General features: G+C 42.9%; 1 pseudogene across 1 annotated transcript; it reads right to left on the minus strand.

Moving 5' to 3' along the window:
* Positions 1-82629: 82629 nt before the first annotated feature.
* LOC146857921 (ADP-ribosylhydrolase ARH1-like) lies at positions 82630-214437 on the minus strand (annotated as a pseudogene). The gene is made up of 4 exons (XR_014979968.1): positions 214341-214437; positions 163428-163770; positions 95347-95707; positions 82630-83245 (listed from the first exon to the last, which is right to left on the minus strand). The product of XR_014979968.1 is annotated as an ADP-ribosylhydrolase ARH1-like (transcript).
* Between the last annotated feature and the right edge of the window lie 73921 nt (positions 214438-288358).

Consider the following 288358-nt stretch of genomic DNA (forward strand, 5'->3'; position numbering starts at 1 on the left):
TATTTGTTGTAAGACAAAAGTAATTCATACCCTTATAAGAGGAGAAAAGAACAGTGTAGTAAAAGGCATCGTGTGTTTAGCCTCTAAATTTTGCATAGTTAAAACTGAGGCGCGAACGCTGTATCAAATACCGAAATCTCTTTGCTCTAGTTTTCACCAAATAGGAAGCCAACAGCAGAAGGTCCTAGCTCAGAGGAAGCCTATTTAAGGAGCTTAGAATCTATTTTAATCAACATACTTTTGTGTCTCCAAAACCTGGTCTAAAATGAAAGGACAAGGATAATCTGTTTTAACCTGTTTGAAATAGGCTTATCAAAAAAGTTCTATTCATATAAGGGACATAATCTGCAATATATGACAAAGATAACCAATCTGAGCATAAAGGATGAGCAATCAAAGACCAAACCAATCGAAGTTGGAATCGTCATTATCTGTGTCTGAGCTAGGAGTATAAACCTGATTGTCAGAGTCATCATCATCATATCACTTTATTATTTTTTGCATAAAACCATGAAAGTCAGATAAAACAAAATATATAATAAAGGTCTCCCAGTAGAGACATCTGCTTAGTTACATCAAATACTATTAAAATAGATAAAAAATGTATCTTTAAAAGAAGACACAAAGGGGGGCATGGTCTCGCACCACGACAAGATGGCGGCTGAGTTTTAAGTTCCGCTCGTACGCGGAGAAAATCTACGGAATAAAGCCGGTTGTAGCGAGTTGCGCCGCATTTTAAACATGACCTGTGGATGCTGAAGGGTCGGGGCGAAGATTGATCCCGTCCCGATCCTGGAGCTTGCTTCCGCGGACCTGGCAGATGCGGCGGTGACTTCCCTCAGTGAAGCGTCTGTGACGGCCGCCATTTTGCGATGGCTGCCTGTAAAGGTGCTGATATTCTGAGGTAATCCGACGCTTCAATATTTTAGCGTTTGGCAACGTTTTTCTTTTTTTTTTCTTTTTCCTCCTCAACATTTGTGCATGTATTGCCTTACGAACTGTTTTTCAACATGCTGACATCTCTAGAAGGCGAGACTTTTATTTTTCCTCACTTCATGCCCCAATCGCAACATGTTATTTTTAACTTCAATTTTGTTGTGAGCTATTTGGTGATGGCGCCAGCTACCATCTTCTCTCCTGTACACGGCTTTTAGCCTCCTATCCAGTCTGTGCTTGTCACACTACCTAGCCTCTTGGTTACTTGTCCTATTTCAATAACAACGCTGTGTTGTTCACTAATATCACTTATTACTAGTGTGCTGACGGAAGGTGACGTTCTTTTGGGAATTCTTTTTTCCATGTTCTCTGGTCCTTGGAGGCTTTTTGTGGAGTGAGGTGCCTCTTTTTGTCGGATGGGCAGGCGCAAGTCTTTATTGAAGATTACTTCTCGACCACCCTTTCGTTTCACGATGGTTAGTGAAGCTTCTTCTTCGGCTAGAGCAGTCTCTTCAGGTACCAAGCCTAAGAGAGCCAAAAATGACCCTCCTTCGCCCATACTTTCCTCTCAAAATCCTGATCTGGATACTATTTTGGATGAGGTGAGGGGTCTTAAATCTTTTATGGCCACTACTAATGAGAAGCTACAACTAATTGAGGACCGGTGCATTACTATGGAAGCTAAGGTGTTCGATATGGAGCAACGTATTTGCGATGTGCAGGATATTTCTACTAAAATTCCAATGTTGGAACAGGAAATCCAGCGTCTTAAATTGCACACAGAGGACCTTGAAAATCGTAATCGGCGTAATAATCTACGCCTTTATGGCCTACCAGAAAATTTGGAGGGTCCTGATTTGCTCCTTTTTCTGAGGAAATTTTTGGCTGAACTCTTAAACATTTCTCCGGAACCTGCTTTGAACATTCAACGTGCACATAGACTTGGTCGTCTTCAGCCTAATGCTTCTAAGCCTAGAGGCATTATCATGTTGTTTTTGGAATTTACAGACTTAATGAGAGTCCTATCAGCTGCCAAGTTGAAACGTCACCTTACTTGGTCCGGTCATAATATTTTTATTTCCCAAGATGTATCCAATGCTACCAATATGAGGAGAAAGGAATTTTTGGCACTTCGTCCACAAATGAGACAGTTGAATGTTCGATATGGTATTCAACATCCATGTCTGTGTAAAGTCACCCATGATGGCTCCACTCGGTCCTTTGATGACCCTCTTAAATTGAAGTCGTTTCTTCAAAACCTGGCCTCTCGTGCTGCGCCTAATTCTTCGCCTTCTACTTAATGTCCTTGTGTCTTTCTATTTTTCCTTTTAATTCGGCTGTTTCTTAGTTTTCTATTTGTATCTTTCTCTCTGTCGCGTTGTCTTTCGTTGGTGCTGTTACGCCCCATGTATTTGTTTTTATTGTTGTTTCTCTTTAGATCTGGATATCTTTCCTTGTTCTATCTTTTTTTATTTCTTCTTCTATCCTTTTTTCATCTCTTTGCTCTGCTACGTTTCACGTCAGTTTGTTCTTTGATGTATTTGCTAATGTGCTGTTTATTGCGTACGTTTTTTGGAATTGTCCATTGCTCTATTGTATATTGCGGTTTTTATTCCTATTTTGATCAATTTTGGTGTCTCTTCTCTTTTAGATGTTTCCCTGAAGTGTATCACCTCCTTCCGTATTGTTCCCCTCCGATCCCTTATTATGTGTAATTTTGTTACATGGAATGTTCGTGGTCTGGGCAACCCCGTCAAAAGGCAAAAGGTACTTTCTCATTTATCCAAATTAAACTCTCAGGTATCTTTCATTCAAGAAACACATTGTACTGAAGCAGAATCACTTAAATTGAAAAGACAATGGGTAGGCCAAATTGTGTATTCCCCTGCTTCTAGTAAAAAAGGGGGTGTAGCTATATTGTTTCATAAATCTTTAGCTGTGCAAATTGTTTCTACGCAAAATGATGCGGATGGACGATGGGTGATGGCCAGGGTTGTTATGCATGGTAAGGATTTGGTTTTATTGAATATATATGGCCCGGTTAAACCTGACCCCAAGTTCTGGCATGACATCAAGGTCCTACTCTCCTCCCTTGATTGTCCTAATGTTGTTCTTGCTGGTGATTTCAACCAATGGTTAGACCCATTTTCTGATAGACAATCTCAGTCCAAGTTTCATCCTGACAAATCCCATAAAGCTTTTCAATCGGCCATCACCTCTCGTCCTCTATTTGATGTTTGGAAGACTTGTAATCCAGATTCTCTTGAGTTTATGTTTTTTTCCAACGTACACCATACTCGATCTAGGATTGATTATATTCTGGCCAGTAAGTCCCTGCTCCCATCTATTCAGTCTTCGGAGATTGGGTCAATTTTTATTTCAGATCATGCACCAGTCCTTTCTGTTTTTGATCTCTCGTTAACCTCTCAAACATTTAGTCGTTGGAAACTCAATACTGTTTTATTATCGGACTCTACCTTCATAAAAGAAACTATTAACTTTGTTAATGAATTCTTCATGTTTAATAACCCCTCATCAACCTCTGTTTCCAATAATTTGGATGCTTTTAAGGCCTCATTTCGGGCATTCGCTATTTCTTATGTTTCTAGGAAAAAGAAAGCTGCTCGTAGTAAATACTTAGCTTTATTACAGCAGCTTAAAATTCTGGAGCATAATTACTTCACTTCTAAATTGCCCTCGGCTTTACACAACCTCATTAAGGCCAAATCTGAGCTTAACAAACTTGCGACAGTCGAAGCTTGTAATATTCTTCTCAAAATTAAATCCAAATACCATGGCGGCCAAAATAAAGCTGGTAAGATGTTAGCTAATTATTTGAAAATCAAATCTGAGTGTAAAAATATTGGTCCTATCTTAAATGAATCCACCAAACGTTTGGTGTCCTCCGACGATGATATTGCCAATATTTTTCATAATTACTATGAGGCACTTTATTCTGATGACACAAACCCATCCTCTCAGAATTTAGATATTATTTTTCTGGCCTTCCTTCCCCCCCCATCCTTGCCACAAGAATTCGAAGCCTTGGAAGGTGCTATTACCGCCCAAGAAATTATTGCTGCCATTAAATCCCTAAAAAATTCAAAAGCTCCAGGACCGGATGGCTTTTCGGTCGAATTTTACTCCACCTTTGCATCAATTTTTGTTCCTAAGCTTCTGACATTGTTTAATTCTTTTATTAGGGATGCCAAGGCCTCTGGCTCCTTTATGGATGCTTTAATAGTCATCATTCCCAAACCTGATAAGGATCACTCACTATGTAAAAACTACCGCCCCATTTCATTGATTAATTATGATTGTAAAATATTTGCAAAGATTCTTGCCATCCGTCTTGAGAGTCTTCTCCCATTATTGGTTAAGACCGATCAGGTTGGTTTCATCAAGGGTAGATTAGCAGCAGATAATGCCCGAATGTTTGCAAATATTATCGCGCATGCAAAGAAATTTAAAACCCCTCTTGCTGCGTTATCTCTAGATGCTGAAAAGGCCTTTGACCGTATTAATTGGCAATTTATGTTTCGTACTCTTAGTTGGTTTGGTTTTGGTCCAACTTTCATTTCATATATCAAATTGTTATACTCCTGTCCCCGGGCTAGTATATTTGTAAATAATAATTTCTCCAAATCTTTTTCTTTATCCCGTGGGACCCGTCAGGGCTGTCCTCTCTCCCCTTTGTTATTTGTCCTTTGCCTTGAACCCTTCCTTGAACGTATTCGAGTTAATGCTCATGTTTCTGGTCTCACACTTAACTCAGTAGAAATTAAACTATCAGCCTATGCTGATGATATATTGATTTATATGTCCAACCCTCTCACATCCCTTCCTCCCTTTTTGGATGAAGTTCGACTATACTCCGGCATTTCTGGTTATAAGTTGAATCTCTCTAAAACAGAGGTTCTACCCTTGAACTCGTTATGTTATCAATATATGTTTCAGGATACTAATTTTGCATGGTGCCCCACCAAAATCAAATACCTAGGTATTTGGTTCTCTACGTCCATACCTGCCACAATAAAATATACATTTGCAGCATTATTTTCTAAAATTCAATCATTGCTCCTTACATGGTCCCCGTTATTTCTTTCTTGGTGGGGTAGATTGGACACTATAAAAATGATGATTGTTTCCCATGTTCTTTATATATTGTCTATGTTACCCTTTCGCATTCCCCTTTCATATTTTTCGCAAGTCAATTCTATCTGTGTAAAATTTTTGTGGAACAAGAAGCACTCACGTATTGCCCTTTCAAAGATCCAATGTCCTAAGACTGAGGGTGGAGTACGCTTCCCCGATTTTAAGGCGTACCACTCAGCCTTTCTCATTAAACAATCCTTCGCTTTATCTTTTGATTTTGCAAATGCTCCTATCCCGAGATGGATTGCTTTTGAGCGTTCCTTTCTAAAGGATTTTTCTTTTCAGAATGTGATTTATATGTCCAATTGTACTTTCATTTCTAATAATCCGATTATAAAATATTCCCAAAGTTTATTATATAATACGTTTACTAAGGGTTTAACTCCCTTTCAATGCTTTCTCTCTTCCACTATCTAGTATAACAAATTTCTTAGATACAAGGGTAAATCATTCTATTACAAGCACTGGAAGGAGAAGGGTATTATTTTCGTTCACCAATTAATCCTTCAACATTCTATTATTCCCTTCCTTGAACTACAAACACGTTTTCAGTTACCCGACACATTTCATGCTGAATACCTTTTAATTTCAGTTGCTTTACAATCACGACTATCCTCTTTTGACTTACCTGTGTCAATTCCTTCTCTCACTCCCCCTACACCCTCTCCATTTGCCTAAGGCAGCCCTTGTGTATAAATTATTGTTGTTGCACTCAACCGAGAGACCTAAATCTCCTACTGAACTTGCGTGGGAATCAGACTTATCCCTTTCATTTTCTATTGTTGTGTGGGATAAACTATGGTCTAAGTTATTTAAAATCTCTGCTGCTGCTCGTATAACTCAATCCTTGTATTTTATTTACAATAGAGCTGTTATTACTCCTGTTTGCATATCCAAGTTTTCCCCTTCCTCGTCTCCATTATGCTGGTCCTGTTCTAAATATGTTGGCACCCTGAGACATCTCCTTTATGATTGTCCCAATGTTGTGACTTTTTGGAAGTCGGTCTGGTCAAAGTGCATGAAAGTTTTTAACTGCAATTTGAGTCTATCATTTCATAATGTTTTTTTAGGTTCCTCATCACCTGATTTGGCTGACTCCACTTCTATTTCGCTATTGTTTGATCTTTTTATTGCAATGACATTTAAAGTTATATTATCTTCATGGAAAGATAATTCGAAAATCTCTTTATTAATGTGGTGGAATTTTATCTGTGACGAACATCGAATTGCCACTGCTTCCTCTTCTGTCCTGTCGCAAAAAATTAAATCTGATCTTTTTTGGTTACCATTCACATCTTATCTTTCCTCTTGCGCTCCTCTTCCCTAACTTGGAATTTTCTTCTTTTATTTTGTAGCACACGTATTTTCTTTCTTCTCTCCCTTTTCCTCCTCGTTATTTTTCTTCTCCTCTCTTTTTTCCTGCTTCGTTAATGTTTGACCTATTGGATTTATTATTTGATTTTTACACTTTACAAGTATAATTCAGATTTCCTGATTGATTTTATTTACTATGTATTTCTATGCTTTGTTTATCTCTGAAAACTTAATAAAAATTCTTAAACAAAAAAAAAAAAGACACAAAACCTACACAGTCTGGATATGGCCTAACAATGCATATGAAAACACATTCCAACCAACCCTTGTAAGGCACTGACAATTAATCACAACAGGCTCCAAGCCTGACAGCTGCTTAAAAAGAAATTAAGAACATAAAAAACAGTGTTGCCAAATAACATTTGCAAAAAGATGAAGGCGGGTCGCATCTGCCTGAACTAAAGCTTTTTCAGAATGGGGACAATACAAGTGTTCCTGGGTACCTCATAATAATTAAAAAACATTATAAAATGAAGCATGTCCTGTGGAGACTTCCCATCGCAACCACAGGACTCTAGGCTCTGGCCCCTACTACACACATGTGGCTGCGCCAACAGGAGGTAAAAGAGATCAAAAAGGACTCTAGTCAACAAAAATCGCTCGTAGACACTTAGAGGGCCCAAAAAAAAAGGTTTGGTAGATTGCACAGTTTTCAGGTTAGCAAATCTATGTACACTAGGATTTCTCAGCTCCCGATCTTCTCTGTCTAAGGTCATCTGTCTCAAAAAGGACTCCCTTGCCCACCCCAGGTCTTTCCTGTTTGCTAACTCTGGGTTAGAAAATAAGTCAGCCCTTCCCAAGCTCGAGAAGCAGCCCTTTATATTATTGAGCCACGGGATGTGGTGGGCATGGTCAACGGCCATACAATCCTTTTAAAGCTGTTTGTTTAAAGTTGTTCCCTGACTCAGACAGATTTTTTTAACCACAAAAATAGGGGGCAAAATGCCAGCCAACAGGTCAGAGAGGTAGGAACCCCAGCTCTTCATGGACCGCTTGGTTTGAGGTTCCCTGGGGCACACATAGAAGGCGTTTCAGGGAGCTATTTTCAACCACTTGAAGTTCTTCCTGGACGGCATAGCCCCAGATTTCACTACCATAGGAGACTTTAATGATACCGTTTTCTCGATAAACCAGCAATAGTGCCCCAATCGATCTCCTCCCTCATCTTGAGGCAAATTTTAAAATGACCGTATTGGCACGCACTAAGGGGCATATTATCAAGCCAGGCGATAAAATTATCGCCGTTTAAGCGGCTAAAACGGCGATAATGGGCATGATAATATGCTCTATGGAATTCCAATTGAAACCCATGTTAGATGTCCTTCACATCTAACATCGGCTTCAATTGGAATTCCATAGAGCATATTATCCAGGCGCGGTTCGTCCATTGGGGCGTTAGGACGTTGCCCCCCCGCCCCCGCGCACCCGCCCGCAGCTCCCTCGGTGTCTCTGAACTTAGTTTATTTAAGTTCAGAGACGCCGAGGGTGGGGAGAACTGACAATGCATGTCAGTCAGCATGACGTCAGACCGTGGGCGGTCCGGCGTCATGTTGACTGACATGCATTGTCAGACCAGGCAGCACTGCAGCACAAGTGCGCATGAGTGGGCATGGTGAGCTAATTTTTAGCCCGTGCTCAGTCATGCGCACTTGTGTTTTCACAGACTTGCGCATGCCCCTCGGTCTCCTAATGGGCAGGCGGCGGGCGAGGAGTAGACTGTGCCCTCAGCCAATCCTGGCGCTGCAGCAGCGCCAGGATTGGCTGACGGGTTGCCACGCAGTGCTGACGTGCTGTTCCAGTTCGAAGAGGGCAGAGGCGCCAACGCGGACCAGGAGCAGAGGCGGTCAGGTAAGTTTTCCTCTTAATTTTAAATGTATAAGGCTTGTTTGTAGTGTTTATAAAATGTGTCTTTAGTGGACATGGGCGTATTAATAGCATTGGTATTTTGAAATATAACGATGTTCGTACGTGTTTTTTGACCTGATGTTCGCAAACCCTGATCGCTAAACGGCGTTTACCTGTCACGTTAACGAGATGGTTAACTGCGGCAGGAACTGTTCGCTTGGCTTTTCGGATTTGGGGAAAAGGAACCGTTATTTGGGTAAGCTTGCGTTGGTTGCTTGAGCCACGTGTGAGCAGAAGCTATAATGGAAATTACATTTTTCTGTTCTTCTGAACTTAAAATTCAATTCCCCGCTGGGCCCCCTCTCTTATTATCAGGACGATAGAGTATTCTGAAGAAAAAGGACTGCGACGTAGAGTACTCATTAGTGCATGATAACCAGGTTTGCCTGGCCTGGCACGGGAAAACAGGGTATTTTATTCAAGCATTTCACTATGCCAGCAGAATCTCCTTATCTCTCGTAATTCTAACTTCCTTTAAGAAATATATTCCAATGCTCACTATTGCTGTTTACTGCAAGCCACGTTTCTTCAGCCCAAACACTATTCTCCCGTGCGACCCCCCCGCGCCTGACCCCCCCCTCGCGACTGCTCACACGTTCGTTTGCTTCCTTTGCAAGCATTTTACGCCCCGCCACTTTCAAATGTCACCAGCCGCCCCTGATATTATCAAGCCCATTATCGCCGTTTTAGCGGCAGTTTTCTGCCGCTAAAGCGGCGATAATTTTATCGCCTGGCTTGATGATATGCCCCAAATTCACCTTTCTTTCTCTGTTTTAAAGGCCCCCATTTCATCTACCCCCAAGTAGGAAAAGGCATCCATGCGTGGAACCTGGGCGGATCTAACCATAAAAGGGTAATGCTTTCTTGTGCGTAATCCTACCTGCATCACATCGGATTTTGAGTTATCAGCAAATCCAAATCCTCCATGAATGAGGCGATGATTGTCGGAGTCTGTATAACCAAGCAGAACTGCGATATGTGATTTTTTGACTGCCTTGTTTGCTATCTCTTGGCATGAGAGTTTAATAGCTGTTTGAGAACCATAACATATCACCACTTACAATGTGGTCGTTAAGATCTATTTCTGAATAAAGAAAAACGTTTTAAATAAAACACTCGAATAAATGAAATAATGTTGTCATAGAAATAAACAATGCAGTTTGAAAAAGTGACCAGTAGATGGTAGCAGAACACAGTTTTCAAGTGTATACTCCAATGAAATTGGGCCATATGTAGAAAGGCAAATTGCGATCGCAAAGGCTGAAATTCGCAGAATTTCAGCGTTTGCGATCGCAATTTGGGCAGTATGCTATGTAGGGAACAACAACCCACATGCAAAATAAGGAATCGCAAAATTTGCGATTCCTTATTTTGCAAATGCAGTTAAGGAATCCCAAATAGCGATTCCTTAAATGCAATGTAGAAAGCACCCAAGTTGTGCTATTTTGGCTTAAGGAATCGCAAATTACCACCAACTTCAGGTTGATGGTAATTTGCGATTTCTTTTAATAATGCAGTTTTTTGCATTATTCAAAGTGCCATGTGGCGCACATACATGCCCTTAGGGCATGTATGTGCGCCACATGTGCACCCATGCTCATTTCAGGGGTGCAACAGGGTGTCCTATTGACACCCTTGCAACCTTGAAATTGCATTCTCAATTTGCGATTCTCTAATTGAGAATCGCAAATTGAGAATGTCTTCCTATTCATTCCTATGGGCCTTTTGGCCTATAGGAATGAATGGCAAGGTATTCCTTATTTGCGATTCTCAATTAGAGAATCGCAAATAAGGAATAGGTGGGATTCGCAAAAAAAATTGCTAATCCTACCTACATAGCGTTTTGCTATTCTCTAATTGCGATTCCCTAAAAATTGCAATTAGAGAATCGCAAAACACAGCCTACCTACATATGGCCCATTATTCTTAAACTACCAAATGCCACAGCAGCCATTGTGAATGTGAACTCAGCGCCTCAAAAGAGCGAAGGTCTCTCAAACAAGACCTCTAGTTAGCAGAACACCAACATTAACAAAGGAGCTTCAGATGTCTCCCCCGTAGGGCTAGTAGTGACCGAATGCAAAGCAGGTGCAACAAATTACAAATTAGAACGAGCACGACTATAGGCAAAGGTATCAACAGCTAAAATATACTTTTTTTAAATGAAACACACAAGAGATAATAAAGGGGAATGCACGCACCTGTCTGCTGAGGTGCAGCAAGAAAGAGCAGGAGTTATGTTACCTGGACCCTCATATAGAGCCTTCATATTCATTTCTCACCTACGTGGTTGATATTGGTAGTTTTTTTTAAAAAAACGTCTTTTTATAAAACAAGTGTCAGCATCAGTATACAATTTAGCACAATCAATGGTTAAAATACAAAAGTCTCATCATCCAGCACGAGCATTGACAGATGATTATTTGGGAACAGTCAATAGAATACGTGGATAATTCCACTACTTTTACCCCCCACTTGCCTCCCCCTCCCCTCCTAGCTGTTGGGCTCCCCCCAATTCCCCCTGTACGTTTCCCACCCTTGCCAAACTTCCTCCCATTTTTTGGGGCAGCCTCGACTCTCAAAGATCATCTTGACCGCAGCAGAGCACCAGTCCAAGTCTCTCTTCCATTGTGACACTTTCGGCGGTTGAACAGCCCCCCATGCCCTCACAATATTTCTCTTGGCTACCATTGCAGCCACCATTAGCCATATTCTGTGGTATTTGGGCCACGCCCGTTCCCCAGAGATGCATAATACATGCCACCTGGCATCTAGAGGGACCTCCTGCTCAATCACTTCTGACATAATCCGAGTCACCTTCCCCCAATATCTTTGTATAACCGGGCATTCCCACAGAATATGGAATAAGATATCCCTCTGAGTATATCTCCTCTGATATTCTTCTGTTGGTATAAGTCCCACCTTGAACATTAGCGTGCTGGCGTAGTATGACCTATGCAGGATCCTCAGTTGGACCAGTCTAAATCTTGCCCGGATCACCACCTCCCGAGGACTCTGCACCGCCTCCGCCCAATCGTCGTCTTCTAGCAAGCCCACGTCGGACTCCCACGCCTCCCGCGTCTTAATGAGTAGATCCCGGGAAGTGTTCATTAACTTCCTGTATGTGCATGACAGAGCTTTCTCTGGAATTGGGTCTAATACTAATCTGTCCTCTAACGGGCTATATTCAGGGATCTGATCCCCTTCTGTGAGGTGTCTGCCCAGCGCATGTTTCAGTTGCAGATATCTATAGTGTTCTGTGTGCGCTAATTGATATTCTCTCTGTAATTCTGGGAATGATGGCATTTCCTGCCTCCTCCACACATCTCCAAGGCATATAATGTCTATTAATTTCCACTTAGAGTAGCCCCGTAGCCCAACAACCTCTCGGAGCATTTCACTGCTCCATAGAGGGGTTTGTTCCGCCAGGCGGTTGGCCCAACCAAGGAATCGATTGGCCCTCGACCACACATTCAAGACTATCTGTGTATGTGGGGGCATGCTGCCTCTCCTCACCCGTATAGTGCCCCTAAATAGCCGGTGGTCCCCACTGCCCAGTGATCCACCCTATAGGACGGGTCATTTCTATCCTCGAATACCCAAGCATTAATGACCATTAGGTGGGAGGCCCAATAATACTTTTGTAGGTCTGGAATGGCTAGTCCAGCCAAATATACTCCCTTTTGCAGCTTAGCCAGTGCAATCCATGCTCCCTTGCCATCCCACAACAGCGTTCTCAGTTCACTGTCCGGAATTTGACAGGGGGCGTTTTGTAGGACGTAGAGTATTCGCGGTAGGGACATCATTTTGAAGAGGACTACTCGTCCCACAAGGGATATCGGTAGCGACCTCCAGTGAGCTACGCCTCTCTTCAAACACTCCAGCTGTGGCTGTAGATTGATATTGGTAGTTTTAACCGAGAGCCTGCTGGGTATTATAGTTTCTTTTGGATTTTTCATTACCAATGCTTATGAACTCTTTCTGACTTTTGGAAGTAAATGAAAGACAAGAAAATAGGAGCCTCTTGTCTTGCATAAAATGTGTTGTCACTTCAGATACACGAAACCTTCCTGACTGAAGCTTCTGCTAAAAATACCTCTCAAGGATTCTTAAGTCTTAATGTGGCCATAAAATGCAAGTTTTCCAAAACTGTTGCTGCGAAGCTCTATTTTTAAAGGTGGTTTGCCCGATAAACTGCTGCTAATGTACTCAGAGATGCATTTTTAATGGTGTAAAATATATACAAACATATTACTGTTCACATACAAATGACCTGTAAGCACATCACCTACATTCTTCATATTTATGGAGAACAGAAGGATTTCCTTCAAACACCTAAACTTCACTTTCTATTTTGGATCTGTATCCCTTCAAGCAGTGAATCCATTCTACCTTTGTGTGGGGTCTGCTGGTAGTGTCACTGTTCTGAGCCTTTGTTGGCAGCTTTTGCCATTTATATGCACTCTGCACGTAATCGCCTGGACATTATGGATTGGTAGGAAACTCCTTTGTGAAAAGAAAGTGATAGTGAAAGTCATAAGCAATTAACACACAGCTGTTTTAGCTGCAGTGATAGCTAGCATCATCGTTGCCTCACATACGGCGTTTCATGAACTCCAGGTGTAGCAATATTAATTGGATTTTTTGCAGCTTGCGCAGTGATTTGGATCCTGACTGGCTCTCCTGACATGGACAATCCTGGTTGTGAAGAACCTCTATCACTCAGTGACCACAGTTTCAAGCTGCCCCATAGTGACCTGCTCCCCGGTATCCTGGGTCACTTTGCTAAACCTTAACCTGATCCCTTCAGTGTCAACATAATTATTGCTTAAAATATCCACAGTGTGCTTATGTGTGACCACTTTAAACATTGGTTTTCCTAGACCATCCTCTTTCAGCCATTGGTTTGCGGCCTTGTCAATCACGTCTTGGCTCAGCCCAGTAGCATATTCATCACTCACCTAATATCATTGGTTTTTGGGTGTATCCACCCACCTCCACTCAAATGCTTTTCTGGAATTGCATATGGGACTATTTGCAACTAGAGCTCTCTCTGCCAGCTCCTGCAGGTTCTCTCCTGTGTGTGGTGCACCTATGTCAAACTACTGCATGTGTTAATGTTATGTTAATTGGATCTTGGTAGACCGCACGACTCGTCCCTGGAGGGACATTTCGGCGCTCTAACAGCCAGGAGATGCAAGGGTATCGAGAGAGCAGCTAGTTAGAATAGCTATTTTTTAAGATGGTTTTTTTTTTTAATTAGAAAAACTGGGACATGCATGAAGAAACAGAGGGACTTATTCCAGTGGTGCGGTGTGAGATTGGAAAATGCCTGACCTACATATCTTGAAGTACGAATACGCCAAAGAAGTAGCAGACGTTTATTTTTTGATCTTAGATTCCTGTCAGGGAAGTATGGGGTAAGTCTGTGCTGGAGATATTTTGGACCTAGTGCTGACATAGATTTGTAAGTGAGGCAAAGGAGTTTAAACAGTGCTCTCTTTAAACTCAGACCTGTTGGCTTTGCAAATGCTTGTTATAGCGTGCTACCTGTTGCAAATCCACCCCAATCCCACCAAGTGTCCTGAACAAACTTGTTCACCTTTCTGGTGTGTGAGGAGCGGAATGCGTGCCTGACTAGGCCCTTAGGGCAGAAGAAGCACTTCCCGAGAAAGGAACCAGCTGTAACTTGAAAGTCTCAACTTTAAATTCAAAGAGCAACTTTGTAAGTATTGCAAATAGATTATCATCCTCAAATATGGAGTTGTCAAAAAACTCATGAACAATGTTTTAAGTTCCAGGGTGGACTTGTTGCGAGGGAAACTTCGAGCTGTGCCTATGGGCCGGAGCCTCAGCAAGCATTGGCAAGCCCCAAGTCCCTCCTGCCTTGCTTGGAAAAGGCTCTGCCCCAATGCTGTTGGCGCTATAGCGCTACTGTTGTGCTAGAAGATTCCCTGATTTCTATGGGTGAAATATACTTAAATGTCTCCTTGGAATTTTCAGGGGTTTCTGGGGTTCCTGTGGAACATCAGCAGTGCCGGCCAAACTCCGGGGCCAACAGCCGGCCTGGCTTGATGGAAAACCAGATTGCTTCTGAACTGCAGCAGCATCACTCATGCAGCGCTGGCTTCTACTATCCAGAAACCAATGCAGAAGACTCTTCTAGAGCAGCAAACACCAGATTCTCTTGTATTCCAGACATTCATGCAAAGGGGGTTCACCCACTGAATGCTTCAGAGCCCCGGGACCATGCCCTTGGCGATGACTCTCATCTCACCTGCTCGACATGCCCATCCAGTCACCATTTTGAAAGCCTCAGTGTACCAGTTGTAGGCAGCTGCTGCCCCTTGCAGTCCACTCTATCTGGGCAACATACAGACGAGGCCCACATCTCCAAATCCCTGCAGGGCAGCAGTAAACCTCTTCCTCAAACAGGGCAGCATAGCAGCTTTCTGGCTCGCCCAGTGGAAGGTGACCCTTCTTTGAGGAATTGTGGTGCTCCAACCAGCATCTGCTGTGTGAGAAGTCAACCCTCTGCTCGACAAGTGGAAAATTGCTCCAGCAAGCCCGCACTGAAGACCATAGAGAAAAGCAAAGCGAAGAACTGTGGCTCTTTGACCTTCGAGGAAGCTATTGAGATGTTTGATCTGAGCCTGCTGGGCGAGGAATCGGCTGAAGCAGGCTCCTCTGTCAGTCCAGCAGAGGGACAGCAATGCTTCCAAGACCCCTGGGTGGTAAAAGAGTCTGCCAAGACCTTACCACCCTCCAAGTTCTCTTATCACCAATAACGAAACACTTTATGAATACAGTACATTCTACTTTTCAAACACTGCTGAAACCTGACATTTTGCGGTGAGATCGTCTAAAAAAAGTACATACCCATCCTTTTCTCCGAATCGACAAGAGCACCCTCTGGGACTATCAGACTGTTAGACAAATGCACCGTAAACAGTGAAGTGATGTTTCAAAATAAAAAGTGAGTTATAGTCATTAAATGGGAAACTTTGTGTAGCAGGTTTTGGTTGTTGCGAGATTGTCATCTGATCACCTTAGATGTTAGACGTGAACATGAGGACCTTATACGTCTGTCCCCTGAGGCTTAGAGTCCTGTATATTCTTTCTCTAACATAAAAGCTGTGCTTTCGCACTATTGTTTTAGATTAACCTCAGCAGTGAACAAATGTATACAAATAGAGGTGGCCTTAGGGCCAGATCTGTCGACTTTGGTGTTGGGCAATTAGGCTCAAGCGCCTGTGTCGGCTCAACATCCTGAGATTCTACGCAAATCTCTTAGGGGCTGATTACAAGTCTGGCAGTCAACAGACAGCCAGACTTGCGCGGCGGTGGCGGTATCTCCACCGCCCTATTATAAGATGGGAGGTGGGAGTGCCATAGCCCCGACGCAGCCCCCAGGGAACCACCGTTCCCTGGTGGTGTTGCGGTGGTCAAGAGGCCTCCATGTGCTTGGTGGAACTGCTGTGGTCCTGCCAAGCATATTAGGAGTTTCCTCTCCACCAGGGTTTAATTACATGCCTCTGCACCCTGTGGATGTACACCAGTTCCTGCATGGCATGGACTTTTCAGTCCCTGACGTGCAAGAACTGTTTTTGGTGTTCCTATTGCAGTGCCCGTTTTTAAAGGCGCCACTGTGGGAACGCTAAAAAAAGACCCACCAGACAGGAGGAAACTCCTAATCTGGCGGGTGGCCTCGCCGCAGGTTTGGCTGTGCGGGCGGATCTAGCACAACACCACCAAACTCGAAATCAGGTCCTTAGTTTCCCCTTGCTTTAAAAAAACAAAAAAAACAGGAATTGGACCTTGTGTGATGTAACTGGTGCTCATGTAAAGCACTCCAATCCTCTTGGCCTAAATTTGCAATGTAAAACTGCAAATTAAAAAAACACAGACACACACACAAAAGTGATGGGAGGAATGCTTGCAATAAGTCTAACCACCGCCAGTCGCTGGCGCTAGTATTCCAGCCCAGCGTTCCTTCACTCACCATGCCACCTCATTTTGGGCCCAGCCATATGCAACTAAGCTACACCCAACTGAAGCGCCCCAATCAGGGTTAAGAGTCTTAGGTTGCTGTAGTTTGTTTTCCAGTTCAGGGAGGACCTGGCCTTGGCAGTTCTCGCTGGACTGTTCCGATTGGAGCACAGTCAAGACTGATTTGCATATGGCTGGGTCTCAACTGAGGTGGCATGGTGGGTCAGCATATGGATGGATGGGTAAGTGTATGACTGGATGAGTAAGTGAACGGATGAGCACAATATTTGCAATAGCAGTTGTGCTCTGCTAGAAAAAGTCTGAATATTTGTCCAGTCATTAATGCTAAGGGGCCTTATTACTACACACATAACTCATTTTAGCACAGGGCTCTGTGGTTTGCTTGTGCATCAACAGTGAGGCTGATTCTTGAAGGCGACGCAGTGGTTTATCTGCACAACACAGCATCAGCGACATGGGCGGTGGATGGCGAAGGTGGACAAACGGGGAAGGTCTCTGGCATTGGGACAAAGCAAGGTTTGAGGTAAGCTACTTCTCATGGCATGGGGAGGCACTGGGTACAGTAGGCACAGCGCATGGCACACAGGTTCTGCTAACACAAAGTGCTGTGGGGGAGCATTCACTCACTACATGCAACTTCTGCAAAATGTGGTGGAGTGGGGGTCCGGGTTTGGGAAACCACCAAGATTCAGACATTTGGAGGAGGCTGGATAGGAGCGCCGCAATTCTCTCAGCAGGCACAGGTGGTTTCAGATTCTCGGGAGCCGCGACGGCGTCAGCAGGGCTCAGATGGTTCAGAGTTCGGGGAGCCGCGACAGCGTCAGCAGGGCTCAGATGGTTTCAGAGTTCGGGGAGCCGCGACAGCGTCAGCAGGGCTCAGATGGTTTCAGAGTTCGGGGAGCCGCGACAGCATCAGCAGGGCTCAGATGGTTTCAGAGTTCGGGGAGCCGCAACATCGTCAGCAGGGCTCAGATGGTTTCAGAGTCCTGGGAGCCGCGACAGCGTCAGCAGGGCTCAGATGGTTTCAGAGTTCGGGGAGCCGCGACAGCGTCAGCAGGGCTCAGATGGTTTCGTGGGTCAGGTAGCGTCCTTGGGTTCAGAGGTCGGTCGAGCCGCGACCAGGTCAGCAGGGCTCTCGTAGGTCCAGGTCTTCTCTGCCGCCTGTCCCTTCAGCACACCTTGTTATACTCCCCCTCCTCTTTGAAGTCCGGAGTCCTCGCAGAGAGGGGTCTTGGTGCCTGGGGGCGGTGTGTTGGGATTTCCTGCCGCTCGGCCCTTTGATCTGTTCAGGTTGGTCTGGGAGGGACTCCAGGCGCCCAGCATGCGAGGCGCCCGCTCACCGGGGGCCTTGTGGACGATCGAAACCCTCCTTGGGGAGGAGATCAGAGGTGTGACAGAGGCGGCGTCTCCCGGTCTTGCTTGGGGGTTTCTCTCTCCCTCGGCCGGGCATGCGTGGTAGTGTCCTGGGTTTTGCTGGGGCCCCGGCCGGCCATCGGGTTTATTGGGCTATGGTGGCCGGAAGTCTGTGGTACCGGGGATCAGGTGTGGTTGCAGGGTTGCTTACTGGTCGGGAGGGTCCACGCCACAAGGCCGGTCTCACAAGGAGGGTGAAGAAAACCTGGTAAGGCAAACCCTTCTAAACAGTGGACTCCTGGGAGCGTCCACCGTCAGCTGCTGCTGAGATGCACCTCAAGGCCAGGCAATACACTCAGCGAGTGGGCACCGTCATCATGTGCATGACGGGTCAATAAAGGGCCTGTCCGTTAACAGCTGCTACTGTGTGAGAAGAATTTTAAGTGGACCGAGACAGAGCTTTTTCAGCAAGCATCCGATGCGGCCGCCATCTTGGCCACACTACCCAATTCATTCATATATTTAAATTTGTTTATGCTATATGTGTTAGCTTTTGTTCTATTTTAGTTGTGAGTATATTGGTAGGCAGGTGGTTTATAATGTGATTTAACTATCATTTCTAAGCAGTCTACTCCATTGTTATTTTCAAAGAGTTGGACTTTGAATTGTAGCAGTTCATACATTTCTATGGGTTGTTTGGTTATTTAATTTGATTTGGTTTACTGACTGTACTATCCTTAACTGTTGATAGCTTTGTTCTTTTTTAGGGCTTCTATGAATTTGCAGAGTATTGGTTGAGTTCTTTCTAGTGTAGCTTGGAAGGCACTGTGCTATCCTTTCACTGTGTTGCCACTGTGTTGTAGGCTTTGGCTTGTTGAGCTTTGCTGCTGTCTTAGACATTCCTTCCATGGTATTTGGAAATTAGGTGGAGGTGCGTGGCTGTTTGGGACTGCCGCACTAGTGGTTTAACCGCCATATTACGAGTACGGAGGTCAGACCATTACGGGAATGCCACAACCACTAGGAATCCGCGATCCCTGTCTTTTGCGCAGCGGTGTGACACCAAAATATGCTTGTTGGTGCCGCTGTGGCACCGCCAATCATATTATGAGTTTTCTCACTGCAACCCTCTCCGCAGCAGTGAGCGCGCCATAAAAAGGGTGGCGATGAGGAAATTCTGTGGGCCCTTATCGGGTCCCCTTGTGCCTCTGTGAAGGGGGTTGCATGCAGGGGGGCACATGTTGTGCCCCCAGTTCCTGCATGGAACGAACGGCGCAACATTGTGCATTTCGGCCCATTCAGGAACGAGCTTTGGCGCATCCATTGCGGTGCCTTTTATAAAGCCACGGCCTGCCAGACCACGAGGAAACATAAACTGATAGGTGGCTAGTGGCCCTGTTTGGCGGTGTGGGAGCAGGTGGCAGCCTGTTCTCACACCACCAAACTCGCAATCAGGCCGTTAGTGTTTAGTTTAACCTATAAGGGTTTATTTATTCGTATAACTGTTTATTTAGATACTTTAAAAGTGCCTTTGTCCAGGTTTATGATTGTGGAGTTGCATTTTTTGTTGTGAAGTCCTTCTTTTTTTAGGATGAAGATACATAACAAAATAGAGAGTTTAGTACTTTGTTTGTTTTAAAATTATGTCAGTTTACATTTTACTGCATTTAATTTTTAAACCTTCTTTTGAAGGTGGCTTGTTATTTTCTTTAAAACTTCCCTCTGGCAATTATTAAGTTTGAAAAATAGGGATGTTTTGTGCTCTCTTTATGGGGTTCACTTAATTATGTTGATATTTAGATTGGTTAAATTATTTTACTGGAAATTGTGTTAGCTACTTTGTGGGTAGATTGAAATGTTTCCAGTTATAACCTTTTTAGGTGGCTGCAAATTAGTATTTCTGTTTTACTTTTAACTATGTGCATTTGTTGGATTGTTGTATTAATCATATATTTTTAATGTTAAATTTAGTTTATTTATTTTTAATGTATGTTGTGCCATTTATTTTCTTGCAATAATGTTTTTTTAATGTGTTTCTTTTTAATAGTAAATATATGATGAATATATATATATATATATATGGCTATATATGTGGATAATTTTATGTTTTCTGTTTTAATGAATTACTAATTGTTGCTGTTTGTTTATTTATTGTTATATATATAATTTAAAAAGGAGTTTATGAAGTAAAATATTAGCTCTCTTTATTTTTAGTGATATTATTGTAATTCATAATGTGTGTTTAGATATATTTGATGTACATATATTTAAATGGATGATATTTTGTTTCGTTATGTGTGTGTTCGATATTGTTAAATTTTGATATTTTTAACTGTGATATGTTTGACCGATATTTGGGTGATTTTTGGTTAAGTATAAGATGGTGATATTTGTGTAACCAATACTATTTTAAGGATAATTTGATGAGTCAGCATTGTTTCCCCAGTATTATATCATGGAACACTTTCAGTGAATAATTACCAATAGCAACGATATAGCGTCATAGACGCTACAATAGATAGAGCCTTCGGAGACCATAGCTCAAACAAAACACAAACACAATTATTAACATCTTGTCTGCATATCGTGATAAAGAAGGAAAGGAAGATAAATCGATGTCTAAAGAATATCACCATACGGTATTAACAATCATACTAAGGCATGTTTTGGACCAACGGCAACTGTATTAGTGCATTTACTCTGTTCACCAAAGAATGAAAATTCACCAATCTAGATTAGAATGCATTCAACTAGACCTTCAGTGATTCAGAAACATCCCAACGTTATTGTGAACGTGGCGCAATACACACTTCCACTTAGCAGACAAGTTCAACTATATGAATATATCTTGAGATCTTGGAATATGATTACCAATCCAAAATTCCAACAACAACAGATCCAACAAGAATTCCTAAATATTCACAATAAAGAGATTCAGCAATCTATTCTCAACAATATGACAAATCAGTCAAAATCACAATAACAAAGGCTTATATAAACCCGCAAATCAACATCACATAACCAAAAAGCTTTCACACACTATTATTCATGAAACCACAATAATTAGTATCAAGCCACAAGTACCACAATGCACTTGGTCACAGTCAAATTTGTCACTATTGATATTCACACTCTTTTGCTCAGAGGTGGCTCAGAAACACTAGAACACTGCAAATAATCTAATTTGTCCAGACCAATGGAACTAAGAGGGTAGGCAGATTACAGAGAAGGGGGAAATGTATCTATAGATCTTATCTAATCTCTAATCTGACCTGTTATCTGTCTGTATTCTCCACCAAAACTGTTGATGTTATCTTATAAGATAGTATAATAATAATAATCTTTGTTCAGAAGTGATCACTACCATAAAAGATCAAAAACAAAGTGTTAAACACAGCAGCAATACAATTAAAATACATTTGATGATTTAGTAAAAAGTCGCAAAATCCAAACAGTCCTAAATCACATCTAGAATTAAGATCGTAAGATTAAGCACCCTCGCAGAATCAGGGACTGTGTTATCCTCAAAAGTAGATGAGGAAATGTGTCCCTAAAAGGATTAGATTGTATGTGAAACAAACAGTATAATAACTAGACCTTCAGTGATTCAGAAACATCCCCTACGTTATTGTAAACGTGGCGCAATACACACTTCCACTTAGAAGACAAGTTCAACTATATGAATATATCTTGAGATCTTGGAATATGATTACCAACCCAAAATTCCAAAAACAACAGATCCAACAATAATTCCTGAATATTCACAATAAAGAGATTCAGCAATCTATTCTCAACAATATGACAAATCAGTCAAAATCACAATAACAAAGGCTTATATAAACCCGCAAATCAACATCGCATAACCAAAAAGCTTTCACACACTATTATTCATGAAACCACAATAATTAGTATCAAGCCACAAGTACCACAATGCACTTGGTCACAGTCAAATTTGTCACTATTGATATTCACACTCTTTTGCTCAGAGGTGGCTCAGAAACACTAGAACACTGCAAATAATCTAATTTGTCCAGACCAATGGAACTAAGAGGGTAGGCAGATTACAGAGAAGGGGGAAATGTATCTATAGATCTTATCTAATCTCTAATCTGACCTGTTATCTGCCTGTATTCTCCACCAAAACTGTTGACGTTATCTTATAAGATAGTATAATAATAATAATCTTTGTTCAGAAGTGATCACTACCATAAAAGATCAAAAACAAAGTGTTAAACACAGCAGCAATACAATTAAAATACATTTGATGATTTAGTAAAAAGTCGCAAAATCCAAACAGTCCTAAATCACATCTAGAATTAAGATCGTAAGATTAAGCACCCTCGCAGAATCAGGGACTGTGTTATCCTCAAAAGTAGATGAGGAAATGTGTCCCTAAAAGGATTAGATTGTATGTGAAACAAACAGTATAATAACTAGACCTTCAGTGATTCAGAAACATCCCCTACGTTATTGTAAACGTGGCGCAATACACACTTCCACTTAGAAGACAAGTTCAACTATATGAATATATCTTGAGATCTTGGAATATGATTACCAAACCAAAATTCCAACAACAACAGATCCAACAATAATTCCTGAATATTCACAATAAAGAGATTCAGCAATCTATTCTCAACAATATGACAAATCAGTCAAAATCACAATAACAAAGGCTTATATAAACCCGCAAATCAACATCGCATAACCCAAAAGCTTTCACACACTATTATTCATGAAACCACAATAATTAGTATCAAGCCACAAGTACCACAATGCACTTGGTCACAGTCAAATTTGTCACTATTGATACTCACACTCTTTTGCTCAGAGGTGGCTCAGAAACACTAGAACACTGCAAATAATCCAATTTGTCCAGACCAATGGAACTAAGAAGGTAGGCAGATTACAGAGAAGGGGGAAATGTATCTATAGATCTTAATTAAATAATTAAAAGTATTACAAAAGGCAAAAATGTGGTTATTCTCAAAATCAGTCACATTACATAATAAATCATTGTAGGGAATTAGCATAATGCTCAATTAAATGCAACAGGAGATCTAACATAGGGTCAAGCCTAAAAAAACATTCCTAAATTCTAAGCAAGAGTTGGACTGACAAGGGCCTGGTGTCTAAGAATTGGAGCAAGCTCTCTTGCCTCACCCCCAAGTGTAGCTCTTTTTATAATAAAATTCACAACAAAAGCCAGCATAAAATAAATAACATGTTTCATGGTTCAACTAATCACTGTACATTCATATATTACAATATTTAACCAAATAAATTAATAATTAGTCCCTCCCTGCAGTTATGTCAATGGGTGCAACAGTACAAACCAAGTTCCACTAAAAACAATGACAATATCACAGAATGAATGAACCTGCAGAGAGCATGCAGGAAAAGCCTTGTACAATTGCAATTTGACAGAAGGCTTCCTCTACAGTTCACCAAGAATAACACATAAACTAAGTATTTCATTTGTGCACATTATGCTATTTGCTGCATGTTGAGAACCCAGTGAGAAATGAAAACATGGACGGACAGAAATACAGTATGGCGTAGTTTAAGCCTAATGTGGCCAACATAAAAGAAACACTACTCTGTTATGTGTCGTCTTTTACTGCAAATATTTATGTCATTAAACAAACATTATTTATTAACCAGAACTATCCTTATCAATGTTTTGCCAGATTCCTGGCATAATCATTCACTATATTCATCCAATCTACTACCATGTAATTGTATTTATATAAGGCCCGATTCACAAATGTAATTCGAGACAAAAGTCTAACTTTACGATTTTTGGCATTCACAGAGGTCATTTACGAGTAGTTTCTTTATGTCCGCAGTCGGGCGGTATCTCAACACCCGGATGGAATCCCTGCAGTCGGGGGGAAATCTCTGCAGTTGGGGCAGAATCTTCACAGTCGGGGCGGAATCTCCCGCTCGGGCCGGATGGACTTTGCCTTCAATCCTAAAACCTGTGTAAGTGCTTACCACCCGCCCCCCCCCTCCGCTCCAGCTGAAACACTGCAACCCAACAGCCAATCCCAGCCTTCAAGCTAACATAAAAGCAAAGCTACAACATTCAAACCCTTTCAGACCTTTCAAAATGTTGCTGAATGTGTTTTTTGCTCTGCCCCTTGCCATGAGACAAGAAGATCTGAGGAGGAGAGTAGAGAGGATTTTCAAATAAAGGATAAATCTATTTGGGATGTCCAGCCAAGTGTCAAGGCCAGATACAGTTTCCCCCCAGATGTTATCTTGGAGATGGTTTGTGAGGAGGAGCAGGAACTTGACTCTGTGACCTGTCACTGCCACGCCATCCCAGTCAATGTCAAGATCCTTTCAGCTCTTTTTTTGCTGCGAGGTCGTTCCAAAGGGTCTCCATTGACTGTATAGGTATCTCTCAGGCAAGCTAGTCCCGATGCATGTATCAGGTACTGAGATGCATTATTAGGACAGCCCACCTCCACATATACATGCCTCATACACTGTACAGGAGGCAAAGGGTAGCTAGGGATTTCTACCTCATTTCCCGCTTCCCACAGAAGCTGGGTGCAATTGATTGTACCCATGTGGCTCTCCTGCCACCTCACTGCATTGCACACATCTTCTGAAACAGACACCAATGGCATTCCATCAATGTGCAGGGTATCTGTGATGCCAGTGGTAGATTCATTGATGTGCATGCAGTGTTTCCAGGCAGTCTCCATGCTAGCTTTGTATTCTGCAGGTCACTTCTTGCCCGGCGGATGGCAGCGGGAGAATTTGGCAACATGTGGCTACTGGGTAATTTCCAAGCACTAAACAGGTGTGGAATGTAAAAATGTAACATAAACATGCTATTTCACATAAACAGCCATCTTACAATAAAAACCATCTGCCACATACATTGCCTCAACAGATACTGCATGTACTAAAGTACAGATCATGTACTTCACAGATGCAAGAGGGACATGTAAACAAGTTCCCTAATTTCCCTCCTCAGGTGATGATGGATATGCACTCTCCCCTCAACTCCTGAAACCATACAGACGTGCAGCCACTGTACCTCAGCGTAGATACCATAGGACACACATACATACTCGAGCCATCAAAAAGCGCACTTTTGGTCTCCTGAAGTCGCGATTCAGATGTCTTGACTGTACGGGGCTGGGGAGGTGCTGTTGTACTCACCTGAAGTTGTGTGCAAGATCATAGTAGCCTGTTGTGTCTTGCAAAACATAGCTTTAAGTCATGGCTAACACATACCTGTGGACCCTCAGCTAGGACTGAATCCTGGCAACCTGCCCATTGCACAGAACAGAGGCAGAGTATGGGAGTCTGTGATCAGCTGGTTGACATTTTTTTCACCTGAGCAACCTGTTGTGTTAAAGATATGTGGTTTGCAGTCTGTTGTCAATGATGACATTTACAACTCTGTCCATAAATTCCATCCTGAGACCACTTTTCAAGCCATACTCAATGCATGTTAACAACTGCTGTTGACAGGCATCAAAAGATTGGCCATCCAATATGTAATATGCAAATGTCAGCAATTAGTGTTAACAATGTCTGTAAGGAATCCATTGCTTCAGGGGATTAATGTCTGTGCATGTGTGAGACTTCCCAGGACCTTTTTTCACAAAGGGGGCCTGATTCACAAAGGGACTCTACTATCTAATAGTGGAGGAATTGCCCCCTATTGCAACTACTCCCCCACAACTGATTGGCCTTCACAATGAGTGATGAGGGCACTTTGTGAATCATGCCCTATGTGTCTGGGATACACAACACTGATTCCCCTGACTTTGGTGTAACACAACAATCAACACTGAGGTGAGCGCAAAATGTGGACTGAATGTACCTTGAAGCAAAGGGACAAACTTTTCTGGGATGTGATGTAGTGTCTGGCCACACCCTTTGCCTGTTCCAAACAGAATTTCATGCCCTGCACTTACATTTATGTCATGCTCCTAATATTGCTTTTTGTAAAAATTGGGTTCCGGACCATTTTCAGAATCTCAGCTCCGCATCCAGAGAATATGCAGTCAGGGCAGAGATTCCGATAATGTGTCAACTATTTCAAACAGGAAATGACATACAGGAAATACTAAGCAGGAAATACATCACAGGAAGTTGCAGGCAGCTATTTTCTGTTATTTCTGAGTCATCCTCAGCACCAGATCAGATCCTCTGCTATCCTGCTGCTCAATACACCAAACTGCTCCCAACATGGCTGAGGGACTTGAGGAGCAAGCACCCCTTTTCAGGGAATGGGAACTGGACCAATTAGCTGAGGGGGTGCTAGAAACGTTCCCTGAGCTGTATGGGGGGCCCGAGGAACAGCTGAGCAATGCAGCGTACCAGAACCTGGGCACCATTCTGGAGTGCTGCAGTGCAGTGGGTGCCTATGACCAGCGGGGCAGGGCAAGCCGTAAGCACTGGGAGGACTTAAAACGCTGGGCCAGAATTAAGGCCCAGAAAACATTGGACCAGTCCTCCCAGTCCCATGTGTACTGGCCTTGCCTTTCGCCAATGTACAAGAGGGTTCTGATGGCAGCCTGGCTGAGTCTCCATGCTCAGCTGGAGGAGCATGAGCAGCAGAGGGCTGATAAGCGCATTAACTGCAAAAGGCATCTGATAGTATGATCTGAGGGATGACAGAGCTGTAGCATCAGGTGTCCCATGTCTCCTTTTACCTAATCTGTACAAACGCAACAGTCATTATAAGGCCAGAGCCTCATTGTAGCACATGAATAGCACTGAGCGTCTGATAGGATGATGTGAGGGATGACAGAGCTGTAGCATCAGCTGTCCCATGTCTCCTTTTACCTAATCTGTAGAAATGCAACAGTCATTATAAGGCCAGAGCCTCTTTGTAGCACATAAATAGCACTGAGCCAAGTGCATTTTGGTACCAGTAGGTTTTGGAAGCCACCGGGGTAAAAGACCTTTCCACATGCATTTGTATGAAAAACATCTCTGGCAGCACCATTACTTGTAAACAAATGGCCTCATAACTGCTGTGTACATTGGGTAAGGAATGGCACAGATACTGTCTAGGATGAGAGGCCTATGAGTGCTGGATACCGTACCTGCATGCCTTTTGTGAGTTTGGGTTCAGACTTAAACAGATAATCATTGTCATGGAGTAAAGGCAGACTTTGAGATCCTTGTCTCACTTTAAAGTGATACTAACTTCTCCAAGGGGGTCCACATACACACATCTTCCCAACAGTGGCTTGTTTGGCATTTGTCCAGTCTAGGTAGCTGGAACAACTAGCCACATGTGTTTCCCAGGGTACAGCACCAACTAAGCAGTCTTTAAAGGCAAAGTATGGCACTAAAGTGTCTGGTGTTGCTAAGGAATATCCAATTATCAGACTCGCCTATTAGCAAAGCTCATATCTAAGCTCTTGTTTGGATATGTACACCCAAATCTGCATTTGTGTTGTCTCATACAATGCTACACACCAGATGACATTTGTTAGTAAGTGTACGAGTAAGAGTGCTGAGACTAAATATCCCAGGATCATCCTGACTGTTTCCTTTTGTAGACTGGCATTGGATAGCAATGACAGGAAACACAGATTACAAGAATGCTGAATGCTGAAGATGAGGGTTGGTCAGCACAGAAGTATATGTCATCTAAATTCAAGTAAGATGTCAATGTGTGAGTCAAATCAGGACATCACAGTGAACATACACATACTTTAAGCTCCAAGTCACTTTTAATTGGATAGTGAGTTTAAAGGACTATAAAGTCTACATTTACTTCATGTAGTTATGTGAGTCCTTCTGATGTATACAACAACTACATAATGTACTGTCTTCTATTTCAGTGGGCCCAGCTGGCCAAGACCAACCGGACCAGGACCAGGGGCAGAGTGCAACATCCTTGGGGTAACGGCAGCCATGACCTCTTTCCAGCACTGAAGAGGAAGAGGATGGGGAGGGACCCACAACATCTTAAGGCAGCAAGAACTAACATCAAGCGCTACAGACCAGGTGGAGGCTGAGGACATTGTAGGGGGGGGCAAAGAACTGCTCCTCCAAATCATCCGCCTCCGCCTCCCCTCCTCTTGAGCATTACTGTTAGCTGAAATGGCTGCTTCGAAGAGAAGTGGGTTCTCCCCTTCCCATCGTCCGCCATTGGTGGAAGGTCCAATGTTCTCATCGTCCTCAGCACCTGGAAGATAGAGGTTGCAACAGTATAAGTAATTGACCTAGTATATAATGTGGTTCAACACAAGGGTTGAATACAAATGAATTTTGCATCAACAAATGATGCACATTTGACCTAGTTTGGGTACACGTACACTTGACGGCTCACACCGTAGCACTGAGGTGTTGATTGGAGATGTGCAATGCAAAAGCAAACTCACCAGCTCCAACCACAACTCTGTGTTGTTTTGAGATCCTCCGTGATGTCAACTGCTGAACCTGGCTCCTCGTAGGTGTAGCAGAAGATGTGGTCCGCGATCCAGTAGCTTGAGAAGGAAGTGACTCCATACTTAATGATCTGCATGATTAATATGCAATCAAACACATGCGACACACACATCACTGATTGATTATATATGGAACTTTTTACACGCCAAATACAGACGCTATGCAGAATGGGCTAAATCTGCTAATGCCCTTCCCCAAGGATTTAGGTCTTCTGAATGATTCGAGAATCCATACTTGGGAACACTATATTGGAAGCTTACCTGATGGACAGATGTGAGTGGGTTTGATTGCTGCAGCCAGGATGTCTCACATACCCCGGGATGGTGCTGTCTGCAGCACTGAGGAAATCCTGCCAGCAACTGTTATGAGACATACATGTCATATTCAGGTACACAGGATGATAGCAATGAGTTAACATGTATATGTCGATGGTATAGACCAGTGATATGTAATTTATGGCCAGTGTGCCACATGTTGCACTCCTGGCCTTTACATGTGGGCCTCTGGTCACCAGCAGCAGTTGGCAGCTGTTACCTCTACACAGCATTGACATCAACAAGAAATCACCTTAAAAGACAAATGTGCATTAGAAGGCTACTGAAGTTTGAAGGAAGAGGCCAATTACGGTGAACGGCACTGCCTACCTTTGGGTACACCTGCATTATTAGGCCCATCATAAGTATGATGTGATCTGTTGACAAATCTAATGGAGTGTACCTTAATACGCAGACCAGTTTTTCCTTTGCAGATCAGATCATATCACTGCATTGCAGAGTTACTATGTGATATGTCTAATAGTCATGCACATTTTGGGGAACATTTGTGCTTCCCTCTCACTGGAGTTCCAAAGGCCATTTAGGACTGGGAGTTCACAAGTTTGTTCTGCGCAATCTTTTTGTGACCTGTGTTCCCATTATACATGTACGATATCATAGTAGATCTTAGCTGTCACTGGAAGAGGTCTTGTACAGCACACACAATGAACTCATGTATTTCACCTGTCGCTTGTATGTAAATACTGTAGAAGAGGAGGCAAGCAGACATTCAACATTTAGCTAGGATCCAACATTGTGGCAAAGTGTAGAAGCTTGGATGGTTGCCGCCTACATTGGATTTACGTTGTGTAGTTCGGCCACCAGGTGTATATATTTCACTTCCTATACCTCCACTTTAGCAGCCCGAAAACCCCTCCCCAAACACAAAACAACTGGCATCACTGCAACCCTTATTCTCATCAATTTCCATACGATTTGAGCCCTGGGATTTTGCTTGAGAGTTTTAATGTCATGAACATTCAATACAGTTGTGGGTACTCCACTTCATATGAAACAATATAGTCAGAATTGTGTATTTACTACACTCACGTGCCACACATTTTGAGACATCCTTTCACTAGCCAACATGGTGTGATGTGGTATTGTGCCATATATGGGTATGTTGAGATGAAAGACAACAGTGAACTCAGACACACACAACATGCTGTGGACATTAAAATCACTTTTTAGGAGCATGAGCATTCGGGTACATAATTCTTGGGTTTACTTACCAGGGTCCCACATCCGCTCAGTGTGTGGTTCCTGACCAGATATCACACCCAATCTTGTAGCAGATGTCACTGTGGGGACTGGATCCCTGGACAACATCACTGGGCCTACAAAGATATGTGGGTTGTCAGTTAACATCCCAGTAGGCACATATGATGCACTAGATTTTTGAGTCCAGGTCACAGGTCTGGCGCTGTTGCTGGAATATATGTAATATGTCCATGGGTTGTCTGCTAACAATGTAGGATTTTGGACCTCTTCTGGACAATTTTACTTACCAGTTTGTAATGGTGGTATGGTTTGCTGTGGCTCATGTTGTTGCCTCCCAGCAGATGCAGAGACCTCTGCTACAGTGGATGACTATACTCTGGCTGCATGTATCAATAGAGGAGAATAGAGAAAAGTCAGCAATCAATAAATGTACATGTGTAACTTTTCACAAATGTCATCACTGAATCTACATGCTAACAGTAATGCTAAGTGGAAGGGACACTTTGTCTATTGCCATTTACCAGGGTTAGGTAAATACACCAGCAGGGCTGGGACCCTGTTTGGGACTCAGGAAATTGGCTTAGCCATTTCCATCACAAAGGATTCTGTGACTTGTAGTGCAATGCACGTAATAAGACACTTGAGGGTCTGATTCACCATGCTTTTTACACATACTTGGGACAGCTTCCATAGTCGCAATTGTAGTGCAACGCAGACATTTCAAATCATTGTCATCACATTTAGTTGGCACCACATTGTGGACATCAGTCACAGGCAGCCCATGGAATTTGTGGGGGTGCATGGTGTTGAGGACATCCTCCTCTAGTGGGGTGAGATGGTGGCAGGGTACAGATTGTACACCAGGGAGAACTCTGGCCACCTCTATCCTGGTGTACCTCTCCTTCTCCCGCCTTTTCTCATCCTGCCACTTCTTCTTAATGTCAATTACAGTGCGGACATCCTCCACCAAACGCTGTGACTGCAGTGGCTAAATGCTGCCATAAGGCTGCCTCCTGTGTGCCACTGGTGCTGCGGGGGGCGGAGACCATCAAGCCCTTTGTGGTGCCTATCAATGAACTCCAGGATCATGGTGGTCTCCTCCTCAGTATAGCTTTTCTTCCTCCTCTGGAGTAACATTTTTTGAGGCAAGGCACAGATCAGGCATGCAGGAAGTCTGTGTGGCCAAACCAGGGCCTTGATTAAGTGCTGTTTTTATTTGGTTTGTAGTGTAGGTCTTGCAGGTGATGTCAATTAACTGCAGGTGCAGGTGATCACACTTCATCCAGCCCCGAGCCAGAGATTCTGCCCAACTGCAGAGATTACGGCCCGGGTGCAGAGATTCCACCCCGAATGCAGAGATTCTGCCTCGCCTGCATATGTAAAGATACTACTCGTAAATGACCTCTGTGAATACCAAAAGTAGTAAATTTGACTTTTGTCTCAGATTACCTTTGGTAAACTGGCCCTTTGTGCTTACTACCCCTTACAAGACGTCGGAGTGCTTTACGGTGAGTAGAACGCTACTCCGGAACCCAAGGTTAGTGGTTAATGTTAGTTTACAGGGATAGGGTTTTATAGAGGAGAGGTTATGATCTATGAAATGAGGTGTCAGCTAATTTCGGAATTACAATAAGGATGGAAGCAGCCATGAGACTAAGAGGAGGCTATGTTCAGAAATACAAGGCATGCAAAGTATGGATGTTTAGACAGAATGTCAGAAACAGAAATATCATGGGACAAAATATTGTGTCAAGAATATCTAGGACAAAAATATAGCGAAGGTAAGTGTCTATAGGTAAGCAAAGTTGTGGTATATATTATTCCAGATATATGTACTTTGATCCTAAAAATATATATATATATATATATATATATATATATATATATATATATATATATATATATATATATATATATATATATTACCTACTGGCGGTCGCCAGTAGGTAGTTATAGTTAGTACCCTGTTTCCATAGGAAAACGGCAACATTCTATTTTGAATAACTTTGGCGCCGGTCGACGAATCCTCGCGAAATTTTTTAAAACTAATGGGGCGCTACGCTCCGCTCCTACCCTGAAAGTCTCGGGGGGATTCGTCAAGCGGGGGCTGAGATAAAAGGGGGGTCCCAAAACGCGTTTTTCCCATGCATTTTTCCATAGGACCTTTAGACACAGCTACAGCCCGAACGGCTGAACAGAGTTCCTTGAAATTTGGCAGAGAGGTAGTCTACAGGTCAAGGAAGTGCCTTTTGTAGGTTTGGTGTAAATCTGTTCAGTAGATTCTGAGAAAATAGCCTTTAAATCAATATATATATCTGAGCCAGCTTACGGTGCGCTTACCGTACGCGTACGGTGACGTGCGCGAGCGCGATTCTGATTGGCTGTTAGATCTTAGTAAACATTCGAATCGGTCGAAACCAGGAAGCGGCGGCCGCCATTTTCTCTCTCGCACTCTGAGTGGGGATTAAAAAACAAAGGACAAAAACATGTAAAGGGGCTGTTTTAACAGCTCCTAAGCACCTAGCCATGTTGGGGGAGTCCCCAAAGATCCCCCAAGGCCAAAAACGGAATTTTAATTTTTTCGATAATTTCGCCGATTACGCTTACCGTACGCGTACGGTAAAAATTATTTTTAAAAAAAAAATTATCCATACTCTCCCCACCCCATGTGCAAATGGTGCCCGAAAGGCACCATTTGTGCATGGACAATCACATATGTGAAAAATTTAAATATTACCTTTCACAACGAAGCGCATCATATGTCCTCCATGTGCGCACGGTGCGCGAAGCGCATCGTGCGTACATGGCCCATCTAGCGTAACGTGGGCACGCGGTGCGCTACGCGCACCGCGTGCCCACCGTGCGTGCATGGCACTAACTACGTAAAGTGGGCGCGCGGTGCGCGAAGCGCACCATGCGCGCACGGAACGAACTGCGTTAAGTGGGCGCGCACGCCACGAATGGCGTAAAGTAACTTAGCATTTAAAAAAACGTACAAATTCACTGAAAAAACCATAGGTTTCACACACGTTATAGTTAGGAATTAGCATTTAAAAAACCTTGCAAATTCACTGAAAAAACCATAGGTTTCACACATGTTATAGTTAGCGGAAATTTTACTGATAAAAAACCAATGAAATTCCCCCGTTATAGTTAGTGCAGGCAACTATAACTCACGTGACCGCAATCTTCTGCTGATGCTAATACTGTATTTAGACACTTATTTGCCCATGTCTTCTTCCATTAAATTTTAGCTATACATATATTACAAATATTTTTTTTTCATAAAGACACATATGTCATCAGCAGAGGATTGCGGTCACGTGAGTTATAGTTGCCTGCACTAACTATAACGGGGGAATTTCATTGGTTTTTTATCAGTAAAATTTCCGCTAACTATAACATGTGTGAAACCTATGGTTTTTTCAGTGAATATATATATATATATGTATATGTCCAGCACTCCATCCTGGTAATCGAATAGACACTTTCCATGACCTGGTTGTGGCAGAACTAGAGGTCATGGAAAACATAAAACATGGCAATAGAAAAGAAAACCTATCGTTGCAAGAACGTCAAGCTCTAATGATGTTAAAAAACAATCATCTAATTGAAATTAAACCAGCAGACAAGGGTGGCGACATTGTCATCCTTAACAAACAGGATTACATTGAGGAAGCAAAACGTCAATTAAATGATCAAGCCAATTACATAACATTGGCTCACAATCCAATTCCAAAAATGACTGCAGATATACATGAGCGGCTAATGAAATGGCACGATAAGGGACTGTTAAGCTTCGATGAGATGACCTTCCTAACTATAAACAATCCTGTGATACCAACAATATATTTTCTGCCCAAAGTGCACAAAACATTAAACAAACCTCCAGCACGTCCAATAATATCTAGCTGCGGATCCTTGTATGAAAATATCGCATCTTATGTTGATCATTTTTTGGCACCAATTGTTCCAACGTTGAGTTCCTATATCAAAGAAACTGGGGACTTTTTGAGGATCCTGATGGAAACAGACTGGCATCCCGAATATTTGTTGGTAACGATCGATGTCGTTTCTTTGTATACTTCTATGAATCACAACATCGGGCTGGCTGCTATTGCTTACTTTCTCAAACAGAGACCAATTTGGGATTTACAGCACTCCAACATGCTGCTGGAAATGATTGAACTATGTTTAACCAACAATGTGTTTTTGTTTAATAAACAAATGTACTCTCAGAAATGCAGCACTGCTATGGGAGTTTCTGTTATAATTAAGTAAAGACCACACACGAGGTGAGTGTGACTCTGTTTATTCCAGTCATCCGCTCTCCTGAACAATAGAACCTTCGTTGTCAACATTCTATAGTAAGCTCTCTGCCCAGCCGTACCAACAGGGCCAGCAGGGAGGGGGGCATGGGCTATACCATTATGAATATAACATCAGAGATTACAACACATCTCCTTATGTGGGGAAACAAAGGAAAACAAACATTACGGTTGAGATGAGACCACCACTCCGTCCTTGCTCCAAGTCTGTCCATTATCAAGGCGAACTACATTTCGACCATACTTTTCCACACGTTGATGTGTATGGTACTTGCTCAAACCTGGTGCCAACCTTGTACTCCTGAGCTTTGACACCATGCATCTGGTCGTACCACCCCTTGTACTTCCGTTGGTGTTGGGAAATCTTCTCTCTGCTCTTCACCAGAACAGGGACTACCCTTTTTCCACCTCCCAACCAACACGGGTTCATTTTAGTACAGGATTCCCTAACTCTCAAGCAAACAAAGGGAGACACTCCTGTGATAAGATTGGGCGTGGTATGGTAAGACCAGATGCACTCTCTTAAGGAATCTTCAATATTAAACCCACTGGAGATGGCCAATTGGATGTGTTCTTTAATTAAGCGATTAGCCCTTTCTACCAACCCATTAGCTCTGGGGCAAAAGAGCGCAGTTTTTTCATGCTTTATGTTGAGATTCCCCAAGAATGTTTTCATTGCCTCTGAGGTAAACTGCACCCCATTGTCTGTCACCAATGTGGCTGGGATACCCTCATACACAAAAACACTCTTTAAAAATGAGATGAGGTTGCTCGTTGTGGTAGATGAAGTGAATTTAAAATTTACCCAATGGGAGGTATAATCTACAAGTACGAACATAAACCTCCTTTGTGTACCTAGGACATCCATAGGACCAATAATGTCCACAGCTAATTTTGTCCATGGAACCTCCGGAACCTCAACAGGGGATAAGGGAGCATTGCGTGTGATTTTGCTTTTGTCACTATTTGCACAGCTAATGCATTCCTTTACTTTGAGTTCAATCATGGAGTCCATTTTTGGGAACCAGAAGCAGCCCCTAACTTTGTTCTTCGTGAGGCTCCTGCCCAAGTGACCCTCATGGGCCAGGTCGATGATTTTGTTCCTCATATTCTTGGGGGGAACAGCTCTGTTCCCTCGATGTATCACATCAGACTGTATAGACAGTTCGTACCTCACCTCCCAAAAGTCTTTGACCGAATCAGGGACTTGTGAGCGAGTCTCAGGCCAGCCATTGAGGATGAACTGTTTGAGGATACCCATCTCTTTATCTTCGTTCACACTCGCATCCCACTCTTCCTTCGTTAATGAAGGGAGATGCATGGCTAAAATGGGAACATCCAGCTGCTCCTCGCTAGAATAATCCTAAAGTGGAGACCTGGACAGGTAGTCAGCAATTACATTCTCAGGACCTGGGAGGTATTCCACCTTAAAGCAGTAGTTTTCTAGGCCCAGGACCCATTTGGAAATTCTCGGAGAATTGTTATGCACACTTTTTGACGAGAACATAAATGTCAAAGGCTTGTGGTCAGTGTGTATAACAAATTGTATCCCCCACAAGAAAAATTTAAAATGGTTGACGGCCCAGAAGCACGCCAATGCCTCCCTTTCGATGACTGAATCGTTTTTGTCCGCCGAGTTGAGGGTCCGTGATGCAAATGCTATAATCGTATCTTGGCCCTGGTCCTTTTGAGAAAGCATCGCACCCAACCCTTTGTAGGATGCATCCGTAGTGAGGATGGGTTTTTTCCGTGGGTCGAACGACCCTAATGCAGGTGAATCTAGGATGCGTTCTTTTATGGACTTCACCATCATGCTGTGTCTCTCCTCCCACACAAATTCTTTGCCTTTCTTTAAGAGCTCACGTAGACCGTCACAAAGATCTGCAAAATTTTTCACGTACTTAGACATGTACTCAACTAGTCCTAGAAATGATTTCAGCTCCTCTTTGCTTGAGGGGTTCGCAGCGTCCTTGACGGCTTGAATCAGGCTGTACTTTGGTTTGAACCCATCCTTCGATATGGTATGACCCAAATAATCCACCGAGGTCACTTTAATCTTGCACTTATCGAGTTTAACAGTTAATCCTGCTTTAGACAACCTTTGGCACACTGTGTTGAGGATGACATCATGTTCTTCCTCCGTTGACCCATACATTAGTATGTCGTCCTGAAAACAGAGGGTGTTCTTGATGCCCTCCAACACTTGTTGCATAACTTTTTGAAAAATAGACGCCGCAGAGGCCAAGCCGAAAGGCATCCTGATGAACATGTAGGCCCCAAACGGCGATGAAAATGCCGTCAGGGGTCTGGAATCAGGATGTAACTCGACTTGATGGTAGGCCATCGACAAGTCTATGACTGAGAAGTAGCACCCTTTACCCATAGTGCTCAACATCTCGTTTATATTAGGCAGGGGAAACCTCTCCACCCAGATGTTGTCGTTGAGGCTGCGCAGGTCCACACAGACGCGGATACCATTACCATTTGCTTTAGAAGCAAGAACAAGAGGGGCCAACCATTCAGATGCCTCTATGGGTTGGATGACGCCCATGTCACACAATTTATCCAACTCACTTTTGAGGATTTCTCTCAGACGAAAAGGCACTGGACGCGCTCTGTGAACCACAGGTTTGGCGCCTTCACTTTAATTTTGTGTTGGAAATCTTTTAACTTTCCCAACTTTTCAGTAAAAAGATCAGGAAAGGCATCTTGTAGGAGCTTGTTGCCATTGGGAATGTCTACTATAATGACTTGGTTCTCGTCATTTGGGTCAAGGATAATACCCAGTTCCTTCTGGTGTTTCCACCCCAACAGGTTCGCGCCCCTCTCGACCACATACACTCTGCCTACAATGGATCTACCTTTGAAGTCTATGTGACTACTAACCATCCCCACCAAAGGAATGGGGTCTCTGGTGTACCCTTCAGGCGATATATCAGGAGGAACCAGCATTCCCTTGTTGCACCCCAGGAAATTCTCAAAGTCTGCAAGGTTTACTAACGTAAACAGTGAACACGAGTCCGCATACACCTCAAGGGGTTTGTTATCAATGAGTATGACACATTTGGGATAATTTGGCCTGTCTGCTTCTTGGCTATCTTTCACTTGAAAAATGAATCTCGCTTGTGATTCCCCACTGGTGTTGACAGCCCTAGCACAGTTACTTGACCCATCCCTGCATACCCTGGCCAAATGGCCTCTTCTATTGCATTTTTTACACAAAACCCCACGTGCAGAACAAAAGGGGCTGTTGGCCAGATGGTTATTGCTGCCGCACCTAAAACATTTCAATCCTTGGCCCTCTCTAATGGGATTACTAGTGGGTGTACTTTTAATACCTTCTCTATTGTTAACCTTAAATACTTCGCCCTAAGAACCTTCACACTGAATGGACGCCACCACCTCCTCTTTAATTTTCATTTCTCTGACACACTTAGCGGTATGCTCAATGGATTGCGCAATTGAAATGGCATCCTTTAAGGATGGGTTTTTTGCCAGCAATTTCTCTTGTACCTTCCCACTATTCGTACACCTCACGAGTTGATCTCTTATCAGGGAATCGTTTAAGTCACCAAAATCACATAATTGTGTAAGACCTCTAAGGGCAGCTATGTAATTATTAATCGATTCCCCCTTTCCTTGAACACGACTAAAAAACTTATGGCGTTCAAGCACCACATTGACCTTGTCACCAAAATGTAACTCTAACTTCATCAGAGTGATGTCATACACATCAGCATTATCCTCCTCTTCCAACTCAGGCTCAGGTAAAGTTTCATAGACTTTACGTCCATGAACGCCCAAATTGTGTAACAGGATATGTTGTTTGCGCAACGGAGAGAACCTTTCTCCCCCCCATAGCGATTAAATAAGATTCAAATAGTTTTGTCCAGTCTTTCCAATGGATTTCTGGATCGCCACAGTCATTTAGGAAAGACGGTGGTTGACTCATGCCAGGAGTGCCCATATTGTATATGTTAGGATCTCACAGAGTTAGAGGGCCCAGGAACTTCACTATCCAGACCTTAAAAGAAGAAGAGCAGACCTTGAACCCAAATCAAACTGATGCGGAGAACATTGCAAGACTTGACACAGGTATTGACACCCTAGACCATGCCAGATGTGACAAGGTCATACACAGCACACCCAATGTGAGCGTGTCACAGACGACATAGACACCTAGGAGATGTATGGTATGCACACACATGTGTGCACGTCACAGTGTAGATTTTAAACAAGCCAAGGAAAGTAATGGAATCCCCAAAATGTGCGCGTACCACAGTGCAGAGGATCACGCTTAAGCGTAAAGAATATCGTGATGCACGCCTCATGTGTGCATATCACAGTGAAGAATTATGTGTAACTCGTTGTAATCATGGACTTGTGGAAATGTATTAACAACACGCACCATGTGTGCGCATCACAGAGAAAAAACAAACGCACTCGCTGAAAGCGACACTGGGTGGATCTTACTTGAAAACTCGACTGGATGCTGATCCGGAGACTGCTGACCGGCCCAAGGAGGACTGGTGCACCAGCAGTACAATACCCAGGGGCGGGTCCGGGAGACCTCACAGGAAGACAGCTCCGCAGAAATCAGCCACTGACTGGAGGGAGCGCCGGAGCTGACAGGAATGTGGCTGCTGGGAACACAGCGACTCCCGGTAGGCACCTGTACTCCGCTGATGAACAGAGTACTGCGGGACCCACCAGGACAGTGCCCGCACTGAGGCAGACACGAAGAACAGCTGAGCAACGGGGTTACGAAAAGTCTTTGATGACCTGCGCAACCCCTCACAGGAACGACTGAGGCAAACACGAATGACAGCTGAGCCGCGGGGTTGAAATAAAAAGTCTTTGATGAACTGCACAATCCCACACAGGAACGACTCGAGCAGGTTGACAGCCGTCCCAGTGTAACTGCCACACGCCGGAAAGGCTCCGTGAAGGAAGACAAGAGGCACACAAGGAGCAGGCACAACACAGCACAGCTGGGTGAAGCAGCACAGCCAAGGAAAATGCTGAAATATGACCACAGTCTGACTCGCACTTGAGCCCGTAGCAGGAGAGATCAACACAAAGGGGAGATGACCAGCTGCCCCCTCCGCAGAACGTCGCCAGTGTTATAATTAAGTAAAGACCACACACGAGGTGAGTGTGACTCTGTTTATTCCAGTCATCCGCTCTCCTGAACAATAGAACCTTTGTTGTCAACATTCTATAGTAAGCTCTATGCCCAGCTGTACCAACAGGGCCAGCAGGGAGGGGGGCATGGGCTATACCATTATGAATATAATATCAGAGATTACAACAGTTTCCTTTTCTCCAAGCTACGCTAATCTCACCATGGGTTGGTGGGAGAAAAACATGGCTTGGAGAGAAGAAAACGACCCATACACTGCAAACGTGGCATTATGGCTACGTTTTATTGATGATCTCTTCTTGTTATGGAGGGGATCCAGAGATAAACTGATAGAGTACATAATGATACTGAATCAGAATGATGTTGGCCTAACATTCACTTTCAACATACAACAGAGGGAAATTGAGTTCTTGGACACTAAGGTGTACATAAAGTCAAATAAGATACATACAACTCTGTTTCGTAAAAAAACAGCAACCAATAGTCTTCTCCATGGAAGTAGCTTCCACCCAGAAAATCTAAAAAGAAGCATCCCATATGGTGAGTTCCTAAGGATGAAAAGGAACTGTTCTGAGCCCAAAGAAATGGAGGCCAAGTTTGAGGATACCAGAAAGTGATTCCTCCAACGGGGATACAAACATAAGGATGTCATAAATGGAGAGATCAAAGCTAGACAAAAAACAAGAGCCCAAATATTGATTGACAAAAACAAAAGCAAATCGTTAGCATTGAAAAATGACTCACCACAACTCATCTTAACATATTCCAAAGAAAGTTTTAAAATTCGTAAAATTCTTATGAAATATTGGAATATAATCAAAAAGGATCCAGATATTGGGAACAAAAATAGGAAATCGACCATTGATCTCCTATAGGAAAGCATCTTCAATCTGTGACACATTGGTTCAGAGTCATTTTGAAATCAAAAAAACTGATACTTGCCTTCAAAAAAGACAAAAAGGATTCACTAAATGCCTGACATGTAAGGCCTGTAATGTGGGAAGAAATCTGAAAACAATAAAAGACCCCAAAGGTCAAACATTTGAAATCAAGGGAACTATCACTTGTGAATCCCAGTTTGTTGTGTATTTGATTGAATGTTGTTGTGACCAACGTTACATAGGATCAACTATATGTCCGTTGAAAAAACGTATATTAGAACACATTCGAGCAATTCAGAACAAAGACAATACCTATGCTATAGCTAAGCATATTCAGAATCATGTTGGGAAGACCTGGCTAGACATTAAATACACCGGTCTAGCTATGATATCCGACCATGAGAGAGGAGGCAACAGAACTCAAAAACTGCGACGACTGGAATCCAAACTCATAATTCGTTTTAAAACCAAAAATCCACTTGGGCTTAATGGAGATGAGGAGATGCATGTACATCTATAGAAATTCTTACATGCAAGCTTAATAATGAACTGAAACGCTAGGATTACTGTAATGTTACAATTTAATCTCCCTCTTCTCCCCTCGTGTCTCCTGTTTCCTTATTTCTTCTCTCTTTTCTTCTTCTCTTTTTGTTCGCTTTCTCTTTTTTCTTTCTTTCTTTTTTGAATGAATAGATGCATATACAGAGTTATTGGCATAACAATCTCTGTTAATCGGTTCATCTCCGAGGTGGTAAAATAATTAGGCACTCAGCCTCTAAATAAACTCATGTATCACTCAATACAAATGAGCATAAATACGAGGGTATGTCAGCATTAAAGCTGCACGCCGTTTTTTAATGAACATTCATTCATGCTCATTAAATCTGGCCACTCAGGCTATGAAATTAACTCTAATGAACAATCTTTATGATTACCCACAGGAGTGAACTTATTTAACAGATATAAATTGTTATCAAATGTCTTACAAACTACATAGTCCACAATACCTCATTATCGGCTCACGTGGCTATTTGGTATAAAATGATGAAACCAAAAACGGACTTGTAAAACTACCGTGATCAAGAGCTGTGTTCAGCTTGAAACGCGTAGGTGGAGAGAAATGTAGTCAATAAAACTCAATTGACTATTCCAGAGCGAGTGCGGCGTTTCTTTTCTAATTGCTTTGAAAAACTTTATGGGGACAAGTCCTTTCCTCGTCGCCGGCACCAGCATAAGTTGTTCCCCCCATAAGGACATTTTTGCTCGGAAAATATATATATTGGGTTTACCATTACAAGATGGCCGATACAAGTCAATGATAAGACATAGCACGAACATTGAAGTCCTTCATCGATTTTACATTTGTATTTAAACACGTCTTTATTGGTTTATACTTTGTGTGAACAAGACATTCATTTGTCGAAACGCGTAGCAAACAATAAATTGGCTTCCTGCTAAGCATTTACTTCGAGAGTGCGTGTTACTTTGAAAAAGGATAAAAGATTATCTACCGGCGAGGGCATACCGGCAAACGCACCACCTGACTTCGGGCTCAATCCCGGAATGACCCACTTGGAGGAATGCGAATGAATTACGAGGGATTTTGAGCCAGCCGTTAATTTTCGGATTGAAAACAACAAACTAAATCGGCGTAGGACCGAGAATAAGCAAGGTTCGACCAACCCGGGAAGGTAAGCCGTCTGTACCTGCAGCACCGTGGTGGGAGCGTTCGCCGTAGCCATCTGCTCGGGCGGCGTTCCACCTACGAGCGCGGCGGGCAGGACGTTTACTTGCTTCTTTGGGAAGGTCGGTGAACGTGAAGATCGTGAAAGAGGCGTGTTACGCAAAAATTGTTTTGCAAGATTGTATCCATTCTTCGTACGCGTAGGAGGTGTTGTATCGCGACGAAGAGCCTCGCGTACACAACAACAAAACAGTAAAAGGAGAGATCGTAAACGTTCCCTTGCACACAAGAATTTAACATAACGGCATCAGGAACCCAGTTATAATAACAGGGGAAGTATTAATGCAGTTGGAGGAAGCACAATTTGGAATTACTCAATCGTAATTCCTGTAATAAAGACGAATGACAAGACTTTGAAACTTTATTCAAACAGAAATAACTTTATTCGTAGTGACAACATGGATGAGGAAGGTGAAAGACGAAAAGCGGCTTTGTCACTCTTTGCAAGAGCACCAGGTAAAGGGGGAGTAATTACAACAAATACCCAGAATAAAGACATTACACTTAGCAGCCAGTTAAAGAGATATGAAAAATTGAAGAGACAAGAGACATCAAAGTGGTGGGAAGCTATTTCCTTACAAGACTATGTTGAAAAACAGATGATTCCCCGAGGTTTAAGGATATATATAACTCCCTCCCACGAGTCACCAAACCCACAAATGTTGGATGAATGGGAGGAAAATTCAGCTGCGAGTTCTCGTAATATGCTTAACATACTAATAAAATACGCCTGGGAAGACAGAGAAAAAATCCTTAAGGAATTACATGACTTAGAGGAAGATTTGAAGAAGAATGAAGATCAACATAGTGTGAATAAATTTAAAGAAGACCTTAAAGGAAGATTAACAAAACATGAGGAGGAAATAAAGCTTCGTAAACAAAGAAAGCTCCACAGAGACTGCATAGACTATGAAACGGGCCGTATTTTAACATATAGCCACAAGTACGATCACCTGTATAATCAAACATCTATACCGGACAATCCAACAGCTTTAGATCAGACTGAAAATGTGCAGAATGTACAAAATGAAACAAGTGGTTCTGATAACGAGGGGTCTATACGGACAGCAAGTTCATCGTCAGAAGTGGAAGTAATCACACGCCAAGCCACTTTTTTAGACGAGTTCCGTGTGATGAAAAAAAGTCGACAACCGGGGAAAATGACCCCGACTCCAACCCCCCCAACTCGGGGCCGAGGAAGAAGAAGAGGAAGAGGCAGGGGAGGAGTAAGCAGAGAAGACTTAAACGCAAGCGTAGGACAAAGCAGCAACGAGCCAATGGGAACAAGAAGAAGAGGCTCCAACAAGATACAGTAATTATGGATCCGGAGACGGTAAATCAAACCATTATAAACCTTTCGTCACGTACTTTGTCTATTTTTGATAAAACAACATTATGCTTGGGATTGTCTTTTTGCCCCACAGAACTATTTAATTATACAAACACTCGAATAGATATTTTTAAATTTGTACGGAAAATCAAATTAAAGAAATGGCACACCTTGAAAAACAGCACAAATCAGTCAGAAAATATAGAAATGTTTGACAACTCAAGTGACATCAATCTCACAGTTGGTGATGCAGATACTCTACTGACAGTATTTGACTTGGGTTTAGATACAGATATATCAACGAACCAAGGTAATACTGACTCTGATTTTTTAACGGATAAGGCTGCTGGCACGTCTTTTAAACCACGTTCTGTATTTTATCCGAATCTACCATATGATGCAATTGACACTTTTCAAGATGTAGTAGCCAAGGAATTGAAAAAACATAAACATGGATTGAATAACAAACATGGTATAAAGTACAATTTATCTCCTAAACAATATAATGTGATTTTATCTTTGGCTAAAGATGACAGTTTTGTTATACGTCCTTCTGACAAGGGAGGCAATGTAGTACTATGGGACAAAAAGTTGTATGTAGAAGAGGCGGAAAAACAACTTAACAATGCCAGTTTTTATTGTACTTGTGATACCAGTACTTACAATGCCAGTATAACTTCAACATGGGAGAAACTTGCAGAATGGCAAGAGGCAGGGATTATTTCTTGGCAGGAATATTGTTTCCTAAAGAAGGATTATCCGAAACTACCTGTACTTTATCTTTTACCAAAGATCCATAAACACCCCACTATTCCTCCGGGTAGGCCGATTGTCTCCTCCGTAGGTAATGTGTTGGAAAATATCTCAAAATATGTTGATCAATTCCTGAAGGAGTATGTCATTAAACTTCCCTCACACGTAAGAGATACTAAGGACTTCCTTAATAAGATCGAGGGCCTGGTATGGGAGGATGAGTATCTATTGATCACTTTAGATGTAAACACATTATACACTATTATCGACCATGATCAGGGGGTCGAGGCATGTTTACATTTTTTGAAATCACGTAATATAATGTATCTGCAGCATACCAATATGCTAAGAGACATGATATTGATATGTCTCAAAAACAACATTTTCCTCTTCAATGGCATACTATACAAACAGGTGCGAGGCACGGCGATGGGTACGTGCTTCGCACCTAGCTTTGCCAACCTGTTCTTAGGAAAATGGGAAGAGGAAATTCGTGCTGACACCTCTTTATCAGAGGATTTCAAGTCAGTAATAAAATGGCTGCGATACATCGATGATTTGCTGATTATATGGAAGGGTAGTGAGGTAGAAGCCCTTAAGTTTATCCAGAAACTGAATAACAACAAATATAACATCACCTTGACCCATAATATCAGCAAAACATCTGTGGAATTTCTTGACATCAAAATCGAAGTGGAACAGAAAGAAATCATTACCAGTCTTTATCGTAAAGAGACAGCTGGTAATAGCCTTCTTCATGCCCTCAGCGAACATCCAGAAGCCCTGAAATGGAGTATTCCATATGGCGAACTACTGAGGGCAAGAAGAAATTGCAACAATGAAGCTAAATATATACAGGAACAAGATGTCCTTCTGAAAAGATTTAGAGAACGTGGATACCCTGAATGGGTGTTGAAAAAAGCACTAGAAAAGATCTCTAAAACAACCAGGGAAGCAGCATTGGGCCAAACACCCGAATTAGAGACCACTGAATCTGTCACAAGAGTGATTACTACTTTTAATAGTCATTCTAAAAAAGTACAAAAAATTCTATGTGACAATTGGAATATCCTCAAAACCGATAATATCATTGGTACAGAAATAGGTGATAGACCCAGAATAACTTATAGAAAGGGTAGAAACCTGAGAGATATTCTAGTCAAAAGCGACATCACAGTCATGAAAAAAAGCACGTTCCATGATCTAAAAGGCTTCTTCCCATGCGGACATTGTAGATCGTGTAAATACAGTCCGTCTGTTAAAGAATTCAGTATTCCAGGCAGAACAAGCAAATGGAAAATACAACAGTTTCTTACATGTAGTAGCTCCTACATAATATACATTTTGGAATGTCCCTGTAAGCTGAGGTACGTAGGGAGCACCACATGTATGATAAAAAAGAGGGTTATGGAACATCTAAGAGCAATTACCAACACTGACGTCCATTATCCGATTGCCAGACATTTTAAAAGATTTCACAATTCTAACAGTGATTTATTACGCTTCTATGCCATTGAACAAATTGTCCCCAGTAATAGGGGGGGCAACAGAGAATTGACTCTTCGTAAGAAGGAATCCAAATGGATACTAGAATTGGAGACGAAATTCCCTGGGGGCCACAATATTGATGATGAAATGGCAACCCATCTGTATGATGAATGAATGTTAGTCAGTGTAACCCTTATTGACTATCTTATGATAACGATTAAGAAGCTGTAATGAATTCTTAATGTTCTGATTCTATGGACAATTCGCTACGATGAAGTTCATTTTGTATTGTATTTTAAGAGGTTGTTTTTCTTCTTGTTTTCACATTTACAGGAAGAAAGGAAGGGACCCACCGTATTAGATGGTAATCACATGGGCACCCTATCCTTTCCTTCCACCGGGCTCGGAACTACATGTGAAACAAGAGAAGAGAGCAATTTGAATTTTATGCTAAGTTTGAATTTGTATAAAAGTTTGATCATTTATTGATATAATTTTTCACTTATTTAGGGATGGGGTTATCAATCAATTTCCGATAACTCCTATTATTGGGTGGACTGATATTTAGCAAGGTGTGCACATGTTTTTTAGTCCTGCTATTGTCTAATGGATACAAAGTAAAGGTCACCTTTCGAAAAACTATATATACAGGTAAACCTAAAGAAATATAGTACAAGGCAACATATTGTTATTAAAGTCACTAGTGTGAGTAGATGTAACTCTTATGTAAGGTAGTTACAAATGAGATATATATTATAGACATGTAAATATAAAAACCGTTTTCTTTTCTCTTTTTCTCTTTTTAACATCACTTTGTTTAGTGCCACTAGAGCGAGACATAAATTTACTAATCAAAGTTATTGCCTTGTATCTATCGATTTAGAAATGTTATATTAATTGGAGTTTACTATTACAAGTTGCACTAAAAGAATTGCAGTACGAGGCAACATGATGTCATCAAAAGTATCTTTTGGAAATGATTCCATCTAGAAATTTAGCTAGGGTAGAAAATGCCACTAGTGCGACTGGATACAATTTGTAGAATCTGTAATGAATTTACAAATGATATGTAAATATAGAGAAATCTTTTTCGTTTTTTAACATTATTTAGTGTAGCGCCACTAGAGCGAGCTACAAATGAACAAACTAAATTTGCTGCCTTGTATAAACTCATTTATTATGATACTGATCGAAATATAAATGTTATATAAGCTTGGGTTTACCATTACAAGATGGCCGATACAAGTCAATGATAAGACATAGCACGAACATTGAAGTCCTTCATCGATTTTACATTTGTATTTAAACACGTCTTTATTGGTTTATACTTTGTGTGAACAAGACATTCATTTGTCGAAACGCGTAGCAAACAATAAATTGGCTTCCTGCTAAGCATTTACTTCGAGAGTGCGTGTTACTTTGAAAAAGGATAAAAGATTATTTACCGGCGAGGGCATACCGGCAAACGCACCACCTGACTTCGGGCTCAATCCCGGAATGACCCACTTGGAGGAATGCGAATATATATATATATATATATATATATATATATATATATATATATATATATATATATATATATATATCCTCACTGAGAAACATAGGTTTCAGGCACGTTATAGTTAGGAATTAGCATTTAAAAAACCTTAGAAATTCACTGAAAAAAACATAGGTTTCAGGGGCGTTATAGTTAGCTGGACTTTTCACTCGTACAAAACCATTGATATTCCCCTGTTATAGTTAGTTCAGCTAACTATAAGTCGCGCGCCCACAATGCACTGCTGATGACGTCACATATTACATCACTCATGACATGGTCAGTGACATCACTCATGACATCACTGATGACATCTCAAATGACATCACTGATGACATCACTTTTGGCCCCCCTCCCAATGCCTTAATCGGCCCCGGGGACCCCAACCCCCGGGGCATGGCCTTTTTTTAAAAAACAATTCTTTAGGAGGGGGGCTGCGTTGCCCCCCTCCTCAGGCGTCTTCTGGCCCCGGGGACCCCATCCCCCAGCCGGCCTTTGTTTTTTATTATTTTAAAAATATATATATTTATAGAAACACCTAGGACATGCTGGACAAACCGTGCGTACGTATCACCATGACGATTTGCGTGATATTCATAAAAAGGTGACTATGCATACTATGAATCCACGTGGAATGTATTTACACCACTAGTGAAGCTCTGACGTGTCTGACGCCCTACCGTGCCTAATCCATGCGCCCCCGCCGGTGGGTACTCTCCAAGTAGACACCCTTGTTGTTTATTTATACAAACATGGGTAGCTATTGACGGGCACATTTAATACACACACACACACCAAACCATTCAAAGGGGATTCGACAAAAATTCGACAAAAACTATGCAAGAAACCCCCCTCACGGTTAATAAAACACACATCCACCGCCGGATGTGTAATACTATTTATTTTACTCTCTGGAAAGAAGACAAACCTCACTTGAGAGTCACAGCGCGCTCCTGGCTGAGCCCAATGCTGTGTTACACCCATCAGTGCCCGCAGAGTGCCACACACCTCTGTGTTGTATTCCACCAGCTAGTGCGTATGCTATGACACTCTCTAGCCCATGTGCACTGTAACATCACCCCGTAAATATGTCATGCCACACTTGCCTTCGCACGGGTTATATTGCCCCATCTAACGTGCCTTCCTCGATGCCTATGTTATAACGCACAGCGCTATGCCATACATATTACAATCTGGGATCCATATCTTTGTCACAGTACATATGTAACGTTACACTCCCCAGCACATATTTTATATTACAACTTTCGAGACTAGTTAGGTTACACAACACCGCCCTATGCATATTACACTCCAAGGCGCATATCGTATAGCACGCGCAAGTGCCTGTGCTATCTCGTGCTTTCCAATGAATCTGTTATTGCGCACAATGTATTGCATATTATATTAAACGCCCTGGTTCATCTTATATCACACTTTTTGGTGCATAGTTTATACCATACACTATATCTAGTTTTCATTTTCAATCGTGCTCTCAGGACTATGTTCTATATAACACTGTGCTCACCTACCCTTTTCACGGGCATTACATTTTGCGATGGGGGGTGGAGGGTCAGGGGGTGTTTCTGCCAAGTGAGCCCAGAGTCACAGTCGCAAACGTCCTCTTCTTCCTGAATAAAAGTGAGATTATGCTGCATACGTGTTCATATTTTAAGTAGTTCGCACAGACACATATTTTTAAAACAATAAAGTTCCTAATACCCACCTTCTCTGAACAGTTAGCTTGCTGCCCCATCCACCTCCTCCCTATCCTCTGTTGTCTGAATCCATGGACTAGCCTCCTCCCTTCTGCCATGCATGGTCTGATGTGCTGCCACTGCCCTCCATTTAGCATGATGTACAAGTCCACTCCTCCTGCCCTCCATTGCTCAATTCTATGCCCCATCATTGACCTCCTGCTTAGCCTCTGTGCTTAGCTTGCTGCCCCTATTCTCCTTCCCCCTGCCCTCCGATGTCTTTGTGCATGCCCCTGCTCCATCCTGTTTGCCCACCATGTTCCATGGACCTGCCACTCCTATCTACTCTGAGTGTTCTGTTGAGCAGCCACTCCCCTCCCACCTGCCTAGCATTGTCAGATGACTGTAACCTGCCCCTGCCACCTCCACTCTGCCTGTCCACATTCCATGCCCCTATCCCCTTCCTCCTGTCCGCCATGGTCCATTTTACTGCCACACCCTTCTGCCCTCCCTGGTCTGTTGTGCTGCAACTGCTCCTCCTGCCTGCCCCGCCCGGTCTGTTGTGAGGCTCCTGCCCCTGAACTCTCTTGTCTGTGCCCAGGTCCTGACCCTCCCTTCTATCCTCCATGGTCCTTTGTGCATGCCCCTGCAGCCTCCTTCTTGCCCATCATAGCCACTGTGCTGCCACTAACCCTCCCACTTGCCATGCATGGTCTTCTGTGCTGCCACAGCCCCTCCCACCTTACCTGTGTGGTCAGCTAGCTGCCCCAGACCCCCTCCCACCTTCCCTACATGGTCTGTGTGTATGCCATCATAGTCTCACTGTTGCTCTCCATGGTGTGTCTTGTTTCCAGTGCCCATCCTGCCTGACCTCCATGGTCATCTTGCTGCTCCTGCCCTGCCCCCTTTCCCCCAGCCCTCTGTTTCCATGTGCAGACCCCTATTCCCTCCTTCTTGCCCATCATAGCCATTGTGCTGCCACTAACCCTCCTGCTTGCCATGCATGGTCTCCCTGACCTCCTCCCACCTTCCCTCCATGGTCTGTGTGTATGCCATCATAGTCTCACTGTTGCTCTCCATGTTGTGTCTTGCTTCTAGTGCCCATCCTGCCTGACCTCCATGGTCATCTTGCTGCTCCTGCTCTGCCTCCTTGCCCCCAGTCCTCTGATTCCACGTGCAGACTCCTATTCCCTCCCTCCTGGCTTGTCAGTTCCATTGTAATGTCCCTGATCCGTCCCTCTTGCCCTTTATGGTCTGTTATGCTGCAGGTTTCTCTCCTGTCTGTTCATTATGGTCAGCTAGCTACCATTGCCTCTTTCCCCTCTGTTCTCTGTTGTCCATGTGCATGGGCCTGTCCCCTCCCCATTGCTTTCTATGGATTGTTGTGCTGTACTCCCGTCCCGCATGCCCTGTGTGGTGTATTGTGCTGCTGCAAACCCTGATGCCTGCCCTGTAGGGTCAGCTTGGTGCACCTCTCCATGTCCCTCCTGTCCTCTGTTATCCAAGTCCATGTCGCTACCCCAATTCCTCCTGTCTTCCATGATCCAATGTACCATACTTGCGAACCTTTTGAACTTGGTAAGAGGGAGATTTTGAAAAAAAACTGGGGTATTGATTTTCCCCTTTGAGTTACATTGAAAAAGAGGAGATTGTAGACAGGAGACAGATCAAATAAAGCCCATTTGAGCTTAAAAACATTGGACGTTTCCTGGCTGAATCGGGTCTGTTGGCATGTATGGTTGTACTACCACTGCCTCTCTTCTACCCACAATGGTCTATTATATTGCCACAGCCTCTCTTGCCAGTCCTGTATTGTTGGTTTGTTGCCCCTGCCCCCCTTTCCACTGCCCTCCATAGTCTGTTGTGCTGCCACGGCCCTTCATGCCTGCCCAGTGTGGTCAAATTGTTGCCTCTGCACCCTCCTACCTGCCTTCAATTTTCAGAGTCCGTGCCCCTGGCCTCTGCCTCTCAACAGTATCCTAATGAACAACTAGATTGCTAACATTCTATATTTATTACAAAAGTGTGGAACGCCTGACGTCATCTTGATGTAATCAAAACTGTAATACCTAGAGCATTTCCTTTAGAAATTACACATAAGAGAGAGTCTTATTTGCATCAAAATTACAGTTAGTGCTCTAAAAAACTAAAATGAGGACATATTTTCTGAGTTTTCAAATAGCGACAAAGCACTTTTAAATTATTTGTTATCTTTATGTTTTTTTATCCAGTTGACCACTTGATTAAATGTTGCACTTAGGGGAGAGGATGTGGTGTTACTTCCAGAGCTGCAGACTTTGCAACTGGGGAACCAGTTTGGAGTTTCTGCTTCAGCTCGACATTCTGTGACTCTGGTCAAATCACTTAATCTCCCCATGTCCACAACCAAAATGAATTTGTTCTTGTGTGATGTAACCAATGCTCATGTAAAGCACTCCAATACCTGACAAGTCTGCACTATATAAAACTGCAAAAACACAAAAAATAAGTGTTTTGCACACTTCTGTCATTGGGCTACATGTGGGCTACATCTGGGTGATATTTGTGCTGCATTTGGGCTCTTTTGTCTTTGGTGGGCATTTTGGGAGATTTATTTGTTATGAAGTTTCCTAATTTCCTCATATACTGCAGTCTCCTCAGTAGGAAATGCTTTCCGTTTTTTACTTTGATTCCATCAAGAAGGTATTCAGATATGTCACACATTTGCCATAAATTCTGAATGTTAGCACTCTAGTTGCTCATTAGATCACTGTAGTAAAGCTACTGCTCACCACGGAAGTCTGCTGCTGGTATTAAAATTGCATGTTTCAGTCTGCATGTCAATTTTTTTTAATGAAATAGAAGAGGATTTGGGAAGTCACTCAAAACATGCCCTAATTTTTTTCTTCAGCACCAATCATAATTTATATGGCAAAATGAACCCCCTCATTGTGTTCCTTTTTAAATGAAATGTTTAAGTGTTACCAGTTTATTTATTCAGGTGTGCCATACTTTTGCCATAAGTAAGACAGTAAGCGCCCTAGTTGTTCTTAAGAACACTCTGGGACATTCTGTCATTGGGCTATACTTGGGCTACATCTGGGTGATATTTGGGCTACATTTGGGCTCTTTTGTCTCTGGTGGTCATCTTGGGAGACTTATTTGTTATGAAGTTTCCTAATTTCCTCATTTACTGCAGTCTGCTCAGTAGGAAATACTTCCAGTTTTTTACTTTGGTTCCATCATGTTTCAGTCTGCATGTCAGAATTTTTTTATGAAATAGAAGAGGATTTGAGAAGTAAAAATGTGCCCTAATATACATATATATACATATATATCTATATCTATCTGTAAATATCTATATATGTGTATATTATCTACTGGCGGTCGCCAATAGATAGTTATAGTTAGGATCGTGTTTCCATAGGAAATCTGCAACATTCTATTTGGAATAACTTTGGCGCCGATTGACGAATCCTCGCAAAATTTTCAAAATAGGTGGGGCGCTCTGCTCCGCTCCTTCCCTGAAAGTCTCGGGGGGATTCGTCAAGCGGGGGCTGAGAAAAAGGGGGGGTCCCAAAACGCGTTTTCCCCATGCATTTTTCCATAGGACATTTTGTCCAAGCTACAGCCCGAACGGCTGAACAGAATTACTTGAAATTTGGCAGAGAGGTAGTCCTCAGGTCAGGGATGTGCCTTTTGCAGGTCTGGTGTAAATCTGTTCAGTATTTCCTGAGAAAATAGCATTTAAAAGCATATATATATCTATAGGCGTGCTCCGTGCGCGTACGGGAAAACTTACCGTACGCGCACATTGCCGTGCGCGAGCGCGATTCTGATTGGTTGTTAGATCTTAGTAAACATTCTAATAGGTCGAAACCAGGAAGTGTCGGCCGCCATTTTGTCTCTCGCAGTCTGAGGGGGTGAAAAACGAAGGTGGAGAACGTGAAAAGGTGGCAGGGTGGACAGTTCCTGACCCCCTAGCCTTTGTCAGGGGGTCCCAGAAGGACCCCCAAGGGCCAAAATTTCCTTTAATTTTTTTGCGAAAAATCGCCGAGTACGCGTAGCGTGCGCGTACGGTAGGAACGGAAAAATTCCACGAACTGCGTAACGTGGGCACCGGGCGCGTACGGTACGAGCACGGTGAAAAACCTTAAAAAAAAAATAATAAAATACATAACTTAGCATTTAAAAAAACGTACAAATTCACTGAAAAAACCATAGGTTTCACACACATTATAGTTAGGAATTAGCATTTAAAAAACCTTGCAAATTCACTTAAAAAACCATAGGTTTCACACATGTTATAGTTAGCTGGACATTTCACTCGTGAAAAACCATTGAAATTCCCCCGTTATAGTTAGTGCAGGCAACTATAACTCACGCGACAGCAATCCTCTGCTGATGACATCAGATATTACATCACTGATGACATATGTGTCTTTCTGAAAAAAAATATTTGTAATATATGTATAGCTAAAAATTAATGGAAGAAGACATGGGTAAATAAGTGTCTAAATACAGTGATGTAATATCTGACGTCATCAGCAGAGGATTGCGGTCGTGTGAGTTATAGTTGCCTGCACTAACTATAACGGGGGAATTTCAATGGTTTTTCACGAGTGAAATGTCCAGCTAACTATAACATGTGTGAAACCTATGGTTTTTTAAGTGAATATATATATATATATTACCTACTGGCGGTCGCCAGTAGGTAGTTATAGTTAGGACCACGTTTCCATAGGAAATCCGCAACATTCTATTTTGAATAACTTTGGCGCCGGTTGACGAATCCTCGCGAATGTTTCAAAATAGGTGGGGCGCTACGCTCCGCTCCTACCCTGAAAGTCTCGGGGGGATTCGTCAAGCGGGGGCTGAGATAAAAGGGGGGTCCCAAAACGCGTTTTTCCCATGCATTTTTCCATAGGACCTTTAGACACAGCTACAGCCCGAACGGCTGAACAGAATTACTTGAAATTTGGCAGAGAGGTAGTCCTCAGGTCAAGGAAGTGCCTTTTGTAGGTTTGGTGTAAATCTGTTCAGTAGATTCTGAGAAAATAGCCTTTAAATCAATATATATATCTGAGCCAGCGTACGGTGCGCTTACGGTGCGCTTACCGTACGCGTACGGTGGCGTGCGCGAGCGCGATTCTGATTGGTTGTTAGATCTTAGTAAACATTTGAATCGGTCGAAACCAGGAAGCGGCGGCCGTCATTTCGTGTGTTTCACTCAGAAAAAAAAGAGTGATATCTTGAAAAGGGGGCAAGGGAGAGAGTTACAGACCCCCTAACATTTGTAAGGGGGTCAAAGAAGGACAGAAAAGTACAAAGAAAACATTTATTGATTTAAAAAAAAAAATCGCGGGGTACGGGTACGGTAAGCTCAACGTACGCGTACGGTAGAAAAAAAATAAAATAAAAGAAATGAAATGCAGATTTAAGAGTTTAGATATTAGGGGGCTCTAAAAAGAGCCGTTGTGTTTATGAAGTGATTTTTTAGTGGTACCTACAAGTAAGTACCGATGCAGAGTCTAAGGTTCAAGAGGAAGACTCTGTTCCCTTCATCAGTGACGTGCACACCATCTCCTCTATAAATGTCTTGCATGTCGTAACGCAAGTTGTTGTGGTAAATGGAACCCATACCATAGTCACGGAGGAAAGCAGAAACAGATTTGTTGACGTGCTTTCTTGCTTTGTCAATCTGCGGACAGAAATGATTGGACCAGTTCCATTTTTGCCTTTGGCATATGTTAGAAAACACAAAGGCAGTTTTAGGGAAAAGTGAAAACAGTTGTGCAAAGGTGTCCTTCATAAGCATTTCCAGACCTACCCCAGTCAAAGTGCCTAGGTCATTGCCACCACAGTGCACTATTATGAGGTCAGGGTGTTGGATTTGCATGAAGGATTTCACCAATGGCATCAATTGGTGCCACTTTAACCCTCTCTGACCAATCCATTTAATGTCTACATTTGGCAAAGCAAGGTCTCTCACCATATCTGTTTTCTCTGCATACTTTTCACTCCAGAAGACATAGCTGTGCCCTACAATCCACACTGTGAACATCTTCAAAGGAGAACTGGATGCACTCAGGAGGTGTAATTCAGTAGAATGGTAAAAAGAAATGAAAGACAGTTTGGAAATGGAGGCATACATATTTTTTTTATAAAAAAAAGAACTGATTGGCTGTTTCATACCATTCTAGAATAAAAACTAGGCTGTATGTGTAAATTAATAGAAGCATGTTTTGTATTGGTACAGAAAAATGTGTTACCAAAGAACAGTACTATGGATTTGCTGTTAGGTTTGAAAAGTCAAGCACTCTTGCTCTGTGGAATTGAAACATTGTTTGGTGAACTTCTGACCTAACTCAACAAAGCAGTGTTCCATGAGCTGTTGCTATGGTAGCAGGCAGAAGTCAAGTTGGGGGAAGGGTACTAGGCAGAAGTCAAGTTGGGGGAAGGGTACTTTTGGAAAAGGGTTGGTTTTCAACCAATAGAAATGTGTGATTACATTTGAAAAAAAGGGGGAAGCATTGAGATTTGAAATTAACATGTATATGTGTGGAAAAAGAGAGGGAAAGTTTGCCATTATCTGGTTCTGCTGAGAGGAGAGAGGTGTAAAGAACAGAGATCCTGGCTCTGATAATCTGCTGTTTGAGTGCCACATTTCTTTCACAGCTAACTAATTTTAAAGGTGAGTTTAGAGTTTGAGAGGGGATGTATACGGTAAATTAAGAAATGAATAATAGAAATGGAATTCCTTTTGTTGAAGTTGTGTTTATCATTTTCTGTTTTGGGAGAAATTTAAATGTGAGGAACATGTAAAATAATATGGACTATGTTTTCATGATAAATTAAGGTGTACTGGTAAAAATAAGGAATACTTTAAGGGTTTGAGGTTGCACTCAGTAATGCAAATACATACAGCATCAGTAAGGCTGGTTGCCCTTGCTGGAGTGTAGGCAGTCACCCAGGTTACACATGGTGCTGGTCTGAAAAAGCAGTTTGGACATGTGCTTTTTTAAGAATCTAAAAAGTGGATTCAAAATGTGTCAGTCTGTAAAAGTGTTTATCACTTGCCAAAAAAAAGAGTAGTAAGTGTGCTTTCAAATTGGCAAAGAAATTTCGTTTTGTGACTAATATGAAAACATGACTCTGTGTGCAAAGAGGAATTACAGGCAGAGATTTATTGCGTATTGCTCTGGTGATTTCACAGTTGCATTAGATGGAAAGGGGGAGCCATTTTTTTGTGCAGAAGCAGACTCTTAGCACACACCCAGCTGCTTACCCTGCGGAATCATGCACAGTATTCACAAGCGAGTGGGGTTTGAGGTTTCAGTCAGTAATGCAAATACATTCAGCATCACTAAGGCTGGTTGCCCTTGCTGGAGTGTAGGCAGTCACCCAGGTTACACATGGTGCTGGTCTGAAAAAGCAGTTTGGACATGTGCTTTTTTAAGAATCTGAAAAGTGGATTCAAAATGTGTCAGTCTGTAAAAGTGTTTATCACTTGCCAAAAAAAAGAGTAGTAAGTGTGCTTTCAAATTGGCAAAGAAATTTCGTTTTGTGACTAATATGAAAACATGACTCTGTGTGCAAAGAGGAATTACAGGCAGAGATTTATTGCGTATTGCTCTGGTGATTTCACAGTTGCATTAGATGGAAAGGGGGAGCCATTTTTTTGTGCAGAAGCAGACTCTTAGCACACACCCAGCTGCTTACCCTGTGGAATCATGCACAGTATTCACAAGCGAGTGGGGTTTGAGGTTTCAGTCAGTAATGCAAATACATTCAGCATCACTAAGGCTGGTTGCCCTTGCTGGAGTGTAGTCAGTCACCCAGGTTACACATGGTGCTGGTCTGAAAAAGCAGTTTGGACATGTGCTTTTTTAAGAATCTGAAAAGTGGATTCAAAATGTGTCAGTCTGTAAAAGTGTTTATCACTTGCCAAAAAAAAGAGTAGTAAGTGTGCTTTCAAATTGGCAAAGAAATTTCGTTTTGTGACTAATATGAAAACATGACTCTGTGTGCAAAAAGGAATTACAGGCAGAGATTTATTGCGTATTGCTCTGGTGATTTCACAGTTGCATTAGATGGAAAGGGGGAGCCATTTTTTGGTGCAGAAGCAGACTCTTAGCACACACCCAGCTGCTTACCCTGTGGAATCATGCACAGTATTCACAAGCGAGTGGGGTTTGAGGTTTCAGTCAGTAATGCAAAAACATTCAGCATCACTAAGGCTGGTTGCCCTTGCTGGAGTGTAGTCAGTCACCCAGGTTACACATGGTGCTGGTCTGAAAAAGCAGTTTGGACATGTGCTTTTTTAAGAATCTGAAAAGTGGATTCAAAATGTGTCAGTCTGTAAAAGTGTTTATCACTTGCCAAAAAAAAGAGTAGTAAGTGTGCTTTCAAATTGGCAAAGAAATTTCGTTTTGTGACTAATATGAAAACATGACTCTGTGTGCAAAGAGGAATTACAGGCAGAGATTTATTGCGTATTGCTCTGGTGATTTCACAGTTGCATTAGATGGAAAGGGGGAGCCATTTTTTGGTGCAGAAGCAGACTCTTAGCACACACCCAGCTGCTTACCCTGTGGAATCATGCACAGTATTCACAAGCGAGTGGGGTTTGAGGTTTCAGTCAGTAATGCAAAAACATTCAGCATCACCAAGGCTGGTTGCCCTTGCTGGAGTGTAGTCAGTCACCCAGGTTACACATGGTGCTGGTCTGAAAAAGCAGTTTGGACATGTGCTTTTTTAAGAATCTGAAAAGTGGATTCAAAATGTGTCAGTCTGTAAAAGTGTTTATCACTTGCCAAAAAAAAGAGTAGTAAGTGTGCTTTCAAATTGGCAAAGAAATTTTGTTTTGTGACTAATATGAAAACATGACTCTGTGTGCAAAAAGGAATTACAGGCAGAGATTTATTGCGTATTGCTCTGGTGATTTCACAGTTGCATTAGATGGAAAGGGGGAGCCATTTTTAGATGCAGAAGCAGACTCTTAGCACACACCCAGCTGCTTACCCTGTGGAATCATGCACAGTATTCACAAGCGAGTGGGGTTTGAGGTTTCAGTCAGTAATGCAAATACATTCAGCATCACTAAGGCTGGTTGCCCTTGCTGGAGTGTAGTCAGTCACCCAGGTTACACATGGTGCTGGTCTGAAAAAGCAGTTTGGACATGTGCTTTTTTAAGAATCTAAAAAGTGGATTCAAAATGTGTCAGTCTGTAAAAGTGTTTATCACTTGCCAAAAAAAAGAGTAGTAAGTGTGCTTTCAAATTGGCAAAGAAATTTCGTTTTGTGACTAATATGAAAACATGACTCTGTGTGCAAAGAGGAATTACAGGCAGAGATTTATTGCGTATTGCTCTGGTGATTTCATAGTTGCATTAGATGGAAAGGGGGAGCCATTTTTTGGTGCAGAAGCAGACTCTTAGCACACACCCAGCTGCTTACCCTGTGGAATCATGCACAGTATTCACAAGCGAGTGGGGTTTGAGGTTTCAGTCAGTAATGCAAATACATTCAGCATCACTAAGGCTGGTTGCCCTTGCTGGAGTGTAGTCAGTCACCCAGGTTACACATGGTGCTGGTCTGAAAAAGCAGTTTGGACATGTGCTTTTTTAAGAATCTGAAAAGTTGGTTTAAAATGTGTCAGTCTGTAAAAGTGTTTATCACTTGCCAAAAAAAAGAGTAGTAAGTGTGCTTTCAAATTGGCAAAGAAATTTCGTTTTGTGACTAATATGAAAACATGACTCTGTGTGCAAAGAGGAATTACAGGCAGAGATTTATTGCGTATTGCTCTGGTTATTTCACAGTTGCATTAGATGGAAAGGGGGAGCCATTTTTTTGTGCAGAAGCACACTCTTAGCACACACCCAGCTGCTTACCCTGTGGAATCATGCACAGTATTCACAAGCGAGTGGGGTTTGAGGTTTCAGTCAGTAATGCAAAAACATTCAGCATCACTAAGGCTGGTTGCCCTTGCTGGAGTGTAGTCAGTCACCCAGGTTACACATGGTGCTGGTCTGAAAAAGCAGTTTGGACATGTGCTTTTTTAAGAATCTGAAAAGTGGATTCATAATGTGTCAGTCTGTAAAAGTAATTTTCACTTGCCTAAAAAGTAGTAGAAAGTATGCTTTGCAATTAGCAAAGAAATTTCGTTTTCTGTCTAATTTCAAAGCATGACTTTGTGTGCACACAGGAATTATTTTTAGATATTTAATTTGTGAAGGTGTTATTGTGATTTTCATTTATAGGAAAGGGGTTTATAGTATTTTAAGATTTCTAAAGAACATAAAAAATGTAGTAATATATTTAAATAAAATAAAGGAATTTTTTTTTTGTTTTTTTCAGGTATTGCTGAAGAGCAGTGAACAAAATTTAAGATGCCTACAAAATCCAGAGTAAAGAAAGACCACAAAAAAACCTATATTTGAAGACAACTGGAGGACCTAAGTTAGTTGGAGATGCTCATGTTGGGAAAAAGAAAAAATCTTCTGGTAAGCAGACAAAAGATTTTTTAAAGAACATATTCAAAAAAAGGAAAAATGTACAAAATGTCTGTACTGGAAAGAATGTTTTCAATAGAAAAGGACAGGAAAAAATTGAGAATTTAGTTAATGCAAATATACCTTCTGCAACTAAAAAGATTAACTTAAACAGAAAAACAGCGTTTAAAGAGATACGTAGAAAAATGTTTCAGAGAAGAGTTATGTCCAATTTGATAAAGGATGTGAAGAAATATAAGCAAAAGGCTAAATTTTACAAGAGAAAAAAAGAAATTGAAGCCATTGCAGCAAAGGCATTAGAATTAAAAAGGAAACTATTCATTTTAATTTTGAATAGGATGCGTACATTGGATAAAATGGTTAATGTACTGAAATCACAAAGCAAAAGGAAAAGAGTAGTGAACAGAACAAACTTTTGTAAAGTGTTTTTAGGAAAATGGATGCATAGTTCAAGTAGTGAACCTTTTTTTAATGAAGAGAGCTATTTTCAAAGTAATAGTTTGCTGCATGCAGTTGACACCAGAGGTCGTGCTTACGAAGTGAAAAATGGTTGCATAATGGATAAGGAGATAATGGTTCCAAGAGATGAGGTACAAGTGATGGCGGATGAGGCTATGGGGAGACGTCCTAAAGCCCCAGTGTACACTTGGAATTGTAGTAGTATTTGCACTGTGCGTCAGGAATCTATTGATAAATTTCGTGAGTTTCTAAGAGAATATAGTAAAAAAAGTGTAAAACAGAAGATTAAGGTGCTTCAAAGTCTAGATCCATGCAGAGTGAGAGAGAATACTGGTTTGCAGGGTCATTCTCTGGCTTGTCTATCTAGAAAAGTGTGTAATAGTGTTTTCCATCATTTTAGAATGCTGGCTGTTCATCATACTGAAATGAGAAAGTTTGTGAGACGGTTGTATTTTGCTAAAAGTCCAGCAATAAAGTTAGATGAATTGAATAGGGCTCTGTTCCGTGGGTCAGTATCAGATGTAGAGAAGGTTGTTGATGAAATTCAGTTTTGTTACTTTGGTCCTGAACAAAACAGTGCAAAAAAGGACACAGTAAATGAGGAAGAAGTGGAAGAGAATGTACAACCATTTGTAAGTAAGACATTTAATGATCACATAACAAAATTTGAAAAAATCTCTCATGAAAGACCAAATATTACTTGTATTTGTTGCCGCAGAACTCATTATAGAAAACAAACCAGGTATGTTGATCTCTATAGAAAAAGTGAAAATGAAGATAATTATAAGTGGAAGGATTTTGCCACATATATATTTCTTGAAAATTGTTTTGAATTGGGTGAAGTTCAGCGTATTTGTAAATACTGTTACAACAAATTAGAAGAAAATAGAATGCCGACCAGAGCTGTACATAATAATTTAGAATTGGATGTTATTCCTGCCGAACTTTCTGAATTAAATACTTATGAGTCTATACTTATTCAATGTGTTCATCCGTTCCAGACCATAGTACGTATGGAGCCCAAAACTGGTAAATTACCTCCTTCAGATTTACTGAGAGGTTTAAAAGGTAGAGTGGTGTATTTGCCCTTGGATTTGAAAAAAAAATATGGAAACTATTGATGCAGATACTTTGGAAACTGAACCATTAGTTATTCTGGTTAATGGTGTACCTACAAAGAATAAGAAGATTTGGCAGGAGCTGGTAGATGTACGGAAAGTACAAAGAGCAAATTTGTATTTGAAAAGGAATAACAAATGGTATGAATCAATTTATATAGAAGAAGAAGAAGATTTACAAGAAGACACAGAAACACCAACTGGACAAATTGAAAAAGTGGACAAGTCAAAGGAAGAAGAAATTTATGAACATTTTAGCATACATCCTCTTCATTCAAAAGAAGTTATGGGAGACAATATTGATCTGTTTCAGATGAAGAAAGCAAAAGGAACTCCCGTGAGTGTATGGGAGGAGAGCTTGGAAGCTCGATGTTTTCCCCAGCTGTTTCCTAAAGGAAAAGGAGGACGATACGATGAACGTCCAGAACAGATTCCAGCTTCTGAGTATCGGACTACAAGACTATATGCAGAAGATCCAAGATTTCGACAAAGTATTCCTTATTTGTTCCATCTTTTATTTGAAAGCGACTTGTCTGCATTATCATATGCAGTAAATCACATTTTAAAAAGTGGAGTACATTTACAAAATGTGTCTGCTAAGGATTTTATGGAGAAAGTGCAGCACCGAGATGATCATTTGGAAACACAACTGATCAATCTGATGGCTTGTCAGCGTGGGACAAATGAATATTGGTACCGACGCCATGGTGAATTAAAATGCATGTTACGGAATTTAGGAACACCAACATGGTTCGTTACCCTAAGCTGTGCTGAGTACGCTTGGGATGATTTACTGGATTTTCTACGAGAGGCAAATTCAAACATTAAAAACATCGAATACAAGACAGCAGGAGAACTGTGCTCATTGGATCCGGTTAATGTTTGCAGATATTTCAATCATAGATTTGAGGCTATGATGTCCTTCATCTGCAATAAAAAAAATCCACCTCTAGGAGAAGTAGTGGATTTCTTTTGGAGAAAAGAGTACCAGGCAAGAGGTGCTCCTCATATTCATATGCTGTTGTGGATCAAGGATGCCCCAAAGTTTGGAACAGATGCTGATGAAGCAGTGTTATCTTACATTGAAGAATATGCAACATGTGCTATACCAAAAAGCACAGAAGAGAAAAAGTTAAAGGAGGAAGTTTTACGTTTCCAAAGTCATCGGTGTGGAAAATACTGTCGACGGAAATACAAGAGCAAAGATAAATACTACACTAAATGTCGATTTGGATTTCCTAGACCTGTTCTTTCAAATGGAAGAGTAAACAGTTTTATGTCATCTGTGAGACATACTATCACAAGAAAATCACCTAAGAATACCTACAACCTTAAAAGAAATGAAGAATCAAAAAATATAAATGACTACAACCCAGTCATTTTATCCATGTGGAATGCTAACATGGATATACAGTATGTAGCTGACAATTCCATTGCTGTTGCTCGATATGTAACGTCTTACATTACGAAATCAGAAAAAACAGAATTGAAGGAAATGTGGGAAGAGATTTCTCACGAGAAGACTGTCAGTAAGAAGCTGTACAGTTTCAGTTTAAAGATGTTATCGCATCGAGAAATTGGATCCTACGAATGTTCAGATAGGTTATCTTCTGCAAGTCTCTACTCGAAATCAAGAAGAATAATTTGGGCAAGTTTAGGCCTTGCAGCAATGAGAAATCGGGTACTGAAATCTGTTGGAGAAATTGAATATTTGGCCGAGAATGACCCAGAAAGTACAGATATTTTGAAATCAAACATGTTGGACACATATTACCCAAAGAGAAGTCATCATCTGGAGAACATGTGTCTCTATGAAGTGCTGCAGAACTACATTTATTCACGGAAAGCCGCAGAAGACATCAACAATGGAAAATATAAAGTCATTGGTGAGGAAGTATGTTTGGTGAAGCAAACAAAAGGAAGTTTGATAAATCACAGGAAGCTGAGTTGCGACAGTACTGACAAAAAGGAATTTTACTACTTGGCTCTTTTACAGCTGTTTAAACCATGGCGTACAGAGGATGAACTACTGGGAGAATTTCAAAGCTATGAAGATTCTTTTAATGCTTGCAAAGACAGCATACAATGCAGTACATTCTCAACTTATCTGCAAATGTTAAATGAAGAAATTGAACAGGAAACTACAATTGCAGCAGAAGTAGCTAGAGACAGTTCTCAGGACAGCCAAAGTTCAGGAACACTCAGTCAAGATCCCCTAGGACAACCAATCGTTGAAAATGAAGCATCAATAGCCATGAATGAAGTGGAAACGGCTATGAATCAAGCTCAAGAAGAATTTATAGACTTACAAAATTTGGAAAGATAACTGAACGAAGAGCAGCAACAAATTTATGAAGAGATCAGAAACAAAATTGATCACGGATTTCTACATGAAAAAAAAGAGTGCTCATGCACATCATTTCATCCAATCAGGATGTATGTAAGTGGACAAGCTGGAACTGGAAAAAGTTTCTTAATAAAAGTCATCAGAAGCTACCTACAGCAAAAAAACAGATTCTACTTTGTCTTGTGTGGTTACTGCTCCAACTGGGTTAGCAGCATATAACATAAAAGGAATCACCTTACATCGTTTGCTAATGTTACCAGTGGAGCATGAGAACAAAATACAATACAACAAGCTAACTGGAGAAGCATGCTTGGAAGTTTCAAGAGTATTGAAGAAGATGCAAGTTCTCATTATTGATGAGGTGAGCATGGTATCAAACTTAATGCTTGCCTTTGTGCATTTAAGAATGCAGCAAATTCTAAGGACAGACTATGACGTGTTATTTGGTGGAAAACATGTCATAGTTTTTGGGGATCTTCTACAGCTTACTCCAGTTAAAGGACAACCAGTGTTTAATACTGTGACACATGAAGACACAAAGAAGTCATTGGGAAGCATCGGTAATGCAAATATTTGGTCCTTCTTTGAGTACAAGGAACTCACTACCAATATGAGACAAGCAAACGATGAAGAATATGGAAGTATTTTGAAAGATATCAGAATTGGACTACTCACTGAAGCTGGCACAAAAGCATTACAGAGTCGGTTGCTACATAATTTATTTCCAAAGGAAGAAATAGTTGCAGAGAAGATATACAAGAACATTGCAGAAAAGAAAAGTGTCATCTGCTTAATGCCAACTCTACGTGAATGCTCAATATTCAATGAGGAGCTTTTGAAATTGGAAAAGGAAGATATCGGGAAATTGGAAGCAGTGGACAAAATTGAGGATGGAAGAATTACTATCACATTAACAAGCACACTGAAAAATAAATTGGATTCACTAGAGAAGAACATTTCCAAAACAGCTGGATTAGAAAAAAATCTATATGTTTGCATGAACTGTAGAGTATTTTTAAGGAGAAATTTGGATGTTGAAAAAGGTTTAGTTAATGGAGCTATGGGAAGAGTTGTGGGTTTTATTAATTATCCGAAAAAAGATGGAATTGAATGTTTAAAAATAAAATTTGATCAGATAGAAGAAGTTAAAGATATTTGTCGTTGTTCAGTTCGTTTCATGCTTGTGAAAGACTTATATGTACGTAGGAAGCAGTTTCCGTTTTCTCTAGCATATGCTGTAACTATTCACAAGTCTCAAGGATTGACTGTAGATTGTGCATTTGTGAACATTGGTTCAACTGTGTTCAAAGAAGGTATGGCATATGTTGCTTTGTCACGAGTGAAAACATTATCAGGTTTATTCATGATAGACTTTGATGACTCAAAAGTTAGTGCTGATACAAATTGTGTAAAGGAGTATAATAGATTAAGAAGAAGCTATGCTCCTCATTTAGGTCAGTATCCTGTGTTGGAGAAACGTGTAGTTTCTCGTAAAAGGAGAAATGAGAATATCTGTAATGAAGATGTAGAGAGGAGGAAAAAAAAGAGGAGTGATGTAATTGCAAGCAAAAAGAAAAAGGAAAATGAAGAACAGGTTGTAGGATGTCATTTTGAAAATAGCTCTGGTGTCAACTGCTACGCTAATGTAGTGCTGAATGTTGCATTTTATCTGGAAAGTGTGCAAGAGCAGATAATAGTAAATCAGGGAAAAAGATTCTGTTCTGAGTTGAGTCTCCTTTTTCAAAAGCTGAGTAATGATAAAACTCAAATAGAAAGTGCTACTGAAATTAGAAAACTTTTAGATGTATGTTCAGGACGAACACAGTTTTCTCAAAATGTACAGCAAGACGCACAGGAATTCTTGATGTTTTTTCTTCAGGTACTGGAAAAAGAAGGGGTTCCCATTGAAAATTTATTTGGTCTCTCTTATAAATGGGAACATAGTTGTGAAAACTGTTTTAATATATGTGGCTCTAATGTTGATTCTGAAAGGTTTATTTATTTAACATTGCCAGAAAGTAAAACAGTCACTTTTGCTAAATTAGTTAAAGATGCTAATCATAGCATGGAATGCAGTGAGTGTCAATCTGACATGTTTTCAACGTTAATTTTAAAAGAATACGGACAGTATGTAATTTTAATGATGCAACGCTGTAAAGCTGATGGTTCAAAATTAGATACTTTAATAAAGAAGTTTACAGGACAGCAATTATCAATTTCAGGAAAAACTTTTGTAACAGTTGCAATAATTTTCCATGATGGACCTACTGTAACTTCTGGTCATTACACAGTTTATCTTAAATGTGAAAAAGGCTGGACACTGTGTAATGATTCCCAATTGATTTTTAAGCAACGTTTGCCTTTTGATTTAGCAAATTCCTATCTAATCTTCCTGAAACCAAAATTTTAAAGAGACTTGGCAAGATCTGTACAAAACAATTTTACCATTTTATTGGATTACCATTGGAATTTTCAAAAAAAATGATTTTACAAATTATCATTTGGCCTAATGGAAAGGTAACCAATTGTAATGTGGACTTTTTCAATTTTTAATGAAACTTTGGAAAACCAAAAATTTAGAAAGAATCGGTAACATGTGCACAATTTAAATTTTGGAATGTTATTGGATTGCCATTGGAAATTTATTCCAAAAAGATTTTTAAAATTACTATTTGGCCATGCGGAAAGGTAAACAATTCTATTGTGGACTTATTTAATTATTAATTAATCTTTTGGAAACCAAAATGTTACAGACAATCGGTGAGATCTGTACAATTTAAACTTTAGATTTTTATTGGATTACCATTGGAAATTTAATCAAAAAAGAATTTTAAAATTACTATTTGGCCTAAAGGAAATGGAATCAGATGTATTGTGGAGTTATTTGAGATATATTTTTGTGATTACACTTCTGAAACAAAAATGTCAGACGGTATTTTAAAGAAATAAGTATTGATATTAGATGATATTTTTTAAGAATATTATGCATTTCTATAAAGTTATGTTTATGCAAAAAGAGATTGTGGGCTTTTTTAAAACAATCTTTGAGATTGTTATTTTTTTTTTTGCCCGCTGTTAAATGATGAATGCAATTGCTTTCACAATTTATAGTGAAATGCAATATATTCTGAAAACAGCAAAAAAAAGGCAACATTTTTTTTTGAAAAATATGTAAATATGTGTACTGTATTATAAAATGTTTTATTAAATATTAATACTTTTTTCTTTTTTTTCAGATTGAGATAGAAAATTTTCGAAAACTAGAACCATTTTTAAAGCAATTAAAATTAAATTTAAATTAATAAATATTTTTTTGAGTGGGTATGGTTAGTCAAAAATTTCATGGTCCCTTTTTTCCACTTCTCCACAATCACATTTTCAGTTTTTCATTGTAGTCTCTCAAGGACCTTGTAATGTGATAATTGATTTTTAGTGTTTTTAAAAAAAATAAAATAATAATTACGCGTACCGTACGCGTACGGTAAAAAAAAAATCAAAAAAAAGTTTTAAAAACATATATAAAAAATAGATGAAAGGTAAGGTTGGCTCTTACAAGAGCCGTTGTGTTCATGCAGGGACAGAGGAAAGAAAGAATGGGAATATTAGTCGGTACGACAAATGTGCTGATCTATTTTATTGTTCACTAGGGAAACACTGGTCTCCCTATGACAAATTAGATCATGACAAGTGGCGCACCGTATTTCAACCCTCAAAAAACGATGGTTTGTTTCCAGAGGAGAAGAAAAAGGAGATGCTCCCACCACAGATGAAGGGCTCACCTGACCTGCAGAAGAAGGACTCGGCCCTGCAGATGATGGACCAGGCTGAGCTGCTGTGGATGTGCTTGGTTGACTTACTGAAGGGTTACCTTCAGTATGTCGAGCATGTGTCCTTCTGTGTACATCTTTAAGGTGTCTCAACATGGTGTGATTCCCGAAGGAATACTTCTTGTTGGGATTCCCTCTTGAAAGTACACGGCCACACAGCTTACAAGTCACTAAGGGTGCATTTACCTTTTTCTTGTCCTCTGGAAAAGTAAAATACTCCCATATGAAAGAGGTCTTTTCTTTCCTCCTTCTCTGCCTCAAGGTAGTGCTGCTAGCCTCACTCTCAGAAGAGCTCTGCTGTTCTGCCATCGTATCACAAAGACAACCCAGCTCCTTCTCCTAAGGGATCACAAGCAGAAATGAGGGGAATGGGTGTGGTGTAGGAGAGTTCTAGAACTGAAAGTAGTTTCAACCAATCAAAAGTTGTGTTTCATGATCACATGACCCACCGTGCGCGTACGTTACGCTTACGGTGCGCTTACGGTGCGCTTACGGCAAAAGTACGCATGCGCGTAAAAAAGACACGCGCTCGCGCGCATGCGCATAACAGTCACTCCCCAACACTTCCGCGTAACGTGCGCGTGTAGCGTACACGCGTACGCGCCCCACGCGCAGTACGCGCGGCTACGCAAATTGCGTAACTATACGCAAACAGAGTAGATAAATTACGGACATTGCGTAAACCGTACGCTTACCGTAAGCTTACCGTTCGTGCACAAAAAAAAAAAAAAATTATATTTTCTAAGTTATACTAATATATCTTACCTGTTTGGTAAAAAAAAAAAAGAGAAAACTTGAAATATTGCAGATTTTTTAGAAAAAAAACATAGTGTTTTAAGAGAATAAAAAGTTTTTAAAAAACTTGTTTTTTAAAAAAAAAAACACATTTAATATAAGAATTTATAAAAAAAAATCATAAAAAATCAATAAAAAAAATATGGGAATCACATATGTTATAGCTAAGAATTAGCATTTAAAAAACCATACAAATTCACTGAAAAAACCATGGGTTTCACACACGTTATAGTTAGAAATTAGCATTTAAAAAACCTTGCAAATTCACTGAAAAAACCATAGGTTTCACACATGTTATAGTTAGGAATTAGCATTTAAAAAACCTTGCAAATTCAGTGAAAAAACCATAGGTTTCACACACGTTATAGTTAGGAATTAGCATTTAAAAAACCTTGCAAATTCAGTGAAAAAACCATAGGTTTCACACACGTTATAGTTAGCTGGACATTTCACTCGTAAAAAAACAATGAAATTTCCCCGTTATAGTTAGTTAAGCTAACTATAACTCGCGCGCCCGCAATGCACTGCTGATGACGTCACATATTACATCACTCATGACATGGTCAGTGACATCACTCATGACATCACTGATGACATCTCAAATGACATCACTGATGACATCACTGATGACATCATCCATGTGATAGAGTGGCAGACCTCCTCTCACCCTAATATAACCTTTGATACACACATTCAAAAATAGAGACTGAAATTTTCAAAAAATGGGCATACCAATACCAATTACAACAACCTCTTCAATAATTCTAAGATCCACATAAACATCCACTTATTCACCAACAGTCCTGTACAGTCACTCATTCGTGTACTCACACATCATATGTACTCATACACCTATACATCCTGTAACACAATGCCACTCATCCATAGAGTTACTCACACACATAGTTACTCATGCTAATAAAGAATCAAACATCCATTTACTTGCATATACAGTTATACACACACCACCACACTTACTTCTACGGAAACTTACACATACTTAGTCTTTTAAACAATCACTTATAGAAACACATACTTATTCATACAGGAACTCTTTCAATCTCTCACTCTCACATACACTCACTTATATACACCAATAGTCACATATACTAGTTTAAAACATATGTAGTTACTCATAGAGACACTATTGAGACAGCCATTCACTCACTAACACACCCATACACACACTCTTCCACCCATACAGTCCTGCACATATGCTGTCTTCAACACATACAAACAGTGAGTCACTCATTCATGCACTTATGCACTACGTAATACCCCCCACTGAACCATACAGACACTCAGACACTCATACTGATACTCAAAAAACCAACTAATAACCTATATAGACACTCATGTTGCTGCTCACCAACCCATGCAGCCACTTATACACAAAGTGAGAGACTGATACAGGTATTTACACATTTAAACATTACTCACTTAGCCATGTATTCAATAAGATACACTTAATCAGTCAGTAATACAATCAATTTTTCAAAAACAAATCATCCATTTAGACACTTATATACTCATTTATTCTTCCATCGACCTTGAGATATATAAAACATATTTAATTTTCAGAAAAACACACATTCACTGGATGATGTCATCAGTGATGTCATCAGTGATGTCATTTGAGATGTCATCAGTGATGTCATGAGTGATGTCACTGACCATGTCATGAGTGATGTAATATGTGACGTCATCAGCAGTGCATTGCGGGCGCGCGAGTTATAGTTAGCTTAACTAACTATAACGGGGAAATTTCATTGTTTTTTTACGAGTGAAATGTCCAGCTAACTATAACGTGTGTGAAACCTATGGTTTTTTCACTGAATTTGCAAGGTTTTTTAAATGCTAATTCCTAACTATAACGTGTGTGAAACCTATGGTTTTTTTCACTGAATATATATATATATATAGAAAGACATTCTGTTTTGATCGTGCCGTGAACAGCTGCCCTTCCAGAGTCATATTTTCTGGCAAGAACATTTGCAAAGATGGTTTGTTTCACCTGACTGTGCTCATATTTCCACTAACTGCAGTGCTTGTGTAATGTACATTTACCATCAAGGAAAACATTTATTAATTTGGAACATCCAGTCTTTATTTAAAACGAAATTCACAATGCACTATGGGAACAGAAGTACCTGTAATTTCAGTCACGTGATGTACCTCTTAAAAGACACCCAAGCGCACCTGGGCGCTTGCATTTCAGTCCGTGAACAAGGCAATTATGCTGAAACGTTGGGCGAATGAAAGCAGGCGCTTTTAAAAGACTCTGTGAATAAAGTGATTTCACGGTATTGGGCCTCACCTTTGTTTGTTTGCCAAGCGTGGTGTTGTGAGCTGCTCCGTGCTCATGCAGTGAGACTGCCCTGTAAGGCCCTGGGCTCCGGAAACGGAGGAACGCTTTTGCTTCTTTGAGGATATTAATTGAGGAGCCTGGCCCACCTGCGCCCCCAACCTACGAAGGATTTGCCATTTGAGCTAAATGGAACTGCGCAGGGAAGGGATTCAAACAGAAAGACATTCTGTTTTGATCGTGCCGTGAACAGCTGCCCTTCCAGAGTCATATTTTCTGGCAAGAACATTTGCAAAGATGGTTTGTTTCACCTGACTGTGCTCATATTTCCACTAACTGCAGTGCTTGTGTAATGTACATTTACCATCAAGGAAAACATTTATTAATTTGGAACATCCAGTCTTTATTTAAAACGAAATTCACAATGCACTATGGGAACAGAAGTACCTGTAATTTCAGTCACGTGATGTACCTCTTAAAAGACACCCAAGCGCACCTGGGCGCTTGCATTTCAGTCCGTGAACAAGGCAATTATGCTGAAACGTTGGGCGAATGAAAGCAGGCGCTTTTAAAAGACTCTGTGAATAAAGTGATTTCACGGTATTGGGCCTCACCTTTGTTTGTTTGCCAAGCGTGGTGTTGTGAGCTGCTCCATGCTCATGCAGTGAGACCGCCCTGTAGGGCCCTGGGCTCCGGAAACGGAGGAACGCTTTTGCTTCTTTGAGGATATTAATTGAGGAGCCTGGCCCACCTGCGCCCCCAACCTACGAAGGATTTGCCACTTGAGCTAAATGGAACTGCGCAGGGAAGGGATTCAAACAGAAAGACATTCTGTTTTGATCGTGCCGTGAACAGCTGCCCTTCCAGAGTCATATTTTCTGGCAAGAACATTTGCAAAGATGGTTTGTTTCACCTGACTGTGCTCATATTTCCACTAACTGCAGTGCTTGTGTAATGTACATTTACCATCAAGGAAAACATTTATTAATTTGGAACATCCAGTCTTTATTTAAAACGAAATTCACAATGCACTATGGGAACAGAAGTACCTGTAATTTCAGTCACGTGATGTACCTCTTAAAAGACACCCAAGCGCACCTGGGCGCTTGCATTTCAGTCCGTGAACAAGGCAATTATGCTGAAACGTTGGGCGAATGAAAGCAGGCGCTTTTAAAAGACTCTGTGAATAAAGTGATTTCACGGTATTGGGCCTCACCTTTGTTTGTTTGCCAAGCGTGGTGTTGTGAGCTGCTCCGTGCTCATGCAGTGAGACCGCCATGTAGGGCCCTGGGCTCCGGAAACGGAGGAACGCTTTTGCTTCTTTGAGGATATATATATTTATATATATATATATATATATATATATATATATATATATATATATATACGTTTAGCGAGGTTACTCCTTCTGAAGTTCAAGCCCACAAGGAGGGGTGGCGCGGACCGGCGGAGAAAACCGGCAACAATATAAACACGAACGGAGTCCCATACGCGCTCGTGGAGCAATTAACAGATACCAGGGAAACAAGGGTCAAGACGACAAAAGTAGGTTTATTTACTTCATAAACCAGCTGTAACGCGTTTCACCCGCGGACGGGCTTGGTCACACAGCGTATCTGACAAATTTGCCACAATACATACTCTTCGATAACAGAGTAAATGACATCAACATAGGACTTTCTGGAAAGCCTCTGGATAGCTACGTTACAATGAGTGCCATTTTGTAATATGCTTTGCTAATACAGATTTGTGTGGTTACATTCTGTTGTTCTTGCGATTGGTTTACTTTCTTAATCCATAATGTCACAATAGTGGTAAAATTACATTTTCCATTGCTTGTGCGAATTGCGCCCTCACTTTTAGATTTATAGGACAAATTGCATGTAAGTATAATTCACAACATCAAATGTGCAAGAAACGCTAAGGATCGTAACGGCTACCTGGTATTGATTCTAGTAAGATAGTTGGCACTCGTTACGCATAGCCTATGCTCCCAAACTACCGCTGTGTGTTTGGTCTCTCTGTCGTATGGTTACGACTTTTGAATAAAACTTTATGAGACCATGCAAAAATTCAAACACACAAAACTAAACTGCCTACGCCTGTTAGTGGCAATAAACAGAAGATTCTACATCTGTGTAATAATTGGAACAGTGTCTTAATTCACAAATTCACATGTTCAATTCTGTACTCAATCCATGACAGACTTGTTGTCCTGAATTAATATTCAAATATTGGATTGCAAAAAACACACATGAGACCTTGCCATATAGTGGCAGACAACACAAAGTCAATGAATTAAATGACAGTTATATCACATTATGTTAAGAGCTTCAGACGAGATCTCAAAACTTATACAGAGTTATTTTCCTAAATTGCTGAGTTACTAATGGTATCTTGGCAACCATCAAGCAATCTATCGAAGTTTGTCTTTCCTAGATTATATTTAATAACTATGGGCAATATACTGGATGAAACAGGCAGTTATGATAGGTGGCTTCCAAGTTTACATCAGTTAATTTGGTTGAAAAGGTGTTCTCTTCTCTCCGCCCACGGCATGAGTTCTTCTTTTTGCTTTTGATTTTCACAATTGGGTGTTATATAGGGAGCTATATGAAATAGGGTAAGCACAATATGCCACTTAATAAGTTCTGATTGGGACATTGAACGTCAGCTTAGTAACTCAGCAATTTAGGAAAATAACTCTGTATAAGTTTTGAGATCTCGTCTGAAGCTCTTCACATAATGTGATATAACTGTCATTTAATTCATTGACTTTGTGTTGTCTGCCACTATATGGCAAGGTCTCATGTGTGTTTTTTTGCAATCCAATATTTGAATATTAATTAATCCATCTGACCTGCCCACTGCAGTTGTGCTGGCACACACCCCCATCTGACTTGTGCCACACAGTTGTGACTGCACACACTACTTCAGTCAGCTCCACTGCAGTTGCCAGTGACTCTCCTGCATCCACCACTCCTTCACTGCCTCCTTCTGCTGCGCCCTGATCTTGTCCCTGCGGTGCCTGGTCTGCCCCCATATATGCCCCTCCAAGGGGATGTCCCCTGTCCTTAGCAGTGCAGGCAAGCAAGGTGTGACAGTTGTCACTCAAGTTAACTTCTTGTCATTTGGATATGGACTGGCCATTGGCCTTTGCTTTGAAAGGACTTTGAATTTTTCATTTGTTGAATAAAGCTTTTTTCTTTATCCTTGTGAATTTGATTTAGCTGTACATTATGTTGATGATGTTTAGCATGACCTTGCAGTTTTAATGCTGGATTTCAAATGTTGGATACTGAGGTGTTGATGTGAGGTACTCCATGTGGTCCATGAAATATGTATCCTATTCTGGTCGTTATCCATATCATCCTTTGCAGCTAACTGGGTGTGTCATGATTAACATTTTGTGGACACTCTGTAAACATTTCGGGCCCGATTCACAGAACTAACTTAAGACAAAATCCTAAACTTACTACCATTTTGGTATTCACAGAAGGCACTAACTCATTTTGGTATTCACAGAAGGCACTTACTCATTTCGGTATTCACAGAAGTTAGGAGTCCTAACTTTAAGACTCCTAAATGCCTTCTGTGAATACCGAAAGTCTTAAAATTTGGATTTTTCGCAGTTTAGGAGTCCTAAAGTTAGGAGTCCTAACTTTACTACTCATAAACTGAGAAAAATCCTAATTTTAAGACTTTCGGTATTCACAGAAGGCATTTAGGAGTCCTAAAGTTAGGAGTCCTAACTTTACTACTCCTAAACTGAGAAAAATCCTAACTTTAAGACTTTCGGTATTCACAGAAGGCATTTAGGAGTCTTAAAGTTAGGACTCCTAACTTCTGTGAATATCAAAATGAGTAAGTGCCTTCTGTGAATACCAAAATGAGTAAGTGCCTTCTGTGAATACCAAAATGATAGTAAGTTTAGGATTTTGTCTTAAGTTAGTTCTGTGAATCGGGCCCTCTATTTGCATGGTCACATCTGTGGCTTGCACATAGGGTGTGCTTCCCATTGTCCAATTTGTCTATATCCCTGACTGTGGGCGCATCTCCACTGGACATGTAAGTGTGAGCATCATTGGTGTAGGAGCAACTGGGTCCGCTGTGCAACTTGCTGGACATATGTATTGAGTATGTGCAGATGACTTAAGGGGCACTGTTGTACCCAGGCTGTTGTGACCAGAGCCTTCATTGTGTGGTAACTGATGGCTGACTGACCAAGTGTTCTGCTGACATGACTGAGACCTGCTGGGGCTATGTTTGGCACAGCTGAGCTTCCACAGGAGTTGAGTCCCCTCAAGTAAGTGTGTTGTTCCGTGACATTGCCTGGGCTCATGGTGTGTGTTGTGTGGGCATGTGTGTGTGTGTGTGTCCACATCCCTTTTCATACACAGGCAGTCTTCCCTTGATATGTTTCTGTTGTTTCTGTTGTTGATGCTTGCTGAGTGGTACTGTGTTCATCCCAAAACTTTGCCATGGGCTACCAGATGTGAGGGTGCATGACACACTACTGTTAATTGGTGTTTCATCATTGGGATTTGTCTGTTCTGAGTGGTGGTGATGTTGTCAGACGCAGATATGACACAGTCAGGGGTCCCCAAGGAACTTGTTTGTTCGCAATATCATGTTGTTGTCCCTAGGTGGTACCTTTCAGTGATTGAGATATGTGTATGTGTGTGTGACTGCTCCCACTTGTTCCGTTGAGGGCTGCAATGTTTGCAGGTGTCAGCATGTGTGCCTTGTGGTTCTCCTTGGCTTCTGCATTGTTCTGGGACTGTGGCAGGTATTCTAAAGGTTACAGGAGCTTTGACGTCATGGCCATGTACCGCATACTGTGCGGTATGTCTGTCATTCACCAGGGTTGTAAACTGTCCTTGTGTGATGAGTCTGTGCACCTTAGTTCCTCCCAACATTACTGTGTTTGTAAGGGGGCATGTGCAATGTCACCTGCCCATGTGGGCTTCATAGATGCACATTGGTGCAGTTCAGGGTGTGTGGAGTTGAGGGTGGACTGATGTAAAATATTTGCATGGATGGGCCCCTAGCTCCCGTTTGTCCATGAAAGATGGGCCATGCTGAGTGATTTGTGTTTGTGTATGTGTGATGTACGTTTCTGGCACAGGACACATGTCTGGGTTTCACAGTTTGGACGACATCTACCTTTGTCAGCACAGTGGATGTGTCATGCATGCTTGTGTCACCTCAATGTCTGGTCCCTGGGGGTAGTGCTGTTGTGTGTCAGTCTCTTGCTGTGTTAGTTGCTGTTCATTACAGCTTGTGTCACATGTGTCTGTTGTGCTCCCTCTCATCTCACAATGCCTGATTGCCCACTGAGGGGGGACCATTGATGGTTTACTTTTGTATTGCACTGTGTCCACATCTTTGTCACTGTGGTTCAGCCCCCCTCATGTGTTGTGTAGTTGCCTGGGGATACTGAGACACACACACACACACATGTGTCAGATGGGCAGTGTGAGGTTGCCTGTTTATGTTTGTGCATCTGCACCAGTGCATTGGTATTGCTGTTGTGGGCCATTGTCTGGGTGTTGTTTTTGTGATTTTCCCTGCTGTCCCTGTGAGTCATATCACATCATTCTGCACATTCATCCTGGTTGTTAGGTGCCATTGCTGGCATGGAATGGGAGTTTGTAACCTGACACCTACAGTCTACACAGGTTGTTTTGATTTGTGTGTCTATTTTCGAGATGTGAGTATGCTTTGTGATGGTCACTTCTGCTTTTGTGTCATTGTACACTGTATGCATTGTCAGCTCCCATGGGTGGTGCTTGTCTGCACATGGCCGAGAGTATGTTTTCACAGCAATGTTAGCCTCACCACATCTCTGTGGGTATGGGATACAACCACTACTTTGCCCCAAAAGAGTTTCATGTGTTGGGACCAGAAATCATACATGCTGTTTGGCATTTGCAGCTTTGACCATGGTGACACTTACCTTTTGGTCACTGTGATGAGGGGGGGGGTTTTGGACCCCATCACCACAATGCTCAGCATTTGCTGCAGTTTGGAAACACGCACTTAACTTCTGTTCTACACAGTGAGGGGGTGTTATTTTTACATTGACACAGTGCTAGTGATGCTTGCCTTGTGTAGGCCACACTCAGTTTTTGGTCACACATGTGATGGTAGTTACATTGTATGTTCGAAGTCATAATCACTGTTGTGGGCATTTGTCACAGACTACACACTGTTGTCATGATGTTAGGGGGGGATGTATTTTGGTGACATACCTAATGTTGGTGTATGATGGATGTGTGGCGCATCACCCATCCTATGAGTGGGGGTGGCAGTAGTGATGGGCAACAGGTCCCCTATGGGTGGAGGTGGCAGTAGTGATGGGCAAATGTCCCCTATTGGTTGGGGTGGCAGTAGTGCTGGGCAACATAAGCTCTATGAGTGGGGGTGGCAGTAGTGATGGGCAACAGGTCCCCTATGGGTGGGGGTGGCATTAGTGATGGGCAACATAGGCCCTATTGGTGGGGGTGGCAGGAGTGATGGGCAACAGGTCCCCTATGGGTGGGGGTGGCAATAGTGATGGGCAACATAAGCCCTATGAGTGGGGGTGCCTGTAGTGATGGGCAACATAGGCCCTATGAGTGGGGTTAGCTGTAGTGATGGGCAGCATAGGCCCTATGGGTGGGGGTGGCAGGAGTGATGGGCAACAGGTCCCCTATGGGTGGGTGTGCCAGTAGTGATGGGCAACATAAGCCCTATGAGTGGGGGTGGCAGTAGTGATGGGCAACATAAGCCCTATGAGTGGGGGTGGCAGTAGTGATGGGCAACAGGTCCCCTATGGGTGGGGGTGGCAGTAGTGATGGGCAACATAAGCCCTATGAGTGGGGGTGGCAGTAGTGATGGGCAACATAGGCCCTAAGGGTGGGGGTGGCAGAAGTGATGGGCAACAGGTCCCCTATGGGTGGGGGTGGCAGTAGTGATGGGCAACAGGTCCCCTATGGGTGCGGGTGGCAGTAGTGATGGGCAACATAGGCCCTATGGGTGGGGGTGGCAGGGGTGCTGGGCAACAGGTCCCCTATGGTTGGGGGTGGCAGTAGTGATGGGCAACATAAGCCCTATGGGTGGGGGTGGTAGTGGTGCTGGCCATGCAACCCCTATAGTGGCCTGTTGCTAGTGGCCAGGATATGGATCCCCTGTGTGTGTGTGACATTTTGCGGGCATGTGTCATTTGTTTGTGTGGTGGGTGTCTGGCTTACCGTCGGCGCCGTCCGCTTCTGTTCCTGATCTGGTCATAGATGTACAGTACTGGTATGACCTGCGCGATGGGATTCATGATGTGTTCGTCTCGTACACGCTGCTTGTTGCTCTGTCTCGTACCCGTTGCTAGCTGGTCCGTCTTGTAGCCTTGGATGGACTTCTGGCGCGAAACGTACCTGATATGCTTCTTTTCAGGATGCTGTGACGTGCCCTATGTGGTGACCCACCCCGGTGCGTAGGAAGTACGCATCGTACTTGTCCGGGCGGAAACTGCTATGGATACTGCTTCCGGGCGACTTGGTTCGGTGTTCGGAATTACGGCTCGGACGGAGAATGGAGCTTGAATCACAGCCTACAGGTCGGTCGAATTTTTGGCAGTTATGCGCATCGTACTTCATCAACAGGACGGACTGGCTCTGGGTACGGGTCGGTTGCAAGGTAAGGCTACGAATAGCTTTTGGAGAGCTGTCCGACCCGGATCGGAATCTACCCCAATGTGTGAGATTCTGGTCCTCTGCATTACGAGGGACTCCTTTAATGCGGATGCTTTGTCTCATGAAGTGGTTCTGCATAGGCCTGAAGATCTTTGTGTTGGTCTTTTAATATAAGGACCTCCTGCCTTAGCATCTCTATCTAATCTTCTCTCCTATCTCTGGCCAAGACCCCGGTGCCAATATCCGGCAGGTCCTGCTTGACCTCTCTCAGTTCCTTTGTCAAGTCCTGCTTCATGGCTTGAATGTCTGCCCTGAGGGCGCAAAATAGGGATTCCATAAATGCTTTGGTCAGGGGCTCTTCTCTGTGGTTGGTTATTGAAGCTGTGCTGACCCTCGATCTGATGGCTGGGCACATCTTTACCAGATCAGAATGTCCCTGACATTAGCGTCTTTTTAAGGTCGAGGCAGCGCTTGAGCTGTCTCTTTGAGGCATCTTGTACACACTTTGTGGACTTACAACCCCACCCATTGCCTTTTTATTTGTTACTTCGATTGTGCTATAAAAAGGCTTGCTTGCTAGTGGTTAATCTTTCCTCTTTGTCCATCCTTCTTGTCATTTGTTCCACCTCACAAATCAGAGCCTACCAACTGGTATCTCTTTTTACTTTGGTGCTACTCAGTTTTTCGGGGACACTATTTTTTTCTTAGTTTCATGCACGTGTTTGGCAAAGCTTCCCTTTTCATTTGCAGAGCATTATCGTTTTTGTTGCTTTCAGCAAGTGTTTTTGGAAGGTTTCCTTTTGTTCCTTTGTAGAATTCCATTCTGGCTTAAAAGCAAACATTCACCGTGAGCTTGTTAATTTTTCCTCCCGCATCGGTCCTTGCCTGTCCCTCCCACGTCGCTGCATGCACGCCCCCACCTATCCCTGAGTCGCATTTTGCTTTTTTATTTTCTATGGAGTGCTGTTCAGCCACGTTTCCATGGAACAAGTGCATGAGGCATTGTAGCCATTTTCAGAGTAATATGATACGGAGCTCCACAAGCACTTCCCATATGGAATGTTTTTGTTTGGCTGGTTGCCTCTTGGTTCCATACAGCATCTTAAAAGTCTCTGGAGGACTTTCTACGGTCTGTTCCTAGTGACATCTTTTAAGTATTCTCGGTCTTCTCCCTCGCCTGTGTTGAGCCGTGAATAAATGTAGCATTGACGGCACAGGCTGTGCCTTTGTGACGATTTGACTTCTCTTTTGGGTGACGCTTATAAACAGTGTGGAAAATAAGTAACAGAACTCAAAAAGGCATGAACCGGAGGGAAGCGAGTGATTACGTCGGGAACAACCCCCAAAGCAAAATAGGACTTGCCTCTCGTTGCCCATCAATAGTAATGTTTCTCCTTTTGTCTTTTCCATAAGGTAAAACAAAAAATGAACAAACATTTGTGTAAATAATTAAGAGAAAATGGAAAAGAACTAAATCTGCCCTGCCTTCTGTGTGTGTGAACACATCCTTTATCACTCACTTCTTGGCTAATGTTGGACTTCACTGTGTCTTGTCAGGTGTGGTGAGCACAGGAAGTCATTACATAAAGTGAAAGTACATGGTCTTTGTGATAAAGCATTTTGCAATTCGATTCGTACTTCGCCAGGTTGCATCAGCATTGATAAACTTGGCTTTGTGCCTGGCTCACCTTAAAACTGTACAAGATTTGTTTTGGTCTTGGACATGTATGGGGTATGGTGAATTTTATTTTGATGGCCTTTGTTCACTTTACTAAGAGAACAGTGCTAAAAAACAGTTTCACGCTTAAAAAAACACAATTTCAGACAAATGTTTTAGACAATATATGTGTGTAGTTTTTATGTTTTAGAGACAACCCACATGTGTTAGTTCATTGAATAAATTCACCCAGCATCACGTCACAGGCGTTTTTTTCTGATGCACAAATTAGTTAGGCACGAGTGCCTTGGGATGGCCTAGAATCAAGAGCCTGGGGTGGCTGACCTGCAGTTTGTTTGGTGTTATGCTGTGTCCTCCAGCCCAGATTTAGTGAGAGATATCTCTGCATCCGCTGAAGCGTAGAATCGAGCACCGTCTTGCACAAAGGGGAACATTGCTGTGCATTCCCCAGTGACAACCATTGTATCAGGGTTATGCCAAGACTCTTCCCGGTGCTGTGCTAATAAAAGTCAAGTTCTAGAGTGTTGGCTTTTAACGTACTCCTTTTCATAATCAGACCGGATCTTCCTCTCTTTAAAGCACCTCGGTGACCGAGGGGTTATATTTCCGAAGAATGAACTCGTCTGTGCTGAGCAACGAGTTACATTAGTTATGTGGCCTCTCTCTTTTGCCTGGACAGAGCTAAGTGAAGCCCAAACTTGAGCAAGGTGGTGCAAACACAACAAGCACCTCATGTTTGTTTATTCGTGCAAGAGAGGTGCACTTGACGCTGTCCAATAAGGTATCTTTCGCCAAACGCTGTCATGGTATTTCTACAGCACCAACCTAGCCAAAAGTCAGTGGAGCACTGTGCGTAGTCAAACACGAGCATAACATTAACAAGTGACAGGAGAGGTAGCTGGGTTGTGGACGGTTACTGCATTGTGATGTAGTGTTCACAGGAAATTGACTCATCAGAAATTTCCTATGATGTAGCAGCTTCTGCGCGGTCCAGATGGAAAATATGGGGCTAATCTTCCAGGTTTGGTATTCATAGATTCTGTGTCTGTAAACTCCCTACCAAGATGCTAAGTCTTGCTGCACAAGTAAATAACCAGTAATGTGTTCACCCACATGTGCTTCTCATAAAAGCTCCCTATTTCTCTTTCTCGACCATGTTGCTCCCTTCCCGCCATCCATATTGCTTCCCCCACCTGTGCCTTCTGTGTTGCTTCTGCCCTACCCACCCTCCGTGTTGCTGCATCTCTGTTATGCTTCATTCCCCACCTGCATCCTTCGTGTTGCTTCTCCCCTTATGAGTCCTCTGTGTTACTACCACCCAAAACAAATAATTTTGTGCTAAAAATTTTTATTTACCAATCCAATTTGGATCAGTAAATTAAAAGAAAAACAGAAAAGCCATTGCCAGACCTGTTGTTTTTGCCAATGCTTGTTGGATTTTGCCATGGTGTAAATAAAGCTGTTAGAGATACTCTCTCCGTGGGCGTGATTGTGGGCAATATACAGTGGTAGTAGTGCATTAAAAAAGTATCGGGACTGTGATGCTAGATGCAATGGGGCCGAATGAGTAAACGTGGGGGCGGGGTCAATGGGGTGGATAAAAAAAAAACATTTTGTATCTTTTTTTCAGTTTTTCACCTTCAGGTAATTACATATAAAATAACACACAGCTTAAATGAAAAATAACAAACTGCTTAAATGAAAAATAAATGCAAGTTAAGTTAATCAGTGGGAAACGCACAATTGTACATTATGGAACCTCTATTAGTTAATGCACTGCAGAGGTCTGCATCTGTAACTAGAGAGCCACAGAATTGGAATCCAGTTGGTACAGTGGAGAATAGTAACTTGTGTATGCTTAGTGCTAAGAGATTCCTGTTTGTGACAGAAAGCACTGTGAATATGTGTCATTATTTTACCCACAGTACATGATAGAGTGCAACAAAATGCAAAAAAATGTTTTAAGATAAAAAAAGGGCTTCTAAAATATTGACCTTAGTAATACCCTGACAGTAAGTAGTGCATTTTTTTTATATAACTGTCCTATAAAAGTACACACTTTACAGCTCAGTTGGTTACTCCTTTGAAATAGATCTTTATAAAAAATTTAAAAAAATCTGTGTCAACAGACAGCTTCAAGTGACTCCATCAATTAAAGCCAATACCGGCTTCCATGCACCCTTTATATTTGCAAATTGACCAGTTGTGCACATTTACATTTCTTTCGGGCAGCACGCACCCTGGCAAGAAGGCTTGTTTAGCCATCTGCTCCTCCCTTGATTTCGCAGCACAGGAGAGTCCCTGCCTTACACTGCAGCTGAAGCATTTCTATTGTCGGAATTAACCGTCCCAGTACGGTTGTCTTTTCCCAAAAATTAGGATAACTGTTTTCCTTAAATTGTAAAAGTATGGGAACGTCGTGGCCCTCAGATCCTGCCCAGTTCGACCACTGGCAATATACACTGGTGGCTGCGTCTGGGGCCCTGCAGCAAACATCCAGAAAATCTGTTTTGTTGGCTGTGGTCACACCCCAAATGAGCGGAACGCTCCTATAAATCTTGGTTGTCTGGAGCGCCCCACAGGTAGAGCATGCCCCTCCAGTAGGCATAAATTGTGTGCTGTGTGGCAAGCCAGGAAGCACCCACCCCTGTCCTGTGCATATGTTATGGGTGATCCGGGCTCACCTCACTTAGCACTGTCCTACCAATCGCCACCATTTCCTCTTGCCTCAACGTGGCAGGCTACAGGCATGGTATGTGGCCTAGTGGGGCCCAGTCTCCAAGTCCATCCATATAACTGTGTCAGTGGGGCCACCGCTTCTCCAGTACGCTCCACCACAAGCGGCGTTGTCCCTCTCTCTGCACACCCATCGAGCAGGCCCTTCCCTGGTCCTCAGCCTTCCACCCTAAGTGGGAAATCCACCACTATCTGGAACTCAGGAGTCTGTCGCTATGGGGTTGAGGGGAGGAGGATGGTGGTGCAGCACCTCCCGCCTCTTCAGTCAGGGCCTCAATTCAGCAGCCGGGTGAGACAACTTTCCCCATGCCGCCCGCACTGCCCATGGCCCCCAAGCCACTGCGACTCTCTCCGGGGGTGCCGGTTGCGGGCTGAGCACTACGGCTGGAGCAGGTCCCCAGGCTATGTTAGCATCTGCAGAGGCAGCGATCTGTCTATGAGCTTCTTCCAATTCTGGGACCCTCAGTGGCTCGATAGTCAGCTCCCTTTTGCGGGCGGGGAATAGTTGTGCATGCCTTTTGCGCACACATTTGGCGAGAGAATGGGAAGGCGTGTCACGCCCCTAAAATAACTTTCTTTAAGAACTCAAAAACAAAATGTTAAAATCAGTCAGTTTATTGAAGTAATCTTTATGATGCAAAGTAGCAGAGAAAATGATAACGAGCAGCAGATTAAAAAAAAAAAGAAAAAAAAATCCGATTGGCCGCACTCTGCTAGTCCTATCAGCGGATTTGCCTGTAATTTGCTAGAAATCAGTCTCAAAAAGGCACCGGGTTGTTTAAAAGTTGCCGATTCTGAGAACAGCATCTGTTAGAAATCATTGTTCTGGCTCATACCATCCTCCTCTTAACGGAGCTTATACAAGGCCTGTCCCATTGCTTCCAGCCTCTCCCGATATTCCAGGTTCTTGTAATTGGCAGGGCTCACTCCTTTGAAGCCATACATGGCTCCCCACCAGCAGGCACGTCACTGTCACCACCATGGAAAAATGCGCGGTCTGCGAGCTCTTTCCATGAATCGCCCGCACCTAAGATGGCGTCGTATGCGATCATGGGAGCGTCATGACCGCTGCTCCCGCCCCAGCCGCTGTAGCTGACCGACGTGTAGAAGTCGTCTCGCTCCGCAACACCATAGGCCTCCGGGAACACAGCAGGGCTCGTGCCATCAAGGAGATCTCTGTTCCTCAGGTAGTCTTTCCACTGATTTTCAAAGTAGGACCTGTGAAGAGAAAAAATAAAGGTGCAAATGTTAGCCTCAGTCGTGGTCAGCGCAAATTATTCTGTAAAGTCATAATAATGTATTCAAAACATTATTGATTGAAGCCCAAGTTGATGTTTGGCCTTATTTGTTAAAAAAAAAGACGTATGGTATGTGTTTGCTTAATTTATATGTGCTTCATTTGAGAGTTCTGATGCTTTCTACAGTGTGCGCCCTTATTTCTAATAGAGTTTGCGAACTGCTTTTCATGAATCTTTGCTCAATTGTAGGCTTCATTTCTTACATTAATCAGTACTCCCTTTTTGGTTGTAATATTTCAGGGTACTGTCTAGTGCCTCTTATTGCATGTTTTATATATGTACACTATTTTACAGTCTTAATTTCTGCATTCAATAACTTTTTTTCTTTCTTACATTAAATCCATACACTTATATTTTAGTTACCCGTGGCATTATTGATTAATATTGATTGTGTTCTGGTACTGGGTGCTTTATTCATGTTTTTCTTGCCTAGTTCTGCATGTTTCATTTGTGGTTCATGACACTATAGCTGCATTCTTTGTATCCTGTCGTATTTTTATGTGTACTAGTATTTGTACTAATCCAGTGTGCTTTACGTTTTCTTTTAATTATTTAATGGATATTACTACAATTCTCCATTTAGTGCTAGTTTCTGCACTATTTACCTGCTGTGATGCTCAATGTCCACTTTCTTACTTTCTTTTAGAGTTCTCTATCTGCTATGCTATTCTTAATGCTGTTTTTCCATTCTTGCTATTTCGTTGAGCTTTGTACTGTTATTTATTGCTGTGTCTCTGTGGTGTCGGTTGTTACTATTCCTAGCACTGTATGCTGTATGTTGAATACCGTAAACTTGTTTTTCAACAGCTGGACACATCAACCAAGAGCCACTAACTGCAGTCCTGTAAGAGAGTATATGAGCTATGCAGAATGGGTTGTTAAGTATCTCTATACACATGATCACCAAGAACCATTACTCTTGCAAATCCTTAAACCCCATTTCACGTGCTCTATTATTTTTTCTTTTGCGTTCTCTTTCTCAATTGCTTTCAGCGTGTTCCTATCAAATGTTTCTGAGCTATGTGTCTACCATTTTTCACAGAGTTTATCAAGCCCCATTTTTTGCTGTATATTGTTCTACTTCTGCATCACAAAAAGATCTCAACTGCTGCATCACATGGTAAGCCCAGGCAAGATCCAACTGAATGTAGGTAGAGACGGTGAACCTCTACTCCTTGAATATCCGAGTACTAACTGTTGCTTAGCCACAGTTTGGTACATACCGATACCTTCTCTCCTGGATGTCACAGCCCTCCTACTACTTTACGATTGCTCTTACCTTCTCTATACATTGTCTTCAACACCTTACATTTAGTTTCCTCTCTATGACCTTGATTGCTTCCAATGTTACTTCCTTCTCTGACCTTCTGTACTCCTCCGCTGATACCTTCTATTACCGCTTCAGCTTGCTTTGACTATACAAATAACTATTTGGAGTTAAGCATAGCAAATACATATTTACTCTGATGTCGTGGTAGGAGATGTGGGGGATGCAACATTTTTGTAGGCCAATATTGTTGACCTCAATACAGTTATGTTGTTATGTTATGTTAATATAATTTATAATGTGCATGATTCACCCCAGAAGGTGTATCTCAGTGCAGCAGGGCGCCATAGGGAAGCAGTATTAGTATCTGAAAAGTTCAGTTTTGAGAAGGTTTCTAAATGGAAAGTGGTCCATATACTTCTGCAGTTGGGAGGGTTGCTGATTCCGATATAAGAGGACCAGATAAGAGAAAGATTTCCCCCCAGAGTGTGTTTTCCTAATGCAGGGCATAGTGAGAAAAGATTTCACCCTGGAGCGCAAAGGTTTGCTTGGCAGGTACGGAATAAGTTTCTGTGTCAGATATCTGGCTTCTCTGCCGTTCAATGATTTGTGCACTATGCAACAGATCTTGAAAGTAATTCTCTTGCGTATGGGAAAACAGTGGCATGAGTGTAAGAGGGGGAGAGCGGCAGTTCTGACTAGCATATTCTGAATGAGGCGAGCCACTGTGTTTTGGACAACTTAGAGTTTGTTTAGTAGAGACTCACTAGTGGCGGCCAAAAGTACAAGTTACTTACCTTCGGTAACAATGTATCTGGTAGAGACGATTCTAGTCGCAGATTCCTTAACGTAGAATTTTCCCCAGGCGTGAGACTGGACCTGGAAAACTTTCTTGCCCAGCATCTCTGTGCGCTGGGGGGCGGTACCATGCGACTACGCCCGACGTCCTCCGTGGGCGTGATGTCAGCGAGGTCACATAAGCCACACACCGGCGCACTGATGTCCGTTTGCTTCGGAGAACTTTTCCGCGCCACAACGCGGAGCCATCACAACAAAACTGAGGAGTGTATGGGAACAGTGTGCGAAAAAAACAGAGAAACAAAATAGAGAGAAACAAAAGGTGAGAAACATCACCAGGTGGCACCAAGGCACCAGAAGGCGACAGAGCAGGAAAAGAGCAGAGCACCATTCTGAGGAACAACTGGGCAAGCCAAGGCAAAAGCACCAGGTGGCAGTAAAGCACCAGAAGGCTAGAGCAGCGAAGCCATAACAAGAAAAGTGCAAAACACCACTCCGTGGAACCACCGTGCAAGCCAAGGCAAGAGCCCTCCTGGAGGCACACGCATGTGAAAACACCGTGAGAGAAAGAGAGAGAGAGAGAGAGAGAGAGAGCCTGCAACCACAACCACAAGGGGAAGGGCCACAAGCCCGGAACAGAGGAGCAACAGCAATCCAGCCCCAGACTATACCGCCAAGGATGGCCATAGCCCCTGAAAGGAGTAGGAGGTCAAAGGACAGGTAAACTATCCGCAGACTACAGTGCCAAGGAGGCCCATAACCTCTGATAAGAGCGGGAAGTCAAAGGACAGGTAGAAGAACCCCTAACGAGGAAGACCGGTTGGGGAGCAGAAACCCTAACAACAGAGGAAAGGAGCGAAAGGAGGCCCTCACGCTGGAGAGAGACCAGCTGGAGGGATGCCTGACCGGAAGAAAACAAAGAGGACACCCTCAGAAGACAAGTCACTCAGAGGGAGGCGACTGCAGAAACCCAAGCGGAGGGTCCTCGCAGAACGGAGAGGAAGGGCGGGTCGTGAAGGAATCTGCGGCTAGAATCAGCTCTACCAGATACATCATTACTGCAGGTAAGTAACTTGTACATCTGATAGAGACTACTAGCCGCAGATTCCTTAACGTACAATAGATACCCTAGCCATACCCAGAAGGGAGGAGGGCCTGCAAGAGAGCCTCCCCACCAGAAGAGACACAGGGCCCCAGCAGGGGACATGTCACAGGGATAAGAAGGGAAAGGCCAGGAAAACTTAAGCCCAACCAAGGGAGAACTGCCCAACACCCCGGAGAGGCAGACAGCGCCCGAAACCCTCAAGGAACACAAGGACTACCTCAACCCCAGGAAGAAGAGGCAGAACCGGAGGCAGGGCCCACCTGAAGAAAACACATACACAGTGACAGAAGAGCAGCACACACCCCCAGCCGCAAACAGCAGACAAGGCAGGGACAGCCGCACCGCCAAAAGTGCAGACGGAAGAAAGGCACAAGAGAATATAGCAACAGCCACAACAGCGTAGCAGAACAAACAGGTCCGCACTAGCATGCACAGCCAGCAGCAGAAAACAACACAGAACGGGGCACCCAGGACAAGCTGGATGCCGGCCGAAGGCAGAGACCAGACAGGGCTAAGAAGGGCCCGGACATGCCCCAAGGGAGGGGCCACCACACCGACCCACGAATGAAGAGGAACCAGGCAGAAAGAAAGAAAGAAAGACGGGGGACGAACCAAGCCGTCCACCCGAACACAAAAACCGGGGAAACCAGTCCCCCCCCCCCCGGAACACCAGACAGAGGACCAAGGCGTACAGAAGCGCAACCGCTACAACGCAATGCCGCAGACAGCAGGCCGGACGAGGCCAGCGACACAGCGATCCAGGAGAAGGACGGACCGGGGCGCAACGCAAGCCACTCCGAAACCATCAGCAAGAAGATCGCACTAGCGACATACTGTGACGCCACGGAGAGCAGAAGGCCGAAGGACGACCACACCTCCCCAGCACACGAGAAAGCTATATAATAGCTACCATTACCCCACATAGAGCAGGTTACTTCCCAGAATATGGGAATCCTCTTAGGAAAAAGTTTCCGCAGCAGAGGACAAACAGAAAGACCTGCGGAGAAAACCGCAGACGGCTTGCCAATCAGCCAATAAAGAAGACACAGAAGGCCTAATTTCAGGGCCTACACGGATTACCAACAGCCAAAACCACAAGTCAAAAAAGGGCTGGACCAGCAACCGACAGCACCAAAGTCCTAACAAAAGGACCTGAAGGCACAACAACCGCACAGAACACACAACCGGGGCTACTCGCTACAAGGCCCCAGGAAAACAACGGAAGATCACCTCCTTAAACACAGACCGATTTACAGGTCACTGAGGGGGAGGAGGACGAGGAGGAGGGGGAGGACGAAGCCCCGCAAGAAACCTCCGAATGGCAGAATCCGCAGGGGTGTGGAACAAAAGAGTGCCATCAAAGGGAAGGGCCACCAGCCGTTCCCTAACGTTCTCCGGGAACACACTATCCCGGAGCCAGGCATGTTGACGAAAGGCCACAGAAGAAGCCATGGTACGACCAAGCACCTCTGAAATGTCCAGAGCCGAGCGAAGAATAAATGCCGCCAGCTCCCGGCCATCCAACACATGGTGTCTCAGATCAACACAGGCACTCTCCTGAGAAGCGGCAGACAGAAGGGACTCCGTCGAATCCCACAAGCAAGAAGTGGCCCTAGCCAATACACAAAGAGTGTTAAGGGCCCGCAAAGCCGCAATTGTGGAGGCGAAGATATTGCACCCCCAGGAAACTAACCAGCGGGCCTCCCGTGACGGGGGAGACAACACCGATGGCAGGGAGTGAAAGGCAGTCTGTAAAAGAGGGCCCCTGGTAGAGGGGTGGAGGGAAAGACAGACAGTATCATGCGGCGCAGGACGGTGGCAGTGCAGAAGTTGCTGGGGCACTGGGTCCCCCGTGGCGGGCTGCCCCCAAACCCCCAAAAGAGAAGTGTGGAGCAAAGCCTCGAAGGGAAGAAGCAGCTCCCGACCACCAGAACCCTGATGGAGGACCTCCAGAAGATGATCCGTGGGGAAATGGGCAGCTGAATCGTCCATGCGCAAGATTGCTGCGGCCGTGGAAACAGCCAGAGCGAAGGCAGCACTCGCCTCCGCAGGGCCCCACGGCGGGAAAAGCAGTTTCTCTGTGGGCGACCGCTGCAAGCTAAGGCGACCGTCCCCCAATCTAGCTGGAGGAAGAAAAGGCCAAGCCCGGAAAGGTGGAATGGGGACCGAGGAATGGGGAACCTGAGGCGCCTCTGGCAAAGACTGCCGGCGTGGTGACGGCGAAGAGCCGTCCTTAGAAGACGCCAGGGAAAAAGCCACAACGCCGCGACCCGTCTCCGGAGGAGATGAAACCAACAACTGCCGACCCTCTGGAGAAGAGGGGGCGTCCGAAGACGAATCAAGGACCCGATGCCGGCCCGGCGCCGTAGAGTCCGCGACTGGCGTCAGATCAACGTCGACTGTCGCCGAAGGAGACGCCGGAAAGACCTCCGCCACAACGCGCGGCACAGGAGACCTAGGTTGGGTCAGAGCCGGGCGGCAAAGGAATGGCGCCGAAAAGGCGTCGACTCGACCTCCGACGAGGCAGCTGCCTGCGTGGAGGGATGAGGGGTGCCCGGGGACATGCCCGACAACTAGCCGGCTCCTGCGGCGCCGCCAGGACCAGCAGCCGCCGGCGCCTGAGCAGCGTCACCTCGGTCTCGGACAAGGCCGCCGCCTGCCCTGAGGACCAAGGGGGACTCGAGGACATGCCCCGAGCCCCGGCAACCTCCTGTGACACCACAGGGACCCTCGTGGGGGTTTGTGGCGAGGCAGAGATGCCGTAGTCCGAAGGAAGGAACCCCAAAGGGCCGCACCCGATGGCACCACATCCTCTGAACCTGGATCCGAGCCTGTCAGCGCCGGAGCCACCGGTGACGCCGCAGAAGTTACCGCACACGGCAAGGGATCCGCAGATGTCCCAGAAAGAGAAGATGGAGTAGGAAGAGCCAACGAGGCCTGCAAGGTCGCCGCATAGGCCTTTATCTGGGCTCTGGTCACCCCCGCGCCGGGGAACGGCGGATAGGGTGGCGAAGCGCGGGGCCGCACCACCCGCCGAGAATCCACACCCCCAACAGGCCGGGGACCGGGCCTCAGGGACAAACTGCGACACTTACCAACAGGTGAGCGACGCCCGTGTGGTCTGGGAGAGGGACGATGCCGGAGATGGAAGTGGCGGGTCTTGAAGCCTTCAGCGGGGGGCGACCGTGGCGACACCGCCGACCTGGACATGCGCGCCGAAAGGAGTTTCATCCGGTGCTCCCGCCGGGACTTTGGCTTCATCTGCTGACACGCCTCGCAGTCTGTGGAGTCGTGGTGCTCACCCAAACACCACATGCAGATGGGGTGAGGATCCGTCGCCGACATCTGGCGCGCGCAAGACGAGCACGTCTTAAAGCCCGAAGGCATTTGCACACTGTTCACAACAAAATCGGAAAAAGAAGGCCTGAAACAGGCCAGGACAAGATCCGGATCCGTGTTGCACGCGGAAAAGAAGAAAACTGACGTCAGCGCGCCGGGGTGGGGGTTATGTGGGGCGGAGAACGTGGGGCAGAGTCGTGTGGTACTGCCTCCCAGTGCGCAGAGATGCTGGGTAAGAAAGTTTTCCAGGTCCATTCTCACGCCTGGGGATAATTCTACGTTAAGGAATCTGCGGATCAGTTAGTGCATGTTAAAGCACAATTTCCACAGAAAGGGCCCAATTCCCAGAACTAACTTAAGACAAACCCTAAACTTACTACAATTTTGGTATTCACAGAAGGCACTTACTCATTTTGGTAGTCAGAGACGGTACTTACTCATTTCGGAATTCACAGAAGTTAGGAGTCCTAACTTTAGGACTCCTAAATGCCTTCTGTGAATACCGAAAGTCTTAAAATTAGGATTTTTCTCAGTTTAGTAGTAGTAAAGTTAGGAGTCCTAACTTTAGGACTCCTAAACTGGGAAAAATCCTAATTTTAAGACTTTCGGTATTCACAGAAGGCATTTAGGAGTCCTAATGTTAGGACTCCTAACTTCTGTGAATACCGAAGTGAGTAAGTGTCTTCTGTGAATACCAAAATGAGTAAGTGCCTTCTGTGAATACGAAAATGGTAGTAAGTTTACGATTTTGTCTTAAGTTAGTTCTGTGAATCGGGCCCAAAGTTCGTAGGCTCAGAAATGGCACTCATAAAATGTGCTACAGGTGCCCCGATATATCAGAAAGTACCTCCATTGTACCAGTGACCAGCATTTTGTCATGTGTGCCCCTATTTGTCATGCCTGCCCCTTTTTCCAAAAATCACAAACAATATGCCAATGTTATAATTGTGCAATTAATGCCATAGATAGGTCATGACTGATTCATATGTCAAAAATTACCTCTTGTATGCCAGGGCCAGCATTGTCATCGTGGCCCCTCTTCCATTTGCCACAGTTGTCCTCCCTCATGTCAAGAATTACTTACAGTGTGCTAGCACAACCATTTTTCCATAGGTGCCCCCTATACCAAAATGCAAGTATGGCAGCGCCAGCATTTTTCCATTGGTGTCCCATACATATACCAAGAGTTATATACTGTGTGCCAGTACTAGTACCATGGATTCCCATTATACCAAAAATTGCCTTCAGTACATCAGTGCCAATATTTTGTCTAAAATGGCTCCTATTCTAAGATTTGCCTCCAGTATGCCAACACCAGTATTTTGCCGTGAGTTCTTTGATAAGCCAAAAGTTACATTCAGTATGTCAGGTACAACAGTAAACTTGCAAGCATAACACCACATTCTCACTCACACTCACTTACATTCACAAACTCACTCTCATTCATTCTCACTCTCTCTTGAACTCATTCTTTCACTTATAACTCACCCCCACTCATAGACTCTCACTCATTCTTACTCCGATCACTCATACTTAGTCACTTGCACTTCATATTACTCTCCCTCATTGTCACTCACTCTCACTTATTCTCATGCTGTGAAATACATTTTCCCACTCTCACCCACATTCACTCTTCTCTCAATAGTAGCTTCTCACTCACACTCAATTGCACTCACTCTCACTTACTCTCACTCACTCTTCTCATTCAGTTACACTAATTCACTCATACTCTCTAACACTCTCACTCATTCTTATTAATTTTCACTCAGCCGCTCAGTCACTTTTATGCTCACTCATTCTCACTCACCCTTACTCACTTACTGACAACCAACCTCACTGATTCTCACTCACTACCAGTCACTGACTCTCACGTATGCTCACAATACCAAAACACATATACATACTGTCTCTCACACACAATTTCACAAACATGCACACACTCAAAACACATTTAAAAGGAAAATGTTACTTACCCAGTAAGCATCTGTTGGGGCATGTAGTGCTGTAGATTCACATGGTTAGCATAATCCTGCCATTTAGTGTTGGGCTCAGATATGTCAAAGTTATTTTATTTCTAAGAAAGTCTTTTGAGTCACAAGGTATAGTGACTCCTCCTCTTGCTTGTAATATCCATGGCTGCATTTTAGACTGTTTTCCTCAAGGAGGGTGAGGATGGAGTGTGAAGGATAGTGAAGTATATTGAGATGACCATGTGAAAGGAATGTAATATATAAGTAACTCAAACCACCAGAGGTTTCCGGGAAGGAGGGTGGGCGCATGTGAATGTACAGTACTACATGCCACAAACAGATGCTTACTGGATAATTACAATTTTCAGTTCGAGGGATATGCAGCTGTAGATATACATGCTTAGCATTGAATGTAAAGCAGTTCTCCTTCATAAGCGGAGGCTAACATGTGTGGGTTGCAGTTGTTTGAAATAGGGTATTTAGAACCGCTTGAACCACATTAGCTTGGCCTTGATAACACAATATTAAGATTCCAAGTGGGAGATGCTGGTATCCTAGGAGGAATTACTCTTTTGTGACCCTATAAGAAGGCATTAAGAACTGGAATCCTGAATAGAGAAGTGTTCTGCCTGTTTTGGAGATATGCGGCTACTGCGACTAGGTGTAGCCATATAGATGTAAAAGCGAACCCAGAGGTATGTAATAGAAACAAATAACAGACAATGTCCTGAACTTTGCCCTTAGAGGATCAATGTGTTTAGAATGGCAATGAATAAATGATTTCCACTTTGCAGCATTTCAGGCCCTCGGAGAATATCCATACGCGGTTGTGGTAGATCTACATAACCAAACACTAGGATTTCAGTAGCCAGATCGCAAGGTTGAGGGACATGGGGTAAGGGTGTCTGACTTCTCTATGGTTGTGCTTTAGAAAGTCCTGCTGGTTGGGCAGCACTTGGTAGGGAACTACTGATAGTTCTAGAAGTGTGGTGAACCATGGTTGTTGTACCCATGTGGGAGCCACCAGAAAAAGGGTGAGAGATGTCTGCCAAAGTTTGTGAACCACAATCGGAAGCAGTGGGAGAGGTGGAAAAGCGTAAGCAAATATCCCTGACCAACTCATCCATAGTGTGTTGCCCCTGGCATGTGGGTGTGGGAACCTGGAGGAGAGGTTTAGGCATTTGGCATTTTCAGCTGTGGCAAAAAGGTCTGTGTGGGTGACCCCCAATGCTGGAAGAATGGGAGGTGGACTTCCAGGTTGAGTTCCCACTCACAGATTTGTTGGCGCCTCCTGCTGAGGAGATCTGCAAAGTCGTTGTCCACTCCCAGGAGGTACTCCGCTAACAGGTGAATGTTGTATCGGACAGCCCATCTCCATATTTTCTGGGCTAAATGAGAGAGCTGAGAGGACCTGGTTCCCCCCTGTTCTTGCAGATAATACATGGCAGTCATGTTGTCTCTTTAAATCAGGACTACCTTGCCAATGAGGTAAAGAATGAAGGCTTTGAGTGCCAGATGAACAGCTAGCAACTCTAAATGACTGATATGGGGAAGGATTTGGCTGATATTCCAATACCCTTGAACAGCTAGCTCTTGGGAATGCGCCCCAGCCCGTGAGGGAGGTATCCGTTGTTATGGTGCTCTGCGGAACTGGGCCGAGAAAAGTTTGTCCTTTTGGGAGATTGTTAGTATTCAACCACTGCAGACTGGCAAGCTTGACGACTCACCAAGCTTCCAATTGACCCTCCGCTTGAGTTCATTGCAGCACTAAGCAGTCTTGCAACTGACACATTTTGAGTCTGGCATGAGGTACTATGGCTATGCATGAAGCCATGGTGCCGAGAAGACACATACTGTTCTCACTGCTACTTGCTGATGAGGCTGAAACTGGGGAATGCGCGTCTGGAAGGACTGCATTCGGGAAGCATTGGGGTAAGCTATCTCCTGCTGTGACTTGAGGAGGACTCCTAGGTAAGGCTGTTTTTGAAGGGGTTGGAGGTGGGATTTGACTGCATTGATACTGAAACTCAGTTGACGAAGCAAGTTTACGGGGGCTTGTGTGTGTTGAAAACACTTTTGACGAGTTGTGCTCTTGATGAGCCAGTCGTCTAAATATGGGAAAACGTGTATATTTTGTCTGCGCGGGCGAGCGGCTACTACCGTGAGACAGTTGGTGAAAATCCTGGGGGCTGTAGTGACCCAGAATGGAAACACTTTGTAGTGGAAGTGTTGGCCATTCAATACGAACCTGAGTTATTGGTGATGCACCCGGTGAATTAGAATGTGGAAGTAGGCGCCCTTCAGGTTGAGTGCAGCCACGAAGTTGCCTTTTGAAGTAGCAGAATTACATCCTGAAGAGGTCTGAGGTCCATTATTGGTCTTAAGGACCCATCCTCTTTGTGAATAAAGTAGTAGAGTGAATAGATTCCTGTGCCTTGCTGTTGTAATGGCACAGGTTCTATGGTCCCTTTTTTTAACAGATCTTGAAATTCCTCCCTGAGCAACTATTGATGGTCTGTTGAGAGTTTGTGTTTTCGAGGTGGAATATTTGTAGTTGTGGAAGTGAACACCAGACAATAACCATGTTGAATAATATTGCGCGAGGTGGGAAAGAACCCTTATAGTCATTCCCCGACAGGTGCTGTGTGATCGGGGCGAAGGTTGGTAAGTCAAGGTTTGGTGGTGGTGAAGGAAGGTTTATTGAAACAGCCCTTACCTCTACCTCTGGAATTATTGCCCTTGTAGTATTCCCTTGGGTAGAAAGTTTGGGCGTGTGTTTTTTGGAAGGTGGTTGAGATCTCAGGGAGGTAGTTTTGGATTCTCCACGATGAGAGGAGTGGCAAAAGGGCCACATTGCGATGGTGTTTGCAATACCCCCATGGCTTTACCCATCTAATTATCCTTTTCTTTTTTTTTCTTGAAGGAAGTCCCGTTGAGGCCCAAAAAGGTGTTCCCCATCAAAGGAAAGAACCAACAGAATTTGTTCAACCCCAGGTTTAAAACCTAAGACTCGTAGCCAGGTATGTCTCCGAAGGAGGATACTAGAGTTTAGGCCTCTAGCTGCGGCGTCTGCATCGAGGGCACAGCGAATCATGGTGTTTAAAATTAACTCCAAGGCAATTTGAGACGCCCTCAGGGAGATGTTGGAGGATGTCCTCCACCTCGTCCCAGTGAGCCCTGTCGTGTGTTTTTCATTTTTAGCACCATTAACATATCCGAGTGCTCTTGTTTATGTTGCTGCCCTAGAAACCTTATCCTAGGAGTAAAAAGGGCACTGTCAGGGGTTACAAGGTGCAAGCAAGGGGTCGCAATAGCAACCCCAATAGTTTCTAAATAAAGTCGATGAATGAACCTCAAAGTAATTGGGGGCATATACTATATAAAATATTGTTATAATACATTACATTTATGTGCTACCCCCCAATTAAACAACTTTTTACCAATTCTATTGGTGCCAATAGCTGGTAGGGAAGTGGCTGTTTGGGAGGTCGGATCTGCAGGCAGCAAACAGCATAACACACAAAAGACTAAGAAACGCTTACCAGGATTCCAGATTCTCTGAGACACAGTGGTTGGCGTCTGTGATATACTTCTTAGCCACTGGCAGTACATCCATCAACCCCTTGCCCCATTCTTGTGGGGGTTTGCCGTTTACAGCATAGCTGGTGAACAGTGCAGAAGCCAGGGATCCCAAGTAGCCAGTAGGGTGGTGATGAGTCATACGTCCACTTTCTATGCTGACTTTGATCAGGAGCTGCTGCCGCTCGGGGCGTGGGAATCGCAGCCCAATGCACATAGCTCTCATCGCTGCCCCACACCCTCCTTCCCTCTTGTTAAATGGAATCTTCCAGCCCTCTGGGACATCTGGCTTCAGGATCAGAGCATTGCTTATACATGTGGGACCTGGTACAAAAACATAATGACAGGAGTCATACATCAACTATTGTTCCAGCGTAGGGTTGTGTTAATCTAAACACCTAGCCAATCCCGCTTTGTTAAATCATATTTCATTTTTAAGAAAGAAAATTCAAAGGATCATTTAAATGCAAGCACTGTCATAAATCCCTGTTTCTACCATCCAGTTAGTGAGGTGCAAAATAAACAGAGTTTATTTAAATATGTATTGCTATGGAGCCACATTAACAAAACAGCTCTGGGAGCACAACTGCAGTTCTTTCCTATTTCTGTGCATCTAAGGCAGTTTTGTCCTATGGAGGGTGATCGAAGTTTCTTCTGCTCTTTCTGTTAGAGTCAATGCACGGATGCAACATTAGAGCCAAGGAAATGTACTATGGATGTGCTTCTATGAAACCGATATTAGCATAAAGGCCCTTGGGGACACATTGAAAGGTCTATGATTACGTGTAGTGGGCAAATTCATAGCGTCCCAGAACCCTGTTCAGGGAGGAGCCTATTGCAAGCCCACCAGGGATGCCCAGTGGATGAGGTTTACTGGTCTCCTTCCAAAGAGTGCACTAAGAGTGCCCTTGAGAATATGACCAAAGATGCCTCTTTTAATCCAGTGGCAGACACGGCAAAGCTCAATTGGGGGTGGTGGGGGAGGGGTGGAGGGGTGAGAGGATGGGGGGGAGTACGGGCGATTTGGGAAATAATGATAATAAAAAAAACATACCTGACCTGCCACGGACGCTGCCGGCCGCCTTGGTGATCCTCTTCTGTCCTGCTCCTGATGGTGCCCCAACAGTCCCCGGGACACCAGCACAGGCTCCCCACCTAATCCCAGCGCTGCTCTCAATAGCATGAGAGCAGTGCCATTGGTCTGAGTGGCCTAGTTTGGAGGTTCACTGTTTAGTGAGTTTATTGGACTGAGCTACGTTTAGGGTTGTTTGGGCCTTAGGTAAATGTTTATATTAGGAGCTGCAATGTGACTGGTGCCGGTGATGTTACATTATGATCTTCAATAAGTCTGACAGTTTTGCCTGCAATTGTGGCAGTTGCTGGGATGCTAGAAAGAGAACAAGTGGCGCAGGGATACTGAAACTTATTCGGTTCCAGTAGTTGCCCCAGACCTCAGAGATTCTCTAGATATGCTTTTGAAAGACAAAGCGGGGCCCTCCTCAACCTACTCAGGCGGGGACAACTAGGCTGCCATACTCATGACCGGACATTGTAGCGTCTTCTATTCTCGACCTCAAATCTGGGGAACCGTGTTCAAGTCATGGCAGGGACGCTCAACATCCTGTGATTCTGGGCAAATCACTTAAACTCCCCGTGCCTAACAAAAAAAAAAAAGAAAGTGTCCTCATGTAACGCAACTGGTGCTCATGTAAAGTGCTCCGATACCCGATATTTTGGGTCAAGTTCGCGCTATATAAATCTTTGAGAATTTTTCAGATTTGAGGTTTGACCCTATGATGAAAGGTTCAGAGATGAATTGCCCAGCGTATTTATGGTACTGCTGGATGATTGTCTCACTTATTTGAGAGGTAGGACAATGTGACTGCGGAGAGGGGATCAAGGGTGTCCATGAAGTTACCAGGGTATACCGGTGGATGGGCAACGTTTATGTGTCTACTGTAGGTCCAGGAAGGATGGATTTGTGTCAGATTTGAGGATATCCACAGAGGCTACATTTACTTACAAAGATACTGAATGTAAATCACATAGTGATTGTCCTGAAAACCATATATGGATCCAGCCTTCTTCAACCAACAATGAACACCCATCAGACTAAGGTGTCCTCCAAGGCACAATGGCTCCAAACCTTGATGGGAAGTAATGCTGCTTGGAATTCAATTACCATTAGTCTCAGTCCACGGGCAACTAAGTGTTTATTGTTTGAGAAGGGCAGTTCATTTATCCCTTTTATGGCAATAAGGTGTACTACACTTACTGTTTGCTCGAATAGGCCAATATAGCTTAATAAAATGTCTGTCTTTAAGACCCTTTCCAGCTCCAGGAGTTGTAAAATAGTATGCATATTTGTGGTCTTTCAATAGCACAGAGACATACATTATTTCTTACAACTTACATTCCAAATTGGTTAAAAGACATATTTATTGGGAGTTTAAGTAAATGCTATGTCTCCTTTGGTCATTTTAGAGCCCTGACAGAAGAACAGAAGTATACAGTACGTGGGTTAGAGTCCAGGTGGATGGGTGAGTAACCTTCTCTAGACTCTTCGATTGCAGACTCTGCCTGGTGTTCAGTTTTGCTAAAGACGTGTCTGAATAGTTGAGGAGCTTTCCGAACTTGCAATTGGGTCTGGATTACAAGTTCAGACGGGGGGCATTACTGAGTCTAGGTCCTTGTATGCCCAGGCATGCGTCTCAAGGTTTCATTCTCTTCAACCACTGTTGGTAAATCCAAATAATGGATTCGAGTAAAGGGCTCTGGTAGGAGCATAATGGGGAACCAGTTTCTGCAGGCATACTGGTCCTTCTCCGAAGTATGGTTTATGGAATTACACAGATACCTAAATATCTACGTGTCAGGATCCCAGTTTCACATTTTTAGTGATTTATACACAGAAAGACAGAACTCAATCTGCTTTCCTGTCCATATTGATCTGTAAAATCGAAATGAATGGGAAACACATAGTTTGATTATTTACAGTTTCGATCCAGTGGCTGTGCAGACTAATCTCATTCCTTTGGCTCAGGAAAAAGTTTCCTTCTCAGTTTGCAATTGACGGTCAAATGAGACTTATATGTTAATAAAAAGTGTGGATTGTGGCCGCTTGCAAGCCTATAAGGCACTTGACATTCTGTGCACATTTAACTCTAATACCTTCTTTCTCCCATGCACAGGTTCCCTGCATACTTTAGGGCAAGTACTGCTATGGAAGGTTTCAGGTGCATAAGAACTTTTTCAACCTGCATATTACCATTGATATACAATATCTTTGGGTTTGAGTGATACAGAAATGCATTAGACAATTTCAACACGATCTGCATTTAGCACACCTAGCTAAAAAACTTTTTACTTGTACTGTGACTTAATATTGCACAAAATCTCTAGACGCACACAAGCAAGAATGTACTTAGATGTGAAAAAATACTAGATGCAAACATATTTTCCCAGAACAAGCATACAAGTGAATACATATCAATAAATGGAGAAATTAGGCAAATATCGGTAAATGCAAAAAGAATGTCAAAAAATAATCACTATGGGCCCGATTCACAGAACTAACTTAAGACAAATTCCTAAACTTACTACCATTTTGGTATTCACAGAAGGCACTTACTCATTTCGGTATTCACAGAAGTTAGGAGTCCTAACTTTAGGACTCCTAAATGCCTTCTGTGAATACCAAAAGTCTTAAAGTTAGGATTTTTCTCAGTTTAGGAGTAGTAAAGTTAGGACTCCTAACTTTAGGACTCCTAAATGCCTTCTGTGAATACCGAGGGCCCGATTCACAGAACTAACTTAAGACAAAATCCTAAACTTACTGCCATTTTGGTATTCACAGAAGGCACTTACTCATTTAGGTATTCACAGAAGTCATTTAGGAGTCCTAAAGTTAGGAGTCCTAACTTTACTACTCCTAAACTGAGAAAAATCCTAACTTTAAGACTATCGGTATTCACAGAAGGCATTTAGGAGTCCTAAAGTTAGGAGTCCTAACTTCTGTGAATACCGAAATGAGTAAGTGCCTTCTGTGAATACCAAAATGGTAGTAAGTTTAGGAATTTGTCTTAAGTTAGTTCTGTGACTCGGGCCCAATAATGCGAGAGTATCTAGTATCTGCTGTCACTATGTCATTCCTCAATCCAAAGAAACATTTTGGTTGGATTCAATTTCAATCTACAACAATAGACTGCCTATTTGAATTTGCTTCACAATAAAAAAGTGGAACATAAGGAACCAAATACTAAGTGGACTCTTTCATATCTGTATATCCGAGTTTCACTGTCAGTGAGGTTTAGCCTTGTCTCACCATGTAAATAAATTAGGGTAGTTGCCCTTATGAGTTAGAATAAGGTTCAGCACTGGCACATGCGCAGTTAAGCAGTCTGGATGCAAGGTTTTTATATGGGAGGTCAGTCCTATTGTAAAGATGTCACTCAGGTCGCTTGCTCTCACCTCTCACATCGGTGAGAGAGCTACGCTCGACTCTCAGGTTACCTTCCAGCACCATCTCCTAAAGGCAGGGCATGGCATTTAGTGTCTTCTTGTATATAGCACTAGGTGGGCTATGAATTCAAAGAGCGTTGAACATATTCACCACTGACCAGTTTGGTTTTATTTAGTTGGTACACTCTTGCTTTTTTTAGATCTACTTTTATCTAGAACTTAACTTATTTATCTCTTGATTATACAGCATTATATTTGTGAATTTGTTTATTCCCAAGCTCCCATGGCAGATGGCTACATATTACCTGATTAAGTCCAACAATACTTCAATAAGCCTTAGAACTACCTCTGTGCTAAACAAACTATGGGAAATATGGAACTTCAGAAAAACAGCATAATGCTTTTACGTAATCTTCCAACTCTACTCTGCTGATTACGTTCATCTCATAATCATCTGAGGTAACCTAAATGCTGTCTATATCAAGGATGCTCGTACTTAGTTCTAGAGAAAAAAAAAGAGCTGTGGCTTTGCTAGATTTTCACAATATCAGCAGAACATACATTTGTATATAATGAATCTCAATTACCAAGCAGATGTACGATAGAACAATGCATGCCTTTATCACACATCACTCGGCAATCAATGCATTTACCACGCATTGCCTTTACCACGCATATGACCTTACGACGCATGCCTTTACAACGGAATGGTAAGTATATATCGGGCAAAACATATATATATATATACATATATATAAACTCTTCGAAAAACCGCTTGGTTAATCCTGCCGCATCTCCAGACCAAAGGGCGCGTCGTCTTGTCGGACCAACCCCGCAAGGTCCGTAATGAATTTCCACGAATTCCTTAATAAGGATTGACGACGCCGTGTCTTGTGCTGCAAAATAGTTTTATTTGTCAGCTGCTGGACGCGTTTCGCCTGACCTGCAGGCTTGCTCACCAACATTTTAAATAAAGTTTTTCGCCATTTTAAATGTGCACAAATCAAAACAGAGGTCACATGGTGGACTACATAAACAGTGTGATGGAAAAAAGACTCGTAGTTTTTTGTTTTGTAATCTAAATAGTTACACATTCCTTTTCTCTGCACACATAATGCCTCAACCATAGATCATTTATTTATGTGAGTACATTTCGGATATTTTGTTTCTATGATTGATCAGACATATACTAATATTTTTTAATTTTATGCAAAACCAGAATATATACCGATCTCTGCATATAAGTAATTTTAGCCCCAGTGTGCTTCGCGACTCAAAAATTGTATATAAGAAACAATATTGATACGGCTCGTGCCTGAGAATCAGCGCTTGGTATATACAACACTTGGTATATCGCATTTCATCTACTAAACATGTGTTCTTTGCCCATTATGTTGCAATTATCATAGCCCAAGTGGGCAACAGTTGATACAGTTATCTACAGTCTCTTTATGCTTCCAATGGTATGTGACTTTCTTCTAATACCTACTACAAATTAACCGTGCTTAAATGTGAAAATGGTTAAAAACGGAAAAGGGAGTAGCGTATTTTTCAGTTCCTATTCTGTTTACAGATGTGTGTATAAATCTTCTTCTACATTCAAACCTGCAGGGGTTTTGCAGTTTAATTTTATTATGTACTTGGATTCCAATTTCCTCAACTGCTTCTCACGATTTCCCCCTCTCTCATTTGGTTTGACAGCATCTATTACATAATAGGTTAGGCCCGTTATGTTTTTTTGGTGGTGTCGTTCAAAGTGGCGTGCCACTGGGTACGTTCTGTCTCCATTTTTGACTGCTCTTAAATGCTGCAACACCCTCTTATGGACTGGTAAGATCGTGCTGCCCAAGTACCTCAGTCCACACGGACACTGAGGCACGTAGACAAAATGGTCTGTCTTGCAAGTATAATGACCTCTGATTTTAAATTCCTTACTTGCTAGATTTGATGTATATTTCGTAGTATTATAGTCCCATGGATGCAGGCTTTGCATTTTGTGCATTTGATAAAACCTTCTTTTTTGTTTAACCACATCTTGGACGATTTAATGGGCACCTTTTTCATTACATTGCTAACCAACATTTCTTTAAAGCTTCTCGCTTTTCTGAATGTTAGTTGGGGCCTTCTCTGCACGATTTTACCCAGCATCGGATCATTTCTGATCAGGTGCCAGTGTTTGGATAGTATGTTTCTCACATGTGTATGCTGTGTGTTAAACGTGGTTATCATCCTGCATATATTCACATTTAGAGTTTCTTTTTTCTTTTTTGTGTTGCTTATCTTAAATAGAATGTCTTCTCTGTTTTTTTTTTTTAGCTTTCAGAATGGCTAAGTCTATACATTGATCTGGGTACCCTCTCGCCTGAAAACGTGTATGTAAAATTTTCAACTCTGCATCACAGTTGTTTTTGTTGCTACAATTACGGATTGTTCTGAGGCTTTCCCCATACGGAATACTGTTAATTAAATTCCGGGGATGGAAGCTTTTGGCATGTAGCAACGTGTTGCCTGCCGTAGGTTTACGGTGTAACACTGTTTCTACTCTACCCTTGTCAATATAGATAATAAGATCTAGAAAATTGACTGTGGTGTCACTGATGTCACTTGCACATTTTAAGTTCAGATCATTATTCTGTAAATGCGCAATAAAGTCAATTGCAGAGTTTCTGGAGCCTTTCCATACGATGAACAAATCATCAATGAATCTGCTCCAATGCATCACATTGTTTTGCCAAATTTCTGGGTACATTTTTTGGATCACCTGCTCCTCCCACCAGCCCATATGCAAATTCGCAAAGCTGGGGGCGAAGCAGGTGCCCATCGCTGTGCCACATATCTGATGGTATAGTTCACCATTAAAAAGAAAGTAATTATTCTTTAGGCAAAAAGCTGTCATTTCTATTAACATCTGGGTATGTGCCCAGAATTTTACTGGTCGATTGCCCAAAAAATGTTTGACTGCATTTAAGCCATCTTCATGGCGAATGCTGGTGTATAAACTTGTCACGTCTATAGTTACCAGTAAAAAATCACTTTCCCATGGCATGTCATATATTCGTTTAAAAAAATCCCCTGTATCCTGGATATATGATGAAAGACATTTTGTTAGGGGGCATAAAAAAGAGTCTACAAACTTGGAAGTGTTAGCTAGTGCACTCCCGATAGCCGAAATTATAGGGCGGCCCGGAGGGTTCAATTGATCTTTATGTATCTTCGGTATTAGATACAACACAGGTGTTACTGGGTTACTGATTTTCAAAAAATTCATTTCCTCTTGCTTCAATAGACCTCTTGTATACCAATCTGATAACATGCTATTATACAAGACATGACTATCCGGCATAGTTGATTCAGATATTTTGACATAGTTTGAACGATTGTTCAATTGTTTGTTTGCTTCCAGTAAGTATTTCTGTTTGTCCCAAAGTACCACATTGCCGCCTTTGTCAGCATTCCTCACAATGCAGTTAGAGTTCATTGCTAATTTGTTGACTAAGGCAAGGTATTCACGTTGTTGTTTTGGTACAGTTTCTTGTTTAGACAGTGTTTTAGTACATAGTTGTTTTAAGTCATTGACTACCAATTCACTATAGATGTCAACTGCATCCTTTCCAGTCATTGGGATAAATTTAGAGGTTGGTTTGAAATGCGTTGGATCATTGCTGATGATATTGATGCCTTCACATTCTGCCAATGATACTGCTGGATCAATGTCCGCACTTGTACTTGTAGATGGTTGAGAAGAACATGGTTGTTCCTGCAAATTATACATATCTAGCATTAAGTTCATGTCCTCTACCACTAATTCTGTGATTGTTTCCGATGTAGAGGGGTCTTCACTTGATAATGTCGTTTTCGCGTTGTCACTGAAGTATTTCTTCAGTTTTAGTGATCGAATAAATTTGAAAACATCGAGCCTTGTTTGAACGTAATTAAAGTCTTCTTTTGGGCAAAAAGATAGGCCTAATTTAAAAATTCTTTGTTCTTTTTCAGATAATTGTATGTTGGTCAGATTTACGATTGTAGCTTTATCATCATCTATTATTTCCTTTTGTTCTTGGGCTGCCCTGCGTTTTCTGAATAGTTGTGTGCCCTTCCTCCTCTGTTTCCTCTGCCTCTTCCTCTTGGAGGCTTTGTGTACTGGACGAATTGTCTTGGTCGGAGAGAAGATTCAATCTCCGACCAAGACAATTCGTCCAGTACACAAAGCCTCCAAGAGGAAGAGGCAGAGGAAACAGAGGAGGAAGGGCACAAAACTATTCAGAAAACGCAAGGCAGCACAAGAACAAAAGGAAATAATAGATGATGATAAAGCTACAATCGTAAATCTGACCAACATACAATTATCTGAAAAAGAACAAAGAATTTTAAAATTAGGCCTATCTTTTTGCCCAAAAGAAGACTTTAATTACGTTCAAACAAGGCTCGATGTTTTCAAATTAATTCGATCACTAAAACTGAAGAAATACTTCAGTGACAACGCGAAAACGACATTATCAAGTGAAGACCCCTCTACATCGGAAACAATCACAGAATTAGTGGTAGAGGACATGAACTTAATGCTAGATATGTATAATTTGCAGGAACAACCATGTTCTTCTCAACCATCTACAAGTACAAGTGCGGACATTGATCGAGCAGTATCATTGGCAGAATGTGTAGCCATCAATATCATCAGCAATGATCCAACGCATTTCAAACCAACCTCTAAATTTATCCCAATGACTGGAAAGGATGCAGTTGACATCTATAGTGAATTGGTAGTCAATGACTGAAAACAACTATGTACTAAAACACTGTCTAAACAAGAAACTGTACCAAAACAACAACGTGAATACCTTGCCTTAGTCAACAAATTAGCAATGAACTCTAACTGCATTGTGAGGAATGCTGACAAAGGCGGCAATGTGGTACTTTGGGACAAACAGAAATACTTACTGGAAGCAAACAAACAATTGAACAATCGTTCAAACTGTGTCAAAATATCTGAATCAACTATGCAGGATAGTCATGTCTTGTATAATAGCATGTTATCAGATTGGTATACATTGGTATCATTTATTTATGTGAGTACATTTCGGATATTTTGTTTCTATGATTGATCAGACATATACTAATATTTTTTATTTTTACGCAAAACCAGAATATATACCGATCTCTGCATATAAGTAATTTTAGCCCCAGTGTGCTTCGCGACTCAAAAATTGTATATAAGAAACAATATTGATACGGCTCGTGCCTGAGAATCAGCGCTTGGTACATACAACACTTGGTATATCACATTTCATCTACTAAACATGTGTTCTTTGCCCATTATGTTGCAATTATTATAGCCCAAGTGGGCAACAGTTGATACAGTTATCTACAGTCTCTTTATGCTTCCAATGGTATGTGACTTTCTTCTAATACCTACTACAAAATAACCGTGCTTAAATGTGAAAATGGTTAAAAACGGAAAAGGGAGTAGCGTATTTTTCAGTTCCTATTCTGTTTACAGATGTGTGTATAAATCTTCTTCTACATTCAAACCTGCAGGGGTTTTGCAGTTTAATTTTATTATGTACTAGGATTCCAATTTCCTCAACTGCTTCTCACGATTTCCCCCTCTCTCATTTGGTTTGACAGCATCTATTACATAATAGGTTAGGCCCGTTATGTTTTTTTGGTGGTGTCGTTCAAAGTGGCGTGCCACTGGGTACGTTTTGTCTCCATTTTTGACTGCTCTTAAATGCTGCAACACCCTCTTATGGACTGGTAAGATCGTGCTGCCCACGTACCTCAGTCCACACGGACACTGAAGCACGTAGACAGCATGGTCTGTCTTGCAAGTATAATGACCTCTGATTTTAAATTCCTTCCTTGCTAGATTTGATGTATATTTTGTAGTATTAGTCCCATGGATGCAGGCTTTGCATTTTGTGCTATGATAAAACCTTCTTTTTTGTTTAACCACATCTTGGACGATTTAATGGGCACCTTTTTCATTACATTGCTAACCAACATTTCATTAAAGCTTCTCGCTTTTCTGAATGTTAGTTGGGGCCTTCTCTGCACGATTTTACCCAGCACCGGATCATTTCTGATCAGGTGCCAGTGTTTGGATAGTATGTTTCTCACATGTGTATGCTGTGTGTTAAACGTGGTTATCATCCTGCAGATATTCACATTTAGAGTTTCTTTTTTCCGGGGATGGAAGCTTTTGGCATGAGAATCTTGCAAGAGAGAAGATTCAATCTCCGACCAAGACAATTCGTCCAGTACACAAAGCCTCCAAGAGGAAGAGGCAGAGGAAACAGAGGAGGAAGGGCACAAAACTATTCAGAAAACGCAGGGCAGCCCAAGAACAAAAGGAAATAATAGATGATGATAAAGCTACAATCGTAAATCTGACCAACATACAATTATCTGAAAAAGAACAAAGAATTTTAAAATTAGGCCTATCTTTTTGCCCAAAAGAAGACTTTAATTACGTTCAAACAAGGCTCGATGTTTTCAAATTTATTCGATCACTAAAACTGAAGAAATACTTCAGTGACAACGCGAAAACGACATTATCAAGTGAAGACCCCTCTACATCGGAAACAATCACAGAATTAGTGGTAGAGGACATGAACTTCATGCTAGATATGTATAATTTGCAGGAACAACCATGTTCTTCTCAACCATCTACAAGTACAAGTGCGGACATTGATCGAGCAGTATCATTGGCAGAATGTGTAGGCATCAATATCATCAGCAATGATCCAACGCATTTCAAACCAACCTCTAAATTTATCCCAATGACTGGAAAGGATGCAGTTGACATCTATAGTGAATTGGTAGTCAATGACTGAAAACAACTATGTACTAAAACACTGTCTAAACAAGAAACTGTACCAAAACAACAACGTGAATACCTTGCCTTAGTCAACAAATTAGCAATGAACTCTAACTGCATTGTGAGGAATGCTGACAAAGGCGGCAATGTGGTACTTTGGGACAAACAGAAATGCTTACTGGAAGCAAACAAACAATTGAACAATCGTTCAAACTATGTCAAAATATCTGAATCAACTATGCAGGATAGTCATGTCTTGTATAATAGCATGTTATCAGATTGATATACAAGAGGTCTATTGAAGCAAGAGGAAATGAATTTTTTGAAAATCAGTAACCCAGTAACACCTGTGTTGTATCTAATACCGAAGATACATAAAGATCAATTGAACCCTCCGGGCCGCCCTATAATTTCGGCTATCAGGAGTGCACTAGCTAACACTTCCAAGTTTGTAGACTCTTTTTTATGCCCCCTAACAAAATGTCTTTCATCATATATCCAGGATACAGGGGATTTTTTGAAACGAATATATGACATGCCATGGGAAAGTGATTTTTTACTGGTAACTATAGACGTGACAAGTTTATACACCAGCATTCGCCATGAACATGGCTTAAATGCAGTCAAACATTTTTTGGGCAATCGACCAGTAAAATTCTGGGCACATACCCAGATGTTAATAGAAATGACAGCTTTTTGCCTAAAGAATAATTACTTTCTTTTTAATGATGAACTATACCATCAGATATGTGGCACAGCGATGGGCACCTGCTTCGCCCCCAGCTTTGCGAATTTGCATATGGGCTTGTGGGAGGAGCAGGTGATCCAAAAAATGTACCCAGAAATTTGGCAAAACAATGTGATGCATTGGAGCAGATTCATTGATGATTTGTTCATCGTATGGAAAGGCTCCAGAAACTCTGCAATTGACTTTATTGCGCATTTACAGAATAATGATCTGAACTTAAAATTTACAAGTGACATCAGTGACACCACAGTCAATTTTCTAGATCTTACCATCTATATTGACATGGGTAGAGTAGAAACAGTGTTACACCGTAAACCTACGGCAGGCAACACGTTGCTACATGCCAAAAGCTTCCATCCCCGGAATTTAATTAACAGTATTCCGTATGGGGAAAGCCTCAGAACAATCCGTAATTGTAGCAACAAAAACAACTGTGATGCAGAGTTGAAAATTTTACATACACGTTTTCAGGCGAGAGGGTACCCAGATCAATGTATAGACTCAGCCATTCTGAAAGCTAAAAAAAAAAACAGAGAAGACATTCTATTTAAGATGAGCAACACAAAAAAGAAAAAAGAAACTCTAAATGTGAATATATGCAGGATGATAACCACGTTTAACACGCAGCATACACATGTGAGAAACATACTATCCAAACACTGGCACCTGATCAGAAATGATCCGGTGCTGGGTAAAATCGTGCAGAGAAGGCCCCAACTAACATTCAGAAAAGCGAGAAGCTTTAAAGAAATGTTGGTTAGCAATGTAATGAAAAAGGTGCCCATTAAATCGTCCAAGATGTGGTTAAACAAAAAAGAAGGTTTTATCAAATGCACAAAATGCAAAGCCTGCATCCATGGGACTAATACTACGAAATATACATCAAATCTAGCAAGTAAGGAATTTAAAATCAGAGGTCATTATACTTACAAGACAGACCATGCTGTCTACGTGCTTCAGTGTCCGTGTGGACTGATCGCAGCACGATCTTACCAGTCCATAAGAGGGTGTTGCAGCATTTAAGAGCAGTCAAAAATGGAGACAGGAGGTACCCAGTGGCACGCCACTTTGAACGACACCACCAAAAAAACATAACGGGCCTAACCTATTATGTAATAGATGCTGTCAAACCAAATGAGAGAGGGGGAAATCGTGAGAAGCAGTTGAGGAAATTGGAATCCAAGTACATAATAAAATTAAACTGCAAAACCCCTGCAGGTTTGAATGTAGAAGAAGATTTATACACACATCTGTAAACAGAATAGGAACTGAAAAATACGCTACTCCCTTTTCCGTTTTTAACCATTTTCACATTTAAGCACGGTTAATTTGTAGTAGGTATTAGAAGAAAGTCACATACCATTGGAAGCATAAAGAGACTGTAGATAACTGTATCAACTGTTGCCCACTTGGGCTATAATAATTGCAACATAATGGGCAACGAACACATGTTTAGTAGATGAAATGCGATATACCACGTGTTGTATATACCAAGCGCTGATTCTCAGGCACGAGCCGTATCAAAATTGTTTCTTATATACAATTTTTGAGTCGCGAAGCACACTGGGGCTAAAATTACTTATATGCAGAGATCGGTATATATTCTGGTTTTGCGTAAAAATAAAAAATATTAGTATATGTCTGATCAATCATAGAAACAAAATATCCGAAATGTACTCACATAAATAAAGGATCTATGGTTGAGGCATTATGTGTGCAGAGAAAAGGAATGTGTAACTATTTAGATTACAAAACAAAAAACTACAAGTCTTTTTTCCATCACACTGTTTATGTAGTCCACCATGTGACCTCTGTTTTGATTTGTGCACATTTAAAATGGCGAAAAACTTTATTTAAAATGTTGGTGAGCAAGCCTGCAGGTCAGGCGAAACGCGTCCAGCAGCTGACAAATAAAACTATTTTGCAGCACAAGACACGGCGCCGTCAATCCTTATTAAGGAATTCGTGGAATATATATATATATATATATATATATATATATATATATATATATATATATATATATATAGATATGCAAAAAAGAAGCAGAGAACTCTGGGTAGTTCTCAAGTTTAGGTGGAAAGCAGCTCCTGTATGGAGCACTCTCAACACCAGCGACACTCTAGATCTGCTCACCTCAAATTTATTCGTCACTCTATGCCTGAAAGGGTATTTCATTGACTTATACTGGGTGCTCCCTTGTGTCTGGACAAAGCTATACCTCTCTGAAGAGCTCTAATTAGAGCGAAACGCTGTGTCAGGGGTTGCTTTTACTCATTTCAGGTTGGCTTGATTGGTATTTTACCAACTCAAAGCTGTAATACTGTGCCTGGAGTGGTAATTGGCTTTCTTTTGTCATTTTACAGCTCGGCAAGGACAGCACTGTGCTAGTCCTATGCTTAAAGACTTTGCTGTACAAATGGCAAAAGACTTTGTCCTTTTCTATCTCAGCGTGGATGGCACTGTACTAATCCTATGCTTAAAGATTTTGATAGAAAAACAGACATTTGAGGTGAGCAGATCTAGAGTGTCGCTGGTGTTGAGAGTGCTCCATACAGGAGCTGCTTTTCACCTAAACTTGAGAACTACCCAGAGTTCTCTGCTTCTTTTTTGCATAATTTATTCGTCACTCTATGCCTGAAAGGGTATTTCATTGATATATATATATGTGATCAAGTCCCCCAGGAGGGATGAAACGCGTAATGGCTGCCTTGTTTGTTTAAGTCTTGAATAAACGAACAGATATTTGAAAAGAATCTTGTGGTCCGTGCTCCCTTCTGCTCAGCTGGTCGGATACGAGAGAAGAGAGTGCTTTGCCGATATATATATATATATATATATATATCTATATACATATATATATATATATATATATATATCCTACTGTTAGTTATAGTTAGGACCAAGTTTCCATAGGAAGAGCATTTTTTGTTTTGCTTATAACTTTGGCGTCGTTTGATGAATCTTCATGAAATTTTCCAAACCAATTCTTTCTTCATATCAGCTCCTATGTTGAAAGTTGGGGGTGATTCGTCAAGGGGGACCGAGAACAAAGGGGGGTCCCAAAATGTGTTTTCTCCATGTTAATTTCCATAGGAAACTTTAGACAAGGCTACAGGTCGAACGGGTGAACGGAATTACCCCAAATTTGGCAGGGAGAAGGGTATTGGTCTAGAAAGCATGCTTTTGTTTATGTGGTGTAAATCCGTTCAGTAGTTTTAGAGAGATATCAAAATTTACAGATGTCGATATTTGGGAATTCTGCCATCTGATTGGCTGAGGCGTTACGAGCACAAGCTTGCTGCTTATTGGTTGGGAGCGCTGCGAGCGGTTGCAACTAGGAAGTGTTGGCCGCCATTTTGTGATTCTGTCGAAGCGAGTAAGGGGAAAAAAGGGCAAAAAAAGTAGGAAAGAGGAGGATAGGAGCACTGTAACCTCTGTGGGATCTTTAGGGGATTAAAGCGTGAGCCCAAACTGTGTGTCTTATGTTGTGAAGTCAGGTGCCCTCTCCGTTGCACCACACCTGTGGAAGTAGTGTCAGCATGTGTTTATACCTACTAGGACGAACTACTGACCCCTACTGGTCTGAAAGTGCTGGGGTACGGAAAATATGTGAGGTGTTCTCTAGAGTCTCATGCTGCTAAGCTGAGCTGCTGCCGGACTCGGGGATGAAAGCATGAGTCCAACCTGTGTGTCCTATGCTGTGAAGTCATGTGCTCTAGCCGCTGTGCCACATCTGTGCAAGTAGTGTCAGCATGTAGTTATACCTATTCGGAGGAACTTTTGTTTCGAATATTGTAAGTTGTGTATGATGTTTAGGGGGTGTTATACAGTGAGTGCAAAGGTAAATCTGCACGTATCACATCAATTAAGGTATTTGGAAAATGCAAACTACTCACTCGTACAGGTCTGATGGCGCTGGGTAGTAGGAGGAAGTTTTGTTTGGAACACGGAAAATTTGTATATGGTGCTTAGGTGGTGTTATACAGGGAGTGCGAAGGTAAATCAATACGATATTTGTAAAGCGCAAACTACTCACCGCTATGGGTCTGAAGGCCCTGGAGGCCGGCGTGGAAATTATGTGAGTTATTAAGTGAGCTATTGCCCAGAGTCACATGGTGCTGAGCTGAGCTGCTGCCAGAGCAGGGGATTAAACTGTGAGCCCTGTGCTCTGAACTCATGTTTTCTGGCCGCTGCGGCACACCTGTCTAAGTAGTGTCGCATGTGTGCATACGTACTAGGAGCAAGTTTTGTTTTAAACAGTGTGACATCTGTAGGGTGATTGGGGGGTGCTACAGAGGGAGTGTGAAGTTCAATTCTGCCGTTTCCAATCAATCCGGTATTTGTAAAGTGCAAACTACTCACTCGTACGGTTCTGCAGGCGCTGGGGGCCAGCGTGGAAATTAAGTGAGCTATTGCTCAGAGTCACATGGTGCTTCCTGAGCTGTCGCTAGAGCCGGTGATCAAAGCAAGAGCTCTGTGCTGCAAAGTCGGATGGTCTGGCCGCTGAGCCACAGCTGTGTGGAGAATACATTTTGGCGAGGGTCCGGGAGTTGCCGTTACCTGGCCCTAAAATAGCGGGCCTAAGTTGTCAGTTATAAGGCGGCTCTAAAAAGAGCCCTTGTGTTTATTAGTTGGAGCTACATATAAGTGCGAATGCACAGCTTCAGGTTATTCAGAAAAACTCGATTTCCCTGATCTGTGAAGTGCACTCCATCACTTCTGTATATATCAGCCATATCAAAACTTATGTTGTTGTTGGTTGTAGATCGACCCTATTCTACGGTCTCTGAGGTATGCAGACACAGCTTTGTTGACATTCTTCTTACATTTTTCAATCTGAGGACAAAATTGGTTTGACCATTTCCACTTCTGTCTTTGGCATATATTGGAATATACAAAGGCAGTTTGAGGCAAAAGCAACATTAATTGTCGAAAGGTGTCCTTCATTAGCATTTCCAAACCTATCCCAGTCAATGTGCTTAGGTCATTTCCACCACAATGCACAATCATGAGGTCAGGGTGTTGGAGATGCAAACAGGTTTTAACCAAAGGCAACAATCGGTGCCACTTCAATCCTCTCTGTGCAAACCATTTAATGTCCACATTTTGTAAACCCAGGTCTAAGTCAATATGTCTCTGTTCTGCATACCTCTTGCACCAGAAAACATAGCTATGGACTACGATCCACACTAGCATTTTGAAGGTATGGCTGGAAGGTATGGAAAGACCTCTGTAGCTCATGCAGTTCCTTCGTAGAGTAAGAGATATGTTTAAAGATGGGCAAAAATCTTTTTTTCCCACAGAAAACGGTAATTGATTGGAAGATAAGAAGCATTGGGTACTAAAAACTAGGGTGCATATTAGTTGCGTGAAAAAGCATGTTTGTCATTAGTTAATAAAGAGCAGTCTAAACGTGGAGTCCATACGATAGGATGAAATGTGCTCAGCTCAACCAGACGTGCTACTTGCATTTGGAAGGTACATTTGGAACTTAAAACAATGGTGAACTTTGTGGTAATACCTTCTATTCCTTGGAAACGTTGGAAGAATATATTTTTCACATATGTATTAGCAATTGGAGGAGACAAATATGGTCCTGTAAGGAAACAAGCTATACTTTTACATCATCTCGGAGTAGAGGGAAGGAGAATATATGATGACTGACCTGAAATATCATTGGGTATGTGAGATGGTCAACCAGTGAATATTTATGAAATGCCATTACAGATGTTAGAAAGACACTTAACTCCCAAAGTAAATATTGTTTTTGAAAGACATACATTCTTTTGCAGGGTACAAAAGATAGATGAAGGTATTATATAATATGTGGCATCCTTACGTGGTTTGGCTGTTACTTGCGAACAAGGTTTGTGTGATTCCTTTATAAGGGATCAAATCGTAAGGTGCACGAACAACAAAAGGGTGAAGGAAAAACTATTATTAAAGGACCCTACTTTAGAACAAGGTATTCAAATTGCTAGGAGCATGGAAAATACTGACCATGGGATCAAATAAATCGATATGGGCAAGAGTGTAACTGAAAATTCAATGGTAGTTATTGGAAAAGAAGTTTCTGCAGAAGTCAAGGAAGTAAAAAGATAAGTATTCAAGAAAGCAACGAATAAAAGTAATGAAAATGTACCAGTTAAAGTTGGGGAAAGGCGACCCATTATTTGTTATAGGTGTGGCTGTCCAGGTCATGTAAGTTCAAGTTTTGCATGTGGTGCAAGAAATGCTACATGTAGAGCATGCAGAAAAAGAGGTCACCTTGCAAAACCATGCAGATCAAAGGGAAGTGCTCAAATTACTAGTGTCAAGGAAGAAGAAAGTGAAGAATTGTTCCTAAATATAGAAGGGGTGGAATTAGATGCATCTCAAGTAATGGAAACGGTGGAAAAATGTGATTCAGATTTTGTGATGAATATAGACAGCAATTGTATGAATTTAAAAAGAGAGACTACTGAAAAATTGGAGAAACCACATTGTGAAATCACATTGGGAAAAGGGTCAGTAAGATTGTTGGCCGATTCTGGATTTTTTTTTTTCTCTTATTTCTAAGGAAACTTTCCAAGAAAAAATGGATGGAAAGATGAAAGATCTTCTGCAAGCAGATGTAAGAGCTGTTGGGTACGGTGGATCAAAAATTAATATTTTAGAAATGCAACGGATGAATAACATCTTCAAGAACAATGGGGTTTATGGAAGAGTTTATGTCACACAAGAGGGATCAAATTTGTTAGGGTGACGACATCAGAGAGATTTGAACAATATACTATGTTGTGGAACCAGTTATGGCTATTGAACCAAATGTAGAAAATGTATCCACCAATGTTGATATGAACAATGGGTGGGGAAAGATGTTAATGGAAAAGTATTCTCATGTTTTTTCTGATAATTTAGGCATGTTGAAAGGGTTTGATCATCGTATTATTTTAAAAAGAAATGCTAAACCCATTGTGCATAAAGTCAGGACAATACCACATATGATGAAAGAACCACTTCGTAAGGAATTGGATAAATTGCTGGAAGCTAAAGTTATAGAACCAATAGAGTCATCAGAATGGTTATCTCCAATTGTCGTTGCTCCAAAGGATGGTAATAAAATTTGTCTATGCATTGATTTGAGAGATCTTAACAGAAATATTTGGGTGGATAGACAACCCTTACCAAACATTGGAGAAATGTTAAGCATGATGGTTGGAGGTTGTGTTTTTAGTGTGCTAGACATGTCCTCAGCCTATCAACAGGTGAATCTACATCCTGAGTCGCGTCCTTTAACTTAATTTGTAACACCTTTGGGGGCATTTCGGTATTGTACAATGCCTTTTGGATTGGCATCAGCCTCTGCTATATTCCAGCGAATCATGCAAAACATATTTAAAGGGATGGAGAGAATATTATGTTTTCAGGATGACATAATGATTGTGGGGAGCATTGATGAGCATGATAAACTTATGGAAGAAGTTCTACAGAGAATTTCTAAATGTGGATTAACAATTAAAAAAGAAAAGTGTCAAATAGATTGAGTGAAGTCAACTATTTGAGTCATCAAATATCGGCAGATGGAATAAGACCGAAAGGTAGTATTGTAAGAGCTGTCAAAGATGCTCCTTGTCCTACTAATAAGGAGCAGTTGAAGTCCTTCTTAGGTCTTGCTGAATATTGTTCGAAATTTGTTCCGAAGTTTGCTGATTTAGTAGAACCAATGAGACTTCTATTAAAGAAAGGAGCTGTGTTTGAATGGAATTCTGAGTGTGAAAATGCATTTAATAATGTGAAGATTTGTCTTTCCAGTGCTCCATCATTGGGGCATTTTGACTCTAAGAAGAAATCCATATTGGTTACGGATGCAAGCAATGTTGGAATTGGAGCAGTTTTGTTGCAAGTGTCAGATGGAAATGAAACAATTATTGGATTTTCTTCATGTAGATTACAGGGTGCAGAGAAATCATATTCAACCATAGAAAAGGAAGCTCTGGCATGTTGTTGGACAATGGCACATTTTAGATACTATTTGTGGGGGATACTTTTTGTTGTCAAGACGGATCACAAACCTTTAGTCCATATTTTCAAAGGTGGACGTGGATTAGATGGTAGCATGACTCTTCGAATATTGAGGTGGTTACTATCTGTTTTAGATTACAATTTTGTGGTTGAGTATGTGCGTGGCAATAAGAATGTTATTGCGACTGTCTTTCTAGGATGCCGGTGGAGGATGATTCTTGCGTGGAAATTTTGGAGGAATTGGTTGTAAATGTGGATAGTGAATTTGCTATCAATCAAGATGAATGGAAGGAAGCAATGGAAAAGAATGATGAGTATAAGAAGTTGAGGGAACTCATTATGAATTGTTGGAATGATTCTGTTGGAGAGGAAATGCATAAACAGTATTTGTAGGTAAAGGATGAGCTTAGCTTACAAGGAGATAAGATTTTGAGAAGGAATAGGATAATTCCTCCGGTCTTGTTGAGAACAAAGTTGTTGAGAATCGTACATGAAGGTCACTTAGGTAGATGTTTAACTAAGCGGAGATTGAGAGAGTCTTTTTGGTGGCCTGAAATGGAAAGGAATGTAGAAGATTTGGTGAGAGATTGTCATGCGTGTAGCAATAGTGATAAAGTGAAAGTTACAAGAGAACCTCCTTTGAGATGTGTAGAATTACCTATGAGACTATGGGAGAAATTGGCATTGGATGTGTTGGGTCCAATTGACAAACTAGGAAGCAGTAATCAGTTCTTGGTTGTGTTGGAGGATTATCATAGCAAGTGGTTTACGTGTAAATCTATGGGTCAAATCACTACTGCTAATGTGAAAACATTTCTCAAAGAAGTCTTCCTGGAGAAAGGGGTACCAAAAACACTGATGACGGATAATGGAGTCCAATTAGTTTCTTCTGAAATGAGGGGCTGTTGCTCACTTGGAGTGTGAGTGCATACCTGTGTGGCCATTGCTGCTGAACTTGGGGCTCGCTCGCTGATTGTTTGCCCTGCTGCCGAACAGTGCTCATCGGCCGCAGTTGGGGCAGACTACACCTCCCAGGGTGCTTAGTGGCACCATGTCATTACCCTGCTGCAGCGCGCACGGAGGTGCTGAAAAAGGAGCGGCTCCCTCTGCGTCGCGGGACGCACGCGGATGTCGCCGGGAGAAGCCCGGGACAAAGGCGGGGCCGTCTGTGGCCGTCTAGGGGCTGAAGGTGGCTGGGCTGGGCCACCCCCCTAAGAACTATCCACTTAAGGTACTGTACTGTTTGCAATTGATATCTTTGTTGGGAGGATGGTGAAAAGGAAAACAAAAGGTGCCAACGTCAATGGAGGGGGCGTAGCCACATTGGACTCCTATCTGGTGAAAGTATCCAGTATGCTCAATGACGAAATTGAAAGAACTGAAAGAAGACTTTCTCTGGATACAGGGTCATCCGCCATTGCGCTGGTTCATGTAGAACCAGAGGGAATAGAGTCCCAGTTGGAGCCCACAGTGCCTGATCTCCCAAGGGATTTAATAGAAAACGATACGAATACTTACGATCAGTCCCCTACATCCTCCATAACAGACTTGATAGATGTTACTACTCCTAGCATCACTCCCACTCCCACCCAAAAGAAAAGATGTTGTACAAGGGCTGGAGGGGTGGGGCCATCAAGTAAGGTTGCTCCTCCAGAGGGGCTAGGGTCACAAAAGTCTAGGCGTAAAATAGCCAAACCCAATACCCCTAGCCTCCCTTTGGAGGATAAAATGGATTCTCTCTGGGCTGTATTTAAGGGGAAACTAGACCATATCCTGGTTCCGATTATAGCTAGGATATCCTCCTTAGAGGAAAAAATGATTGGTATAGAAAGGAGCTGTGGGGTGAATGGCCTACCCAACCCCCCTTTAGTTCATTGTGAACTACTGCCCTTGGAGCCACTGACCCAGCTACCTACCTCAAGTATCTCAGCCACACTTCATCCTCAACCTCTGAGTCAGACTGACACCCTAACTGGGGATGTTGATTCTAATTCGAAGGAAAAAACTCTAGGTTCCCAAGGTGTTTCGAACACCAGGGCCCCAGTAAAATCGGGTAAGGGGGTTACATTTCCTAATCTTATTATTAGTCTGGATGCTCGGTGTGTTCATCATTCACCGCCTTTAGATAGAGAAGCATTCCAGCTCATTCCCGAGGCCACGCCCCTAGTCCTTGTTCTAGCAAATGTTCCTTGTTTAAGCACAGGTAAAGAAGAACTCGCAAGTGATCTAATCGACAAAGTCTTCCATTGGTTATCTAATAATATGCGGATCTCCGACAGGGGGAAACAACAACTGGCCAAGGATATTATAATGGCCTGAAGGGTACCTTGGCTGGGTACGAGTAAGAAGAGATTTGGGGGTGACTGTATAGCCGTAAATTTTTCTAATCCCCAAACATTGTTGATAGTCCTAGCAAATCTATTCCCCCCTCAATTTAGGAGCTCGGCCATAATTCCACTAACTCTAGAATTTTTCTATGATCAACCATGGTGTAAACGGCATAGTTCTAGGCCCTGCATAATGCCTATCCATACTTGCCCAATAGTGAAAGGGGGTTTACTATCTCCTCTTGATGGAATTAACTTGAGGAATCGCTTTGGGGCATTGACAGACATGGAGGCCTGTCACTGACTGTCGAGTCCAGGCCATAATGTTTTTAGTAGTTCACATAGGGAGACACAATTGAACAACCATCTTCCACCTAATGAGGGTGACCATTCTGGTCTAACCTTACTTACATGTATTTCGGTGGAATCAGAAAAGATTATAGGGTCTTCCCATAATAATCATTTAATAACAATCAGGAGTCTGGATCCAAGGAGCGTAGAAAGTTCTTTTGAAACTCATGGCACAATTCTAAACCCTCACCCTTTATCTGAACTAGAGGTAGAGCATTGTATAGAGGGACAAGATGTGATTTTGGGAGGTCCAAAAAATAATTTCACTAAATTGAACATCTCCCGAACCAGAAAGGACGGATTATCCCTTATCTCATGGAATCTTGCTGGAATTGGCAACAAGATTTCATCTTTGGAATGGTGCGCATTTATCGACCAGTATGACATTATCCTTTTTCAGGAATCCTGGTCGATAGATGCGGTTTTTCGAGTAGGCTACATTAACTTTTTTGTCCCTGCTGTTAAAAGCCTAAAAGGACGACCTACTGGAGGCCTGGTGATATGGATTCGCCAGACCCTCAGTTGTAAGGCACAGAAGGTCAGAGCCCTGACAAATGACATTCTGGCAGTTAGACTTGAATGGCCTGACGGCAACAAACTGGCCGTTTTCAATGTCTATGCCAGAGGCCAACCAGGAGGGCGTGTTTCAGAGGTTGTTACAGCTCTTGACACTCAATTAGAGGATCTCCCAGTACAGTTTGTCCCAATAGTGGGGGGCGATTTTAACACCACCTATGAACCACTCGGCCAAGAAGACCAGGATATTTCTGCCGAAGAGGACAATAGATGGGGTATCCCTAAGATTGATCTCCCGGCCATCAAAAGATGGTCAGCTGCAGCAATTCAGTTAAAATCTATGTGTCTCGAAAGAGGACTTCGAGCAGCTAATGGGAGAACCCCCTCTGACCAGCAGGGTGCATGTACCTTTGATAACGGGCGGAACAGTAGTCGGATTGACTACCTACTTGTGGACATTAGATTCTGGCACAGATTGGTTGATATGGTCATTAAACCATAGTTAGAAAGTGACCACAACCCTCTTTGTTCATCTTTTAATGTCCAAACTGGGGATAAAGCAGAGCCTAGAGTCGGAGTAACTACCACTTTGGATATTGTAGCGACTAATAATTTGCGCCATGTTAAATGGGATAAAATAGCAGTGAACCCTGTCCAGATGGCTGCACTTAAGAATGAAGTCACAAAGGCACTGATGGAAATAAATACTCAAATTGATAGACAGGATTTCCCTTGTATAATGCTAGAGGCCCATGAAAACTTATTTTCTAGACTTAAGACATTTTTCCAGAAGGCCTGCCCCAGGGGAAATAGAAACTTTAAAACGATTACAGCTAAATGGTACAATAAATCCTGTAAGGATGCAAGGTCAATATAGATTAAAGAGGTAAAGGCTAAGAACACTATCAGAGTACGTGAGGCAAGGGGTTTTTATAGATCAGTCCAAAAGGCGGCAAAAAGACAGTGGGATGAGGACAGATGGCAGGATCTGAAGTCGGCATGTGCTTTTAAGGATTCCAAACAATTCTGGAATATTGTAAAATGGGATAGGGATGAACAAGGGGACTCCCCACAAAATAATGTACCCCAGCAATCATGGTTGGAATTTTTCAAACCACAATATGCTCGTAATCAGCTGCTATCAGTTAGTAATCCCCCACCTACTATTCTTTTTCAATATAACTTGTTTACAGATGATGATGTAGACAGGGCATTAGACTGTGTTACCAGAGGTAGAGCCCCAGGTATGGATGGCATTCCAGCTGACATCTTCCTGAGTGACAGGCCCTCATGGTGCCAGTATTTTGCACTGTTAGCAAATTCAGTGGCTAGGGGAGCCCCCATTCCATCTTCATGGAAGGGAGCCGAGATCATCCCTGTTTTTAAAAAGGGGGACAAATCATTACCAAATAACTACAGGCCTATTAGCCTCATAGATTCAGCCCAAAAATTGGTTGGTCGTCTGATATTTTATCCCCTTTCCAGGCTGGAGTTCGTCCATGCACAAGTTCGATCGACCAAGTTTTCTTCTTTACTTTGTTATATTGGAGAAATGTGCTGATTTCTAAGGGGACACTTTATGCAGTGTTTGTAGACTTAAAAACGGCCTTTGATTTAGTCCCACGTTGTAAACTTTGGTCTGTTCTTGCCAACCACGGGATGCCGCCTGATCTTCTGACCTTGCTTGTCCGGCTGCATGAGAACAGCTACGCGAGAATCAGATGGGGGGCCCAGGGTGAGGTCACAGAGCCATTCCCTGTTGAGCGTGGTGTTCGCCAGGGGTGTGTTCTGGCCCCCACCCTGTTTTCCCTATATATAAACGGAATAGTGGAACATCTTAGTAGCTCCCCCACTGATGCCCCTATATTGGCTGGAGCTCGCGTGCCTGTTCTCATGTTCGCGGACGACACCCTAATTGTCTCACGAACCCCGAGCGGCCTACAGAAGCCCGTTAATGCATTTGGGGAGTTCTGCCACCAGCGCGGTCTCGAGATCAACATCCCAAAGACAAAGTTCATGTCATTGAACCAGGCAAATTCTTTCAAGGGTAAAATCTTGCTCAATGGTACACCTCTTGAGCAGGTTGATTCCTTTGTTTATCTTGGCCTCTTGCTACAAACGAATGTGGGATGGAATCGACATTTGGATATGGCCTTGTTAAAATTTCATCAGCTTGCAGGTGCTTTATCCCTTAAACATAGGTCCTCCTTAACTAGGCCAATTACTCCTGCCCTTGAGGTATATAATATGAAAGTTGTTAATACAGCTCTCTATGGATCTGAACTTTGGGGCTTTACCAATTTGAATAGCCTGGTGAGAGCAGAGAATACTTTTCTGCGTAAATTGGTAGGAGTGCCCCAAAGTACTCCAACTGTTCCGCTTTTGTTGGATTTGGGCAGAAAAAACATATCTGACCTAGCCAGACTGCGTCCATTGCTGTACTGGAGACGCATTTGGACGACCCCAGAATTAATGCACTATGCCCGGGGTCTGAAGGTTGTGATCCAGACTGACCAATTCCATGAAATCCAGTGGTTAAAGGAAATTAGGTCTCTTTTGCTAAAGTTAGACCTGAGTATCTTATGGAATAAGCCGGACGTATCAACTTTCCAAACAAAAAAATATATAAAAGAAAAATATTGGGAAATGGTCCAGACGGAATCTCATAGAATTCATTTGACAACAAATCTAACTGGTCGGTTTCTCGATCACAAATTACGTCCAAAATGTGAATTATACTTGGACATCATTGAGAGGCCGCAAGATCGGAAGCTATATTTTCAATTTAGAGTAGGCACCCTTTCAGTTAAGGCATTCACAAGTAATTGGTCCTTAACCAAGGATGACAGATGTCATAACTGTTTAGATATGCCTGAATCTGTAGCTCATGTGCTTTTTGTATGTCCTCTCTATGCTGCCCCCGTCGTAGGTGGCTTAGACCCATTTGTCTCAGGTTGGCAACTCGAAATTATAAAGAAGCATTAAGGATACTGAGTTGTGATTGTTCACCTTATGTAGCGGTGGCAGTGGCAAAGTTTTTAAGTTGGTCCTGGATAATACGCAGTCGAACATTCACCCAACCTGTTGTTAGTTAGTATTTTCCATGAGCTAAGACACCTCTTTCATACTCAGTGAATTTTTAGCTAATATTATTGTTTTAATTACATTTTCGACAGTAATTAATTGGATTTAATGGTTTTTTTAAAGTCTGTATATAGTTCTATGATATTTTTTGTGTTGTATTTTATGTACTAATGTGCTTTTAAGACATACTGTCGAATAAAGCTTTTTGAAATGAACTGAGTAGTTTTCTTAGTGGTCTTGGGATCTCTCATGATAAAGTAGCTTTGTTCTGTCCACAAGCCAATGGACTTGTGGAAAGAGTGAACCGGATTGTAATGGAGTGCATTCAGCGTTCGTTATCTAATGGTTTATCGTGGAAAGATGAGTTTCGGAGAATGATGTGGGGTCATAGGATTACGCCTCACTCAGTGACAGGAATTTCTCCTTTTATTGCTTTGAAAGGGAGAGAGCCGGGTACTAAGGAGTCTCCGATGTGGTTGCAAGAGAAGATTCAGGTTTGGGTTGACAGAGAAAAGATGAAGTCAAGAGCTATAGAAAGTCAGTGGTGCAATAAGGTAGGTTTTGATAGTAGAAAAGGTGTAAAGGAGTTGGTGTTTGAGGAAGGTGATTGGGTTGTGATAAGAAGATTTGGATTTGTGAAGAAAGGAGAGAGCACGTTTTCTCAGCCAAATAAAGTGATATCTGTCAAGGGTTCAGTAGCTCAACTGGATGATGGCAAGAAGTGGAGTTTTGGAAATTTGTGTAAAGTATCTAATTTATAAAATGTTTGGCTTTATGTGGAGTTTTGGAAATTTGTGTAAAGTATCTTATTTATGAAATGTTTTGCTCTAAAAGTTTGCCTTCTTATAATATTGTTAAATAGTTTTATTATCAATTCTTATACTTAATATGTTACATGTTTCTCAAGTGTTTTTCTTTTTTTCTTTAGATTCTATAAGGGGGAAGATATGTGGTACTATCTAGAATTGTATTATGTAACTGTGATGCAGTAGAATTGTATCACAGCTAAGATTTCAGGAATAACCAGTATTGTATGTATTGCTGAAGGTTGCTGCATGCTGCATGTTAATTTACCTCCAAATAAATCTACTTAAGAAAACCATTTGGAGCTGACTGGATTACTACAAACTTTTAACCCGTAGGTGCTGTTAAATGTTAGAGAATATGCTGGAAAAAAAAAGTTACATTAAAAAAAATCTTGAACCTTTATCCTGCAGGTGTAATAGAATGTTCCAGAAAGTGTGGTGATAAAATACGTTGAACTTCTGACCTGTATGTGGCGCAGAATATTAAGTAGCTTTTCAGATGGAAAATTCAAAATTAACCAATGGAGAGAAGTTTTGCAATGTCGATGAAGGAATGAAGTATTCTGATTTGTTCTTTACATGTATTTATATGTAGAGCGACAGAGAAATTGTGCCATTACTGGTTCCATTCTTGATGAAAGCGGTGCATTATAAGTAGGGGTGGGCGGAATTTGAGAAATTAACTTTCGCAAATTATCGCGAAAATGTTTAAAATTATCGCAAACAAGCGGAAATATCGCGAAGATGCGGAAGTTTTTTTCCGGCATGTTCGCGAGATTTTCTGCATGGTTGCGGGTCGCCAACTTACCCATGTGGTTGCTTGCGGGCGTGGCCATCTTGTTTTGAGTTGTCTCGCGGTGCATGATCGCGAGAAGAAAGACGTGATCGCGCGACGCATGACGTCACTGCGGGCGCGAACTGTCGTGAGACAGCGCAAATGGCTAAAAACAATACAACATCTCATGGAGAACGCGACCGGATCAAGAAAACTTGTCGGCGAACGCAGGGATTCAGGTAAGGCGATCACGCGCGCGCGAGAATGTATTAATTTACAGCGCGAGCAAGAAACAAATTATCGCCAAGCTGCGGAAACCGGAAATTTTGACATTTTCGCTCTCTCCGCGGAACGCGAAAATGTCAAATTATCGCAATTTCCGCGAACGGAACGAAATTTTCGCCCAGGCCTAATTATAAGTACTCTGTGACAAAGAAAGAATTGCATGCGTGTGTGACATTGAAATCTGCATACCAACTACAAAGGAGAGGAAGAAATGAACAAGGTGTGTTATGTGTTCTGTAGTAGTGATTAAGTATTTGAGGTGATATTTTTAAGTTTGAAAGTATTTTTTATTTCAAAATAATATATTGTTAGTAAAGTGTGGTGTTTCATATTGGTTATAAAATATGCATAAAGTTTGACCTGTTGTTAAATAAGTACTTTATATATGTTTAGGAATTTTTCACAAAGAAGAAATGTAGTTTGTCATCTTTAAAGGACTGTATGGTTTTGAAAATGAGGTACAGTTTTAATTTGGGTTTGCTAATGTATTCAGGCGAGATAAACAAAATGTCCCACGTTTGCAAATTATACTTTTTGTGGAAGTAGTGGGGAAGGGGGGTAGGAGATATATGTGTTATTAAGTTAAAAGCGACAAAAACCAAACCCAGAAATGTTATGTGGACAGGTTGTGGTCTCATTTTTGACACTGAGAGGTAGATTTGAATATAAATCGAGGTAGGTTGTTGTACTGTGAGGCCGTCTACAGTGGTTGGAGACTACATGGAGAGGAGATGGAGATAGTAAAAGTGATATGTTCCTTTTATATGTACGCATAGTTTGAATCATTTGATCATAGGTTGAGATATAATATGAACATGGTTTCTGGTTTGCATTTGGGTATAGTTAATAGTTTTAGTAGTTTCTGACTAGTGAATAATAAAAAGATAGATATACTAAAATATATGGTAGTAAACGTATTAATGATTGCCTGTTCTTCTGAAATAGAAGTGGTTGGGGAGTGTTTCTTTAGAAGAGATGTTTTAAAAATGTGCGAGAGATAAAAAAGAAATGAAAATGTTTGGTATTTTTTCTGTATGACTTTCTTGACACTAGTAAACTACATGTGATTATAAGTGATATTAATTGGCAGGCTGTGTCCCTGTGCTGAATATACGTAGGTGTTTAAGTGGTCCGGGTTTTACCGGTGCTCAGCTTCACTATCCCTTTTGAGACACTCGTCAATTTTTTCATTCCATTTAATGTCCTTAATATACATACAGTAAAGGGACGGTATATCAAAAGTTTCGGAATTAGAACTTTGTTTACTCTCCCCATCCTCTGCAATACACTCTACAGAGTGTTTAAACGACTTTATTAACATACAGATGTCTAGCTAGTAAAGGTGGTGTAGTGCCACTGGGCCCATTTATAAACTGTGCTATGGGATGGTTTATGTTTTACCCGCCAATTTGCATGTTTGAATACTTTTTCTTGATAAGCGTTCCGGAAGACACCTGTTAAAATTAAGCCTGTGTATGGGTATAGTGGCGCTACTAGAAATGGTGGGGGTTTCTGTTTGATTTCGTACGGTTAAGCAAGTGCAGGGGTGGGGGAGGTGGGTATGCTTGTGATTAAAACACAGACTTTAGTAACGTGCAGATGTCTAGCTACTATAGGTGATGTAGTACCACTGGGATCATTTATAAAGCGCCCTATGGCATGGTATATGTTTTACCCGCAAATTTGCATGTTTTAATACGTTTTGCTGATGAGTGTTTCGGGAGACATCTGTTGAAATTAAGCCTCTGTATGGATATAGTGGCGCTTCCAGGTTTGCTGGGGCTGTTTGTTTTATTGCGTAAAGTTAAGCAAGAGCGGGTGTGGAGGTGGTGTACTGGTATTGTGACTATTTATAAACCGCCTTATGGTATGGTGTATGTTTTACTTGCAAACTTGCAAAATTGCAGGTTTTAATACCTTTTGCTGATGAGCGTTCTGACAGACACCTGTTGAAATTAAGTCTATGTATGGCTATAGTGGTGCTAACAGGAGTGCTGGGGCTCGTTGTTTGATTTCGTAAGGTTAAGCAAGGGCAGGGGTGGGAAAGGTGGGTATGTTGCTGATTATAACACAGACATTTGTAAAGTGCACATGTTTAGCTAGAAAAGGTGATGTAGTGCCACTGGGTCCATAAAGCGCTCTATGGCATGGTATATGTTTTATCCGGAAACTTGCATGTTTTAATACCTTTTGATCCTGAGCATTCCGGCAGACACTTGTTGAAATTAAGTCCCTGTATTGGTATAGTGGCTCTACCAGGTTTGCTGGGGCTCTTTCTTTGATTTTGTAAGCTTAAGCAAGTATGGGGATGAGGGTGGTGTAGTGGCACTGGGCTCATTTATGAACCGCTTTATGGTATGGTATATGTTTTACTCCCAAATTTGCATGTTTTAATACCTTTTGGTGATGAGCGTTCCAGCAGACAGCTACGCAAATCACACAACATTTCTGTGGATAACAAATCTTCGTGCTGATAGACACTCTTGCACTGTGGTAGAAGGCTGCCAGCGTTGATGGAAAATTATGAAAGTTGGTGCCATTGTACCTTTAAATGGAAGCTTGGACCATTTCTTTGTTACTATGGTGCAGTCAGGGCTTTAAGTGGGAAAAAAACTGGGGGTGCTCTAAAAGGGGCAGGGCAAACCTGTTGAAGGGGTGTGTGCTATCCAAGTAGGGGAGTGGTCTACATCAAGATAACTAGCATTGTGTGCTTAAGAAAATCCCCTCCAGTTATCCTACGTTCTGAAAACACGCTCTTTAAAGGTTTTCCCTTCCTCCTACACATGGCTCAGCTAGCATGATGTCTCCACTTCTCAGTAGTGAGCAAAATGAGCTTGCGCACATCTATATGCATGCTCTCACTGCAGTCCAAGAAAAAAAAGAAAAAAAGAAAACTGACTACTTTTGGGAGGGCCGAAAATAGAGCCCAATAGAGACCCGTTTCGAGGCCTCCTGAAAATAACTGCCAGTGCTCAGACCTAGCCCACTTAAAGCCCTGCATCCATCCATCCTAAGCACTGCGCCATCCAACCATCTTTCAATTCATCCATACATTCCTACCTACATACATACATACATCTGTCCCTGCACTTACCCTAAGCATCTGTCAGCCCACTCGCCTATGGTAAGCACTGTGCCATCCATCCAGTCATACGTCCATATATCCATACATACATCTGTCCCAGAACCAATCCTACGCATCTATCAGCCCACCCGTCTATCCTAAGTACTGGCCCATGCATCCATCCATCTAGCTATCCATTCATACATCTGGCCATCCATCCACTCGCACTTTATTCAACTATCTGTCCTTATTTCCGTGCACCCTCCGCCCCCGATCCTAAATACCGCGTATTATACTCATCCACCCAGCCTCTTAAGGGGCCGAAAAGTCTGGCGATAATCATTGACAGGCAGATGTTTCTGATAAAGAACAAGAAAGCTTTGAGTTGCTCTTTGTGGATCATAGTTCACCACCCTTCTCTGGTGGTGTTTTAAACAAAGGTTGATCCAGCGAAAGAAATGTAAAGCAGATTTTCAGTGTAAGACGTTAATTGAGCAACATAACGGGGCATATTATCGGTGTTAAAATTATTGCCGCTTTAGCGGCAGGAAACTGACGCTAAAGCGGCGATAATGGGCTTGATAATATGCTCTTGTGAATTCCCATAGCAGCCCAGGTTCTGGTGTGAAGCTGGGCTGCTATGGGAATTTACAAGGGCATATTATCAAGCTCATTATCGCCGCTTTAGCGGCAGTTTCCTGCTGCTAAAGCGGCGATAATTTTAACGCTGTTCTTGATAATATGCCCCTAAGTGAGCTAGGCAAAGCGTGTGCTTTCGTAGCACTACAACAAGACACTGTGAAAGGTGAGAGCAGGGTTGTGCTGGAGTTGGCTGCGTGTGGTCGTCTCCAAAGGCGCAACCAGAGCGAAATTTCGGGGGAGGCTAATTCTTTCAGCAATAGGCAGAGTGGGGATGTAGGGGCTCTAAAAAGGGGGGAAAAGAACAGAGCATCATTTACAAGCAAATGGTCTTTTGAAGACCTGTGAAGTACTCGGGTGCGGCTCTGTGTGTGCGATTGGGAAGCTGTTTCAGGGAGTCCGGGGCAATGGGCGTTGCGCGCCTGGTGGTCTCTCTGCTAATCATGCCACGATGATGTTGCTCCTGCGCTGCAAAAAGAGAAGGGAAATCGTGAGAGAAAATGGCTCCCTTTAAAGGTTTTCTTTTCTCCTACAATGCGACTCACCTGGCATGATGTCTCCACTTCTCAGGAGTGAGCAATGTGCATGCTCTCACTGTCTCACTACAGTCCAATAAAAAAAACCCAACAGACTACCGTTGCGAGGCCCGAAAATAGAGCCCCATAGAGATCCATTTCGAGGCCCCCAAAAATAAACTGCTGGTGCTGAGACCCCCACAGACCCCCCCACTTAAAGCTTTGGGTGCAGTGTTATGTTTGCGAAGTTGTAGATAAAATTGTTAGGTTAATAATGGTAATTTTTCTGTATTCCATTTGGTTGATAATATCATCCTAAGTACATAGATTACAATTTTTAAAAATATTATCTATAAAATTGTCTACAGTGAGTTGCAGAGGGAGTGCTGTGGGATGGTGGGGTGCGGTAGAGAGGTGAAAAGTACGAGGTAGTGCAGTTACATGTAAATTGTAACGGTGTATGTAAATAATTAAATAAATACTTGCTGTATGTTCTATGGCACTACCCGTCATCCTACTGCTCCCCTGCCCTGCTCCATCACGTTGCAGCACTGCCTCTGGAAGCCGTCAGTAGAACTTATGTAATTGTGTGTTATTATTTTAATATATTGAACTGATGTAAAAAATAATTGAATCTATTTTTTTTTTCCAGAAAATTATTTCTTTTGGATTAAAATTTGAAAATGCCTAGAAGAACTGAAAAAAAGACAAAAGAAAAAATATTACGAACATTTAATGAAAATAACATCACACAAAGGAAAAAGAAGAATTTTTCAAGTAAGGCGAAGGAGACTTCAATTTGAAATACCAGGAAAAGAAAACATGATAAAGAAACAGTCTCTGTTACCCGGAGATTAAAACAATTTCGAGAAATTCGTCAGAGACTTTTTCGAACTAGAGTGATTCAGAATTTAATGAAAACATGCTGCAAATATACAAAGAATGTGCTGCAATTCAAACAGAAGCAGTGTATTGAAAGTATAGTGGATACTGCTTTCACTATAAAACAGAAGTTATTCATTGTGATTTTGAAGAGGATCAAAGTGTTGGATAAAGTAATCAAAATTATTTGAAATACCAGGAAAAGAAAACATGATAAAGAAACAGTCTCTGTTACCCGGAGATTAAAACAATTTCGAGAAATTCGTCAGAGACTTTTTCGAACTAGAGTGATTCAGAATTTAATGAAAACATGCTGCAAATATACAAAGAATGTGCTGCAATTCAAACAGAAGCAGTGTATTGAAAGTATAGTGGATACTGCTTCCACTATAAAACAGAAGTTATTCATTGTGATTTTGAAGAGGATCAAAGTGTTGGATAAAGTAATCAAAATGTTGAAAGAGAAAAGTTTAAGAAAAAGACTTGTGAACAGAACCAACTTTTGCGGACATTAGAAACATACTTCTACTAGTGAGCCTTTTTTAATGAGGAAAGTTACTTCCAGGAAAATAGTTTACCATTTGCAGTTGATACTGGAGGTTGTTGCTACGAAGTTCAGGATGGTTGTCCTCTTCTAAAAGAGGAATTGGTTGGTAAAAGTGCGGAAGAGTTAACAGCTGAAGAAGTGCAAGGGAAACTTACACAAGCTCCTGTGTATAAGTGGGGTTGTAGCAGTATTTGTAGTATTCAACAGGAATCTATTGATATAATGCAAAATTTGCTACGAGAATATACACAGAAAAGTATTAAACAGAACATTAAGTTGTTGCAAGAACTAGATCCATGTAATGTAAGAAAATATACTGAGAAGCATGGGCGTTCTCTGCCTTGTCTTTCACGAAAAGTGTGTAAAAGTGTTTTTCATCACTTGAGGATGTTAGCAGTACACCATTCAGAAATGCGGAAGTTTGTAAAGAAACTGTACTATGTAAAAAGTCCTGCATTATGTTTAAGTGAACTTAATACAGGTCTTTTACATGGTTCTTTATCAGATGTTCAAAAAAAGTGTGATGATATTGAAATGCGATATTTTGGTTCAGAAGAGCAGTCCATAGAAAGTGAAAGTTTGACAATTACAGATGTTGAAGGAGATGGGAAAGTGATTAGCACTGATCAGTTTGAAGAAGAAATTGAAAAGTTTAATGTAGTGTGCTCTGAAACACCAAACTATGTTTGTGTTTGTAGTCGACGTACTCATTGTAAAAGTCAAACTAGGAATGTTGATTTGTATTTGAAAAGTGAAAAGGAGAACAATAGTAAGTGGGAAGAATTTGCAACGTACTTGTTGGTGGAAGGTCGATTTGAGTTAGGTAGTGATCAACGTATATGTAAATATTGTTATAACAAATTAGAAGAGAACAAAATGCCTGCTAGAGCAGTACATAATAATTTAGAATTAGTAGCTATTCCGGAGGAACTGGCAGAATTGAATACATATGAGTCGGTTCTAATTCAATTTGTTCATCCTTTTCAAACTATAATTCGGATGGAGCCTTAAAAAGGTAAACTGCCACCTACAGACTTGCAAAGAGGGCTGAAAGAAAGAGTGGTGTTCTTACCTTTGAATTTTAAGAAAAATGTTTAATCTATTGCATGAGAGAAAGAGGAAAATTAGGCAGTAGTCATTCTAGTAAATGGTGTACCAACAAAGGGTCTGAAAATATGGCAAAAATGTGTGGATGTTAATAAAGTTGAAAAGGCTACCTTATATCTTATAGAGAACAATATTTATTACAAAACTGTAAATGTGGATGAACAGGTAATAAGTTTAGAAGATAAATGTGAAATTTCAAATGGTCAAATAGAGAAAGTGGACAAGTCAAGGACTGAAGAGATTTATGAGCATTACACAATATGTCCTTTGCATTCAAAAGAAGTAATAGGAAGCAGCATTGAGTTATTTCAAATGAAAAAAGCACAGGGAACTCCAATGAGTGTATGGGAGAAGAGCTTGGAAGCTCGTTGTTTTCAACAGCTGTTTCCTGCTGGAGAAGGTGGACGATATGATGACCGACCTGTACGGATTCCAGCTTCAGTATATTGGTCAACAAGATTATATTCTGAAGATCCTAGATTTCGACAGTGCATTCCATACATATTTCACCTTTTGTTTAAAAGTGATCTATCTTCTCTGTCGTATGCAGTGAACCACATACTTAAAACTGGAGTTCATCAATCACTTCTTTCTGAGAAAGAATTTGTGGAGAAAGTTCAAGAAACAGATGAAAATTTAGAGGCACAGTTAATCAATTTGATGGCATGTCAACGTGGAACAAATGAGTATTGGTATCGTCGTCATGGAGAACTCAAGTGTATGTTACGGAACTTAGGTACACCAACATGGTTTGTCACACTTAGCTGTGCAGAGTATGCATGGGAAGATTTGCTTGAGTGTCTAAGAGAAGTGAATTCTAATATAAAAAAGGTTGAAATAAAGACTCCTGGTGAACTGTGTTCATTGGATCCTGTAAATGTGTGCAGATATTTTAATCATAGGTTTCAAGCTATGATGTCTTTTATCTGCAATAAAAAGAATCCACCTCTTGGAGAAGTTACCAATTTCTTTTGGAGAAAGGAGTACCAAGCAAGAGGTGCACCTCATATACATATGCTACTATGGGTCAAGGATGCACCTACATTTGGAACTGAGTCTGATGAAACAGTATTGTCTTTCATCGAACAGTATGTGACATGTGAGAGTCCGAGAGAAGAAGGAGATAGAAGTTTGAGACAGCAAGTTTTATGTTTCCAAAGTCACCGTTGTGGAAAGTTCTGCAGAAGAAAATTCAAGTCTAAAGGAAAATTTTGCACCAAAGGTCGGTTAGGTTTTCCGCGTCCAGTCATTTGTAAAGGAAGAGTAAATTCTTTTTTTTCTTCTGTAAGGCACACGATAATTCAGAAATCTCCAAAGAATACCTACAACTTAAAAAGAACAGTAGTGTCAAAGTATATCAATGACTACAATCCAGTCATTTTAAAAATATGGTATTGGAAAATGCACATCCAGTATGTTGCAGATAATGTTACATCGTACATAACAAAATCAGAAAAAACAGAGATGAAACAAATGTGGGAAGAAATTGCACAAGAGAAAAGCCTTAGTAAAAAATTGTACAGCTTTACTTTGAAAATGCTTTCCCTCCGAGAAATTGGATCCTATGAATGTTCAGACCGCTTGTGCTCTTCAAGTTTATATTCAAAGTCACAAGGAATCATTTGGGTAAGTTTAGGTCTTGCCTGCTCATGGACTAGAGTGTTGAAATCATTAGAAGAAATTGAATACTTAGCAGCAAATGAACCAGACAGTACAGACATTCTTAAAACTAATATGTTGGACAAATACTATCCGAAAAAGAGTCGACACCTGGAACAGCTATGTCTGTATGAAGTACTTCAACATTACAGCTTCAAAAGAAATGTGAAACAGAATTTAAAAGAAGGAAAATATGCAGTAGTTGGATGTCATGGTTGTTTAGTAAAACATGCAAAGGGTAATCTTATAAACCACAAGAAACTCAGTTGTGACACTCCAGATAAGCGAGAATTTTACTATTTAGCACTTCTCCAACTCTTTAAATCATGGAGTAGTGAAAGTGAATTACTGGAAGACTTTGACTGCTACGAAGATTCTTTTAATGCATGTAAAGATAGCATTGCATGTACAATTTTCCCTACATATTTAAAAATGTTGAACGATTAAGCTGAACAGGAAAAGACTATTACAGCTGAAATAGCTAATGAACGTTCTCAAGATAGTCAAAGTAGTGGTCAATGTAGTCAAGATCCTCTTGGACAACCAATACTGGAAAATGAAGCAGCGATTGCTATGCATGAAGTCGAAATTGCAATGCAACAAGCACACAAGGAGAATATTATATTGGGAAAGTTAGAAGAACTAAATGTTGAACAGAAAGAAATATATGTACAAGTGAGAGAACAGATAGAACATGGTTTGTTGCGTGAACCAACAAATGTGTGTGTTCATCTTTTAAACCTCTTCTGATGTACATCAGTGGTCAAGCTGGGACAGGTAAAAGTTTTTTAATTAAAGTTTTGACCAGTTATCTTAAAAAAACTACTGGTTCACATTTATGTTCTGTGGTAACAGCTCCAACTGGATTAGCTGCCCATAATGTTTAAGGAGTTACTTTGCATAGATGACTGATGTTACCAGTTGAGCATGATAATACATTACAATATCAGATGTTGTCTGGAGAAGCTTCTCATGAAGTGTCAAGAGTGCTCAAGAAAATGAAACTATCAATTATTGATGAGGTGAGCATGGTCTCAAACTTAATGCTTGCTTTTGTACACTTAAGATTGCAACAGGTATTAAAAACAGATTATAACGTTCTCTTTGGAGGAAAACATTTAATTGTATTTGGAGATCTGCTACAACTAACCCCTGTAAAAGTAGAACCAGTGTTTAAAACTCTTCTACATAAAGACACAAAGAAATCTCTGGGAAGTATTAGAAATGGGAATCTGTGTTTAAATTTTTAATATAAAGAACTCACTCAGAATATGCGACAAGCAAGAGATGAAGATTATGCAAATATTATAACAGATGTAAGAACTGGTGTTCTAAGCAAACATGGTAAAGAAGCTTTTCAAAGTCGTCTACTATGGAATTTATTTACAAATGAAAACACACCAGCAGATGGAATGTACAAGAAAAGAAAAGAAAAAAAGTCTGTAGTTTGCTTAATGCCTACAGTGGAAGAGTGTTATACATTTAATAGAGAGTTTATGAAATTAGAAAATCAAGAAATAGTTCTATTGAAGCTATTGATAAAATTGAGCATCAAGGAATGACAATTCTTCTTTCAGAAAAGCTACAGACTAATTTGGATTCTCTGGAAAAGTCTGTATCAAAAACTGCTGGCTAAGAATTTTTTTTAGATGTATGTTTAAACTGTTGGGTAATTTTGAGGCATACTTTGAATGTAGAAGAAGTTTAGTGAATGGAGCAATGGGAAAAGTTGTTGATTTTGTGAAATATCAAAATAGAAATGGAATTGAATTCTTGAAAGTTAAATTTGATCAGATTACGGAGGTAAAACAGATTGCGCGTTGTGCTGTAAGTTTTTTACTTGGAAAAGACTTGTATGTTCGTAGAAAATAGTTTACCTTCTGTTTAGCATATGCAATAACTATTCATAAATCTCAAGGTTTAAGTGTAGATAATGCTTTGGTAAATGTAGGAAGAACTGTGTTTAAAGAGGGAATGGTATATGTTGTATTATCTCGAGTTAGAATGTTGTCTGGTTTGTATTTAATTGATTTTGATGAGAACAAGGTTAGTGCTGATGGCAATTGTGTAAGAGAATATAATCGTTTGAGAAGGCTTTATGCTCTAAGTTTAGGGGAATATCCTATTTATGAGAAACGTGTTGTGTGTTCAAAACACAAACATGTTGAAAAATCACCTATGGTTGGAAAGCAGAAACAAAATCAAGAGAAAAAAGAAACAGAAAATACAAACAAGTGATGATGTTATCGGATACCAATTAGAAAATGCTTCTGGTGTCAACTGCTATGGTAATGTTATTCTAAACGTTATATTTTATCTTGAAGATGTTTATGGTGAAATTATGGAAAGTCAGGAAAAAAGATTATGTTCAGCACTTTATACTTTATTTCAAGAATTGAGAACTGATAGAAATAAGATCCATTCTGCTTCTGGTATTCACCAACTGTTGGATACATGTACTGGATCTTTAACGGTCAGTGATAATATACAACAAGATGCACAAGAATTTCTGATGGTTATGCTTGGAGTACTAGAAGATGAAGGAATTCAGAATGAGAGTTTATTTAGACTCGGTTACAAATTGGAACATATATGTGAACAATGTTCATTAACTTCAAGCACTATAGTTGACAGAGAACGATTTCTATATTTGACAATACCTGATTGCAAATCTGTACCATTTTCCAAATTAGTAAAAGAAGCTGATTACGAGATGATCTGTTCTAGTTGAAAATCAACAATGCTATCTACATTATCCCTACAAAGATATGGAAAATATTTGATTATAATGCTGCAACGCTGTAGACCAAATGGAAGAAAAGTGGAAACCAAAATAATTTTTTGTTGGTGCTAGTCAAGTATCTATTTCTGGAACAACTTTTGCAACAGTTGCTATTGTTTTTCCATGCTGGAAGTACTACCACAAGTGGACATTATACAGTTTATTTAAAGTGTAATAATGGTTGGAGTCACTGCAACGATACACACTTGGAAATGAAACCGAGATTGCCTTATGAATTACCCAACTCATACTTGATATTTCTGAAACCAAGATTTTAGATACATCTTACGGCCTAGTGGGAAGGTGTAGAGATACTTTAAGGAATTCATACTGGATGATTTCAAAGCGAAAGTTTTGATACATTATTTGGCGTATTGCAAAATGTGAACAGAAACTACAAAGTAAAGGTAAGATTTGAAGATTTGAAATAGTATTGTATGTGTTATTTGTGTTGATTTTGTATTATTTTTGTGAGAATTAGGGATTTTTTTTTTAACAATCTAGTTGATTGTTTTTTTTCTGTTGTTTATGATGAATCTACACTGACATCACTGTGAATAGTGAAGTTAAGTAGAAGATGATGACAGCAAAAAATGGGAGAAAAATTGTTTTCTGAATGCTAAATTATTTTGTATTATTTAAACACTCACTGTAATTTGTGAAATATATTACATTACATAGCAGTTTTGCAGTTTATTTTATGTAGTTGAAAAGTTAGAAAAAAACAGGGACGTTATAGTTAGGAATTAGCATTTAAAAAACCTTAGAAATTCACTGAAAAAATCATAGGGTTCAGGGACGTTATAGTTAGTTGGACATTTGACTCATATAAAACCAGAGAAATTCGCCCGATATAGTTAGTTAAGCTAACTATAACTCCCGCGCCCGCAATGCACTAGTGATGATGTCACATATTACATCACTCATGACATGGTCTGTGACATCACTGGTGACATCTCAAATGACATCACTGATCACATCACTGATGACATCATCCACGTGATAATCTGATGCACATACTGATGCCCTAATATAAACTTTGATACACGCACTCTAAAATACAGACTACTATTTTTGAAACCATACACACAATGCCAGATACTACATACCACCCACTATTTCCTAGATCTACAGTCATATCCAGTCACTTATACATGCAGTTACTCATCAATACAGTACTATAATATGCACTGATACACCTATACATACAGTCACACTCCGCTACTCATCCATAGAGTTACTCACACACCAAGTCAGTCATGCAAAGAATCAAGCACATACCCATTTACTCATGTATACAGTTATACACACCAACTCCGTTATTTATACACACACCACATCACTTATTTATGCAGATACTAACACATATTTGCTGTCTTATACAATCACTGATACAAGCAGCCACTCATTTATACACCCACTCTTCAAATAACTTACTCTCATGTATAGTCATTTATATATTCCAACACTCACATATACAGCCTTAAAACATATGTAGTTACTCACACATATACCACTGAGACATTCATTCACTCACTAACACACCCATACACACACTAACTCACCCATACAGCCCTTCCCAGATGCACTTTTGAATCCATACAACCAGTGAATCACCCACTCAGACATCTATGCATAGAGTTACACACACCCCCACCCGCCCACACAGAGACTCAGGCACCCATACAGATACTCAGACAACAAATCAATAACCCATATAGACACTCATGTAGCTACTCACCAACCCATGCAGTCGCTTCAGGGCTCGAAAAATCTCCAAAAGTGTACTAGTCCTGCAGGACTAGTACCTTGAAAAATCTCCTCGACCTAACTGCAACCTACTTGACCTCCGTCTCTGAAAGCGAAGCAAATGTGACAAGATAACAAGATTTAAAGGCATCTTTATTGCTCATTAACTTTGTGAGCAATAAAAATACCTTTAAATCTGGTTATCTTGTCACATTTGCTCCCTTCTCAGAGACGGAGGACAAAAGTTAGTTTGTTTTCCTACTCGCCAGAAAGGGCGAGTAGGATCTAAAAACAGCTCGCCCTCGTTAAATTTAGCTTGCATATGTGAGCGGTCGAGTGGATTTTTCGAGCCCTGAGCTTATACACCAACTGAGACACTAATACAGACTTTGACACAGTTTAGTCACTAACCCATGCATTCAGTAAGACACGTTCAATCATTCACTTATACAGTCAGTCACGCACCTACTAAACAATCCATTCAGGCAGTTGTATATCCACTCATTCTTCAATACACCTTGGCATAGATATATATGAAAAATATTTAAACTTTACAGAAACACACAATCATTGGATGATGTCATCAGTGATGTCATCAGTGATGTCATTTGAGATGTCATCAGTGATATAATCAGTGATGTCACTGACCATGTCATGAGTGATATAACATGTGAGGTCATCACCAGTGCATTGCGGGCACGCAAATTATAGTTAGCTCAACTAACTATAACGAGCGAATTTCTCTGGTTTTATATGAGTCAAATGTCCAACTAACTATAACGTCCCTGAAACCTACGTTTTTTTCAGTGAATTTCGAAAGTTTTTTTAAATGCTAATTTCTAACTATAACGTCAATAAAAACCTAAGGTTTTTTCAGTGAATATATATATATATATATTATCTACTGGCGGTCGCCAGTAGATAGTTATAGTTAGGACCGTGCTTCCATAGGAAATCGGCAATAGTGCTGAAGAAAGAAAAATTAGGGCTCATTTTGAGTGACTTCTCAAATCCTCTTCTATTTCATTAAAAAATTCTGATATGCAGACTGAAACATGCACTTTTAATACCAGCAGCAGACTTCCGTGGTGAGCAGTAGCTTTACTACAGAGATCTAATGAGCAACTAGAGTGCTAACATTCAGAATTCATGGCAAATGTGTGACATATAAGAATACCTTCTTGATGGAATCAAAGTAAAAAACTGAAAGCATTTCCTACTGAGGAGACTGCAGTAAATGAGGAAATTAGGAAACTTCATAACAAATAAATCTCCCAAGTTGGCCACCAGAGACAAAAGAGCCCAAATGTAGCCCAAATATCACCCAGATGTAGCCCAAGTATAGCTCAATGACAGAAGTGTACACTTATTTTTTGTGTTTTTGCAGTTTAATATAGTGCAGACTTGTCAGGTATTGGAGTGCTTTACGTGAGCATTGGTTACATCACACAAGAACAAATTCATTTTGGTTGTAGACATGGGGAGATTAAGTGATTTGACCAGAATCACAGAATGTCGAGCTGAAGCAGAAACTCCACCCTGGTTCCCCAGTTGCAAAGTCTGCAGCTCTGGAAGTAACACCACATCCTCTCCCCTAAGTGCAACATTAAATCAAGTGGCAAACTGGATAAAAAAACATAAAGATAACAAATAATTTAAAAGTGCTTTGTCGCTATTTGAAAACTCAGAAAATATGTCCTCATTTTAGTTTTTTAGAGCACTAACCATAACTTTGATGCAAATAAGACCCTCTCATATATGTAATTTCTAACGGAAATGCTCTAGGTATTACAGTTTTGATTACATCAAGATGACGTCAGGGGTTCCACACTTTTGTAATAAATATAGAATGTTAGCAATCTACTTGTTCATTAGGATACTGTTGAGAGGCAGAGGCCAGGGGCACGGACTCTGAAAATTGAAGGCAGGTAGGACGGTGCAGAGGCAACAATTTGACCACGCTGGGCAGGCAGGAAGGGCCGTGGCAGCACAACATACTATGGAGTGCATTGGAAAGGGGGGCAGGGGCAACAAACCAACAATACAGGACTGACAAGAGAGGCTGTGGCAATATAATAGACCATTGTGGGTAGAAGGAAGAGGCAGTGGTAGTACAACCATACATGCCAACAGACCCGATTCTGCCAGGAAACGTCCAATGTTTTTAAGCTCAAATGGGCTTTATTTGATCTGTCTCCTGTCTACAATCTCCTCTTTTTCAATGTAACTCAAAGGGAAAAATCAATACCCCAGTTTTTTTCAAAATATCCCTCTTACCAAGTTCAAAATGTTCGCAAGTATGGTACATTGGATCATGGAAGGCAGGAGGAATTGGGGTAGGGACATGGACTTGGATAACAGAGGACAGGAGGGACATGGAGAGGTACACCAAACTGACCCTGCAGGGCAGGCATCAGGGTTTTCAGCAGCACAATGCACCACACAGGATATGCGGGACGGGAGTGCAGCACAACACTCCATAGAAAGCAATAGGGAGGGGACAGGACCATGCACATGGACAACAGAGAACAGAGGGGAAAGAGGCAATGGTAGCTAGCTGACCATAATGGACAGACAGGAGAGAAAGCTACAGGTGTTTCTATAAATATATATTTTTTTAAAATAATAAAAAACAAAGGCCGGTCCCGGGGGATGGGGTCCCCGGGGCCATAAGTGGCCTGAGGAGGGGGGGCAACACAGCCCCCCTCCTAAATAATTTTTTTTTAAAAGGCCATGACCCGGGGGTTGGGTCCCCGGGGCCGATTAAGGCCTTGGGAGGGGGGCCACGCGGCCCCCTTCCAAATGTATTCTTTTCAACAACAAAAAATTAGGGTGCAGGCCCTGGGTGATGGGGTCCCCAGGGCCAATAAATTAGAAAAGGAAGGGGGGCCACACAGCTCTCCTTCTTAAAAAAATTAAATAAATAAAAGACCGGCATCACGCCGGACGCCACGCCCCCTCCTTGCAGCACTCAGCAAACGCGCCCCCTGGCCAGTTGTAAGTTGGGGAATGTATTCCCCTTCAATAGTGAGGGTCCCTGAGGGCCAACTAGCCCAACAGGTATCTCCAGTATGCGCCAGGGAGCTGCGTTGCAGACAGGTGTTCTGAGGCCACGCCCCTTTTTACACCTCTATGCAACGCAGCTCTGTGGCGCTTACTGGAGGTACCTAGTGGGCTAGTTTGACCCTAGGGACCCTTAGGATTCTAGGGGACTTAATCCCTCAACTTAGAACGGCCACAGGGCGTGTTTACACAGTGGGGAAGGGAGGGGACGGGGCCTGAGGTGACGTGTGCAAACACGGCCTATGGCGCATTTTAAGTTGGGGAAATAATTACCCTAAAAGTAGCCCACCAGGTGCTTCCAGTAGGCGCCACTGAGCTGCGTTGCAGAGAGGTGGCCCAGGCCGTGCCACTTTTTACACCTCTCTGCAACGCAGCTCTGTGGCGCTTACTGGAGGTACCTAGTGGTCTAGTTGGACCCTAGGTACCCTCAGGTTTCAAGGGGACTTAATCTCCCAACTTAAAATGGCCACAGGGCTTGTTTACACAGTGGGGAAGGGAGGGGACGGGGCCGTGTGGTCCACCTACTTTTTCTAATTTATTGGCCCTGGGGACCCCATCCCCCATTAATTTGGATGGGGCCGCGTGGCCCACCTCCCAAGGCCTTAATCAGCCCCGGGGACCCCAACCCCCGGGGCATGGCTTTTAAAAAAAAAAAAAAAATCTTTAGGAGGGGGGCTGCGTTGCCCCCCTCCTCAGGCCACTTATGGCCCCGGGGACCTCATCCCTCGGGCCGGCCTTTGTTTTTTTTTAAATTTAAAAAATATATATATTTATAGAAACACCTAGGACATGCTGGACAAACCGTATGAACCTATCACCATGACGATTTGTGTGATATTCATTAAAAGGCAACTATGCATACAATGAATCCATGTGGAATGTATTTACACCGCTAGTGAAGCTCTGACGTGTCTGATGCCCTACCGTGCCTAATCCCGACGCCCCCGCCGGTGGGTACACTCCAAGTAGACACTCTTGTCATTTATTTATACAAACATGGGTAGCTATTAACGGGCACATTTAATATACACGCACACCAAGCCATTCAAAGGGGATTCGACAAAAATTCGACCAGAACTATGCAAAAAACCCCCCTCACGGTTAATAAAACAAACATCCATCGCCGGATGTGTAATACTTTTTATTTTATTCTCTGGAAAGGAGACGAACCTCACTTGAGAGTCACAGCGCGCTCCTGGCTGAGCCCAATGCTGTGTTACACCCACCAGTGCCCGCCGAGTGCCACACACCTCTGTGTTGTATTCCACCAGCTAGTGCGTATGCTATGACACTCTCTAGCCCATGTGCACTGTAACACCACCCCGTGAATATGTCATGCCACACTTGCCTTCGCACGGGTTATATTGCCCCATCTAACGTGCCTTCCTCGATGCCTACGTTGTAACGCACAGCACTATGCCATACATATTACAATCTGGGATCCATATCTTTGTCACAGTGCACAGTTACACTCTTCAGCACATATTTTATATTACAACTTTAGAGACTAGTTAGGTTACAAAACACTGCCCTGTGTATATTACACTCCAAGGCGCATATCGCATAGCACGCGCTAGTGCCTGTGCTATCTCGCGCTCTCCAATGAAACTGTCATTGCGTACAATGTATTGCATATTATATTTCATGCCCCGGTACATCTTATATCACACTTTTTGGTGCATAGTTTATACCATACACTATATCTATTTTTCATTTTCAATCGTGCTCTCAGGACTATGTTCTATATAACACTGCGTTCACCTATCCTTTTCACGGGCATTACATTTTGCGATGGGGGTGGAGGGTCAGGGGGTGTTTCTGCCAAGTGAGCCCGGAGTCACAGTCACAAACGTCCTCTTCTTCCGGAATAAAAGTGAGATTATGCTGCATACTTGTTGATATTTTAAGTAGTTCGCACAGACACACATTTTGAAAACAATTAAGTTCCTAATATCCACCTTCTCTGAACAGTTAGCTTGCTGCCCCATCCACCTCCTCCCTATCCTCTGTTGTCTTAATCCATGTACTAGCCTTCTCCCTTCTGCCATGCATGGTCTGATGTGCTGCCACTGCCCTCCATTTAGCATGATGTACCAGTCCACTCCTCCTGCCCTCCATTGCCCAATTCTATGCCCCATCATTGACCTCCTGCTTAGCCTCTGTGCTTAGCTTGCTGCCCCTATTCTCCTTCCCCCTGCCCTCCGATGTCTTTGTGCATGCCCCTGCTCCATCCTTTTTGCCCACCCTGTTCCATGGACCTGCCACTTCTATCTACTCTGAGTGTTCTGTTGAGCTGCCACTCCCCTCCCACCTGCCTAGCATTGTCAGATGACTGTAACCTGTCCCTGCCACCTCCACCCTGCCTGTCCACATGCCATGCCCCTATCCCCTTCCTCCTGTCCTCCATGGTCCATTTTACTGCCACACCCTTCTGCCCTCCCAAGGCTGTTGTGCTGCAACTGCTCCTCCTACCTGCCCCGCGTGGTCTGTTGTGAGGCCCCTTCCCCTGAACTCTCTTGTCTGTGCCCAGGTCCTGACCCTCCCTTCTATCCTCCATGGTCCTTTGTGCATGCCCCTGCAACCTCCTTCTTGCCCATCATAGCCATTGTGCTGCCACCAACCCTCCCACTTGCCATGCATGGTCTTCTGTGCTGCCACAGCCCCTCCCACCTTACCTGTGTGGTCAGCTAGCTGCCCCTGACCCCCTCCCACCTTCACTCCATGGTCTGTGTGTATGCCATCATAGTCTCACTGTTGCTCTCCATGGTGTGTCTTGTTTCTAGTGCCCATCCTGCCTGACCTCCATGGTCATCTTGCTGCTCCTGCCCTGCCCCCTTTCTCCCAGCCCTCTGTTTCCATGTGCAGACCCCTATTCCCTTCCTCCTGGCTTGTCTGTTCCATTGTAATGCCCCTGATCCGTCCCTCCTGCCCTTTATGGTCTGTTATGCTGCAGCTTTCTCTCCTGTCTGTCCATTATGGTCAGCTAGCTACCATTGCCTCTTTCCCCTCTGTTGTCTGTTGTCCATGTGCATGGTCCTGTCCCCTCCCTATTGCTTTCTATGGATTGTTGTGCTGCACTCCCGTCCCGCATGTCCTGTGTGGTGTATTGTGCTGCTGCAAACCCTGATGCCTGCCCTGTAGGGTCAGTTTGGTGCACCTCTCCATGTCCCTCCTGTCCTCTGTTATCCGAATCCATGTCCCTACCCAATTCCTCCTGCCTTCCATGATCCAATGTACCATACTTGTGATCATTTTGAACTTGGTAAGAGGGAGATTTTGGAAAAAAAACTGCGCTATTGATTTTCCCCTTTGAGTTACATTGAAAAAGAGGATATTGTAGACAGGAGACAGATCAAATATAGCCCATTTGAGCTTAAAAACATTGGACGTTTCCTGGTTGAATTGGGTCTGTTGGCATGAATGGTTGTACTACCACTACCTCTTCCTTCTGCCCACAATGGTCTATTATATTGCCACAGCCTCTCGTGCCAGTCCTGTATTGTCGGTTTGTTGCCCCTGCCCCCCTTTCCACTGCCCTCCATAGTCTGTTGTGCTGCCACTGCCCTACCTGCCTGCCCAGTGTGGTCAAATTGTTGCCTCTGCACCCTCCTACCTGCCTTCAATTTTCAGAGTCCATGTCCCTGGCCTCTGCCTCTCAACAGTATCCTAGTGAACAACTAGATTGCTAACATTCTATATTTATTACAAAAGTGTGGAACGCCTGATGTCATCTTGATGTAATCAAAACTGTAATACCTAGAGCATTTCCTTTAGAAATTACATATATGAAAGCGTCTTATTTGCATCAAAATTTTGGTTAGTGCTCTAAAAAACTAAAATGAGGACATATTTTCTGAGTTTTCAAATAGCGACAAAGCACTTTTAAATTATTTGTTATCTTTATGTTTGTTTATCCAGTTGACCACTTGATTAAATGTTGCACTTAGGGGAGAGGATGTGGTGTTACTTCCAGAGCTGCAGACTTTGCAACTGGGGAACCAGATTGGAGTTTCTGCTTCAGCTCAACATTCTGTGATTCTGGTCAAATCACTTAATCTCCCCATATCTACAACCATAATGAATTTGATCTTGTGTGATGTAACCAATGCTCATGTAAAGCACTCCAATACCTGACAGGTCTGCACTATATAAAACTGCAAAAACACAAAAAATAAGTGCTTTGCACACTTCTGTCATTGGGCTACATGTGGGCTACATCTGGGTGATATTTGTGCGGCATTTGGGTTCTTTTGTCTCTGGTGGCCATTTTGGGAGATTTGTTATGAAGTTTCCTAATTTCCTAATTTACTGCATTCTCCTCAGTAGGAAATGCTTTCAGTTTTTTACTTTGATTCCATCAAGAAGGTATTCAGATGTGTCACACATTTGCCATAAATTCAGAATGTTAGCACTCTAGTTGCTCATTAGATCACTGTAGTAAAGCTACTGCTCACCAGGGAAGTCTGCTGCTGGTATTCAAAGTGCATGTTTCAGTCTGCATGTCAGATTTTTTTTATGAAATAGAAGAGGATTTGAGAAGTCAAAATGTGCCCTAATTTTTCTTTCTGCAGCACTTATCATACTTTCTATGGCAAAATGAACCCCCTCATTTTATTCCTTTTTAAATTAAATGTTTTAAGAGTTACCACTTTATTCCAATCAAGATGGCTTCAGGTGTGCAATACGTTTGTCATAAGTAGGACTGTTAGCGCTCTAGTTGTTCTTTAGAACACTCTGGGAAGCTGCAGTAGAACACAAAGGAATCAACTGACAGTCTCTGCCCTTGTTGGATGTACATGTTTTACTGAGAATGTCAGACTTCATTCTCACATGACTGAGAAAGATAATGTGAATTTACAGAAAATATGCTCTCAGTTTAGCTTATAGATCACCTCCCAAACCTCTGTGGGAAAAGCATGAGAACATAGTTTTCTCTCAAACATGATTCATGATATCACAGCAGAAGGCTTTTTCACATGGTAAAATCACCTTAGAACACACCACAATTCCTAAAATGAGTATGGTACCATCAACAAATGATTTATAATGTACCTAAAGTCTTAAAACCTTCTATTAACTGTAATGCATTTTAATGAGGTGCTATCATGTATATGGGTCCCCAGATGGCTGCCAACACTTCTTGGATGAAGTACTGACAGCCAATCAGATCTCACGATGAGATGTGTGGTTAGGCTCCGCCCAGATATATATGTGATTTTGATTTTAATCTTCTCAGGAACTACTGAACGGATTTACACCATTTAAGCAAAAGGCACGACTCTGAACCAAGGTCTACCTTTCTGCCAAATTGGAGTAATTCCGTTCAGCAGTTCGGGCTGTAGCTGCGGCTAAAGGTCCTATGGGAAATTGCATGGGGACAACACGTTTTTGGACCCTCCTTTTTTCTCAGCCCCTGCTACACGAATCATCCCGAGACTATCAGGATAGGAGCGGACCGGAGCTGGCCAAAAGTTTTGAACATTTTGCGAAGATTCGTCAACGGGCGCCAAAGTTATTCCAAATAGAATGTTGCGGATTTCCTATGGAAAATAGGTCCTAACTATAACTACCTACTGGCAACTGCCAGTAGGTAATATCTATATCTATATCTATATCTATATCTATATCTATATATATATATATATATATATATATATATATATATATATATATATATATATATATATATATATTATCTACTGGCGGTCGCCAGTAGATAGTTATAGTTAGGACCGTGTTTCCATAGGAAATCCGCAACATTCTATTTGGAATAACTTTGGTGCCGATTGACGAATCCTCGCGAAATTTTCAAAATAGGTGGGGCGCTCCACTCCGCTCCTTCCCTGAAAGTCTCGAGGGGATTCGTCAAGCGGGGGCTGAGAAAAAGGGGGGGTCCCAAAACGCGTTTTCCCCATGCATTTTTCCATAGGACCTTTAGTCCAAGCTACAGCCCAAACGGCTGAACAGAATTAGTTCAGGGATGTGCCTTTTGCAGGTCTGGTGTAAATCTGTTCATTAGTTCCTGAGAAAATTGCAGCTAAAAGCATATATATATCTATAGGCGCGCACCGTGCGCGTACGGTAAGCATACCGTATGCGCACGGTGATGTGCGCGAGCGCAATTCTGATTGGTTGTTAGATGTCAGTAAACATTCGAATCGGTCGAAATCAGGAAGTGTCGGCCGCCATTTTGTCTCTCGCAGTCTGAGGCAATGAAAAACAAAGGGGGAAAACGTGAGAAGGGGGCAGGATGGACAGGTCCTGACCCCCTAGCCTTTGTCAGGGGGTCACTGAAGGACCCCCAAGGGTAAAAAAATAAATATTTTTTGGGGGGAAAAATCGCGGGGTGCGCGCACCGTACGGACACGGCACAAACAACACATCGTGGGCGCATGGTGAAAAAACTTTAAAAAAAAAAATAAAATACATAACTTAGCATTTAAAAAACCGTACAAATTCACTGAAAAAACCATAGGTTTCACATACGTTATAGTTAGGAATTAGCATTTAAAAAACCTTGCAAATTCACTTAAAAAACCATAGGTTTCACACATGTTATAGTTAGCTGGACATTTCACTCGTGAAAAACCATTGAAATTCCCCCGTTATAGTTAGTGCAGGCAACTATAACTCACGCGACCGCAATCCTCTGCTGATGATGTCAGATATTACATCACTGATGACATATGTGTCTTTCTGAAAAAAAAATATTTGTAATATATGTATAGCTAAAAATTAATGGAAGAAGACATGGGTAAATAAGTGTCTAAATACAGTGATGTAATATCTGACATCATCAGCAGAGGATTGCGGTCGCGTGAGTTATAGTTGCCTGCACTAACTATAACGGGGGAATTTCAATGGTTTTTCACGAGTGAAATGTCCAGCTAACTATAACATGTGTGAAACCTATGGTTTTTTAAGTGAATTTGCAAGGTTTTTTAAATGCTAATTCCTAACTATAACGTGTGTGAAACCTATGTTTTTTTCAGTGAATATATATATATATATATATATATATATATATATATATATATATATATATATTACCTACTGGCGGTCGCCAGTAGGTAGTTATAGTTAGGACCCTGTTTCCATAGGAAAACCGCAACATTCTATTTTGAATAACTTTGGCGCCGGTCGACGAATCCTCGCGAAATTTTCAAAACTAATGGGGCGCTACGCTCCGCTCCTACCCTGAAAGTCTCGGGGGATTCGTCAAGCGGGGGCTGAGATAAAAGGGGGGTCCCAAAACGCGTTTTTCCCATGCATTTTTCCATAGGACCTTTAGACACAGCTACAGCCCGAATGGCTGAACAGAGTTCCTTGAAATTTGGCAGAGAGGTAGTCTACAGGTCAAGGAAGTGCCTTTTGTAGGTTTGGTGTAAATTTGTTCAGTAGATTCTGAGAAAATAGCCTTTAAATCAATATATATATCTGAGCCAGCTTACGGTGCGCTTACGGTGCGCTTACCGTACGCGTACGGTGACGTGCGCGAGCGCGATTCTGATTGGCTGTTAGATCTTAGTAAACATTCGAATCGGTCGAAACCAGGAAGTAGCGGCCGCCATTTTCTCTCTCGCACTCTGAGAGTTGGTTAAGAAACAAAGGCCAAAAACATGTAAAGGGGCTGTTTAGACAGCTCCTAAGTACCTAGCCATGTTGAGGGAGTCCTCAAAGATCCCCCAAGGTAAAAAACGGAATTTTAAATTTTTCGATAATTTCGCCGATTACGCTTCCGTACGCGTATGAATTAAAATTAATAAAAAAAAAATAATATCCATACTTTCCCCACCCCATGTGCAAACGGTGCCCGAAGGGCACCATTTGTGCATGGCATATTACATCTGCGAAAAATTAAAATATTACTTTTCACAACGAAGCGCATCATATGTCCTCCATGTGCGCACGGTGCGCGAAGCGCATCGTGCATACATGGCCCATCTAGCGTAACGTGGGCACGCGGTGCGCGTAGCGCACCGCGTGCCCACCGTGCGTGCACGGCACTAACTGCGTAAAGTGGGCGCGCGGTGCGCAAAGCGCACCGCGTGCTCACTGTGCGTGCACGGTGCGCGAAGCGCACCGTGCACGCACGGAACGAACTGCGTTAAGTGGGCGCGCACGCCACGAATGGCGTAAAGTAACTTAGCATTTAAAAAACCGTACAAATTCACTGAAAAAACCATAGGTTTCACACACGTTATAGTTAGGAATTAGCATTTAAAAAACCTTGCAAATTCAGTGAAAAAACCATAGGTTTCACACATGTTATAGTTAGCTCGAAATTTTACTGATAAAAAACCAATGAAATTCCCCCGTTATAGTTAGTGCAGGCAACTATAACTCACGCGACCGCAATCGTCTGCTGATGCTAATACTGTATTTAGACACTTATTTGCCCATGTCTTCTTCCATTAAGTTTTAGCTATACATATATTACAAATATTTTTTTTTCATAAAGACACATATGTCATCAGCAGAGGATTGCGGTCGCGTGAGTTATAGTTGCCTGCACTAACTATAACGGGGGAATTTCAATGGTTTTTTACGAGTGAAATGTCCAGCTAACTATAACATGTGTGAAACCTATGGTTTTTTCAGTGAATATATTTATATATATATCCATATATATACACACATATATATAAATATAGATATACGGGAGAAGCATTTTTTGTGTTGCTAATTACTTAGGCATCTTTTGACGAATCTCACCAAAATTTTCCAAAGTTTGTGCATGGAAAGTTTCAGGGTGATCCGTCAAGTGGTGGCACAGAAAAGGGGGGGGGGGGGTCAAAAACACAAAATCCCGTGCATGTTCCTTAGACGTCTTAAAGACGGCCTACCTCAGAAACTGCTGAACAGAATTACATCGAGTTTGATAGGAAGCTAAATCTTGGTCCACAGAGTCTGCTTTTTGTGATTTGGTGTAAATCCGTTCAGTGTTTTTTTAGGAATTAAGGTTAAAAAATAATTGTATATCTGCACAGTGGTTGGTAACAACCTGAACAATATTTTTTGGCAGCCCTTACAAGACTCAAAGGGCATGTGGGGTAGACCCCCAAACTATCCCCCCCCCTTAATTGGCTGGCCACAACATGGGCAACGTGTTGTGGCAGCACTTACAGGACTCTAGGACATGGTCCCTATTGAAATGCATTGTAGTGAACGATTGGTTTTGAGGGTCACAAATAGGAGTACGTATAAAGGGTGATAACAAATTTTATTTACAATATAAATCATTTGTTGGGGGTACCATAGTAATTTTAGGAAATGTAGTGTGCTCTAAAGAGATTTTACCCTGTAAAAAATGCTGAGCCTCTGCTGGGATTTCATGAATGAAATCTGAGAGAAAACTGTTTTCTCTCATGATTTACTCAAAGAGGTTATGGACGGTAATCAAGAAGCTAAAAAGAGAGCAGAGTTTCTGTGAATTCACACTATCTTCCTCAGGCATGTGGGAGTAAAGTTGAGATTTTTCTTGCCTTGGTGTCAGAAAGGCTAGATTTTAGTAAAGACACGGAGGCGAGTATTATGCATTCTTTTCTTGCTTTAATAACAGCAGCCCAGAAGAAAAAACTACAATACCTAGAAAATCCTGCGAGGAACCACAACATTACACCACAATGGAACCACCAATAGGACATCAAGCAGAATTACTCAAAGCAGCAACTCCTCTTTTCTTGCTAAGAGTCAGTCAACATGAGTTCCAGGGAGCAACAACAGAACAGAACTAAGGGCCCGTTACGACGGCGGGCGGACTTTGAAAATAGGACCGGCCGGCAGATGTGCAGCGGTCCCGCTAGGCCAATTAGGATGCGACGCCTCCCTGGCGGTCGCATCCCTCATCTTCAACATTGTGGCGGTCCCCCAGGGGCCCGCAACGGGCCCCCAAAGTCATTTACCATATGCCTTTCCATGGCGGAGTCTCCGCCATGGAAAAGCATACCCACCGCAGGCATACTAATATAGATGGCGATGCCTGCAAGGCACTGCCACCATATTGTGGGCCTTTTCCGCCCGGCTGGCAATCCGAAAGGCGGAAAAGCGGCAGACGGACTTTCTGTCCGCCGCGGTACCCCCACCATAGTAATATGGCAGGGGGTAAATTGTGTTGTGATGGCGTGCAGATCGTCACCCCCGGCCGGGCGGTGGCGATCTGCACGACATCCTAATAGACACCTAGGGGTCAACAGAACAGAATCAAGGGTTAACAGAACTATCACAAAGTCCTTGAGAAAATTCCTCAGGAGCAGAGGAACAAAGGATCCAAAAAGATGGACTGGAAAAATGCATTATGCCAAGAAAAATCCAAAGGCAAATAGTCTCCAACAAAGTTAGAATGAGGTTGCAGAACTGTATGAAGACGAGGGGACTGCGCAGGAATGGATCACGGAGGGTTAATAAAACGGTGGTGGGATAATTCCCGTCTCGGTGTCTTTAATGAAATCTAGCCTAGGCTGATGAAAGACTGAAAGGAAGTGTCTTGAATTGGAAAAAGGGTCAGCCCCAATTGAAACTGGAGATACTTCCTGTAAGATGGATGAACTAGAACCTTCAAATAAGCATCTTGGAGATCCAGACAAACCAACCAATCATTCTGTAGGAGAATGTCTCTAAGATGGAGAATGGTTTCCATCTCATTTTGAAATGACGATAATCTACAAAATTGTTGAAAGATTTTAGATTGATAACTGGACGAAATGTCTTGTTTTTCTTTAGAACCAAAGAAATAGTACTGATGAAACCTGTGGGATCGAATGAGGTGCTTTCGATAGCCCGCTTTGCCAGAAAAGATTAGACTGCCACCTGGACCTTAAAAGATTGTTCCTGTGAAAAATTAAGATGAATGGGTAATGGCGTTGAAACTGAACCTGATAAAGGTCTACACAATAACCTTGAACTGTTTGGACCACCCAGGTATCTGACATGAGAGGCAACCAGGCCTTTAGACAAAGAGCCAACCTGCCGCCTGTGGGAGGAAGGCCAGAATTGAAAATTCTTACCCGAGTACTGCTCTCCCCTGTTTCTGTATCTCTTATTCTGGAATTTATTTATTTATTTACTTATAAGTTTTATATAGCGCCAGCTAGACTCGGGGGTATCAGAGCGCTTTACATACGCAGGGGAACACAAGTTGCATTACATTGCAGGACATAGGGATGCATAAAGATATAAACTAAACATAATAATTAGGCATACGTTACATAGCAGGACACAAGGGTGCAAGAGGATAGATAGAGCAACACATTATGATTGGGCATACAGTGAATGGTAGGGAGGAAGCTCAAGAGATTGAAAACAGTCCTGTGACCATCTATCCTTGATAGACATGTGAGCTGGGAGTCAGCTAGGTTACTGAAGTCTAGGTTCGTTGACATTGGCTGGTGAAGTATTTCTTGAGTAGAAGGAGTTTCAGGTCCCTTTTGGAAAAGGGGAAGGAGGGATTGCATCTGAGGTCAATCGGGAGTGAGTTCCATATCCTGGGTACGTTACCAGAAAAGGATCGGGACTGAGTAGTTTTCTTTTTCAATTTCGGAGGGATGAGAAGAAGGGAGTTGGAGCTTCTCAGGGATCGGGATCTTCCAGCTTTAACCAGTTTGCTGTTTAGGTAGTTGGGGGAATGTGAGTGAAGGGTTTTGTATGTGATGCAGGCCAATTTGTAGATACATCTACCTTCAATGGGCAGCTAGTTGAGGGAGTCGAGGGTTGGGGTGATGTGTTCAAACTTTTTTACCCCAGTTATGAGACAAGCTGCCATGTTAAGGACTGACCTCAGTGGGGCTAGGTGAGCTTTTGGCATCCCTGTTAGGATGGCGTTCCCGTAGTCTAGTTTGGAGAGGACTAGGGATTGAACAATAGTCTTGAAAACGTCTTGGGGAATGAAAGGTTTCATTTTCTTCATGTGTTTTAGTGAGTAAAGAAAACTTTTTGTGGAGTTTCTGATGTGGTCCTTCATCGATAAGTTATTGTCCAGGGTAATGCCTAGTGACTTAACTGAGTCAGATAGGGTGAGAGAGCAGTTTAGGATATCCAGGTTCTTGACCCAGTCTTGGATAGGAAGGTGGTTACTTTTAGTAGCGAACAGTATTAGTTCCGTTTTGTCCGGGTTCAGTTTTAAGTGGTTTACATTAAACCAGGATTGGATCTTGGTTAGTGTGACATTGAGGTGTCAGATGTCACTGGGAGATTTGATTTTATAGTAGAGTTAAGTGTCATCTGGATATAGGTGATATTTAACTCCTGCTTGTTTCAGAATGATTGGAAGGGGTTCCATGAAGGGATTGAAGAGGGCTGGGGAGAGGATCAAGCTTTGAGGGACCCCTAGTGTGACTCATGTTGGCTTAGAGACAGGAATTGATTTTAATTTGCTGCGAACGGTGCTGAAGGTAGGAAGCAAACCATTTTAGTACTATACCATTTATGCCAGAATGGCCCTTCAAAGTCTCAAGTAAAGCTGGATGATTTATTGTGTCGAAAGCCGCAGGTAGGTCAATCAGGAAAAGAAGACAGGCTTCCCCATCATCTAGGTTCTGTGGATATCATCTGAGATATTGAGCATGGCTGTTTCGGTGCTACACCCTTTCCTGAATCCCAACTGGAAGGTGTTGAGGAGATTTAAATCATCAATATGTTTGTTAAGTTGTTGGAGAACGCACTTCTCCAAGGTTTTGGCTAGGAATGGGAGGTTAGAAATAGGTCTGAGGTTGTTGAGATCGTTAGGGTCGGCACCTGGTTTTTTGAATATGGGTGTGATTTGTCCCAATTGAAGGGACTCTGATGTGAGAGAGGAGTTGATGATTTTAGTCCAGAAAGGCGTAATGATGTGATTGAGTTTTTGTACTATTGTAGCTGGGAGAGGGTTCATAGTGTGGGAGGTAGGCTTTAAGCTTGCAATTATATTGAAGACCTCATTTTCCGACACGAGTTTGAAATCCGACCAGTTCGCCTCGTTTTTCAGTTGGCAGCGGACCTGGTTGTCCTTGGTATGAATAAGATCTGCTTGGTCGAGGGTGAGTATAGGGGGGCAGGTTAGGATTGGAGGTGTATTGGGGGTTTGGATGAAGGATTGCTCAATTTTTGTGACTTTGTGAAGAAGCTGGCAATTTCTTCGCATCGATCCTTGGTCGCTTTTATTTCGTGAAGGGATGCGCCGTTCGTTTGCCTTTTGACAATGTTGAAGAGTTCTCTAGGTCTATTCTTGGCCTGGTCAAGTTGGCTGCGGAAGAATGAGGCCTTTTCTCTAAAGATGTGCTTTTTATATTTCGACCATCAAGACCTAAGTAGCACAAGGTGTCTGGTCGATGGGCTTTGTCTCCAAGTCCTTTCCGTAAGTCTGAGTTGTCGTCTTTCAGTATTGAGATCCACATTGAACCATGATTTAGATTTAATGGATCTCAATTGTTTGAGTTTGAGTGGTGCTACTTGGTCTAACTCCTCCGTCATTGTTGATTTAAAGTGCGCTGTGAGGTCATCGGCCGACAAAGTGGTGGGCTGGAGCTGTAGCTGGGCATGAATCTTGGATTCAAGTTCAGAGATAGGGACTTCATTGATGTTCCTGATCCAGTGCTTGGGTTTGTCAAATCGTATTGGTTGAGATCTGATAGGTGAGTCGATATTAAACAATATGAGATAGTGGTCAGACCAGTCAATGGGAGAGATTGATCTCAGAGAGACAAGTTTGTTTTTAGTGATTATCGCATCCAAAGTTGCTCCTTTGATGTGTGTTGGTTCATTGCAGAGTTGCTTGAGGTTGGTTATTTCAAGCAGGTTGGAGAGGTTCTAGGCAGTGGGGTCTTCTGTTTTGTTCCAGTGGATATTGAAGTCACCCAGGAACACGTCTTTCGTGTCTGTTAAGGAGAAACGTGTTATTAGGTTGGTTAAATCTTCGGCAAAGAGGGCACGCTCCCCAGGGGGATGGTAGATGGTGTGAAATTTGATGTGCGTGGTGCCTTTGACTGCAAGTTCGACACCAAGGTATTCCATAGTCTGGTATTCCCCAGATTTTAATGTGGTAATCTGTATACCTTCTTTGTAGTGGATCGCTAGCCCACCCCCTGTTTTGAGCGGTCTGTCCTATCTAATGATATTGTAACCTGGCAGGGCGAGAAGGTCTAGAATGGGGGTAGAGTGGTCGTTTAGCCAGGATTCTGTGAGGAATGCTATGTCTATTTCTTCCTCAAGTATAACTTCATAACGTCTGTGGCGTGTTGTACTGCTGATCTACAATTGAGGAGCATGCATGATAGAGGGCAGGAAGTGTTAATGTAGGGGTTTACTGTATGGATAGAAGTGTATTGCACTGGGGGTCTGGGTGAGTGGACTGTTCTAGGGATTCTATTTATGCCAATTATGACTGGGATTGCGATGAGAGCTGTATTCTGGCTTGTAGCGAGGTGAGAGTTGCTGATCTCCTCTGCTTACATTACTGAAATGGGGCAGAGAGCTTGGTTAGGTCGATGAGCCTGCCTCCCCAAAGGAAAAGGAGGGCCATGGGGGGTCGGGTGGGGCCATGGAAGAGGCTGTGCAGGAAGAAGGAGTGTAACTCCTCGGAGGGTATGAGCAAGGTGGCTTAAACAGGTTGGGACGGTCTAGTTGCAGGTGTAGGATGTCGGAAACTAGGGCGTCAATTTTCTGCTCCATTCTGGTCAGTTGTTGGGTAAGTGAGTCAAAATAGTTTCTAGCCTTCGGAGGGAGCAGTGTATGACAATGGTCTGTAGCAGGAGAGAGTACTGGGTTCTGAGATTGAATGGTATCATTGGGGTTAGGTGTGGGGATAGATTGAACATGAAGGGTTGGGTCAATGATGTTTCCTGTCTAGATGAAAGGAGGAGGTGTTGTGGGTCTTAGGTCAAAGGGAGGAGAGTGAGCATTGTTAAGGAGGGGTCCGTGTCCAGGGGATTGGCAGTGAGAGTGGTGGTGGAGATGGTTTGGGTATGTGGTCTTGGGTCAGAGGAAGGCGAGTGAGCTGTGATATGAGGGAGTTCCGTGTCCAAGGGAATGGCAGTGAGATTGGTGGAGGAGATGGTTTAGGCATGTGGTCTTGGGTCGGAGGAAGGAGAGTGAGCATTGATATGAGGGAGGTCAGTGTCCGAGGGATTGTCAGTGATGTTGGGCCTGGGGGTGGTATGGGCAATGGAGTAGGGTCAGAGTTGGAGTTTGGGGTAGTTTGCGAGGGTAGAGCCGGGTCTACTGAGGACAGGAGGGGAGTGGTTATAGCGAGTTCAGTGGCGGAGAGACTGCAGTTTGTATCCGATCTGTCTGGCTCGAGATCAGCCTTGTGGAGTTTGTTAGATGGGCATTTGCTGGATCTGGTAGGATTAGTGGATGTCATGATAGTGGGTGTTTGTCAGCGGAGTGTGATAATGGGGGTAGTGAGGTTGTAATGGGTGATGGCCGATGTCCATCAGTTGTATAGTGGATCGGCAGGACAAGGCGATTGACTCGGTTCTGCAACATTTGTCAGGGTGGGGGGGAATAGGGGAGGTTGGGTTTGATGGCTCTGTTGAGTTAATGTGGAGAATAGTTTCGGGAAGTGGCGATCAAAAGTGGTGAGGTGTGGGTCCGTGGCCTGTATGAGAATGTTTCCTGTTCTGAAGATGGAAATGGTGAGTTTCCCTTTAAAGGTAGGGGAGATGGTTGTGGAGATTTTTTCACCATAGGGAATATTAACTGATTTGGTGACTAGAAAGTGAAGAAGGAAGGAGTTTTTCCACATTGTCGGATGGTTGGTGTAAAAGACGAAGTCTGTTTTCGTCTTGCCGGTAGTCGTAATGTGTTAGTTGTCAACTAGGAGTGTTTCCGGGTACTGTTTTAAGGTCCTGTGTTTCAAGTTCTTTTTAGCATTACTGAACAGATTTTCTGGGTAGATTATGGACCATGAGTTGGGCCCGTAAAGCATGAGTGCCGAGTTAAGGGGGGGGGGTTTAGCAGGCGCATAGTTAGTGACTGAAGAGTTCTGGTTCAATATGAATTGAAGGGAGGGGAGGTAAACTGCGCAATAGGGTCCTCGTTTTCCTATTCAACTGGGGTAGTTAAGTGTAAAAAGCAAGGTTTCATGGCCCGTGGGCTGTGGGGAAAGGATAGTGATCCATATTCCCTGTGTCAGGTGGTGGAAGGATTAGCCCGTTTTTATACTAGCTATCCCGGCAGATTTGAGGAAAATATATAACTTGTTTCGTTGTTTTGAGAGGGTCGCCTGAAAAACGGTGGGGGGTGCTTCTATGTATTTTACAAAGCCGGGAAGGATTGCAGTTGTTTCAAGAGAGCAATTAATTGAAAAACCACGTGAATGTCTGGGATAGCAGTGCCTGGTAATAGTCTTGTTGGGACCCTTGGTTATAGGAGCCTCTGTTGAAGGACTGACCCTTTGCAGTAACGGCCGGTAAAGCAACTCCTGCCTTTGCTGGTCCTGCCAAAAACCTGGAAAGAAAAAATCTTCTTCATAGAAAACTGGGCTTTATCAATTGTCGTAAAAGTGGAGATATATTTACTCATCCCCCTAATAAAGGAGTCCCCAAACAAGAGACCATTCACTGGCTGATCCTCTTCTTTGATAGAAAGGCTACTAAGCTTGGGGGTTTATTTTCATTAAGAGACTCCTGCATCTTTCCTGTAAAATGTGTGCATTGGCATTACCCCAGATACATATGGCCCTCTGAGCCCAACTGGATAGAGTATTCGGGTCAACTTGTGCACCCTCCATCTTTGCCTCCTTTACCAAATTCAGAATTTTGGCCAATGGTCCCATCAGTTCCAAAATCCTGTCCTGATAATTGGACAAGGCTCTGTTTACTCCTTTTTTTGGATCTTTTTCAAACTTAATAAAAAATAACAACATGTTGGGTTCAATCACCGGGGTGTCAGTGACCTTATTGGAAAGGGAAGGACGGGAGCATGCAGATTTTAATTTATAACAAGAGAGTTTGTCTAGGACATGTCTCAAACAAAAGGAAGTATAATTGGAACCATGTTCCGAAGGGAACGACTCTGTAGAATTAGGATGGTTAATTAGGGATGGGTTGAACATAGGTTACCCCAAATGATCCACAATATCCTTATACACTGGGTGAGAAACATCACAACCAAGAGGAGAAACTTTACGCCTTTTCCCTGAAGGCCCATCAACCAACGGATCAGCATCCTTATATAAATTTGCATATCCCAGTACGTCATCATCATTATCATCATCATCAGTGTCCTGTAATTGGGTAATATTAAGGGGAGAAAAAGGGAGCCCCGAAAAAGACACCTCTCGGGTCGAAGGACCTGTTTTTAAAGAAACGCCTTTAAGAAACACATTTTGAGGTACCGCACATGCTTCCCCTTCATAGAGGGAAGCTGATATGGAAGCTCCCAAATTCTTGGAGACATCCACAAGAAAACTGAAACAGGTTGCTGCATAGAATCCTTTATAAGTGACATTAAATTGCCCTTCATAATCTAGGCTTCCTCAGCCGCAGACATTATAAATGTCAAACAAGGCCCAAAAAACACCAGCAATAGCCTGTTTAATACAATTAAATGGATAGAGAGAAAAATGGTGAAAAAAGGGTTAACTTAATGAAGGAATGCACCTAAAATGGGAGAGAGACTTTAAGGGGCCGGGCTGAGTTGGAAGGAGGGCATAGAAGGGCGGGACTAATATCAGGAAGGAGTAGGCAGAGCCCAAACGATCGTTCCTGAAAGCGCTCAACAGCGGAAGAAAACCTGCCGTTGTGGAGGTTGCTACATAGTTTTAAGCCGCCTGAAGAGCAGCGCTGGGCCCTAACAGCCAAACAAGAAACAGAGTTCGAAGAGGCAGTGCACACTACGGATTTTGAGGCAGTAATGGAGCATGTCAGAACGACGCTCTGACCAACTGCCAAAAGGAAAGTGAGCATGTGCACACCAGCGGGGGAATAAACCTGCGTATAAGTAGCGCGAATATTAATAAACTTCAAGATAATTATGGCAGTGCTCAACATCCCATTGGTGGTTCCACTGTAATGTAATATTGAGGTTTTTCCCAGGATTTTCTGGGTATTGTCGTTTTTTTTTCTTGGCTGCTGTTAATTTTAAAGCAAGAAAAGAATGCATAATATGACCCTCGGGTCCTGTAATAAAATCTGACATTTTCAGTAAAGCATGTACTTTCAGCAGCAGCTGCCTGTCAGCTGATTCTCCTGTGTTCAACTGCAGCCTCCCAGAGCGTTCTAAAGAACAACTAGAGCGCTAACAGTCTTACTTTTGACAAAAGTGTGGCAGTCCTGAAGCCATCTTGCTTGATGCAAACTGGCAACATTTTTAAAAAATCATTTAGAAAGGAATACAGTTGGGGTCACATTGTCATGGAAATTATAGTTAGTGCTGTAGAAAATACAGCTAGGAAATACTTTTAATGAGTTCACAATTATATTCCTCATCTATTTAATTAAAGCACTCCGACATGTAGACTGAAACATGCTCAACACCAGCAACAGACTGACAGTTACATCAGTGTTCTAATGAGCAACTAGAGTGCTAACATTCTGAATTTATGACAAAAGTGTGGCATCTTAATGGAATCCAGATAGAAAACTGAAACCATTTTCTAGTACAGATACTGTTGTAAATGAAGAAATTAAGGAGCTTCATAAGAAAAATGTCTCCCAAGATGGTCACCAGAGAAAAAAAAGAGCCCAAATGTTGCCCAGTGCCAACCAAACGTAGCCCAATCACTGAAGTGTGCAAAACGATTAATTTTTAATTTAAATTCTTTGCAGTTTTATATAGCCCAAAGTTATTGGAGTTCTTTACATGAGAACACATTCATTTGGGTTTTAGGCACAGGGAGATTAAATGATTTGCTCAGAATCACAGGATGTTGACTCAACGTTCAAGCTTGATGCCCAAATCCGAGCCTGGTTTCCCAGTTAGAAAATCAGCAGCTCTGGACATAACACCACATTCTCTCCCCTAAGTGCAACAAATAATGAAGTGATCAACTGGATGAGAAAATCACAAAGATAGCAAATAATTTAAAAAGTGCTTTGTCACTATTTCAGAACTCAGAAAATGTGTCCTCATTTGAACTTTTGAGAGCACTCACCATATGGGAAAAGATCCTAAAGGAAATGCTTTTGTTTTTACAGTTTTGATTCCATCAAGGTAATTTCAGGTATACAACACTTTTGTAATGAATACAGAATATTAGTGATCTAGTAGTTCATTAGAACACTAAGGGGAGGCAGAGGTTAGGGGTACAGGCTCGGAAGCCAGAAAACAGGGAGGAGGGGGCAGAGGCAGCAAGTTGACAATGCTGGGCAGGCGGGAGGGCACTGGCAGCACAACAAACCATGGAGGGTAGGGAAAAGGGGGGCAGGGACATCAAACCACACCATTGAGCGCAGAGAGGAGAGGCAGTGGCAGTACAACCATACATGCCAACAGACCCGATTCAGGTAGGAGACTCATGATTATTTTAAGCCTAAAAGTGCTTTATTTTAGCTGTCTCATGCCTAAAATCTCCTCTTTTTCAATGTAAGTCACTGTGGAAATCAATTCCTCCGATTTTTTTCAAATCTCCCTTTTCCAAGTTTGGAATGTTGGCATTTATGGAGCAATGGACCATGAAGGGCAGAATGAATGGGGTAGGGACATGGTATCAGACAACAGAGGGAAAGATGGAGGTGGCAGAGGCACCAAACTCACCTTAAAGGGCAAGTGCTTGTAGTTATGGCAGCACAAGGCACCACACAGGCAAGTGGGAGAGCAGTGCAGTACAATGGACAATGGAAAGTATTAGAGAGAGGACAGGCCATGTACACGGTCAACAGAGGGCTTCAGGGAAGGAGGCAAGTGCAGCAAACTGACCATACAGGGCAGGCAGGAGGGGCAGTTGCAGCACAACAGACCATGGAGGGCAGGAGGAAGGAGGCAGGGCACACCAAGAGTCATAGAAGGCAGGAGGGAGGGGATAGGAGCCAGCACATGGACAATGGAGGGCAGGGGGCAAGAGGTCAGGGCGGGAGCAGCAAGTTGACCATGTAGGACAAGCAGGATGGGCACTGGAAGCACAACACACCAGGGAGGACAACAGTGAGCCTATAAGGGCATACATATGGACAGCAGAGCGAAGGTGGGAGGGGTCAGGGGCAGCCAGTTGACCACACAAGGCAGTGGCAGCATAAAAGACCATGCATGGCAGGCAGCGGGAGGGTTAGTGGCAGCATAACAGCTATGGTGGGCAAGAGGGAGGGGGCAGGGGCATTTACAAAGGACCATGGAGGGCAGAAGGGAGAGTTAGGGGCTGGACACAAACAACAGAGGGCAGGGGAAGTGGGGAGGGCTTCTTAACAGACCACCAAGGGTGGACAGAAGAAGAAGTTGGAACAAACAGAGCATAAAGGGCATAAGGAAGCTGCAGCAAAATGGACTATGGAGGGCACAAGGAGGATATAGGGGCACAAGAGGCTTTCTGCAGCGTGAGGTTGGTTGCTTGTGGCGAAGGTTGGTCACAGGGTCTGGCCATAGTCCTTATCCTGTTACTAACTCCTTTGGCCGTGCGCAGGCATTGCGGCAGGCCCAGTGACCAACCTAACGCTGCGCAGAGCTGAAAGCTGTGCGGGGGTTGGCTTCACCTGTGGTGATAAAATACTACTTCACGTAAAAAAAAAACTAGAAATTCACGGAAAAAAACAAGGGTGAAAGTAACATTATAGTTAGGTGAATATGTTACTGACGACATTAACATTTCGAACTCAAAAAAACAAAGAAATGTACCTGTTATAGTTAGCAGAGCAAACTATAATTTGCGCCACCATCATGCACATATTACATCAATCATGACATGTTTTATGACATCATTTATGGCATAACTGATGACAACTCAAATTACATCATTGATTACATCATCCAGGCTTCTTTTATACACATTACCCTATAAACTAGTATGCCATTAGAACCTTGAAAGTAAATATACAATAGCACAGAATAATATAAAGCATCTGTAATGCCATCACAAATACAACATCCTTAGGTGTAGCAAGCATGTGTTACTTGCAACACTGACCCTATACCATACTATTGTTCTATAGGTATACAGCTGTTCAGAGAGGGCCATGTTCCTCTGATACTCAATGTCTGTTTCAAAATGAATGCCCTCCCACAGACATATTTATCTGTATCGAACCCCTCACAGTCACCGAACCTACATTGAGAAATTAAGTTGATACGAGTAGAAAAGTGGGTACTGTAAACAGTGTTTACTCCATGGAGAGAGTTTACTTTGTAACACACTGTTTGCAAACAGTGAAACTCTCATGAGAAATACACCACAGAGTATTAAGAAGTATCTACAAAAAATACACTCTATGCAACACTTGTAAAAAACAAGACTATTCTATTAAAATAATAAATGCCTGGAGGTGTTATTCATCATACTACCCGCAGCCTTCATGCTGTAGTCAAAACCCTATAGATCCTCTGAAGGAAAAGAAGCACATGTACATAGGCTAGTACCTGGTGCACACAGTCTTCAATGGTATGTAGAAATTGTCATGCTGAGAGACTTCTTTCTAATAACTCAAGGCTGCTTACAATACATAGGGCCTCCTTCACGAGGTCCTAGGGGCACTTTTGCGCTGCCAGAGTGTCACTTTTTAGAAGCTCCGGTGGTGCAACGCGCAGCAGCGTAGTTACAAGGCCATGCAAAGCTACTTTCCAAGGCTTTTCGTGGCCCCTTTAGTGCAGAACACTGCGTCAAAGGGGAGTTCCATGGGTGTTGCTGTGGGTGTTCCCGGGAATGCGTCAGATTCTAACATCACCCCAGGGGTGGCATTAGGGATTCGCAACAAAGAGAAATATCCTTTTTCTCCTCGTGTTTATCTCATCTCTTTCTGAACACATAGAAGGAGGAAATCGCCTCCATTGATTGATTTTGTGCATAAAGGTGCCCCATCCTGCACAAAATCAATCATCCCTGCTACATAGGTACCCTTGAAACATGGCGCATGGGTGCCTGAGTTGGCGCCAGGCTGCCTTTTTTAGCGCCGGCGCAGGGGTCAGTCCAGAAATGCACCTTATTCTTGTTAATACGGCGCATTCCTGCACATCTAGAATGACGCTGCATGATTGCTTGCGCCACCACGCTGTGCCATTCTATTGTAAATGAGGCCATTAGTATGTACAATGTCGAATCTTTGCCCTGTTAACTTTTTCTGCAGAACCAAAATACTTATGTGGATCATACTGGACACAAGGCTTCAATGGTCAGTGGCACACAGATTTACTCTTCAACCACAATATTCCCTCATCAAATCCAAACCCCTAAACACTACAAATACCCTTACCAACCTATACCCTTACCAGCTCCTAAACCCTTAAATTATCCCTACAACCCTTTACCATTACCCATCCATAAACTCTAGAAAAACACCCTTACCACCCAATACCCTTTCGCCACCCCTAAACCGCAAAAACAGCCTTACCTCCCAATACTGTTACCCACCCCTAAAACATCCTTATCACCTAATTACCCACCCCTAAACCCTATCCACCCCTAAACCCTAAAAACACCCTTACCCACCCCATAATCCAAAAAAACCCTTATCAGCCAAACCGCTAACCCACCCCTAAACCCCCAAAACACTCTTACCACCCAATATCCCTACCCACCCCTAAACCCTAAAGACACCCTTATAACCCTTTAACCTGACCTACCCCTAAACCCTACCCAACCTAAAATATAAAAACACCCTGGCCACCCAATACCCTGACCCGCCCCTCAAGCCTAAAAACACCCTTATCCGGGGGTTCAACTAACATGGCTACCTTCCCATCAAAACAGATTTCCCTATGTTATGGTAAATGTTGAAAGCCCAAGTGTTTATTAATCCATCGTCTTGCAAAACAAAAGGGCTCTAAAGTTGATCACTTAACCTCTAGACAAGATCTTGTTCTCAGTGACTCTCTACTCTTGGGTGTCAGATCAGAGGCAAACCAGAGGTAATTTGTTTCCACAAAATTGAAATAACTTAATGGCCACTAGCTGACACTGTGGGACAGGTGTCTGTTCCCTGAAACAGAGATAGAAACAGTGGCGGCTCCTCCGCTATAGCGGAGGAGCATCACTCCACTGCTTAGATCAGTGTAAAGGAAAAGAAATATTAAAGGGTAATAACTCTTAGTTATTTTCATTTAATGTTTCCTTCCTTTGCTGGCGGGCTGGTGGGAGTGGCTGCTCTGCTCACGAAGTGGGGCAGGAGTGGTTTGCCCACATCTAAGTGTGCAATGACTATTTGGAGGGTCCTGTCGGGCTGCATTACAGCCTGCATGGAGAACAAGCGCAGGCTCCCATTCCCTGGTTGAGCGTTCAACCAGGACGCTCCTAACCAATCACATCACTGCATAGCCTGGGAGCCTTCCTGGCTTAGCCTTCCTGTCCCACGCCACGTGAAGAGAGCACGAGCAAGGAGCAGAGACGCGGCAGCGGTAACCGGCGGCAAGGTAAGTCTGTAATTTTTTTAATGCTTTTGTTATTACGATGCCACGCGCCCGCAGTAGCCCCCACGCCCACCCCTGCCCCGCCACCCGGGAGTCATGCCGACCACCCCTGGATAGAAAACCATATTAAGAACTGTGTGGTAGAGAGGCTAACTTGAGACCTGATTTACAGCACTTGAGTTCATTCGAAAGAATGACCCACCGCTTTGTGTCACTGCTGTACGTTTATTTATCTGTTCCCATCCTCCAAACCACACTCCTCACTAGTACAAGGGGAGCTGCAGTGTCTCCAGCAGCTGCAAATACAGGGTACAGAATATATCTGTCACATATGACTGGGCTTCGGAGCTGGAGCAGAGAAGAGTACAGTAGTAACTGATTTAAAAAGTTATATTACCAGGAGCTCTGCCGTCCATGTCCTCCATACAGTCCTGGTACTTCTTTGCAATGAGGGAATACAGCTTGAGCATGTTCAAGTCCTTCCCTGCTTTAGCCAGCGCCTCAGCAGTCGCCAAGTGCATGACTGTATCATCGCTGACTTTCCATCCTTCTACATCGATTCTCTCCAGTCCGCCCAGCTTAGCCAGTTCTGTATGGATCTCCATGCCACTTGTGCAGAACTCCCAACTGCTATTCTTATAGCCGAGAGCATCACCGGCCCCACTGAGCACCATAGCCGCTACATACCGGTCAGTTAGTTTTGGAGACATGCCTAGAGAATGCGAGATTCTTTGCAAAATCTGGAAACAAGAGAATATTGCACAATGATTAGTGATTGAGAAGGTTTACATGTCAAACCTCCTACACAGACATACTGGTGGGAAGATTACAGTTAGAGGTTATAATTCATTTGTATGATCCACACGAGGCAGTGCTATTAGTCTTGCCAACCTCGGTTAATCAAATTACATATTCTTATCCCATATCTTGAAAGCATTCATATTACAATTGAGCTCTTACTGCCCCATGACCCTCTTTCCCAGATACAGTAGTTGCAGAGACTATTGTAGGTTTCATGTGTTCCCTGCCAACCAGGTGCTGCATTTTTTTTTTCTGGGCTGCCAAAATCTCTTGGACTCTTGTAGGCAGCTGTCAAGACCTACCACATGGGAGGTGGTATGAAGGTTGAGTCAGATCGAGTAGGACACAATTATTCTCTTTCTTTTCATTTATGTTTTGCTGGCACTTACCAATACAGAAGTAAAAGATTAGCTATATAGATAAGTCATTAACCTTATAGCAAATTAACGTATAAAAACTCTGATACATCGTTACAGAGATTAAATATATGTAAAAGTTATTCAATATAGGAAACTTCATCCTCTAGAAAATGGATTAAAGGACAACATTTATTAAATGCATTTCTATTCCATCTCTCCCCTTTTTGGGGTTGAGAATCTAGGAAATAAAGCAGGTCACTAGATCCTGGAGCCAATGATCATATATGGGAGCAACCAATAAAAGCTTTCTTTCAATAGCAGTAAACTACTCAGGAGAATACAGCTGAACTCAAAAGTCGAATTACCACCAATATATTCACAAAAATATTGTGACACCCTAATCAGTAAATTCGAGCTTGACACAAACATTTTGTAAATATAGCATAGCATGCCAAACATTAGGTATCGACTAGCATATGGTGAACATGTGAAATAAATCGGAAGTTTCTGCCCCATATCTTCAGTACTTAAGCGGTTTGTTGAAGGTGGCAGGTATTAATTTAGAGCTGGAGTGAATAGATAATGATTACCCATAATCCATCTGCATAGAAAGTGACACTACTGCATTTCCCATCATCCATCTGCATAGAAAGTGGCACCACCAAAACTGTCTTTAAAGGAAGAAATCAAGCAAGAGGCCAAGCACAGGTGGTAATACCACTGCATTTCCTTTTTTTTTCCACCATCAGTTTTGGTACATCATTACAAAAGCATCCATAATTAATAAAACATACTTGGATAAGAAAAAGGAAGAAAGAGGCTTAACATAAAGCATTTAAGAGAGCAAATCCTAAAGGCAAACAGAAAATGCGCAACACAATACCATTGTATCTAAATTACAAAGTATATCAATGCTGCCAAAAAAAAAAGGAAAATCAAAACATAAACAATACTCCGATTTACTTAAATCCTTGGCTTATACCTGGAGTCTATCCATTCTAATTTTCCAATCTATTATAGGGGCCCAAATAAGTTTCCCTAGTTTCCTAGCCTTCCACCCTTTCTTTTCCTATAGGCTCTTTTCCAAGTTGCACATAGCTAAGAGTCGGGATAACCATTGTTGAAATGTGGGGGGGTTAGGGTCCACCCATGCAGATGACACTCAAATTCTAGCCACAGCCATGGCAAGAAATACAAATTTCCGATGGATTATCAATGTTCCGTTTCTAACTACACCTAAAACCATCAACTCTGCAGATAATTTTATTTGGATCCTCAGAGTTTGCCCCATAAAGTCCTCTATAACTCTCTTAAGAGGTTCCAAGGCAGGGAAAGAGGCAAACATATGGACTATGTCTGCCTCGTCGCTTTGGCAACGGGGACAGAGAATACCCTCAGTCCCGCCCCATTGAGCTATTTTAGCTGGGGTGTAATAAAGCGAAAAAACTGTTTTAAAATGTTGTGCTTAGAGGCTCGCTACTCTTAAAATGGTGTAGCCAAGCTTACGCGATGCCCCTTCAATGTTCAGCTTTCGCTGCCATTTCTCAGAGTGTTTTTCTAAATCATCACACTGTAGTTGACTCAGCTCTCCATAAATCTGGGCGATAGTACACCCGTCAGGGTTTTGGACCCCTTCCATAACTGAATTTCTAGCGAAAGCTCTCGTTCTCCCCTTCTTCCTTACGATAGCGGACCGAATCTGGAGGAATTTAAAAAACTCCCTGCGATCAAGGTTAAAAAGGATTTGGGTTTTCTCAAATGAGATTATACCGTTTGAGTCAAAGAGGTCTTCAATCGTTTTCACCCCTAAAGCATCCCACCGCCGCATAATTCCATCATGAAAGATCTCGGGTAGAGACGGATTCCCGAATAGAGTAGTGTAATAATTCATTCTTCCCAACCCCAGCTTTTTCCTGACGCCAGTCCAGACTGCTACTGCTGCACCAAGGGTCTTGAATTGAACTTTTTTGGAATAGCTGGCTATATTGAACCTCAAAAGCCAGTTAGGGGCTTCTCTTTCTAGGAGTAATTCATATACATCTGGGGAAGCGTCATCCCTCCAATGGTCAGTGACCTTTCCGCCCAATAACACCCGGATATATTGAATCACCGTGGCCCAATAATATGTTTTTAAATCAGGTACCACCCAACCCCCTCTATCCTTGGATAGAGACATATATCTAATGAATCGGTTAATCATTCTCTCCTTTTCCTTAAACCAATGATTTTCAAATTTCAGGAGTATCGTCCTGAATAGATATAAAATTTTCAGCAGAAATATAATTTTAATGATGTTACATCGTCCCACAATCGAAAGACGCAAATTGTTCAGCCTACCAAGGTCTCTCTTGGATTTTTGAATCACGGGGACAAGGTTCTTTTCAACAACCTTACTAAATTCTGATGTTATAATAACCCAGAGTCACTCTTGGATCCGATATAGAGATCCTTTCATTAACTGCGATTTGGGTCTTTTGTCTCAATTCTCCTAATCAAAGGGTCGATATAAAAAGCGAATAGGAGGGGAGAACAGGGACACCCCTGCCTCATCCCTCGCGTAATATCAATTGAGTCGCTTTGCCCCTTCATCAATCGAAGTCGGATCTTAGGGTTCCTGTCTAGTATTTGAATGGCTTTCCTACCCCCGAGTTCTCAAGTGCAGCCCAAAGACAGCCCCGCGAGACCCTATTGAACGCTTTCTCTGCGTCCAAGAGGATAAGCGCCATAGGATCTTGCGTGAGAGAGGTACCGTCAAACAAAGTACAGACTCTACAAATATGTTCGCCCGTGCCTCTGCCAGGGATAAACACGTGCTGACGGGGCGAGATCACTTTCCCAATCATGGTGCTAAAGCGATTCACTAGGATTTTTAAAAACATTTTTGCATCACTATTCCTTGGACTGATCGGTCTATAAGAACCAGGTTCATCAGGGGGCTTTCCTTTCTTTAAGCAAATGATCATGCTAGCTTCTGCCCATGATTCTGGAGGTGTTTCCCCACTCTGTGCCTGGCGCATTACAAAACTTAAGTCTTCTCCCAAAGTTGAAAAAAAAACCTTATAAAATTCTATTGGTATTTGGTCTGGGCCTACAGCCTTGCCTGAAGGCAGTCCCTTTACGGCTCTCTGAATTTCTTCATATGAGAATCTATCTTCCAAAGCCCTTGAGTATTCTGCTGAAAATGTCTCTGCAGTGAGCAAAGCAAAATATTCCTTTACATTCTTGGGTTCACTGAGCGTATTTTCCCTATATAGCTTTTCATAATAACTATGAAAAACCATACGTATTGCCCTAGGTATTGTGACTACTTCCCCCTCTGAATTTTTAATCTCTAGGATATCTTCCCCGATGGCTTTCTGTCTGGTCCTTACAGCTAACATGTGCCCAACTTGCTCACTAAATTCATAGCAAGATTGTCTCCAAGCCAAAAATTTCCCTGCTGCTCTTGCTGACATGATTTCCCCTGCTACAGCCTTAGCTAGCACTAATTTCTGGACGATCTTGTCTGTATTTGAGCCAGTGACAATAGACATAACCAGTTCTTCTTCTATGTCCATGATTGTTCTATGTATGGTCTCAATCTCTTGCTTTGCTTTTTTATTCCGGTTCTGGGAGTAGCTCAAGGTTTTCCTCCTGATACCAGTCTTGAGAGCATCCCATACTACCCCATATCCGGCACTTCCCCTATTGATCTCTAGAAATTCCTCAAGCCATTTGTTCATATGTTGCACATAGTTTGAGTCCTGCAGAAAGGCGCGTTCAAAGGTCCAACTGCGTTTCGATACCCCTCTAGCACAACTTTGAACCTCTAGGACCAAAGGATTATGAATGGAGATCACCGAGGGAATTTCTTGATGATACAAATAGGGAGGAGAGAGGATGAAACCAAGAAGTAGTCTAGCCGCGCTACAGCTCTGTGCGGTGCCTAATAGTATGTGCTGCCCGCCTCCTTTGGTTTCAGTTACGCCCAAGCATCTATAAGCCCATTATCCTCCATCATCTGAATTAGGGCCCGTGGCCTTTTTTTTCTGGCCTGTATATTTACTTAGATCCCCCTTCCACAATCCTTCTATGCCATTTATATTAAGATCCCCACATGCAATGATCGGTAAAGGCCACTTAGTCTGTTCTGAGTTTAGAAAATTGAATATTTCGGGGTCATCCCCCGTTGACCCATAGATTGAACATAACATAAAATTAAATCCTTGTTCTTGACATTCAACAATTACCCATCGACCATACCCATCAGTTAGACAAGATTTAAACACAATCCCCTTCTTCTGAGCCAGTATTGCTACCCCCGTGTCCTAGTCCCTTGTGTGGTGTGTGCTATCAATTGAAATCCCAACTGTTCTAGGAGAATCTTTCGGACCCCTCAATATGCATCTCCTGTATGCAAACTATATCGGTGTGTAATGTCTTAAGGTGTTCCTTCACTATCCTATGTTTGGCAGCAACGTTCAACCCCCACATATTAATTGTTGCTATATTCATGATGTATATGTGATAACACCTGTCCCCCATTTCCTACTCTTCCTTTTTCTGTCACTTGCTTCCCCATACTGCCTTCCTCAAAAGATGGTGTTTTTTCATTCCCTCAACCCCTCACCCGATAGGCCTACGCTTATCCCCAATCTGCCCTCCCTGTCCTCATGACCCCCACCGCCCTCCTCCCCCCACCTACAATGTGAGACAAGCAGACCTAAGGTCTCTGTGATGGAGCCTGAGAGTCGGCCCCCCTTGTTGCCAACCTGCTAGATGTTTTTTCCCACCCTTTTTAATTTCATTACCCTCCAGTGATCCTCCCATCAGTGATACGTCATCATCAAAGCTTCAGTGATACGTGCATACTAGTTCTTCTTCCAAAGAATACACCGCCAGAGTACTAGGCTATTCTGATAATAATAAAGTGAAATAGATAAAATGTCAGTTGTTACCCCCACCTTACTTCAATCTAACTACCCCAACAAGCATCATTATGTTTTTATTTTCTCAATATAATCTTTGAATTGCATCTCTGAGGTAAAGACTCTTGTAATGTTCTTGTGGATAATCTTTAATCGTGCCGGATTCATCAAGTACGCTTGTGCTCCCAAGGCTTGAAAGGGCTGGATCAGTTCTCTTAATCTCCATCGTCGTTCCACGGTAACATGGCAAAAATCTGGTTTCGTGAAGATGGACTGGTTCTCCTAAGTTAGTCTAGCATTCGGGCGGGCTTTAGCATAAACTTCCTCTTGGAGCAGAAAATTCCCAAAGTAAATTAGTATTGCCCTTGGCATTGCAATTCCTTCTCTGCCAGGTTGTAAAGGTTTTCTCAGGGTCATAGGAAAGCGGTGAACCCGCTGTATCTGCCTTCCAATTCCAGTGCTGGAGTTCTGGAAAAGCTCCCTTCATCATTATCAGTATATAGGCCCGCAGATCATCCCCTTCTATTCCTTCTTCAATACCAAGTATCCGGAGGTTATTACAACTTTGCCTATTTTCAAAATCTTCAATTTTTCATTGAAGATCCAAGAACTGTGTTGCATAGGTTTCCGCCTGCGCCTGAGTTCTGACCAGGCCATCTTCAAGTGTACTTGTGCGCTCTTCAACATGCGTCAGTCTTGAATTCATATCGGTGCAAGCTTTAGCCATTTTCCTCACCGCGCCCTGGAGTTTCTTTGTTGCCAATCTATTTTTCTTTCGATCCATTTGGGTCTCTTCCTGTAGTTGCTTTATAGATTCATAAATCATTTTCAAAGAAGGTGCAGCGTCTTCCTCCTGCCCTGAGAGATCAGTATAAACACTCCTAGTAGCCGAGTAGTCCCATTTTAGGCTTGGGTCTACATTGGATCTGATGTTTTCTTCTCCGTTTCTTTCCAATGTATGAGATTATCTTTGTTTCTTCAGGAACCTCTTTTTCCTAACAACTGTATCCTTCTGTAGGGGCCTGAGACTAGAGCTGGAGAATTGCATGTTACTGCTATCTTCAACCTCAGAGGAGCTAGCTTCGGAGCCATCAGTCACCGAATAAAATGTGTCCCTCAAATCCAGAGTATCCTCCAACCCCTTACAGCCTGTTGCCTCCTCGACTAACATGCTAGTGTCCAGTTGGTCTGCTGTGCCCACTGGTCTTTCCTGTGGCAGAAAGGAGTGGGTTACCTTAACAGGATTATATCCCCTGGTTGAGGTTGTCTGCCCAGACTCAGAGGAAAAAGGAGGTCTATGATTGTCAGCATCCTCAGGGCTTTCAATGGTGATAGCAGTCTCGCCATGGAGCTCATCCGTTTGGATTGACTCATTGCCAGGTGGAAGTTTGCTACAGGAGGCATCCCCCGTGTGTGAAGAACTCAGCTGCTCCCTGGCATTGTCTGTATCACCTTGTTTATTCAATTTTTCCTTGCACTTAGATTCAGATTGTTTATAAGCCTCCTGGCTCTCACCTTTTTTTGGGCCATCCTGGATCTGTTTTTCCTGTTGTTAGAATTCGTGGAGCCCACTGGTTTGGCCCCCCAGTGCGAAATGCCATGGTGCTAGCGTTTGGCTCTACACTCGCCTGCATTTCAGGAGCCTTCACGCGTGTCACCTGGCTGGGTTTAGGAGGGATACTCGCTTCCTCTGCTCAATTGGTGCACCTTCGAGCCGCGAGCCAATCGACCCTTGCGGGTGCACCTGCCTCTCCAGCCCCACCTCTCAGCCAGTCCTCAGCAGCTATTGATCGGAGCGCTCTCCGCATCTCCCGGACGGCTGCCAACACCAGCGCTAGGAGTGTTTCGAAAAACCGTAGGGGGTCGGAGTCATTCACCTCCAGCCGGTGAGTCATGGAGGGGGTTTAAAATATTTTTCTTAGGGGTGGTTAAAAGTCCTTATGTCCCTTAAGACACTCCCGGCAACTTGGGGCGACCAGCGCGGCCGTCAGACAGGTGCCATCTTGTCTCCCTGGACACTATACCACTGCACTTCCAACCAATTGCCAAGCCAGGACACCATTTTACTGCAGACTAAGAAGTTTAAAAAAGGAAATAAAAACAAGAATGCAGGCCTTTTCCACCTATGCACCCGGGATCTTGACCACTATCCTCGTATTCATGAGGACCATCCGACGCCGCTCCAATGTAAGAAAGAGTTAAAGATTAACCTCTTTAAGGAACACTACATCACAATGCATTAACCATTCACAACTCAGCTTCCTCTCCTATTAGTCGTTGATATTATGCTTGTTTTTGACCATGTACAGTGCTCAGTTTCCTTTTAGCTAGGTTTGTGCTACAGAAATACTGTATACATACATACAAACTAGAGACCAGGGGCCCGATTCACAGAACTAACTTAAGACAAAATCCTAAACTTACTACCATACAGAAGGTACTTACTCATTTTGGTATTCACAGAAGACACTTACTCATTTCGGTATTCACAGAAGTTAGGAGTCCTAAGTTTAGGACTCCTAAATGCCTTCTGTGAATACCGAAAGTCTTAAAATTAGGATTTTTCTCAGTTTAGGAGTCCTAAACTTAGGAGTCCTAACTATACTACTACTAAACTGAGAAAAATCCAAATTTTAAGGCTTTCGGTATTCACAGAAGGCATTTAGGAGTCCTAAAGTTAGGAGTCCTAACTTTACTACTACTAAATTGAGAAAAATCCTTATTTTAAGACTTTCGGTATTCACAGAAGGCATTTAGGAGTCCTAAAGTTAGGAGTCCTAACTATACTACTACTAAACTGAGAAAAATCCTAATTTTAAGACTTTCGGTATTCACAGAAGGCATTTAGGAGTCCTAAAGTTAGGACTCCTAACTTCTGTGAATACCGAAATGAGTAAGTGCCTTCTGTGAATACCAAAATGGTAGTAAGTTTAGGATTTTGTCTTAAGTTAGTTCTGCTAATCGGGCCCCAGGTGTTTGAATATAGCAAGGAGTGGCTTCTATTTACATCACTAGATGATGTTTCTACAAGAAATGGAGGTGAGTGTAAATGTATTTTACATTTCACTCCTGCGTCAGAAGTGCACCTTCCTGATAGAGCAACAATGCAGCTTGCGGACACTTCGGAATGGATTAAAGTGGTTAAATCACCGTTGACAGACACAGAGAGAACTGCTTGGATCCTTCTCTATTTTTATCACCTTGTACTACGAGAATCCTTCAACATCAGATATCATTGGAAAGTAATAAGACACAATTTGGCAGGTCTGGTCTTCTCTATTCTGCAATGGTTCATCATAGATGTGTCATGCTAGTGTAAGAGGAAATAGATCGCTTTGCCTGTACTATGTAGATGAAGACACTGACTACCCAGCCCTTGTCTACTTCTCCTGGCATCTACTTCCCAGACTTGTACAGGAAGGGATGTATTGAAATTATATATAAACACATAAATACCCCAAGCTAAATTGTACAGCGATGTGGGTAGTGTTTCATCACTAAGAAAGAAAAATCCTTTTTTGAACTGAAGTCCTACCCCAGCCAGAGGTGGCATGCTTCATTATTGGGATCCTCACACTAGCATAATGCAGAATGCCAGTGTGGGCTACAAGCCTCCTCAGAGAGAAAATTTGTAGGATGCAACCAGAGGGGTCCCCAAGACAGTAATGTGCATGAGGTATGATGAATAATACAGAGAAGGTCAAATTGGGACACTATGGGAGAAGTTAATTATAGGTTCATCTTTCTTTTGCCAACAGTCACTAAAAATGGTGAGTAGTTCTGGCTAACCGGCTTCCTAATCATCTTGAAGAGCGCCAGTTGCTAGATACTAGATTAGTTTAATGACTAGTATAGACACTGAATGCAATCAGACATGATTACAATGGTAGCATTTCCACCTACCTCATTCAGTTGTAGCGGGTATTGTTCCGCTGGTGCAGAACCAGGCTGCCAGACTCATCTTTCAGCAGCCAATATGGCAACGTGCCACCCCCCTCATGCGGCAGCTCCACTGGCTCTCAATATCCCAACGTTGCACCTTCAAAATCGGGTGCCTTATTTTAAAATCCTTACAAAACGTGGGTCCTAAATTCGTCTCTAAACTGATCAAGAGACATGTACACACACGTAATCTGAGATCGGCCCACTTGAACTTACTGGTCATCCCTTCCTATCAATGGAAGAGACTGGCTCTATATCTCTGGAATGCTTTTCCCTACGAAATTAGATCATGCACAGCTCAACCTGTTTTTAGGAAACTCCTTAAGACATGGCTCTTTGTCCACGCTTACGAATAGATCAAGCGGAGCTCAACTACTTCTATACTAGCACCAATAAACCAACTGGTTTACGTGCGCTGAATAAATAATTTTAACGGAACATAACATGAAGACACTACTGTGTGCACTACTTGGTTCCAGTGTTACAATGACAAACAGGCAACCATGTTATCAGCATGGTGTTTCTAGTGCCACATTACAGTATGTCCCTTTGTCTAGTCAAGTCAGGCTAATTGCTATAGTTAGTAAAGACCTTTAGGAACAACTATTAGAGAACATGGTCATTCTTCTCAAATACTTTTCTTTTTGGAGAAATGAATAACAAATGTTAAATTATATAATGCATATCGCTCCTGCTTGATCTAAAAACATTAATTTTTTACTAGATTTGACATTTCATGTTCAGGGGCTTTAGAACAGGTGAAAGCATGTTTTTTGTTATTATCACATGGTATTAAAAATCATAATTTCTGTGTGTGTTGGAGTGACCTCAGTGCAAGACGCTGCCCATCAGCCACTCATTCTATGTGTTCTGAAGTTCTTTGCACGGTAGAACACCATTTGTTGCTGAGGTATTTTAAAGAAACTACCTTTATCCCAGTTCTCTTGGCCAGGTGGCTTCCTGCATGGATGTACATGTCATATGAGGACTGCTGAATGTGGGATTCTAAAAACAACAATTTTATTTCAATTTAGGATCTTGCAGATTCCTGGTACATTATTACATAGGTGGTAATACTGCCAACTGATTGGCACTCACGTATCCAATCTCAAAGGAAATGGAAGATGCATTTAGAATTAAACCTGTGATTTGCCAATCACACATCCTGCAATCAGGTGAGTTAAACCACTAAGCACAACATGTGTTCTGCCTCAAACAAGCATGTTACAACTTCCAGATGAGCACACTGAAAACCATTCATGCAGGACCACCTTTCTGAAGACAGACAAATATATTTCATGACCTCGCTGTCATTTCACCGAAGGAATTTTCAGAGTCATGGCAAAAGGTCATAGTCTTGAAATAACTCTGTTAACCCGGATTCTAAAGTGTCCTTTCACTCTCTCACATTGTCACATCCCCTTTCTTGGCTGCACCATGTCCCTCCTATGTCCACCTTTTTCAGGCCTACCAATTCTTCCTACCCTCTTGATTGGCTGGCATGACTCTTGGAGGGAGAAAGTGTGAAAAGGAAGGTGAGGCAGCCTCAACGCTGGCATGATGATGTGCGCAAAGAATCACTGGTCTTGGAAGCAGCAAGTAACTCTAGTAGACGGCCTGGTCCTCCTTATGTTAACTCGAGTTCAGCTCAGGCCCAAAAGTCAGAGGAGGCAAATAGCTAGCATTATTGGCTGATCCATTCTCATCAACGATATCTGATCCATTCTCATCAACGATATAATGGCTATCTACCATACTGACTTGCAAGCTTGTGCTACCTCCGTTAGATTTCTACGTGCAAGCAGAACTTATTGAAGCATTCTAGAAGCAATAAAAATAATATAGAAAAAAAAATCACAAATGAAAAATTGCACTGCCTTTAGTTGAATACACTAATGGTACACTTCATTATACAAGAGGCCTTTCATCATGGCAATGAGGAAGATTGAGAGTCAGTGATTCTTTAGGGAGGGGATAGAGCTCAACTAGTGAACATGAAGAGAGACCATAGACAAGTTTCAATCAGCACACAGGACACTTGACAGAGGTAGTGACTTTCATTCTCTACGGCGGAGTAATGACTTTTACTCACTGAAGAGGGGTAGAGACTTTCACTCATTACAGAGGCTTCCAATCTTTCTGTACCTAAGTTGTAATAGTGTATCATGACATCTGACATCACAGATTCTGATCCAAAGCAAACCAATTGGTTTTACATGCCTCATATCTCGGAAACACTTTTAACTGCTGTGAAAGTTAGTCCTCCTTATTGTTTGCGCGTCTGTCAATTTTCTCCTTCACACCACACATAATCCCTGACATTATACAGTTGAGGTCACACTGTTATTTCCTCCACATTGTATATGATCTGGGTAGTTCTTGCAATGTGATATGAACAATGGCAATTTTTGTTTCGGTGTTTTTATGTAGATACTCAGATAATGCGGCAATATACAAGGTGTAAACACTGTATACTGTGATAATCTTGACGTAGGCAAACAGCAAATATTATGCTGGTATTTTACACTACTGAATTCTTTTCTGAATGTTAGCTCCCTTATGGTTGTCAAATCATAAAGAAATATAAATAAATAAATAAAAACCTAGTGTGAAAATAAACTTTCATACACAAAACTCATACTTAACGTGTGCCTCCCCACTGCCCTCCGCTCTCTCCTACAGACATGGAGCACTATTAAACACAGGTTTACTTCCACATGATAACAAATTGGAATTTGCAGATTTTTTTCTTTACCTGAATAATGATAACCATACTGCAGCACCACACTGCACTCCAAAAAAACTGATTATACCTTCGCAAAGCCAGCAGCGCCATACTTTTTCTTGCACTGCTGGTTATGCAGCTGAAAAAAACAATATAAAACTATGTAGACACAGAAAGGATTACGGCCCTGGTTGTTATAACCACCCTTTCAAGTGGTGAAACACTACCACTTCTTAATTGAGCTAATTATTAACTATGAGGGGCATCATAGTTCTATGTTCTTTTGAATTTCCAGTGTGACTTTTGACAATTATATTACAAGAGTAGAAATGCTTTTTGAATGGAGGGCGTGGGTCAAATTATAGATCCAACAGAAAAAGTGCAGGAGGCACCCAGAGTCTTCCTGTTTTCACTGTGAAATTCAACCACTCAAGAGATACTACCCCTCAGGCTCTACAACACGAACCACTACATTTACTGAAACAAATTACTTACCAGGATTTTTCATGAACCTTAGGATAGTCCTCCTCCTTATAGTAATCAATTATTGAGGTAATCCAAAATCCCATAGAACGCTACCAAAGCCACCTTTTATTTTTACTAAAATACAAACATGTCATGCATATAAAATCCCTCCCTCCCCTTTCCTGTTCTTTTACTAAGCCAATAATTGTGTCATAGAAAGGAAAGGAGGGATCTTACTATGAAGACTATCCTATGGGTAATAAAGATTACTTTTTTTCATTACCCCCAAGTCTGTCCTTTTCCTTGTAATGATCACTAATTGAGGATGTACCCAAGCCAAGATGGATAGATACATTTATATGCTGCTCAGAATCAAAATGTATTTGCAACAATTACTTGATTGTTGTCTTTATAACAGAAAAAATAAAATGGTCTGTAACATTAGAGAACATTTCCAATGTATAAGGTCAAAAGAAAAGAATTAGATTTCACCCACGTAGCTGCTCTGTATATTTCTTGAAACAAATCACCTGCTGCCTCAGCCCAAGATACAGCTACGGCCCTAATCAATTTTGCAAATACTTAGCCAGGTAGATCTAAACCCACTGAAGCACAAAACTGTGAAATAGTCTGTCTAACCACGACTAATAGTGGAAGTTGAATCTTTTTTTCCCTTACAGGCTATACTGTAGGAAACAAACAACGATTGATACAAATTTACTTTTTTTTTTTTTAATTAAAGATCCATAGCAGCAAAATACAAACAAAACATCCATCATTAATTAGGAAAAACATTAACACAGAAAAAAACGATGGTCCTACATGATATACTATTCCATAAAGATAATTTAAAAAGAAAGCAAAGTACATTTGGCCAAAACTGATTATCCTGCCATATATTCTCTCAACGTCCCCCAAACCTGTAAACCTAGTTTCCTTTTTACATATCCTTTGATGGCATATAGACTGTATTCCATATTAAAAACACTGAAGAACTTAGCACGCCACATTTCAAAGGAAGGGGCCTCTTGCAGTAACCAAAAAGACGCTATTGATATCCGTGCCACCGTCTTAGCCATAAAAATTTTATTATGGGGTTTATACAAGAGTTTCCTCTGGTGAAGTTCTTCCCCCATCCCTAAAAGCATCATGGATTGAGAGATTTTTTCAGGAACCCCCAGGATTTCTGACAAAAACCTCTCTTTAGATCCTATGAGAGGATTTAGCGCAGCACAGGCATAAAACACATGTAGAATATTTGAACTATCAAATCCGCAGCGAAAGCATTTTCCATCATGCTGATCCCCCCACTTCATCATCTTGACAGGGGTGTGATACAAATTAAACACCATTTTATAATGTTGACTTTTCAGATTAGCTGCCAAGAAAATCTTCCCAGATAATTCAATAGATTTCTCCAGAGGTTTCAGGATTGCCCAACCAGGTTCTCCATTTTATATTATGCTTTTCAAGATCATCTGTTCTTCCCTCTACGAGTGTTTTATATATCAGCCCAATATTTCCCTGTCGTCTGATGAATTCTACAATTTTAAAAGTTATAATACAAATTGGGTGTTTTCCCAAAAAGTATCTAATTTGCAAAAACGTAAAAAATTGGGTTGGGGGTAGATGATATATCTCCGCCAGCTCTGAGAACGACATTAAACTACCGTCCCCCTGATACATATCGCCAAGTCGGATAATGCCTTTCTCTCTCCAAGTTGAAGCCACAAAATCCCAAAAGATCGGAGGTAAAAGTCCAGTAGCATCAGTAGGGGTGTAAACACAAAGTATAGGGATCTTAAAGCTTCTCCGGACTATATTCCAAACTTTAAACACAGCATTTAACACCTTAAAACGAGTTCTTTTAAAATAGCTACTATCCAATCTTTTAAACAAAAAATGCTTCACCTCAGGGCCCAAAATAATCTGATAGATTGAAGGGGCTTCAGCCGTATTGCTAACCTCTTCCCCAGTCAACAGAATACGTGCATTAACCAAAATGCAGGCATAGTAATAAAAAGCAAAATCAGGCACAGACCACCCTCCTCTCTCTCTCTCTCTCTCTCTCTCTCTCTCTCTCTCTCTCTCTCGGGTCATATATCGAGCAGCTCTTTGAGGTTTCCCCGGGGCCCACATATATCTAGCACAGAGTGATTGTAAATGCTGGATTAGTTTGCCTGGTACCTCCAGAGGTACTGCCCTGAAAAAAGACATGACCCGAGGCAAAACATTCATCTTCAATACATTGGCTCTACCGACTAACGACAGATGCAGATTCTCCCACCGTTCGAGTGAATGTTTTACTCCCCAAATAATATCGCCCCAATTCACCTCTACAATCTCTTTTACAGTAGTACGTAACTTGATGCCCAAATATGTGGCTTCCCTGACCATCCTAGGATCACTATCCATCGCTTGATTCGTACATAAAATTTGAGTTTTGGATGTATTTAGTTTGTATTCCGATGCCACCCCAAATTTATGCACTAAGGATTCTATTTCGGTAGTTGCAAGGCGAGGGTTAGAGGTGACAATCGTACACAAAAAGGCATATTCTTTTTACTGTGTTTTAACATAATAATAAAGGGCTTAATATAAAGCGCAAATAAAAGGGGTGAACATGGACACCCTTGTCGTGTACCTCTAGAAATCAAGATAGTGTCCGAACAGCGTCCCATTGAGCATATTTTCACCGTGGGGAGACAGTATAGGGCCTGTAAAGCTTGGATATACCCCTGTCCAAACCCCATTTGTTGTAGGTATCAAAGAGAGTCACCACTGTACTCACGTGATCTACCGTCCCTCTTCCAGGTATAAAACCATGTAGTTTTAAAGATACTATTGGTGTTATAATTTTTGCCAGCCGTGTAGCCAGGGTCTCAGCATACATTTTTCCGTCAGAGTTAAGGAGAGACGGCTTCCCCTTTTTCTTAAAAATACAAATATTGGCCTCAGCCCATGATCGCAGTATTTCCCCTTTTTGAGCAGTTTGAAACACCTTAAGCAGATCAACTTTAATATCTTGAAAGAAAGTCTTAAAGATTTCCAATGGGAGTTTATCCGGGTCTGCCGCTTTGCCTACTGCGAGAGAGCATATGGCCTGCTCTAGCTCCACTAGCGTAATAGGCTCATCGAGCATCTCGGCATCCGCCTGACCCAGTTGACTCCACAATGAGGCTGGGAGCCCTAAATCCAATAACGTGTATCCTGTGTCCTGTCCAGTATATCATTCTGTATAAAAATCAAAAATAACTTTAAGGATTTCCTGAGGGTCAAACACCATGACACCAGCCGCATTTTTAAATTCCAGTTAGTCTTTGTTCGGCCTCTTTTATGCGTAATTTCTGGGCTAAACATCGCCCTGTGGCCTCCCCATATTCATGACACTCTTTTTTTATAAGTTTGCTAATTCCTCTTCTGCGGTCTTAAGCTCACTATATAATACCAGCAAAGCCTGTTTAGCTAATGTTTGTTTATAGAACCCATAACTCTATGTTTCCCCTCTAAATCCAGCTTTAAATGTATCCCAAATAATCCCCCAAGAGGCACAATTCCGATTAATCTGGAAGAACTCTTTTATCCAGGCCTTCATGAGCTCAATAAAATACTATCAAGCAAGTGCTTTTTGTCAAAGGTAAACATTCTCGGGGGTGCACGTCGCCCAAGTGCCGAAATTTCTACTACTACAGGTGCATGATCCGATGTCACCCTTGGATACAGAAATATTTTAAGGCCAGTAAATAACAGTGAGGATAGAAAAAAGTAATCGAGGCGTACAAGCTTATTGTGTGGGTATGAATACAACGCATAACCTGGATCTTGGCGAAGCAGGTTACTCCATGCATCCCACAACCCGTGATCAGTTAACAATTGATATAGAGGCTTGCATACCCTGGGTTTTCTGCCTTTATAATTCCGGCCGCAATTTTGGAAGTCCTCATACATCAAAAAGTAACTCAGAAATAAGCGGGAAAGCAGGCCTACCTATACAGAGAAAACCACAAAACAAGCAACATTCCATACTTATTCTCTTCCCCACTGCGTATGTATAACCTAGTAATGCTGATGGGGATAAAGTACATCATAAGAAGAGAGGTTAAAAAAAAGGGACTAAATCAAATGAGCTACGAAAAGCCTCTAATACATAAGACATTCACTATATACAGCCTATTGCCCTCTTAACCTACAGTCAGTAGCTATCCTACTTTGAGAGTTTGGAGAAATTCGTTCGCCAGAATCTCAGAAGTAAAAAACCTGGTATTTATAGATAATTTTTAGTTTGGCTGGTTGTAATAAGAATGCTTGAGCCCCCTTAGCCTGAAACGGTGCAATGAGTTGACGCAGCTGCCAGCGTTTTCCTACCGTCTGATGACAGTAATCCGGTCTAAAGAAGATCTCGACTCCCCTTCCAGCTCTTTTTCTGTCAGGTCGAGCCAAATCATATACAGCTTCACGTGCCAAAACATTGTTAAACGAGACCAATATAGCCCTTGGTTTAGACACTGTCGCTGCATGACATGGTCGAGCCCGAATAGAAAAAGGGAATCGATGTGCCCTCTGCACCTCCCTCTGCCAATCCCATTGGGTTAGTTCAGGAAATGCCTGAGTAAACCGATCAATAATACATTTCCGTGGATCCTGCCCTTCTAACCCTACCGGAATTTGCAGAACCCTCAGATTGTTTCGCCGGGCTTTGTTCTCCAAATCAGTGAGCTTCCACAGCGTATCATCCTTCCCAGCTCGCAAGGTCTCTGTAATCATTTTTTGTGCGGCCAGCTCATCCTCCAAGCATGAGATGCGCGCTTCTGCCTCAGTAATCCTTGTGGTGAACTCCGTGCATGATTTTGCAATACGTTGGACTGAGTTTTGTAATTTACGACAGACATTTTGTGTCCTCTGGCTCTCGACTCGTGTTTCCTCTCTATGGGTCATTATCGTTTGATATATAAGAGTCAGGGATACGTCTTCTATTGGCTCTGTTGTTTTCTGTACCATAGAAGATGACAGGTCTGTCTCATGAGGGGATCTAATCCCTGCTTTAGCTCAGATGGTAAAGAATTAGCGGAATGCCGACAATCCTCAGTCCAAAAGTTATTTTCTTACGCAGTGCCCTCCGATAATTCCCCTCCTGTATCCTCAGCGGGTGTTCTACTGTGTTCACTTAGTTCAGCCCTTTGCTGGTTCCTAGGGGTCTTCCCATTTCTCAGCACTTCCTCGCTAGACACATCTGAGTGATCCGATAGTGAAAAAAACGTTTCCAATAAGTCCGCCAATTCTGCTTCTTTCATTAGCGACCCACCACTAAGGGACTCCACACCATTACATATTCAAACAAAGCCAGCAGAGCCAACAGAGCCAACAACGCTTCTCTCCTCAGTGTCCACCCACAAACTAGGAGCTGTAGCCGTATCAAGAGTCCTTGACCCCACAGACTCTAACTCCCTATTGTGCACTCCTGTCCTGTCTGATGCAGGCTCTAAACCGAGGTCTTTGCCCTTGCTCTTGCCCGTGTCAATAATCCTGCCAGGCGCAAGACTGTCCTCCCTCACAGTGGGGGGATGGCTAAACGATAGTGAGCCCAAGTTCTCCTCTGCTACTTCCCGGCCCCCCAAAGATTTACCGTCTTCATTATCGCCCAATGTCACTAAGAGACTTTCCGTTTGGGGAGACTGAATGATCTGGGTATCTTTTTTTTTTCTTTTTTCCTGGTACTCCCCGCCAAAAACAGTTGAGGAATAGTTTGCTTACTGGGGCTGATCGGAGCGTTGGAGCTGATACTGGTAGCGCTCTCTCCTTTCGTCATTTTACCGCTTGCATTTGGGACTTTCTTGCCGCTTGGCGTCTCCGCGGTCCCCGCGGTCTTTACAACAGTGCCTGCATCGGGTGGGAGTCGGGTTTTCCCTCTTCCGGCTTTGGGTGGCATTATCGACGTCAGTGTCAGCGTTCTCCAGATCGAAATCTCTGTTCTCTGGCTTCCAGTGCTCTTGCCTGAGGTTGTAGCAGCTAAGCGTCTCAACATCCACGACCGCTGCCAGCCCCTTGCGGATACAATGTATCCAATACGGATCCTTTGCAGACGTGTCAGGAGTTCAGTTGCGGCTAATCCGAGCATGCCAGTGAGTAAGAGACAATACCAAACTGGGTCTCTGTCAGCGCTCGCCGTCCGCCTTCGTCCTCTCGTTAGCCTCTCTCGTTTCCACCATATAACATACGACGACTCACAAGCGTGGGAGCACAGGAGCAGCCAGCTCACTCATCTGAGCTGACGCCCGCCATCTTGCCTACTTTACTTGTTTTGTTTAAACATACCAAAAGTGTCTTTCTAACATCCAAAGTTGAAGGTACATTATCAAAATCCTGGAAAAACGGAAGAATGAGCTCATATGGAATGAAAAATACATAGCACTTTGTGCCTTAGTTTAGCGTCTGGTCTGAGAACCAATCTATCTGAAAATAATTTTAAATATGGGTAACAAATGAGCAAAGATGTTAAATCTCCCAGCCATCTTGCAGAAGTAATTGCAATGAGAATGGCTATCTAGGCAGAAACCCAGGAAATGTCTGCATGGTCTAGAGGTTCAAAGTTTCTTTTTTGTAAACCTTCTATAACAGCAGAGGGATCCTCAGAAGGAATCGGAGAAGTTACACCTTGATTTTTCTTTTTAACAGAAAAACTTCTCTTTTTTTTTCTCACCAAAGAAAATGGGTGTTAAGCCCCCCTTGATTCTCTGCAAGAATTTATAGCTACCCAATGAGAAGATAATGTGGAAGGTGCTAGATCTTTAGCAAACCCACCCCCTAAAAGTCCAGAATTTTAAACGATTCGTTGACACTGGGACCAGGTTCAGCAAAAGTTCTTCCTACACATAGCATAAGCACGGAGTGTGGACTTTTCCTTACAGTCTGTATGCCACAGGATAATTCTCTTGAGCAAACCTAGCTTTTGCAACTGAGCCCTCTATATTTCAAACCAACCGTCTTATCTGATTTATCAGCCTAAATTATAGAATTGGATACTGCAGTGAACTCAGATTGAAAGGAAGAAGGAAATAGAGTTGAGTTGCTAAATAGGATGGCAAAGGGAACCAAGGTCTCCTTCACCAGAACAGTGCTATTAGAATTACTGCCATCTGTTCCCTTCAAATCCTCTGAAGCACCCGCTGGAGCAGGGAAAATGAAGGTAATGCAAACAGCATTTTCTGGAGCCATGGAAGGGACATCTATCCCGAACCTCCTGACATGGCCTCTCTGTATAGAACCGAGGGAGCAGGGGACTGGCGGAAGATGCAAACAAGTCAAGAGTTAGATGGCCAAATATATCTGCCACCTGCAAAGCTTCATGGCGGAGAAAGAATTCTATTGATGAAAGAATATTCTGACTGTCTGCCTGCATATCTTTTCCTGTTATGTGTATTTATATTCGTTTTTTGTGTTCTTAGTATTTCAGGTCGCTGTATTCTTGATGGTCTTTTTTTGCTTCTTTACTTTCAGCCACCAATTTCTCGTCTTGAAAATGGTTAGGGTTATTTTCTCCTTTTCTGTTGTGCATTCTTTTTCTTTTTTAACTGTTTCCTATATTTTTTCTTCTTTCTTTAGAGTTTCTAATACTGTAACTTGTTATCAGCCAACAAAATTGTCAAGTAAAGAAACAATGAGTCAGAGACTTCATTTATTTGTCTATTTCTGGAAACAAAAATGGAGTTGCTATTGTATGCAATAAACATTAAGCATATATTGCGTTTCTCATTAATATGATTTGGAAGGTAGATGGCTTGTGGTTAAACTTAAAGTTAATGAAATTGATCTATGTATTGTGAATAATTAAGGCCCATACCATCCTAGTAAAGAGTTTTGTAACACAGTGTTTAGAAATATTTCAGAACATTCTGATTACAACTTTACTTTAGGACGGAATTGTAATCAGTTGCTGCAGGAGTTTGAACTTTGCCGCTCAATCCATCACTGACCTAGGAAGAGGACTCCAGGTCCCAGAAAGCCTGTGCAGATACCACCTGACGCGTTGCTCATCTATATGACGCGCCTTGCCGCACCCGCTTCGCGGGTGCCGCTGTGGGAGTTTGAACTTTGCCGCTCAATCCATCACTGACCTGGGAAGAGGACTCCAGGTCCCAGAAAGCCTGTGCAGACACCACCTGACGCGCTGCTCGCCTATATAGCGCCTTGCCGCGCCCGCTTCGCGGGTGCCGCTGCGGGAGTTTGAACTTTGCCGCTCAATCCATCACTGACCTGGGAAGAGGACTCCAGGTCCCAGAAAGCCTGTGCAAACACCACCTGACGTGCTGCTCGTCTACATAGCGCGTTGCCGCACCCGCTTCGCGGGTGCCGCTGCGGGAGTTTGAACCTTGCCGCTTAATCCATCACTGACCTGGGAAGAGGACTCCATGTCCCTGAAAGCCTGTGCAGACACCACCTGACGCGCTGCTCGCCTATATAGCGCCTTGCCGCACCCTCTTCGCGGGGTGCGTGCGGGCGCGCGCCGGGCGAAACACGGGCTAAGGGCGGCCCGTCATTGCCCGTCACAGGCCGGAGGAGGCTGGGCTGTGCCCACTCCCTAACTTTCCACCTCTGGGTCATACAAGTAAGGTATTGCGGCTGAGCCACCCAGACTGATACGTCCCTTGAACTGTGCCCATTAGATCATCATTTCCCAAGGGGGCTCCCATATTTGAGGTTGTATCTGTATCCCCACTGGTCCAACATTGCTAGAGCTTTAAGCCGCATTTAGTTATCATATAAATCTCTGATCTAGTGGTGGAAAGCAGGTGCTCCCCTTGTAAATTATCAAGTTAGAATATGGGAAAACATACTCCTCCACCTCCTAGAACTAGTACCAGACAGAAAGCGCAACCCCGTACTCCAATGTTAAAGCATACTGCTATAGACAAAATGTTGCAGCAGGCCATTGGTGCCGTAACTAATGAAATCTCATGAACAGAGAGGCGCCTATCGATAACGCCAACACTTCCCCCCATTTCGTCAGCTTTGGAACCAGGTATAACCAGGGAATTCCAACAACTAGATGATACATATAATCCCCATGCAATGGCAACTCAGGGCGAAGTAGCGCCAATGTCAATGCAAGGGGGAGACTATGGGGGAGGTATCGAAAATAACATACCGAAGATTAAAAAGACCCAAAAGAAAAGCAAATCTAATATAGGCAAAATGCATGCAAAATCCAGGTCGTACCACCTGGGAGTCCCACCAACGCTTGTATATTCGACCTAAGCAATAAGGATGGAAGGAATTCCCCAGACTGGGTTATAGAGATGGTAAATGACCTTAAAGCTTACATAGATCTTGCAATCTCAAATAGTATAGACAAAGTGATGAGTAAAATTAACTCATTATCATCATTAGTAGATTCCTGGGGCTTTAAACCACCACCTAGTTTGCAAGGGGTCCAGTGTGTCAAAGACACAGCCTCAAGGGTAGCTCCCGAGCAGCCAACTAAAGCAATGGCTCCTCCGATCAATCCACCTACCTTTCCTCACCTCCATCCCGATAGGTCTGGACCATCTACTCCATCAATGGGAGTCAGTGGCCCCCAAATGGTGAAGTTACAATCCAAGGAAATGGTTCTGAAAAATGTCCTGTGGGTATACCTAACCGGGAGAAGGACCATAGGCACCCAAATGAGGGAGCCAAAAACATATACGGTCATTCTCCCTGCCCAATTGAATCCCGTCTCCCATGTATAGATCTGCCACCAGCTTCCTCTCTGTATGTGGTGGTATTAGCTGGAGTTCCTAGCTTACAGACCAGTCGGGTGGAGACATACACAGAACTAAGAAACAAAGTATCATACTGGTTAAATAACAACAGACCCCTTACACCCTGGGTGCACAGCGAAATTATCCATGTGCGTAGGGTCAGCTGGGTAGGCCAGAGGCAGAAAGACATCCAGGGGGACTGCATTTTGATCAACTTCAGGGACAGACGAACGGTCCAGCATATCCTAGGATGGTCCACTCTGATGACAAGTAATAAAATTCAGACATTACCACTTTGCCATTTCTATCCACAGGGCACCTTTGAAGAGAGGATGGGCCTGATACACAAAACATGGGAAAAAAGGGCCCACCCAGGGGAACCACAGCAAGGGGGCTGGGATAGTGATACCATATCATGCTTCAATATCCCTGTAAGCAATAGATATAGCCCCCTTGATCTGGTAGATTGACAAACTCCCACAAATGGCAATGGGGATTGTGCGGGCGATCCACACGTAATAGTCAACGAGGGCGGTGGTTATACGTTTAGGAATCATCACCCACTGATAGGCAGAAACCAAATCACCGCAAATACCAACATAGGTTCTGATAAAGGGAAAAATTAGATTTTCTATACTACCCTACCATTAAGGCTGGCGGATTTGTTTAAAGATAATCCAGCTAAGGTTCCATAGGAGGATAGCAGGGGGTGGACTCCACATGCATTTAGGAACACTGGAGCACATGGTGCGGGGAAGGGTAGGATATTAAAGGCCCACTCACTGTGCCTGGGGACGCAGCAATCAACTGATCTGATAGTTTCATCCCCAGATCTCTGGACAAAGACTCATGATGATGGTCAGATGGGCAAGTCCCATGCCCCCCACAATTAACTTGCAGGAAATGTCCAGAAAAGTAGGGGATAGTCTGAAGATCTTATCTTGGAATCTGGCAGGACTTAAAAATAAATTATCCTGCTCAGACTGGGGAGGCTTTATAGATAACCACAACATCTGCCTCTTTCAGGAGACCTGGGCCAAGGAGGAATACCATAGGACGGGATTTGCATCGTTTAATATACTGGCCACCTCCGGTGGAAGGGGTAGACCGTCGGGCGGCCTGACTATCTGGCTGGGCATGCATATTGGGGCGCAAGCTGAGTTGATAACTTTGGCAACAAATGACATCTTATGCGTTCTGTTGACATTTCCCACTAAGCTCAAATTAGCCCTTATTAATATATATTCCAGACCTGTAAGCTATAGACAGGAATCAGTGGTCTTGGATAAACTGGGATGTTTCTTAACAACTCTAGACCCAGATACGTTGCTGATTGTAGGGGCGACTTCAATTGCCAGTATGAGCCACTTACTGATCCAAACCTAGCTGAGCCTTCAGAAGAAGATCGCCACTGGTCTATACCCGAACCACAAATTACCCCTATAAAAACATGGACACCGCTGGCCCTTCAACTCCACTCATTGACTCTGGTACACTCCCTTTGGGCCTGCAATGGGAGAACAAAATCTGACCAACCGGCCCAGCATACATTTAATAGGGAAGGTCAATCATCTCTAATTGACTACATCTTAGTGGAAACTAAATCATGGGACAAGGTCCTTGATTTTCAGGTACTTGAGAGACAGAACAGAGACCACAATGCTTTAGTACTGTCCTTGAACCCAGAGAATATGGGCATCTCTAACCTTTTATCTCCGCCTAGTGTGGGGGCCAACCAACTGTTGCTCTCAAACAACAGACGAAGGGTTAGGTGGTGCCACATACAACAAACGCCAATAAAGTTGGCCAAAGTATATGAGCTGGCGATACCACTGATAGAGGAAATGGGGGAACTAGGCCAGCTGGAGGTCTGTTATGGGACCCAGAAGAGGGCAGCTGAAATTCACGAGCAGCTAGTCGCTAAGCTGATCGAGATAGTCTATCCAACTGCAACATCTAGAGGAGTTAAGTGCAACACCATCTCCTGGTTTAATGCCACCTGCTGTAAAGCAAAGAAGGATCTAATAGCTGCAGTCAAGGCAAAGGATAAAACCCGAATCAAATGTCTCCGGGTAATATATAGAGGGACCCTAAAAAGGGAAAAGAGAAATTGGGAAACTGAGAATTGGGAGGCACTTAGGATTGCCTTGAAGGATAGAGACTTGAAATCTTTTTGGGCCCTAGTAAGTGTGGGAAATAAGGAAGGCCAATCAGCCCGGGAGCCCAACATATCGCCAAAAGCCTGGGAGAGGCACTTCGGGCTCTTTATGCTGGGGAAAATTTGGTGGGTGCCAAAACAGCCTTACTGGATTCCCTGCATGAGTTCCATCCAGAAGGATTGTGTGATATCACCTTGACCGAAGTTCGGAACGCTATTAATAGACTATCCCCTAACAAAGCCCCCGGTTTAGATAAACTTCCCGCGAAGCTTTTTCGTATGGAACTAAAAATCTGGACTCCTTATTTATGTGCTTTATGCAATGCCATCCTGAGGGGCATGGCCCCGCCAGATACTTGGTGTGGGGCCGAGATTGTTCCCATCTACAAAAAAGGTTGCCCACTTTTACCGTCTAACTACAGACCCATCAGCCTTATTGATATTTCACAAAAACTGATGGGTAGGGTCCTTCTTGATCGCATCCAAAGCTGGATAGAGGAGGAAGGTATTTTAAGCCCTTATCAAGCCGGCTTCAGATTAAAGACCTCAACTGTGGACCAGATATTTAGGTTACAATTGTTGTTCTGGAAAACAACTAAGATGGAGGGTCGCAGCCTCTATCTTATTTTTGTTGATCTGAAGTCGGCCTTTGATCTGGTTCCTAGGGGGAAACTTTGGGAAGTTTTAAACGACCTAGGGATTCCACCCTATCTCCTTAAAGTCCTGGTGAGGCTGCATACAGGGACCTATGTGCAAGTTAAAAGCGGGAAACATGGGAAATTATCCGTGCGTTTCCATGTTAAAAAGGGGGTACGCCAGGGATGTGTCCTTGCCCCAACCCTATTCTGTCTTTATATCAATGGGCTCATTGACCATCTTAATACCATTAAGGATAATGATGCCCCGAAATTGGGCTTAGGGAAGATGCCCGCGGTGATGTTAGCGGACGACACTTTGTTGTTGTCCAAAACTTTATGGGGCAGTCAACGCATTTTGGACGGATTCGCCGTGTTTTGTACTAAGCGGGGTCTGGAGATCAATTTAATCAAGACAAAATATATGATCTTCAACCCCCCCAAAAATCCCTCTCTTGATGGTACACCCCTGGAACGGGTGAGGATATTTGATTACCTAGGCATTACTTTATCAGAAGATTTTGCATGGGAACCCCAAATGGACAAGGCCAGACTAAAACTATCACAGACGGTGGGTGGGATAATGAAATTTCACAGGTCAACCATATATAGGTCAGTGGCCCCCGCAGTAGAAATATATAAAGCCCAGCCAATTGGGGCTGCCTTATATGGGGCTGAACTGTGGAGACACATATCTGCCGCCAACCTCGTAAAAATAGATATTAACTTCATGAGACAAGTAGTAGGTCTCCCACCCAGTACTCCCCTAGTCCCCCTTCGTATGGACTTGGGCCTGCTGCCCATAAATGAAGAAATTGCCTTGAGGCCTATTATATTTTGGCGCAGGGTGTGGGTGACCCCAGAACTTTCCGCCTACAGAGACGAGCTGAGGAAGATCCTTTCTATTAAAACCACTAAAAAGATCCCGTGGTTATTGTTCATCAAGGATCTCTTGGCTAGGCTAGGTAGACTGGATCTCTGGCTTATCAACATCTAGGCAAGACTTAGTGCACCTTTATAGACAGGATAACTTGCTGGCTATCCAGGGAAGTGCCACAGGGGGTTCGATGACTGCTGAGTTTTTGCTAGCTAAGGCTGAATATAGGAAAGAAGAGTTCCTGGACCTGATCTATCCCCTGCAGGCCAGGAAACTCTATATGCAATTTAGAGTGGGGAACCTCCCTCTAAATGCCCTTACTTGCAAATGGGCACCCGAGAACAAGAAGAATTGTCCTGCATGTACCCACAGGGAAGAGTCTGAAATACATGTACTATTCTTTTGCCCGGCATATACTCTCCCACGTAAACGATGGATAACACAAATATGTCGCAACCATGGGTTTAGGTTACACATAGAGGCCTTCAGGATATTAAAACACGATACCCATCCTCCAATAGTATTTGCAGTCTCTCGATTTTTAAATTCGATGTGGCATTTACGCAGGGGCCTCGTAAAGTGATATGTGAACCTTTGTGCACTTTTAAAAACTTTTTCTAAGTGGTTTTATCCTATTTTATGACATTTCTAATTTTGAGCCATTTCCTATTTTTAAGATTTATATGCTGAATATAATATGTCTCTTTAGCCTGAGATGAATTAGCTAAATGTGTTTTTATATTGTAGATATAGTAAGGTTATGTGTTATGTATGATGGATTTCGTGTATAGCCCATCTTGCAGTATTTTTAGATTTGTGTATTCTTTGGTGTTTGATCAATTATGCATACTACAAAGAAATCTCGACAGTATCCATATTTGTATATATTATATGGTAATGATTTTAATAACTAATTAATGATTATGTTTTTGTATAACCAAAACTACACTATTTCATAGGCAACTGGCGGCAGTGTCTCCTTGTCTGTAATGAAATTGTACGCTGTAGTGTTTTTTTTTTATTCTGTGCTTTTATGGTCTTTTGACCGAAATAAAGTTATTATTGATTGATTGATTGTAATCAGTTAAGTGATCCCTTTGTAGATAGAAATTCCTTGGTCAACTTTGTTCTTATAACTATCAAGTATTTTAATTTGTTGTTTCTCAAAGGGCTCTAACAGATTTGTGGAAAATTTTAATCCTGGCTTTGTGGAATACTCACAGGCTCATCATGCACAATATCAAATTGATTATTTGTTTTCGAGCCTAAATATGAACCAATCCTTAGTTAATTCTGAAATTGGTTATATTTTTATGTCAGACCATGATATAGCCTTATAGCCCGCCGTAGCGGGCTATACCGGCTGTTAATGGCCCGCTGCAGCGTTAAAGGCCCGAGCCGAAGGCGAGGGACTTTAACAACAGCAGCGGGCCATTAACAGCGGTATAGCCCTGCTACGAAGGGTTATAAGGCTATTAGAACATTCTGCCACTAGAGGGCAGAACGTTCTACCAAAACAAAGCCCTTCAGGGAGCGCGAGGGGATTGAAATCCCCTCAGGCTCCCTGAAGTCTTTGTTCACAGCCAGAGCTGTGAACAAAGACAATCATTGGAATGTTGGAGCTCCGGGCTTATACCGGCCAGTATTAGCCCGGAGCGCTCCATTGTCTTCAATGGAGCTGCCAACGTTCCAATGTTCTAATACGGATTAGTTTGATTTCAATATTCTCCATATTAAAGCAAAATAAACCAAATGGAGATTTAAAATGCTTTATTAAGTGATTTCTTATCAGGCTATGAAACATGTGTTAAAGATTTTTTGAGTTTAATATGATAGATGACACCCCAGTTCGATCTGATTGGGAGACTTTAAATTTTGGCTCTTGGGGCTTTATAATAAGCTATGTTTTTTATTAAGAAGAAGAAGAACGCTGAAAGGAAATTATTAGCTCCAATAGATAAGACTCAAAAAGTGGAACATAAACATTATTAAATATAAAAATAACAAACCTGATTTTGCAGAACTTATTCATTCTAAAATACAATTCAATAAAATTGCCACAAATAAGGATGGTAGGTATTTACTTAAACAAAAAGATAGATACTATGGGGAGTAAATACAGATCTATCTGTCTTCTAGCAACTTATCTTAAGTTCAAAAGGAAAATAAACTCTTACGTTTATTGTTAATGAACAGAGGCAGAACGTTTTCAGGGATTCAGAAACTTTGGATTGCTTTGTCCAATATTATCAGAATCTCTATAGTCCTGAAAATACGCAGTCAAAAAATGTTTCCAAGAGTATTTTGCCAAAATGAATAAAGATGTCAAGGATACTATTGATCTCTCTTCTTTGGAGGACTCAGACTGTTGAGGAATTGTTGGTGCATTAAAAACTTCAAGCAAGCAAAACACGAGGTTCTGATGGATTCACTGTAGAATTCTATTTGCAATTTTCCAGAATGCGAAATCTGGTGTTATTTTAACTTAGTAGCAAATTCACCTCCATAAATACTTCCAAGGGTTCCCTTACCAAAGCCAAGCTATGCCTTATTCCGAAAAAATGATAAACATCCCAGTTTATGCCAAAAGTATAGACCAGTATCACTTATAAACATTGATTGTAAAATATTTGCCAAAGCCTCGGCTTTGAGATTAGACACATTGATTACGAGTTTTGTCAAATGCTGTCATATAGCAGATAATTCCTGAAATTAAAACATTCTATAGCAGCACTTACCCTTTTTTTATTTTTTTTATTTTATTAATGCAATCTCACATTTCAAATACATACATATAATGTAGATTTCAGATGAGGTAAATGAAAATCCAATTATTCCTACAGAAGTTAACTTACACTTCCTTACGAAAAAATTCCTTACATGTACACGGGGAACACAAGAGAGGGAGAAAGACTAAGTAAAAAATAAAAAAATAAAAAGAAGGAAAAAGAGAGAGAAAGAATAGGCAGAACAACATTAATTTCATATTATTCCTTCATGTACTCAATCATTAGACCCCAGATTGACAATCCAAGTTTCTGCTTCTGTACCCCCTTCAACGCATATAAACTATGCTCCAGATTGAAAATAACCAAAAATCGAGCTCTCCAAATTTCAAAGGTTGGGACTTCTTTTTGAAGCCATAAGGAGGCTATGCAAAGACGGGCTACCACCACTGCTAGGAAAATTAAGTATCTAAAATCAAAAGCCGATTGTCCTTCCCTTACATCCCCCCATACCCATTAACATAACAGACGAAGAAATATTAATTTTAACTCCCGTAATTTCTGAGAGAAACTTTTCAGTATGATCCAAAAGTTGAGTCAGTTTCCTACATGTAAAAAAATATGCATGATATCATCCCCATCTGTCCCACATCTAAAACATTTCCCATCATTGCCCCCCCTCCCTCCCCCCCCATTTCAACATCTTAGCAGGGGTATGGTATAGATCAAAGATGGTTTTAAAATGTTGTGTTCTTAAATTGGCTGATATTAAAATTCTCCCTGCCATAGCAATTGATTGTTCTATGCATATTTCTTGCTCTCCCAATCTGTTTCTCCATCTTATGTTTTGGGTTTTCAAATCATCTCACTGTATGTCCAAAAGACACCTGTAAATTACACCTATGCATTTTTTCCGTCTAACAGCCTCAACTAATAAGCATGGCTCTATTATCCTTTGTTTTTTTTATCAGAAAATCCCTCATCTGTAGAAATTAAAAAAATTCCCTCTCACGGAGTTTAAATTCATCAGCTAACATCTGAAAGGAGAGCAGATCTCCATCCTTATATAGATATAATTCCCTTATCCTTCCATATCTGAGCTACTCTGTCAGTGAAGACAGCAGGGATTAAGATGGGTGAATTTATTGGTGTAGAGACAAATCCCCTCAATTTGTAGCTTTTTCCGCACTACTCTCCAAACCTTGTAGGCAGCAATTGCTACCTTAAAGCGCGTCCTCTTAAAATAGTCTAATTTTTAAAACAAATAATTTCTTACTTCTGCCCCTAATACCATCTGATATATGGAGGGGTATTCTGCAGGGTTACTAATGTCTTCGCCAGTAAGCATTATCCTGATGTTTTGCAAGATACATGTATAATAGTACAATGTGAAATCAGTGACCGCCCATCCACCTTTCTCTTTTGTTAAGGACATATAGTGCACCGCCCTTCGCGATTTCCCTTGGGCCCATAGAAATCTCATAAAACACGATTGTAGTTGCTGTAGCTGCACCGTAGATAGTTCCAATGGGACAGACCTAAAGTAATATAAAACTTTAGGTAAAATTACCATTTTTAAGACATTACATCTTCCAACCATTGTGAGGTATAAACATTCCATTTTATCTAGTTGCTTCTTAACACTCGAAAGGATAGCATTCCAATTAATTTGAACCAATTCATCCAGGCACACCCTGATTTTAATCCCCAGATAACTAACTTCATCTGTCACTCCGGGGTCTTGAAAACCGGTCTGGTTAGTACATAATATTTTTATTTTAGGTGCATTGAGCTTATATCCAGAGACCATTCCAAATTTCTATGCCATTAATTCTATCTCTGGGATTGCTGAAGTCTGATGTTACCACCGCCACATCATCTGCATATGCTAATACTCTCAGTTGTTCCGATCCGCATTCAACCGCTTTAATTCTCGGGTTACATTCTAACATGGTTAAGAATGGATTTATATATAAAGCAAATAACAGAGGAGAGCACGGTCAACCCTGCCTCGTGCATCTTGTTATATATACCGGTGCCGACTCTAACCCGCTGATGCAGATTCGAGCTTTAGGGGTCTTGTATACAGCTTGAATTGCTTGAACAAAGCCAGGGCCAAACCCCATAAATTGCAATGTCCCCCAGAGAAAGCTCCGCGACACACGGTCGAAAGCTTTCTCAGCATCTAATAAAACTAACCCTAAGGCGGTGCCCTGTACATTAGCCTTGTCCAGCAATGCTACTATCCTGTTGATGTGATTTACCGTCCCCCTCATGGGTATAAACCCATGCTGTCTCAGAGATACTAGTGGGGTGATAACATTAGCCAAGCGAGTAGCTAGAAGTTTTGTATATATCTTCCCATCGGCATTTAGTAAAGAGATTGGCCGATATGACCCTGGGAGCTCTGGTGGTTTATCCTTCTTTCTGAAAACAATAATATTTGCTTCTTCCCATGATGGGGGAGCTGCCCCCATCTGTGCCTGTTGCAGGGTGGTCAATAATTCAACTTTTAATTCCTTAAAAAATATTTTATATACTTCCAGAGGTAACTTGTCTGGGCCCGCAGCTTTACCATTATTAAGATTATTTATTGCCGTTTCTAATTCTTCCATCGTGATAGATTCATCAAAAATCTGCGCCTCGGTTTGTCCCATTTTGACACACTCTATATCTTTAAAGAATGTATCTATAAACTCATCCCCTTGATTATCCTCTGGATATAACTCTCTGCAAAACGAGTGACCCGTTCTGGCACCCGTTAATAATTCTGGTGGTATAAAGAAATAATCTAATCTAACCGATTTGTTGTGGGGATAAGAAGAAAATGTAAAGCCTGTGTCTGCTATCTGTAATGTAGACCATGCATCTTTCAAGCCATGATCCTCCACCAAGTGTTGTAACCCCTTGAAAACTCTTGGTTTCCTGCCTATATAGCTTTCCCATCCATTCTGAAGGTCATGCAGATTTAGATGAATATTGAAGTCCCCACATAGAATCAAAGGGGTAGGCCATGAAGATAGCTCTAAATTAAGACCTTCTAGCACTATGGCTTCGTCAAAGTTGGACCCATACACCGAACAAACAGTAAAAGTTAGATCCCCCTCTTACATTCCGTGATTACCCAGCGGCCTTGGTTATCAACCATTGTTCTACCAGTGTTTTGTATCTCCCTTTTTGCTAAAATAGCTACTCCACGAGTAGTGGTGTACTATCGTGTCCAGGCAAGTACTGTAAACCCCAATTTTCCAAGAACCCTCCGCTTATCCCATAAGATATGAGTCTCTTGGAGACATCCTAAATCCAGCTGCATCATTCGTATTTCCGCAGCACTTACCCTTGATGCTAAAAAAGTTTTCAATAGAGTTAACTGACTATTTTAACGAGGGCTTTGAAATGGCATGGCTTTGGCCAAAGGTTCTTAGATTTAAATTTCTGTTTATACTCTGCTCCAAAATCTTCAATTACAGTTAACTGTGTTCAAATTCCTTATTTTTATTTGAAGCAGGGCACTAAACAGGGTTGTCCTTTATCTTCCCTACTTTTTATTCCTGCTTTAGAACCATATTTAGCTCAGTCTTCTACAACTTTTTCTGGATTTATGTTTATAGATCAGCACATTAAATGTACTGCTTATGCACACAACATGCTGTTGTTCATGTTAAACCAAGTGCTTTCTCTGCCAGCTTTCTTTAAGGAACTTAATATTGTGTCCACAAATTCAGAATATAGGCTCAATATAGCTAAATCAGAGTTTTTACAGTTAAATACATGTTGTGTTAAAGAACTTATGGCCAAGTTGGGCTATATTTGGAATTCGTCTAAGATTAACGTTTTAGAGATCTGGTATTGTAGCTCACTTAAAGATACTATTAATGCAAATACTGTTGACATAGGTAAAATTAGTTGTTGTATTCAGTAATTGACCCCTTTGTATCCATCTTGGAAGGGCTGGCAAGATACGATTAAAATGAAGATTTTTCCCATTATACTTTTCTTCTTTATGAGCTGATCAGTAAAACTCTCAAAATTCTTTTTTTACTAAAATGATGGTATACTCTCCAGATTTCCTTGGAGCGAGAAAAGAGCTCAGATATCACTAGAGAGCCTAAAACTATCCCAAAATATTGGTGATGTCACCTTCATTGATTTTATGACATAATTAAAGGCTTTTTGCTTGATATTCCTCCAAAACAGACAAGCTGTGGTTTAACTTAGAACTGCCATTGATTACCTAATTTTCTTACAATCACATACTGTTTATGTCAAGCCCACCTACTTTGTGGATGTTCCTGATACTTTTGTGAGCCTGTACTTTATTAAAATCATACATGATGCACAATGTACCCATGTTACAGTGATTTTATAATAGTCCCTTTTGGTTTAATAAATGTATTAAAAAGGATGGTAGGATTTTGTTTTGGAGAGATTAGGCAGATAAAGGATTACTTTCTGTTTCTCAGCTATTTACTGATGAAATTCCTATTCCTTTTTCTGAATCATCTCAAAAGTAAGATATTCCTGCACATAATATCACCAGATATAATTCACTTATTGGCATCCTGGGATCTGCATTGACTGTTGATAATCACAAGATAATTGATAATTCTCTATATTATACTGAGCATGCAAAGGCCTATGTTGTGAATAAGTTGTTTGGTTCTTTGAGCACTCAGGGGATTACATTCAATATTGGGCTTACCCAGGAAATGGAATTAGAAGGTGCACGGCCTATAGATACTTGGAATAAAATATGGACAAAAGTTCACTATACTGCAGGTTCAGATAGTTGAACACAAACCTTACTTTTCTTTTATAGCATGCTGTACACCCCTGATCAGTTATCTAAATTCAAATTAGCTGGTCACCTACCATGTTGAAGATGTAGCGACACTGATGGTTCATATATAGATATGTTTTTATTTTGTCCCAAAGTTCTAGATTTCTGGAAATCTGTCTGGTTAGAGATTAATGTTATTACTGGGATCTTCTCGCCCGTTTTCCTTTCAAAATGTATATTTAGGTGAATTATATGATATTTGTTCTCACAATGCATTACTTGCAAAATTGGTACATTTGTTAATTGCAAATGGTGTGAATGTTCTCACCTCTAATTTTAAAAATAAGGAAAACATATCTGTCCCACTCTGATGAAACTTGGTATGTCATAACCATAGACTGGATAGATATAATTTTAATTCACTCCAGTTGCTATTATGCGTGACAGCTTGTGGTTATCAGCTACTAATTATTTCCCTAAAAACATGCTCAATCCCATTCCGTACCAAACTTGTGGTGCTTAGAGTTCATTCATCATTTGCCACTCAGTTTAAATATCTGTTAATACAATATTTAGGTTGTATATTGTTCATTAGTAGGTAAATTCTACACTTCATTACCAACAAAGTGGTTGACCAGGAAGTGGGACAGTACCAATACTTAGGGGACTCCACAAGAAATGCCACTGATCTCAGGTGGAAAGGTTCCAGCTTTCTATCGAGGCACAGATGTTCCAGGAAAAATACGAAATAGGTAAAAGTAGTATGTAGGAAAGTGCCCTTTTTTGCATGGTTGCGCCCCACTTTTTGGCTAATGTTGACGTATTTTGACTGAGTGTGACCTGGGTTCCTGCAAACCAGATACCCAGGGCCTATGTTCTTTTCCTAAACTGTACTGTTGCAAAACCCAATTGGCAACTCTCTGGCCACATGTAAGTCCCTTGTAAAAGTACCCAAGGTACCAAGGGCAATGTGACCAGGGAAGGCCTCTAATGGCTGCAGCACTTAGTGTGCCACCCTTAGAGGCCCTGTACACGTACACACACACACACACACACACACACAAACCCCCCCCATTGCAGGCTGCATGTTTTGGTGCAGAACAAAGTGAAGAGTCGACATGGCACACATCCCTAGGTGCCTTGTCTACATTCCACTGCCCTGGCCTAGTTAAGCCACCCCTCTAGCTGGGTGCACTACACCAGTGGTGAGGATACAGGTGCATGAGCCCTGTACCCCTACGGTGTCCTAGTTAGTCCTTAGACATTGTAAGTGCAGTAATGCCATAAAGAATATATGGTCTTGGAGTTTGTCATTACGAACTCCACAGCACCATAATGGTTTTACTGAAAACTGGGAAGTTTGGAATCAAACTTCTCAGCACATTAAACCCACACTGATGCCAGTGTTGGATTTAATGAAAAATGCACTCAGAGGGGATCTTAAAGATGCCCCCTGAAAAATGACCTAACTTTAGTGTCCTGGATGAGTGGCTGCTCGCCAGCTGCAGCACTTGGGGTCCTGAAACAAAGCACATCCTAGAATGAGGTGCCAAGCCTCCACCTCCTACCCAGGATGGGCTGGGTCCACAAAGGGTAATCTTCAAAGGCCTGCCGTCTTTGTGAGCTACCCCAGTCATTTGCTGCTCCCAGCAACTGGCCCCCATCGGTTCTGACCCCCACTTTGGGTGGGAGAATCTGCAGGAAAGCCAAGTTAGCAGGAGAGGTGTCCCCACCGTTGACAATCCCACCCCTCAGGTGGGGGAGACGAGGCGAAGCACACATATCAGTCATTGCCAACTTAAAGGTGGGGGGACCCTGCCAACCAGAGTGAGGCTTCTGTCCCCTCCCACAGTTGGGTGGCATAATAGGGAGTGTACCCACCCCAAGGAAGGGACCCCATGGTCCCTACTTGTACCTACCTGTAACATCCCTAAATTTAGTATTTAGGGGCAACCCTGAACCTTGCCTCCTCAGACAAGAACAGACCAGAAGAAGAGGGACAAAGAGCCGTGCTGAAGGAGGACACCAACTGACTTGGCCCCAGCCCTACCAGCCCGTCAGTGAGTCCCCCACCACTCAGCACCCGAAGCCCGAATTCGAGTAGCCCAACACTTTAATGAAGTCCCACCGGCAAACCTAGACTGGGTTGCAGTGACCCCTGAATCCCCACAAGCTTCTAACTCAAGCCTGCAGTCGTTATCTGTCAGATCTCTCTAACCACGACCAAAGGCGACACTCAGACCATCTCTCTGACCGAAGCATACCGAAGAGCCCAACCGCGACGGCCCGACGGACTCAGTCTGTAAACGCTTGCGGTTACAAGGTTGCAAAGATCCCATTCGCCTCCCCGGTCGCTGACCACCTCTCAGAAATCCCGTCTGACTCTGCCGCTTGGACCAAGACTGACAGTCCACACTGAGAAACCCTGGGATTCCAGACGACTGCATCCTACACCTGGCCGCCTCGGGCCGCTGACGTTGTATTGTTTGTGCTGGCCATTGGGCCCTTCAGTGCTAACATCGACCCAAAGAGCTTTTTGTTCTAATAACAATGTGACCTGCCCGTCAGCAGTCCTCAAGCCAACGGCAATGCTTTACCCCATTGGCTAAAGTGTGGCCCCTGCATTCTGCACCCGGCCGCTTCTGAGCCGCTGGCGGTGGCGGTGCGAACCAAGTGCCCACCTAACTGAAACCTACTCAGGGACCATACACTCACTTTTGTTCTTTCAGGACTAGGAGGGTCTTGTGAGCAACCTTGCAAAACTGTACACTGCAGGATTAAAAGCATTAACTTCCTTCCCTTCTTTTAGGAAATGTACCAGTGTGGTATCTAGAGATACCTAACTGAGTAAGAAAAGTAACTATAAAGTAATTTTGACTGCTTATTGCCAAAGTACACATTCCTCTAAAAAAAGCTAATTCAATATCAAATGCATATTTGTGATACGTTGCCTTTGAGAGTGCAATATTGCCTATGATTTGGTTCTAGTAATAAAATAACACTAAATAATATTTTAATACAAACCAATTGCTTTGAGTTCAGTCTTTGAATGCGTGACACCATTTCTTGCCTGAGTGTGTACAATAAGCACAGAAGGAAGGTATCATGAATATCAATGAATGCAACACCAAGTGATTACAATTGGAAAATGAATATTTTTGAACCATATAAAACCTTGAATGAAGATATTTTTGGTTTGTAATGGATAAATGTTAATTATGAGGAATAAGTGCCAGTAGGCACCTACAAAGTATTGTGAAAGGTGGGAGACATGAAACCCGATGTGGCGAGTGCATTACAGAAAAATGTATGATTTCAAAGACCGGTTGAACTAACCACCAAAGACAAACAAACACTTGTCAACATTTTGGCCAGTAGAGACGATAGATAAGAATGATCAAAATAGGGCATGCCAATATCATGGTTTGCTGACAAAAGTAAGGAAAAATCCAAATCTGCTTTTTAAGGGCATGTATAAAATGCATAGTGTACTAATGCTACCATTGATAGCATTAGTAAAATATCCAGCCTACTGATATGCAGCATCCTAAAGCGCACTGCGATCAGATTTTGTTCAGGTATATCAATACCTGAATTAAGGGAAAAAGCATCTATGCTTCACTTTTTGGTTGTTCACAAATGTGACATTATGCTTTTGTCGAAAACCTCTAATAACAGATTCTTATTTTTTTTTGTAATATAGGTTCCAAAATAAAGTACATAACTACAGCTCCTTTAATACCACGGTGGGAGGTGTTATATTATTAAATATTCAAGTCTGAAATTGCTGATGCTTTGCTGTTGTAACTGTAGGCGGTGTGTTTATTAGCTACTGCCATTTCTGGGTCACTGTTTAAGTTCAATACCACACAAGCACACAACATCTTTAAGAAGGTACACTTCAAAATCGTTGTGATTTTCTTTAATGGGATAGTACAAGTCTTGAAACTCATTTTCCCGGCATACATCTTTTTTTTTTAAGCACAGAGAAAATAAAACACTGTCCTCCCATGCTTGGCCAAAGGTCTGGTAATGCTTTTAGGAAAAGAAGCAACCAGTTAGAGTTAAACAATGTGCTTTCAAGTCATGAACTAAAAGATCTTACACTATCAAACATTAGCCACTTATATAAAAAAAAGTCTGTACTGTTGTAATTAAGGAAATTTGGACTCTAGAGTAGGCTTTTATATTGATTTGATATACTGGAGCAAAGTACTGAAATGGTCCAATACATTTATAACACTTGTTAAGTATTTACATACTCAGTACTCTGTGATGAGTGTCATTTATTATGTTCCGCTTTAAACGTTGGGGTTTATTCCTGCCATTCAATGGTATGTTCATTTTATTAAGGATGGCTTGCGCCTGTAAATCGTTACAGGAAAGTTTTTCTTCTTTGTTGAATATCTTTTGGGTGGGTATTGGTCATAGTAGAGGAAGAACACGCTTTGGTGATGTTCTTCAAAATTTGGATACCTTTGTTTTTGATTGCAACCTGTATTGTCTGGTCCATGATTACATCCTTATGGAAATGTGAACTTGACCCCAATTTTCAAGTCTGGAGGGAGGAGGAAAAGCAGGAGTAATAAAATAAAAACATATATGAGGCACATGGACATATATGCCAACATAAAGAAACTTTAGTGCATTTGAGAAACGTATTGCTCAGTGTACTAATGTATGTGTTTCTTTAGTCTCTGTGATGATGCATCTTGTGTCATGGCTTTGTTTTGTTTTAGTGGTGTCTGTAATAACGAAAAAAGTAAAGACAAATGTGCACATTTTAAATACCACTAAGTACTATGGGTATGTCTGTCTCTAAATGGTCTGCAGCCTCCATGTTACCTGCCTAAACAGAACACCTGGGTAAATCAGATTTCCTTACTTGAAAAGATTATGTGATTTTTGTCAATGTTCTTCATTAACTCAGGTTCCTAGTTTCCAACACTGGGAATTTAAAACAACACAGTAACAACTGTATTGCTAATTCTGCTGCTCAACAAGGGAGAACATGTGGCCAAACAGCCACAGCTGCTGACTTTGGAACTGGCGAACCAGGTTAGAGTCATGACCCCGGCAGAGTATCCTGTGATTCTGGGCAAATCACTTCCCTGTGCCTTACAACATGTAAAGCACCATTATGCCCTTGGACCAAGTTGGCACTTTATTTAAAACAAAATACTTGGTTTGTAATCGATGCACTGTGCATGCTGCAATAAAACATATCAGCAATGTAGTACGATCTTGTGACTGCAAGAAGATTAAACCTTTCTGAGGTACATTTGAATTTAGGTTGGTGGTTCAAGCCACTATGCATTCTGGGATTCCTAAACTGTCTGGAAATTGGAAACAGTGTTTGGTGCTGCGGAAAGATGTTTTCCATATTGCTGCCAGGGTGATCTTGTATAAATAAGACGTTATCACATCACCACATTTTTAAAGTCGTTTCATATGTTCTCCTTAAATGCATGTGTTGTGCTTAAAATGACTGGTCAAACTTGTAATAATGTCAACTAACACTGGCACCTGAAACTGTGAGCTAAGTTGCGACATTAGGGGTGTCGAGAAGTAAATGTAATGTCCTCCTTGAAAATGTGAGAGATGACACTCAGAGGCAATTCTTTTGAGAGAGCTCATAATTGTTGAGATAATTTACTGATATCCAGACAAACCAGCCCCCCACTTCAGATTCTAGTTCAAGGCAACTGAACACTCATTTGTTTGGGTCTAATTTTTATGATATGATCTGTGTATATTTCACTTTGCCCGTTTAACAGTTTTAATATTTGTAGATATAGTATCTGAGGAATGGGAGCTAAGGTGCTTTGCAAAGGATCACACATTGTAGTCCAGAGGGACCACATAATCTGATCAACATCCAACACCTGCTTTCCCGAACAAGTGGAGACTACAGTAGATGAGGATTAAAAATTGATTCTTGACAGATGGCTAGAAATATCAGATCCTAATCATTCTTCAAACCTAATTGACCTGAATTCAAAAATATGTGTCTGCTAGGAGTTACTTCAGTATCCTGGTAGCCAATGCAGAGTGATAGATCCCTAAATATTCTGGATACGCTCTGCATTATATCCTCCTCCCCCTCTACTCTCTTTAGGATCCAAATACATCCCAACCTTACACGCTGCACAGAATTAAAGAGTTGATAAACAATCAAAGAGGTTTAGAATTCCCAATGTTAGTTGATTTCATTTTGTATGACCCTTCGAAATCTTTGAAAAATGGGGCATTGTTTTGGTTGTTTTTCCAAGGTATTTGTTCTCACTTTTAAAAGAATCTTGCTCTGCTCGGTTTGTGCCCTTTGTTTTAAAAGAAGTACTACTGACTTAACAATGGTGACTGATTGGTGGAGAGACGTGCGAGAATGGTCGATTGCTGAAGAAGTACACATTAAGGGTAGCAGGAGGGACAAAAAGCTGGCTGAGGATCTCATGACTTAGAGAGTGCTCAGTAGGGACCTCCTAACAACAGAAAGGGCTGAGAACTAACAGAATGACTCAGAGGTGAGCAGCAGTGGGTCAAACAGGATTAATAAGGCATCCTCGAGGGAATCATCCCCAGGCCGCTAGTTATGAAACTATGTATGATTGGAAGTCAACTGCCCTGTTGTCTCTTTTTCCATTGTGTAAACTGCTGTGATTGGTCTCTCGCTACCCGCTCGCTGGACAATGTGCACCCATTGTGTTCTTACTGCAAATATAAAAATAAAGGTTATAAAAAAAACAATGGCTTCTGCTTGCATTAGTGGCAACAATGTACTTGAGGGCCACAACAAATCAAATTATTTTGGCACCTAAATAACCAGTGTTGGTTTTATTTTATCATCAAGCAACAGCAAAAGGCTCAGCTGACCCTGAAAGGTTCAGCAACATGTGCTGGAGCAACTGTGCTGTCTTGTTATTCATTGCATGATAAATACAAAGATATCAGGATTTAAATAGAAAGAACGAATATCTTGAATTCATCCTGGCCATCCCATGGGACACCTCTTTTTTATGGCCATATTAGATCTTTTGTGCTCTCACCTCTGAGCTTTAATGTGAAAAATATTCTCTTCCAAAGAGATCTAAAACTGTGTTGACATCATTTGAAACTAAAAGATTTAGTACATGTTCCTGGAGGAAACAAAGAGTGCACTCTAAAGTGGTAGAATTGATCTCTTTTGAAGTAGCCCACACTTTGATGCTGTGCAATTAAACAAAGTGCTCAGAACCAAAGCACCCTGACAGGGTCCTGGATTGAACTTAAATTGCTTATCGTCCATCCACGGCCAGAACTTTGGGACATTTAATAATTAGACAATGTTTACAATCACATCACCTGCAATTTAGATTTAACCTATTTTAGATGCAGTATTTATAAGCAGTATTTTAGAGGCAGCAATGAGACCCACCTTTCAGAACTACCCTTCCACTTCATTTCTACTTAGATATGTAGAAAGTGGTACTGAATAGGCAGCTGAAGAAAAGGGGTTGGTTGAGCCTTCACAATTTTGGCACACCACCCCTTGAGTGGTTGAGCTTCCACAATGGGCATGTAGCACTTTAGCTTGAATTTGATATGTTGTCACAGTACATGGACTTGATCAGGCGGGTAAACTTGACACACTGCTATAATATCGGTACCTTTTCACCATCTCTTTGCACTTTGTGAAAACAAAACTATAGTTTTAACTACATCATAGTTTTGAGGTATTTATTGTAAGCCTGGGCTGTGAACTTCGCTCCGCTCGCGGAGTTTGTAGAGTTTTCCACACTTTGCGTGACGTGGATCTCACAGAGTTCCTTGAACTTGTGCTCGTCAACATCATGTTGGCGAGCGCGAGAAAGGAAAATCCACCTCCCGGTGGGATTTTTCCTAATTCGCGCTCGGCATCATCAAGTTGGCGAGTGTGAGCGAGGGAAATCAACCTCCCGTCGAGATTTCTAACCGTGGCCAGTCGGATTTCTCAATGCGAGGGGCTGCATATGCTCGCGACCGCTTGCATTGAGAAAACGTCTATTCGCATTGAGAAAGCTGCCGCTCGAGTAGAAAATCTACATGAGCGGCAGAAAGGAAGTAGCCCCAGCTTGCACTGGGCATGGGGCCGTTAGCGATAATTTCACAGCGCGGACAAACACCTGGCGCTGAAAATTACAGCAAACTGCATTTTTCGGGGAACAATTGGAACACCGCGGTCTAAACCACAAGTGTTCTGACTCCGCAAGTCCTACCATGCACGCCTTAACCATGCATATCCCTTAACCACACATGGGCGTGATTAAGGCAATGCGCAGTAGGGCTTGCAGACAGACAGAAGCAGGAAGCAGAGAGAGATCCGCTGTGGGGTAAGTGGGGGTGGAGGGGGTACTTTTGCAGGATGGGGGATGGGGGTTGTTTTGTGGGCTAGGAGTGGGTCGGGGTTGTATTAAGTGGGGCTAGGGGGTGAGTCGGGGTACTTTTGTGGGCTGGGGGATTGAGGTGGTTCTGTGGGCTGGGGGTGAGTTGGGGTTGCTTTAAGTGGGGCTGGCGGTGCGTCAGGGTTGTTTTAAGTGGGGCTGGGGTTGAGTCAGAGTCGTTTGGTGGGCTGGGGGGGTTGGTTGGGGTAGTTTTGTGGGCTGGGGGGTCGAGGTAGCTTTCTGGGGTGGATGTGGGTCGGGGTAGTTTTCTGGGCAGGGCGTGGGTCAGGGTAGTTTTCTGGGCTGGGGCTTTCGGGGCTAGACTTCAAGGCTGGGGTGTTGGAGATGGGTTTCAGAGCTGGGGGATTGGGCTAGTTTTCAGGGATGGGGGAGTCAGGGGTCGTTTTCAGGACTGGGGGGTCGGAGTAGTTTTTAGGACTGGGGGTGTGTTGGGGTAGTTTTTTTAATTAGGGTTAGGGTATTAGGACTCAGCGCAGGGGGAGAGGAATGGGTAGTCAGGGTAGTTTTTAGGGCATAGGGTAGGGCGGGTAGTTCCAAGGGCTGGCCAGGGTCAGGTTAGGGGACAGGGTTAAGGGACAGGGTTTTAGGCATTAGGGCAGGGGGAGGGCACAGTGTGGGTGTTGGGAAGGGGTAGGGGTATTTGCACCTCAGGGCGGGAGGGGGTGAAGTTTGTACCTTAGGGCGGTGGGAAGGGGGTGGCAACCTTAGCCACTCATACCCTTTACCATGCATGCCTTTACCATGAAAATTCGTGGTAAAGGCATACGTGGTAAAGCAATGTGTGGTTAAGACGCAGTCGTTATTCAGACTGCGTTGTTTAGGCATGCAGGGTTAGGGATCTCGTTGTTCCGTCATACAACCGCATAGTTCTAACACAATTCGCCACTTGCGAAGCACCGCGTAGCACAGAGGAGTTTTTTTTGCTCTTCACAGAGTTCGAACTCCGCCCAGGCTTAGTGTACTGTTTTATAGTAGTGTCTTTCTTTTTACTTCATTATTGAGAAGATTTTAATTAATCATACAATAAAGCATTTTACATTTTCATTACAATACAGTAGAGACAGCAAAACAAGTTGATTGGGTCTATAGTAACTACTTTTACATGAAAGCTCACAGGCTTGTCCATAATAACTTTTGGTTTTAAGAGATCTAAATAAGCAAGCCCATTACCAAAATCTGCCACAAAACTGAAAAGTGCAAAACTTATGCAATTTTCTGAAAATGATGGCAAAAGATAGTCTGACTGAACACAGAATCAATCTCATTTAAGTAACTTTTAATTTTTCAATGTACTTTATTGGCTACATCTCACGTGTAAAAGCACACGGGGAATGTCCCTGAGTTTACTAAAGCTTGTTGGGGAACTTGTTTGGGAGCAAACTAAATTAAAAAAAACTGAATGGTGCATGTACTCACCTAGTACTGCATGTGTGGATTAATCAAATGCCCGACTGAGGCAGAAAACCAATATAAGATGAGATGAGATAGCACTTCAGTCAGGAAGCCACAGAAGCCAGTGAAAAGGGAAAAGCAGAAAAGACACAGTTAAATAAAAAGACAAAGCTGAAGGCAGGAGAAAGAAAGGAGATAAGAGGCCACTTCAACCTGAAGGCAGAAAAGCTGGATGGCTTAATTTTAAATCCTTTAAATAAGGTAACACCACCTTTCTCCCTCAGTTACAATCCAAATTACACCACTGATCTGCAAGCTACATGCAGACACCTCTCAAAGGAGAATTCCATGCCTAGGTAGGTCAACCAGTCAATGTTTTTTTATTTAAACTCCAGTACCTGCAGCCATGTGTCTATTATGTCCTACTAAAGAAGGGTTCGAGTACCAGAATGCAAAGAGCCTTAAGTGGAGTCAGGAAACGAGAGCTCTGCACAAATCCCTGCAGTGCGATGAGCCATATTTCATTAAAACTTGTTATTAAAAGAATGATAAACAATACCAAATAAATGAACTAAAAACTCAATTTAATATTTAACATATATAACACAATCTACCAGTTCCTCTGTGGCAATTCACCTTAGCAATTACTAAAATACAGAATAAGGTTATCAGAAACCTAAGAACAGCTAAAATACCCTCAAATAGCTAGTCACAGAATTCCATACTGTGGAGACCTTGAGAAAAAACTTCAATCTATTCTTGGTGGTGAATGTTGCCTAGTGCCTTGAACCCAGTTTTGAGTGTTTATTAATTCAGTTCTCAACTTTATCATGATTCCTGCTCTTCCACTTCCTAAGAATTACCTATTTAGCTGTAATCACCGTACAAACCCAAGAATACGATTGGAAGGTTTCATCCCTTGATTCAAAGTCGTCTTCCTGCCTCAGTGTAAGATTTGTCCCCAGGGTCAGGTGAATCTTTACAGATTTTTCTCTCATAAAATCTAGTATAAATACCCACCTCATTTTAGCATTCCCAACATGCGTCTAATTCAAGTAACTTTTCATGTTTCATCTTCATTGGATTCCAGTGCATATCCGAGGCAGTTTATTGGCTACATCTCATGTGTCAGGTCATGATGTAAAGCGAATGTGGAAATGCTTCAGTTAATGCAATTAAACTGAGTACATTTTCAACCTAATTACTTAATGAGGCCACCGTGCCTCACAGACACACACAGTTCCCTTTCCAAAAAGTTGAAAAGCCCCTTTCCTCTTGACCTCCCGATTTAGTTGACACAAGCCCCCACCTAGTATAGTTGGCCTGATACCAACAGGGATGGGGGGGGGGGTTAATTAATAAGGGTGAAAATGTAGTCAGAGTAATGCAATTACCAGTAAGTAATTGAAGAATTACCGTCTCGTATGTTCCACCCCCCCCCCTAATTAATTACTTAATGAGACATATCAAGCAATAACATCGATCAGGACAGCTGATTATTTATGCACCACACAGTTTATTTAATCCTGTAACCAAACCTCCTATTACTTCATAGAAGACAGCACTTCTAACCCCAAACCCTCCTTCAGGTCAATTCCCTGCATCACTCAGTAATGTTGTAAAAACGTAGCAGGTGTAGCCCATGTTGCAGCCCTATAAATGTAATCCAAAGATGCACCCTGAGCCCCTACATGGCTCTAGTGGATGTACCTTCCACCCTAACTGGACACGGAGTTCGTTCAGCTCTATATGGAAATGCAGTCAGAGACCTGATCCACCTATTCAGAGTCTGAGTGGAAGGTTTAGAACCCTTCCTAGCAGGCCCAAACTTCACAAACAAAGAAGAGAAATCCTGGAATCAGAAACTCAATCCAGCTAAAGCTGACTAGCCCGCTTGACATCCAAGGAATGTAACTTCACCTCTTCCGGGGAAGAAGGATTAGGATGAAACACTGGTAAATTAAACTCTTGATCTCTGTGAAATACTGAATTTACCGTAGGGATGAAGGAAGGACCAGGACGTAAAATGACCCTGTCCTCAAGTACCCTAAAAAAATGATGCCTTACTGATAAGGAACCCAATTCCTCCAACCTCTTCCCTGAAGTAATTGCAACCAGGAAGAAAGTTTTCAAGGTAAGTAATCTCAAATCCACCTTCTCAAGAGGTTCTAAAGGAGACTTCTGCAACACCTCCAGGACTAATGAAGGGATCCAAGATGGACACACTGACCGAGCCGGAGGCTTGAGAGTAAGAAACCCCTTAAAAAGCCTCTGGACGAGCCCATCTGCTTTTTGTAAATTACCCCAAGACATTCAGAAAGCCCTAATGGCTGCCCATTGAATCTTAAGAGTAGAAACCTTTAATCCTAGTGAAAAACCATTGTGTAAGAAATCCAGTACCTTCACCAGCTCAACTGACTGGGGGACTAAATACTTAGTAGCACACCATGACTGAAAAGTGACCCAATGTCTGGAATAAGAAGGACGAGTGGAAGCTCGCCTGGAAGCCTGAATGGATGAAGCCACCTTCTCAGAGACCCCTTTTACCTTTAACCCTGCCCTTTCAACCTCTAATCCGTCATCCTGATGGTTCTCAATGGTTTGATCTGAAGGCAGGGAAATGCTGGGGGGGAGGGAGACTACTGGAAGAAGGAACCCCTCACTGATCCTCATGGAAATTGTCAGATGGTACAAAGCAGAGCGGGCCATGCTGGAGGTACCCGTATCACCACCGAATCCTCTCGCTTCAACCTCATTAGGAACCTCAGAAGAAGAGGAAAAGGCGGAAAAACATAAAGCATCCCCTTTGCCCAAGGACAAGACAGGTCATCCACAGCCCAAGCCCTCTCCTTCCTCAACCTTGAGCAGAACAGGGGAAGAAGGCCATTCTGAGCTGATGCAAACAAATCTGCTAATGGGGTCCCCAACTCCCTGCAAATCCTGTGGAAGGCCTGCCTGGTCAGACAAAAGTCCTGACAGGAGAGACTTTTCCCTGCTCAATTTGTCTGCTCTGACATTCAGCATCCCCCGAAATAAATCGTTCTCAGCTCTAGTAAGTAGTCCTGTGCCCATAGAAAGATCTGATCGGAGATCCTTGACAATGCTGGAGAACTTGTGCCTCCGTTTGTTCAGATAGGGTTTGGCTGTGTTGTTGTCTGTTCGAACCAGGACACAATTGCCCTTCAACGTGGGAGCAAAAGCAAGCAGAGCCAGATGAGTTGCCTCCAGCTCCCTCCATTTGGAGGACCTCAACTACTGCACCCTTGACCACAGGCCCTGCACTTGCTGTGCACCAATCTTAGCTCCCCAACCAGCCGAGCTGGCATCGGTTGTCAAGATGAGCAGTGTTCCCTGGGACCAATGATCCAGAATGTGTCTCACCATCCTGTTCAGATGGAACCTGGCCCAAAGCACCAGAAAAAGTGTTGCTGCAAGATCTCCCTGCATCCAGTCTGCTGCAGCAGGATTGACCTGCACCAGCAACTCTGACAAATATGAGTGAATCCTGTTGATCCTCTTTGTCAGCAAAACCAATCCTGCGCTGGTTAGAAACCTTGCGCCAATGAAAGTCTGGTCCTGAACAGGCGTCAGATGGGACATCTTCTGATTCATTTAAATAGATGGGTGCGCAGTTCCTAGCAAAGGTAGTGATGGTCAGGTCTGTGGAATAACCTCCCATTGGAGGAAGTGCCCTCACACACCCCGAGAGGTCTGATGTTTCATCATTTGGGTGTGCTCCTCGTCGGGCAGGTGCTGGAATGCCCGAGGGGCACCTGCGAAGGAGCTCTTTAGCAGATTTCCTTTTTGATGAAGCCGTTTGGTGAGTGAGGGTGTGTGGGCTAAGGTGAGTAGTGGAGTGGAGTGATGCAAGTGAGTTAAAATAGGTGTAGGGAAGCCCTGTTTCTTAAACTTCTATTTATGAGGCTAGCTAACCTAAGTAAAAACAGTGTAGACCTAATTGGAGATAATGATCGTATAGAGCGTGCATGCTAAAAGTCTTGGTCAGACGCTCTATAGGATCATTATCTCCATCACTACTCACCTATAGCTCCTGTGCATCCACCAAACACACCTAGACATTGCAATTGGGGGAGATCACATGGGAACAAATACAACACACAAACTGCAACACCAAAAACTGTGTATACCTCATCTCTTGCCCAAGTGAACTCCTTTATGTAGGGATGACCACCAGGCCATCCAAAGTCAGGATTGGTGAACACAAGAGCACTATACGATGCTGACGCATCTCAACCAGAATGTGCAATCACTTTATCGAAAGCAAACACTCTGCTGATGACATCGAGTGGACTATCATAGAAGCCAGTCCAACTTGGAGCACCAGAGCCTTACTAAGAAGTGAACAGCGATGGGTCCTTAATCTTCAAACTCATAAGAAGGGATTACAACATCCCGTGGATAGAACTATGACCCACTAAACTATGGACACTGGGTCTATGGCCCCTTATAACCACCATTCTAGACACTTTAATAGTTGATTGAGTGTCTTCAGCCTCAGGTCGCTCATGCTAAGCGACTTACACCATATGAGGTCTTCCATCCACGTACCATGGGACACACAATTAACTACAAAGGAACACACATCAGTCCCTTCCACTACACGTGGTCTAACATATGTACATACAGTACAAATGCCTGGCCACACTACACATACTCATCTTCTGTACAGAGACCCGTCTAAAGCCATATCTATCTCCATGCACTATATGATTCTCAGACAAGCCTATACATGAGGGTCTGCTCAATCTGAGATGCGGATCCTAATACACCGCACTCTTTTCACAACAAACCAGATGGCATTCCTGACCACTGCCAACATGATCTCTACTACGGCCTATGAATATGGCCTTGTTCACTTATGTTGCGGACCGCAGCACTTTACAGACTACCTACCCCATGGCACTCTTTGCCGCTGCCCACACGAGCACAAGATTATAACACCCATAGCTACTGTCACCTACATGACAGCCCGAGTGCAATCTTCATCCCGAACCTTGCACTTAGGACTATTCCAATACGTCTCCCATTGTATACTCGGTTCACATGTCCATCTCAAAGGGACATGGTTTAACACTACAAGATGACGCCCGCACATGTACGTTTTATTGAAGACATGCCTACCGGAAGTCAGGCAAACGGACGTCAGGCACACAGCCTTATGATAGGGACCGGCAAACACTTCGACCAATATGCAGGCACGCATGCGAGGGTAGGTGTTGCAGAACAGCACACCCAGCAGAAACCCCCGTTACAGTGCGGGCGGACAGGCGATAGCCTATGGAGCGATCTGAACATAACAAATAGGTAAGAATACATGGAATGTAGCGGTTGAGGTTATGTGCAATACCCTGTACCGACAACCTGCCATTATGATTCTACTTACTTATCTAATGAGTGTGAACTCCATTTGGAGACCCTGCGCTGACCCACAACAGCGAGTGTGTGCACAGAGTGAATGTATTTGGTGCCCTTATTCGACACCCTATTTGGGCGCCCACAGCCCCTTTCTCCTGCCTAGCAAGAGAGTACATGATTGGGGTGAGATGCCATCCACCATCTCACTATTGAGAACTATACAATAACTATGTTTTTATGTCTGTCTGTGCATCTTCTGTGTGTTTTTTATCTTCCCCTGATTGTTCTAGGTCGGAACAAGAGCGTTCAACGAGCTGACGCCACCCTTTAGATTTCACAAGAGAGACCGCTCTTCTTCTTTTAGTATAGGGGTTCTTTATTTTGTTTATTTGACTTTCACATCGTAAAATTCCCCTATTTGGTCCTGATGAAGCGCCAAGAATTGTTTTGACCACTGGAGAGCGCGAAACATGTTGACCTGAAAGTTACTGCGGCACATCATTACCGAGTCAGTAACACATAACCTTCGGGTATTTAAGCCTGTCAAGGGAACTAACGTTTTACTGTATCCCCTAGCCAGTTTTAGTCATTCACTCACTCACTCACCCTTTTTCACGAACCCCTTTTGACTGAAAAATCTCACACCCTCACTCATCATATGGCGTAATTAAAAGATTGCCGCCAAAGTGACCCTTTGGGGGACCCGAAAGGCATTGCACCGCCGGCCCCGCGAGGAGCAATGCCCAATGATGAAGCATGACATCCTTTGGGATGTGTGAATGCAACAAGAGACAAAATCTGTGATTGTCTCTATCTGTGAGATCAGAACCTAGACTCCTCTGTCCTTTTTCCTTCCTTTTCTGTGTGGACATTAATTGTGTCCCTTGGATTTATACTACTACTTGGAGCACGGGTACAGGACCTTAACTAACTCCTAGTCCCCCCCTCTCCTTTGATTAACACTACATATTTCCCTTTCAGAAGCACACTGCTTCCTCCAAAAAACTTGCCGTGCTGCCCGAGAAATGAAGAATTTCCAAAAACCGCTCTGCCGGATTTCCACATTCCAGAAAGGTAAGAATTTGAAATAAAAAAAACTGTGGCGGCTGGCAGGGAACGGGAGTGGCAGGGCAGGGGATCAGGGTGCAAGCTGCAAGACTCAACTAAAGCAGGAGGTCTAAGGGAAAGAGGGGCTTTTCGACTTTTTTGAAAAGGGAACTGGGTGTGTCTGTGAGGCGCGGTGGCATCAGTAAGTAATTAATTAGGGGGGAAACGTACGAGGAGGTAATGTCCAGTAGTTTAGCAAGAATTCAAACATGGTTCTAACATTACCCTCTAGGTAAGGGTTATTTAGAGACCGCATTCCCGGGGGAACAGATTGCAAATGAGAGAGTGTTTGCATGCAGTGTTGGAAAAACTCATACTTACAGCCGACAAATAAAATTAACGTATTTTAGGGGAATATGTCTTATTGAGAGAGAAGCCCAGAAAAAGAATATCTAAACAAAAACGAGCAATTGGCGGATTAAGGAAGATATGGGTGGTGGTGACAGGCGAGAGAATACATGGTATAAACTATCTACAGCGCATTGTGTTTGTTCACTTTCGGTTTGTTGCCATTTCGCCGGGCATTGCCCTCTCCTCCGGCCTTGATTTCAAATCCTCTACCTTCCCATAGTTCGTTGTTCCCTGCTATAGCGGAGCAGCAACTTCTAGAAATACTTTCTTTCATATGAAAACCCGGGGTTCAGTCTTTTGCTGCCCATTTCCCCCTTCAACACTGGCAGTGCTTTGAAACGAAATACTCCAAGATGCTAGTCGCTATGTGCAATGAAGAGAAGACACGCTTATACCATACACGGAAGTCTCTGAACATTTGTGGAGTCAAACGCCACCTTCAGCCCTGTCTGCCGCCACATTCATGCCATACGGGATCACTCGTCTACAATCTCACGACGCGGCCAGTCGAAAAACGGACAGGTGGACAAAGCAGCTTTTTATTTCACTGACCTTCCAACAGGGAACGTCAGCGTGCGACTTCCAGAGCACAGGGGCGCCGGACAGCTGTCTTGTTCAACTTCATGTTTTTCCTTCCTGGTTGAAATATCGGTTGGTGTGGTGTGAGCGCACCCTGCTGGACCTTTTACAGTAATGCTTTCGAAAAATGAGTCACTGACTATCGTTCAAGCAAGTGACATCGCGGCCAACTTAACCCTTTCACTGTCGTGGTGTTTACTATATTTTATTCTCGTTTCTACGTGGGCAGCTCGCTGCACCTTTCAGGGTGTGTTGGTGAAAGCGTGTCAGAGCTTAGGAGGGAGGAGGCTGCGGAAATAAGTGGGGAGCACAGTTTATTGTTTTCAGTAAGCTGGCAGCTTTGAACAGCTCAGCGGGTCCCCTTGTGGTATCTCTTGAGTTCATAGTCCTCTTAGCAGGTTACTGCACTTGGTTGTCCATTCTTAGACATTTTATTTAATGTGGTATGTACAGTATCTATAGACAGAACTTTTTTAGATCTCGCCTACGACAGCACATGAGTGCATGTGCTCGTGCTTGCAAGAGATAGTAAATACCTGGAGATGGCTTACAATTTATTGACGTTCAATGTCACTCTTACTTTCTGCCTCTTAATTGGGTAGCGTGTGCAGGATACTCTTAATCTTATTTGCTCGGGAGCTTCGAACAAGTAGAGGTAGCTCCATCTTTATTTGGGTCCTTCTGCTGCTGGCGCTGTGATTAAGGTACTTTTTAATGTTACTTCTTTTTTATTCAGTTTCTTTTTCCTGTTTATAATGACTTACTCCAGGCATATAGTAAGTTTCTAATCCTTTTATTAAAGTATTTAGATAAGCATGTAGATCAGCTTCCTAGCCTCTCAAGTCTTCCCAAGTAACTGAACTCGTATGTCTTGAAAGACCCCTAACCTTCTATATTAGAATGCCCCTACATCATATTGATTCACATCATTACACTGTTGTGTTTCTTATTCCCTCCCTCCTCAACCTCCCACCTTATCCATTTTGCTTCTAAACTCCCACCCGACCTTCCCATCAGTGGTCGCAGTGCATTAATAAAAATATGGGGACAGTGATGCTGTGTGCAAAGGAGGCAGGGTGAGAAGCGTGGGAGCGTAGCCAAATGCATGGCTAAAAAACAAAATATTCTGTAGCCTTTTACAGTCATTCACCTTCTGGTAACTACATATAAAATTACTCAGCTTAAATGAAAATTAATTGCAAGTTATGTTAATTTGTAGCATTATTGTACTTTATAAAACCTCTATTAGTTAATGTACTGCACAGAGAGCCACTGAATTGAAGCTTGACTGACCCAGGTTGTGAAAGCAAGGCTGGACTGGCCGTAGCGGGCACCGGGCATTTCCCCAGTGGGCCGCCAGGGTGGGGGCCGGTTTTGTTACCAGGGGTCGGCAATATCGCCCCTGGTAACAAAATCAGCCAAAACCGGCCGTAGCAAACAGCTCGGCCATCCTCCCCTCCCCCCAGGGGGGCCGGCTAAGCAGTTTGCCAGGGCGGGTTTCGGTTCCGAGTTTGGCCCTGTGTGAGAGAAAGCACTGTAAAAATGTATGGAATTATTTTAAACTTGCATTACAAAGAGGTTCCAAAATATAGATTTTAGTAAGAGCCAGAATGTACGTAGTGCAAATGTTTTTTTTGTAAATGTCTTCCAAAAGAACACGCTTTGCAGCTTAGCTGGTAGTTCCCTTACAATACCTTACAAAAATAATTAATGTGCGTCATCAGGAAGCTTAAAGTGATTCTATCAATTAAAGCCAATACTGGCTTTCAAACACCACCATTTACATTTGTAGATGTGCCAGTTGTGTGCATTTACATTTCTTTCAGGCAAGCAGACACCCTGGCAAGAAGGGTTGTTTAGCCGTCTGCGCCTCCCTCGGTTTCACAGCACAGGAGACTCCCTGCCTTACACATCAACTGAACCATTTAATCTCTCAGAATTAACCTTACCTGGGTGATTGTCTTTTCACAAAAAGTAGGGGAACTGTTTTTCTAAAATTAAAAAAGTATAGGTATGTCTTGCACCTCAGATCCCCCCCACACACTTCGACCACTGCTTCCTGTCTTTGTTGCATCCTTACACCCAACTCCCATCCACGCATTGTCAATGTTGCCTCTCCCCTCCCCTCCCACCTCTACCCTCTCTTTGTCTGTGTAGTTTCCATAAGGAAAAAAAGCGGCTTGACTCAGCCATTGCTGTGCACGGCATGGCGCTTTTTTTACTTCCTGCACCACAGCGCATGTTAAAACTTTTATAGTGCCTTTTTAAAAATGTTTAGCCATGATGCACATCAGCCACACTTCTCAACAACATGATTAAAAAATCCTGGCAAAGCCAATTGCTCTCACATAGGCGAGCCCTATTGGCTTTGCCATGTCTTGTGTTTTATTTACTGAGCTGGTCCGTCGTATTTTGGGATGTATGATGGTACAACTCGTACCATCACAACGTGGTATGTTACATCGCGGTTTTGACAACGCAAGTTGTTACATCGACTTGCGTTGGAGGGCGCTGGATTTAGGAATAGTGTGAATTACTATTCCAACTCCAGTCTACGTACAGTAGGGAAGGTGTTGGAATAGTAATTCACACTATTCCTTAGTCTAGAGCGCCCTCCAGTGCAAGTCGGTGTAACGACTTTCGTTGTAAAAACCACAATGTAACCATACCGCGTTGTAATGGTTGCGTGGTAAAGGATGTTTCCCCGTATTTTGTCTTAGGTGCATGGTTCTGAGTAATTCATTGACAGATATTTGGAAGGTGCTGCCGAAACTTTATTTGAATTGAATTCTGGAAAATCAGGAAATGGGGGTGTGGGGTATTTTCTTTTAAAGAAAATTGCCGGTATTATGTTCTTGTTTTCAGATTCTATGTAAGTACTAGGAGCTGGTATATGTATTGTGTTTAAAATCCTCAATTTTCTTTGACAGTTTTTACTCTGTCTCAATTTAGCGACTTTACATATGCTGCAGGAACTCAACAGAGCTCTACCGCCTCTTTCTGAGGTTGGTGAGGGTCTGTCTGCTTCCAGTCCTTTTACCTCAATTCAGTGTACACCATCCAGAAGGCAAGCACCGGAAATGATGCTACATTTCCTTCCACCTTTTTAAAATGCTTGGGGTCCTCACGTACTCTGTCCATGACAGCTATATGTTATTCATGAGGCTTGAGGGTGCGAAGGGACTAGGGGTTCAGGAAGACGAAGACAGGGTGCAGGGCGATGACATAGAGAGCTCGGGGTATCTGGCACAAAAGGTCATTCTCAGACAGCTCTTCCGTATCTCTACAGCGGCTGTAAGGGGAGGTTTTCTAAGGTGATTTATTTAACAGCAAAACACACAAGATGATGGACGGAATGTTGCACATTGGCAAAACATTCACTCCCAGTCACAGATCTGGGTTTAATCCATCGTTATTTTGCTCACCACGCCACCCCAGTTCAGACATGGCCATATGCAAATCTGTCTTGACCCTGTGCCTCATGGGAACAGTCCAGCCTGAACTGCCAAGCCATGTCTTCCCTGGACCGGAATAAAGCATCCTAGGACCGGTTTCGGGGTTTCACCCCTCTTCAGCCAAGATAGCTTGACTCCAGTGGTGTAGTGAGCACGGGACCCACATCTGGGCATAGTACCCTTCCCACATAGGGCGAACAGCCTGAAGAATGAAGAATTATGACTGAAAGATTGTTTGTTTCTCCACACAAGGAGCATTGGCCCTTTAATGCCAGCCACTATATGTGGCTCAGGGTCACACAGCGAGTTGGTCATATGAGTTTCCATTCGTGTGGCCACAGCAAGGTCTCATTGACACAGGTGAGATGAAACCATACTCCTCGTTAGCATCCTTTTTTTCTGGCGACAATGACGTTGCTGCACCTCTAGGTGTATTAGGGACAAGGACAGTTTTGCTTTTAATTTGATACATCAGTTCAGCTGGTGACTTGACAGAAGTAGGTTGTGTATCTGCTCTCTCTCAGGTTCTGACAGGCATCCTTCCAGGCTGGTTTTAAGGTGAGTGGGGCAAGCTGGATGCTTTTGTTCTGAATGTTCAAGAATCACACTGTTTAAGAGTTGACTTGGCACCTATTAATTCCACGTTCTTTTGTATGAAGAACGTTAGTGCTGTGCGTGTTAAACCTACAAATTCAAGAATTTTCATGGGGTCCCCAGTACATCAATAGGCCCTTGTCAGCCCAAGGTTAGTTAATATCTGTGAGATATGGGAGACGCAGGGGCACCCATCACATTTTGTAGGGGAGTCATCATTTTGCGTTATGCCACGCCATCGAACTGGACAGGAAACTGAGCAGGACCACACATGAGTTGTTTTGTTTAAATTCTTGCAAGAATTGTCCGTTTTAGAAGATGTTCACAGATATGCTAGTAGAGTAGTGCAGACGCAGGTATGATGATTTCAAGTAGTATTTATTGTAGTCAACAAGACAAAGGAAAACGATCCGTCTACAGGCAAACTCCTTTTCCAACTGCTCCAAAGAACCCCGACCCCACAAGGTTCCTTCCATTCTCCCGACGTACAGAGATTCCAGACGTCCAGAGAATGAAGGAACCCAACACATCTTACCCCTTACCAATGGAAAATCCAACTTGGAAATAAAGAACAAATATGTAAAAATAGTAAAGACCAAATTTAACATAACAGATAAATCATAAACGTCATTTCAAAATATAATCATGACACTTGGAAGGCAACTTGATGATCCTGGAAGACGGGGAACGGAAAGTGGAATTAGTGTCATTATTAATATCAGCACAAGGATTTTTGTTTGGTTGAGAACCCAAACTCATTTTAGACACAGCAATCTTCCCCTTGTTCCACCACCTACCATAATTCAATTTGACAGCGCCTTTGTTAACTTTTACCACTTTCTTAAGAACAGAAAATTTGGACTCCCCTTTGGGTAAAATCCTAGAACACTTCACCCTCACCATATCCCCCACACAAACATTCAATTGCTTGGGAACAGGTATGGACTGTGTCTGATCATATCTGTTTTGTGCCACAACACGTTTCCTGCCAACATCATCAATCTTATCCTTGGACACAACAAACTCTTTATCACCCATCCATCTTCTCAAAAGTTTAGAGGAAGATATGCAACCTCTTAATAGGACAAATGGAGTCATGCTAGTATCAGAATTGGGAGTAGTGCGAACAGTCCAAAGACATTTTTCAATTTCTGTCATACAATTCAAACCACTGGCTTTTGCTTACTGCACATTCTGTTTAATGACCCTGTTTAAACGTTCCACTAGGCCATTGCTTCTTGGATGATAAAGAGAGATTTTAACATGTTTAATACCAACAGAACGTAGAAACTTTTCAAATTGTATTGAAACCAATTGGGGGCCATTATAAGTGAGGAGCTCCTCGGGAACACCCTCTGTATCAAAAAGTGATTTGAGAAATGTAATGATAGAGGTGGAATCAGCAGTTCTTACTCACTTGATTTCTGGCCAACGACTGTGAAAATCCATGAGAACAATGCCATACTCAGGTAAGTTGGCAGATAAATACAAAGGGTCAATAGCAATCTTAAACCAGGGTTTGTCAGGAACTTCTATGGCTTCAATAGGAGAAGGACAGGTTACTTGCGATTTGTCACTGATGGCACATTCCCAGCAATCCCTAACAAAATGCTCCACTTGTCTGTCTAAGGCCGACCACCAAAAATGTTCTCTTACCCTTCTTTTCATGGCACGCATACCTATGTGGCCTTCATGAGCTAACGTAAGAACCTTGTTCCTCATGGCTTCAGGAACGACTAATAGTGATGATGTATATAACAGACTGTTCACCTTGGATAAGTCATCGAAAACTTGCTTGTACTTATAAGCACAATCATGTTCATCAATGTTGTGAGACCACCCTATTCAAAATTTCCTTAAATTCCTGATCACATTCAGAAGCTTCTCTCCACTCCTTCTCTGAAATGACATCCTCAGATTGATCAATAACACAACACACCAATTTGAAATCATCATGAGCATCATTTGCTTCAACAAACGTGTTGTTGTCAGAAGGTAACCTAGATAAACAATCAGCAAGTAGATTCCTTTTTCATGGTACATACTCAATGCTAAAGTTGTGTTCCATAAGTCTGAATTGCCATCTCACAATTCTAGTGGTAGCTTTCCCTCCCCCTTTAGTAGTGAACAGGCCGATAAGTTTTTTATGGTCGACCCGTACCACAAAATTTGAACAATACAAGTAATGCCTGAAATGAGTGATGCCCCACCAACACGCAAGAGTTTCGCGCTCAATCACAGAATAAGAAAGTTCAGCTCCATGCAAACTCTCGAGGCAAATGCAATCACTTCATCTTTGCCATCTCTATTTTGCAAAAGGACGGCACCTAAACCTTTTTGGCTGGCATCAGTCATAATTATGGTTTTGTCACAAGGATCAAATGCTTTAATTGTGAATAGCGTGAGCTACTTCATGTTTCATTAAATTAAATTCCTTACTGCATGCATCATTCCAAGAAAAACAAATGTTTTTCCTGAGAAGAGATCTAATGTTGTAAGGTTTAGATGCACAATTGGGAATAAAATGGGAATAAAATTAAATGAGGCCCATAAAAGACCTTAATTGATCCTTGTCACTTGGGATTCCGATATCTTCTATGGCCTTAACCAGGCTGTATTTGGGTTGCACACCATCATCAGATAACATGTACCCTAAGTAGTCCACAGTAGTGCAATTAAGTTTACATTTGTCAATGTCAAGGGTGACACCCTTTGATTTTAACAAAGATAACACCTGGCACAATCTGTTATTGTGCTGACTTTGATCTTTGCCATACACCAAAACATCATCTTGAAAGGCCATGACCCCAGGCATACCTTTGAACATACTCTCAACCACTCTCTGAAAGACGGCAGACACAGAGGCCAGACCAAAGGGCATGTGCTTCAATTGGAAAAGACCCTCAGGAGTGATGAAAGCAGTTAGGTGCCTTGATTCCGCGTGTAATTCGATTAGATGATATGCATATGACATATCTAATAAACTGAAGAACTCTGCACCTTTGAGAGTAGATGTCATCTGTGTGATGTTAGGCAGAGGATGCTGATCAATCCATATGTTCTTATTTAGATCACGTAAATCTACACACATGCGCAGATTGCCATTGGCCTTTTTAGCCAGAACCACAGGAGACACCCAATCAGAAGATTCAATAGGTTCGATTACATCGCTTGAACACAATCTATCCAATTCTTTCTTTAAGTCGGATTGTAGAGCTAGGGGCACCTTCCTTACCTTGTGTATCACAGGTTGAGCATCACTTGATAATTTAATCATGTGTTTGAATCCCTTGAAAAGAACCAATTCTTTTTTAAACACTTCTGGTTATAACACATCCCAAGAGCTTGGTTGGACAGTTTGAACTTGGAAGAAATCTTTCTTCAACATTACCTGTTGTATGTTATTGGGATCAAGTATGATACCAAGATTACAATGGTCTCCCCACTGGAGAAGGCATGCTTCATCCTTTGCTACATATACAATGACTTTGGATTTACTATCCCTAATTATGAAATCAGCTTTAAATTCATCAATCTTTCCACCATAACCAATGAGATGTACACAAGACAAATTGAGAGTTTGCTTTGGAAAGGATTTTTTCCAGAGTGATTCGCTTATTAAAGTGAATGAAGACCCAGATTCTGCCATCATTTGTACATTCGCACCATTAACCATAATTGTACACAGAGGTCTTTTCAGACCTTGAGGATTAACACCCCAAATACCATTGAAATAATCCATGTCCGCAATAGTGAGGATTTCATCTGCTTCGCTGAATGAAAATGTTTCTTCCATTAAAGATTCAACAATGTGTACTTTTTTTAATGGTGAATTTCTTTTAGAGTTGCAAACAGCAGCAATGTTTCCTTTCTTGGAGCACTTGACACATTTTATCAATGGCTGGGCACGATATAGCATTAGCAAGGTGATTAGTACTGCCACATCTGTAACACATTGGTACTTTCCCTGATGTAGTGTTACTACTTTTTTAATCTGGTTTAACTTTTAGATCATTAGACCTCTTATATTTTGATTTAACTGCACACACTTTTTGGTTATTGCTGTCGGTTAAAGACATTTGCTCCATGTACGAAGAAGTGCTTTTAATCCTTGTAGCGATGTCTAAAGCCTTTTGTAAAGTCAGGTCAGGTTTGGCTAGAAGTGCCTCTTGAACCTTTTTGTTGTTGGTCTTTTCGACTAACTGGTCTTTGTCATTTCCTCTTCGAAAGCTTTGTATTTGCAAGAAGAAGCAAGAATGCGCAAAGCACCAACGTATGTTGAAGCAGATTCACCTTGTAATTGTACTCCTTTATAGAACTTATGTCTTTCCAAAGTTACATTTTTGCAAGCTTTGAAACGATTGTCTATTGCTCAGATGGCAGTAGCATATTCATCCACTACATTGTCACCTTCACCATTACCAACGATGACAATTTCTTTAGGAATATGTTTTAATATATTGCGGCCTTCAGTACCTAAACAATGTCTTAAAAGAGCATATTTCTTTTTACAAGTAAAAGATTCTCCATTAAGAGCTTCGAGATACGCTTCAAATCCTTGTTTCCATTTTTCCCAGTCAATTTCTGGAGAAGCAGGATTGTGTAGAATAGGTGCTGGCGGAGAAACAGATTGGAACATTGATGATGAACTAAAATGATGCTGTGCGAAACTGTAAAATTGAATGCGCTTATTTTTTTATTATAGAATATATGTGTCAGAAATGGAATTCAATTGAAGAAAATGAATTGAGTTCCAATTAAATTAAAATGATTGGTGTGTGGATCACCAAGATCAGCACTTGTAAATATTTAAATAAGACAATGGTGTGCAGATCACCGAAATCGGCACTGTATGTGTGGCCAAAAATGCTTTAAACTCATTGCAGGCAATGGAATAATGCCTGTAAATATTTAATTTGGAAAAGGTGTGCAGATCACAGAGATCAGCACTGACGAACTGAATGCCTGACTAACAAAAATGTTGCAGGCTATGGAATAATGCCTGATTTGAAGATGGCTGCTGAGCGTCTGCGTGATGACGTCATGGACGTGGTGTGCGGATCACCGTGAACCGCACTTGGAAGAATGGAGATGGAATGCTCACATTCAATGAGGGGCGCTCGTGCACAGCACCGATGGTTGTTTGAAGGGTAGATTAATCCAGGCGGAAAGGCACAAGGTTCGTGATTTTCCATATGAATCCGCCTATACGCCTTACCGAAATTTAGGAAAGTTGTCCATAATCAGCAGGAACGAAGGCGGTAGTCTCTAGCACTACTAGGAATCAGCATGGACAGACAAATCATCAGCAACAAATACCGCATGCATGGAGGTCTTGTTTACTGGCAGCCTGTCGCCAGAGTAGAGAAGTGCAGACACAGGTATGATGATTTCAAGTAGTATTTATTGTAGTCAACAAGACAAAGGAAAACGATCCGTCTTCAGGCAAACTCCTTTTCCAACTGCTCCAAAGAACCCCAACACCACAAAGTTCCTTCCATTCTCCAGACGTATGGATATTCCAGACGTCCAGAAAATGGAGCAACCCAACAATGCTCAACACTTGGGAGGCTCTCCACTCGCATCCTGAAACTGTGGTTCATGGTTGAGGCAGCGCCTGAAAGTAATTCAGTAACCGCTTAGCTTTCACCTTTGCCCACGGCTTTTGTTTTACAGGTTAGGCTCTCATTACAAGGTGTGGGTCAAACAGCATCAGAAATTAATCTATTACTTACAGCTAATCTCCATTACTTCAGTCAGAAGCTCCTCGTCCCAGCCATTACTTGTGAGGCTCTGCCCTCCTGCCAGCACCTTCTCACATCCTTTCTTTTACACAAAACATTGTCCTACAGCTTTTACCCCCTTCCTCCATAAGTATCTTATCCTCCGCAAGCACTTCCTGTATTCACAAGCTACCTTTATCAGTGCCTTGATGGGAGGGAGGGCCGGGAATCAGATTTGGACGAGGAGCTCCTGATTTGGACTAATGTAGATTACCGGTATGAAATCAGTTTATTACCTCTTCATCGTTGTTTTTTCCCCGTCATTACTGGTGAGAATATACACAAGCCACTGAGGCAATTATAACATAATAAATGTATATTCAGATAAACATTTCCACTCTTAAAAGATGACATATAATTACTTCATAGCAAACACAACAAGATGATGGATGGAGCGCTAAAACTTTTATACCACTCATCCCCAGTCAAGAGATCTGGGTTGAATCCATCGTTCTTATGCTCACTTCGCCATCCCAGTTTGAACCCAGCCTTATGAAAATCAGTCTAGACCCTACTCCTCATGGGAACAGTCCAGCTCGAACTACCAGGCCAGGTCCTCCCTGGACCCTAAACAAGCATCCTGCGACCGGTTCGGGCTGCACACTTCCCTCAGGGAGCAGGGTCAAGACTGGGGTGGCATGGTGAGTAAAAGATCAATGGTTTTAACCCAGATCTGTGAGTGGGGGTGAGTGTTTGATAAGTTTCAGCACTCCGTCCATCATTTTGTTGTGGTGCTATGTTCACCCTAAGTGGCCAGGTTATGCCCAGATGTGGGTCCCTTGTTCGCTGTGCCACTGGATTCAAGCTAGCTTGGCTGATGAGGGGTGATACCCTGAAATTGTTTCCAGGATGCTTGTTTCTGGTCCAGAGAGGACCTGGCCTGGCAGTTCAGGCTGGACTGTTCCTTGACGGCTATCTCATAGCGATACAAAGCACACCTGAAAGTCCTGCAGCACGGGAGGATTTCTACACTGGGACTACGTGTCCCAACTGCACTAAGGACTCTTGGAGGTGGGACCAGCATCTGCCTGCACCTAATGACTATCCTGTAGCGCCACAAAGCGTGCCTGGGGGTCCCTCAGTGCGAGCCGCGCCTGGGCAAAGACGGGCTGAGGGCGGGCCCGTCTGCACCCATCCACAGGCGGACGAGGCTGGGCTGTATCCCCTCAATCCCGCTCACTCCCTTTGACTCGCCAAACACTAATAAATGCAACTCTACAGGTGTCCCCGAATATCGCACCTGGGCTCCCGTTCTGCATAAATTTGCAATTATTCTTGAGGACCGTCTTACCACTTTGAGGGAGAAGTTAAACACATTAGAGGCGGATGTGGGGACAATTTTAGAAGTACATCAGCACCAACAGAATACTATCACCAGTGAGCACCTGCTTCCAGCCTCTGTTGCAACGAAGTCCACCTCCTTGCCCAGGACTAATCTGCCCCAATCTTCTAATCCTACAGCTCTCAGGTCAGCTGGCCATGATTCTCAACCATCTATTCTCCCTATTGTCCCGGCATTCACAGAAGGAATTTCTAGTCTCCACGAACCTACTGTCACTCATGACCCCAGTCTATACCCTTGCTAGCAGTAATCAACCTTCTACCTGCTTGCTGCCCCTATATTGTGGTTTTGGTGGGTGTCCCCTAGTTACCAGATTCTAGTCAGAAGTCCACCAGCCAGGTGCTAAACAAGGCATGCCACTGGCTTGTTAGTCATTCCAGATTCAACACTCAGGACTACAAGAACATCCTGATGGTATGTGTGGCATGTGGCCTGGATTGGGCCTTCCTTGAAGTCGAGCCAAGGGCAATGTGTTATTATTAATTTCAAGCACTCAGCCATAGCAAGAAACATCCTGACCCAGCACCATCAAACTCAAACAGTGAATAATGTCATTAACATTTTAACTTTGGGTTTCTTTTATAGAACCCCGTTTTCGGCCCATAAACTCCTGGGCGCTCCAGTTAACGGTGTTTCTGGTGATTACCGTATTGTATGTAAGAATCGGTTTTCACCTCTATCACATCTTATTGAGTTGGATTGACTCCCTCTGCCTACTAGGTATCAGAGTTTGAGATCTGACTTTGGGCATCCTTTTCAGGCAAGGGTAGATGACCCCTCTGAAATTCTGAGGTCTGTAGCACCCCAAACGCCCCAATGTTTCGTCAAATAGAGTCCTCCTCACTTTAAAGAAGCCCTCCGAGGCTATTTATGTGCAGTTATCTTCAATGCTTATTAACGCTCCTATTACTGTGTCCATAGAAGAGGGACTCTTGAGAAGGAGCGCAAGGCATGGATGGCAAGTTCTAGGGATTATTTCTCACTTGTTAATTGAAACGTGGCTGAGCTAAATGGTAAGGTAGTAAATCCGGATTGGTTGAATTTCATTTATAAATTTGACTTTGTTGTCATGCAGGAGACCTGGGCTATTCTCCCCATTTCGTGTAAGGGGTTCTCTTGCTACTCAAGCCCCGCTCTGGCTTCTTCTCAGGGAAGGGCCAGTGGTGGACTCTCTATATGGGTCAAATTAAACCTCAGGATAGAAGTATTTGTAGTATATACAGGCAGCAGCGCATACAAAGCCCTTTTTTATTAGGGATAGCAACAGCTCCTTTTGCTTTTATTTGGTTAATTTTTATAATAATTATTTTTCAAATTCTTATTGTCATCTGTTTGAGGGACTTTTTAGTTTTATTATGGCCCTGGAAACACCAGGGATGGGTAAAAGACTCCAACCACGACTCTTACTGTGTGGGGACTTTAACGCTAAGCTTGGCGAAGAGCCAATAGAGTTAGGCTGTCTAAATTCTGCTGCTGAAAGTGCACTGCTGGATGCTCGGGATGGAGCTGAGGAAGCCTGTTACCACTTTAGACCTAGTAGATGTCATCAACTTTTTTCAGGGCGTAGAATCAAGTAAACCGACCTATAGAGGAGGGAGACGGGTCTCTGTCATCGACTATATATTTGCCTTTAAGCACCTTTTGCAGTCATGTTTCAAAGGTGCAGTAATAGAAACCCAGTGGGGAGGTCACAATGCTCCAATGATTGAAGGTATTCTACCGCTGTGCAGGGATAGAGCACCATCAGTTCATGATGGTATTAAACAACATACTAGAGACTGGCTCAGAGTAATCTGGTGTCTTAAAGATCCTAATGCCCCACTGGGTCTGCTTCTCAACAATAATTTGTTGTTATTTTTGGGGTGCTTAGGTGAAGATTCGGGGGAAGTTCTAGCGGCATGTTACCAACTCCTGTGCACCTGTATCAAGAGTCACCTGCTAAAACCAGCTATTTCTGCCCGAGTACCCACGCTGGTTTGGATTGGGTAACACTTCAGCTTGTAGCTGCCCAGAATGGTAGCAGGGTTTTTGGGATACAATCAACAGCTAATCTGATTAAGAACCTGTCCTCTATCCAACTCTTGAACCAGGAAACAAGTATTCTTAACAAAGGACTATCTTTCTGTCCAACAGCCTCATGGAATCTTACGAGGACGCAAATAGACTTGTTTAAGTTCACACGCAAGTTAAAACTTAAAGCGTTCTTTGCTGAGCGAGTCAACCAACAAGAAATTCCACCTCAAACAACAGTTTCAGACCTGTCCATTCAAGATCTAACTTACATCGACCTATTAATCAATCTTAGTGAACCAGAAACAAATTCAGACTCACTAGTCAGAACTGCCACTGAACTAGGAATAGCAACAAACAGATCTATGGACACTGAACTAACCAAAAGATCAACCTTTACCCCACAGCTACCATCGGGAAATAGCATCAATGCTTTCCATCTTGCTGTCACCCATGATCTTGAACTAGAATTTGCTAAATATCAAAAGACATCAAAATACTTACCCCATAATATTACCCAGAAGGAAAGAACAGCAATCAAAACACTCAAAGACAGAGAGGATCTAATCCTGAAAGAGGCTGACAAAGGAGGCAACCCAGTTGCACTATATATTGATGATTATATCCTTGAAGCCAATCGTCAACTTGAAGATGAAACATGCTATCAATTCCTACCACAGGACCCAAAAACTGATATTCTCAAACGTATCAGTGAAAAAGTCAACAAGTTGTATGGATAGGGGTTAACATCCTTGGCTGAAAAAGCATTCCTCTACATAGCACACCCGACAATGCCGACATTTTATCTTCTCCCCAAAATACATAAAGGCACGTACCCGCCCCCAGGTAGACCAATCATAGCGGGCATCAATTCACCATACTCAAGGCTGGGAGAATATATTGATAAAAAGCTACAGACATTAATGAAAGAGATACCCTCATTCATTCAGGACACCAAAGACTTCCTCCACAAATTACAGAATATCACGTGGGAACCGGACTTTGTACTAGTGTGCATCGACATCATCAGTCTTTACACCTCAATCAAACATCTTGATGAAATCAAAACAACACAACAATCACTCTGGACACTGCCGGTCAATTTCTTGGAGACCAACAAAATGGTTCTGGAGATGCTAGACTTCTGCCTGGACAACAACATATTCAGCTTTAATGGTAAAATATACAAGCAGGTAAGCGGAACCGCCATGGGGGCCAAATTCACGCCGCCGTACGCATGCATCTTCATTAGCCACGTGGAGAAATTTTGGCTCTGGGGCACAGATAATGATGAATTCACATCCCACATCATATTCTGGCGAAGATATATTGACGATATTCTGTGTATCTGGCAGGGAGACACAGTTTTTTTTACAACGATTTCTTGAACAACTGGATGAAAATACCTAGGGTAGCAAAACCACACACACCTCTTCACAGCAGGAGATCAACTTCCTGGATCTGACACTGTATGTCAAAGACAACACCTTGCACAGTAAACTCCACCGGAAAGAAACAGCGGCCAACTCTATACTGAGGGCGGACAGCTGCTACCCACGACATAACGTCAGAAATATCCCCAAGGGGGAGTTACTAAGAACCCGACGAAACTGTAGTGAAGAACAGATAGTTATGAAAAAGGAGAAGAGACAGTATCGCGACTGGAACAATGAGGATATGATCGCAACTCACTGATTAAGACACTTACCTCAGTATCTGAAATTGAACGGAAGAACACCTTACAACCTAAGAGAAAACAGGAGGATAATACTGCAATTCGCTTCATTACAGTCATCGACTATATATTTGCCTTTAAGCACCTTTTGCAGTCATGTTTCAAAGGTGCAGTAATAGAAACCCAGTGGGGAGGTCACAATGCTCCAATGATTGAAGGTATTCTACCGCTGTGCAGGGATAGAGCACCATCAGTTCATGATGGTATTAAACAACATACTAGAGACTGGCTCAGAGTAATCTGGTGTCTTAAAGATCCTAATGCCCCACTGGGTCTGCTTCTCAACAATAATTTGTTGTTATTTTTGGGGTGCTTAGGTGAAGATTCGGGGGAAGTTCTAGCGGCATGTTATCAACTCCTGTGCACCTGTATCAAGAGTCACCTGCTAAAACCAGCTGTTTCTGCCCGAGTACCCACGCTGGTTTGGATTGGGTAACACTTCAGCTTGTAGCTGCCCAGAATGGTAGCAGGGTTTTTGGGATACAATCAACAGCTAATCTGATTAAGAACCTGTCCTCTATCCAACTCTTGAACCAGGAAACAAGTATTCTTAACAAAGGACTATCTTTCTGTCCAATAGCCTCATGGAATCTTATGAGGACGCAAATAGACTTGTTTAAGTTCACACGCAAGTTAAAACTTAAAGCGTTCTTTGCTGAGCGAGTCAACCAACAAGAAATTCCACCTCAAACAACAGTTTCAGACCTGTCCATTCAAGATCTAACTTACATCGACCTATTAATCAATCTTAGTGAACCAGAAACAAATTCAGACTCACTAGTCAGAACTGCCACTGAACTAGGAATAGCAACAAACAGATCTATGGACACTGAACTAACCAAAAGATCAACCTTTACCCCACAGCTACCATCGGGAAATAGCATCAATGCTTTCCATCTTGCTGTCACCCATGATCTTGAACTAGAATTTGCTAAATATCAAAAGAAATCAAAATACTTACCCCATAATATTACCCAGAAGGAAAGAACAGCAATCAAAACACTCAAAGACAGAGAGTATCTAATCCTGAAAGAGGCGGACAAAGGAGGCAACCCAGTTGCACTATATATTGATGATTATATCCTTGAAGCCAATCGTCAACTTGAAGATGAAACATGCTATCAACTCCTACCACAGGACCCAAAAACTGATATTCTCAAACGTATCAGTGAAAAAGTCAACAAGTGGTATGGATTGGGGTTAACATCCTTGGCTGAAAAAGCATTCCTCTACATAGCACACCCGACAATGCCGACATTTTATCTTCTCCCCAAAATACATAAAGGCACGTACCCGCCCCCAGGTAGACCAATCATAGCGGGCATCAATTCACCATACTCAAGGCTGGGAGAATATATTGATAAAAAGCTACAGACATTAATGAAAGAGATACCCTCATTCATTCAGGACACCAAAGACTTCCTCCACAAATTACAGAATATCACGTGGGAACCGGACTTTGTACTAGTGTGCATCAACATCATCAGTCTTTACACCTCAATCAAACATCTTGATGAAATCAAAACAACACAACAATCACTCTGGACACTGCCGGTCAATTTCTTGGAGACCAACAAAATGGTTCTGGAGATGCTAGACTTCTGCCTGGACAACAACATATTCAGCTTTAATGGTAAAATATACAAGCAGGTAAGCGGAACCGCCATGGGGGCCAAATTCACGCCGCCGTACGCATGCATCTTCATTAGCCACGTGGAGAAATTTTGGCTCTGGGGCACAGATAATGATGAATTCACATCCCACATCATATTCTGGCGAAGATATATTGACGATATTCTGTGTATCTGGCAGGGAGACACAGTTTTTTTACAACGATTTCTTGAACAACTGGATGAAAATACCTAGGGTAGCAAAACCACACACACCTTTTCACAGCAGGAGATCAACTTCCTGGATCTGACACTGTATGTCAAAGACAACACCTTGCACAGTAAACTCCACCGGAAAGAAACAGCGGCCAACTCTATACTGAGGGCGGACAGCTGCTACCCACGACATAATGTCAGAAATATCCCCAAGGGGGAGTTACTAAGAACCCGACGAAACTGTAGTGAAGAACAGATAGTTATGGAAAAAGGAGAAGAGACAGTATCGCGACTGGAACAATGAGGATATGATCGCAACTCACTGATTAAGACACTCACCTCAGTATCTGAAATTGAACGGAAGAACACCTTACAACCTAAGAGAAAACAGGAGGATAATACTGCAATTCGCTTCATTACAGACTACCACAATGGACATAACCATATAAGACAAACTCCATTGGCATCTCTTACAACATACACACAGCCTCAACAACCATCTCAAAAACTATCCAGGAATGACCTTCAGAAGAGCACCAAACCCGAAAAGTTTGCTATGCAAATCGGAATTTGAAAATAAAAGAAAGCCCACCACTACATTCCTGGATAGACGGCCTGGCTTCCACACATGTAGGAACTGCAGCATATGTAAACTGAGCATCAGCAAAACCACAACAGTACAGATGACTCAAGGAAAACAATTCACGATAATGGAATGGATTGATTGGAACAGCAAATTCACCGTCTATGTTGTCTTTTGTCCCTGCAATCGCCCGTATATTGGGAGTACAATCCAACCACTACGGACCCGGATACAAGAACACTATCGGAACATACACAAGCACAATTCTGGCCATCCACTGACAGAGCATTTTCATCTCCTACATCCACACAACAAAGACTTCACCTTCTTTGGTCTGGAAGTAGTTCATCCAGCAAAAAGAGGGGGAGATCGTAAACTGAAACTTAGAAGAAGAAAAAGCGAACTCATTCTCAAATTCAAGACAGTGACACTGGGTCTGAAAAAGGATGCTGAAATGCACGTATGGCTGGGAGATGAATAACTCTAATTCTAATCATTGCCTCCTTATTTCTTGCATGTAACACCTGTGTTTTACATAATGGGAATGGGCTTACACAATAGATCCTACTAACTCTCTCCCAATGTCTGGTCCCTTCCAGAACGAGTCTTAGGTCCCTGCTAGGCTAAGACTTCGAGTGCCCTCCACTTTTGTGCCCTATTGGGACTTGACGCCTACCAGAGCCCCAGACTTGAAGCCCTAATGACCTGTCTCCCCTATACTAACAGTCCTAATAGGACCGTCACTCAACTACACAACTAAATGGTGGGCCCATCGGGCCAAGATCAGGTATCATGACAAATACCAGCCGCTCTCCCAGCAGCCTACACCATTCTAAGATGGCATCCGAAATGTGACATCGGACTAAACTTATTCTCCTCGCACAAGAACAGTGCCCATTCTTTCACTTTGCATGATTATCCATTGCCCATATGGCTCCATATCCAGTGCCCTTTTTAAAAAGTTCCTTTCCTTTAAACTTCCTGACGACACCAACTCCAGTCCAAGATGGCGCCTGCACTCAGGGACTAAACTAGTCACCTGACCCATTGACCCCTTGATTCACTACGCGGTGGAATTGTACTTGATGTCAACCACCTCAAGGCAAGGTGCAGACGTAGCCTCATACCGAAGACGTACTGGTGGGAATTAATGCCAAAGACTCTAACTCATACCCGTATTTCCCCTTCGATCGACTCCGGATCTATAGGCTAATTTGTCTCAAGGGAGATTTAAGCCTGTATGAGAATCACAACGGTAAGCTTTCTTATCCCTGACACCTGCTTCTCCATCCTGCAACGTAACTATACAAATTTTATCATATTGTATGGAATGGTTTATTCTGTGTCACAAATGCACACATGACCTGCCTCACCCATGTTTTTATGCCGCTGTCCCTGTTAAACAAAGTGCTACATGACGACCCGCATATATTCTAATGATGCATTACGCTGCACTGTCTAATACTTTATCTCGTTTTCTCTGTCTTTACCATCATGCATGTTGTTTCCCCCCTCTGCCACACCCATGTTTAATTGTGATTGTCCCTGCTTATAAAAAAATGCTACATGATGACGCCCAACTTTTTGATGCTTTATGCTGCACTGTCGAATTCTTTACCTCGCTATCTATGTTACCATTGCGCCCCGCTCTTATATGCATATTAAGCTTTGCCGTCATACAATGGTCCCTCTATGTAGCTGGCGATCCCGATACAATTTCTTCCTTTATGAACTTCTGCACGTGTTGCTTACTCTCACCCATATTTGTTTCCTGTATTGTTGCTTGTTTATGTGTATAATGTTGTTGTGTTTTAACTTTATTTTATATTCCTGATTTGCTGCTCTTATGGCTACATGTCCCTGTCTAATGGCATGTGGCACTGGCCCTACATGCCAATGTGTTATGTGTATATGTACAGCCCTGAGGAAGCCCCAGGCCAGATGGCGATGTAAAGGGGCAAAACACGTGTTGGCTGTTTGTCACCTTTTTGCAAAACCAACTCAGAATTTCCAAATGAGTTACAACACTTTCATATAAAGAATTTTCACCAGGAAACCAGCGTACTGGAATTTTTCCTGAATAAAAACGATTACTCTGACTTGTCCAGACAACTCTCTTTGGAACTCTCGTGCAATTAGGGGTTAGGGGTTCCCCCTGTCCAGGACAAGTACCGCAAAAATATACTTTCTCAATAATATACAGCTAGTAAGGGATTGGGACCCATCTCCCCTTTTTTCCCCACATACAATCAATAGGCTCCAACAGCGGGATGCCCCCTAACCCACTCCTGATATATAACTCCTTGGGCTAGTAGTGGGTGAAGCATTTTGCCTCCATTTACCATCTAACTGAAGATAACATGTGTGCTGCCAGGCTACGAGAGCTTTTAGACCCTGCCACTCATTTTCAGGTCTCGCTCCAGGAAGTGGACGATGCAATTAGACTTAGCTCTAGTGGGAAAGCTCCAGGGCCTTACGGGGTCCCCATGGATTTATTTAAATGCAATTTGGGTCTGTGGGGACCCCTGCTTACTCATCCATTCAACAATTTATTGTGTAATTCAATCATGGCATCTTCGACCCTCTCCACAATAGTTCCAATCTTCAAAAAAAGCGATAGAGGATCCCCTATATGTTATAGGCCAATATCCCATATCATTGACAGCTCTGTAAAGGACTTGGGGAGGGTTATTTTCAGCCCTCTGCAGACATGGGTTGACGATAATAACATTCTATCTCTGTGCCAGAGTGGCTTTAGTCCTGGGCTTGGTACAGTGGAGCAGTGCCCGAATTTACATTTGATTATCAGCAAGTATAGCATCTCCAGGTGTTGCCCATTGTACATGGCCTTTATGAACTTGTGCTCTGCATTCAATCGCGTGACCAGGAGTTCATTTTGGATGATTCTAATTAATTTTGAGGTGGAAGTTCCCCTACTTAATTTTTGACACTCCATGCATGAATCCTTAGGGGCTAGGGTACGATATAGCCAGACAAGCAATTTATCTGATGTTTTTCCTCTAGCTAGCGGGATGCATTTTGGCACCCCTGTTCCTTTCCATTAACAGTAATGATCTTAGCACCCATCTGTCCATTGCTACTAGGGACGTGCTCAAAATCACTATCTCCCCTGTCCCAGCATTACTATATGCCGATGACGCTGTTTTAATGGCAAGGCACTTCGTGCTCTGTGTTCTCTGGTTGAATCCTTGGTACCTTTTACAGGCAATCTTGATATGCTGACTAATTTTGGGAAATCCCACATAATGGACTGTGGGCCTGGCAGGAAATGCCTGGGATCCCTAAAGCTACAAGGGTACGTTTGTTATTTAGGTGTTATTTTTGATGCGGGTAATTCATGGCAACCACAAGTGAAAGTAGCACGCTCAAAGCTACGGAGGGGGGCTGGATCTTTGTCCAATCCTCCTCAGAAGGATGGAAGGGGCACAATCTCTCCCTATCTTAAGATTTATAGTCTGCAGGGCGTCCCTACAGCAACTCAGGGAGCAGGGATATGGGGGTATCATAATGTCTCTGCTATACAGGCTGAGGAAATCAGAATTTGTAGGCGGCTGCTCAATGTTCCACCTTCCACCGCTACCTTTATCCTGCATTCTGAACTTAGGGCCTGATTACGAGTTTGGTGGATAGAATGCTCTGTCACAAACATGACTGATATCACATCCACCGTGTTACAATTCCATTATATCCTATGGAACTTGTAATACAGCGGACGGTATATCGTTGAGTTTGTGACAGAGTGTCCCCTTCGCCAAACTTGTAAACAGGCCCTTAATCTGGAATATGTTAATAACATTGGCCCCCGTCCTGCCCTGGGTGAGTGTGTGGTCAAATAATAAAGTGTGTTTTAATAGAGCAGTTATTTTAGACTGTCTCAGTCAGGATAAGGCCCCCTCCATTGGCTAAATTACGTCAGTAAGTCTTAAGGACTTTCTGAAAAGTATACCTCTCCCAGGGTCATTAGTAAGTCTGACAAGAGGCTGGTCAAATCCCATCATTCAGAGTTCACTGTCTCCCAAATAAAAAGAATTTCATAGCGCGCGCTGCATTGCATTTTGCGATGCAGCGCGCGCAACGAAGTTCATTTTATTTTTTTAAATGTGTACTTACCTCCGTTCATCCATATTCCTGTGTTTACTACCCCCCTACCCTGCCCCTCCCCCGCCTTGCCTCACTGCCCCACGGAACTCCCTCCACGGGCAGCTACTGACAGCAATATGCCCTTTTGTCCTTACAATCCTCAGGAAAAGGTGTGCCGCCCTTTGCACAATGTCACCCGTGTGCGCAACAACAGTGTCGTCAACTCAACCTGCTCTATCAGCCTGTCCTAATGAGAGGAATGTTCTCACTCTGTCACGGAGATTTATTATTATACCGCTGAGGCAGGGGTTGGAACACTTCCAGCTGCTTGAGATTCTCTTCAGAGCAGGACCTGCACGAGCCAGTGAATAACCCCAGTTCACTTTCAGGAGCCTGGCACGATTCAACTCCGTCTGTTCTGCAGGTTAACCGGCTCCTCCCTCCTCCAAAAGCGCACGCCGCCCGTCTCCATTCCATCACGCCAGCATACTAGCACCAAAGCATAGTGAAGTTACAACCCACCACTACCCTCTAAAAGATCCTGAAACAAAACACAGAACACGAAAGTCAACAACAACAAAAAGGGACGGTCTGAAATGCAGCCGCCTCAAAACATGATCATTGCAACGGATTGGAATTGTTCTACGCTGATTAGTGGTCCTGCTAACGGGGCCATATGTAGACATTCCACCGTTCTTCTTATGTGAATTCCTTTCAGAATATTTCTTTCACGACCACACTAAAGTTGTTCCCTTCCTGAACCTCGGACTCTGACATCAGCAGCTTTCACTGAAACTACTCTACAATTCAGACACACTTCCTCTCAAAACTGACACCCTGCTAAGGGCCCACATATTAACTAAGGGTGGGCGTAGTTCGCGAAGTAGCACTTCGCGAAGCTACGCAAAGTGAAGTTCGCACTACGCGAGCTACGCGTAGCACTTCGCGAACTGCGAAGTAACATGTTCGCACTGTGCAAGATGTTGTTTTCAATGATTGCACAGTGCAGACAAGCAACCGGCACTGTGCAATCATTGAAAATGGCATCTTGCACAGTGCGAGCTGTAGTTTTCTGCTGCTCGAGTAGATTTTTACTCGAGCTGCAGCTTTCTCAACGCGAACTGGTAGTTTCTCATCGCGAGCGGTCGCGAGCATACGCGACCCCTCGCAATGAGAAACCTGACCTTCTCGCGTTGGGAATCTCGCCGGGAGGTTTATTATCCATGCTCGCGATCGCGAACAAGGAAAAAGTCTCGCCAGGATGTCATTTTGCTTGCTCGCGGTCGCCAACTTGACGTTGAGGACCGCGAGCAAGCAAAAAATGACCGCAGCACTACGCAACACTACGCTACGCGTGTTCGCACTGTGCTACGTGCAGTTCGCGTAGCGCGAAGTAGCGCGAACTTCGCAAACTACGCGAGCGTAGCGTAGTGCTTCGCCCAGGCCTAATATTAACCGTTTCAACAATCTCCGTTGTTCCCCCTTCAACTCTCTGCGCATTCTGAAACACTTTCTTCATTCAGATCAACGTGGAGTTCCTTTCTCAGCATCCGTCGGTAACTTATGTGATCGAGAAATCTTCAAAATTGAAATAGCTGACGCTGAGAACGGACCAGAACAATGGCTGGTAGGACAACCAAGTAGAACGGTATTGGTCAGTAAAGAAAATATCAATCTTTGCAAACAGCTTAGATCTAGATTTTGTAGAATTTTAACCGTTCATTTAAAGAAAAGTTTTGCGCATTTTAACATAAGTAAGTTGCACTATGTATTGCTTACTTTGCTACGGTACTCTGGCTAAGGGGAGCAATTGACTGGTTCGACTTGTATACTATCTGCGTGATGCCACTGCAAGGAGTCGTCAGGTGGGTCTAATTGGAGGCCGAACAAGAAAATGACTGCTTGTGACCCCACATGGCGGCCATTCACATATGTAAATCTACATCACACAAGGCTGCTTTCAGGACAAGGGGCCTTAATGTGTAAGAAAGCTTTTGGGCCTCAAAACACAGCGCAGCCTATCTTTTAACCTTGTTTTCCAGCCACCCATCCAATAATGAGTCAAATAAACAAAGATAAGATACGACTGTGACCGCTGCGCCTTCCCCAAGGCGAGGTCGCCCCCACTCCTTTGCTCCTACCTGCTGCCTGTCAGCCTTGCTCCTGCCTGCTGCCTGGAAGCCCCGTTCCTGCCCGCTGCCTGCATAGCCTGCTCCGCCGCCTCGTTGGTGCCCTTGGGTCCCCTGCCGTCCACCGTACGACCCAGCCGCCGCAGAGCCACCATCAGAGCCCCTTCCCGCCACAGTCCACCGCCGACTCCGCCCCCCCCTGCCCATTGGCCGCCCCGCTCCCACCACCGAGCTGTCCCGCCCTCCCGGCTCCTCTCTTAAGGGGTCCGTGTGCAGGGACAGGGAGTGACCGCTGAGCCTTCCCCAAGGCGAGGGCGCCCCCACTCCTTTGCTCCTACCTGCTGCCTGTCAGCCTTGCTCCTGCCTGCTGCCTGGAAGCCCCGTTCCTGCCTGCATAGCCTGCTCCGCCGCCTCGTTGCTGCCCTTGGGTCCCCTGCCGTCCACCGGACGACCCAGCCGCCGCAGAGCCGCCCTCAGAGCCCCTTTCCGCCACAGTCCACCGCCGACTCCGCCCCCCCCCCCTGCCCATTGGCCGCCCCGCTCCCGCCACCGAGCTGACCCGCCCTCCCGGCTCCTCTCTTATGACGCCCCCCGAGCGACCGGCAGCGGACGCGCGCAGCGGGAGCACCGATTGAGCGCAGAAGGTGCGCCAAAGGTAAGCCCGTCTGCGCCCGTCCGCGCCTGGCCCGCGCCCAGCGCCAGGATCCCTGGCCCCCGCAGACCCCAGCCCACCCGCCGGACGTACGACGCCGCCACCCTCAACGCTCTCAACGCCGGCCGACTCCCAGGATGCTACCGAGCCACCCCGAGACGCACCCACGGACCCTTCTGCTGCAACGCCTGCAAGTTCACCTGCATCCGGACCAGCACTACTCCTGCACCGACCGAGACGTGCAACAGCAGCAGCCAGCTGAAATGCATCCTGCTCAACACCCGCTCCGTCCACAGACACGCCGTCGAGCTCTGGAACCTGCTCGACACCACAGCCCCAGACGTCGCCTTCCTCACGGAAACCTGGATGAACGCCTCCTCAACGCCCGACATTGCCATCGCCATCCCAGACGGCTACAAGATCATCCGAAGGGACCGCATCAACCACACCGGAGGAGGCATCGCCATCATCCACAGGAACACCATCCGCATCACGACCAACACCGACGACACCCTCGCACCCGCCGAACACCTGCACTTCCAGGTCCACATCAACCCCAAGACCACCCTCAGAGGCACCCTCATCTACAGACCCCCGGGACCTCGCACACAATTCAGCGAAGACATCACCGACTTCATCAGCCCGCACGCCCTCTCCTCCGCTGACTACATCCTCCTCGGGGACCTCAACTTCCACCTGGAGAACAACAACGACCGCAACACCACCACCCTGCTGGACAACCTCGCCAACCTCGGACTCAAGCAGCTGGTCACCACCCCCACCCACTACGCCGGACACACACTCGACCCCGTCTTCTCATCCAGCAAAGACATCGCCTTCAGCCACGCCACCGGACTCCACTGGACGGACCACAGCTGCGTCCACTTCAGCTTCAGAAGGACCACGATCCACCACCACCAGCAACAGGTTGCACGCAGAAGCTGGAACAAGATCACAGCCAACCAGCTCGCGACCGCCCTGAGCAAGAACCCACCCACCAGCGCAACAAACCCCAGCCAAGCGGCCACCAACCTCACGAAGTGGATCAGCGACTGCGCTGACGACCTCGCCCCTCTGAAGACCCCGACTAGCAGACCCGGTAGCAAGAAAGCCCCATGGTTCACCGACGAACTCAAGAGCTCCAAGAAGAATTGCCGAGCCCTCGAGAGAACCTGGCGCAGAGACCCAACACCGGACAACATGACTGCCCTCAAGCTCGCCACCCGAAAACACCACCAACTGATCCACGCCACCGAGAAAACCGCATTCAAGGAACGACTAGACAACAACGCACACAACAGCAAGGAACTCTTCAACATCGTCAAAGAGCTCTCCAACCCCAACGCCGGTAACAACGACATCACCCCTTCACAAGACCTCTGCAACTCCCTCGCCTCCTACTTCCACAACAAGATCGCGGACATACACAACAGCTTCAGCACTCAACCGACGCACGCCACGACCGTACCACTGCCCCCCACCACCACCCTCCGCGCCTGGACCCCGATCAGCACCGAAGACACCATCCGCACGATGAACTCCATCCACTCCGGATCTCCTACCGACCCCTGCCCTCACCACGTCTTCAACAAGGCCGACGCTGTCATCGCACCCCACCTGCGGGACATCATCAACACCTCCTTCGACACCGCCACCTTCCCGGAGAGCTGGAAGCACGCCGAACTCAGCGCTCTACTATAGAAGCCATCAGCCGACCCCGCCGACCTCAAGAACTACCGCCCCATCTCGCTGCTCCCGTTTCCTGCAAAAGTCATCGAGAAGACCGTCAACAAGCAGCTGGCCGCCTTCCTCGAGACGAACGGATCCCTCGACCTCTCGCAGTCTGGCTTCCGGGCCAACCACAGCACCGAGACCGCCCTGATCGCAGCCACCGATGACATCCGAGCTCTGCTTGACAACGGAGAAACAGCGGCCCTCATCCTCCTAGACCTCTCCGCGGCCTTCGACACTGTCTGCCACCGTACACTAGTGCAGCGACTCAGCAACGTCGGAATCCAGGAGAAGGCACTGGAGTGGATCACCTCCTTCCTCGCCGGAAGGACACAGAGAGTCCGCCTCCCCCATTCAGATCTGAAGCCACCGAAGTCATCTGTGGCGTTCCTCAAGGCTCCTCGCTCAGTCCAACCCTCTTCAACGTGTACATGAGCCCCCTCGCAGACATCGCACGCCAGCACAACCTCAACATCATCTCCTACGCCGACGACACCCAGCTGATTCTCTCCCTCACCAACGACCCCGCCACCGCCAGAGCCAACCTCCACGAAGGGATGAAAGAGGTAGCCGAATGGATGAAGAACAGCCGCCTGAAACTGAACTCGGACAAGACGGAAGTCCTCATCCTGGGTTCCTCACCCTCCGCCTGGGACGACTCCTGGTAGCCCCCCGCCCTAGGCAGCGCACCCAAACCAACAGACCACGCACGCAACCTGGGCTTCATCCTGGACTCCACCCTCTCCATGACCAGACAAGTCAACCCCGTCTCCTCGTCGTGCTTCAACATCCTGCACATGCTACGAAAGATCTTCCGGTGGATCCCCACCGAGACCAGGAAGACGGTCACCCAGGCCCTCGTCACCAGCCGTCTGGACTACAGCAACTCCCTCTACGCCGGAACCACCGCCAAACTCCAGAAAAGAGTTCAGCGGATCCAGAACGCCTCAGCACGACTCATCCTGGACATCCCCCGTCGCAGCCACATCTCCGGACACCTGAGAGACCTGCACTGGCTCCCGGTCACCAAGAGAATCACCTTCCGCCTCCTCACCCACGCACACAAAGCCCTACACAACCAAGGCCCAGGATACCTCAACAGCCGCCTCAACTTCTACGCTCCCAAACGCCAGCTTCGATCGACCGGCCACGCCCTCGCCACCGCCCCCCGCATCCCAAGAGCCACCACAGGGGGACGGTCCTTCTCCTTCCTCGCCTCCAGGACGTGGAACTCCCTCCCGACCCACCTCCGCCTGACCCAGGACCACCTCGCCTTCAGGAAGCAACTCAAGACCTGGCTGTTCGAGCTGTAGCGGACCCCCCTCCCCTAGCGCCTTGAGACCCTCTGGGTGAGTAGTGCACTATATAAATGCTTGATTGATTGATTGATTGACTGTGGACCTGGGACCAAGCACAGCTCTCTTAGCATGCAGCAGGGTGAATCTGTGCACCAGGCCAGGGCTAGGCACTATCTGCTTTCAGCGCGTAACTCGAGCGTGGAGTAGACGCGGGTAATTAAATGGACACGATGTCTGTAATGAACAATCGCGTGGAGGTTATCTTTGATTGCTCTTGCAGAGGGCACATGCAAGTCTTCCGCGAGGACAGTTCATTATCTTGCGTCAGGAATCACCGTTCTGTGAAAATAAGGGTGCTGCTATCATTCGGGGTCGGCAAGAGGGTGGGGGGGGTTCTTTCGCGCAGGGTTGGGGCTGTGGGGGGTAAGCGGGACGGCAATCTAAATAAAATTAAAAACGTACCTTCCTCCCACTGCTCCTCCTGGTGAGCTCCTGCTGCTCCTGGCCGGGCCTGAATTCGGTATGTGCTTGCGTACTATAAGTATATTTTCATTCATTCATTCATCACAGAGGCCGGTGCCATCTGTGAAGGCCAAGGACACACTGGTATCAGCAAAATCAGGGCATGAGGAAAGTCATCCGCAACTCGCTTCATATATATATCAGTATTTTAAGACTAACGATGTAGATAATTTCACCTTGTCACCCTTCTTTGGAAGGTTCATCACACAGTGGCGGCTCCTCCATTGGGGCATGGGGCATCGCCTCACTGCTATCTCGCAGTGCAAGAAGCAAAAACATGAAATGGTAAAACCAACATTTCATGTTTCTGCTTCTCGCATGGCGAGAAAGCAGAAATGCCTGGAGTGCCTGGTTGGGGGCAGGAGGGTGGGCGTTCCTACTCAAGTGCAGGGGAGGCGTGGCTAGCACACTGTCTTGAGTGCTGACTGTTTGTTCAGCCCCAGGGCCGACTAAACCAGTCATGCGCAGTTGTGCACTCTCTCTTTTTCCTCTATGTAGGCTGGATGCAGCCTACACAGAGAAAACGGCAACCTGGTCTACAGGCGCACGGCTGCGGTGCTCTCCACTGCACCACACCAATCACAACGCTGCCATTGCAGCGTTGTGATTGTCTTAGGGGAACGGGAAGGAGGCTACGTGTGCAAACATTTCTTTAGTGAGGTTTTGGCAGCAAGGATAAGATTGCGACAATACTTTCTTTGCCTGGCCATTGCATAAAAGACTTTTGCAGGACTATAATTGAGCTTATCAGCGGTGTTATAAGTAAGCAATGAACGTTCAAGGTTTTTGAGTTTCCTTGTGCCAGCGTTACGTAAGCAATGTACCACGGAGCAGACGGTGCGGCACGGTGTGATGAACGTTCCAAAGAAGGGTGACAAGGTGAAATGATCTACATCGTTATTCATAAAATACTGATAACTATATGAAGCGAGTTGCGGATGACTTTCCTCACGCCCCGATTTTGCTGATACAAGTGTGTCCTTGGCCTTCACAGATGGCACCGTCCTCTGTGATGAATGAATAAATGAAAATATACTTATAGTATGCAAGTTTTGGTGTTAGTATGCTGGCGTGATGGAATGAAGACGGGCGGAATGTGCTTTGGTGGAAGGAGGGGCCAGTTAACCTGCAGAACAGACGGAGTTGAATTGTGCGAGGCTCCTGAAAGTGAACTGGGATTATTCACTGGCTCATGCAGGTCCTGCTCTGGAAGGCAAGGTAGAATGAAGAGAATCTCAAGCAGCTGGAAGTGTTCCAACCCCTGCCTCAGCGGTATAATCATAAATCCCGTGACAGAGTGAGAACACTCCTCTCATTAGGACAGGCTGATAGAGCAGGGTGAGTTGACGACACTGTTGTTGCGCACACGGGTGACATTGTGCAAAGGGCGGCACACCTTTTCCTGAGAATTATAAGAACAAAAGGGCATATTGCTGTGTACTTGGCCCGACAGAGATGACATGCTCTGGTGTACTGCGCGCGTCACATCCGCCCCCCCTCCTGCTTCGGGAACTTGTGATCTTGGGCAATGCACTTTGAGGAGACGTGGCTGCCTCGTGGCTCAGGTATGTGGCTGGAGCCTGTGGCGTACACCTCCTTCTTTCAAATCAGTACCGGCGGCAGCCATACAAACCTTCTCCTAGACTCAGCGTGGCATAGGAACGTTGTCATGGGCACCAGTTCAAGCAGGGGATTCTCTGGTCAAGTCTGTGTCACGAGGGACAAATAACATTGTCATAGGAGGCCATCAGGGTAGCTCAGTGGGCTGCGTGCCTGCTTGCAAGTCGGAGCTAAGTGGCTGCGACTGACACAGCCGGGTCCAGCCTGCTCTTTCCCAGCACTGTTCAGCCCTGCACAGTCAATGAATGTATTTATTGTATAGTTAAAACCATTACAAGTGTATCAACGTGTTCAAAGGTTAATATGGGCAAATGATAACATCAGCATATGCAAAGATTGTCCTCTATAGCTCATAAAAATTGGCAATTTCTTAAATGATAAGTAATTCAATCTTATTGCTTTACTAACCTTCTTGCTTCCTCAAATTTGCTGGAAAAAAAACCATTTGCCCACTCTTTCTTCAAACGTTTTGTGGGGGGAGAACCACCATACCCCCCTTAGGTTGTCCGGGCTTGCTCGCTACGCTCGCTTGGCACAGTGCAATACGACAATCATTTTACGCCTGACCACTTTCAAATGTCACCAGCCCCCACTGGGTATATGAAGGGGTGAGCTCCTGGGGTTTACACACAGCCAGACAGGACCCAATTGTTTTCAAAGATGACAACCTGTCAGATGGTAAACACCCCAAAAATCCACCAGGATATGAGAAGTAATTGTATGAAAGACAGGTTGTGCCGAGTATATATGCTTATATTCCTGGAATAAATGTCCCAATATCCAGATACGATGTAGGTTGTTCGGGAATTTAAGCATACATACTTGCCTCAACCTGGCTTTCTTACAATTACATCTGTTTCAGGGTCCGCTGCTTTCTTAAAATGTCTATACGCAGCAGAAAATCTATGGAGTGGTGTTGAGCTTGAAGGCAGTTCAGTCGTTTGCTAATCAGCACTTTACTAACAGTATACTTTGCACTGATTTATGTAGATATGTTTCATTTTTGTTTTTATATTGGTGTTTTAAATGAGTTTTTTTAATCATGATATGCTCCGTGCATAAGTGATGAACTGTATTTTGCACTTTGTTATGTATTGTGTCGGACACTCAGGAAAATGTATTGATGGTGGCGCTAGTTAGAGTTTATGTCCTTGTTTTAGGATATAGCTGTCCCTCACTATATTTTATGTGTTTTTATATTTACTGATGCTGATTTTTAATATTCCTAATATGAATTTTTTGCTTTGTCTGTACTGTACACTTTTATGATCTCTATGCAAGTTTGAATAAAGGTTTTAAAACTGTTATGAAATTGAGTTAGTCAAAAGATTATGGCCAAACCTGGAATATACATCACTCTCAACGCTGAGAGGACATTCTGCCCATATACAGATTTCCAAAACCACCCTTGCTAAGTACCTGTTTTTCATGCCTCTTTGCTCATTCAGGTAGGCCTTTTCCACCTGATTGTCATTCTTACTAGGGCCGAGGCCTCCTCTAGTTGTGGTGCAAACCTCTGAAGAGCAACATTTGTGTTTCTGACCAACTCTATTTTACTTCCAAACCCTTGTGAATAACTCCCACCCTCCCCCCTCAGCTCCCAACCATCTCATGTTACTATGCCTGGGCTTGGTTAATGAAAGTATCCGCCCTTTTTTCAGGTGTGTAGGACTCATCCACCACTGTAACTGCACTATTACCTCATCTGAGACTGGAAAAAGCTACTTGTACTTCTGTTTCACTGTGTCACAATGATCCGACTAATAGTACACTGCTAGTATCAAATAATTACACGCCCAAGGGACTACTGCTGTTGTTGCCAACATTAACCCCTGAACCTTTAACCACTCACTGTCTGGCTGTCACATTTTGTAGTGACATCAACTGTGCAGCCTGTGGGTGCAAGGAAACAATTCTGCCCTCTGGCACAAACACTTGACCCCTCTGTGTCTATGAAAGTTCCAATGAATGTCTTTGTCTGATGTGGTACTAGACTGGGGTTCCTATAGTTCACTATGAATCCCAGTGATTCTAGGAAGGAGCACAAATTCTTCACACTGGCCTCTATCTTCAAAAATAGAAAATTTCAGGTATCAGCCACTCGTCTAGATATATAAACAGCTGAATACCTTGCAGATGTAGAAAAGATAAACTGGTACCAATATTTTCATAAACATCTTCAGCGATGAGGACAGATTAAAGTGGAGGGCCTTCGATTGAAAATGCCTCTCCTGAATCACCAACCTCATATGCTGCTGAGGGTCCACCCTTAACGGGAAACAGAAATACTCATCCTGGAAATCAAAAGTCGCTAGGAAGTCCTGACTCGGCAACATTGAGACCACTGATTGCAACATTAACATCCCGAAAGGAACATAGTGTACAATTTTGTTTAGCCACTTCAAGTAGAGCACGAGCCTGTAGCTCCCACACAGTTTTGGTGCACAAGAGCCTTTTTCTGTAGCAAAGTCTACACTACCCCCAACATTGTCTCTTTCCTGGATTGGTATAAAAGTAGGTGGTCAGTCCTAATCGTACTTTATTCAAAAGGTATCAGGAGCTGTCTACATTAAAATGGTGATGTGTACTCTACATACCACGTCCGATGCTGCGACCTAATACATTGACTAAATACGCTCGCAACGGAGCTGGCGGCTTTAAAGGACACCGGTTGGGTCCAGCGCTAACGAGCGCTTCACTTACAGACCTACCCAAACCGCCAGTGTCCGGGGTGGTCATGAGTGTATGTAGAGTACACATCACCATTTTAATGTAGACAGCTCCTGATCCTGATGAATTGCCTAAGATCCTTCTGACTAATATGGCAAGAAACATGTCGATCATTGTAGAGTAGAGCTTCACGCCTAGACACCTTATTTCTAGCATCTAGCCACTCTACACATTTTAATAGGGTAGTCTACCTTTTGAATAAAGTACGATTAGGACTGACCAACCCTTTTTATTACACACTTCCTCCTTCTGCTACATTTTTCTTACTAGGCCCCTCACACCCAAGCAAATATCGGCAGGAACAAAAGATCCCCGGTAAAGAGCCCCGGTTTCGGGTGCCCGTCAAGGATTGCAGCGCCGACTTGACGAGGGGCAATGCTCATATGATGAAGCATGACACCTAGCTTGCTGGGTGTGTGAGAGCATTAGTTCCAACTAAAGGAATTTCCCTGGCTCCTTTGTTTTCTACCAACAAACCTTGGTGAATGAACCTTCCATTTACCAACCGCATCTCTTCCTTCTAGTACTTGAGGAACTCTGTACCCCGCTTTGGATATAGTCTGTTGGGGCCTGTACATTGGACCTCCTTAAATATAGCCCCTCTGTCCCCCCTTTTGTATTGCCAGTAATAATGTCCCATCATTTTTTGTGCTGGTATTAATGCTGCATTAGTTAATGTGGTGGTTCTAATGGTGTTGGAACAAAGCTAAGCCCATATCTGATTTTTCATTTTCAGCAAGTAGAGACTATAAAACAAGTTGTTTCAGGCTATATTTACTAATTTGACATGACACCTTAGAGGCTTATCCATAACAACCTTTGGTTTTAAGAGACTTAAATAAGCAAACACATTACCAACATCTGTCACAAAATTGAAGTGTGAGGAACCTTTTTCAATTTTTTTAAACTGATGGCAAAAAATGGTTTGACTGAAAACCAGAAACCAAAGCCACTTTTACTACAGATTGCTTGGGAACAGGTGGACCTTTACAGTGCTAAACAGAAGCTATTTTTCTGTTGTAGTGCACAAGTACGGGTCTAACTATGTTACTTCCGATTTCTCAATAATTGTGAATAGCAACAGATGCATCATGCCTTGCATAGCCTCAGCTAGGAATGACAGTTATATGCCACAAGAAGCAGGCAAAATAAAAAAAGTTGCATGTATTCACCTGATATTGTGTGTGGACTGGTTAAAAGGCAGACTGGGGTAGAAAACCGACGAGATGAGGGAACGCTTCAGTCAGTAAGCCACGGAAGACAGTGTGGAGACAGGGAAGAGGAGAAAAAACACAGTTTGATGAAAAAACAAGACTGAAGGCCGAAGAGAGAAACAGAAAGAGAGAAAGAGATTGGCCGTTGGCATCATAACCCCTTAACTGCAGTGGCTTTGTCATCCCAGGGCTGAGCCCATCTTTGGCTATCTGGGGTACTTTGCGCTTAGGCCTCCCTTTTTGTCACATAAGTTATGTTCACCAAGTTTGAGTCCTTTTTTCCAACATCATGAGGATTCTAAAGGTACCCAGGGTTTGATGATTCCCCTGGAAGAGACCAAGAAAATAGCTCAAATATACCTACGTTTTGAGTCACCCTAAAGGTAAGTAGCCCATTGGCTAGTACCTTCTAATCCATGTAACGCCCCTAAATTGAGTATTTAGGGGCACCCCTGAACCTTAATCCTCAGATTACCAACAACCTATGAAGAAGAGGACAAAGAAGAGCCGATTCCTGCACGACAAGGAGCTCCACCCACTGCTGTGGTCCCAGCTCCGCCAGCCTGTCTGTGAGCTTGGAACTTTGCACAACTCGTCCCACAGACCAGTGACCTCCAAAACCCTGGGAGAACTGCCTGCCTTCAATAAAGACTCCTGATCTCCCGTGGACAGCTGACCTGTTCAAAAAGCATATTTCAAGACCAAAGCTCTACCTGAGGAACTGCGAAATCGACCATCTCTGCACCCAATGCCCACACCCTGAGTCCAAGAGGCCCACTGGTCCGGAAAAGGTTCCACGTCAACGCCTGCAGCCTCTGCATGACAGTCCCCCCGCAAACCGCGATCGCACTGGTAAGCTGACTTCCAACATCAAAGGAAACCCCTGCATCCGGAGCCCCTGGGCCTTGGAAATATCTACTGATCGTGTCTAGAACATCCCAACTTACCTGTGCAGCTGGAGGTTTCTTTTGTCCAGCCTCCTGGCCTGAGTCTGCAGCCTTTTTCCAAGTTTGAGATTCCGATTGGATGTCCAATGCTGTATTTTAATTCTACACCGGGCCGCCCCTGTGCCACTGGAGGTGTAAGTTTGATGCTGCCTTGTGGCCCCCCTGTGCTTACCTTAACCCTAAGAGACTGGCTTCCAAAACTGTGCTACTGACGTGTAAGTAGTACCACTTCGATTGCCCACTTTCTCCATTGGATATCATTGGCACCAGAACCCGAGTTTGAACTTTGCACTTGGCCGCCCCTGTGCCGTTGGTGGTCATTGAGGTCACATACCTGAACCTTGCCAAACGTATTTTACTGCAACAAAGTATCTTTTGTTCTATAAAATTAGTATACTAAAAGTAATATTTTTATAAGTAATTGGTCTTGGATTTAGTCATTGAGTGTGTGTAATCATTTCTTGCCTGTGTGTGTACAACAAATGCTCAGCACAGCCTTATGATAAGTGTAACTGCTCACCCACAATTCCACGAAAGGGAGAATTAGTATTATCTACTTTAGCCTCTGTAAAGCCTTTGGGATCCATGGACTCTGTGCACACTATATCTTACCTTGGTATCGTATATACACGGCCAGCTTCCTACAGTAACTCCTTGACACAATGGGCGATTCATGACAGTAAAATACCACTGCATCAACTTGACTATTGGTAATCAAAGTACAGTCCGTGGGCCACCAGGGACTCAGCAAACCATTCTTTGAGGCCTGGTAATCATCTTCTGGGACCCCTTGTAAATCAGGAGATAAATCTGCTCTGGTTCATTTTTCGACAAACTCTGCTAACCCACTAACATTACTTTCTGATTCTAGGCTTGGTTTCTATAGTTAGTTCCTCTTCTTTTATGAGCAGCTTTGTCCTGCTCATAGAACAATCACAAAGGACTGTAGAAACAAAGGCTAGAATCATAGAGACAAGAAATGATGTTGCAAAGGCACTCTTTTTGTTCTTTTGGTTATGGGCTTTGTTTCTACAACAATTTCACCTTTACTTTCAAAAAGGCTGCCCTGCTCATTGGTGAACGGTTAGATGAGAGGACTGTGAAAGTGTTAAACAATTATGTGAAATGTTATTGTGTGCATAATGGGTCAGCGAGTGTGGTGAGGGGTGGTAGACAGGTAGTTAAAAAAAAATATTCTGTAACTATTTTGATGTCCTCATAACCTACGCCTACCCGAATATAAAATGTGATGCAAAACCATTAAATGAAAAATTAGTGCAAGTGAAACTGATCTATGGAAATGCATGGTTTTTATTTGAAAGGGCAGTTAGTTAATGTGATCTCTACAAATTCAAGTCTATGTGTGTGTACCTAGAGGGTGGGTCACTGAGTTACATCCTGGTTGGTTCACTGGGGGAAGTGATATGCATATATAATGCTATAAGGTCCCTTCCTGTGACAGCACTGTGAATATGCATGCAATTTGTTTAAAAATGTATTACACACAATTGATATACCAAAATCCCACTGTAATAGTTTTAGTGAACGGAAATCTAACTGTTCCTTTTAAAATCTCGAGGGGTACAAGGCAGGGATGCCCGCTGTCTCCCCTGTTATTTAATTTCTACATAGAGCTCTTTGCCAAGAAACTTAGGATAGCAACCAACATTCCCGGCTTTTCTCGGGGGACCTGGGAAAAGAAAGTTGCATTATATGCAGACGATTTGTTAATCTTTTCCTCTGAATTGGAGGCTGCGCTATCTCCTACTATACAGATGGCTTTGTGGTTTGGTAGAATATCAGGTTACTTGGTAAACGAGGCCAAAACAGAAATCATGGTCTGGAATCAGAGGAAAGGTAACCCGTTCATTAAAAAGGAGATTAAATATTTGGGGATTAAAATCGTGGAAGATATAAATAAAATCCCGGAAGTCAACCTGCTTAGAAGTCTTAGGGAAACAGTGCAGCTAATGAAGAGCTGGGTTTATCTTCGGGTTAATGTGATCAAGATGGTGATTCTGCCAAAAATCACATATCAATTTAACACCATCCCTCTGCATTTCGAGAAAACAATAATAGATAAAATTCAACAGGCAATACATTTATTTATCTGGACACATAAAGTGGTCTGGCTCTCATGGGAAAAGTTTCAGAGACGGAGAGAGAAAGGGGGATTATTGTTACCTTACATTCAATACTACGCTTGCGCTTTTCAGAATGCTTTTTAAAACCCCAGGTGACACGAATGTGGGAGTTATGTTTTCCGTAATGATAAAAGCGAGTACAATGGGAACTGATGGTTTTCCCTTTAAGTTTAGGGACCCAACATTTTTCAAGAAGATTAAATTAAAAGTAACACAAGCATTTGCCAGAATGTGGTACACAATAAGAAGGCGGCCCCATATTAGCCTATTATTCCTTCTCAGCCCCAAGTTGGGAGTCTCCAGGGACACCTGAATGTCTCAAAGATAAATTGGCTCTACTAATGAGAGAGGTGGGTCCACTTGTCTGGGGTGAGATCACACAGGATGGACAGCTAATCACATGGAACGAGATTAAAGATCTCATGGGAGATAACATTTCCCATTTTAAGTACATGCAATTGAAGAGTTGGGCGTGGGCACGGAAGACGCCACTGGGTGTAGCCAATAGCTTGGAGGAACAACTAGCCGTTAAACCCCCTGGCAAGAGAGAAGCCTCCTTTTGGTATTGGGGTCTGCTAGATACGACGGACGGAGAATTCACTCTGGCAAAAGATCTATGGGGAAGATGCTTGCTGAGCTGCAATTTACTACATATTTGCCAAGTATCGATGCGTACACTTTATACTATTGTTAAGCCTACTTTTTAAAAAAGAAAACACTTCTTTTCACTCCATAGGGCATACAGAACACCCGAGAAGCTGTCTAAAATGGGGAAATGATAACCGACAACCTGCACAAACTGTGGCTTGGAAAAAGCAACAGATGTACATATGTTCTTACAATGTATACAGATACCGAATTTTTGGTATGAAGTTGAATCAACACTTTCAGGTATTTTGAGGATACATATAAAGGTAAGCCTTTCACAAATTATCTTTAGGGGGAAGGAAGGTGTATCAGGAGCCGTTAGGGATTTGTTGGTCTTTGCATTATTACTTGCTAGATGGGGAGATATTGCATAACTGGATAAGTGAAACTCTGCCTCAGCATTCAAAGTCCATGTTCTATATGTCAAGAAAGGACTTGTTCAGAAATGGGTCCAAAAGGAGGAAAAGATTCTGGGATATACTACAAAATTGGGCAGGGGTTAATGGAATTTAAAGAACAGGTTAAGAAAAGATAATAAGAAGACCCCTCTGTCCAATGATTTCACCTATATACCTCTCTGCTTTATGCTGCAAGGGCCTCCCAATACTCTTCATGCAGCCGCTGTATGATCGGACATTTTCTGAGAGAGATATACCAGAAGGAGGATGGTGTCTTAACACAGCGCTTTGTTTTTCTCTTTCTCCCCCTGGTAGGGGTCCATGGTCTCTCCCTCAGACGGAAAAGGCAAGGGTCTAAGTCATTGAAACTGAGGTGAATGAGGACAAAACAAATGTGTTACACACATTATAATGTAGCCTACACAATTAAAAAATGTATAGATTACCCATAGTATAAGATAACAGCTGCAAGATGTTCAGAACGTTTTTAAGTAAAACATTTCCTAGTTATATTTTGAAAATGTGCATTTTTCTTTTTCTTTCCCGATAATCTCCCAACCTACCCCATCTCCTTGCAAATGTCACAGCATTGATACAGCCCTCTGGCACACCCCAGAGTGTACATTTTGGCCCTCGAGAAAATGTTTGTGAGTATCCATGAGCTAGACTCTCCTGATTGCAGGGATATATAGTGTTTGTAGGTTGTCCAAGAACCCGAGGTATCCAGAGCCTGCAACTGAGCTGCACCTTACAATGATTTTTCATTATGTATTGAGTATAAAGCAATGTATATGGTAAAACATAAAGAGTGAAAATGAGCATAAAGCAAACCTGTCTATTTCTGATATGTACACCAGATACTAAGTTTAGGAGCATTGGTAATTTGTACATCTCTGAATTTGTGGGTATCCACAATAGCATGTGATTCAGATGGCATTTTTCCAACATGTCCTCTTTCTTACACACTGGCTTACATTTGGAAGACACAAATGCAGAGGAATCCAATTGTTAATAATAAATGTGGCCAAACAAATTCTAGGGCAGTGATACTCAAAGTACGGCCCGGGCACCACATGCGGCCCTCCTGACTTTTACATGCGGCCCCCTGGGCAGCAGCAGCATTGGGCTGCTGTTTACTCGACTCAGCAATAACATGAAAAAAAAAGTTAAATATACAGCAAACACTTACTTAAAGGTTAATTGCAGTTAGGGAAAGGAAGTAACTAGGCCCTTAATTTTAGGAACACCTTCATTTTTAAAGAAAGCCATTAGATTGCTATGCTTTCCTTTCTCTGTACCCACTTTACACCCCCGCTGGCATCAGTGCGGCCTTTAGTCACACCATAGACCAAACTTTGCGTTCTCCGGGAAAATTTTTGTGAGTACCTATGTTCTAGGGGAATAAAGGGTGGGATGATCCGTGTCGCTCTCCAAAGGTTATCTTACTCAGAAACCCTTGCAAACTTCAAACTTTGACTAAAAATACAAATTTTCCTCCGTTTCTGTAAGAGCAACTTCTCGAATCTGTGAGGATCCATAAATGTCCTACCACGCATCATTCCCCCAAGTCTCGCTATAAAAAATATACCTCACTTGTGTGGGTAGGCCTAGTGCCCACGATAGAAAAGGGCCCAAAATGCAACATAGAAACATCAGATTTTCAACAGAAAACTGACCCTTTTTTGCAATGCAGGTAGCTGTGTATTTTGGCCCGGGATCAGCCGGCACTAGGGGAAACCCAGCAGGCCTGAACATTTCTGAAAACTGGACACCTAACGGAATGCTGGGTGGGGTGACTTGCATGGCTACCATTGGGGTTTTCCTACCCAGAAGCCTTTACAAACTTCAAACTTTGTCTGAAAAACACATATTTTCTTCACATTTCTGTGAGGAAAAACTTCTGAAATCCATAGGGAGCCACATATGTCCTACCACCCAGCATTCTCCCAAGTATCCCAATAAAAAGGGTACCTCTCTTGTGAGTAAGCCTAGTGCCCGCTACAGGAAAGGGCCCACAACGCAACATAAACACATCACATTTTTCCACTGAAAACTGACCCTTTTTGTGCTATTTGGGCCCTAGCTCAGCCAGAGAAACCTAGAAAACCTGTAATTTTTTTAATACAAGACATCTAAGAAAATCCAGGCAGCGTGTCTTTTGTGGCTTGCACCTGTTTCTTTTACCTAGACGCCTTTGAAAACCTTTTAAAGTTGATTAAAAACACACATCTTCCTTACATTTTTGTGAGGAAAACTTCTGGGATCAGATGGGAGCCACACATTTCCTACTTCCCAAACTGTTTCAGAAGCTCCTTATAAAATTGGTACTTTACATGTGTGGGTAGGCCAAGTACCCGCAACAGGTAAGGGCCCAACATGCAACAACGATAAATCAAAGTTTTCCATTGAAAACTGCCTCCCCCCATTTTTTTACAATATGCGTAGCTGTGGACTTTGAGCCCTAGCTCATTATGCACCTTGGGAAACCAAACAAACCTGTATATCTTTTTTTAAGTCGACAACCAGGGAAACACAGGTTGGGGTGACTTGCGTGGCTCTCACCAGGTTTTAATAAGCAAAACCCATTGGAAACATCAAACATTGACTAAAACACACATTTTCCTCACATTTCTGTGAGGAACATTTCTGGAATCTATGGGTAGCCACAAATGTCCTACCAAGCAGCATTCCTCCAAGTCTCACAATAAAAACACTTGTGTGGGTAGGCCTAGTGCCACAACAGGAAACGGTCCAAAAGGCAACATGGCATATTTGAGAGTCTTTTGTCTACATCTTATGTGTCAGTACCTGATTTAAAACAAATGTGGAAATGTTCCTGAGTTCAGGAAGGCCTCCTAACATTACAGTCTAGGTAAGTGTTTTAGAAACAACCACTGCTGGAAAGTAGTGGAATCCCACCACATCCCAGTAGCTATTTTTGGGCCGTACCTGGGATCCTGCTTACTCAGAAAATATGCTGAATTTGTCCCGGTGTTATTTTTTAACACTGGTACACAAATCAGCAGCATACACAGGTTGTCTGCTTTCCATTCATTTTGAACAGCAACCTGCAGGTGGCGAGGGGGTGCTCTTTTTTCACATCTAGCTGGGCCCAAAACCAAGGCCTACTGTAAAGTTCCATCAGCACCTTGACGCACCTTGCACCGCATGCCCAAGAATGCCTGCGATCCAGATGCACCAGTGAAGCGCATATCTCCACAAACTCTGCATACGCCCTTGGAGAAGCCGCGCTATTCCAGAGAGGGCTACAGTAGCAGACAGTAAGATCCCACACAGATGTTGAGGGCAGATATGTAATTCTCCATGGGGTTCTCTTGGGCCAACGAGTCACAACAGCGTGTGCATATGGCCCTAATGTGGATTATCTAAACTTTTTTGCTGATATACATGATAAGATAGTTGCCCTAGGCCACACCTCAGCGATTTGGGGGGGTGATTTTAACGCTGTTCCAGACCCACTAGACAACAGATCTCAGTCCAGCTGCCGCCACCAACCCCAACTCTGCTGTACAAATCAACACTCTTTTTTAGGACGGACCACGATCTGCTCAATGTTTGGTACATCAGGCACCCCCATGCAACTGAGGATACATGTGTGACTGCCTCCAGAGGTGCCAGGTCACGGATTGACTATTGGCTTCGCTCTTGTTATATGTGTAGTTGAGTGGTCAACATGTGGAGCTCTCTGACCATGCACCAGTGATCATGACTCGACCCCTGGGGAAACTGTCTACTCTCACTTTCACATGGTGACTTCCTCATGATGTGCTCAGCGACCCTCTTTTCCACTCTGAGATATGTACTGCAATCACTGAAAATATCTAATGCAACTCGGATGCAGAGTGCTCTGGGAGGCCTATAAGGTTTACATGTAAGGAATCTGTATCTCTAAACAGCAGTGTATTCTGTGTGACCTGCGCATGCGGCTACACACCTTAGAACGAGAACTGTGTCCGCTCGAGTTGCCTTTGACACAACCAATGCGCAATACCTCGCTCAATTCCAAAACAAACTGTAGAACTATGAGGATTGCGCAGACAGTGAGGAACGCTTCATACTTAATGAGGCTGTAGCCCATCGTTATGGAGTGGGAAATAGGGCAGGTTGAAGGATTGCGGCGCTTCTCAGGAAGCGCTGGAGCAGTTCCCATTTTACTGAACTACTGGTTCCCAATGGGGAATCCCACTACTCTTCAAATGGTATTACTCAGACCATGCTCAGATTCTATGCCAAGTTATACACTTCCCAAGGGGAGGTGCAGCCTGATAGGCTTGCCGAGTATTTTGAGTCCATACAACTAATTTGGTTTAATAATAATCATAGACCCTACTTAGATGCCCCTTTCACCTTGGAAAACATTATTCAGGCCATTAGCGGCATGGCTGGAGGCATGTCCCCAGGCCCGTACGGCCTAATGGTCTGCTTTTTTAAGGAATATGCAGAACTTCTGGCACCTCATCTCCTAGCTATGTAGGAGGAATTCAGGGACACTGGTTACTTACTACCCTCTTAGCCACCCTCCTAAAGTCTGATAATCCAGCTAACAGCTGCGATTCCTACCGGCCTCTCCCTATGATCAATGTGGGTAATAAAATACTGCCCAACATGATAGCAACCCGTATACTGCCCCTTCTACCTGAGACTGTGAGACCGGACCAGTCAGGATTTGTACCTAGTCACTCGACAAGCCATAACCTCCGCACCCTCTTTGCTCTCCTCCACACATTAAACCCACAACTCCTGGCTGTGGCTGCCTTCCTTGACATGACTAAAGCATTTGTTTCACTGGAGTGTTCGTACTCATTTCTTCTCATATGGTAAATTGTCTTTAGCCCGGGTTTCCTCTGGTAGATCAAGCTATTGTATACTCTGCCAACCATGTGACTTCGCATCAACAGGAAGGTTTCTGAACTCATAGCTGTAAATAGAGGCACCCAACAGGGTTGCCCACTTACCCGAGCCTACATGCTATTACCAAGAAGCTATTGGTGGTACACTTGCGGCAGCACTATGCTGAATGCGGTCTCTAATACACGTTGCGATGGCTAGTGTGTCCATGTATGCAGAAGCGGTCACCCTCTACATGAGGAACGCGCCGGCGAACATTGCACCTCTACTGCACTGATTCATTCTGTTTGCGCTCCTCGCTGAAATTATGAATAACTGGTTAAAATCAACCTTGTTACCACTCACCAAGTGCACAGAACGCTTCGCCACTGAGTACCCCCTCAAATGATCAACTGACAGTGTCTAGTATTTATGGATTCATGTTAGTAGAGATGTGACCCAAATCTGGTGAGAGAATTCTGTCTGGGCAAAAGAGTGGCTGGAGGAGCGCCTCCTGGTGTGGACTAGACTGCATCTGTCCCTCCCTGGGCGCCTTGCCACTACTAAAATGGTGGTGCTACGGAAACTTCTCTATTTGTTTGCGAACGTCCCGATCCCACTCACTGCAGCATTCCTTAGGTATATTCACTCCCTATTAATTCAGCTGGCGTGGGCCAGCAAAAAGCCACGTCAGGCCTGGGAGACATTGACGCTCCTCTTTCGAGCAGGAGGGGTGTGTGCCCCTGACACTGAATTGTACTATTTTTGTGCCCAAGCACATTTTGCACACTGTTGGGTGCATCCTATCCAACACTTACATACAGTGATAGAGTCGAACAATGCAGACGCATGCACTCTGCACATGGCAGTTTGTACCACTCCGGGACGCCCACGCAGGTACATTGACATCATTCAATGCACATCCTGGGCCTGGCACTTTCTTTTCCGAGGGTCAGACTGGACTGCCTCTATTCTGCTAATCTCCCCATTCCTGACAACCCAGCATTGCCTCCCATGGCTGATGAGTCCACCAAGTGCCAGCTACAGAAGCTGGGCTTCGAGAAGATGGGCAACCTTTACCCCGATGATGAAGCTTGCGGGGGACAAGCCTGCCACCAACTTTCCCCATTCCTTTGAACCTAGGGAACTGCCTTCTCCACGATGACCAAAATCGTGTGACCAGTGAGAAGGTTTTCTCCAGCTTCTCCTATGAATGCCTGACGTCTTCTCCTGTTTCTCCCGACTTTCTACATCTACATCTTCGTAACCGGAATTGGGCAATTTTTTAATGGGTTTGCCAATTTCAAATGGTTCCTGCTCGTGGCACTGTTTCTCACATGCACAGCCTCTACAACGCCAAGCCGTGTCAAGCCATTTCGTCACTACGTGACACGCAGGTTACGTTACGTGCGTGCCACCATCTGGGTTTTCCCATCTCCTTGGTAATGGAGCAACACGCACCGCTACGGAGCCCGTATCTCCAATCCTTCACGGATTTCCCCTAATCTCCTGGTATAGGTACTGTTTTACCATTTTATGCTTATTTTCTCGGAAACTGCCCGTCACATTCTCCTTGCGTTTATGCAACACGCTGATTGACTGCCTTTCAAGAATACCTGCCTACCAGTGGCCTGCCGGCTACCAATATACATGGTTTGTGGATTTCTACTTTGCTCAGCGCTCTGCTTATTAACTGTTTATCACATTTCTAAAGATTTTGACCTCACTTACACAACGTTTTTTTGGGGGGAAAATTATTTTTACTTTATTCCATTTGTGTCACACCTGCCATAGTTATTGATAGTTATTGATTGAACTATTGATTTTTTTTTTTTACTTTGAATCCACCACAATGTTTGCTACTTCAATGAGTCAGCCTCCTCCATTTCTTTGCGAGAAAGGTGAACCACTCCTACCATGGAAGAGGTGGAAACTATTGTCTGATTCCTATTTGGTAGCTATCAGTGGTGAAAAGTTTTTGGCTCACAGGAGGCAAGCAATTCTTCTTCATCACCTTGGAATAGAGGGACGCAACATATATGAGAGTATTGACATAATCCCTGTGGGTGAAGGTAATGGCGATGTGTTTGAAATGTCCATAAAAATGTTAGAGATGTATGTTGGGCCACGTATCAATGTTGTTTCGGAGAGGCACAAATTCTTCATGAGAATGCAAGAACCCAATGAGAAGGTTGGGCACTACATAGCTTCTATAAAGACACTTGCATGCACCTGTAAGTTTGGCAACCTGACCGACTCTTTGATACGTAATCAGCTGGTCAGGTGCACAAAGAGTCCAAGGGTGCAAGAGAAACTCTTAGCTAGAAGCCCTTCCCTCAAAGAAGCTATAGCCATCGTATAAGGTATGGAAAACACCTCTGGCTGGGTCAAAGAGATGAAAGCCCATAAGGCAACGACTGACGATACTCCTACCCCCAGTAGCATTCATGAACTAATCCAAAGGGAGACACCTCATGACTTCGTTGACAATGTCTCCTAAGTTGTGCATGGAACCAAGCCCTCCACAAACTTTTCAAGAATGAAATGTTACAGATGCGGGAGTAACAATCACTCTTCTAACTACCCTAACTGCTACGCGAGGAATACAACCTGCCTCAAGTGCGGAATAAAGGGCCACTATGCTAAAGTATGCAAGTCTGGTGGCAGAGTACACACAGTGGAGAACATTGAGACCAATGTCACCTCTAGAACCACCATGCTAAGTGTGAGAGGTGATGGCATGGTAGATGTAGATCTCATCACTATGCCCGAATGCGAGGTGATGATTGGAGACAAGTTGTTTGTGGTTCTGGCAGACTCTCTCAGTGGTGTGGAATTTAATAAAATATCTACTTGTCCATGGGGCAGGTTGCTTCATAAATCTACTTGTCCTGTACGGAAATCCATTTGCCCTTTTGGTGCCATGTAGTGCAGCAACAAATTATGGCAGATATCCCATTATATAAGAGCTCTGATATAGCCTCTCGTAGTAGTTTTGAATACTTGCAATCTCCTTATGTTACCACGTTTCCGCAGATCTACATAATGGGGCTGAAGGTAGTGGTAAGCAATAGGTCCAAGGTTAGAATGCCCTTTTGAGACAGTGCAAACCTACTAACTTGCATGTTTTAAGTGTTTTCAACAACTCTTCTCTAATCTTTTCCCATACTGAATATTGTTGGAAATTTACTCCTGACAGTGGCAGACGTAAACCTTCTTCCAGAGTTGGAAAAAAGTGGTTGGAGGGAAAATGAACTTACAAACACTCCGATTTTCGCATGAGGAAATCTACACATGCATATTTGCTCAGGCTAAAATGCAGTTCACAGATATTTTGCAGGAGTACTATTTATTTTCCTACTTTTATAAATTCTTGGGAATTCACAAAAGCCGCATAGTTGCACTTAATGTAAGGACGTATACCATGGGTGCACTTTTTAGACTTTCTTTAATTACTGAGCCCCAAATTTGGTCTGGCGTTGCCCGTGACCTTTTGTGTTTATTAAAATTCTGTCTCTCTCTCTGTATCGGCTGGCATAACTGTGAGTGACAGCTTTCAGCTCTTTCACAGGGAGCATATCTGCACACAAAGTATTCTTGTTCAGTGTCAGTAACTAATGAGGCAGTGTGTGCTTTTTTAGCCCAAAAAGCAATTTTTGCTTTTGCCAATGTTTGTTATAATGGTGAGGGCTGCCAGCTCCAACACCAATAAGGTTTTTCAAAAACCATGCCAAAACAAGTCACACATTGACAAAACTAAAAAGCTGATCACCAATTTCAGATCTACTGGCTTTGCCAATGATTGTTTATTTTTGTTTTGTAATCTTATTGAAACTGGTTACACTGATTTTCCATTAGGAATATTTTTCGGAAATACTAGCATGCATTAACACATGTTACTAAATGATGCTTCAAAGAAATGGTACCTGAAACTTTACAGTAGTTTAGCTAAATGTTTATTTTCCTGCTTTCATTTTTTATGAACGTTTTATTTTGAAAGCAAAGAATCATCAGTCTTTCTTTCAAGCTTCTGCAAATATTTGCATCAAATCAGAGAGCATTCTTGGAGCATTATAAATAGCCTCATATTGCTAAATTTTGAAAATGTGTATACACATTTTTATACTTGAACCACTGTCAGTAGTGCAGTCGGAGCTTACGACATTTACTTAGAGCGCTCACCCTAATAACAAAGGCTTTCAATCAATCAACCTTAAATACAAGTTTGAACAGCATAAACATATGAGCACAAATATTACCTTAACTGCAGACAGTGTCCTTCCCTGATCTATAATGTGGTACTGCAAACTGGCAGCCAAAGGGTTTAGGCTGCAGGGGTGTTGGGCCTACTTGTCCCAAGGACAAAATACACATGTAAACTTGTTGCCCTTGACCCCAAACAGTATGTCTTCGGCGGCGGGCTATAGGAATTCCACATCCCTGCTCTCTTTTTACCATGTTGGGCAATGGACTTTGGGAAAAAACTTTTCCTGAGACACAACTTTTTGCCCTGGACATTAGCCAAGTCAGGTACGGTGGCTCACACATTGATGTAATAGGGTTTGCCATCATGAAGATTAATTTCAAAGGAAGGGAGACTATTGGAAAAATCTATGTTGCCAAGCGTGGTGACAACCTTCTTGGGTGGAGACATCAGAGAGACTTGGGGATAATTCTCAACCCGAATGCTTGCTATCCTTCAGAGCAGGTCATGTTGGTTGATCACAATACAACCTCAAACAAGTTTTTTGAGGAATTTCCTCACGTTTTCTCTGACAACCTTGGGTTGCTTAAGGGCTTCGAACACCGCATTGTACTTAAGCAAAAAGCTGTACCCGTGGTACACAAGGTTAGGAAGGTCCCCAACATGATGCTAGAACCCCTGCAGGAGTGAACTTAAGAGACTGGTGACCCTGGGTATAATTGAGGAAATCGAATCCTCGGAATGGATGGCCCCAGTGGTTTTGGCCCCCAAGGATGGAGGAAAGAATATTAGGATGTTTGTCAACTTGAGGAATCTGAACAAGTGGATATGAGTAGATCGCCAACCACTTCCTAATATCTCTGAGTCAATCAGTATGCTTGGTGTTGCGAAGGTCTTCAGTGTGTTAGACTTATCTTTGGCCTACCACCAGGTACCCCTCCATCCAGAGACCAAACACCTTACATCTTTCGTGACACCACTGGGGGCATTCCTGACAGGATCTTGTACTCCTCAGGGTCCGGACGATGCAATAAGGAGTCCACCCCTTGACATCTCCAAACTCCAACTGAAAAGTTACGGTGTACTAGGGCAATCAAGTGAGGGAAAGGGAAGTTTGGGAACAGCAGGGAGGAGAACCTATAAGACAAAACAACAGAGATCAAAAATACATACTATATATATGGCTACTCTCATATGGTCTCACTAATGGGACATAAATACCTTATCCACCAACGTGCTACCTCATGCTTGCATCCAGTATCTGAAAACAACCAGTCCCCTTTGATGGATAATCCTATAAAACATAACACATTTGGTGAAATCACACTCATGCCACATTCATATACAATCACCATAAGACCTTGTGCCTAGCACACCCTTGAATCAGAGAACTCCCACAGCTTACTGGTTCTCTTACGGGCAGCAAAAGAAAAGATCAAAGTCTTGATAAAAAGAAAGAGAGTGTTTACTGTGGCATACTCCTGGATTTAGCCAACAGACTGTAGCAACTCATCAAAGAAATGAAAACGTTGTTCCCTTTGAATTCCAAAATTATGAAAGTAAACTCACTGGCACATTGTCCTGCTGTACCAGCGATTACAGCATTTATTGAGCTCAGGACCCCACGGTATACAATAGGTAGTCTCGATAGTCCAATGTGCCCTCCAGCTGTACCTCACAAAGGGTGAAAATGGTTAAATCACCACCGACCGATACGCTCCAAGAAACTCAGGAGAAATGCATTGAAGGGCGTCCGCGGTTTCCTCACCGCCACCCGCCTCTTCGAGCCAGCGCGCATTCACCGTCCGGTGGAATGCGAATGCCGCCCTACGCCGGCAATACTCCAGCACACACTCATTGTCCGGTGAAGAGTTCCACCTCTATGAAGTCCTTACCAGGACCAGAACATGCTCAGCCAAGCACCAAAACCCCACGGTGTCTCTCCGACAATCAGCCGAGTCAAAATCCAAATTAGACAGAATCAAGCACGCTAATGTGCGTGCGTGGCATCCTCTTATGGACGCTTGCTCCTCCTCCATTTTGTCTTCTGGCATTTGTAGTTTTTTATGGCCAGGCAGGCGCTGCACATCATGATTCCTGACAATTCCGTTTCATCAGGATGCCATTTGGGCTAGCCTCGGCAGCTGCCTGTTCTCAGCGCATTATGAAAATGATCCTGGGAGACATCCCTAACATCATGTTCTTCCAGAACGACATTTTAGTTTATGGGAAGGATGACTCGGAACATGACAGTATTTTGAGAGTTACTCTGCACAGGCTAGCTGACAAAGGTTTAACTGTGAATCGCCTAAAGTGTAGGATTAGTGTGTCTTCTGTCACTTATTTGGGACACATCATATCTGGGGAAGGCATCCGACCAAAACTGGATCGGGCAAAGAGTATTGTTAATGCCCCTGCCCCATCTGACAAAGAGCAGGTGAGGTCTTTCCTTGGCCTCGCCGAGTTTTATTCCAAATCTGTTCAAGGTTTCGCCTCCACTGCCAAACTCATCAGAGCTCTCCTTAGGAAAGGAACGCACTTTACATGGTCACCAGGTGTTCTAGCCTTTAATGCCATCAAGCAAGCAACAGGCAAGATGCCCACCCTAAGTCACTTTGACTCCAAAAAGAAAACCTTCCTGACAACCAATGCCAGTTTATGTGGCCTTGGGGCAGTGCTTTCCCAGATTGATGGTCGTGAGGAGAAAGTTGTTACGTTCACCTGTAGAGCATTGAAGAAACCTGAGCAACAGTATTCGTGCATCGAGAGGGAAGCCTTGGCTATAGTGTGGGCGATAAAGCATTTTAAGTTTTACTTGTGAGGCATTCCTTTCTCAGTAAGATCAGAACATCGCCCTTTGGTTCAGGTGTTCTCTTGTGTGGAGAGTGAGAGACTTACTCCAAGGCTTAAACATTGGAGAGAAGGGCTGGGAGAGTAAGATTTTCATGTACAATATATCCCTGGTTCTGCCAACAAAGCCACAGATTGCTTATCAAGACTGCCTATTGAGTGTTGTGGAGATACACCAGACTCTGATACTGTTAATGTTTGTTGGGTCGAAGAGCCTGCCATCCAAGAATTGGAGTGGGAACAGGCTTTGCTGGAAGATCTGTTGCTTATGAAGGGCACCTAGGAAGAAATCTCACTAAGTCACGTCTCCGTGAAAGGTATTGGTGGCTGAAAATGGATGGCCAAGTTGAAAAAGTAGTTAAGGAGTGCTGTCAGTGTGCCTCCAGTGACAAATCCCGAGTCACCAGCACTGCTCCACTGTCACCTGTTGAGGTCCCGCGTGAACCTTGGGTCAAGCTTGGTTTGGACCTCATGGGCCCTTTTGAGCTACTAAATCCCTCAGAAAGATTTGTAATTCTTTTGGTGGATTACTCATCCAACTGGGTCTCCACCAAATGCGTGAGTTCTGTCAGTACCAGGGTGGTTATTCACTTTCTCAGGGATGAATTTGCTAGGGAGGGCATTCCCAGGTTCCTCATCATAGAGACTATGGCATCATTCATCAGAGAACCGCACTCTATGCACCCGAAGCCAATGGGCTTGCGGAGCGCATGAACAGAGTAGTCAAGGCATGTGTGCAGAAAGCAATTGAGATGAAGGTTCCTCTCAAGTGTGTCCTAAGAGACACTTGGTGGGCACATCGCACTGCCATCAATACCATTCTGCTAAAATCTCCTTTCAAAGTGTTGCGAGGGAGGGTTGCATTATCCAAACTTAATCCAGGCTGGCTATCTCTCATTGAGGGTCCTATTTTGGATAAGGAGGAGGTGGGTGCTAAGATCAAATCCTACCAAAATAGGTACAAGGAGAGGTTTGATTTTAAGAAATCGACCAAAGCCACGACATGGAAGGTTGGTGAGTGGGTACTTATTAAGAGACCGCGGTGGCATAGGAAGGGGGGTCACTGAATTTATGGGCCTGCTTGTCATTACTTCTGCATATAAGAATGTAGTTACAGTTCATTATAGTGGTAAGTGTAGCATGTCTCGTCTCGTGAAGTTCCAAGGTGACAAGTCCGAATTTCCTTCATGCCCAGATGTTTCACCAGGTCCAAGTTTGCCCAAGTCTGGTTCCCCTTCGAGTTTCCATTCTCCTGGTCTTTCTCCAAGGTCTCGTTGTTCCCCTAAGCATTATGAAGACGATGAAATGTATTGATTTCTCTTGTGATGTATTTGAACTGTTTTGGTACCATGTTATGACTCTGCACTTTTCTTCTTCTCCTGCCTTCTCTCTTTGTCTCTTCTCTTCTATTTCTTTTTTCTTCTGATTTCCCTGTAAGGGGGATGTGCTGTAATGATTCAAAGAGCTGCATGAGCCTGGCTGTTCCATCTCCATGGTGTCGTCTTGTGTGAGACAGTTGTTACCAGGAGAACTGACAGGCCTGCAGCTGGAGTTGGTGGCTCTTCATCAAGAGTAATAAAAGTTACTTAAACTTCCAGTGTGTCTCTTCTCAACACATTGACTTGGTGATAGCAGACTGTACCCAGAAGCCCGCTCGTCGTTCTACTGGGGTTTGTCAGAAACATCCCGACAGGCATTCCAACACTTGACAGCAATGTTGCTATTCATTGCACAACGAAGAGTTGCGATCCATTGGGGTCGCAGGGGTAACCCCAAACTGTCAGATTGGCTTGTGGACTTGGTCTATTGCCAAGAACGCCTTGAGGATTACTGGTCACTAAAGACTGCGAGAATTCGCCCTTTCAGTTACTAACCTTGCTCTCAGGGAGAATCAAGGGCCTCCCTCCTGGCCCAGGACTGTGCAGACTCAATACCTACAGCACTGCCCTCATTGCCTGAGTGTTCAGCATCATAAGTACGTCCCGGACTGCATGTTACTACATTCAATGTGAACCTAATAAGGAATAATGCCATCTGCGTAACCCTGGGAACGTTGATGAGTGTTAGTTTGCTGGATTGTTGTATTGTGCTTTAGTGTCTAAGAAAAACGTAATAAAAAACAAACCAGAAAAAAAAATGCCGCTATTATAATTACCTAAAAATTGTTGGCCACACAAAGATCTCTGCAGCAGGTGTCTTAACCTTGTAAGGTATTTAAAAATGCAGCCCAATTGTGACTCATTAATTAAGCTAACTCAGATTTCCTGTCACCTTTGTCCTCTGCTTGTCAAGCTCCACCCCCTTTCCTCTGCCACATGTTGACCTACAAATATGTGTTCCTCAGATTTTTCTTCCAATTCCAGCACTGGAGACAATATTTACAGTAAAAAAAAAGAGAACATTTTGGACAAACATAGCTATTACCAGAATATTCTAAAAAGGGATATCTAAGCACCAAGGTGCATTTTGGGGCAAAAGGCTGACACTGACAGACAAGAGAACACGTGGTAAATCCTCCTTAAACATAGTGTCTTCCCTTTCGATGAAGTACCATTTTGCAGAGCATTTCCCTCCCCTCCATGTTATCAAACCCGCCCTTCCTATCATGTGTTATTTCCTATGCAACAGCGCAGCAGCTACTAAAAATACTCTCTTTTCTGGGAACGTTCAGGGTTCCGCCCAGTGTCCGCGCGCCCCGCTGTTCTCCAGTTGAAAGACTGGCGCCCTAGGCCCTTTTAACAGTATGCTTCTGCTGGAGCAGAGTTTTCTTTTAGAAAATTCTGGGGCTTTTGAAGCTCCGGCATGTCTATGCGTTTTATTAATTTATTAATAATTAACAATTAATTATTTGTCTTGTGCAAGTGTGATTTACTAATCAACCCGTTTGTTCTAACACAAGAGAAAGTTACATGAGGGTTAGCTTATTTGTGCTGTTCATGTATTTACAATAACGTGCAAGTTTTCATGTTTAAACGTTGCTGTGTGCTATTTATTTTGAGCACAAAACGCTGTCTGAATTAATGCTTTTTATGTCGCAAAGCTAGATAAATGCATACACATAAGGGTATTAGTGGGGTTAACACTGTTTAATCATTATGTTGTAGTAACGTTGTTTTTATTTCTTTTAAATTGAGATGGTCTATTGTGGCCTATGGAGGCCTAATCCATGATGGCTGATTTTGAGAGCCTGGCCTCGAGTGAATATTTCTGTGATGTGACAAGAGAGACCCCTGCTGGAAAAAGGTCGAACACAACTGACCATGGTCCTTCTATGAAATTTTCCATGAGGACGGCAGCAGCTTTGGGTGTACTCCAAGAAAAGTGAAAGTGTCCTTGGCCATCTTGAAAGACAAAGGAGCCTTAGAGGGAAACTCTGAACTGTGGTTCGAGGGCCGAGGAGAAACCGGATTAAATGTGTTACATATTTTATTTTCTTGGTTCCTGTTCCGTAGTTCACGTCTTGTGACTTTTCCTGAGCGGAGATTTACAGATGTAGCAATGTTACATTTCTTCCTTCTCGTTCTGCTCAGTGATACAGTTTATTCAGCCAACTTTATGTGTGTTTCTATTGTATTTTTCACTATAAAAACTGTTAGTTTAGGGAGGGCTCTCCCCACTCTTTTGGCTGCCTACACGCGTTGCTGAGGTTCGATGCTGAGGACTCTGTCCTGAGAGACTTTACCGAGAGACTGGTCCTGACCCGTTCTGACACTTAGTTAGAATAGGTAACTATGAGAAATGATTTATTCTGATTGATTTCACATTGACTAATTTTAGATAAAGCAATATAACTTTTAAACATGGTGTTGAATATTCTTTCTTGTCAATTATTGAGTATATTTTGATTATTGGTGTATAGATTGTATAGAGTATGATTAAGGATAACCACTATAATTAGGTCCTATCGTCCTAGATATAGATGCAGGGTTTTCTTCCCACAGGTCTTATGCTGGTAGAGTATTTGAGCGTATGTTAGTGAAATGGGCCCTAGCGTATGATGAATGTATGTGCGTGTAACTGTGAAATTACTCTATCCGTGGTAGTGGGTTTATTTTAGGTACCCTGATCTCTATCAATTTCTCTGGTAGCAGAGGATGGTTATAGATGATTGTCTTGATCTGATAAGATAAGATTGCTTGTATATTGGCTTATTGATTATTGATTTATTTTGATGTTATTGGTATATGTACTAATACTATATGTTGGAGTCGTAATGTTGAGTTATATGTAGTGCTTCTGGAATTTGGAAGCTGGTAGCAGTTCCGTAGTAGAGCAGAGGAAGGTGTATATGCTGCTCTCGGGAAAGACGGGATTGTAAGGAATTACGTGTGACAATAGAAGTTGCGCGTTCACATTGTCTGGGTTCGGAATCAGTGACATCGTCGTATGTTACTATTAGAATATATTTCTGGTATATAAGGAGTGTGTATGATAGTGAAGGTTATCTGTGAAACTCTGGTCTTAAGTCCCAGGGATCCGTTAAGGATTTCCGTTAAAGCTTATCGCGGGAGGAGTAATAGGTATTCTCTGAGCTTGTTTGAGGAACTGGGCAGAGGTAAGCTGCTTAGTTGTTGAGTTATAATTCTGTACAGAGACAGATTGTGCTGTTCTCGGGAAGCAGGATTCTGTGTGCATGTACTATATTTTTCTCGTGTGAATGTGCGTGAATGCATATACATTTATTGACTGTAAAACTCTTTGGATAAGTCCTAGAGGAAACAGTTATGCGATGTATGAAAGTTGTTGATTCTTGAGAAATAGACTCTCTTTTACTATTCTGTGGTTAGCGAAGTAGACAATGGAGATGTTTTTATGTTGTAACTAATAGATTTTGTAGAAATTTTGACACACGAAGTCTACTGAGAGTTTTTGTAAAGGAGGGGTAGACGAGTGACAGAGACAGGAGACAGAGACTGCAGCGACTGTTGACGTCAGAAGGTCCGCGCACTGATTGGATAGTGAATTAGAATAGGGTTCGCGCTAGGATTGGTGCGCTAGTGTGAGTCGCGCAGGGATTGGAAGAGCTGTTTAGTGACGTAGACGCTCCAGGATTGGTGCGTTAGTGTGAGTCGCGCTGCTATTGGTTGAGAAACCTCATATTGTATATTTATAATACGGAGAGAGTAGAGAGTTTTAGTAAGCGCTAAAATGTATTACCAAGAAGAGAAAAAGAAAAAGACGTTCTTTGGAAAAGTTAAAAAGTGGTTTAGCAAGGATAAAGAGGTTAAAACAAGAGAGGGTGAGTTGTTACCTCCAGCGAAAACACCCGCATCCTTCATGGCTGCGAAATATGGATTACATACCTGTATATGGTTGCAGAATTGGGTTAGGTATACTAAAGAAGATGGTGTTCTAGCATTTCCAGAACATGGTTCATTTAATTTGGCCGTGTTGAGAAATTTACGGGAAAAGATGTTATGCTTAGACCCGAAGCCGAGACCTACGCAGTTCGAGGCTTTAATGGAATGGGAAGAGGAAGTTCATGACCGAGAAAAGCAAAGGTCTGGAGGGTATTACAGGTACATGTTTGGGAGGAGACATGATCGTGAAACACATCATGATCGAATGAAAAGATGGCGAGATGCTAGTATGACAGAGGGATTATATCCAATGAGAACAGTTGAAGCTTCTGCTCCTTCGACAGAAAGGGTTTCTGAGTCAGATATGAGAAGATATGGAGAATATGAAGATGAGGTGTTAAATGACATGATTTACAAGAGACCACCTCCATATAGAACAGAACCAGATGAGAGTACACCAGTTGTTTCTCCGATAAGAGATACAGTTGAGAAAGGAAAAATGACACCTGAATCAAGAGGTAGTAGTTCTTTCAGGGAGAGAGAGAATCGAGGTAGTGAGGAAAATGCTAGAAAATTAGCAAAGACGACAACAGAACTGACTGAGAAAATTAGGGAGTTAACGAAGAATCTGGAAGCTGTTACGGTGCCTGTAACAATAGGTCCAGTTATGCCTGTGTTTGATAAACAGAGAGCAGGTGAGAAAGGACTGGTAATTCCATATATTGCAAATGAATCAACAAATTCAGTTGGTCCTTCAGGAGATTCAGATAAAAGAACAGGGAGAAGTGACCTGAGACAAACCAGACATGATACATGTAGTGAACTATTGGATGTTAGTGAACCTAGTTATTCAGGGATGCCGATTTTAGAACCGCAGAAAAAAGTGGTTCCAGTGAGAAAAACTGCTGAGATAACAGTTGATGATTTGAATGATTGGATGAAGGTTCTTCAGAAAAAGGATAAGGATTCACAAGTTATTGATGTGGTTAAGTTACGTATAGAATTAGAAGAGCTTGTGACAGGAACAGTTCCAACAGAAATCCTGAAGAGTCATCATGATGGTGAGCTAATGTTCATGTGCAAGAGCATAACATGGAGAGCAAGAAATACACATGATAGACTAAGAGCAATAGCAAATGAGCAAGGAGTTGACATTGATAGAGTAAAGGCTTTACAGAAAACGTACAGGATGGATTTCACAGAGAAAGATATTGAAAATGTGAATACTTCTGGTAGAACAGGACAGATTAAAGAAATGGTAGCATTACTGCGAAGATGGGGTGATGTAGAAAAGTGGAAGGATAGGTGGTATAAGAAAAGAGAGGAATCTGAGGATAGAACAACTTATTCAGCATTTCCAGTGAGAGAAAAAGAGAAACCAGTGGAGAATTATCCCATGAGAGAAATACCTGGAGGAGGATATGTACATGTTCCATGGACCAGACAGGTTATTTTATCATTTACGAATGATTTCCCTCGATTGAGAGAAAAGCCCGTCGAGTGGTATAGGCAGGTAGATAGGTTTGTGAAATTGTCAAAAGTGCTGTGGGTTGACCTGAATAGTCTGTTTGATATAATTGTTCCAGCAGACTTGTGGACTGAGTGTAAAATAGTTGTGAGTTGGCCTACTGAGGAATATCCAAGAGATTCAAGAACAGGGGCACCAGATCCAGAAGTGATGAGGAAGTATGATCAGGTGATGGTATACCTGAAGAGTAAAGTTCCTCCAAAAGAGACAGACTGGGTTAAGATAGATCGAACACAACAGGAAGCAAAAGAATCAGTTCATGCTTTTTACGAAAGGCTGATACTGGCTTTTAAACAATTCAGTGGAGATGAACACCTGGGTGACAAAGATTTGAGTCACTTTGTCATCTTGCTGTTTTTGCACAAAGGGATATCCACGGAGGAGCTTACCTGTCGCCCATCAACTACTCGGCGCACCCGCTTCGCGGGTGCCCCTTCGCCCGTTTTTGAGGAGCGGTTCATAGACAACGATTGGGAGGTGTCCGGAGGAGGGAAACCTGCGGTTGGTGTGTGGCTGCAGCGGGGCTGCGAGCGTGCGGGGACTTCATTGCCCAGAAGTCCCTGCCAGACCGTCAACGAGCTTCCGGTCCGCTCTCCCTGCTGCCCCGCCCCCCACCCGCCCTCCTGAGGCTTGATAACAACATTCTACTCCCGCAGCGCGGGACGCAGCCCGGGCTAAGACTGGGCAAAGACAGGGCCGTTTGAGGCCGTTCGAGACTGGAGACACTGGGCTGGGCCACCCCCCCTTATATTTCAGTAAGTGTACGAGATTGAGTCCCCCTCATCCTCTCAGGCGGGAACAATGTCCAAAAATAAAATTCCCACCGCTAGCACATCCATGGCAGGGACCCTGGACAACTTCATTGTTAGAGCTGCAACCATCCTAGAGCGAGAGATAGACCTTACTGAGCGTCGTCTATCGTTTGACCCCTTTACAACCAAACGTTCATCTCTAGGGAAAATTGCCTCATCAGTCACACCAGGGGTAACTACTACTATCCCCATACTAACTGAATGTTTGTCCAGCGATAATGATAGTGCCGACCTCAGTATGGAATTAACTGTTGGCAGTAACAGCAATGGGCGCGGCGATTCTAATAGGATAACTACACCTATGACTACTACGGCACCGGCCGCTAAAAATCAAATTGAAGGTGTTTCTACCCGCGCACAACTACATGTAATAAATGAGGCTACCTCACTTTCTTCCTCCCCTCCCTCAAATCTAGGAGCAAAACCGAAAACCAAGGTTGCCCCGCAAACAAAAGGGGGGAGACAAACAAGAGGGTCAAAAAATAAAAACAAAACACCTGCCTCTAAATTTACCCTGCGCGCTGCTGAACACCCTCTGATTGAAGTCACCTCAGATAAGTCCAGGCAACTAGATGTCGGGTTCCAGGCTAAAATAATAGAGGTGTTTGAAAATTCAACCCGCCTAATTCTGGACAGACTCTCCAAAATTGAGGAGCGTCTACAGAAATTAGAAAAGACTACCTCTGCTAGTCTAGAAATTAACAAATCTTTGAGGACAGACTTCCTCAGAGAGCTTCATGAACACCCTCTTCCCGTCAAATCTGCCAGTCACTCAAAAGAGAAAACCCCTCCTCTCATGGCCTTGCCTTTAATTGACAAGCACCTGGATCTTACAGGGGACAATTGCCCAAATACAGCCTGCACTGAAAAAACCACGTCCAGAAGTGGCCCCCAAAATCTTCATGTAGGAGTAAAGCCCCTGCAGAACCCATCGGAAGTTAATAACAAATCCAACAATCCTACTCCTCAAGAGAGTCACGAGGTAGCAAATAGACCTGCTCCCGTCCAAGATGCTGTTCCCAAATTACCCATCTTAGACCTTCCCCCAGAATCATCACCATATGTCATTATACTGGCGGGAGTACCTGCCTTGCAGGGACAAACTAACGAGTCTTATCTGGAACTCAGGAACAAGATTATCCATTGGCTTAATTTCAACCGACCCCTCCCTCCTAACATTCATACTAAAATCTTGTTTGTTCGGAGAGTCAGTTGGGTGGGTAGAAGGAGTAAAGACATACCGGGGGACTGCATAATTGTTAATTTTAGGGACACTCAGGCTGTAAAATATATCCAGCACGCACAATCCTTTGACCCCAACACAAACATCACCCCTTTACCTCTCGATTACTTTTATCCTCATTATCTAGTAAATAACCAGTGGGAATTAGCAGGGAGAGCAAACACACATATAAACCAGGCAAGAGGCATGCTGCCTATACATAGACAAGGCTGGTTGGAAGCCTTCCCACTGTCCAATAAGTATAGCTGTTTGGACATGGTCGATTGACTACCCCTAAATTTTAATGTTGTTGATCCTGTGGGGGAAGTCACAGCGGGTGATAAATCAACCCCTGTGACTAAATGCTGGCCCGCAAAACCGCCAATTTCCTCAAAGAATAACGTAGGATCCTCCCCTATTAACATGGAGGATAACGAGAAAACTGACCACCTTTCACTGTCGAGTAGCGAATCCACCAAACCTGGTGCTCCTGGCGCAACACCCATAGTGACTTTATCTCCAGTGGGTGATACACGCCATTCAGTCGGATTTTTATCCTGGAATGTTGCAGGGCTGAACTCCAGGTTAGCCGACATAAACTGCGCTTCCTTTATTAAACAGTTTTCGATTGTCTGCCTTCAGGAATGTTGGACGGTTGAGCCCATTCATATGAACGGCTACCGTACTTACCATACACCAGCGGTACTCACTCTGAGAGGGAGAAATAAAGGTGGCCTTTGTACTTATGTCTCAAACTGTCTTAAGGAAACTAAGATCTCCTTTTTCTCTAATTCCACCTTTTACCAGATCCTGCATATCACATTGGGAGGTAACGAACATATTAACCTGATTAATCTCTATAACAATATTCCGAAAGATGCCTGGGCCTTGACCTATAAAGAACTACTTGAGAGCCTTAAAAACATAGATGAAAAAGAACGCACTGATAGCTGTGTGATCTGGATGGGCGATTTTAATTGCCCCTTATGCCCATTGAGCGATCACAACCTATGTGGACTGGGAGAGATGGATGAAATCACTGTGACACACTTTTCACATACATCCCTGGGCAAACACCTTAATGAGATTCTTTTTTACCTGGACCTGGGTTTTGCGAACGAACTATGCTCCCCACCAGTCTCTTTTAACCCCACATTTATTGGACGGGGCTGTAAATCAACTATTGACTTTATGTTAATCTCCAAACGCTACTCTCACCATATTCTTGAGTTTGAAACATGTGAGATAGCAATGAGCGACCACCTACCACTTAGCATGTCCCTTGGTACAATGCTGGGTAAACAGAACATGGTTACTAAGACCCAGACCCTGTACGACTTCAATCTTGAACTCGTGAAAAAGAATGGCTATACCCTTAAATGGGACAAAGTGGAACCAGTGGCCTTCCTAGGCAAACTAATTGGCTCAAAGGAAGAGGAATTTAATATCTGTCTTGCAGAGCTCATTGACCCTCCCAAAGTCAATAATGCTTTCCTTGCCATCTCGGAGGAAATTAAAAAGTTACTCACGAGACCACAGCGATCTGGGGCAAAAAAAATTAAGAGATGGTTTGATAGAGAGTGTAGCAAGACCCACGCTCACTTAATGGAACAATTAAAAAGGGAGCCTAGGGTAATGGCTGAAGTTAGATCAGCCAGATCTGCGTACCAACTGGCAGTAAAAAAAAGGAAAAAGCAAATCAAACAGGAAGCTTGGAGTACTCTCCGTGAAACCTGTATTTCCAAAAATAATACTGCATTTTGGAAAGCGGTGAATGCTCCATTCTTCTCCAAAGATTCCACAGACACTATTGTAATAGCAATCTCGGAAGAAGGCTGGCTGTCCTTCTTCCGAGAACTTTACACTAAGGACTCTCAGGTCGAGTCAGAAGGGGATTTTAATTCAGGCAATGAGGACACAGTATTCCACCCAATAAATATCGACTTCACTATGGAGGAAGTTATGATAGCCATCAATAAGAGCCCAGCAGGTAAGGCCCCGGGGCCGGATGGCGTTCCCGTAGATGTCTTTAAGGCTAATAGCAAGTTATGGGCCCCCCTGCTAACCAACGTTCTTAATAGTTTTAACAAAACGGGGTTCCCAAAGACCTGGCAGGAAGCCATTGTAGTGCCTATCTTCAAGAAAGGAGATCGCAGTTCACCAAAATGCTATAGACCGATCTCTTTACTTGATTCACTTATGAAGATAGCGGGGAGAGTCATACTTGACAAATTACAAGTATGGGTGAACGACACAGGCACTCTCTCCCAATTCCAATATGGCTTTAGGGAAGGTCTAGGCACAATTGAGCAAGGCCTGAACTTAGCACTCCTTGTAGCCAAGTACGTCGAAGCAAAACAAGAGAACTTATTTCTTACATTTGTAGATTTGAGTTCGGCCTTTGACTGTATCAACCATAACAAACTCTGGCTAACTATGCAGGAAATGGGTGTGGACTCAAACCTCCTCATTTTTATCAGAGAACTATATCGGGAGGCGGGCGCGAGGGTTCGTTATGGGGAAAAGGGGGATTGTACATCCAAATTTTCCATAGAAAAGGGCGTGAGACAAGGCTGTATTTTAGCACCTTTTTTATTTAACTTATATATTAATTCGGTCGCGTCTCACCTCCTGGCAGATAAACAGGATTACCCAAAAATTGGCAACTCCTTTATCCCCATTCTCTTATATGCAGACGACGCGGTAATTATGTCCCGGACCCAAATAGGTCTCCAGAGATCGACCACTAGCTTCTCCGAATATATGGGTAGTAGAGGCCTAAAGATCAACATAACCAAAACATTTAATATGTGTTGCACAAAAAAGAAGAGCCTTAGTTGTAATACATTTTTATCTAACACAAAAATCATGACTGTTAATACTTTTTCGTACTTAGGTATCACCTTTGACAGTAAGGGAACTTGGATTGCGGCAGGTGATTCCCGTAAGCTAGCTTTCTCACGAACAATTGGGGCGGTCAAACATTTTTCAAATAAGGTCGGAGGCCGCCCGGTACCAGTCTTGCTCGATATTTATAGAGCTAAGTGTGTATCTACTGCAATATACGGTGCAGGAATTTGGGGGATTGTTAATACCTCAAGCACCCAAATCCAGACCTGTCAAAACATCTTCCTGCGGTACTTACTGGCTGTCCCAGGGTCAACTTCTGCTTATGCCTGTCATCAAGAGCTGGGTGTGCCCTACATTGCTGACCTTATTAAACTGGAGCCCATCTTGCTGTGGCATAAAGTCTGGTCTGGAACTGAGACAGCCCTAAATAGGGAAATAATAAAGGACTGCCTAGTCTTACATGGAGCATTGAAAATTCCCTGGCTTAATTATGTTAGGAAATTTTTTATCGAGCTAGGCCATCCGGAGTTCTTTAACTCTCCAGCAAGCATGACGAATTTCTCTAGAAGGAAATTCAAGCAAATTTGTCTGCACTTCCTTTCAGAGGCACGCTGGATGTTAGAGAAACACAAGAGCTCTGTTATGGCCAATCAGCTACTTATCACTCACCAGGGCATACAACCATATTTGAAAGTAGTTCCCAGCTGCTATACCCGTATGTTGCTATCCCGTTTTAGGGCTGATATCTTCCATAGAATGGTTACATTCCCCGAGAAGAATTGCTGGCTTAAGGAACTTACTCCATGTCCCTGCGACCATATTTCTGTCCAAACTTCCCTACATTGTATTCTTTTTTGTAAATTTTACTCGGAACCTAGAAAAAGTATTTTACGACCAGTCTTGAAAAAGTTAGGGCTGAGACAATGTAGAGCGGCTCTGGTCAGACTACAAATGTTAGATGATGAATTTCTTATCTTTTCGGTCTCTACTTTTTTAAAAACTGTTATTAGATTCAGGATTTCTATGAATTAGCTCATCTTTATCATGCTGCTATTTTTAACTCTGAAAATTTGTATTTTATGTATGAAATCTGATGTATATATGCTTTTATGGTTTTGAATCTTAAAAATCGAATAAAGCTGTTTCTGATTCTGATTCTGATTCTGATTCTGAGTCACTTTGTATACAGATTTGTATATGGTCTTAGACCTGAAATTGGTGAGAGAATTCGTGAACACACAGTGGATTGGCAGAGTAAAAAAGTAGATGAGATTCTGAGACATGCAAAATACTTTAGTGATGAAATTGAAGCAAAACAAAGAAAGCTGAAAGAGAAAGCGATGTGGGCACAAGTGAAAGTTGCAGAAAGACAGGAAGCACAGTTGGTGGAACAGGCAAATAATGCAGGAAATAATGGAGGAAATAGACCGAGATTTGCAGGAAAAGGGAAAGGAAGTCTTGAGGAAGCCAAAAAGAAGTTCCCGTGTCACAACTGTGGCCAACTGGGACATTGGAGATCTGAATGTCCTAATCCACCATTAGTGAATAATGAGGGTAAATCCTTAAATCAACAGGTGCAGAATGATGGGAATAACCAGCAGCAACAACAGCAGAAAGTTGTGAGACAGCAGAGTCAAGAGCCAAAACCGCCCTTACCGCAGAATAGAGGGGTACAAAAGTACAATCAGGACTCAGGATTCTTCAATGATGAGCAGGTAAACAAACCGAGACGTACTAACAAAGTACAGCAGTACTTGTTAAAGAGTGAAGGGAGTGAGTCTGAGGGTGATTATTGACGGTGCCGAGGAGAGGAAGAAGAGTGCATACTTGGTGCAACTCTAGAAATAGACCAGGCAGGACCATTTGTGGATGGGAAAATAAATGAGGAGGGTGTTACTTTTTTGGTAGACACAGGTGCAACAAGATCAACTGTCAGGTCAACAGATGTTAGAAATCTTCCTCTCTCGGATGAAGCAATCCAAGTAGTTGGTGTAGCCAATACACAGATCAGAACACGTCTTACTGAACCAGTAAGAGTACAGATAGGGAAATTTTCAGACATGCATAGATTTATTGTCTGTGACACGAGTCCAGTGAACCTGTTAGGTAGGGACTTATTGTGTAAAATGAATTGCACAATTTTTTGTACACCAGATGGAATAGCTTTTGAGACACCAGATGATGATGTTTTCTACCGAATGACTCTAGAAAATAGAGAAAATGAGTTAATTGGTGCATTTCCAGTGTTCAATCCGGAGGATTTGCCTCAAGTGCTGAGGGACACAGTGAAAAGAGCAGTTTGGGATTTTACAGGAGAGGATGTGGGATTGATGAATAATGTAGATCCAGTGAAAATTGCAGTGAAAGAGGGAATTACATATCCTAACATTCCTCAGTACAAAATGACACCAGAAATAATTGAAGGGATAACTCCTATAATTGAGAAAATGATTCAGCAAGGAGTCCTAAGAGAACTATTGAGTAGTCCGTGTAATTCACCGATAATGGGACTGAAAAAGCCCAATGGCAAATTCAGGATTGTGCAGGATCTGAGAAAAGTTAATCAAATTGTGGTGGCATGTTGTCCCATTGTGCCAAATCCATCAGTGATTCTGTATCAAATTCCACATGATGCTGAGTGGTATACAGTGATTGATTTGTGTCATGCGTTCTTTTCAATTCCATTGCATCATGACAGCCAGCCGATTTTTGCATTTAGGTTTGGCCAGCGTATTTTAGCATGGTGTCGTATCCCACAGGGGTATACGGAGAGTCCTTCGATATTCAATCAGTTATTGAAGAAATCGTTGGAAAGTTTGATCATGCCTGAGAGCTCAGTGCTAGTACAATATATTGATGACCTACTTGTGGCATCAAAGACACGTGAAGCTTGTGAAGTGGATACCATAGCTTTACTGAATCATCTGGCAGATGGAGGGTTAAAGGTATCTCCAGCCAAATTGCAATTTTGCAAGAAAGAGGTGCATTATCTTGGACATAATATTGAAAAAGGTCTGAGAAAAGTGACTACTGACAGGATCAGAATAATCAGAGAAATGAAAGCTCCGAAAACCCAGAGAGAAGTGAGAATGTTCCTGGGTATGGTGGGATATTGTCGTCAGTGGATAATTAATTTTTCCCTGATAGCAAAGCCATTGATTAAATTGACAAAAAGCGAAATGACAGATCCGTTAGATCTGGATGCAGAACAATTGGCAGCATTTGAAGAGCTCAAAACTAAAATGTGTGAGGCCCCAGCTTTGGGTATGCCTGACTATGAAAAAGAATTTGAATTGTACTGCAGTGAGAGAAATGGATGTGCACTTTCAGTGTTAATCCAGAAACATGGGCAATTGAGAAGGCCTATTGCATACTTCTCATCGACACTTGACACTGTAGCCGTGGGGTTACCAGGTTGTCTGAAAGCTGTAGCTGCGACATGCAGAAGCCTAGAACAGAGTGAGGGGATCATAATGGGGTATCCTGTAAGGGTATTCGTACCTCACAATGTGGCAATTCTTTTGACAAGAAGCAGAACTCAGCATATGTCACATAGTCGGTTGACTAAGTATGAAAAAGTGATACTGGGTGCATCAAATGTGACTCTTGAGAGATGTGTGAATGTGAATCCAGCGACACTCTTGCCGGATATTGAAAATGTGGGTATAAAGATGGAAGATGATCATGATTGTTTGGATGTGCTTGAGTACTGTACAAAACCGAGACCAGACATAAGGGATCTTCCCTTACCTGAGAATGACCATGTGTTGTTTGTGGATGGATCATGCTTGAGAAATGATAATGGTGTGTTATGTGCAGCATATGCAGTGTGCAAAGTTTCAGAAGTCATGGAAGCATCACCATTGAAAGGAGTGAGATCTGCGCAAGTTGCTGAACTAATGGCATTGACAAAAGCTTGTGAGATTGGGAAAGACTTGAGAACAACCGTGTTGACTGATAGTCAGTATGGATTTGGAGTGGTGCATGACTTTGGCCAACTGTGGCTACAAAGAGGTTTCTTGACATCGGGTGGAACTCCGATAAAGAATGCTGAGTTGATTGGAAAATTGCTTGAGGCGATACAGCTGCCTAAGGAGTTAGCGGTTGTAAAATGTGCCGCACATGGTTCAGGGGACGATTTTATCACTGTTGGTAATAGGTATGCCAACGATGTGGCGCAGTATTGCGCTAAAACAAACCAGTCGATTAACAGGGATAGGATGGAAGAAATGTCTTTCCTTTCTGTGATGTTTACTAATGTCCTAGAAACGTGGGATGAAGTAAAGCAGTTACAAGATGAGGCAGGAGAGGAAGAGAAACAAGATTGGGTTAAAGCAGGTTGTGCTCCAAGGGAAACAGACCATGTTTGGGTCTACAGAGATGGCAGACCAGTAATGCCAAACTCAATTTTGTCGTCAATGGCAAGGATGTATCATGGCCAGGGACATCTGGGGAGGGACGCGATGGTAAGGTCCTTTAAACAAACCTGGTACAATGCAAAGTTTAGGACAATTGCGGAGAGCATCTGTCAAAGGTGTTTGATTTGTCAGCAATTTAACACAGGGAAAAAGACAGTGGTGAGTCTAGGGACAATTGGCAGAGAAGGAGGTCCTTTTACAAGAATGCAAATTGATTTCATTGAAATGCCCCAAGTGAACAGACTGAGGTATGTTCTAGTGGTAGTCTGTTTGTTTTCAAGGTGGGTGGAAGCTTACCCGACTAGAAGAAATGATGGATTAACAGTGGCAAAATTACTGTTGAGGGAATTGATTCCTAGGTACGGGTTTCCAGTTACAGTTGAGTCTGACAGAGGTAGACACTTTCAAAATGAACTCATTGGTTTAATTTGTGAAGCATTGAAAATACAGCAGAAGTTACATTGTGCATACCGACCAGAGGCTTCTGGTGTGGTTGAGCAGATCAATGGCACAATCAAGAATAGGATTGGAAAGATGTGTTTAGCCACTGGCATGAAATGGCCAGATGTGTTACCTCTTGTCCTGATGACAATGAGATCTACTCCAGATAGAACTACAGGTTTGAGCCCGCATGAAATAATCATGGGACGTGCTATGCGCCATGCATTCGTGCCTGTGAATAAGTTGGTGTCAATAACTGATGACATGATTTTGGATTACTGTAAAGGCCTGGCTGACGCAGTTCATTCTGTGTTTCACCAGATTGGAGAAGAAGCTACCACACTTGAGAAGAAGCAAGCTCATGATCTGAGTCCAGGTGACGGGGTGAGGATTAAGGTGCACAGAAGAAGAAATTGCTTGATTCCAAGGTGGGGAAGGCCAAGACAAGTTATTCTGACTACAACGACTGCAGTAAAGTGTGCTGGAGTGAAGCACTGGGTACATGCAAGTCATACTCTGAGAGTTCCAAGCCCGAGTGAGGGAACTGGTGAAGAGTATTATGAAGAGTCAGATTCCAGTGATGGTGAAGATCCTGAAGATACGGAATCAGTGAGAAAAGAAGCAGAGAGAGCTTCAAGAGATTCACTGCGAGTATCAGAGGGAAAATCAAATTCTGTTACAGAGCCTGAAGTTTCGAGTAGCAGTGGAGAAAAAAGAAAAGAAAAGAGAAATCACACAGAGATTACTCCTGAATCAGAAGAGGAGGAGATTGAAGAACCACTTGAGATTATTCTTGAAGAAACAGGGTCAGAAGAAGATAGAGAGGGACAGATTGCGGAAGACCCCCGAGGAGGTGTAGGGAACATTGATGAGGAGCTAGGTGAAGGGACAAGTTGACAGCAAGAAGATTGCGTGTCGGAGACCCGAGGAGGGACAGAAGTAGGGAAATCTCAAACAGTGGTGAAAAAATCTGTGGAGAAAAGAAAAGCTACTGGGAAACGGAAACAAGAGGCACTTGAAACAGATGATGAAGATGAACAAACAGAAGGTCGAGTTCTGAGAAAGAGAACTTCGATTGGAGAGAAGAGTGTTAAAGAATTGAGGCCGAAAAAGGTTGTGAAAGGAGATCGTTGGCCTAACAACCGAGTGAAAAGGGTGAGATACAGAGTAATAAGAGCAAATTCATCAAAAGCTGAACAAGTGAATGAAGTATCAAGCCAAACTTCGAGAGCTGAAGAAAAAGAATCAAAGAAATCAAAAGAACCAGTAGAAATAAGAAGAGTTAAAAGACCCAACCAAAAGTACAGATCACCGGAATGGTCTTATGTGACACTGTCTGAAGAAGGAAAAGAAGAAACAGTGACTCAAGATAATCCGGAAGTGGTCTTGAGAAAAGTGGTTGAGGAAAATACTGGTGAAATTCTGAAAGTACTCTTGACTGACATTGGAGAAGAGTCGAGTACTGAGGATTCCGACGTTGGAGATCTGATACAATTTGATGTTGAAGAAATTGAAGTGAAGAATGACAAGTATCCAAACTGAATGAAAGAAGGATTTACTTGGATCAAGTGAACGAGGAAATCATTTGGATAAACTGAAAGCTGAAGAATTGTTGAAGAATTGAAGAAGTTCAAACAGTAGTGGAGTAGTAGAAGCTAAACTAAAATGGCTAACATAGAGGAAAATAGAAATAGATGTGCCTTCTTTAAGAGGTGGTGCAGAATGTGCTGCTGTTGTACTGGATTATTAATGCTTCTATGGGGTGTTTTAATTTTATTAGTTACTTTTAGAGTAGAATTTGGAATGAATATAGAAAATGTGACTAATGTAGAGAAGAATTCACAAAAAGTAGTTCCAATTAGAAGTAGTAGTTTCATACATAAAGATAGGTCGATTAATAATTTTTCTAGTAATGTTTTTTCTAAACTGTTATATGAATATGTGAAGACAATGGAAGTAAGGGATTGCTATGTCTGCATGCAATTACCTGCATCCGTCTCAGAGGGTGTTACTTATCACCATTTGCCAGCTACATATGGTATTTCTTGTAGTATTTTAAGTAGTCTTTTTTATTTGTTAGGGAAAATAGATTATAAGATGTCTAACAGAGATAGCATTTTTGGGCACTTGCCAATGAACAAAGAGCTGAATCCAGCTAAAGAAGCTAACACTTTTGGTGAGATTTTTATTGAAGAAAAAGGATTAACATTAGATTATATTTTTAAGAATAATTTAACTTGTAATTTGAAAGAAGAGGAGAGAGCTTTCCTGGATATGGTTGAGGAAAGGAGATTGAACATGCATGAGAAAGGGGGAAAATATGAAGTGAGTGAGACAATTTGGGACATTGAGATGGGAAAAGAGTTGAGGAATGGGGCTAGTCCAACTTTGGCTCTAGATGCACCGCAGAAGGGTAAACTATGCATTACCAGAAGGAAATCCCAATATGATACATATTTTGTGGGAACTAGTGAGTGCCATGATACATACTTCATTGCGACAGGTTGGGGTTTCAGAGGTGGAGAAGATACGATTTTTCCAGGAGTATACTATGTTTGTGGGAACAAGGCTTATTACAAGTTGCCTGACCATTGGTATGGCACATGTTATGTGGGCCTGGTTTTTCCTAAGATTTTTCATACAGATAAAGTAAAAGATGTAGAAGACATTAACTTATTAACACGCTTTAAGAGAGAAACTTGGTCTGAAATTGTGGGTGATATTTTTGGGGTTTTGATTCCAGCAGTGGGAATTTCTTTAAATGCTTATGGAATTCGGAAACTGTCCACAGTGGTTGATCGCTTATCGACAAATACCGCAGGAGGGTTTCTTTTGGTGAATACGGAATTAAGTGCCGTACGTGCCATGTCAATGCAAAATCGACTTGCCCTTGATATTCTTTTGGCCAAGGAGGGTGGAGTTTGTGGAATTTTGAAAGTTCAACATTGTTGCACTTACATTCCTGACGAAAGTAAAGACCTGAAGGTCTATATCAAAAATATTACTGATTTGCATGAAGAATTAGTACCACTTGAAACTGGGAGTTTATGGACTAAACTAGCTAATAAGATGATAGCTGTTAAGGATTTTATTGCAAAAATAGGTAGTACTATTATAGGTAGAATATTGTTTCCTTTGTCTTGTATAATTGTTGCTTTACTAATACTAAGATTGGTGTGTGTGTGTTGTAAAAACAGGAGAGGGAAAGAGAAATTGAAAAATTAAAAGAAAAACAAGAATTCGAAAATTTCAAAAAGAGAACCAGAAGAGATTGAACTAGAAGAATTGAGGGAGAGTGTTTATTTAGAAACAAAGAGAGATGATGAAAGAGTGACTGGTGTTTAATGTTGTCTAAAGGGAAGAGACATTTCTGATTTCCTAAAATGGGACTAAATTTTCACTAATTTTTTTTTGGGTTTATTTGGTGATAAAATCACCAAAGGGGGGATTGCTGGAGCAAAGTTTTCTTTTAGAAAATTCTGGGGCTTTTGAAGCTCCGGCATGTCTATGCGTTTTATTAATTTATTAATAATTAACAATTAATTATTTGTCTTGTGCAAGTGTGATTTACTAATCAACCCGTTTGTTCTAACACAAGAGAAAGTTACATGAGGGTTAGCTTATTTGTGCTGTTCATGTATTTACAATAACGTGCAAGTTTTCATGTTTAAACGTTGCTGTGTGCTATTTATTTTGAGCACAAAACGCTGTCTGAATTAATGCTTTTTATGTCGCAAAGCTAGATAAATGCATACACATAAGGGTATTAGTGGGGTTAACACTGTTTAATCATTATGTTGTAGTAACGTTGTTTTTATTTCTTTTAAATTGAGATGGTCTATTGTGGCCTATGGAGGCCTAATCCATGATGGCTGATTTTGAGAGCCTGGCCTCGAGTGAATATTTCTGTGATGTGGCAAGAGAGACCCCTGCTGGAAAAAGGTCGAAGACAACTGACCATGGTCCTTCTATGAAATTTTCCATGAGGACGGCAGCAGCTTTGGGTGTACTCCAAGAAAAGTGAAAGTGTCCTTGGCCATCTTGAAAGACAAAGGAGCCTTAGAGGGAAACTCTGAACTGTGGTTCGAGGGCCGAGGAGAAACCGGATTAAATGTGTTACATATTTTATTTTCTTGGTTCCTGTTCCGTAGTTCACGTCTTGTGACTTTTCCTGAGCGGAGATTTACAGATGTAGCAATGTGACATTTCTTCCTTCTCGTTCTGCTCAGTGATACAGTTTATTCAGCCAACTTTATGTGTGTTTCTATTGTATTTTTCACTATAAAAACTGTTAGTTTAGGGAGGGCTCTCCCCACTCTTTTGGCCGCCTACACGCGTTGCTGAGGTTCGATGCTGAGGACTCTGTCCTGAGAGACTTTACCGAGAGACTGGTCCTGACCCGTTCTGACACTTAGTTAGAATAGGTAACTATGAGAAATGATTTATTCTGATTGATTTCACATTGACTAATTTTAGATACAGCAATATAACTTTTAAACATGGTGTTGAATATTCTTTCTTGTCAATTATTGAGTATATTTTGATTATTGGTGTATAGATTGTATAGAGTATGATTAAGGATAACCACTATAATTAGGTCCTATCGTCCTAGATATAGATGCAGGGTTTTCTTCCCACAGGTCTTATGCTGGTAGAGTATTTGAGCGTATGTTAGTGAAATGGGCCCTAGCGTATGTGAATGTATGTGCGTGTAACTGTGAAATTACTCTATCCGTGGTAGTGGGTTTATTTTAGGTACCCTGATCTCTATCACTTCCCAACAGACAGCGCAGTTTTAAACGAGAGCTAAAAGCCTGAGTGATCTTGGGTTTACTTGTTAAAACATGTTTTTTCTGGGTCACATCCGAACTTCCTTCACGTTTGCTTCGGCTTTTCCCCTTAACATTCAGAGCGCTTTCAAGCGATGACCAGGACCCAAAACAAAGAAGTCCTTAAATATGTTCTTGAGTCGTTCTCCCCTATCAGTCCAATCTGCCTTCAAATAATTACACTAAAGGGATCACTTACCGGCAATCTCAGGAAGCGGCCAGTCAAAACACTGGCAGGTGGATAAGCAGGTTTTTCCACATTCACTTTCTATCAGGGACCGTCTTTGTATGGCCCCTGATAGAAACCTGTATGTGGCTCCTCTGGTGGAAATTGCTGATGGTTTCGGGATCAGGGTTGTGTCCTATGCCGACGACACCCAGCTGGTGGTCTCCCTGACACAGGAATAGGACTCGGCAGCCTCCAACTTCGTGGCATGTTTGCAAGAGCTAGCATCATGGATGGCTAATAACTACCTGAAGTTGAATGGCTATAAGACCGAGGTACTTGTGGTGGGGAGAGCGCCATCGGTGTGGTCGTCGACTTGGTGGCCGCAGAGCTTGGGTCCTACCCCGGTGCCCTGTGCCCAGGCAAAAAACCTGGGGGTGGGGATGGATACGAAACTCTCCTTTGAGTACCAGACTAGACGAGTTGCGGGTGCCTGTTTTGGAGTTTTGAGGGGCCTTCGTAAAACTCTGGATACACTGCCTACGACAGCCAGGAAGACCTTGGTTCATGCCCTGGTGAAGTCCCGCCGCGATTATGGTAACATCTTGTATCTGGGTACAACGGGGAAATGTTTGCAGCGACTCCAGGGTGTGCAGAATGCAGCAGCTCGTCTGGTTTTCATGCGCCCAAGGAGAGCCCCCTCGAGGGCGGCACTCGCTTCCCTCCACTGGTTACCGATACGAGAACGTGTTCGGTTCAAAGCGCTGTGCGTTTGCCATCGCATTATTCAGGGGACTGCCCCATCCTATCTGCTAGATCTTCTCACTCCTTATGTTCCAATTCGCCGCCTCAGATCTGAGGGGAGAGGCCTGGTATGTGTTCCTGTTGTTAGGAGAGCTAGGATGGGGGGACGGTCCTTTCGCCTTCTGGCCGCACAGCTCTGGAACAAACTCCCTCTGAGCCTGCGGTTGGAGCCCATGGAGGGCACCTTTAGGAAAAACTTGAAGACTTACTTATTCCCTGCATAATAATGGGGTCTGGGGGGGGCTGGGACGTTAGCTTACCAAGGCAGCTTGCACCGCAGCGCAGGGACAAACTGTCTGAGTGTAACCAGACGCTTTATAAATGTGCTAAAATAAAAAATAAAAATACGGCTTCTAATTCAGATATAGACCACGGCAGCTGGGTGCACCACTCTGATTAATTAAAAAAAAAAGTTTAACTGCTATCGGGTGTGGCGCGAGCACGCCCTGTCTGACTCTTTCTAGAAATACCACGAAAGTGAGTCACTCGCTCTCTTGCATACAAGTCGTATCTCCGGGTGGCATCCGCTATGTAGAGACAGTTTTGTTTTTCTTTTTTAATGTGCTAGTCCCTAGAGTAACCTCCCAGTTGGATGGTTGTCAGAAATACATTTTGAATGTACAACAGAAGCCTTATTTAGTCTGGAACATCTTAAAATGTTACAACTTTTTTTTTTTAACATAAAAAACACATTTGGTTCTGTTTTCAGATTCTATAAGGGATGGACTAGTTTATGTAAAACAAACAAGATTAGCGTTAGAAATGGGGGTCTCTAGTTGGCAGAGGTAGGTACCTTTGTTTAAATAAGGACTCTTCTTCCTAGTCAGGCTAAGGGAGCTACACTCCTAAAATAACCCCTGCTCACCCCCTTGGTTGCTTGGTATGAGTAGTCAGGCTTATCTTAGAGGCAGTGTGTAAAGCATTTGCACATAACCGACAGTTATACAGTGTAAGCACTACAAAAGGACACCACACCAGTTTACAAAAATATCCATTACTTTTATATACTTAAGACAAGACCAAAAACAATGAAAATCCGTACTTAGAAATCTTTAGTTATCAAAATAACCTTGAAAAACAGTTCCTTGAAGTCGATAGCTCCCTCTGGGACTATCACAGCGTCGTGAACAAACAAATCCAAACAGTTCTGTCTGACCATGATGTCGCGGGCCAGCTACGGTGTCGGGAAGACCCGCAAAACAGTACCTTTAGAAATGCAGGGTGTCGGTGACCTCTCGAGCTTCCAAAAGCACGGCGTCTGCAGGCGTCAGTTCCGGTGGTCGGTGCAGGAGTCGTCAGGCCCTTGAAGTCACCCACGTTGCAGATCGAACTCCTCGCGGTTGAAGTCAGGAGCGCTGGTGTCGGGTGCTGCGGTGCGAAGTGCATCGGTGCTCGTCGTGATGCTGGCAGGTCACGGTGGAAGCAGCGGCGGCGTCGTTGCTGATGCGCTGTAGTCGGCTGACGAACTGGAGTCGATGGCGCCAGTAGGCCAAGGCTGTGGTGCGGGATGATGACGGTGCGTCGTGTAACTTTACGAGTGGTGCCCTTGAACCAAAGAGCAAGCAGCGGCGTCGATTTCGGCATGGAGCGGCAGCGTCGGGGATACCAAGGCGGCGTCATGAAGCGAGGCGATGGGGAGTGCGGTGCCCACAGGTCGCGGTGCAAGCAGCGGCTCGGTGGCGGCATCAGCAGGCGTTGTCGGTGAGACCAGGGTCGCGGTGCGGTGTTGCGGCTTTGCCCGCTACGGTGCCTTCAGGACACGGAGTCGGCAGCGGCGTCATAGACGGTGTCGGGTTGCTTTTCTTCTGTTGCTGCACAAAACACACAGTCCCCAGTGCTGAGGGCAAAAGAACTTGAAGTCTTTGCTGTTCCTGAGACTTCTTGACCAGGGGGAAAACTCCACCTCAAGCCCTTGGAGAGACTCAAAGAAAGAAGCTGTACAAAGTTCAGTCCAGTCCAAAGTGGTATTTCCTCCTCACAGTTTCTCCAGCTCTTCTTCTTGGCAGTCTTCTTGGTTTCAAAAGAGTTCTAAAGTTCAGGGGTTTGGGCCCCACTTTTTATAGCCCAAAATCATTTGTCCTCTCAGGCACAGAGTGTCTGTGCCCAGCCAGAACCAGTTCTGCCCTCTCTGGTGTGGCTTCCTGGCAGGAGGTGGAGACGGCAGACCAGGTCCATGCAGGTGAAAGGAAAGCTCCTCCCCCAGCTCTAAATGCAGCCCAGGTCTATCCAGCCCTTTCCTGACACACCTAGACTATCT

Source organism: Triturus cristatus, chromosome 3_2 (genome assembly GCF_964204655.1).
Source record: "Triturus cristatus chromosome 3_2, aTriCri1.1, whole genome shotgun sequence".
In the NCBI taxonomy this organism is placed as follows: domain Eukaryota; kingdom Metazoa; phylum Chordata; class Amphibia; order Caudata; family Salamandridae; genus Triturus; species Triturus cristatus.